Source organism: Lissotriton helveticus, chromosome 9 (assembly GCF_964261635.1).
Source record: "Lissotriton helveticus chromosome 9, aLisHel1.1, whole genome shotgun sequence".
Lineage (NCBI taxonomy): Eukaryota > Metazoa > Chordata > Amphibia > Caudata > Salamandridae > Lissotriton > Lissotriton helveticus.
In genome coordinates this window covers 532,748,101-533,036,458 of record NC_136070.1, presented here as the reverse complement: position 1 = coordinate 533,036,458, position 288,358 = coordinate 532,748,101, and the positions used below count along the sequence as shown (strand labels likewise).

General features: G+C 45.2%; 1 protein-coding gene across 1 annotated transcript; it reads left to right on the top strand.

Annotated features, from left to right (window-relative positions):
• The first annotated feature begins 46,458 nt into the window (after positions 1-46,458).
• RAB4B (RAB4B, member RAS oncogene family) lies at positions 46,459-268,492 on the top strand. The gene is made up of 8 exons (XM_078660396.1): positions 46,459-46,641; positions 180,603-180,683; positions 185,268-185,382; positions 198,425-198,487; positions 215,866-216,020; positions 253,381-253,476; positions 259,832-259,985; positions 262,399-268,492. Exons 1-7 carry the CDS (start codon positions 46,626-46,628, stop codon positions 259,945-259,947), a joined length of 642 nt encoding a protein of 213 aa, XP_078516522.1. The 5' UTR covers positions 46,459-46,625; the 3' UTR covers positions 259,948-259,985; positions 262,399-268,492.
• The last annotated feature ends 19,866 nt before the right edge of the window (positions 268,493-288,358 follow it).

Sequence of the window (288,358 nt, the reverse complement as noted above, 5' to 3'; positions counted from 1 at the left end):
AACGAAGAGCACATATCCATATAGGAAGAGTATACAGGCAACCATTTAACCTTATAATGAGGGAAATTCAGAAATAACGGAAATGAAATTCAAGGGAGTGTACTAAATGCTAGGAATTCTTATGTACGTATTAGGATTTTAGCATTGGGACATACTGCGAGGGTAAGACACTAGGGAAACCTATACATCTATAGAAGGGGTAGAAAAGTGCAACACGCTATAATTCTAACGTTAATACTTCAATTCAGTATTTCGGAGAAAATTGTAAAACACATTTAATTCATAACAGTATGGAGAGATTTATATTTTAAAAAGGCAGGGGAACATAGGAACATGTCATGAAATTTAAAGGCAAATGACTTTAATGAGATGCAATGGTTGCGTGAGAAAAAGCATGGAAAATTATCATATGCAAAGGTATGTCTTTATTGAAGCAAAGACAGAAAAATAGAAATGTGCAGTTTACGAACTCAGAGCGATATTTACCTAGACTGGTGTGAAAACCAACCCTGGCCACGGGTCAGTTAAGGACAGGAAAACCCTCAAGGAAGGATAACCCTCAGTGGGACAGCAGGTGCAGAATGGACACCCCAGGACAGGACAGGAAACCCAGATTAGGATCAGGACAGGACCACCAGGATACGACCAGCACCCGCAGTTTGGAAGCAACGCCAGCGCTCCACCCTCTCTGCAGCTATCGATCAGGACCCCGATTGGGTCAGCGAATTTCCCAGCAAAGTGCTCCGCCAGCACCTAAGGTTCAGTAAAACCTTCAGAGTCTATGGTCAAATTTCGGACAGAGAGCTCCGCAGCACCTCTGTATCAAGTCACCTATTGAGTGCGTTGGGTCAGTTACAGGTCAGCTATTCAGACAAGTTGGACAAATTCCCTAGGTGAACCTAGGCTAGTTATACTGTTCTGGGACAGTGTACCACCCCCCAGATGTTGCAAAGTGTCAGAATCCCCAATTTCGATTGGTCCTAAGGTAGGCTTTGGTTAACACACCAATCAGAACAGACTATTCTAAGGCCTAATCTGCATTACTGGGTACCGCCTAGCAAGATTGGGGTTCCCATGAGAAAGCCGCATAGCATACAATAGAGAAAATGTCTTTGTGTCTTTTTGAGGACAGTAACTCCATCTTGCTGGGTCAGAGGTGGCGTTCGCATGAGCCTCCTGATGGTGACTGCCAGCTGGCTGAGTTCCACTGTCCAAGGTTGCTTCTGGCCTCGCATCCTGAGCATGCGCAGAAAGGACCTTCAAGATGGCTCGCAACCCATTTGGACCCCCATTTCCCGTGATACATGAAAAGTAAGCGAAAACAAATTAGCACATAGAAATAATTGAATGTATTACATGTCATGATTTCGTACTTCAGATTTATCATCATAAAAATATACTATGCAGTTAATAGTAAGTGCAACGGACAAAATCACAAGAGCAGCGGGTAAGCTTCATCACGTTTACTAGTAAGCGCTGCCATCTTGAGGCTGTTACGCATGCGCACCCTTTCCCTCCAAAAATGTGACTGCGTCACAACACGTGACTATGCCTGACGCATGCGCAGAAGCAGAAATGCAAGCAGCGGCCATTTTAGAATTACGAAAGTTATTCGTATTAATAAAACACATAAGCAAGCTTCTCTAGCATACATGTATATCAAAAATAAAAGATATTAGTAAAACGTACAATTCGTTACGAGGTTACAACAGTTTCGAGGTTCATGAATCGAGCAAGTCGCGATGCGAAATCTTGCTCTATCAATCCCCTCTTTGATGATATTTACTATCATCACTAATAATGGAAACAGATGCCAACTTTCACACCTTGTACATCTCAATCTCCTCCAACAGGCGATTCAGTTTCTCTTTCTCGTTTTTGGTAGGGTGAGAATTTTTCACCTTTTTATAAATCTGATTATTAAATTCTTCCAATTCAAGTTCATCCGCACCTCGTTTCACACCTCTCGCATTCACTTGGTACTTTTTTGTGTGTTTTCGACATTTGCAACCGATGAATATGAGAAATATGATGAGCCCTATCACTCCAATTGGCATCAATACCTTAAACAATAAGCTTTTACCTAAGCTAGCAAACCAATGACCTACATTGGAGAGACCATCAACCAGTCTCTTCCAGGCACTGTCAACCTCGAGTGGTTTGAGTTCCTTTTCCAAATTAGTAAAATTTTTCACATATCTTTTGAGCTGTACACTTTTGTCCGGAATGTAAGTGCAACAATGTTGCGCCTTCAACATCCGGCAGACTCCGCCCTCTTTTGCTAATAAGGTGTCAAGAGCAAGTCTGTTCTGCAAAACCATTGATCTGATCGCAACCATTTCGGTATTGACCAACAGAAATCCATGAGCTGTGTCAGTAGACAGCACATCCACTATAGTAGACAATTTGCAAATTCTGTGAGTGTTCAGAACCACTCCCACTCCAGGTATCAGTGCACTAAAAATACTACCCATTATTTCGCCTACGCTTTCTCTTTTACTACGCACTAAGCCATTAGTATTTTCATTGCTTCCAGAAATTTCATTCACATGGTATATTTTCGGGAAGACAATGCCAAAGTAGCAGCTTCCATACCAGTGATCCGGCAATTTGAAATAAGCCTTGTCTCCACATATATAATAAATTCCAGGAAACACAGGCTCTGACCCATTTTTGAATCCCCAACCTCCAATTACCTTGTAATTGTGTTCACATTGACTGGAACCAATGAAAATGTTATTATAATAACTAGTTCTTTCGCGGTGAAGACAGAGTTTCCCTTTTCTTTCAAAATCCAGCAACAAGGCAGGACCCGCCCCACTACTTGAGGTGCTCTCCATGTTCTCAGCCCATTTAGGAGTTTTCTGTCTCTTGTCATTAGCCTTTCTTTGGAAACTCTCCCTTCTTTTCTCTGCCATGTTTAAAAATATATTTTCTTGTTCATGTAATGAACAGGTCAAGTTGTCTCTGTGTGCTTCATTTAGGTCTATAGTACCTATAGTCAGGAAGTATTCTCCCATATAACGTGTAACGTCACTTTTGGTAAGTACAGGATTCAGATTTCCACATATGGGAAGTTCAGAAAAGATCACGTAATTGTTAGAGTAGTAGTACTGTAACGGTCCTCTTTTGTAAAATAAGCTTGCTAAAATGCTACAGGAAATTCCATATGTCAAGGGCAGGTGATGGTATGTCACGCCTTCAGCTACAGAAGTAGGTAGCTTCATGCAGACATAGCAATCTTCTATCTCCATAGTTTCTACGTAATGCACTAATAAGTTTGCGAAAACATTTAAATTAGTCTGGTTCTTAACTCCATGGTAATGTAGTCCTTCCTCATCTGATGCTTCTAAGTCTCGTTTTGTCTGTCTGAGTGCTTTCTCACGCCTTTCTACACTTCGTGTTGTAAGTTCTTCAGTGTCAGTAGTCTGTGTAGGGTCGATATTAGTATTTTTGCTAACCATAAAAGGAATGAAAACTGTTAATCCTATCCAAACTAATATAACTATAACTATACTACATATACACACTTTGCAGCATGTTTTGCAACAACTGCGACTAGGCCTTCCATCCACTCTTGAATCAGACATTTTGGCTCAGAAGAAGTTTTGCAACCCCTCTTTGTAACTTTACACAGGTATCTTACTCTGCGAAATTCAGGTGAGCTCGTCTTCTTCAGTAGACAAATCAACAATCTGTTCTTCGTCACTTTCGTCAGTTATATCAAGATCCTCAAAGTTTTCCAAGATTAAGTAGGTCCACACAGGATCCTGGTATTTTTCGTTCAGTCTTTTTATTCGATCACTTCTTCTTTTGGAGCTTTCTCCAGGCTGCTCTGCAATTCGTGGACTTCTTCTTTTGTCTGCAAGTTTCTCTTGAACTGTCTTTATCCTTAGTCTCAGTCTCTTAATATATCTGGGCTCAATATGCTTCTTTTTCTTGAGCCTTTTAGCTGGCACTGTTATTTTGTTTTCGTCTAATGCTCTTTTATTTTCATTTGTTTGTGGCACTTCTGTTTCTTCCCTTCCTGTCTGATTAGTCCCAGGTCTTGTTTCTACTTCTTCTGCCTGGGTACTAAGCTGGCCTGGTTCAGGTGAATTTTGATTTTGGCTTTCAAATGTCTCTGTTTCTGCTTCCTGAACACGTTCTTCTAGTTCTGTCTGATCCTGTTCGAGCACTTCGATCCCTTGATTTTCTTCTGCTCGAACTTTTACACTAGTTCTAGTCTGTCCCTTTTCGATTTCGGGAGTCAGTGGAGGAGTGTCAATCACTTGTTCTGTCCCTATCTGACCTTCCTCTTCGTCCTCAGATTTGATGTGAATCTCAATGATCTGAGGGTCTTCTCCTGTGCCTGTCTCGACCTCTCTATTCCACTCTCTATCTTCAATAAGTCGCTCTCTTGTTCTGATAGGGTCTTCGATGAGATCGATTAAGGGTATCCAATCGTCTTGGCTGGTACTCGGCTGATCGTCATCAGCTACTTCCGGACCAACGTCTACAGGACCTTCATCTGGACTGGTGCTCGGTTGCTCGTCATCAGCTACTTCAGGACCGACATCTGCAGACCCCTCAGCTGGACAACCTTCAGCTCCAGGCTCCTCGTCTGGTATCACCTTCTGGGTATGGCTGGCATGAATCCACTTGGGAACGCCTGCACACTTCACTGCTGTCGTGGTTACCAGGATTACTTGGCGCTTTTGTCCCCACCTTGGTGCAAGGCAATCCGAACGAGTATGTTTCTTTATTTTAACCCAGTCACCTGGAACCAATTTATGAACTGGAGTTGTCGGGTTGGCGACGGCGTCTGCCCCAATCTGGCGAGAGATAGAACGCACTTGGTCACCCAGTTGCTTGCAGTACTCAAGTACTAAATCATCAGAAATGCTTAACAGTTTGTATCCTGGTACCCATGCTTGTCTCATTACTCTTCCCATCAAGATCTCATGGGGACTCAGGCCTGTTTTTCGATCTGGAATGCTTCTGAGTCCCATCAGAACAAGAGGTAAGGCATTTACCCAGTTTATGCCAGTAGAGTCACACATTTTTGCCAATCTGTTTTTAATGGTGCCATTCACTTGCTCTACCACTCCAGAAGCCTCTGGACGATGTGCACAGTGCAGCTTTTGTGTTATTCCAAATGCTTTGCAGAGTTGAGCCAATATTTCATTCTGAAAATGGCTGCCTCTATCTGATTCAATAGTGACTGGAACCCCGAACCTAGGTACTAACTCTTTTAGCAGTAGTTTGGCTACAGTCATGGCATCATTCTGTGGGGTAGGGTAAGCTTCCACCCATTTTGAAAATAGGCAAACAATGACAAGGACATATCTTTTTCCTTCACAACGGGGCATGGTGATGAAGTCAATCTGTACTCTCACGAAGGGACCCCCTGATTTTCCAATCTTCCCCAGTTCAACTACTGTTCTTTTCCCAGCGTTGAACTGCTGACATGTCAAGCACCTCTGGCAGAGTGACTCTGCCACTTTCCTGAACTTCGGGTTATACCATGTCTGTTGGAAAACCAGAACCATGGCGTCCCTACCAATGTGTGATCCTTCATGTATTAATCTGGCCATAGGAGCAAGCAGGTGTCTGGGTAACACAGGCATACCATCTGGGCCCACAATGACACCATCCTCACGTCTTGGTCGACAACCAAGTTCCTTCCACTTCTCTTTCTCTTCCCAGGGCACAGCATGCTGCCATTCTCTCACTTCATCCCAGGTAGGCACTTCTTCAAACACCATAAGTTGGCAGCTGTTTCCAATCCCTCCCCGTTTGATATTTATTGACATGCGATCCATAGCACATTCTTTTGCCACTCGATCAGCAAAATCATTTCCCAAAGATACAGGGTCAAGGCCCTTTTTATGAGCAACACATTTGACCACTGCCAATTCTTTTGGTAATTGGATTGCCTCTAGAAGGTCTTGTACAACTTTTCCATTTCGAATGGGGGTACCTTATGAAGTCAGGAATTCTCTTTGTAGCCATAATTGGCCAAAGTCATGCACAACCCCATAACAGTACTGACTGTCAGTATACACTGTTATTTTTCTGTCTTTTCCCAATTTGCAAGCTCTTATTAGAGCAATCAATTTGGCTACTTGTGCAGACTTTACTCCAAATAAACAGGATGCTTCTTCAACTTTGCTTAATGTGACCACAGCATATGCAGCACTTAGGCCTACATGCTCGTGCCTCATGCATGAGCCATCCACAAACCATTCATCATCATGCACGGGCAAAGGTGTTTCTTTAATGTCTGGGCGGGGTTTAGTACTGAATTCTGTTAGGTCAATGCAGTCATGCTCATTCTCTCCCATATCTTCCATTATCATTGAATCAGGGAGTAGGGTTGCTGGGTTCAAGATATTACACCGGGTGATGACTATATTTGCAGCACCCATGAGAATTCTCTCATATTTAGTCAGCCGACTAGGGGTGAGGTACTGAGTTTTCGTGCGGGTTAATAGGATCACTACCGCATGTGGAACATACACAGTGACAGGATGTCCCATAATAATGGACTCACTTTGCTCTAAACTTGTGCAAGTTGCAGCTACTGCCTTCAGACACCCAGGCAATCCAGCAGCCACTGGATCCAAAGTGGCAGAGAAATATGCCACGGGCCTTCTGTTCAAGCCATGCTCCTGTGTCAGGACTGACAATGCACAGTTATCACGAGTGTCACAGAATAGGCCAAATTCCTTGGAATAGTCAGGCATCCCTAGAGCAGGCGCTGTACACAGAAAATTTCGCAATTGGGTGAAGGCTGTTAGGCTTTCATCATCCCATTCCACTGGGTCCTTTGCTCCTTTCTTTGTCATGCTTATCAAAGGCTTTGCCAGTACTGCAAATCCCACAATCCATTGCCTGCAGTAACCTACAACTCCGAGGAACATTCTAATTTCTTTCTGTGTACGGGGTAACTGCATATTTTGAATTATTCTGACTCTCTCGGATGTCACTTTTCTGATGCCTTTTTCTATCTGGTGCCCCAGATACTTTACTGATTTTGAACAGAATTGCAATTTCTCAGGGGCCACTTTATGTCCCTTTTCACTTAGGTGATTCAGTAGGGCAATGGTGTCAATTACACAATCCCTATGACTTTTGGACGCCACCAATAGGTCATCAATGTACTGCACCAAAACAGACTTTCCAGGTAAGACTAGAGATTCAAGACATTTTTTCAAGATCTGATTAAAGATAGAGGGGCTTTCTGTGTACCCCTGGGGGACCCTATTCCAAACATACACGTGACTGTTGAAAGCAAATGAGAAGAGAAATTTGCTGTCTGGATGCAATGGGATCGAAAAGAATGCGTGACATAGGTCTATCACAGTGAACCATTCAGCATCCCAGGGAATCTGATACAGGATGACTGCTGGGTTTGGGACAATGGGACAGCAAGGAACCACAATTTTGTTTACCTTTCTCAGGTCCTGCACTACTCTGTACTTGCCACTAGGCTTTTTAATGCCCATAATGGGTGAATTACACGGGCTACTCATTACTTCCTGTATGATATTTGCTTCTAGCAATTTCTGTACTTCAATGGCAACACCTGCTCTCACTTCGGCACTCATTTTGTAAGGCTTAGTGTTGGGGTAAACTGCATTTTCTTTCATCGTTATTTGTATGGGGTCTACGTTTTTCATTAATCCTACATCCTTCCCAGTAAAGTCCCACACGTCTTGTTTCACTGTTTGTTGAAGCTCTTCAGGTAAGTCCTGTATAGTCATTCGCTTTATTTCTGAGTCAGGTCTGACTAACATTAATTTGTAGATACCATCTTCATCTGGTGTCTGAATTTCGACGCCCTTTGGTGTGCAAAAGATAGTGCAGTTCATTTTGCACAGCAAATCACGTCCCAGTAAGTTCACTGGACTGGTATCGCAAACGACAAATCTGTGCATTTCTTTAAAGTTCCCTATTGAGATCTCCATTGGTTCTGTAACAGGGGTACTAATCAATTGATTAGATACTCCCACTACTTGGATTGCTTCTCCCGAGAGGGGTAGGTTTGGGACGTCCGCTGTTCTTACAGTAGAACGGGTAGCACCAGTGTCCAACAGAAAAGTGACATCATTTCCGTCAACCTTTCCTACAATGTATGGCCCTGACTGGTCTACCGGCAAGGAGGCGCCAAGTACGCACTCCTTGTCCTCCCCTCTCAGGCCCCGTCAGTATTGGTCGTCACAGAAAAAAGTATCACTTAGTAAATACTGCGAAGTTGCTGCATTTCTATTTTCATCGCCTCCCCAGATCTCTACGTCATCACCCTGCGGTGATTTCCCTTTAAAAATAGGTTTTGGTGCTCGGGGCACTTGAATCGTTTTTACCTGCTGCTGGGTTTTTCTTTGCTTTTCATTCTGCGTCTGTGGAATTAAATCAGGTGTTTGGGCATTATCAGCTTGTAAATACGGACACTCGTCTCGCCAATGTCCAATTTCTCCGCACTGGTGGCAGGGAAATTTCTTCTTGGCTTCTTCTCTACTCATTTTTGGTCGGGGATTTCCTCCATTCCCTCCCCCAGGACCTTGGTTCTGAGTAATTTTATTTAATTTACTCAGTTGCTTTTCTTGCTGTTCTGCGAGCTTTACTTGTGCCCACATCACCTTCTCCTTTAGGGCCTTTTTCTTCTCTGCCATCTCGTCCTCACAATACTTTGCGTATCGCAGGACCTCATCCATCTTTTTAGTATGCCAACAGATTTTATTATCTTTTATCCACTGACAAATTTCGGGTCTTAAACCGTTTACAAACCTGTAAATGAAGTGGGTCATGTCCTTCATCTCGATGTTATCAATACCACTGTATGTTTTGAACACCTGCAACAGCCTTTCATAAAAAGAGTGTACTGTCTCGTCCCTTTCCTGCGTTGTTCTATCTATCTTGGTCCAATCAGTTTCCTTGGCCGGCACCTTTTGTTTCAGGTGTTGAATTACCTGTTCATATTTTTTCATCACTTCTATGGAGGGTTCTCCTGTTGCTGAGTCCCTCGGGTACTCCTCACTAGGCCACGCTATGGCTATTTTACACTCGGTCCACAGATCTACCGGGACCACAATGTCAAAGAACCCATCCAAATCCTTCCACAGGCATTTTTTAATCTTTACAAATCTTTCCACTTGCCTGTACCAGTCCACAGGCTTTTCTCGTAATTTTGGGAAATCATTAGTAAAGGATACAATATCCTGTCTGGACCATGGAACATGTACATATTTTCCCCCTGGCACTTCGCGCATGGGGCATAGTTGTTCTGGCTTTTCAGCTTCTCTTAGAGCGAATTCGGGAGTTACCTGCCTAGACCTGGCCTCATCTTTCTTTCTAGCCCATCTGGCTTTCCACTTTTCCACATCTCCCCATTTCTGCAATACTGACAATAGTTCTTTGACCTGGGCCTTTTTCCCCGACACATTCAAGTTTTCTAAATCCTTGTCTGAGAAATCTGCTCGATACGGCTTCTGTAAGGGCTTCGATTTTGAGATATCTATTCCCATGCTAGCAGCAGTATCTGTCAATCTTTCATGAAGTACTCGGGTATTTCGGGTGAGACTTTTGCAAATAAACAGCATCTCTTCTTCAGAGTAGGTATTTAACCTGTCTAATCCCACGTTTCCTGCCATTAGTTCTTCTATTTCTATTCTCAATTTATATAGATCTAAATGTTTTGTTGGTGGAGGTTGTTTATCAAATTCTTGGCTCCATCTTTCGATTTCTTCAGGAGTTACCAGCGTGACACTCCTGGTACCCGAAGTCGATTCCATCTGAATCTCCCTCGCGTTGAAAGGGTTATGCCTTTTCTGCATTCTCTTTCCTGTGGGTTTAGTAGGTAGGTCCAGTAGCGAGACCTTGGACTCGCATTCACTTGTCTGGTCATCTACAATTAAGGGTTCTGCTCTAGGCGGTACTATTACTGGAGTAATGACTGGAGTTTTCGGACTCCCTTGACGGTCCCCATATAACGGAACCACCGGTCCAATAGTTACTGGGATGGTCAAGGCTTCAGGACTTGTATTTAACTGGGATATTTCTGAATTATTTCAGCTCCCTGTTTAGCTAGAGCATCTCGTTCCCTGTCCTCAAAAATTCTCTCAACTGGATTGTCATGTATTATCTGAGGAGTTAAAACTGGAGCATAACTCGGGGCAGTGGGATGTGTCTCTCTTGGTCCTTCACCATAATTAGGTCTTGGAAATAAAGTTCCCGTGCCTAGGGATCTTGGTTCTCCCTCATAAAGAGGATTTAAAATCGGCATTCCTGAACCTTGTGGTCTTTCCTCACCTTCATAGGGAAGTCTAGCACAAGACCCCCTTTCGCGTGAGTATCTTGTCTCTCCACTAGTGGGTCTTTTTGGGTAAATCTCTCTGGGCTCTATGGGTCCTAGACTTTCGGTATAGGAAGGTATTTGGTAACCTCCTCCCACGCTTGCGGATCTGGCCTCCTCTTGAGGAGGAAGTCTTCGGGAAATATCTCCTGCACTGGAAGGTCGGTGTCCTTCATTATAAGGAGGTGGACTTCTCATACACATGTCATCTAATAATTCATCATCCGACTCACTCAGAGGCACCCAATGTTTGCATTTCTCTGTCCTATTCTCCCCCCCGGGAGGACCACCCGCGGGCATCATTGGAAACAATCCCTCTACCATCATATTCTGTCTCCACTGTTTCATCTTTTTATCTCTGGTTTCTTGTTTCAGTTTGGGATAAAATTTCGCTAATCCTTTATCCATTCGTGGTTTATCCCTTTCAAAAGCTTCAATCTCCCATAATTACAGTGCTTCATACTGCGTTAATCTAGGTCTAGGATGTAAGTCATTCATTCTGGTTCTCAAATTAAACAAAATTCTGCCATTAAATGTACCGTCTACCGGAAAAGCCAATACTCCGTCATCCTTGGTGTACTCCACCCAATTATCCAACCATACGCAGGTGTGATACCCTTTGTCAAACAACATGAAAGATGCGGGAGTATTTGGCGGTGGAATGACAACACCTTCTCGGGTCCTAATCGGTTTGTCCTTTTTGAAATAATTCTTTACCTTATTTACAAGAGACAATTTTCTCTTATTTCCGTACATAATGTCATTTTTTACACCTTTCCACTGATCGTTCTCAAATCCCATATACCGTGGATCAGGTCGAGTATGTGGTCTATACGAGTGCCACATATAATTCCTTTCAAGCGACTTTTGTTTACAAAGTCACTTCCAATCTAAATGCGTTTCTTATTTTCGTGCAGCCAATGAAATGCACGAATTCAAATAATTTCGACCAATGGGTGCGCGGCCTTTTCGCGAGACAGTTCTCACGCTCCGGCACTCACCCCTCCTTTACAATTCCAGCTCCGCTACCAGCCCGCTGTGTCTACCAATCCCAGCGCGGCACAGAGTGACGTCAGAGCAGCTTCGCGACTGACTCCCTCCTTTACAAGGTAACGGAAACTTTCTTTCTTTCTAAAGTGCTTAGTGCTTGGTTATTTCACAACGAATACACATTGGCCACTGTGCTCAAGTGTCTAGACAGAAAGAATTTCACTTCAAGTAAACTACTTCCATTTACTTTTCACACGCTACGGATAGATCTCTTCCGCCTAGCCTTCACTCTAGCATTAGGGAACCTGTTATTTCCTCAGACTCATCCACTTTCCGGGATTTTTGCTAAGTCTAAGGTTTCACCCGCGAACCCCTTTGCTTTCAGCCAAGCTTCGGTGAACCTGCTACTCTTCCGATGTGACCCTTACTAGGTTATGCCGCAATAGGAATTTTGCCAATGAACCTCGTTGCTAACATTTATTCAATCATACATTCAGAAAACCCTAGTCAGTGCTTCCAGTTCTGCCTAACCTGCACTAACTTTCCTTCGAGCAAGTGACCTCAACACGAATGGATTCTATTCACCATTCGCTGTTCAATTTCCCCGGGGATTCCCAACAACATCTAACAAATAACTCACCAGTGTGTTAATACATATATCAGTATAATAATAAGAAAAACAATTTAAAACATTTCATAATTTTTCAAAGCAAACATTTCCCGTGAGTGATCAGTTCACTAGAATGAATTTACTTTTTCATAGTAGCATAAACATGAATAAACAAAACCCTTTTAGCAGCATCCAACTTATCTAGCTTAACTAGTCCTACCTGACTTTAACTAGTCCCTAACCATTTCCTCTGCTACCAGAAAATTACTGATAGAGATCGCAGGTCACCCGACCAATATTTTCACCAACTTCGGTCTCGGGCCCATATACTTTACTTCACTATCCACATTGATCAGATGACCTTGCAATCTATTACCAGCAATTGTGAATGCCTTTTTCTACTATTTTCTAGTGTACCCGACTTACCATCCACAGATACGGGCACCTATGACCACGATGGGTCAGGGAGCTAGCTGTAAAAAGAAAGGCAGGAAGAATACAAACCCAACGTTTACACCTTTACTTTCATGAAATGACCACGGACAACTGGGAAGTTTTAAAAGTTTATCTCAGATTTCAGATTCTGCAATTATACAGTTTATAGCAATAAGGCAATCTATAATCAGAATAACGAAGAGCACATATCCATATAGGAAGAGTATACAGGCAACCATTTAACCTTATAATGAGGGAAATTCAGAAATAACGGAAATGAAATTCAAGGGAGTGTACTAAATGCTAGGAATTCTTATGTACGTATTAGGATTTTAGCATTGGGACATACTGCGAGGGTAAGACACTAGGGAAACCTATACATCTATAGAAGGGGTAGAAAAGTGCAACACGCTATAATTCTAACGTTAATACTTCAATTCAGTATTTCGGAGAAAATTGTAAAACACATTTAATTCATAACAGTATGGAGAGATTTATATTTTAAAAAGGCAGGGGAACATAGGAACATGTCATGAAATTTAAAGGCAAATGACTTTAATGAGATGCAATGGTTGCATGAGAAAAAGCATGGAAAATTATCATATGCAAAGGTATGTCTTTATTGAAGCAAAGACAGAAAAATAGAAATGTGCAGTTTACGAACTCAGAGCGATATTTACCTAGACTGGTGTGAAAACCAACCCTGGCCACGGGTCAGTTAAGGACAGGAAAACCCTCAAGGAAGGATAACCCTCAGTGGGACAGCAGGTGCAGAATGGACACCCCAGGACAGGACAGGAAACCCAGATTAGGATCAGGACAGGACCACCAGGATACGACCAGCACCCGCAGTTTGGAAGCAACGCCAGCGCTCCACCCTCTCTGCAGCTATCGATCAGGACCCCGATTGGGTCAGCGAATTTCCCAGCAAAGTGCTCCGCCAGCACTTAAGGTTCAGTAAAACCTTCAGAGTCTATGGTCAAATTTCGGACAGAGAGCTCCGCAGCACCTCTGTATCAAGTCACCTATTGAGTGCGTTGGGTCAGTGACAGGTCAGCTATTCAGACAAGTCGGACAAATTCCCTAGGTGAACCGAGGCTAGTTATACTGTTCTGGGACAGTGTACCACCCCCCAGATGTTGCAAAGTGTCAGAATCCCTAATTTCGATTGGTCCTAAGGTAGGCTTTGGTTAACACACCAATCAGAACAGACTATTCTAAGGCCTAATCTGCATTACTGGGTACCGCCTAGCAAGATTGGGGTTCCCATGAGAAAGCCGCATAGCATACAATAGAGAAAATGTCTTTGTATCTTTTTGAGGACAGTAACTCCATCTTGCTGGGTCAGAGGTGGCGTTCGCATGAGCCTCCTGACGGTGACTGCCAGCTGGCTGAGTTCCACTGTCCAAGGTTGCTTCTGGCCTCGCATCCTGAGCATGCGCAGAAAGGACCTTCAAGATGGCTCGCAACCCATTTGGACCCCCATTTCCCGTGATACATAAAAGTAAGCGAAAACAAATTAGCACATAGAAATAATTGAATGTATTACATGTCATGATTTCGTACTTCAGATTTATCACCATAAAAATATACTATGCAGTTAATAGTAAGTGCAACGGACAAAATCACAAGAGCAGCGGGGTAAGCTTCATCACGTTTACTAGTAAGCGCTGCCATCTTGAGGCTATTACGCATGCGCACCCTTTCCCTCCAAAAATGTGACTGCGTCACAACACGTGACTATGCCTGACGCATGCGCAGAAGCAGAAATGCAAGCAGTGGCCATTTTAGAATTACGAAAGTTATTCGTATTAATAAAACACATAAGCAAGCTTCTCTAACATACATGTATATCAAAAATAAAAGATATTAGTAAAACATACAATTCGTTACGAGGTTACAACAGTTTCGAGGTTCATGAATCGAGCAAGTTGCGATGCGAAATCTTGCTCTATCACTTCCACTGTCTGGGAAAACAACTTCACCCACGACTTGTGCACAGTAACATGATTGAGATGTCCAAATGGAACACAAAGGCCTTCATCACTGCTTTGCATACACGTATACTGTATGTACTACAATAGTTACACACAACATACACTTGGATGGGATTAGGTGATTAAACAGGGAATAAATCTGTTTGCACACTGGAGAGACAATCTCAACCAGTGACAAAAAACTGATTTTTATTGAGTAAGTGAAAAAATCTTTTTACAGAAGAGTGAAGAAAGACCTTTACATGAGAACTTCGCTTTTGTCTGTGCCAGCTCTCCTGTGCAGTGTACAGACCATGTACCAAGGTTGGGATACTCCAGACTATGCTTAAAAAGGCTGCTCGGGGCTTGGCATACAGCAGGATTGAACTCTTAATGTTTAAATGATATCTGTACTCAGAATCACATGTTTAAGCTATCTTCCTCAGATATGGAGCGCTATGTATAATGTTGTTTCTTGCTACAGCCTACATTCTCTGTCTAATTGCTAACTCAGAAAGCCTTCTCCCACTATCAATCAATCAATCAATGACACTTGTAAAGCGCGCTACATACCCGTAGGGTCTCAAGGTGCTGGGGGGGGGGGGGTGCCGCTACTGCTCGAACAGCCAGGTCTTCAGCTTCTTCCTGAAGGAGAGGTGGTCTTGGGTCAGGCGCAGTTCGGTCGGCAGGGAGTTCCAGGTCTTGGCAGCCAGGTAGGAGAAGGACCTTCCTCCTGTAGTCGCTCTTCGGATGCGGGGGACGGCGGCGAGGGCGTGGTTGGCTGATCGGAGGTGGCGTTTGGGAGCGTAGAAGTTGACTCGGCTGTTGAGGTAGCTCGGGCCTTGGTCGTGTAGGGCTTTGTGTGCGTGGGTGAGGAGGCGGAAGGTGATTCTTTTGTTGACGGGGAGCCAGTGAAGGTCTCTCAGATGTCCGGAGATGTGATTGGTTCGTGGGATGTCGAGGATGAGTCTGGCTGAGGCGTTCTGGATCCGCTGGAGTCTCTTCTGGAGCTTGGCGGTGGTACCGGCGTAGAGGGCGTTGCCGTAGTCCAGTCGGCTGGTGACGAGGGCCTGGGTGACGATCTTCCTGGTCTCGGTGGGGATCCACCAGAAGATCTTCTATGTTCCTCAACCCTGCATGAAAAATTGACATTAAATTACTCTTGCTTGATTCCTCTCCTTTCTTTCTCCTGAGTGACCCTCTTCTAGTCTTGCATCCTCTGCATACCTTCTATTTCTGAGAATAGCCTCCTCTGTCTCATGCCGGTCTGTCTCAATCCTTCTTATTGTAATTCAGCAATTGGCTGATACCTCATGTCATCAATTACAAACTCTCCTCCTTAAGACCCTATCCCTGTAATGCAACATTAACTAATCTCTACCAGCCTATCTATCTCACCAACCATTCACCTGAAAGCACAGAGCCTCCTCTAATGAGCACACCACCTGGTATTAATACAGCACAAAATAATTGGAGTAAGTGCGTTCACTTTTCCTTGAGAGCACAGTACTAATCACAATAACTAACAATAACCACTGGACTAACCACTAACCTTGTGTTCCAGAGTAGCATTCTACTTGTCGTAAAGCACTCCACGCCTTGCCAGGGGGAGTAAGCGCTACATAAATCCAATTACAGCTACTGGTACGTTGGCTTTTATTGGAGGGGGTAAGGGGCAGAATCACAGGATGAAATGATTTTGTGAGTACTTAGCCGTCACAAACACTTCTGCTTCTGGGCACGTTGCAGGGGCTCCAGTGTATCAAAACCTCACAACACAGCCTGAGAGTGCAGGTTGCAGAACTTTCCAGTCTCTGTTCCCAGCACCTAGCAAAGTTGAGTTGTCAATCAGAGATTCCATACCGTGGAGCACAGAAGAGTTTCTCGTTCTCCACTGGTAAGGGACCTCAGATTCTGGTTCCAGAGAAATCCTGGCACATTGGCAAGTGGTTTCTGCCCCATACTTTTAGCAAGTCAGAAGACAAACACAGCTCTCTGAGCTGTTTCAGACAGTCCCCGTCTTTGGTGTATTCCTTACAGCTGTAGCCTTTGCTTCAGTGCCAGGAGGAAGGCAGGGTTATGTTGGGTGTTTCATATCAGGGAGGTTTCTTGTATGGGAGGTTTCCTGTCAGAGGGGACCGAAAACTAAGGCTCAAAAGATGGAGAGGCTTCTCCATTCAATTTCCCTCAACTTCCTGTTGGTAACACTGTTAGGGAAGAATGGAGATGGAGGGGGAAAGGGTTTCTCAACACTACAAAAGGACCTTTGTCTCCTTCATTCCAATCCATAGAGTCTGGTCCACCTCAGAGTACTTCAGTAATGCATTGGAGAAACCCTTAATTCATAATGATGTTGATGCTCTCTCCAACCACTACCTTATCCACTTCGCCAGTACATGAAATCAAAATGGATCCCTGAGAGACCACAGTCTCCTGTAGTATAACCGCATGCGCGCTAGCGGTTTTCCCGCTGCGCGCTGCGATTTAAAAAAAAACGCATTACATGACGAGCTCAGCTCGTCATCCGCGTAGCGCAGGTTACGGCCATGACGAGCTGAGCTCGTCATGAGCGTAGAAGGGGTTAAACTCCACACACATCCTACTTGACATACATGAGCTACACACTCATAAGTCATCCATGTCCAGGGTCCCAGCATCCCGAGACAATTTTGAGGATTACCTTCACAGGGGGGAACACGCACCTCTAAAAAGGAAATCCCCCCCCAGAATTCCATCACTTGATTTCCTCCTCCATCTCAGCACATCGTCAGCAAAACGGCATCAGATCCAAATAACCCTCCACTCTGATGTCATGCTGAGTGCCTCACTGCTTTTATTTTTTAATGTCTTCAAGTATCCTCTAGCATACCTGTTGAACCATTCCTGAGTTTCAATTGGAGAGCACAGTATGAATGGTCCTAGTAGGTGCTCCTTGCTTACTTCTGAAAATCTACATTTACTATGGATTTGTAATCGCTCTGCAGAGTTTGGGGTGCCTGTACATCATCTTCATGGACAATGTGTTTTGTAACAGTCATCAACGACAGCACAACACAAAAAAGCTCTTCACTCTAGAGACACTAAAATGATGGGTCTTATTTTATTAATTGTTAGAAGGCTTAAAACAGAGTAACAATCACATTTGACTGCAAACCTAATGTGAACAGTGCTTTAAGTACCAGTAGATAGGAATGTGGAGCACTGCCTTATTGCCCTAAGGAAATTACTAAACTTGTATATCTTATGAAAGCAGCTTCAGGTGTGACCTCCAATTCATTTGTCAGGATTTCTCTCCACATGGCAGTGGATACCAAACGGGAAAATCAAAGGCTTCATTTACAAAAAAAATTCTACTGTCCAGTCCCAACAGAGTCCTCCTTTTGCCTGTTTCCTCTGCTCTCTCTGAGGACCATACCATGCTCACCGATGTTCAGTTTGGGGTGCCATCCTTTTCTCTCTGCTGTATCAGGTGGAGGATGGGACCTTCTCTCCGTTCTGTGCCACAGTAGAGGAGCCTCCATACAACTTCATACATAGACTGCTGACCTTGCACCCTTTCACCAGCAATCCCCCTCCATACTTTGCCTGCATTGAATACGCAAAATCCTTTACTCTGTTATGCTGAGTGCCATAGAAATATTCTTCTGGTCTCCCACATGTTACAGGCACTCTTGCCAGCTCCAGACGCTGTAGCCCCTGCACTAGAAAACTGCAAAGCGGAGCAGAAGTTCAAGCATCAATTGAAAGCTGGTCACCACTGTGATAAACTACAAAAACACGGTTTCAGGTTCACATTTGCCTGGATGCATCCTAAGAAAATTGTTGGTCAATAAAGTTTTTCCCTTTGAATTTACAAAATGCAAGCCTTGCTAGCAACAGATATCTTCTTCAGAACATATGTTGCACATAACTGAAAGTAATCAAACTTGTTTCTATGAAAAGTGTACTACGTGTTTATACCTGCTCCACAAAATATTTTCTGGTTTTGTAGAATCTTTTAACAGTGCTCACACATGCTTGTGGTCACTTCTGAGCAATTATCAACAGCAAAGTGTGACTGAAGTCAGAAAAAACTAACCTTAACAGAGGTCAACAATGAGAGAAATTATCCTGATTCTAGCTCGTATTGTTGCAGAAGTTGTCAAGTCCCCCCACCCCTGGTTTCCAAACTTTGAGACTGTAATGTCAAATTATTGTGGTATTGCCAGAGGTTCATTAGTCAGGGTATGAACTCCAAGCTGCAAATCCCAGAGAGAATGCCCACACGTCTTTAAAATGGATTGTCTATAAGGCACTGAAAACCAACATAAAATGTGACAGCGCTTTACATGTGGGAGAGCAAGCACTTCAACCGATAAACACTGATTTTGTGGCTAAGCAATAATGATCACAGTGTACAAGTGCAACAAAAGCTTGTACATTTGTAAAACAGTTAGAATTGCACTCAACGTTTAAAAATGAATGCCCCCATAGGAAAATAGTTATTCAGGTTTAAAAGATTCCAACAAAGCAGTGTCATAGCTCTGAAAAACCAACATTAAAGACTAAATTACAACAAAAAATAAAATTAAGCAACAATATATTCTCAACAAAAAGTTCTCTTGCGGACTCTGCAAACAACCAATGGTAGGTATTTTTCTTTTGGAAAGGTGGCATCCCTACTTGTGAGATGCCTTTTAATTAAATGCATTCTCCTACTGTGACAGTAAAAATAAAATTAAGTAAGTAAGGAATAGAGAATAGGCAGAGTGGGGACACGGGGGTTCTGGAATAAGTTAACAAAACAACAAAGCCTTCTTAGCCAGTTCCAAATGAATGTAAATGGTTTTTAAAAGACCTGTGAAAAACGTGTGTGTAGCAGAGACAGAGGCAGACACCAGACACTGTCCAGCCGAGCGCACAGCAACTCGAGCTGCAGCAGCCCCACCCTGAGACACACGACGAGGGAGATGGGGGTGGAAGGGGGAGGGGGGTGTTAATCCCTTTTAGCCCTATCAGGCATGCGGCTGATCACAGGTAACTTGAGGCAGGTCACAAGTCAAGTGCAGGGCCATTATGCGCTTTCGCGTGCTAATGGCCCTGCAAATCACAGGAGAGGGGAAATTCCTTTGTCCCCTCGTCCCCCCACCCTTGTCCCCCGTGTCCCCCCACTCCAAAATCTGGGGGGATATGTCCCCCGCGTCCCCCACACTTCCTACGCCCATGGCGATTGGGCAATAACTCTCGTGATGACTTCCTGAGTGAATCAGATGTGCTGTTTCGGGGTTAATAGGTGAATGTTTTCATCGTAGCCAGCTGACTAAGACGAGCCAGACGCCAAGGCTGCTGCAAGCAGCGTGTGGATGTGCTGCTGCCTACTAAGAGCTTTGCTCTGTCAGTGTGGAGTAATTTGCTGCTCTCTGCTTTGACTCGCTGAGGAGCTGCTATAAATGCGTGGCAACGCATTTCAGTGCAGTGATGCGGACCACCACACTAAAATGCGTTAGTCTAATGCCTGAGGCGTGGTGCTTGGCAGGGCTGTGGCAGTTGAGTATCATTCTTAAATCCACTGAAACCATGAAAATATCACACAAAAGGTATCTGAAAAGTTAGCAGCTATGCGCTGTGTCGAAATGTTGGCATGTGTCGTAGGGAGGAGCCGAGCCCTTGGTATGATAGTACCTTGGCATCTCTTAAAAGGGCCTGTAGACAGGCTGAAGGATTATGGAGGAAGTCATATGATCCAGACTTGAAGATCTGCTATCTTGCCAAGGTCAAGATCTACCACAGGGCAGTGTGTCAAACACGTGCCTCCTTTTATTCTTATGAGTTTCAGCATTCTGCTAATCCATCGAAACTTATTTTTAAAGTATTAAAAGACCTGATGGTTAAGAGAGCAACTGCGGCGGAAATATGCTCGGACACCCACTGTAAGGGTTTGGCCTCCTTCTTCCATGAAAAAGTGCAAGCCATCTATCGCACTTTTCCAACGGGTTCCCTGATGCCAGAGCAGGTTGGTTGCACCTTAGGTGAGGGGGAGTGTCTCTCCATCTTGCCCCCCCTTATCTATGGAGGTGTTTGACTCTCTCAGCGTAAAGATCAAGTCGGGATCCCCGGCAGACCCGCTGAAACCGGCCCAACTTAAGATATTGGCGCCGGTCTGTCGCACCCCGGTGCTGTCTTTGATTAACCTGTCTCTTTCTTCTGGAGTGGTTCCCGTCAGATGGAAGCAAGCGGTATTCACACCAATTTTGAAGAAGTCGACCCTCGACCGCCTTAAACCTGAAAACTACCGCCCTATCTCCCTTCTTCCCTGGGCCACGAAAGTCGCGGAGGCCCATGTGAATGCCACCCTCTCAGACCATCTTGGTAGGTTTAACATTCTTGACCCTACTCAGAACGGGTTTCGTGCGGGTCATAGCACGGAGACGGCCCTGCTCTCTATGGTCGAGCATTTGCGTTCCGTGCTGGACGGTGGTCGGACGGCGGCACTATTGTTATTAGATCTCAGTGCCGCCTTCGACACTGTCTCGCACGGAATTCTGCTTCGGCGACTGGAGGAAGTGGGCGTCTCTGGCCTCGCCTTAAGCTGGTTTCGATCCTTTCTTACGGATAGGTCATTCCAGGTGGCGATCCAACCCGGAAAGTCTTCATCTTACCCGTTGGACCAGGGGGTCCCACAGGGGTCATCACTGAGTCCCACCCTTTTCAATCTTTATGTGAGACCGTTGGCGGCGGTCGCTAAGCGGTGGGGCCTGACAATGGTCTCTTACGCAGATGACACGCAGCTGGCGGTCACACTGAGTACAGAGCGTATTCCTATTATTCTTGATTGGATTTATAGCACTTATACGGTCACATAATAAGCTAAAAAATAAAATAAAAAAAGTATTATATATTTTTTTTTTCTTTTATTTATTTATTGCTATTGTTATTAGTGTCAACTATGTCAGGTATATTACCTCATCCTTCCTTTCTCACTGCCCCAGGTGAACCTCCCTTGGCATGGGAAATTTGGGAACCAGTGTTCTTAGCTTACGTGGAAGTGTTAGAGGGTGATGATTGTAAACCGGAAAGAAAACTTTCTCTTTTAAAGCATTGCTTAGGGGGTATTGGATTAAAAGAATTTGCCACATTACCTGCCTTACCAAATCCTAGTAATATTAATGTTTACCAATATGCTTCTTCACAACTCAACATACGTTTTGGTAAGAAGAAAAATATAGTTATGGAGAGATTTATATTTTATTCACGCAAACAACATGCAGATGAGTCAATCGAAGATTTTGTTTTTGCACTTAGGTCTCTAGCTGTTTCCAGTTATTTTGAGCATATATCGTATGAACACATCCTTAGAGACCAGATTCTGATGAGGACGAATAACAAAAAAGTCCAAGAAAGGTTATGGACTACTTCTGATTTATCCCTCAATTCAGCAATTGACATAGCTTAATCTACTGAACATTCCGAAAAATTTGTCAAGGAAATAAGGGGAAATGATAAAGGAGATGGGTTTAATGTCAATAAGGAATCTGACAAACACAAAAATTATTTTCTCGTAAAAATGATTTTGCCACAAAATCCGATAATAGACCTAGGAATTCAAATAGTGAGAGAAATAATTCACAATTGCTCTGTTAAAGATGTGGGAGTAATAGACATCTAGCTAATTTCAAGATGTGTCATGCTATTGAGAAAATTTGCACTAAATGTAACAGGAATGGGCATTTTTCCAAGTTTTATAAGTCTCTTCCTAAGAAGGTCAACTACATACAATGTCTGGAAGATGGCGATGACTCATAGGATACCGTAGAAAATGAAATGAACACTGTCATTAATGTTTGTGGAGACGCAGGTTTCTCTAAATTTCCTTCCTGCTCCATTTCTGTAGACAATGTAAAAGTGCAATTTTTAGTAGATTCATGTGCATGGTACACTATCATATCTTCCGACATTTTCCATAATAACTGGCCAAATAGAACCCTTTTCACACCGGATGTGTCACCTAGTGGCTATACAGGACATAAAATTGATTTGATGGTTTATTTTGGAGCTCATTTAGTTTTTGCAGGACGTCACGCATTTTGTAAAATTTATGTTGCCAAATCTGGACAGTCCCTATTAGGATGGCCTCATCAAGAGAAATTAGGAATTAAACTTGATACCAACCCTGATCCTCCTGTTTACTCCATCTCTTCCCAAAGAGTAACTCATCAACTGCATTCAAGCTACATTAAAGAATTAATTGAACAATTTCCCAATGTATTTAGTGGGAAACTTGGGAAATATCAAGGGTTTGAGCATATAATAAAGCTCAATGAGAACACAATACCAGTTTTTCATAAAGTAAGAAACGTACCTCTATCATATAGAGGTACCTTTATGACGTTAAAAGACATGCTTAAAGATTTATGTGAGAAGAGCATCGTCAAACTCATTGAATCATCTCCATGGGCTTCTCCCATTGTTATGTCAGTTAAATCTTCTGGTGAACTGAGACTGTGTGTGGGCTTGCGCAGCTTAAACAATGCGATTTGGGTGGATGCCCATTCTCTGCCCAATTTATATGAACTGGTATCAACTTTAGCAGGTGCTCAAGTATTTTCGTGCTTTGACCTGGCCAGCGCATACCACCAATTTGCATTAGTTGACAAATCAAAGAATTTGACAGCCTTTATCACCCCTGAAGGTCTCTTTAGTTTCTGTCGTATGCCTTTTGGCCTTGCCAGTGCAGCTTCTGCCTTCCAGAGATTAATGAAAGACACCTTGGAATCCCTGGCACTCTGGATGACGTCTTCCAATGCTCAGTGCCCTTCTGTTTTGTTTGGAGGGTTGCGGCAGAGGTCTCTGGGATGCAGAGCCATGCCACTATGGAATGCTCTCCTGCAGGAGTCCAGTTTAAAGGATGTCTGTTATATAGAGGAGCAATTAAGATGGGCAATGCGAGAGAGTTACTTGCTGGACCACAGATGTGGTGCACTGCTATAGTTGATATCAGAAGGGTGAGGCGGAGGCCAATGATGTCTGAGGATATGCTCTATGTGTTAGCGAGTCTTCAGGGGGTGGGGGGTGGTTCTTGGTTCCTTTTCTTTAGGTATTTTGTATGTTTTATTTTCATTGAAAATGAGGACTTATGGATACAGTACTCTTGTATGGACAATGAGTCTACATGCGCCATAATGCTACTTTGCTGGCCCGCATGGGCAGGTATCTCTGTATGCTGTTCCCTATGGGGGGCGGTGGTTGGGGTTGATGGTGAAATGTGTGGCGCACAGCCCATTGTTGTACTGTGTTCTACTTTCTCAATAAAAGATGTTAAAAAAAAAAAAAGACACCTTGGAAGGTCTGAGAGGCGCCATTGCTTTCCAAGATGACATTTTGGTATAGGGAAAGACAATGATGAACATGATCATAACCCCTGAGAAAAGTCATAGCTGCCTTGTCTGAGAAGGGTCTAACTCTCCGTCTGGATAAATGTAAAATTAAAGCGTTGGAGGTGGAATATGTAAACATGTTGAAAGCATTGTTAATGCCCCTGTTCCTGTTTCAAAAGAACAGCTTGTAGCTTTCCTTGACTTAACTGAATTGTATGCAAAATTCATACCTAATTACTCTTCAAAAATTGGCCCTTTTAGATGTCTTCTTAAAAAGAATGCTAAGTTTTGTTGGTCTAATGATATGTCCCATGCTTTTGAGAATTTGAAGAGTTTTATTGTTAACGCTCCATGTCTTAAACCATTTGTATCGCGGAAAAGTTGTATTGTTATGGTTGATGCCAGCAACACAGGACTTGGGGGTGTTTTATGACAGAGAGATAATGGTAAGGAATGGATTGTTGCATATGCGTCAAGAGTGTTAAAAGATTCTGAGAACAACTACTCTGTCATAGAAAGAGAACTCCTAGCGTGTGTGTGGGGGGCTGAACATTTTAGAACTTTTTTATGGGGGCAATATTCACTATCAAAATCGATCACAAGCCTCTTGTTTTTCTTATGGCTCCAGGAGGAGGACGTTCCATGTCAGCACATTTAGCTAGATTGGCTTAAAGGTTGCAGTCATTCCAGTACAAGATTGAGTATGTGCAGGGGAAAGCCAATATGCTATGCACACTGATTGCATTTCCAGATTACCCATTGCAAGTGAAATAGATACCTATGAGGATGAATATGAAGGTGCTTTTACCACTTGTGACATGAATTTACTGTATGGGGAACAATCTAATTTGAGTGAAGATATTTGGGGTTTTAGAAATGGAAAAGGATGCTGAATTAAAAAAATCAGAAGTTACATTATCCATGGATGGCCAAATCAAAGAAGAGTATCAGGAGATATGATGAGTTATTCTAAGATTCAGGATGAGTTGGCTACTGCGAATGGTCTCATTATGAGAAGTAACAAAGTTATACCTCCTTTTGCTTTAAGAACCAAGATTGTGGAAATTGCTTATGAAGGGCATTTGGGTATATCTTTTACCAGGAGACGCATCAGAGAAACTTTTTGGTGGCCTGGCATTGATTTGTCTGTTGAACACTTTGGGCGCACATGACAAATGTGCAAATAGTGACAAATCAGCGGCTGTGATGCATGCTGAACCCCATCCTGTGGATTTTCCTTCTGGTCCATGGTTAAAATTAGGGTTAGACATCATTGGTCCTTTTCATGTTCTACCCAAACAGGAGAGTTTCGGTATTGTTTTGATAGACTACTACTCGAAATGGCCAGAGGTCAATATGGTCAAAGAGGTAACTTCACGAAGTGTTATAGAATTTTTTGACGATGTTTTTGCAGAGAGGGTATTCCCCAAGAAATTGTTACATATAATGGACCTCAGTTTGTGAGTAAGGAAATTAGTTTGTTTTTTGAGAAGTGTGGTATTCCCATAGGAAGATAGCTGTTTTCCATCTGGAAGCAAATGGTCAAGTGGAGCGCTTTGTGAAGGAGGCTATTCAGTTATCTGTTAAGGGAGAGTTAAATTGGTGCAATGCCTACAATCTACGCTATTAGCTTACAGGACTTCACCTAACTCTGTTACCTTAGTTAGTCCTTTTGAACTTTTAAGAGGACGTAAACCAAGCACCAAATTAGCTCCTTGGTAGTTAAAAAATATGGGTGAAATCCCCAAATTTCTTGTGTGCATTATGAGTTGATTCGTACCAGGGTTGAACTTTACAAAAAGAGAACGAAAGAAGTCATGTAGAGAAAACTAGGCAGCATGAGTAAACAAAGAGTGGTCATTGATGACTTGATACGCATTTAAAAAAAAAGAGGGAGTGTGTAAAGGCTCTCCAATTTGGTTGGCTCATAAAAGGGTTATAGAAACTTTTAGAAATGCTGTCAGATTTGAAGGTGGGTGTGTTTGGAATCTCAACAGGATATCTTTGTTTAAAGGTGCAATAACTACACATGAAGGTTCCAATAGTAATGTGTTTCTTGATGTCGGGCCCAGTGATGAGCTGAGGAACCATAATCTTGCTCTCACTAACCACGAATGTATCTCCACCAGAGTCACGCGTGATCATCGCCTTCCTAACAGATTCAAAGATTTCATTATGAAGTAATGTGTTTGTTTGTTGGGTTTTTTTCTGTTAAATTTTACATCTTATTATGTTGTTTCTTTCTTTTTCTTGTTTTATTTAAGGGGGGAGGTGTGTTGGGTGCTCGGAGCGTGGCTGTCACAAGTGTCATTCCTTTCGCAGCTCGTGACTGTCTCGCTCGGTGCTGTGTGTCATTTCGTTATTTGCCTTGTGGCATTTTTCAAATGTTGGGGGAGTTAGGATTGTTATGCCATTGGGCATTCTGGTATTGACTCGGACCTGACACAATGGAATAAACCTATCTCCATATTAAGTGCCTCCTGGCATTTTATGTATCCTGTGGATTCATCTTCATTACAAATGGAAATGTCACTCATAAGCAATCTGAAAACTTGGTAGCTATGAACCCGCTGTAAGTTCTTTGCATGGTCCTGTGCTTTGACCATTGTCGAGGGATGAGCGGCATCCCTGCGCCCTTTGACCCTTTCCCTCATAAATTATGCCCCCCAGCCACCCCCCCACCTCATCAGGGGCTGCAAAGAAGGTATTCCACACGGTGCATTCCAGCGGCCCGAGGCAGGGGAGCCCCCCTGGGCTGTACCGACAAGAGCCAAGCGGTGGAGGAGGGCTGCCTCGGGGCCTGGAAGCATTCAACAGTCGCGTGCCGCTCGGAGATGGGGCCTCCGGCAGAGAGCGTGTCCGACCCGTTCAGGGCTCAGGCGATCCGCTGAGCGAGAGGCAGGTGAGCCTGACCCTCGAAGCAGGCACCGTGGACATCGGAGCTGAGAGAGGCGACGGTGGCTTAGCCCCCCGCGGAGGCAGTGGCGACAGTGAGGGGGAGACTGCTGGCCCAGCCGCCGAGCACAGCGCCCAGGTGCAGATCACGGTGGCTTTAGAGGCGGTGGAGGATGAAGACTGCTACGTCCCTTTTCCGGGTTCCCAGGAAGGAGGGGGCAGTTGCAGCGAGGACGACAGAAACTGCTACAGCACGGCTCCAAAAATCATTTCTAATCAATACTCACCATTTCCCTGAAACCTTTAAACACACAACCATTTGTCAGTGGGCCCATAACACTGCATGTTTACTCTGTTCACTTACACTTGGCTTCAAGGCTTTTGGTGAATCACACTGTAGAAATGCTGTAACATTTGGTGGAGTGTCTAAAACCTATTTAAATCAGTTATTATTTACACCTACGGATTATTACACTTTACCATGGTTTTATTCAAACATTTTAATTATTCAGACGCACCACCATAATGGCAATGGATCTGCTAGAAAGAAAATTAGGCGGAGGAAAATCACAAGACCAGCTTTTAAAATTCCATTTTCCCAATTTTATTAAAAGTAAAACTTTATTATGGCTGACATTTATGCATTAATTAATTAATTCTTTATTCAGTAAAATCTTAAACTTTATTTCAAATGATCATTTTATTTAGAGCTCAGGAAAAATCGCTTATTTTAGAAATCAGTTAAAGTTTAGCAAAGAACAGATAGTTCCAAATTCATTCTCTCCTAACATCCCTAACTAACACCCTCATCTTATCCTTCAGTCCTGCAAAGCAAACAAATAAAGTTCAAAGAATCTTACATCCAGGAATCAGTCTTCAGTCGGGCAGCACTTTCAGTAGAAATCGAAAAAGCGACCCCTTCTAGACAAAACCAGGGCTTTTTATACACTAATTTCCTAACTTAATCTATCTAAAAAGTAGTAGCACTACCTATTCGAACTCTGATTGGACAAATTCGGGGCGGGTGAGCATCTTCTCCCCATTACAACATCATTTTCTCGACGATTCAGCAGAAAAATAAAGGGTCTTTGTTTTAGGACAGTCCATAGCTTAGCCATTTCCTCGAGTTGAAAAATCGGAACATTTTCCCATGATCACAACATTCAAGCGTCCATGTTTGGCACCCATCCTAGGTTCCAGGCCAAGGTAGCCTTGAACCTCCTCGAGCACAGGCAGTTCACTCTGACTTGCAAGCTTTTGGCGCGCCTTCGCTGTCCAGCTCTTGCTCACAGTTTACCCGAGCATCCATCTTTTATATAGGCCTTAGAGGCCTCTTTTGGAACTATCATAGAAACAAACACAAATTCATGTTAATTATTGAAATAAAACCCTTCTGTTTACCTCCCACCATACTAATGTTTCCCCATTAGTTGTTACCTATCAAATAAGCCACACAAATGTGTTTTATACTTACATAATCGACCACTTCTTAGCACAAAAACATATACAATAAGCAATTAAGGCCACTTTTGTTTATATTTGAGTTGCGCATTCATTCACAATAACAACACATATTAGTTAATTATTTTGCAACATTCAAACAAAATTAATACTCCTGTGTGTAGAAAAAATCTATGCATCTTGTACTATGGTTGATTAATTTACACAAACATGCCATTAGTGAACATTAACGTTATAGAACATTGACTTTGAGAGGGGTACACAAAATTGTGCGTTTGCAACCTCGCTCCATCAATTCCCTCATCTGGTGATTTTATCACCAAATAACTCTCAAAATTTTGGAAAATTTAGCAGAACATGTTTCAAATTCTTCTGTTTAATGTCATCTATACTTTTGTTTCTTTCTCTTTTGAATCTTTGAAAATCTTTTCTCTTATTTCTTCCATTTCTATTTCATTCTTTTCTCTCATTCTTGCCTACTGTTCCTCATTCCTTTTCCTTATTGACTTTCTAAAATCTCTTCTAGCTTTGTATACACAGCATAAACTTATCATAAAAATTACTATTACTATGATTGTTATCGGTATTAGTATTTTACCTATAATTGAACTCCCTATTTCTTGGAACCAATGCTTAATTGCTGAGAAACTTTTACCCAGCCTTTGAAGGACACCTTCAACCTCTAGTGGTTCAATTTCTTTATGCAAATCTGTAATATTTATAATATACTTTTCAATATTCTGACTTTTATCTGGGATATAAGTACAACAATGTTGGACCTTAAAAATCCCACAGACTCCTCCCTCTTTTGCTAAAATAATATCAAGGGCAAGTCGATTTTGCATAACCATAGCTCTCATAGCAACCATTTCAGTATTTACCATCAGGAATCCTCCTGCTGGGTCTGTTGATAATCGATCAACTATTGTAGACAATTTTCTGATTCTATTTGCATTAAACAAAATTCCCACTGCTGGTATCAGTGCTCCAAATACATCACCTATTATTTCTAATACACTTTCTCTTCTCTTTCGACTTAGAACTTTATGTATCTCATGCTTTCCATTAGTGCTTCTATCTACATGAAAAATTTTAGGAAAGACCAAACCCACATAACATGTCCCGAACCAATGGTCTGGTAACCTATAATAAGCTCTATTCCCACAAATAAAATAAATTCCAGGAAAAACAGGATCATCTCCTCCTTTTAATCCCCAACCCCCTATAATTCTATAGGTGTCTTGACAGTGACTTGCACCCACAAAATAATTGTCATACATTGTATTGTCTCTTCTAATACAAACTTTTCCTAACATTGGAGCATCTATATAAATGGCTACATTCACATTCTTATCCTCAATATTCTCATCATCAAATGTAAAATATGTAGATTTTGCATGTTTCATTTTCTCATTTCGTTTGTAAGCAATTCTTCTTTCCTCAACCATGTTTAAAAATGCCTTCTCCTCAACTCTCATTTTACAGGTCAGATTATTATTATTTTTTTTTTTTTTTTAAATTTTGGGTCTCCAAATTTAAACAAGAAGCTGCTCTGTCCGATACCCTCTGAGTTTAATAACATAGAGAACATTTGGCCTACCCCTGTTGCTGCTGGCACTTTTAGCAACATACGAGTGTGTGAGAGCTGAAAAGCCCATGCGTAGATCTGAAGATCTGGTCCCGCTAGCCCTCCCTTCTCTCTGCGGCGTCGTATTTTCTTCCAAGATATTCTTGGGTTTTTACTGTTCCAAATGAAAGTTGAAATCGCACTTTGTAGTTTAGAGATTAGTTTAGGATCAAAAAAGAGTGGGATTGAGTTAAATAAAAAGGAAACCTTAGGTAAGATACACATTTTTACTAGATTAACTTTGCCTAGGATGGTAAGTGGAAGATGCGACCAATCCCTCATGTTTTTACGACACTGTGCTGCTATTGTGGAAAAGTTTAATGAAGCGATACGATCAATGTCTTTAACTATATTTACCCCTAAGTAACGTAATTGAGGTCTAGCTGACTCATTATCCGTATCCAAGACTGCGTTCCATGTCATGGATTCCGTCTTAGAAGCATTAACTTCGTATCCAGAAACTTTCCCAAATTTAAGAGCAAGATCTATCGCTTCTGGATAGGCTGTATTAATGTCTGACGTGAAAATCATTATGTCGTCGGCGTAGAGTGCCACCTTTTTTTCCCACTCACCAAAAATAAAAGGTTTAATAAGTGTGCTGTCTCTTAATGTTTGTGCAAAAGGTTCTATGTATAAATCAAAAAGAAGAGGAGACAAGGGACAACCCTGCCGGGTTCCTCTGGTTATATCAAATGGCGCTGTAAGGCCCCCATTGATCAAGATTGAAGCAGAAGGACTTCTATATAACAGATCTATTGCCCTTCGAAATCTCTCGCCAACGTTGAACCCCCTCAAGGCCTCCGACAGGTACAACCAATTTACCCTGTCGAAGGCCTTGGTGGCGTCCAACGTCAGAACAGACAAAGGGAGAGTCTCCTTTATCGCCACATCGATAGATCCAATTAACTCGTATGTAAGCTCATTTAGTTGTCTCCCTTTTATAAACCCTTTTTGGTTCAAATGAAGTATATTAGGGGCAACCTGGCCAAGCCGCTTGGCTAATATAGTGGCAAAGATTTTATAGTCGGCATTTAAGATTGAGATAGGCCGATATGAGCCACAATCAGATGGGGGCTTCCCTGGCTTTAGAATAAGTGTTATAGTGGCCTTATCCCAGGAGGCTGGCGGTGCTACCCCTTCCCTCAATATTTGGTTAAACAAAACTGTTAGAATTGGGGTTATCTCTATGATCAAGTGTTTGTATACCTCGCTCGGCAACCCGTCGGTACCTGCCGCCTTTCCCCCTTTAGAACCTTTTATGGCCTGTTCTACCTCGACAAGACTTATTTCCTCTTCCAAAAATTTGCTCTGTTCTATTGATGGAGAGGGAAGGGAAATACCCTCGAACCAGTTACTAATATCATTGGTATTGATATTAAGATTTTCCCGATATATTGACTGAAAGAATGATTTAAAGGTCTCTCTAATTTCTACGTCACTGGTGAAGGTACCCTTATCCGAAGTAACTGAGGCAATATTATTCCGAACCCAGTCTGATTTAACTTTCCAGGCCAACAACCTTCCCGCTCCCTCACCATACTGGAAATGAGAGAGTTTGCTTGTCTCCCATTTTTGCAATACTCGTTTCTCCATTAGAGAGGACAAGTTATTCTTAAGCACATTGAGCTCTGATAGTTTTAGGGCTAGGTTGTGATTGTCTAGAGATCGGTCAGTGTCTATACAGGACTGGATATCTGACATACTGTTCTCAATAGAAGAAATTTCTTCCCTATACTGCCTTCTTCTGTGAGCTACCCTGTTTTTAACTGTTCCTCTAAGAGAACATTTGAAAGCGTCCCATACTATACCTACTGGGGCTGAATCCCTATTGAAAGTAAAGAATTCACGAGTCTCGGATTGAAGGAATTCTATATCTTCTGTCGATGCGAGAAATGACCTATCAAATGACCAGAGTTTCGGGGAAGAAGACTTAGTTCCCCACTCCATTTCTAGCCTCATTGCTGAGTGGTCCGATAGATGAGATGGAATATACTCTACTAAAGTTATGGAGTCCACCAGAGATCTACTTGTTAGGATAAAGTCTATTCTTGAGCTGTGTCTGTATTTTAGATTTTTAAAGGAAAAACACTGCTTTTGGCCCTCTCTCAGCCTCCAAATATCGACATAACCATATTGTTTCATTAGTCCCAGTAAACAATTTCTAGATTTGGAGGGAACTAGTTGTCTGCTATTTGTAGATTTGTCCAGTAGAGGGTTAATGGTGATATTAAAATCGCCAGTTATGATCACCGGCTCTGGGAAATTCAAGAGGTGTTGAAATAAGGATTCTAGTGCGGAAGTATCATCGCAGTTAGGCCCATAGTAACCAGCCAATGTTATGACCGCCCCTCTTATCTCTACCGCTGTTATGGCCCATCTCCCTCCCTTATCCACTTTTTGTTGTAAAATCTTCAAATTTAAATGTAAAGATTTTTTAAAAAAGATTGTGACCCCTCGCGTATTTAGTGATTGAGACGTTGTAATTGAGAAATTTATCCACCTATTTTTCTTCACTAATTCGAATGTCTCAATTTCGGTTAAATGTGTCTCCTGGAGTATAATGATCTCGGCATCCACATCCCGAAGGTATTGTATGATTTTATTAGCTCGAGGTTTGGTGCGGAGACCATTAACATTCCAGGACAAGATTCTAGGCCTACTCATGTCTCCCAAAATAAATGTTAACCATTAAGCCTAACAAAAGTTTCTGTCTATAAAAAACAGGAACAGAAAAAAGAACAGAAAAAAGAACAGAGCTACAAAGTGTGTCGACTGGAGCATTATTGGAAATGGATATTTTTCTTTTTTCACCACCACCCACTACCACCCTGTGACCACCCCTCCCATGGGAAACCCCTGAACTCACTACCCGGAAAATTCCGGAAGTAAGTGCTCCTAGCTCTCCCCCGACCCCACCTCATGTGTCCCGCTATTTATTAAAATGTGATAGCTCGCCTTATTATAAGTATAACAAGCTTGAATTACTTAGTACTATTACGTTTGATTAGTAAGTGACAATATGTAGATTTGTTTTATATATATATATATATATATATATATTATTATTTTTATTTATTTTTTATGTTATATGTCCCTTTTCCTATCACCTATTTTTTTTATTTTTTTTTTATTCGCGGATTATGTACATTTGTGAATTGTTTTCCCTTTTATTTCCTACCTTTTCACAAATCCGAGCTAGAACCTTTATTGCTCCTTCCTACCACCCCACGACATTAGAAGCTCGTCCGCTGCCTGTACCGATCGAACATTATGCATTTTATTGTTCATCATTATTTTGAGAGATGCGGGAAAGCCCATCTGCACTGTTGCTCCTAGTTTGCGAAAGGCTTCCATTCTTCTTCCTAGCTCCCACTGCTTTTCTAGAGTATATCTTGACAGGTCAGAGCGTATCTGAAAATTAAAGCCTTTACCTGCTAGCGACTTTTGCTTTAGGGCTAAATTCAAGATGTGTTCCTTGACAGAATAGGTATGAAAATTGACAAGGATTTTCCTTGGCTTGGCCCTTTGTGGATTGTGTCTGAAAGGATCCCTATGGATTCGTTGAATATCCAAAGCAAGTTCCTCAGGAGTGTCAGGGAGGTTAAGAGAATCTTTTAATAACGTGATTATATATCCTTTGATGTCTGTTCCTTCACTACCCTCAGGAACGTTCAAAATACGCAGGTTACTGCGCCTGGCATTATTTTCCAAGACCTCCATTCTTTCTGAGATGGCCAGATCTTCCCTTTTTAGCTTTTGTATATCTTCCTGAGTACCATCTGCCCGCATAGATATTTGACCTACAGTTTCTTCCAGGGCTTGTGTTCTTATAGACAAGTTACAAATCTTTTCATCAAGAGTCTCACAAAAACTCCTTATGTCCCTTTGATTTGATGCAGACTCTGCAAAACCTTCCTTGATCTCGGCAGACAATGAAGCAAACATCTGTTGCAAGGATGCCATTGAAATAGGTACCAGGGTGGAGACTAAAGTTCCCTCTTCTCTCTGACATGGTTGATGATTATCATCCAGTGAACTCAGGACTGGATGTGAAGCAGAGAGGGATTCGACATTCTCTTTTCCTTCGTTAGTAACGGAAGTTGGATTATTTGAGGGGTCTCCCTGTTTGCTCGTCATGACAGTAGACTCCCCCATATGGACCAGTGTCCCGGGTTGATCACAGTGTACTCCTTCACCTTCTATTAGGCTGGGGTGTGCTACTGTTTGTGATGTAGAATCAGCATCAAATTCTTCCTGTAGTTCTTCCAGTAGCACCATGTCATCTATGGTCAGATTATTATTAAAAGCATATTCATGTGTTAACTCATCTACTTCTAAGAAATATTCTTTATGTATCTCATGCTTTCCATTAGTGCTTCTATCTACATGAAGAATTTTAGGAAAGACCAAACCCACATAACATGTCCCGAACCAATGGTCTGGTAACCTATAATAAGCTCTATTCCCACAAATAAAATAAATTCCAGGAAAAACAGGATCATCTCCTCCTTTTAATCCCCAACCCCCTATAATTCTATAGGTGCCTTCTCCTCAACTCTCATTTTACAGGTCAGATTATTATTAAAAGCATATTCATGTGTTAACTCATCTACTTCTAAGAAATATTCTCCCATTTCCTTTGCAGGTTTTCTTTTATTCAACGTAGCATCAATTTTTAATTTTACAAATATTTCATCTACATTAGAATAATGATATTCCAATTTCCCAGTCTTATAAAACAAACTTGCAATCACACTACAAGTTACTACTCCATATGTAAGAGGAAGGTGGTGATATGTCACCCCTTCTGACACTGATGCTGGCAATTTTACACAAACATAACAGTCATCAACATTCATAGTTTTAATGTACTCAAGTAACAGCTTTGAAAAAGTATTCTTAGTAAAGTCACTGATAGATCTATCTTGATGCAACTCTGGCTTGTACACATGAGTCTCATGAATCTTTTCTTTCTCACTTGGCATATTTAAACTCACATTCGGTTTTAATTTTGTTAAATTGCTTTGGAAAGGAATCAAAATTGCTAAAATTATCCACAATATAATCAACAACCCCCTACATATTGTAAAACATCTGCACCATTTTCTAAAAATAGAACATTTTGTTTTGTGATAATTCATTGCCATTTTCCCTAACACCGTTTCTACGCCCTTATGTCACTTACAAGTTATACACCACTCAACACACTAACAAGTTTTCTTCGACCTTGTGTCAATTTCTATTCTAAATTATACTATATTTAGATTTTTCTAACAAATTTTCTTCGACCTTTTGTCAACTCCGACCTCTTTTATATTTACAATAACTGTCTCACAGGACTTCAGACTTTTTACTTTAACATCATATTCTTTGAGCACCTATCTTCTATTTCTTAGTTGACTTCTTTACTTACTTTTCCCAATTGGCTTTGGGTTGTACAGGTTTTCTTGACTGCTATTAACCACAACAATTGGTGGCAGGAAAATATATGTCCACTCAGGTGACTTATACCTCTGATTTGGACGTCTTACTCTTTTTGCCCTTTGAACAGTCTCTATTTTCTTTCCCAGTATTTCTTTCTGGCTGGTGATCTCATTTACTTGCACTTCTTGTTCTTTTGTTTTGTTCACTATTTTGAATCTCAATCCACCAGTTCCTTTAGGCCAATTGTCTCCTTTGCAGAATTTCTTAGTCTTTGGCTCTATTGTATTATGCTCCACTCTCCAAGCTCTTTTTCTTGTGCTTTTTCTTAATGGAGTTTCGTCTGCACTGTCATCAGTTTCACTTTCAGTATCTTCTACTGTATCATTTATTATGATCTTCACAATGTCTCTATCTTCATCAGATTTAGTTTTCTCTTCTGTTACTCTGTTAGGAACACCTCTATAACTGGTACTTGGAATCTCACCCTTATCGTGAGTTACTTCCTCTTCCCCAGTCTCAGGATTTCCGTTCCTGCTTTCAGAGTCTTCAGTTTGCTTTTCAGTTTTCTTTTCTTCAACAACTTTCTCTTGCGTCTTTACTGGTGCTTGTCTTTATCGATTCTCGATCTTCAAGTTGATCTTCTGAATCTGGTATTTCAACAATCTCCCTTTCACCTTCAGACGCAGAACTGGCTTCTGATACTTCCAGATGTCGACGTTCCTGTCGATCTTCAATATCTGGATTCTTCTCTGGTTCACCTTCAGAATCAGAGTCAGTTGTACTTTCACCGTAGTATGGATATTCAGGTTCAGGCACACGGATGGTGTGACTAGCATGAACCCACCTTTTCAGTCCAGCACACTTAACTGCAGTAGTACTAACCAAGATAACTTGACGTGGTCTTTGCCACCTTGGTACCAAACAATTCCTTCTGTGGTAGACTTTCACTCGTACCCAGTCCCCAGGGACTAGATCATGAGCTGGATTTTTCTCTTTGGAATTTGATTCAGTTCCCACCTGGTGGAGCACAGAAGTTACCACATCAGACAGAGTTTTGCAGTAATCCAGTATGATGTCATCATTAATTGTCAACAACTTATCAACTGGTACATAGGCCTGTCTCATCACCCTACCCATCAAGATCTCATGTGGACTTAATCCAGTTTTTCTGTTAGGTATGCTTCTCAGTGTCATTGAAACAAGTGGCAAAGCATCAGTCCACTTCATTCCTGTTGCCAAACACATTTTTGCAATTCTGTTTTTAATTGTTCCATTCACCTGTTCAACTACTCCTGAAGCCTCAGGTCTATATGCACAATGCAGCTTCTGGCGAATGTCCAGAGCTTCGCAGATCATCTGCATAAGTTCATTTTGAAAATGCGGGCCTCTGTCCGACTCAATTGTCACCGGAAACCCGAAGCGTGGTATTATCTCACGCAAGAACAGTTTAGCAACAGTTAATCCATCATTCCTCCGCATGGGGAAATCTTCTACCCATCGAGAGAACAAACAGATTATCACAAGAACATATCTGAGTCTGTTGCATGGAGGTAGCTCAACAAAATCCATCTGAACTCTTGTGAATGGACCACCCTCCCGTCCTATGGTTCCCAAACTTACAACAGTTCTTCTGTTTGGATTAAATTGTTGGCAGACTAAGCATCTTTGACATAGGCTTTCAGCAATCATTCTGAATTTAGGATTATACCAAGTCTGTCTAAAGAGACGAATCATAGCATCTCTACCAATGTGGGCCTGACCATGGTACATTCGGGCCATATCTGAAATCATGCTATCGGGCATTACTGGTTGTTCATCTTTGTAAACCCAAATTTCATCTTCCTCCCTTTGTCTGCAACCTGATTTTAGCCAGATATCTTTTTCTTCTGCTTCTGCTTCTTCCTGCATCTGTTTCACTTCCTGCCAAGTCTCAACTACAGTGGTTAGCATTAAAGGACTTGGAACATGTTCTTCAATTTTTTCTCGATTGATTGAAATTTGGTTCCTTGCACAATGTTTCGCAATTGCATCAGCATACCTGTTCCCACGAGTGATAAAATCTTCACCCTTTTTATGAGCAGAACACTTTACCACAGCCAATTTTTCAGGTAACTGAATCACATCTATCAGTGTCTTCACAAACTCAGCATTCCGTATAGGTGTTCCTGCAGAGGTCAAATAACCTCTTAGGGACCAAAGCTGTCCATAATCATGAACAACTCTATAACCATACTGACTATCAGTCACTATGGTTACTTTCATCTCTTTTCCCAATTCACATGCTCGTATCAAAGCAATCAATTCTGCTATTTGAGCAGAATGAATTACTTTCAGACAAGATGCTTCAAACACTTCTGCCACTGTACAGACACCATATGCAGCACTTAGAACACCACTCTCTGTTCTCAAGCATGATGCATCCACGAACATTACAAAATCTGATTCAAGTAAAGGTTGATCTTTAATGTCTGGACGAGGCTTTGTACAATACTCCAAAACATCCAAACACTTGTGATCAAGCTCACCCTTCACTTCTGCTTCAATGGTGTCAGGTAACAATGTCGATGGGTTGACATTCACACATCTTGCAAATGTCACATTTTCAGCTTCCAAAATTATTTTCTCATAACGTGTCATTCTGCTGTTAGTCATGTACTGTGTCTTTGCTCTAGTGAGGAGAATCTCCACTGAATGAGGTACATACACCCTCACAAGAAATGCCATCACAATTCCTTCACTTTGTTCCAGACTTACAATTGTTGCTGCTACTGCTTTCAAACAACCTGGCAAAGCTTTTGCAACAGGATCCAAAACAGCTGAGAAATACGCAATTGGTTTTCTTATTCTTCCATGCCTTTGAATCAATACTGACAAAGCACATCCTTCTCGCTCACTGCAATACAGTTCAAATTATTTTTCGTAGTCAGGCATTCCCAAAGCTGGTGCTTCACACAACTTGGTTTTTAGCTGTTCAAATGCTTCCATCTCTATTTTGGTCAAAACAATAGGATCTCTGATATCTGCTTTTGTCAATCTCTGCAATGGTTTTGCAATCAATGAAAATCCACTTATCCACTGTCTGCAATAACCTACCATTCCTAGGAACATTCTTACCTGTCTTTGGGTTTTAGGTGGCTGCATTCCTTGTATCATTTTAATTCTCTCAATTGTGACCTGTCTGATTCCTTTAGCAATCTTGTGACCTAAGTATTGTACTTCTTTCTGACAAAACTGTAATTTTGATGGGGACACTTTATGTCCTTCCTCAGCCAAATGATTTAACAATGCCACTGTATCAGTTATACAGGCATCCTTTGTTTTTGATGCAACCAAAAGATCATCAATATACTGCACTAACACAGACTCTCCAGGCATGCTCAAATTTTCTAATGATTTCTTTAGCAGCCGATTAAAAATCGATGGACTCTCAGTGTACCCTTGCGGAATTCTACAACGTGCCAGGATACGATTTTGGAAACGGAACGCAAAAATTTGTTGGATTTCTGGATGCAACGGAACAGTAAAGAACGCATTGCACAGATCAATCACCATGTACCATTCTGCATCATGGGGAATTTGGTACAAAATCACTGCTGGATTCAGAACAATTGGACAACATGAGACAACAATTTTATTAACCTTTCTCAGGTCCTGCACAATTCTAAATGTTCCGTTTGGCTTTTTCAATCCCATAATTGGTGAAACACAAGGACTGCTTTCAATTTCTCTTAAAATTCCCTGCTCAATCATTTTGTCAATTACTGGAGTAATTCCTTCAATTACCTCTACAGTCATTTTATATTGAGGTATATTTGGGTAGCTCGCACCTTCTTTTACTGTAACTTTCACAGGATCAACCCCTTTCATCAATCCTATATCCTTTCCAGTGAAATCCCAAACCCTTTCTTTCACTGCCTCTTTCAATTCAACAGTAATGTTCTCTTTATCAAAAACAGGAAACAGTTCATCCTGTTCTGCCTCAATCATGAGCATTGTCAATTTATACAAACTATCTTAATCTGGAGTTTGCAATTCTATGCCATCTGGTGAACAATATATGACACAGTTCATTTTACACAGTAAATCTCTGCCTAGCAAATTAACAGGACTGCTGTCGCACACCACAAATCGATGCATATCTTTATATGTCCCAATTTCTATTTCAACTGGTTTTGTTAATGGAGTATTTATTTGCCTATTAGCTACACCTACAACCTGGATTGTTTCACCCGAGAGAGGAAGATTTTGGATTTCCACTGATCTAACAGTAGAATGGGTAGCACCAGTGTCCACTAGGAAAGTTATTTCCACATCATTCACCTTTACGCTCACAAATGGACCTAACTGATCTACCTCAAGAGTGGCTCCAAGCATACACTCTTCTTCCTCCCTCAGGTACCGTCAGAAACTCTCATCCGGCTCACTGCCATTCTCTTCTTGCAACCAGTATTGAGGACACGCATTTACTCTTTGCGGTCTTTTTACCTGCTCACCTCCGCTGAATCCTGTCTCTGCACTGTATCTCTGCTGATTCCGACTGTATGGCAGTGGCGGTTGCGGCACCTGACTTTGCTGATTTGCTACCTGCTGTTGTTGCGGTTGCTGCTGATTTACCTCAAACTGCACCTGCGGATTCAATGATGTATGCTCCCCATTAACTCTAGGCGGACATTTACACTCTCGTTTCCAATGGCCTAACTTGCCGCAATTGAAGCATGGCATTTTCTTTTTCAATTCGTCAATATTTGCCTTTAAACTCATCTTGATCCCCTGCATTCTTATTCTCCATCTGTGCTACTTGTTGTTCTGCTACTTTTACTTGTGCCCACATGGCTTTTTCTTTCAACTTTTTCTGTTTTGCATCATTTTCTTCACTGCGATACTTTGCCTGTCTCAGTACCTTATCTACTGAGCTTGACTGCCAATCCATCATGCTATGTCTAATCATGTCTGAAATTTCCGGTCTTAATCCATATTCAAACCTATACACAAAGTGGCTCATATCTTTTTGATTCAAATCCTCATAACCACTATATTGTTTGAAAACTAATAACAACCTTTCATAAAAGGAATGCACAGTTTCTTTCGGCTCCTGGGTGGTCCTGTCTATCTTTACCCAATAAGTTTCTTTTGGAGGTATTTTATTTCTCAACCACACTATCACTTGTTCTTATGTTCTCATCACGTCTGGTGATGGAGCTCCTGTTTTCTCGTCTCTGGTATACTCCTCCCATGGCCAATCCACAGATATTTTACATTCTGTCCGTAAATCTGTTGGCACCACTATATCAAACAACCCATCCAAATCAATCCATAATACCTTTGATACCTTTACAAATCTGTCAACTTGTCGATACCACTCTACTGACTTCTCTCTCAATCTGGGGAAATCATTTGTAAATGACAATATATCTTGTCTGCTCCAAGGAACATGTACATATTCTCCTTCAGGAATTTCTCTCATAGGGAATTCAGTTGCCACTGTTCCCTTTTCTCTAATAGGGAAAGCTAATGTGGATTTATCACTATTCTCTTCTTTCTTCTTTGCCCACTTGACTCTCCATTTACCTACATCACCCCATTTACGCAACAGCACAATCAAATCTTTTATCTGAACTAGTCTTCCCGCAGTATTCATGTTTTCAATGTATTTTTCTGCAAAATCTACTCAATACGTTTTCTGCAATGATTTTATTTTGGAAAATTCTATTCCACATTCACTTGCCACCTCTTCTAATTGATCATGCATTGTCTTAGCTCTCCATGTTATGCTTTTACATAAAAACATGAGCTCATCATCCTGGTAAGTTTTTAATCTGTCTGTCCCAACCGTTCCAATTATTAATTCTTCCATATCTACTTTTAATTTAGCCACATCCAATACTTTTGATTCCTGCTCTTTTAATTTTAACGTTTTTATCCATTCACTCAACTCTCTATCTGATGGTCCAATGGGTGTTTGCGTTAAATCTGTTTTGCCTGCGCTTCTCGTTGGAGTGGTAGAGTCAGATTCTGCTCCTGTCGGGTATCCGCATGACAAATTTTGATTAAAAGTTAATTCTGGTGGATTTACACTTATATTCTGCCTTATTTCTGACAAATCAGGATAAGTACTCCCTTTTGCTCTCTGTAGACTTTGTTGTAATGGAATGGTTAATCTCGGCTCTTTTATTTTCTGATCTTCAAATACTGGTATCACAGGTCCTATCGTTACTGGGAAAGTTACAGCTTCCATATTTTTAGTAAGGGTTTGAATCAATTCATGTGCAGAACGCTCATAATCAGACATATTTGGCTGTTCATCATTTCGTCTTTCCGCACTTAGCACAATTCTGTGTGAATCATTACTTTGTACAGGAGTACCCGTAATTCTAGCTTCTCCTATCGGTGTACTCGGGACATATCTTGTTTCTACTCTCTCAGGGAAATCTCTGAAATTTGATGGTTGTCTTGACGTTTCATTAACTCTTTCTTCTGCCATCGGGGCATTTGGTGTAGTCCATAAAGAACTTAGTTGATATGGGGGCGGTCTCCTATTTAATATTTCTTCTAAAACAGCATCCCCTGATTCACTTTCACCATAACTTTGATTTCCTAATTCAGTATTCTTTTTCTTCTCCGTACTTTTTCGTCCCTCATATTCTTCTACCAATCTGACTGGATACATGCCATCACACATATTTCCATTCCTCCATCTCCGCATTCTAATCTCATGTGTTTCTCCCCACAAATCTCTACCTCTTGGTCTAAGATACCTACTTAACCTCTCACTCTCCATTTGATGCATCTCATCTTCCCACTCAACCAGTGCTTTAAATTGAGTTGGTCTGGGTCTCGGTTCAAGTTTCATCATTTTGTCTCTCAAATTCCTCAAAATAGTCAAATCAAATGATCCTCCTTCTGGAAAGGCTAACACGCCATCATCCTTGGTATACTGTACCCAATTCTCCAACCAAACACTCGTATGATAACCATATTTCGATAACATATAGGAAGCAGGTTTTTTCGGTGAAGGAAGTATTTTTCCCTCTCTCGTAACTACCTCTTTGTCCTTTACAAACATGTTTTTCAGCCTTTTAAACCATGAAGGTTTCTTCTTGTCATCATCATAATAGTAGTATGACATTTTCGGTAAACTTTCCTGCTTTCAAAAGATCGCGTACTATTCTGTTGCTGTTTCCGTAACACCAACCTATCACAGCGCGGTCCGCACTAATGTACCAATTAGAACACGATACGTCACTATAGTGCTTAACCAATAGCTATTGCTGCCTTTTGTGATGAACCAATCAGCTCCTACTCTGTCTTCGGTCATGAGGACCAATCCCAGCGCGACACTTTTGACGTCACCAGCGCTCTGGCTTCTGCAGCGCCAACTGACCCCTCCTTTACAGGGTTTTTTCAAGAAGCCGTATTTACAAGGTATTTTACAAAATCAGTTAGTAACTTACACAAATCAATACCATTTGCCTGTTTCGCTAATAAAGTGATAGTTTTCTCAATCACACAAGTATTCTGTAACCGGAGAAGACGACACTTATCTCCTCAGAATTTTTAAACTCGTTGATAAAATAGCACGACCCTATTTTACCCTTCTATCAGGCAATAACGAACTCGTTTCTCCAGGAAAGCACATACAGAGATCTTTTTCACCTCCTTAGAGACAATCCCAGAGTTTCACCAGAACGCGTATTGCAATTTCATTTACACACATTTATACAGAAAACCCTATTCATATATACATGAACGCTGTTTTACCAGTAGGCAGCGCGTCCATCTAACCCACCATAGAATTCCTCTATTGCTAGTAAAGTAGACGCCGCTCCTTTACCCTTCTTTCAAGCTCGGGTTAAGTCCTAATATTCTCCCAGCAGTAAGTTTTAATCAGGATATGCAATGATCCCTGTGCTTGAAGAATGAAATTTCATAGACTGTCCTCACTATACATTTATCCTTTCACACCTAAGGCCCCTAGACAATGATATACGATGATATCACCGCAGTGTACGACGATACTCCTCTTTTGAAACAGACCAAATGCACTGTGCGACTTTACTTGCCACACTTCCTCTACCTGCAGACAGTGGCACTGGCTTCACGCAACACTTGGAAGCCTTTTCGAATCTACATATAACGTAACACGAACTCAACAGATGTTAGTCATAATTCTATACATCAAATTGTATATAGTACTTTATACATAACCCTAGCTAATTTCCTTAGCAACCACTACTCTGCTACCAAGATATAACTGCTACAGCGTGGCTCCAAAAATAATTTCTAATCAATACTCACCATTTCCCTGAAACCTTTAAACACACAACCATTTGTCAGTGGGCCCATAACACTGCACGTTTACTCTGTTCACTTACACTTGGCTTCAAGGCTTTTGGTGAATCACACTGGAGAAATGCTGTTACATTTGGTGGAGTGTCTAAAACCTATTTAAATCAGTTATTATTTACACCTACGGATTATTACACTTTACCATGGTTTTATTCAAACATTTTAATTATTCAGACGCACCACCATAATGGCAATGGATCTGCTAGAAAGAAAATTAGGCGTAGGAAAATCACAAGACCAGCTTTTAAAATTCCATTTTCCCAATTTTATTAAAAGATAAACTTTATTATGTCTGACATTTATGCATTAATTAATTCTTTATTCAGTAAAATCTTAAACTTTATTTCAAAATTATCATTTTATTTAGAGTTCAGGAAAAATCGCTTAATTTAGAAATCAGTTAAAGTTTAGCAAAGAACAGATAGTTCTAAATTCATTCTCTCCTAATATCCCTAACTAACACCCTCATTTTATCCTTCAGTCCTGCAAAGCAAACAAATAAAGTTCAAAGAATCTTACATCCAGGAATCAGTCTTCAGTCGGGCAGCACTTTCAGTAGAAATCGAAAAAGCGACCCCTTCTAGACAAATACACTAATTTCCGAACTTAATCTATCTAAAAAGTATCTAGCACTACCTATTCGAACTCTGATTGGACAAATTCGGGGTGGGTGAGCATCTTCTCACCATTACAACATAATTTTCTCGACGATTCAGCAGAAAATTAAAGGGTCTTTGTTTTAGGACAGTCCATAGCTTAGCCATTTCCTCGAGTTGAAACATCGGAACCTTTTCCCATGATCACAACTTTCAAGCGTCCATGTTTGGCACCCATCCTAGGTTCTGGGCCAAGGTAGCCTTGAACCTCCTCGAGCACAGACAGTTCACTCCGACTTGCAGGCTTTTGGCGCGCCTGCGCTGTCCAGCTCTTGCTCACAGTTTACCCGAGCATCCATCTTTTATATAGGCCTCAGAGGCCTCTTTTGAAACTATCATAGAAACAAACACAAATTCATGTTAATTATTGAAATAAAACCCTTCTGTTTACCTCCCACCATACTAATGTTTCCCCATTAGTTGTTACCTAGCAAATAAGCCACACAAATGTGTTTTATACTTACATAATCGACCACTTCTTAGCACAAAACGTATACAATAAGCACTTTAAGCCACTTTTGTTTATATTTGAGCTGCGCATTAATTCACAACACAATAACAATACATATTAGTTAATTATTTTGTAACATGCAAGCAAAACTAATACTCCAGTGTGTAGAAAAAATGTATGCATCTTATACTATGGTTGATTAATTTACACAAACATGCCATTAGTGAATGTTAATGTTATGGAACATTGACTTTGAGAGGGGTACACAAAATCTTGCGTTTGCCACTTCGCTCCATCAAAACGACAAGTACAGGTTTTGACTTTGGTGACTTTTGTGAATCCAGCCATTTTTGGAGATGGTGTCCGGACTTCTTTACTTTTGCTTTTGTCCTGCCCGCCATTTTGCTGCTGTTCTCGGACGTTTTTCTCTGGACCCCGACCCACCATCTTGTCCATTCCCTCGTCTTTTACCCTTTTCCCCCCGTTTCCCCCTTGACGATCCTCAAATGTTTCTTCCCTTTTCTATTTTGCCTTTTCACCATACCCTTGTATCCCTCCCCCCCTCCCTTGGTGCTGTGATTGCGTTCCCCCTCTGACCCCACTTAATGGAACTCTGCTTTTCTGGGGTATTTTTTGGGGGGGTGGTCTTGACCTGAGAAAATCTACTATGTGTTTATATGTATATAGAGATAACTCTAATCACTAGTATATGCAGTAGACCTTCGTACTCTCTATCATTCCTATGTGACTCTTAGAGTATATCCATTCGTACCCCTTCCCTATGTATATAGAGATAACTCTAATCACTAGTATATGCAGTAGGCCTTTGTACTCTCTACCATTCCTATGTGACTCTTAGAGTATATCCATTTGTATCTCTTCCTTGAGTGACTTTACTACTTGTACATTTGCAATTTTTCTTTCTGTTTGTATCTCTTCCTTGTGTTACTTTACATCTTGCACATTTGCATTTTTTTTGTTTGCATCTTTTATAACGCATGTAATCCTAAATCCTTATGTTTTGCAACTGGTTCTTATGTAAAGCGCTCTGACAACTTCGGGTAAAGTTCGCGCTATATAAAATCGCATTAAATAAAAAAATAAAAAAAAAATGGCATGTCATCCAAATATTTTAGTAACAGGACAGCATATTGCGCATGCCCACTCAAAAGTGGAATCTGTCTCCCGCCAGTCCTTCCTCTTTTAATTTATATTTTTCGTTATTCTGCATCAATATTTCCAAAAAGGTTCAGTAAATAAACGTACACATTTAGAGCCTCTGTGAATTAGTTTATTAGTAAATGTCTTCACTCCGACCCTTTGAAGCATGGCACCTGCCTTTGCCAGTCCTTTATTTTGTGATAGTATTCTAGTTCTTGGTTGGAACTTTTATCCTGAAGATAAGCATCACGTCGCAGAAGAGACGCGACTGTCACTGTGCGTATTCATGTTTTAAAGCTTTCCCTAACGAAGTAAACATAAAACTTGAAGAAGATACAGTAAAGAGTTTGATCAGTGTGTAGTGGTACCCAATTTTAGTTGAGCATGATACGAACTAATGACTGGTTAGATTTAGCAGTTTTTGGCCACATAAAGTTTAACTGGTAAAGACGAAAATAGTTTACAACCCGTTAATCAATTTAAAGTAGGTGAGCTTGTTCTGTTGCAGTGTGGACGCTCGTTTGCTTACAGAACGAGTCATACATCGTTTCGAATGCGCTTGTGATTGCGATAGTGCGGTGGCCATGTTGGAGTGCCCCATATCTCGTAAACTCAAAGCGTGAGCCCGAGCCTTGGGAAGTAGAAATGATACGGAGAACGTGTCAGTCTGTAAACTATGCTTGAACGCTCTCTCTCGCTTTCTTTCTCTTTTACCCTCCCCCAAACTCACTAGATAGTTTTCAGGAAGGCGTGTCCTGCATTACTCCGCAGCGCGTTGACGTATATGCGCAGGAAGCTGCGGTGGGAAGGCCGGGACCGCCATGTTGGATTGCCTTCACTCCCTGCGGCCGAATTGACCTGGGTGTAGAGAGAATCCGTTGTGTTGAACCGGCTCGGAGAGATCATGTCCGAGACCTACGGTAAGAGGATCTGCCTGGTCCCTGTGCGAAATGAAATCCAGGACAGGAGTGTAGAGCTTTAGCCCCTATTTCTATCTGACAGCGTCACTGTCCATATTGGTTTTGCTCTGTTGTTTACAGTGATGCTATCATGCCCCACCTGCTAAGCCCACCTTATTAGCTGACAGCCTCGCCTACTATATGTGCTGTGTTGGACATTTATAAAACATCTGTTTCGATGCAGCGCATTTCTAAACGTGTTACTGTTGCCCCGCTGCCATGGCTTTGCAAATATAATACAAGTACTTCTTCTCTGTGCTTTAGAGGTCCTTTCTGACAACACTACTGCAGGCAATGTGCATGGCATGTATTTCTAAGGGAACAGCTGTTCCAGAATGCACATCTGGGCTGGACAACTGCTCCGCTGTCTTTGAGGCTGCTTTTATAGCTACACGACTGTTATGTCCCTGGTGAGATAATCCTTCTCTTTGAGATTAACCTTTTCTACGTTTCCCACTCAGGAAATACAGATTACAGTGCATGAAATAAAGACTTGATGGATGTGGTTGTTGGTTTCCGTAAAACAGTAAGACAACATTCGGTGTATAATAAGGTTGTGCAGTTATCTCTGGTTTTCTAGACACAGTTTGATTAGATTACTAATTAGGCTCTCATAATTTGAATGGCAAGAGTCCAGAGAGAAGCTGCTGATTGACATGGGGATTCACGTTTATTTTCCAAAACAGTTGTCTTCCAGAGTACCAAGTTTTAGTGTGTGTACATTTTTATTTTATTTTTTAAAGTTTTTTTTAACGCTAGCTTGACCCGTAGGTATCAGAGCGCTTTACATACACACTGTAAAAAACAGAAGGAAATTGCATTACATAGTAGGCAGGCAGTAAGGAATCAAACAAGAGATAATAAAAATACAGCATGAAAAATACGTAAACAGTGCATCGGAGGGGGAGAGATCAATACAAAAAATGGTGGTTGTCACAGTACGGTCACCAACTAAAGATTAAAGAGCTATGAATAACAAGACGAGATGTAGATAATGCAACTAGACATTGTAATAAGGGAAGTTTTTCAGATGATAATATAACAGAAATCTAAGAGTTGTCATAATGTACTTTGTAGTAAAGGATACAATTAGTAATACACCACTAACACTGTGTAGGTTCCAGAGTAGCATGCTACTCGTGGGGAAAAACAATTCAACCCCTCATCAGGAGTAGCAAACGATGTGCGAAATCAAACCTTTTTTCCTTTCTCTATCCCTCCTCAATCCTTCTCAATCCAAATAATGTGACTGACATATCCACCACTCAAATTACTTTCATATTTTCACTATACTAATTCACCACTAATCCTTTATGGGTGCAGAAGAAGCGCTTCGATACCCCATCAAGGGTAGCAAGCGCTATAAATTCAAACCTTTTTCCCTCCACTATCCTTCTCAATCCAAATAACTGACTAACATATCCACCACTCAATTTACTTTCATATTTCCACTATACTAATTCACCACTAATCCTTTATGGGTTTTGGAGTAGCGTGCTACTCGTCAAAAAAGCACTTCAACTCCTCGTCAGAGGTAGTAAGCACTATATAAATTAAATTACAATACAGTACCGTAGAAGTGTCTGACGTTAGTTTGCCTTTCTAGAATCACTCCTGTTTCCCCCTCCCACCACAAATGATTTAATTTTAAACTTGGTTACTTTGGTGAGCAGTGGAGAACAGAGACACTGTTAAGCAAAAAAGTGAAAAGGATACGGGAAAGACTTAAAGTTGAAGAAGCATGGGGGGAAAAGCACAGAGAAAGAATTGGCTATACAAAAGGGTGAAAAGAAAGATGCCATCTAAAGACCCTCCAGATAAAATTAAAGTTATGAATGTGAGCGCTGCAGACGATGCAGTCAACGTAGAACATTATACAGATATACTGGCAGGTAGAGCTGAGAAATTGTGCTTATTAACACCCATTTGCACCCCTTTTTTTTAGATCTCGCCTACGCAGCGCGCATGTGCTGCATAGGAGACCTTTACCTGTCATACAGCTCTTTTTCCAAGCACATACTTGTGCTTGTGGCGGCATACAGCTTGCGGTGGTGCACAGCGGCGCGCCACAAGCACAAGTGTGTGCTTGGAAAAAGAGCAGACAGTGTGCGCACATACGCACGCGCTCTGCCAATGCTTGTTTAGGCTGAGCTTACAGCAGGGATGTGGAATTACTATAGCCCGACGCCCAGGACATATTGTTTGGGGTCAAGGGCAACAAGTTTTACAGTCTATTTCTTCCTTGGGACAAGAAGGTCAAGCCCCCTGCAGCACAAACCCTTTGGCTGCCAGTTTGCAGTACCACATTAAAGGTCAGGGAAGGGCACTGCCTGCAGTTAAGTTATTTGTGTGCATATGTTAATGATGTTCAAATTTGTATTCATGGTTCATTAACTTAAAGCCTTTATTAGGGTGAACGCTCTAAGTAAATTCTGACTGCACTACTGACAGTGGTTCCAGTATAAAAATGTATACACACGGTTTCAGAGTTTAGCAATATGAGGCTATGCATAATGCTCCCAGAAAGCTCTATGATTAGATGCAAATATTTTCAGAAGCTTGAAAGCAAGATTAATGATTCTTAGCTTTCAATATAAAATGTTCCTAAATGAAAATAGGGAAAAAACATTTTGCTAAACTACTCTAAAATTTCAGGTTCCATTTCTTTGCAGCATCATTTAGTAAAATGTGTTGATGCATGCTAGGATTTCCCAACGATATTCATATTGGAATATTAGAGTATCCAGTATCAATAAGACTATGGAAAACATAAAATCAAACAAGCATTGGCAAAGCCAGTAGGTCTGAAATTGCTGATCAATGTTTTAGCAGTACGTGACTTGTTTTGGCATGGTTTTTGTAAAACCTTATTGATGCGAGAGCTGCCGGGCCCTCATCATTATAACAAACATTGTCAAAAGCAAAACATTTTCTGGTCTCAAAAAGCACACACTGCCAAATTAGTTATTGGCACTGAACAAAACTATGTTGTGTGCCGATATACTCCTTGTGAAAGAGCAGAATGCTGTTACTCAGAGAGAGAGAGAGAGAAAAGAAGAAGAAGAAGAAGAAGAATATATATGAACCCAAAAGGTCATGGGTACAGCCAGACAAAATTAGGGGCCCAATTATTAAAGAAAGTCTCAAAAGTGCACCCTTGCTATTTGTTTGCATTAAGTTTAGCTATATGGTTTACATGAATCTACAGAAGTAGGACAAGAAATTTACTCCTAGAAAATATTTGTGAACTGCATTTTACCATGAGCAATATGTGCATGTGTAGATTTGCTCATTCGAACATCTGAGAGTTTGCAAATTCATTTTCTCTCCAACCACATTTTTTCTAACTCTGGAAGAAGGTTTGCATCTGCCATGATCAGGAGTACATTTCTCAGTATGGGAAAAGATTAGAGAAGAGTTGTTGAAAACCCTTTAACATGCAGGCTAGTAGGTTTGCACAGACTCAAAAGGGCATTCCGACCCTGAATCTATTGCTTAGCATTACCTTCAGTCCCAGTATGTAGATCTGCCGAAACATGGCAACGTAAAGGGATTGCTAGTATTCCAACACTACCATGGTATGAGCCGTGGCATAATCAGAGAGGCTATTTAAGAGCTCTTATATAATGAGATTGCTGCCATAATTTGTCGCCGCACTACATGGCACCAAAGGGACAAGTGGATTTTGTTACAGGACAAGTAGATTTATGATGCAACCTGCCCCATGGACAAGTAGATATTTTAATAAATTCCACACCCCTGTTCCAGGCAGCCATTATTTACCATTTTCTGGCAACTTTATCACTCTTCGCTGACTTATAATTCGACAGCACGTGCAGGGCCATCACTTCCAGAATCACTTACTTGTTTGTGTGTGACACATGACCGAAGTATAGATTGATTTACGTTGATTAGTGTCCGTCCGTTTTGATTGAAGCACTATTTCTTCTTTTTAAAAAGTGCGAATATGACTGGAATGTATGAGGGCGCTTTACATGAACACCAGACACACTACACATGTTCACATTGTGCGCTTGGATTGAAGTACTTTTTTTAGGACTTGCCATTGTCAAAGTAGCAAAGATTAGCTGTAGCATTTTTTGGCTGTTATACACAGTGTGAAATCGAGCACTTTCCATGAGCACCAGATACGTTGCACAAGGAGACATTCAAATTTAAGCAAAGGAAGATTAAGGGGTATTGCCCAGAATCACAGAAGATTGAGCAGATGCCGAGACTCAAACATACTTTTCCACTTCCCAAGCTTTAAGCTCTGGCCATAACACCACATCCTTTCCCCATTCACTTTTACAACCATGTACATAATAAAAGTGCAGGGCTCTCGAAGTAACAAGGTGACATCCACTTCTTAACAAAAGCAATTGGTGCCTCAGACCTATGAAGCATGTTGTGTGGAAAGGAAGGAGCATGTACTGTATGCATGAGGGGTTCTTATGCATTTCATATTTGTTATAATGGGAGGTTTGGTCTAATATGCCCACATTGCCTTTCAAATATGGTTCAACAATTTTAGTATGAGGAAGCTAGATGGAGTAGTACACACATCTCCTCTTCCCTTCATGTACCTTTGCGTTTGTACTAGCAAATGTTGAAATAGACGCTTTGCAATAAACTCCATGACAGCAGTATTGCAGTATTTCATTAAAAGTACCAGGAAACTTGGAACATACAGAAATAGCCTTGCATCAAAGGGTGGAGAACGTCCTTGTCTGAACAGTCAATCTAGTATTCTATCAGTTCACCCATACGTCCATCCACACCATCCACTGACCCATCATACCAACCCACTCAAATCCATCCACTACTCATCTATTCATCATCCAACCTCTCTCCACATTCATCTATTTTCCAACCCAATTCAAACAACCAACTCATCAATTCACCTCACGTTAGTCATCCATCCATTCACCCATAGATTCTTACATTCCTTAACCCACCCACTTGAAAACCACCCCAGATCCATTTATTGCTGTGCACTCCCTGCATAGATCTATTCCTCCATCCCAGGTTACTCCAACCAACCCATTTATATATCCATCTACCCAAACCCTACCAAGCAAACTCATCTATTCACCACCCTGTTTGTCCATTCGCCTCAGGCCCCCACCCACCCCTCTTTGACTTTATCTATCCATTCATCCATCTGTTCATCCCCAGACACTAACCTACCCTCATCAAATCCATCGAGGCAGCCCATCCCGTCTCTGGTACGATGACTTCAGCAGTCTCCCAGGCCCTAGCTTGTCCATCCTGGTGTGCTCCGTCTGTTCGCGAGCCCCGTCTCTATCACACACATGCACCCTTTGCCATATCTAATGCAACTGAGATTGCTCCCAGGATTGAAATATTTGCTCTTAAAGGGAGATTTTCCATTCCCCCCACCCCAGCTCCACCCTGCTCGTGACTTAACAGGAACAATTAACAGAACAAACTGCTATGAGCCCCAAAGCTTCATAATTCAGATTGTTCTATTGTAAGACCAGGCGAGAGACAGTGCCTTGAAGCTCAATTTAATTTGTTTTTTTATAAACCGAGAAGAGGAACAGAATCATGAAAAGCACAGACTTGTCCCATGGCGAATGGGACATGGAGGGTGGTGGAGGGGCAAGGTTATGGGGTACATTTCACATGGTTGGGAAGCTGTTACACAAAGGATACCCTGTGTTTTAATATACTATACAAGAGCACATGGTGCATAAAGAGGGTATTTCTCTAAACTGTCCTGTATTAAAATGTGTAAAGGCATAACATTCATTATTGTCATTTATTTAAAACAACGCAAACACCGCTGTTTTGGCTTCGCACGGCCTTAGACTTATTCACAGTGTATTAATGCCCCCTAATGTGGGTATGGCTGAGAAGTGCTGCTGTTGCCCAGCGGTGCGTCCTGGTAGTAAATAGACCAGGCACTGGGTCCTGAGTGACCCAGGAATCCCAGGGCAGTGGTTGTTTGCTTGCTAGTAACCAAACATTTGACTATCCAGCAGCACAAGTCGTGCAGTTTTCTTTGGCACCGCAAGTGACATCACATGATGAATCTGGTACGAAGCATGACAATTTGTGGCAATTATGAATGATCTGATCAGTAACACTTAGAAGTAGCGTGCTACTCGTCGCCAACTGCTTCAGCACCTCGTTAGCGTTAGGAAGCGCTACATAAATAACCAATCTATCATATACCATACAACAGGGGGCAACAATTTTATTGTAAAATGTCTATATCCCTGCATATCCTTGACATGGTCAGGCATGTGATTGCTTTGGTTGTTGTGCAAGGTAGGTAGAGTGTGGGTTTATAGGGAGGTCTATGTGGAAAACGTTGGTGAGATGTGCGATAAGTTCAGAGGATGCGCAAAACACATGGCAAATTTGTGGCTTCGCTTAAGCATGGAGTAAAGCAGAGAAATATAAGCGAAATAGTCAGCTTGTTTGTACATTAGACAGTTGGCTCAGAGCAGAGCCACTGGATTATGCGATTTAGCAGTTGCAGCATTTTCTGCATAATTAAGGATTCCCTGCATTTGCCACATAATCCATCATCTAATGCATAATTTGCAGATTTGTAACAAAAAAGGAAAGGTTTTCGGCTCAAATTGACCAAAGTTAGTAAAACCGCAGCAATACGTGTTGCACAAAGTGGAAGGCCCTTTGCAGAGATTGGCTGACCTCCTTTCAGTTCCTTATTGCTATAATTGGGTGTAAAATTGTCACCAACGCTGGGGAATCTTTGCCCAGACAGTTGTATTTTATGTTACAAGCATTTGCAAATCCAATTGGACTCGCCTATGCAGGATTGGCTTTTTCAATGTTGTTTTTTACTTGTTTTACAACAGTGCGGCTGCTGTGCAGCATGAATGTGGAGGGAAACTACCTTTACAACCCAGGCATTAACATGCAGTGCCTTTATCACACATCTTTACCATGCATGTGCCTTTATCACACACATGCCTTTACCATACATGCCTTGGTAAAGACTATAGTCTTACAACCCATGGCGAATAGTAAAAAACACAAGAAAGTTGCTATAATGCGGTTAGCGCTGGCATTGTCATGGTGTTTTTTTTTAACTTTGTTTATTTAAGTTTTTGGCATTAAAAACATTAACAAAGCCAAAGGGTAGAGCTATTCGGCTTTGTCTATCTTATTTTGCCATGTTATGCATTCTGCCAGTGTTGACTGCGTTTTTAGTGTTTTTTCTTTTTCCTTCACTTTCAGCCATGCTGCACAGCAGCCTGCTGCTGTACAACATGGTTAAACAAGCATTGGCATAGCCAATAGGTCTCAACTTTGAGACCCTATAAGTGTTTAGCCATGCAACACTTGATGTTGTTGCACCAAGGATACCGTGCTGCATAACTAAACACTTATAAGGCCCCAAAGGCGAGGTCTATTGGCTATGCCAATGCTTTTTCTATGATAAAGTAAAACCTGGGCCTTTAATTACAAATACTGAGCCTTCTGGAGCGAATGCAAAGTCTGATGCCGAGAAGGTGGACCTAAGATAAACGGGCATTTTAACCAGCTATCGTGAATTCGTTCTATTACCTGATTTTAGTGCCACAACCCCCTTAAACTGGTCCAGGCTCCTGACCCTTCTATACCCAATCCTGGAATTGAGGGTAGTAACATTTCAGGGCATAAAGAGAGTAACCCTAGTGAGTCAATCAGGAACTTACGATGCTAGGATCTGCCGAACTACTCATCAGGAGTTTGTAACATCTAGCATAAGTAGGCTTGTCCTGAATCATCAACATGACTTTCATCTTATGGGGATAGATGTCATTCCATCAACCAACGTTCAAAGAGAATACCTTGCAGGTACATAATCCTTCATTGAAGGAGGCTCCTACGCTACCTTCACAATGGGACTCTGGTCTATTAAAAAAATCGTGGCCCAAATAATCACCAGAGCCCAAGCAAAGCTAAGTTCTTAAATTTACACATTACAGAAAATGATTATGCATGGTTAATAAAACTACTGACTACAGGAAAAGTTGATGACCAGGAAGAAAGCCAGGACTGGTCCTTACTCGCCTTAGCTCTGGCAAGTTAGAGCAGGAATAACATTGATCATCTGTCTGATGAATTTAACTGGAACCACATAACTTCTGATAGTACAAAGGACGTATTCCAAGAGACTGGTGGTAGGACAACAATGTCGAAAGAGGATTATTTGGACATTTTGTCATGGAACGTGGAAGGTTTTGGCTAGTAGAGAGGAGGACAGGTATTGTCTAGAATTCAGAAACAAATATGCAGTATGTTGTTTCCAGAAAACCTCGTCTTTGTCAGAAAAACCTGTAAGTGGGTTTTTGGGGTACATGGAACCAGCTAAGCGGTTGGATAGTGGTCAACCAGTTTGGGGTCTCACAACGTCTGAGTTAAACTCGCTGGACCCTGCCAGCGCCTACAGATCTACTGATGGATGGATGGATCGATTGATTGAAATCGTGAGGTAGAAATTCCCTTAACCGTAATGTACTGCATGTAAGGCTAATAATGCCTGCTAAAGAAGTTTTTGTCGATTATTGTAAATGTGTATATATTCCCTCTGGTTGGTCACCCGATGTCCTGGCGATTTTGGGGGGATTGTGTTGAATATGTAGTAAGCATAAGTGACAGAGAGCCAAGTTGGGTACCCATGTGGTACTGATTTGTGGGGATTTTAACACTCAACCGACTGATGAAATTCTTAACGAAGCAGCACTGGCTGATGATTATTGGCTAGGTGTTCCATATCCGGATATTCAACTAGGAAAAGTATCCAAGAAAGGGGAGCACTTTTTAAATTTTCAGTTGAGTTTTCTGATTGGATGCACCCTCTCCGACAGTCCGTCAATATGACCTATAATAATGGTAAAAGAGTTTCTCTGATTATATTTTAGTTAATATAGAATGGAGAAATGTGGATGATATGACAGTTGTGAAGTGGGTGGAGAGCGACCAGGATCCCCTCTGAATGAGAACAAAGATCACAATTAATTGGAATGTGGGTAAGAGTATGAGCAAGAACATAGACTGGAGTATGGGCCTGAGATTCTCCCCCATAATAATAGAAAGTGCATACAATAGAGGGAAATATCTTAAGGAAATCCCCCCCCCCCTATATATAATGCTATTATCGGCTAGTTTTCTTAAAGCCTGAGATTATGCCAGTTTTGGTGTAGTGTATACGTATGATTTAATGGTCCACAAATTGAAACTGCTGTGGTCGAAACCAGAACTAGCAGCGAATGGAATTTCGAGTGCCCACAACTGCCTCAGCTATTATGATAGCGAATGCTATACCATGAAACTTAAAGTCTCGCAGGCTCTTAAGTTAAATCATAATGATGAGCCAGTGAAGGGCTTTTGCAAGTCTATAAGATAGAATATAAATATTTGTTAAGCAAGCAGCACAGAATGCTCAGTTGGCTGAACTGAAGGAATCAGCATTTGTAAAGAATACCAAGGGATTTTGGAACTTTGTTTCAAGGGTAGAGAGGGGAAAGACAAATAAGCTAGAATGCCATATAGGCCCAATGGAGTGCATTTACCACTTTAGTGAACTTTATAGGTGTGACAACTCCAATTTAAGTAACTTATAGTCTATATTGTGTAGAAACAGTACTCAAGTTATCCCTTCACAGGTATCTTAGTACCAGAAGTGGAAAGGGTGTTGGCCAGTATGAAAGAATGTAAAGCCCCAGGTACGGATATGCTACCTACAGATCTCTTCTAAGGAGATCATCACCGGTGAGTTATGGTACTTACCAAGGTAATTTAATGGCTCCATAGCCAGTAATAATATTCCCCATTCATGGCCATCAGCAGTTCTTGTACCTAGTTATAAAAAGAAAATCGTAACTGCCCTTCCAACTATTCCCCCATTTCCTTTCTTGATGGTGCAGGTAAAATTCTTGGCTCAGTTGAGTGGATAAAGAAAACATTTTAACTGAGCTTGCTTCAGGCCTAGGTTGGGAACAGTTGACAAAATTGTATAGCTATAAATGATAAGCCATAAATACATTGAAATAAAAAGAGCTTCATTGTACCTAACATTTATTAACCTGAAGTCAGTGTTCAATCTTGTTGATCAGACAAGGCTATGGAAAAAGTTGGCTATGCAGGGAGTAGAGGGTACTAATTTACATATAATAATGGGCCTACATACAGACAACACAACTAAGGTTGGGTGCGGACCAGCTGGGGAATGTAGCAACACATTTCTGATAGAAAAAAGCGTTCAACAGGGATGTGTTAGCACCTCTACTCTTTAATCTATTTCTAAATGATATAGCCGACCTCCTATTGAAGAATTCTTTTGATGTCTCTGATAGCTGGCTACAAAGTTCCAATCCTCCTTTTTGCAGATGATGCGGTTCTGTTGGCCCAAACGGAGAACTCATTGCATAGGTTGGTGAACGTTTTTACTGATTATTGTAATAAGAAGGCTCTTACCATCAACAGCAGTAATACTAATGTCATGGTATTAAGATCATCCCATGGTCTAAAGAGGAAGAACAATTGCATTGAGCATGTGAAGTTCTGATTATTTGGGATGTGGTTATGGAGAAACTTAGCTGGAAGGCCCAAATACTGGCGACCAGAACAACCGTACTACTGTACTCTTGGGCGGTATTAACATTTAGGCAAAAGCAGGTGCACGTGTCATCAGTACCATATTTTAGGTATATAGATTCATATTGGTAGCAGCTGCAATCAATGGGGCTGAGCTCTGGGGTTATGGTAATTTAGATTCTTTGTAAGTGGTAGAAAATAACTTTGAGGGCCTGTTAAAGTTGGGACCATGTTCCCTCTTGTTAGCACTTTATATGGAACTTGAGGTAACTAATCACGGACCTGACAGCAATAAAACTGCTGCTGTACTAAATCAGGTTGGTAAGGAGCCATTCAGCCACCATATTTCTGTGGTCCTTGGAGGATGTTTCTAGATGGGGTGGTCCGAGTCAAGGAAATTTGTTAATGCATATGAGAAGTTTGTTAATAGAAATTCAATTGGGGGGCATGTGGGTGATCCGAGTAAGGATGGGCATGACACCTTTGACGTTGTGAAGGATCGCTATTACAAACTTGAGTGGGAATTCAAATTCGCCATGTTAAAACCAGGTAGTATATTGAGAGACTACTTTGTGAGTGGAGTAGATCCCATTTGGAAGTCCTATCTGGACCAAATTAGGGGAGAGGAGTTGACCTAACGACTAGGGTAGTCGACCTCGAATCTTGGGAACTGGGTTCGAGTCTCGGCAACGAAGCTGAACATCCTGTGATTCTGGGCAAATCACGTAATCTCCCCGTGCCTAACAAAAATTAATGTGTCCTCATGTAATGCAACTGGTGCTATGTAAAGCCCCCTGATACCCGATACCTTCAAGTCAAGTTAGCACTATATAAAACTCCGTAATAAAATTAATTTAGATTGGGCATTTTTCCTACCAGTGATTACCTTGTCACCGTGTTGACTTCAGAGAGGAAGCAAATATTGTGATTATATGCATGGGGGAAAGATGACATTTTACACTTTTCTTTTCTCACAAAATCTATTATTTCTCGTAAAAGATGGTTGCTGCCCCTGTTTAGGTACTATGATGCTGGCTCTGTTAACACTGCCTAACTTTTTGTTTTACGACGGATGAGAAAATAATGTTTAAGTCTGTAGCTTCATATCCGTGGGCAGCCTGTCTACGCATAAGAGAGGTTTTTTTTTCTTGGAAAAGATGGTTGCTGCCCCTGTTTAGGTACTATGATGCTGGCTCTGTTAACACTGCCTAACTTTTTGTTTTACGACGGATGAGAAAATAATGTTTAAGTCTGTAGCTTCATATCCGTGGGCAGCCTGTCTACGCATAAGAGAGGTTTTTTTAACTAGTCTCACAATAATGCATAGCATTTTTTGAAGTAGTGAGATGTATTTGAGACGTTTGGCTTATAGAATTTATACCTGATGGGTAGTGATTTATATATACCATATTACTATCTGTACTTCAATATCTTGATATACATAGGATTTGTGTATTGCAACGAATTATTATAAGGCCGTTAAAATTCCAGTCTATTGTCATCGTCACTATGATTCGACCTGCACTTTTTTTGACATATGCACTTTACGGTATTAGTATCTGCACTTTGATGTTTTGTTGTACCTACGATTTGTGTACTGTAGTTAACGATTGCAAGGCTGTTAAAAATTGAAGACTATTATTAAGATCTGATCTGTTTGAGGTTCGGTATATGGACTTTACAGGTTTTTTTTATTGATAACTTATATGTGCTGTAATTTGGGTAAAAGGGTGCATTCTGCTAGAAGGAATGTGCAATCTCAAGTTGGATGAGGAAAGTTTAATAGAAGAGTGCGATAATGCCAGATCATGTATATAGAGGTAGTGAGTTGTTATTCTTAGGTCTCGCTGAGCCAGCGTATGCGCTGCTGTGCGAGACATTTAGTATAGGGGTTTTCGAAGTGCTGTCACAGGCTTTTGGTTGCCTAGCGCTTGCGTTCACGCGCGCAGCCGCCATCTGCCTTCCATTCAGCGTGATCACTTTCCCTTTTTTGCGCTGCTGCGCGCACGCATGGTTTTTTTTTTTTTTTTTTACATTACTACAAGCGTAGCACAGCAAATGCTTGGTACATTAGTTGCCTCTTTAAGGAGCCATGTGCTTTTCTTTACTTTTGCACAGCCTGGTACTCCACTCATGCACATGCTATGCCCTGGTGAGCACAGCTCATTATGCTTTATCAGCAAAACATATAGCACTCATGTACGCCCGCTTCGGTTATGGCAGCCGCTTCTTGTTTTATTTCCAGCGTTCCTTGCTCGCTTTCACTTTAATAACGGCTGCCCCCATCTAGCAGTCACGGGACACTGGCTTCGGCAATGGCAGCCGCTTCCTGTTACGTATCTCCCTAATTCCTTATATAACTCCCCGGCTAGAGATCCCAGCCCCCCTCAGATTCTGGGTCACTGCGCCTCCTGCAGTAATGTCTCCATCCGATCCTGTGCGCGCGCGTGGAAATCTGAGCAGCGCACAGCGCGCTGACAGGCAACCCAGGGCGCATGCGTTACTTCAATATAGCGCCACACTGTTAACCGCTGTCACCAATGTGCCCAAGCAGTGCAAATGCATGGCACAGCCATTAAAGGGGGCCTTATTGCTGGATTCGTAAAGCCGAAAAGTTAACAGATGCACATATTAGTCAAGCCTGCAATCCAAGAGTATGACGTCTATACTCACTCGTTTTTCACTTTGCAAAACTCCCTAACGCGCTGTGCGCCATCTCCCTCCATCTATCTTCATTGTCCCACCTCTGTGCCTTTAATATTTTTTTCTTATGCCACTATCTCCCCCATAGATCTCTGTGACAGGACTCTTGCATCTCTTTTACTTCTCCATTTACGAGGCAGCTCCCCACCCCTTTTGAGTCATCGTTAACTCGTGCAGTCCTTAATGCCTTGGCTCCAAGCTCCTTTCTCCTTGGCTACGTTGCCACCTTCCCACGTGACCATGCTCTCGCGAATGTAGTTTTTGTTTAGGATTGATGCTGGTGTGCACTCGAGTGTATGTTAGTAAACAAACAGAAATCGGACGCTGCTGAATGATCGGCATGCGCCAGCCCCTGCCCAAGGTCTGAAATGCCAGTTGTAGAACCAGATTGTTGGCTTCTTCAAGCCACCTTATTTCACTTATTGTTGTTTTATTTTACGCCTCAACCCCCAATCTATTAAACACTTATGCGGTCCCGAATGCGAGATCTATTGGTTATGCCAATGCTTGTTAAACATTGTTAATGAGAAGGGTATACTCTTCTTCAGAATTTAACTTTTAGCTAAAAATTATACTAAATGGTATTGATAAATCTAATTTGAATGTGTAAACTTTTATGTGTCTTTATTAAACATAGCTCCATGCTGAAACAATAAAGAAGATTGTTTGATTGGTTACTGCTGACTAAATTAAGGACTTTTCCATTGTAACTGTGCTACTGCTATCCCGTAAAGGGATTTTCCCTCTTGTTAAAATACTACTCCTTCTCTTGTTCAGGTACTTGCCCTTCTGGAGCACTAGTTCTGCAGTCAAGAAAGGTACCCAACCCAGAACGTCCTTACCCACACACATTCCGACGACTCTCATTAAACCATTCAAAGTTTGTTCTGTCTTTCCCCTAATCCATCAAAGTGATAAACATTACCATATAGTTCGCGATCAGTGGAACTAAATGCTGTAAGGGGATTTACTAATTGAAGTACAGCTGTCTGTGCTTTGGGTATTTTCTTCTGACAGCATGGCAGGTGTTCCTGTGAAGGATATATTTTAATAAATGCATTGCTAAAGCCCGAATGCTTACTCCTTTGTTTTTGTCCTGCTACATCACACAGCTTTGGAGCACATTCAGCTATTGTGGGATATAACAAATTGCGTACTTTTTAAATGCAACAATAAGTAAAATTTAATGTGGGTCTTTCTGGCAGTCTTTCTGTTTTTTAAAGTGGGTTTTAGTCATATACCCTCATAAGGAATAGATATCTGACCAGCTCCTCAGTGTGTTTGGACTTTGTTTGATGTTGAGTTGGAGGTTCCCTATTTTCGGCAACTATATAGGCTTAGATTAAGAGGAGAAGACCACTCAAATGCAGTGCCTAGATTTTAAATTCGGGAAGCTGTGTTTAAAAAACAAACAAAAAAAAAGAAACTAGTGTGTGTGACTTGTCAATGCTCAAATATTTTGGGGATTTATCCTGTGTGCCAGCCCTGCCTCTTACATAACAGTATTCAGTCTTTAATGTATTCATTCTTTTGCACCTTTAATGAGTTAACTCCATCTAGTCAACTTCTGACATAATTAGTGCTACAGCAGGTGAAGTTCTCCGAATATCTCCTTTACTGCGGCAACTCTCCTGTAGATTCTACTTCATTCTCTGGCCTACTGTCAGCCCCACTGCTGCTACCCATCTGCACAAGATTTCTGTATTGACAAGGTTGTTGCTTCCTCTCTAGGAGATATAACCCCTTAATAGTGCTGCACATTCGTTCTGCTGGTTTATTATTCAAGAGCAGCTCTCCTGATTTTTGTTTTTCGGGCAGACATTCTATTGGTGATGCAATGTAGAAGATTGTCAATTTTACTGTGGCCCGTCTGCAGGAGATTCCTTTTAAGGTCTCACCTAAGACGGTGTATGCACTGTATTTTCCGTGAGACCTCTTGCTTCCTTACATGGAGATTAGAGTCCGCCCATTGTTTACCATTGGTTGACTTAGTTACTCTCCATTGCTTGCTTCTTATTTGTCCGCTTCCATATCCTTCCTTCCTCTTTGTATGCTTGTCCCTTCTCTGCAGCATGTACACATTATCCATGTGCTTGTTCCCAGGCCATCCTGCTTAGCCTCCAGTGTTCGCTTGCTTGTCCACTCTGTTATCTCTCCCCTGCCCACACTCTGTTGTCCATGTGCTCCCCAGTTTGTTCTTCTCTCCCTCCCTCTATGTAACCTTGGGTGGAAATAAAAAATGATGCGGCTGGCACTGGTTTTGTCATAACATTAAAAAACAAGCATTTACAATGCAACGGTTTCGCCTTTGGAAAAGTTAGAGCTATTGGCATTGTAAATGACAAAATTTGTTTTTATGTGTTGGTTTTGAAAACAGATAAATAAATGGCATTGTCATTTAAATTGCCAATAGCTTAATCTCTCGTAAATGTGAGACCTATTGTACCCTACGGACGAGCTCAGCAGACAGCAATTACTACCACATACACACAACCAGAGCCAGCCACACACACCCAGAGCCAGCCACACACACCCAGAGCCAGCCACACACACACCCAGAGCCCCCCCACACACACACCCAGAGCCCCCCCACACACACACCCAGAGCCCCCCACACACACACACACCCAGAGCCCCCCACACACACACATCCAGAGCCCCACACACACACATCCAGAGCCCCACACACACACACACACCCACTGGAGCAGTCACACACACCCACTGGAGCAGTCACACACACCCACTGGAGCAGTCACACACACCCACTGGAGCAGTCACACACACCCACTGGAGCAGTCACACACACCCACTGGAGCAGTCACACACACCCACTGGAGCAGTCACACACACACTCTGGAGCAGTCACACACACACTCTGGAGCAGTCACACACACACTCTGGAGCAGTCACACACACACTCTGGAGCAGTCACACACACACTGACGCTCTCAGTAGCGGTCGCTCCCCAACCTCCCTGCTCTAATCCTGGCATCGTTTGGCTCCCTGATTCACTCCTGATATCGTTAGGCTGCGTGCATTGCCCTCATCAGATAAGTATTGTTGGGCTGATTGCTGTGTACAATCGCGCTATTTTGCGATAAGCCCTGCCAAATTGATTTAATATTCATATTCTCTGCGCTCGCTGTGTTGCTCTTAGCCATACGTTTGTGCTCTGAATACTTCTAGCGCTTTACTGAATTGTGCTTTGGATATTTGTAGCGCTTTGTAGAATAATTGTACACACACTGGAGCAGTCACACGCACACACTGGAGCAGTCACACGCACACACTGGAGCAGTCACACGCACACACTGGAGCAGTCACACGCACACACTCTGGAGCAGTCACACGCACACACTCTGGAGCAGTCACACGCACACACTCTGGAGCAGTCACACGCACACACACTGGAGCAGTCACACGCACACACACTGGAGCAGTCACACGCACACACACTGGAGCAGTCACATACACACACACACACACACTGGAGCAGTCACATACACACACACACACACACTGGAGCAGTCACATACACACACACACACTGGAGCAGGCACATACACACACACACTGGAGCAGTAACATACACACATACACACACAGCTTGGAGCAGTCACACACACACACTGGAGCAGTTGTGTGGCCCCCAGAGCTCTCATTGGGTGCACTGTCTCCTTCTCTTGAGTTTCCCTGCAGCCATGGGTGCTTCAGACCTAGTGTGTGGCTCAGTGGCTCCCACAATGCATTTAGGTTGCTTTTTATCCCCTAACACGGCCTGCAAAACTTACGTCTCCTCCTTCCCCGCCCGAGGCCCTCTGTACCTGCCCGCCCCATTCCGAGTGCTCCGTCTGCGCTCCGACTCGAGCCCGAGGCTTCGACAGGCCTAGGTGGCGTTCTATCACACAGAGGCGAGTCCGGTCGTGGGAACAGTGCACAATCCAGTGCACAGCGTGCAGGGATGCCGCCACATCACCCCAGTTCCGCCACCCCTCCTCAGAGCCAGCGCATTACCTGTTGTTGTGTTCATTCTTCCCTCGGGTGTCGGCGGGTGGCTCTGACTCAGTCGACCCCTTGCAGCGGGCCGCTCACGTCTCCTGTTCACGCGCCCGCCCCTTCGGCCACCGGGGCGCTTCTGTGCCTCAAGCCTCCGCCAGCAGCCCCCAGGCCCGCGCCACCCAGGCCCTGGAAAGCGTGGAGAAGCTCAGGGACCGGCCATTCAATTCCTGCCATAGAGCAAGAAGGCAAGAGGGGGAGAAGGCGGGTGAGGGGGCGTGCACGCATTACACGGCGCAGCCTCCCCGCGGCCCGGGGGTGGGAGGCAGATTTAACCCTCTGCGCACCGACAGCTCCGTGCAACTGGTGAAATTGTTTTCTTCACAGCGCCTGAGCCGGGGAGCGGTGGTAGTAACACCAGTGGCGGCTGGTGGATTTTGAAAGTGGTGGGGTGAAAAATGTTGTACCTTAATGTAATAAGCGAGCAAGCGAAGCGAGCATGCCGAACTGAAAAAGGAGGGTGTGGGGGGAAATTTTGAGAAAAAATGGATTCAAATGGTGGGTTTTACACCACATATTTACTGCAAATTGTTGAAAAAAGGGGGATTCAAATATAGCATTTTTAAAGCACAACTGTGAAGAAAACATTACAATCAAATCAAAAATAGTGAGACAAACATAAAATGCTGCTCTGCAGGTCTGTTTTTTTAGTGTACTCATGTGCTTCCTTAGGCTCTGTACTGGGAACAGATAGGAAAAGGAAAACTGAACATACTTTAGAATGTAAATAGGATGCTGTAAATATGTGCGGTACATCCTTTATTACAAGAAACGTCTATATAGATGATTGTTTCACATAATATATTTTACTTTGGGAGGCACACAGGGCTGTCTTCATAGATGAATTTTATGATCTTTTCATCCATCCAATACATGCACACCACCCTTATAACAGACTTCACCTCGATGACAGTTCTAGCTAAAAAAAAAAAAAGCACCCACGTCAACCGTATCAGTACAATGTGTTTAATTGCTCAAATGCGGTTGGTGTTAAACTATATTTCGTAATCACTGTAATTCGACCTCAGCCTAACACTTCCCCACAGTTCTCTCACCCGTCCTCTGTATTCAGAGACCCTAAAACAGAAAATTACGGGTCAAGCTAAAAAGTAACAGAAGGGCAGTGTGTCGGCCTGAAGGACGCCAAGTGCAGCACTGTACCTGGCGCAAGCAGCCTTATATATTGCAACATACAATGCACAGATGTATTAAATGTGTTAAATGAATCCGAGCAGCAGGGGGCCTGTCAGACCCAAAACCTCGGGTGACACACATTTTAACATTGGAGCTCCCCCAAACATGAGCCAGAGGCTTGTCAGACCCCAAACCTTGGGTGACACACATTTCAACATTGGTGCCCCCCTAAACCTCTGTGGCCTCTGAAGAAGTCACTTAATAAAAGCAGTACATTATTATATAATCATACACTCGTTTCGAATTTGCGTACTCTCTCTGCATGCAGCAGGATTTGGCGCATATTAATATTTGAATAATGTTTATGCCTAAATAAAATACCTCGCTGCGTGGGAAAAGTAGAAATTAATGACCGTTTGACGTTCTTAGCAGACCTGGCTGTGTCTCAATACGGTTTTCTAAAGCATGATTTGTCTTGCACTCGGGTACAGAGGCGCTTCCTAAAGGCATCGACCCACACACATACACACACGCAGAAGAGAGTGCAGGAGAGACCGCTTCAGACGACAGAGCAACAGGAAACTTTTCAAGGACCAGGAAACTTTTCAAGGACCGTGGGAGGGAGCATTTATTAAGGAGAAAGGGAGAGGGCATGGGGTTAAACTGCAGGGGAGAGTTCTCTAAGAAAAACCAGCGGGACCCTACAGGGAGCAGTGGGCAGTTCACCAGAAAACACCACAAGAATAGTGGATGAAGCCTAGAGGGAGGAGAAGAAAGGAGGGCTCAGGGAAAAATCACCAGGAAACACAACAGGCAATATGGGGGATTTGAGAGCGAGGAGCAGGCACGAGTCAACAGGGGAGATCACTAAGAAAAGAGACAGGAACAAGGAGAATAACGGAAGGGAGTGACGGGCAAGAGTGCAGAAGACTGTTCTACCATAGCTGCCACATGAGCGCTGGGGGAATCTGAAGAGAAATTACACCGCGGTTTTTAGAATAACCAGCCTTTGCACATATTGGCACAGTTCAGCAATCACAGCAAGCCTGTCTAATTGCAAGCAGTGCAGGGCCAACCTGCAACAGTTTAGAACTAAATAACTAAGCTGTCTTTAATCAGCGGCTGAGGTCAATTTAAGCTAGAGGAAAAAAGGCAGGTTCTCAATGAAAACTGGAGTCTGCTGTCAAACTGCCGGTATGTTATGGAAAAGAATATAATACAATTATACAAAGTACGTAGCTTTCTTTCCCCCGTAGACAACTGTTGAAAATGCCAATAAACTGAAGCACTGTTAGGAAAGGGAAATCGGGACGCGAAATGTGCTGCCTCGGATAAGAAATACAGGAGCTGAGAAAGGCAGACGACATAAACAGTCACAGCTTGCAATACTCGCGGGGGAGGGGTTGGGGGGGAAGCGCTGGAATGAGAGGCCGGGGGCATTAAAAAGAAAAGTTTAAAAAAAAAAGAAAACTTACCTGACTGCCGACTTGGGTCCGACCGCGCCGCATCTGCTGTCCCCTCCTGGGACAGGGTCCGCGTTGGCGCCTTCCGTTTAGTGGCTGGTGACAACAGCAACCCCTCTTCGCCAATCCAGAAGCGGCGCCTTCTCCTGAGCAGAGGGGAGAGCAGTGAGGGCGTGTACCCTTCAGAGTCTCTCTCTTGCCTGTTTTCGCTGATGGGCACAGCTGACTCGAGTTGCACGAACGGGAGGGGGGCGGGAGAGAACACGGACGACGGGAGGGGACACGGACGACGGGAGGGGGGCGGGAGAGGACACGGACGGAGGGAGGGGGGCGGGAGAGGACACGGACGGCGGGAGAGGACACGGACGACGGGAGGGGGGCGGGAGAGGACACGGACGGCGGGAAAGAGGAGGGAACAGGAAAAAACGTAACTCCGCCCTGGGAAAAAATCTCGGGAACGCCCCCGAATCTGGTCCGGCCTTGACGGACAGATCCGGCACTCAATGGCTAGCCTCCATTTATGGAGCTAGCCAATGAGAGCCGGGGGACGTTCCCGAAGTGCTTATTGTCGACATAGGATTTCACCTGCGCTGAAAGGCTGCGCAGCAGCCTTCGGCAGGCGAAACCCAAAAACGAAACGACATTCTGCATCGTATTATAGTGTTCAGAAGATAGGGTCGTGGGTAGAAAAGATAGGAGGGCTTCGATTCTGCGCTGCCATCCACAAGCCACAAATCTGAAATACATATAGCAATAACCCAGTTCAGGTTCACAGAGAGGGAGGCGGAGCGCCCTCCAAAAATCTGAGGAAAACACCCACACCAAGTTCTAAAACCTATAAAGTCTAAACACCATGCACACGTGTTATGACGGGATCACTTAGTGATAGTATGTTGTCCTTATACCGGTGGGCCCATGCCAATGAAGGCTTCTGGAGGGAGGGGGGGGGGTCTTTCCCAAGCACTTTACGCCTCGGGGGGGGGGGGGGGGGGTTCGTTCTTCCAGAGCTTTGTGTAAAATGGCAGGGGTCTCTGAAGGGTTTGTTTCCTGGAAATGACAGAAAGCTAACCCACGCCCCCAAATCTACTAAATGTTCGCTCTTTCCCCATTGTGACCCTGGAGACCCCAAACCCGGCGGGTGGATCTGTGGATTGAGTGCTAAGTGCCTTCTTCCTCCCTATCCTGCCGTTGAATCTTCTCTGTCAGCGCCACCTGGCGGCTGGCGGGCAGAAGTGCACTTGTACCTAGGAGATTCGGCACCGTTCCCAACAAATGGTGACACCGAGAGAGACCCCGGCGTAGAACAGGGGTAAAAGCCCATCTGCGACAGAGAAGTCCGTAAAATACACAAGCGGGTACTGAAGCGGCTCTAAAACTCTGCCCCTTGCCCCATCCCAGAGAGGTGTATCAATTCCTGACAGGCATTGGGTGTGGGTCTCGCTTAGACTCCGGTGCCTCTAAAGGCAGCTACCACCCGTTAGCTCAGCTATCTTAACTGACATAGAAAGCTCGGCGTGGACAGGGCACCATGGCCATGGACATGCTTCAAATGACTCCAGCGATGAATGGACTGAGTGACAGCTACTGGGCCAGGAGGGTTCCCGCCTCCCCAATCCTAGAAATGAACCCGTGAATCGAGGCAGACAAAAACTCTGCAAAACTTTCAGCTTAATGTTTCCCTCCACTGAAGCCCTCGCTCACTACAGATCCCGTGAGAATCGCCAGGTCCCTCCCGGTAAGGTCCCGCCATCACTGGGATCTGGTGACAGCCAGGACCTGGAATCAGGTGTGTCGAGCATGCCCGGCGCAGTGGAAGAACGGTTCTGGTTACCAGTCACAGTAGAACTGATCCCAGAGAAAATACCTTCCCCAAACCAAACTCGCGGGGAGGACGCTCACGGGACACATGCAGACAGTAGGAGTGCGAATAAGGCAAGCTTACCTGCTGCAGGAGCTCTGGGCGCTGTGACACGGCTCAGGAGTCCAGCTCGAGGTGCTCGGAAGATGCTGTCTAGGTCCACTGTGGTGATGCTCCACGGGTCCAGCTAAAAGATACAAAACGGTCTCGGGGCGCTTGGACAAGGCTCCGGGGTCCAGTCAGGGCGCTAGGACGAGGCTCAGGGGTCCAATCGGCGCTGTGATGAGGCTCAGGGGTCCAGCTCGAGGTGCACGGAAGATGCTGTCTAGGTCCACTGTGGTGATGCTCCACTGGTCCAACTAACAGAAACAAAAAAAACTCAGGGCGCTGTGACAAGGCTCGGAGGTTCAGTCAGGGCGCTAGGACGAGGCTCAGGGGTCCAGTCAGGGCGCTAGGTCGAGACTCAAGGGTCCAGCTCTGGCTGTTCTAAAGCTGCCCCGGGAACCCAGATGTGGAATCCAGACTGGGTGTAGGGTCCAGCAGTGCGACTCTCCAGGAATCCAGTTGTGTGGCACTGAGATTAGGTTAAGTAATCCAGCCCAGGGAAGTTTTTGAGGGTCCGGGGCTCCGACTCAGGGAGGTGTGTCAGACCTCGGCCCCAGGGGGGCACCAGCAGTGCAGGGGCTGCAGCCGGCCGAGCGTGTGGTGCTCCCAGGAAGAGGAGCTTCTCCAAAAGTTAAGTCCAGTCTACTCCGGAGTTCGGTTAAGCGGAAGGTAGAAAAACATTGTGGAAACACCAGAGGAACGAATGAGAGGCCGGGGGCATTAAAAAGAAAAGTAAAAAAAAAAAAAGAAAACTTACCTGACTGCCGACTTGGGTCCGACCGCGCCGCATCTGCTGTCCCCTCCTGGGACAGGGTCCGCGTTGGCGCCTTCCGTTTAGTGGCTGGTGACAACAGCAACCCCTCTTCGCCAATCCAGAAGCGGCGCCTTCTCCTGAGCAGAGGGGAGAGCAGTGAGGGCGTGTACCCTTCAGAGTCTCTCTCTTGCCTGTTTTCGCTGATGGGCACAGCTGACTCGAGTTGCACGAACGGGAGGGGGGCGGGAGAGAACACGGACGACGGGAGGGGGGCGGGAGAGAACACGGACGACGGGAGGGGGGCAGGAGAGGACACGGACGGCGGGAGAGGACACGGGCGGCGGGAGAGGACACGGACGACGGGAGGGGGGCGGGAGAGGACACGGACGGCGGGAAAGGGGAGGGAACAGGAAAAAACGTAACTCCGCCCTGGGAAAAAATCTCGGGAACGCCCCCGAATCTGGTCCGGCCTTGACGGACAGATCCGGCACTCAATGGCTAGCCTCCATTTATGGAGCTAGCCAATGAGAGCCGGGGGACGTTCCCGAAGTGCTTATTGTCGACATAGGATTTCACCTGCGCTGAAAGGCTGCGCAGCAGCCTTCGGCAGGCGAAACCCAAAAATGACTTGTTTCTAGCCCAAACTACAAATAGCTTAAAACCACAAAAAATAGGGAAACTGCAAACACGGTGGTAAAAAAAGGGTTCTTTTGATATAACTGTGCTTGTTCCTTTATGCTTGCAAGATAGTGATCCAACAAACCTTTTGTTGCAGTTTTAGGGAGAAAAAACATACACTTTCTTGCACCACACTCTTTTCCCATTTTTCCAATACATGGCTGTTTTCTTGTGTACCTCCACGGAAATATACAAACTCTGGGTACCTTTAGAATTCTCAGGATGTTGAGAGAAAAAAAAAATGCAAGTGTGGCACAGATACCGTATTTGGAAAAAGTTTGGCGTAATAGCACAGTACCCAAAATATATAAAAAATCATTGGCAAAGCTATTGCCTTTGATAATGGTTGTCTAAAAAAATTGCTTAAAAACATTTTAATATATTGGAGGAAAAGCAAACATGTATTATATCTCAAATGCTTCTCCCTCTGGAAATTCTGAACAGATTATTAAAAAGAATAAGGGGCTGTCAGAATGTAAAGGGAAACACTTCCCCATGGCCTAAATTACTTTTCACTGGCTTCACCCATTTGCCCTTTCTGCACTAGCCTAGCGAGCAGATTTATTTGCTTCCAGGACACTGCTGAGTGAATCCAGCAGATAGCCCTGCCCCAGTGCCATGAAAGTATGTCTGTATTAAAGCTTGTGCTTTCACACTATAGATGAAATGCAGGAGATAATACAAAAACATCTTTTAAAGTCTGCTTTTTAGCCGTACCCCATCAAAAACATCCCTATTGCTGTGCTTTACAGACAAGCCAGGAGGTGTGGGCAGCAACACAGTATGGTGGACAATGTGACAGGGGAAGCAGCTCAAGAGGGTGAGATATAGCAAACACAGATATAGCAAACATATGCTGGAGTTGGGAGTAATTGAGCCCTCAGATAGCCTTTGGGCTAACCCAGTAGGCCTAGTACCTAAACCACACACCAAGGGTGGAAAAAGAGAGCAGAGGTTGTGTGTAGACTACAGGGGACTCAATGCAGTCACTAGGACTGATGCTCACCCAATTCCTAGGGCAGATGAGCTCATTGACACCTTAGCCAAGTTCTTAAGTACATTTGACCTTACTGTGGGCTACTGAGGATGCCTAACCAAAGACGGCATTATCCATTTATTGTAATGCCCTTTCACTTGAAGAATGCACCTGCCACATTCCAAAGGTTGGTTAATAAAGTTCTCACAGGTCTGGTAGCCTCTAGGGCAGCCGATCTTGATGATATAGCTGTCCTTAGCTCCACCTGGGAGGATCACCTGGTCCACCTGAAGAATGTTTTGGAGGCTCTGCAGAAAGCAGGCCTCACTAACAAGGATACTAAGTGCCAGATACGGCAGAGTAAGGTTGTTTACCTGGGCCACCTGGTAGGTGGAGGCCAGGTTAAACCACTGCAGAGCAAAATCCAGACCATAATGGGGTGGGTTGCTCCACCTACCCAGACTCAGGTCAGAGCTTTCTTGGGCCTGACTGGGTACTACAGAAGATTTGTAAAAGGATATGGGTCCATAGTGACTCTCTTGAATGATCTCACATCCAGGAAAATGCCCATGAATGTTCAGTGGACAGTAAGCTGTCAGAAGGCATTTGATGTCCTCAAGCAGGCCATGTGCACTGCTCCCCTTCTGCAAAGTCCTGACTACTCTAAAACATTAATTGCCCAAACAGATGCATCTGAGTTGGGGGTAGGAGCTTTGTTATCTCAACTTAATGCAGAGAGTCAGGATCAACCAGTAGCTTTTATCAGAAGAAGGTTGACCCCCAGAGAGAAACGTTGGTCAGCTATAGAGAGGTAGGCATTTGCTGTGGCCTGGGCCCTGAAGAAGTTGAGGCCATGCTTGTTTGGCACTCACTTCATTGTTCAGACAGACCATAAGCCCTGCTTATGGCTTAAAGAGATGAAGGGTAAAAAAAAAACTTTTGAGGTGGTCCATTTCCCTACAGGAGATGGACTATACAGTGGAACATAGACCTGGGAGTAACCATGCCAATGCAGATGGACTCTCCAGATATTTCAAGTTATAAAATGAAGACTCAACTGGGCAAGGTTAGTGTCCTCTCCTTATGTTTGGGGTGGGGTGGGGGGGGTTATGTAGGAAAGTAGGATCTCCTTCTATGTTTACCTCCACTTTCTGTCTGTTGCTAAGCTGTTACTCACTAGTCTGACTAGGATCCTGCTAAACATGACCCGAGTCTGTCTGCGTTCTCCCTAAATCGTTTTGTTTAATACTTAATTACATCCCAGATTGGATGCTGGGTACCATTGTAAGTCCCTAGTACCAAGGTACACAGGGCATAGGTACCCCCGAGGTCTCCCATGGGCTGAAGCATGCATTATGCCACCCTTGGGAGACCATTCAAAATGGAACTACTGGCCTGCCATTGCAGCCTGTGTAAGTTGGTGCTAAAGATATAGGTTTCCTATATCTAGGGTCACTGCACTTAAGACCTATAAGTCACCCGTATTGCAGGCCTTTGCAATCCTGAAGGCAGGGTGCCTGGTTCTAAGTGAGAGGGTGCCCCTGCATGTGCAGGACACCCCTGCAGCCTACGGAGTCCATTCTCCCGGGTTGTCAGTGAAGCAGCCATATACCATATAGAGGAGAATAGCATATTTACACGATGACCATCTCAAAACTGACTGCAACGAATCCTGTCATGTTCGTTATTAAACATGTCGAAATCCTACAACCCACCGTTCACAGTGTGGGAGGTATGATTCCAAGCACTGGAAGAGCCCTCCGTTATGGTCTCCATGTCCCTGGTACCATTCAACCAGACCAGGAAAGCACAAAATGGTTGCTGCTGACCAGAGCCACGACTCTGCCCTCCTGCTGCTGAGCCAAGCTCGAGAAGGGGAAGGGAGAACAATAGGCAACCTGTCACAGGGAGGTGTTGCCACCTCCCAGACAGGATTTAGTGTATTGGGGCAGATTGGGTGTGCTTGCCAGCGCCACTCAGTCTGCATGTGTGGCACATTTGGTGTCCCCTTGCATGGACCAGTTCAAACTAGTGCTGGTAGCCGTTGGCTCCCGCTCTGGCGCGAAACTGGACAAAGGACATGAGAGTAACCTCCCCTCTGTCCAGACCCTCCCCTGGGAGGGTCCCCTGAGTCATCGGAACCCTTTCCCTAGGATACTTAAGGGCTTACCTGGGTGTAGGTCCCTAGATTTGTTGTGGGATAAGATGCCGATCAGACACCACTTCTTCTTCTACCATCATTTTTTAGAGACACTCTGGATTTGCACGTCCTTGAGCTTGATGCATGTGATGGTTGTGAACTATTTGGTTTCACGATCAAGAACGCACATAGACACTCCCTAACCGGCATTATTTGCTATAGACCCCCGGGGATCTTTACCGCATACCAGCAGCTGTCGCTGCTGGAATTGATTACAAACATGGCTGCTACCCATAGCCAGTTGGTAATCTTGGAGACTTGAATCTTTGGCTGAATGGCACCTTGAACGTAGGTCTTTACAATCTGACCCGTTCATGTGAGGGCCTTGGCCTTTTCCAGCGAGTCTCCCAGGCTACTCATACAGGGGGCCATCAGTTGGACCTGATTTTTTCGGAGACCAACCTTCTTACGGTGGGCGATGTTCTTCCCATGGCCTGGACCGACCATCACCTGATTAAATTCTTTCTGAAATCAGGTACTTTGGCTATTAGGACATCTAGCCTTGTGAGGGAATATGTGAGCAGGGATTGGAAGTCCCTTGGCCGAAAAAGGTGAGTCCCCCGTGTTCAGGGTGGATGAGTGTTTCTCCTCTGACCTGCAGATTGAGTCGAACTATGCCGCTCTCTGCACAGAGATTGCCCCAGTCTTGGACTCTACCGCTCCTTTAAAAATTCATAGGAACAGGGGGAGTCCTTCAACCCCCTGGTTCACGGACAGCCTAAAAAATCTGAGGCTGTCTTGCAGGCAAGCGGAGAGGAAGTGGAGACCGGCGTACTTGGACAGGGACAGGCTGGCATGGAAAATAAAGCGGACAGAATACAAGAAGGAGATTTATAGAGCTAAAGCATCGTATTATTCCAACAAGATTACCGATGCCCCAAATAGCTCCCGCAGTATTTTCAATATTTTAAATAGCATCATCAGCCCTGACTGTGTCAAGAATGAGATCCCCCTCCCCCCAAGAACTGTGTGAGAATCTAGCTGGATTCTTCCAGGATAAAATCAATAAGATCATTGAAGACCTGGGAATGGGTCGGCAACAATCCAGAGCCAGTCTAGAACCCTCGGTACTGGCTGAGTGTGATAGACCTTTGAAACAGGACCTAGTCACCCCCTCCCTCCCATTATTACAATCTTGGAGTGGCCTGCGAACAGGGAAGAGTTCAGTCCCTTGTGGAATTTCCGCAGCTGACTGCAGATGAAGTTAGGAGTGTGGCCTCGATTTACATCTGGGTCTCCACTTGATCCGCTCCCATTGAAAATCTGGAAGGAGTTTGAGGATGAGCTTTTTCCCACGCTTCGGCTTGTTTGCAATCAGTCGCTCTCCAATGGAGTGGTCCTTTCACAGTGGAAGAGGGCGGTGGTGACCCAGTTACTGAAAAAGCCCACCCTTGATCCCAAGTGCTTGAAGAACTTTAGACCCATCTCACTCCTACCTTTCCCAGCAAAAATCGTTGAGCGTGTGGTGGCAGGCACTCTTTCCAGACATCTTGAGCAATACAAGCTCTTGGATGAAGTGCAGTTTGGCTTCCGGCCAGCCCATGGTACCGAGACGGCCTTGGTGACCGTGCTGGATGAGCTTCGTTGGCGAGCAGACAGGGGTCAGGCAGGTGTGTTGATACTGCTTGACCTGTCTGCCGCCTTCGATACGGTGAACCATGCCATCCTGTTGGACAGGCTGAGAGAGAGGGGGGTTGCTGGCAGGGCTCTGGAGTGGTTTGAGTCCTTCCTCAAGAACAGGGAACAAGCGGTGGCCCTCCCTCCCTTCCAATCCACCTTCTCTGCTACCCTGCATGGCGTTCCCCAAGGCTCAGCAGTCAGCCCGGTGCTGTTTAATATCTATATGAGGCCCTTAGTTGCTCTCATTCAGAAACATAATATCGAAATCGTCAACTACGCCGACGATACGCTTTCCCTGGAGGGAGATAATTCGACTTCCTTGGAGGAATTTCATAACTGTCTGCGAGACGCGGCGGGTGGTTGAAAACCAATTCACTGCAATTTAATGCAGAGAAAACGGAAGTGCTTTACTGCCCTAGGCCTAGGGTACAAACATCTTTACCCTGTAACTTCTGGCCTGGGATTTCTTCTCAGAGGTACAGCCAGTGAAGGTAGTGTGTAACTTAGGTGTCATGTTCAATACGGAGCTTTCTCTGGAGGCGCAGGTATCGAAACTAGTAGCTGGCTGTCTAGCTGTTATCAGACTTCTGAGAAAAATTCTTCCCCTACTTCCGCCCCCAGCCCGGGTTGAGGTGGTACGTTGCACTGTGCTAAGCAGGCTAGATTATTGTAACTCCCTGCTGCTGGACTCTCCAGGCTTTCTTATGGATAGACTTCAGAGAGTCCAGTCTGCGGCGGCTAAACTAGCCCTGGGGTGGGCGACAAGAACCTCCTCCTCTACGGCTTTGACCCAGTTACACTGGCTCCCGGTGAGACAGAGGGTACAATTTAAGTCTCTCCGTCTGACCTTTAAGGCCCTGCATGATCTTGGTCCTGTGGGCCTACAAAGGAAATGTAGATGGTATGTTCCAGCCCACAGCCTACTCTCCTCCTCTGCTAGGTTGGTGATAATACCTCGGTTTAAGAAAATCAAAGCAGGAGGAAGAACGTTTGGCGTAGCTGCGGCGAAACTGTGGAATGCCCTCCTGGCCGAGCTCAGACACATTTCCGATCTCCTTCTGTTCAGGAGGAGATTGAAAACATTTCTCTTCCCTAAACTCTAGTCCGCTACCGCCCTCCTTCTTATTGCTGTCTTTGAGTCTGCAAGCGCCAGGATGCCTTTTAGGTGACAGACGCGCTTTATAATTGCAGTAAATAAATAAATAAGGGTTGTCTGGACTGGTGCTAGGTGTCCACTTACATAATTGTACATCATATACTGGGCATGGCCTATCACAGAATGAGAAACTGGGAGCACTCATCTTGACTGTAGAGCAGCAAAGAAAGAGGCAGCAAGATAGTGTTTTCCAGTTGTGAGGCAAGATCAGGACAGTGATTGGTGGAAAGGGGAGGTTGTGGTGTTAAGAGGTTTCTGGGATATGTAGTCCTTTTTTGGTTACTGTTGTTTTTATTGGCTGCTGTATTGACATCCGTAAAGAAAGAGAGGCATGTGAAGCCTCCGGTCCTGACATAATTCCGCCACTATTTTTTTGCTCTGCAGAAAGTTTCTTTTTTCTTGTTGATTTTTCACTGTTTTTTATTAGGAAATATCTGGTAGGACTGGGAAAACGTGAAAGTGTTGTCAAGTAGATGTCAAGTAGATGGTTGGGACATGCAAATTGTGTCATATAAAGGAGGTAGGAGGGGGTACTGTGAGCTCTGAAGAAACTAGTCCCATGGAGAATTTGACCACGTTCACATTAGCCTAATATGGAAATTTATGTAGTTGTTAGAAATGGGGGTCTCTAGTTGGCAATGGTTTGCACCTTTGTCCAAATAGGGACCCTTGCTTCTAGTCAGAATAAGGGGGATACACTCCTAGATTAATTCTGCTCACCCCCTTGGTAGCTTGGCATGAGCAGACAGGCTTATCTCCGAGACAGTGTGTAAAGAATTTGTGAACACATACAGTAATACAGTGAAAACACTACAAATGGACACCACACCAGTTTAGAACAAGCATTGGAAATGCAATAGGTCTCGCAGCATTAGAGTTTGTGCTTTTAGAATTGTTTATGGGTTTTTTTTAAAAATCTTTAGCATTTTTGTTTCCTGTAGGCAATGCCACATAAATACAAAATGTGTCATTTACAATACCAATAGGTCAAACTTTCCTAATGCGAGACCTATTGCATTCACCCTCAACCCCTCACCCTCACACAGTGCAATAGGTCTCGGAGCATTTGAGTTAGAGCTTTTAGATTTGTTTATGGCTTTTTTTTCTTTGTAATTCTTTAGCATTGCCTACAGGAAACAAAAATGCTAAAGATTTAAAAAAAAAAACCATAAACAATTCTAAAAGCACAAACTCTAATGCTGCGAGACCTATTGCATTTCCCTGAGTGATGCTGTGGTGGTGCGATAGATAGAGTGAGGGCAATAGATAGATAGATAAATAGATAGAGTGAGGGTGATAGATAGAGAGATAGAGATAGATAGATAGATAGATAGAAATATATAGATAGATATAGAGAGAGAGATAGATAACTAGAGTGAGGGCGATAGATAGAGTGAGGCAAATAGATCGATATATTGATAAATAGATACAGAGTGAGGGCGATAGAGTGTGGGCAATAGATAGAGTGAGTGCGATCGATAGAGTGAGTGCGACATATAGATAGATAGAGTGAGGGCGACAGATTGATGTGTGTGGTGTGTGGTGTGTGTGTGTGTGTGTGGTTGTGTGCGGTTGTGTGTGTGCGGTGTGCGGTTGTGTGTGTGGTTGGTTTTTTGTGTGGTTGTTTTTTTTGTGTGGTTGTGTGCGTGGTGTGGTTGTGTGTGTTTGTGTGGTTATGTGTGTGTGTGCGTGGTTGTATGTGTGTGTGTGCGTGGTTGTATGTATGTGTGTGTGCGGTAGGAGAAGGATACATGTGGAAGAGAGCAGCAGATCTGCACAGAAGAAAAGAACAGGGAGTTGGAGAAGGGGGCGGGGTGGAAGAGAGCAGCAGATCAGCCCCGGGAGAAAAGAACAGGGAGTTAAAGATGGATGCAGGGTGGAAGAGAGCAGCAGATCAGCACAGGACAAGAGAACAGGGAGTTAAATAAGGATGCGGGTGGAAGAGAACAGCAGATCGGCCCAGGAGAAGAGAACTGGGAGTTAAAGAAGGAGGCAGGTGGAAGAGAGCAGCAGATCAGCACAGGAGAAGAGAAAAGGGAGTTAAAGAAGGCGGTGGGGTGGAAGAGAGCAGCAGATCAGCACAGGAGAATAGAACAGGGAGTTAAAGAAGGAGGCGGGTGGAAGATAACAGCAGATCACCACAGGAGAAGAGAACAGGGATTTGAAAAAGGGGCGGGGTAAAAGAGAGCAGCAGATCAGCAGATCAGCACGGGAGAAAAGAACAGGGAGTTAAAGAAGGATGCAGGGTGAAAGAGAGCAGCAGATCAGCACAGGAGAAGAGAACAGGGAGTTAAAGAGGAGGTGGGATGGAAGAGAGCAGCAGATCAGCACTGAGTGGTATTTGGAGTGTATGTTGCATTGAGTGCAGTGTAATTATGTTGTAAATAATGATGTGGCACTGAGTGGTATTGTGTGGAGTGTATGTTGCATTGAGGAGAGTGTAATTATATGGTGTAGTTATGTGGCACTCAGTGGTATTATATGAAGTGTATTTATGTTGCATTGAGTAGAGTAAGTATGTGGCGTGTAATTATGTGGTACTGAGTGGTATTATGTGGAGTGTATTTATGTTGCATTGAGCGCAGTGTAATTATGTGGCTTGTAATTATGTGGCACTGAGTGGTATTTGGAGTGTAAGTTGCATGGAGTGCAGTGTAATTATGTTGCAAATAATGATGTGGCACTGCGGCAGAATGGGTAATGCTGTTACACAGCTGAGCCCATGTACAGAGCCTGGGGCACAATAAGGTGGAATGAGGCACCGTAAGGAACAGTGAAGTGGAGTGAGGCGGAATGAGGCAGAGTGGGGGATGCTGTTTCACAGCTGACCTGGGTCCCTGGTCTCTGGGATGTCAGTCTTGCCAGGACGATTGCTCCATATGGACTTGGTCAAAGATGCAACATACCAAAATGTCTCTGGTTGGATACATATAAAAACTTATTGTTGATAAAACGTTCTGCAATGACGAACAGCACAGTTTCCCTGTGTTTTATTTGGGGCATGGGAAGGAGACCGGAAATTGTGAGAAGTTTGCAAACCGTGTATGGACGCTTTTTTAACAAAATATAATATAGGAAAGTGAAAGGGCGATGTTTATTTTGACTCAGACCGCGGGCGAGGCTTCTCCAGTCACTGATGCAGTTAAAACTCGCAGAGCGGAGTGGTTGAACACGAGAAAGCTCCTCATTCTTTGGCGTCCCACCTCACACGCTGCAACCCAATCCCCGGGAAGAAAAACAACAAAAGTCTGGTTACTCGAGCCTTGGGTTCCCAAGTAGTGCAAAGCAGGCCTTCTAGCGCTTCAAAGTCTAGTCAACACTAGCCATACAATTATAAAAATAATAGCAAAATTAATAGCTTTGTCATTCACAATGCCAATAGCAAATGTGACACCTATAGTATTTGTAATGCAATATGTGTTGTATTTATGTGAGACTTGGATATATTGATATTACAAATAACAATGGCTTTTTTTAAAATAATAATAATAATACTTAAATAAAAGTTGTGTAGAGAGAGAGAGTGCGAGAGAGGTGTGTAGAGAGAGAGAGAGATAGTAAGAGTACGCGAGGTGTGTAGAGAGAGAAAGATATGCATATAGAGAGAGAGAGATGCATATAGAGAGAGAGAGGTGTGTAGAGAAAGAGAGAGAGAGAGGTGTGTGGAGAGAGAGCTTGTGCTCTCCTGGCTCCTCGGGTCGGTTTAGTGTTAACACGTAATTGACAAACCCATCGTCAAGCAGGATGCCTCTGTCTATGTTGTTGCCCACTGGCGCCTGTTGTCTGTTTCAAGCAGAAGAGCTGGAGAAGGCGGATGCACATGCTGCTAAGGGAGAAGGGAGGGGGTACCCCCATAAGAATGGCTCTGTCTGCCTTGTCCCCAGTGGCGCCAGTTGTCGGTTCCAAAGTAACACTTGCTAATTAATAATTGTAGCAGAGAAAATGAAAAAAAACGACACAGATGTGTACCAACAGAGTGTAGAACCGGTATTTCTGTAACAAAATGCACAACCACGCAAATGTTTTTCCCTTCAGTAAATACTTAATGTAATAAAAGCGCTTGTTTTTTGAAAATTACCTTGCACCTCGCAAACAGAATTCCTTAATGCACGCGCTCTATATATTGTGGAACAAGCATACTAAGCCCTGTTGAGTTTTCAAACCACATGTAATATAATTGGGCATGTATGAAAATGAACTGTGCTTCCCTTGTGTACTTGTACACAAATGTAAAGGAGTAGTGCGAAATAATTCCAGGCTGTATCCTGAAAAGCGATCTTTACAGGTTATAGGTTGAATCCCTTCAATCTTGTACGTTTGTTTCGGTACGTTTGTTTCGCTACCAAGTGAAATGTTGGTGGTTTGCATGTAAGAAGGGATAGATGTTATATTTGTCTCAAAATACGTAGCAAAATAATTAGATGTATTAATTTAGTGTAAACTTTTAAAGCTTGTAGAGATTTCCCTGCATTGGGTTCTTCATTATGCGCCGTTAGTTATTGTCACACCTCTCGGTTTTAGTAAAAAAAAAAAAAAATTCATCCACCCCAGAGACTTAATTGCAATTAAATAAAACTTCTAAATTCACCGATGCACAGAGACATACAAACGCGCAAGCACAGATGAAAAAAAAACGTGCAAACACAGACCAGGCACACCTTTGGAAACCCATCCACTTGCAGCCGTATACACTGATGTATGCAACTACACATGCATGCAGCGACCAGCACATACAAACTTACACACGCACATAAATATACACACAAAAAAAGCATGCACAAACATATAGGGCATTAGCAATTTACACACACATAAACAAGCACACATATGCAGGCACTCCTATATACCTACACATATTCACACTCAAACACACATGCATGGATGCAACATTTTAAAGTGCTAATACGGTGGCAGCATGTGGGAATGCCCTCTGTGTGGGAGTACAAATACTAAACGTGGTTAGTGGGCATGTGAAGCGTACGCTGTGTGGGAGGCGGGTTCAAATAAAGGCATGGACACATGCTCCCGCACATATATACAAACACTCTCTTGTCTGTCATGCGACTTTAATTAAAAATTTATTTTAGCCCTTTAATAAATGCAAACTTTTACATTGCTAAGACGGTGGCAGTGGGTGGGCATGTCCTCTGTGGGGGAGTACACAAAGTAAACGGGGCAGTGGGCGGGTGGAAGCGTCAGATGTGTGGGAGGTGGGTGCAACTAAAGGCACTGAGGCATGCTCACGCACATATACACTCACACGCTCTCGTCTAAAATGCGTCTTTAAATAAATGTTTATTTTAAGACTTTATAATTTTAAGACTTTAAAATATTTAAACTTTGACAGTGCTAAAACGGTGGCAGCGGGTGTAAATGGCCTCTGTCTGGATGGACGCAGGGGCAGTGGGCGGGTGGAAGCGTCCGCTGTGTGGGAGGCGGGTGCAAGTAAAGACAGGGCAGCTGGTGGAAATAAAACTGCTAAAATGAAATGGAAGAAGGGAGTAGGTGCATGCGAGATGGTAGCGTCCGCTGTGTGGGAGGCGGGTGCAAGTAAAGACAGGGGAGCTGGTGGAAATAAAACTGCTAAAAGGAAATGGAAGAAGGGAGTAGGTGCACGCGAGATGGAAGCGTCCGCGGTGTGGGAGGCGGGTGCGAGTAAAGACGAGAGCTGCTAAAAGGGAAACTGCTGAGAGGGATTGGGATAAAGGAGGGGGTACATGCGAAACAAGACGGAGGGAAGAGAGGGGAGGGGGGAGGAGAAATGCGAGAGGCCAGAGCGGGTAAAATAAACAAGACGGAGGGAAGAGAGGGGAGGGGGGAGGAGAAATGCGACACGGCGGGAAGGGGCAGGCAGGATGACTCAGGGGAGGGGGCGGAGCGGGGCAGAGCGGCATGTGGGTGTGAAGAAGCCGGGCCTTTGAAGTGAAGCTAAGCTTCACTTCAAAGGTGTCGGAGGAATGCGGGCGGCTGTGCACGCGCTTTTAAGCTCAATGCACATGCGCATTGAGCTTAAAAGTCACGGGCACTGCAAGGAATCGCCACGATTCCTTGCAAGTTAGATAAAGAGTCGATGAGCCCCTATAGTCTCGCTTGCTCGATGCGCATGCGCATCGACAGGCGAGACCTAAAAATAAGCAATCTTTACTTGACTTAACACAAGACCAAACGACAAAAATCCACAATACAGTAATCAAAAATAGGACTTTAAAATGGTACAAATAGCTTAGTTCAATGTAGATGGTAAATGCAACACTTTACTCTCAAAGTACCTTGGATGCGTCACGCAAAACAAACAATAGGGTCGCAGGGAAGGTGATGCATCGGTTCTTTACTGCAGCGCAGGGGAGGTGATGCGTTGGTTGCTTACCAGAGAGGAGGTAATGCGTTGGTTTCTTACTGCGTTCAGGTTACGATGCGATAAGATGGCGCCTAGATGCGATGCGACGATCCGCTGAAAAGCGACAAAGTGGCGTCTTGAGCGATGCATGCAAGCCTGACTGTCGTGCGGCAAAATCAATGAGCTTTGTGTCCGCGACAGGCCCTGCGACACTTTTCTCCGGTGATGTGACGCGACCTCGCTGGCGGCACGCTTCGTCTGCGATGCGACGGCGGCACGCTCCTCCTCGTTGCGATGCGCAATCCAGCTCGCATCGCCACGCAGTCACTCAGAGGGCCCAAACAACAGCAGGCACCTCACTTCAGGTAAAATTTCCAGCAAGGGAATACAGGGGGAGCTGGTGGTGAAGTCTTTTTGGCCCTGAGACTTCAGAACAGGAGGCAAGCTCAAATTCAAGACCTTGGAGATCTTCCTCAAGATGATTAAAGTACTAACAAAGTTCCTTTACTCCTTTCCTTTGCAATAAAGTAACCTCTACAGGCCAACCCCAAACAGTCACTATTGCAGGGGCAGTCTCCTCCTTCAGCTTCCTTGGTTCTTCTCCTTGGCAAAGGTTCGTCTTGATTCCCAGAAGTGATCTAAAGTTCTGGGCTCCAATATTTATACTGCAAAATCCTTAGTTCTCTGAAGGCAGAGTGTGGCTTTACCTAGACAAAGCTAGTTCTGTCTTTCGGAGTTCAGCTTCCTGGCAGGAGGTGGAGACAGCATTGCTTGAGAGCTGGCCTGGCCCACGTAGCTGAAAGGAAATCTCCTGCCCCCTACTCTCTATTCTATGAGGGCTCAGGCCAGTGAAAGGAAATCTCCGCCCCCTACTCTCTATTCTTAGAGGGCAGGTCAGTGAAAGGAAATCTCTTCCCCCTACTCTCTATTCAATGCAGGCCCTATTCAGCCCACCCCTGACCCCAAAGACTGCTGGAGCTATGGCTCTCTCCAGCCCCCTGTCACTCTCAAACCAGACATGGAATACACAAACCTAGCAGAGGCATACTGGATGGTTAGGCAAGAAAATATCTACTTTCTAAAAGTGATATTTTCAAACATAGAATGTAAAAATCACCTTTACTAAAAGATGTATTTTAACATGCTGAGTTCAGGCATACGAAACTTGAATTTCTACCTTGTACCCTGGGTCAGTTAGGATTATAAGATGTTCTAATCAAACTGCCCATTCTAGTCTATGGCAACAGGTAGCCTTGCAATAGTGAATAACGCAATTGGCTGTAATTCACTATCAGGACATGCCACACACATCAGGGTATGTCCTACCTTTTACATACAATGCACCCTACCCATGGGGGTACCTTGGGCCTACCTTAGGGGTGACTAACATGTAGAGAAGGGAAAGTTTAGGGACGTGTGTGTACTTGCCAAGTCGACATGGCAGGTCCAGACTCCACACAGGCTCTGCAATGGCAGGCCTGAGCCATATTTTACAAGCTGCTTCTGTGGGTGGCACAACCAGTGCTGCAAGCCCACCAGCAGCATTTGATTTATAGGCCCTGGTCACACATGGTGCGCTGTACTAAGGTTTGACAAGTAAATAAAATAGCCAATCATGGAGTCACTAATCCATTACAACAATTTGCAATAGGGAGCACTTGCACTTTGGCACTGAATAGCAGTGGCAAAGTGCTCCAAGCATCTAGACCAGCAAAAACATAGCAAAAACACAGGAGGCAACAGCAAAAAATGGAAGGGAGACCCACGCCAATGGTGTCGGGTCTAGCAGTAGTCAAACCGATGTAAGTTATTTCCATGAGTGATTTACCATGAATTTGCGAGCTAAATTGTAATGTAAACTAACTTTGTTAAAATCGGCAAAAACTAGTTTTTCTCTGGACTTTTCAGTAGTGGTTTACATAGAATCCTATACTAGCAAAATGCTTAAAGGTAATATGAATCCTACAACAAAGAGGATAAATAGAGTTGGGTCAGACAGATTGTTTGATCTGTATATTTCTGTTGTCTTTTCTAATTTAAGAAAACCAAAAATGTTTTATACCATTGTGAAGATGGGGTTACTGTTCTATAGTATAGGCACTGCATACGTAATTTAGGCACATATGGTGCTGCTCGTCTGGTTTAAAGCATTCTAAATGCACTAATTATAAGGTGATACTCTTTGGAGTAGACATTAATGACAGTTGGATGTGTGGTATCCGAGCTGAGGGTGGCTTCCCTAGCAGACAAATATGAGAGTGATATCTCCCCACTTTATTACAAGCTAGAGTAAAATATAGGAATGGCTCTTAATTCTTCAAGCTGGCAGTACATTTGTAGTTCTAGTAATGGTTCCAAAGGGACAAAACTGTGACCTGGATGGTATAGTGTCATGAATAGCATTTCTCCAAGTGCTGTAAGAGAATGAAAGCAATAGCTCAAATTAGGTCTGACTCTTTATGCTGAAAAGTTTGTTGAGAATGAAAGTACTTTTTGTTTGTGAGCGTTCAGAGGTCTTTACTGCAGTACGTTAGAGGGGTGCCTTTACAAAGAGCGCAAGACACGAGTTGTGAAGGATGGGAATCCCTTTGTGTAGGGTGGCAGTACTGTGATGGGCGTGCTGATGCTGTAGTGTAGTAGTATTGTAGCACTGCAGCATGGTAGTACTGTGCTAGTGTGAATGGTAGTGTAGTGTTGAATTTCTGGTAGTTTGATGTTTTGTTGTAGCAGGGTGTGATACTGGGAAAGGGAGATGGTATGGTACATGGGGTGGCAGTTCTGGGCTGTGGCCAGTCATCTGGCAGTGGTAACTTGGTGCGGAAGGACAGTGGTGCAGTGATACCTCACTGAAGGGGTTAACATGTTGTTTACATCCTTTCAGACAGATATGAGGGCAAGATCAATCAGCATAAAGTAGTATTGTGCCATGTTCATACAGATGAGCACTACAGTATGCATGCGGTTTTTACTATACATTCAGACTTGTCCTGATCAGGCAATACCGGTGCCGCATTTTATAGTAGCTCTGCGCCAAATCTAAAGAACTGGTTAAACACCTGATTAGAATTTAAAAAGACAATATTTTAACATTTATTATTCCTTTCAACAGTTATGCTCCTGCAGGGTCATGCGTTTGTGGGAGCAAGCAGAAATGCTTTTTGTTTTGCAAATGTAATGGACCTTTTGATTTTGCGTTGGAAGTGTTGCAATTTCCTGCAGGACAGCGCGAGAAGACAAATGCAAAGTCATGTATATTTTAGTATGTCTAACCCCACGCACCCAGTTTATCCTGTTTTTTTATTTATTTTAGACTAGCCACCCCTTGTTCGTCCTCTAAATTTTAAGTCTCTTTAGTTTCATTCGTTATTGATAGCTACTTGCATAGTGCATGTCAAAAAACGTATTCAGCTTTTGACACCCAAATGATTAGCTTTAGTCGTGTTTTGAACTTGCAACCTAGAGGACGTCTGCCCAATTCTTTGCCATCTTATTTTCAAGCTTAACATTTTTTGGCAGATCTTCAATTTGATTATTTTGTCGGGATACATAATACCTAATGTGATCCAATAGTGAGTGTTGATGCTAGCGCTGAGGCAGTATGCCCACTGCAAAATTAAGCAGCTAATGTTTCAGGTAAATACAGGTTTAAATAACCTGACATGCAGCATTATTCTCTTTAAAAAAGAAAGTAGTTCTCTTTTACGTTCTAAACCACTCTTCTTTAGATTACCTATAGCAGTGTGTTATTATGTAGCGCTTACTTCCCTGGTTTTACGATTAAGTCTTGTTAATGTGTGATATCTAACATGCTTATACCGGTTGTATTAACCTTGAAAAGATGATAGTCTATTCTAACATCCTGTTGCAGCTCTAACCTGCTGCAGTTTTCACACACATCCCATTAGCAAATAAAAGGCTGTGTTAGCAGCTTACTGTTCCTGGATTTGACAAGGGTTTATTTGTAAGATGTAAACACCTTCCATGCCCCAGTTTATGACTATTTTGTGAGTCATTATGCTAGGAATGTCCATAATTGGATTGCTCGCCTTGGGATTCTTTGTTACTTATAATTGAGCTCTCGTAATGACATTTTTGGATGGAGTGTTGTAACATGGTCGGCAATTGCAGTCTTGTGTAGGCCTCTTGTATTTTTCCTAAAAATGTACAGCACCGATTTATTCTGGAGACTAATCATGAAAATAACCTTTGTCACTTAGGGCCATATTATGACTTTAGCAGTTTTGCAGCATGGCATCCATGCCGCTGCCCTGCTACAAGACCGCCCAAGTCATAAGAAACCGCCTGCCGTATTCTAACTTTCTTTTTTGTCTCTGGCGGTTGGTGCTTTGGCGGTACAACTGCGAAGCCTATGAAAGACATCGCAATGGGAGCGTCGAATGCAGTTCCTGCAGGGCATGGACTGTCAAGTCCATGCCTTGCATGCATTCCCTGGCACAGGGGCATCAGGAGGCCCTGTAGCGCCCCCTTTGTTTATTCATCGTCACACTTTTCATGGCGGGCTCACCGCCCTGAAAACTGTGGCAGTGAGGAAACTCCTAATATGCTTGACAGTGCCGAAGTGGAACCACCAGCATAGTAGGGGCCTTCGACTACTGTAAAACTACCAGGGATTGCGGATCCCTTGCAGCATCAGCGGTCCCATGGCGGTCATATAAATAGTCGGGCCACAGGTGCTCCGCCACTGTGGGTTTGGCGGTCTATCGGACCGCTAAACTCTTAATAAACCCTAAGTCTTTCTATTTCAGCAGTCTGTTGCTAGCAACTGTTGAACTCCTCCCTGTTAGTATCCATGTCTTGCTTTAATTGATTTATGTAAGAATAAGTGAGTAACTCATTCTGAGTGCTAAAAAAAGGCACATGGTACATTGTTCTATAATTACTCATTGTTAGAACTGGCTATTTCTGGTAGGCTAAGGCTGACGCCAAAGCCAGGCAGAAACCACCATTCAAGCCAGGGCAAGGGAGTCACTCGCCAAGATAACCCCTGCTCACCCCCTTGGTAGCTTGGCACGAGCAGACAGGCCTATCCCGGATGCAATGTGTAAAGCATTTGCGCACGCACACAACAGCAACCACATCCTAGGCACACCACAAAAGGAACTCCACACAAGGTTATATAAAAATAACTTTTGTATTGTCAAAACACATCAGATAGAAATCACACATGTACATTGTGCCAACTGGCACGGGCAATATTCACAAGGGATTATGTACAAGACAGGGCCCCCTGGACCACTGTCAGGAATCAGCACTTTTAGAACTGGTAATACTGTTAGAAATAGCACTTTGTAGAACTTAGAATAAGTGTAGCACAAAAGAACAATTATAGGTCACAACCAGTAACTACTGGTAAAGGTAGGTACACACTACGCAATACTAATAACCATAGGCCTAGATCACGCATGGACACATAACCTCTCTAGTATAAACTCTACTAGGCAAAACGCAACCACCTAAGAATAAAATACATTTAGGGATATCCGCAAGAACAAAACACATGATGCATAAACAACACATTCAGAGGTGTAGGGAAGGAAAACACATGATACATAAAAACACATTCAGAGGTGTAAGGAAAGGAAACACAAGATGCCTAAAACATTCAGAGGTGCCAGAACACCACTCAATAGAGCAGAAACACATGATGCATGAAAACACATTCAGAGGTGTAATAAAACCACACAATTGCGCAAAACTTACATAAGCCACCACTTGTGGCAGTCCCTAGGCCAACTGGCCTTGTTGGGGCTAGGACGCCCTGTGTCTCAATAGTCAGGGTCCTTAACGGTGCAGCTGCCCACTAATTGCTGGGCAGCTGGGAATCAATAATGATGGGGCCACGTGGGAGCCACGCAGGCTCTGAACAACTGGTCGCCCCTGAGCCTCTCTGGGCTCCAAGCAAAGAAATGCGGCCACGAGCCTCTCTGGGCTCCTAACCAACTGTGGCACTCAAGAGCCTCTCTGGGCTCGAACTACTAATGCCCCCTGAGTCCTCGTGGGCTCTCTACAAGAAACTGTGGCACTTTTGAGCCTCTCGGGCTCTGGAACAAATGCAGCGCCGTGAGCCTCTTGGGGCTCATCCAAGAAATGTCTCCTTGTGGAGCCTCTCATGGGCTCGAGAACCACAATGCCCCCGTTGGTGGAGGGGCCGCGGGGCCCTAGACAAATGTGACCCCCTTCGTTGGAGTCTATCGTGGGGAGACTCGAAATGCACCAAATGCCCCCGGAGCCTTTCACTAAGCTCAAAGACAAAGTAATGCCCCCGGAGCCTCAACAGGCTCTAAAACAAGTAAGGCCCCCACGCGCCTTTCACTAGAGGGGAGGGGCGGGCACCGGCAATGTACCCCGACGCCCCCCTCCATTCACGGGCACTCACCGGTCTCGCGGCGACTGGGGGGAGGAGAGCTCCCGCTCCTCGGGGCTCTCCGGTGCTGCGGCCTGGACTCTGCTTTCGGTGTGGGGCTCCCCTCTCCTCACGGGAGCCCCGCGCTACCTCCGGCTGCACTTCTTTCTCTTCGGGCTGCTTCTGCGAGGGCGCGACTTCCGGTCCTGGCCCCTAGAGCTTCCGGGTCGCCGCGGGCAGCGCGGCGGCCCTCCTCAGGCAGGCGGCCAGGCGAGGACTCAACCGAGGGGTGGGCTCCCTCTCTTAATCAATAATAAGACGAGGTAAATGCCGGGTGGGCACCAGCCAAAACAAATAAGGCGCTCCAGGCGCCTGAGGGCAATTACAGCGCTCTCAGCGCTAGAGGTCAAGATAAAGCGCTTCCAGCGCTAGAGACACAACCAAAAGCGCTCCCAGCGCTAGCTTTACCCAGGGGTCCTGAAATAAAAAGGAAAGCACTCCCAGGGTGCTAAAAAGGATGCAGCAAAGTCTTGGAACCAAGAGTTGGAGAAACCAGCCCATCAGCAAACAAAAGTCCTCCAGTCCCCCCAGGCAAAGCAGAGGGGTCCCAGCACAGCGTCCATCAGGTATCCAGGGGCTGGGTAGGGCCCAGGGAGGCAAACCTTCCGCTGAGCCCAAGCAGCAGCACGCCCCTGGCAGGATTCAAGTCAGAAACAAGAACATTTTGTAAGGGGACACAGCCCCTTTTTATACAGCAAAAACCTTTGTCTAAAGGTGCAAGGTGGGGGGAAAACCAGACACAGCTGGTTTGGGAGCACCCTAGATGGGCTCAGCCCCTCACTCTATTCACTGGCAGGGCAGGGTCATCAGTCGCACCACAGGGGGCAGAGCCAGCATTGTGGCAGGCAGGCACAGCCCTATTCACTCCCAGGTGCTATCTCCTCCCACCACTCTAGTTGCAGATGCAGTCATTCAACCAAGGGCTGACTCAGACAACCTCCTGGGGGATCCCCAGCCCCTGTCACCCTCAAACCAGACAGTCAATCCACAAGCAGGCCCAGGCACACTCCTGGAGCCAGTCTCCAGCCAATCACGTGCCAGCAGACTCACTACACACGCACACCCATGTCTAGAAGTGGCACTTCCACACTACACACATTCATGCCGCATACATCATTACGCAGCATTCGATTTCACGAGTTCGCACATACCAAACTCGACCCTGCACTCCCCACACATCAGGAGCTACCTTGGTCACACATAATCCCAATGCATTCCTATGGGAGGGCAGGTCACTCACCACACTTACACAGAGAGCTCACGCACTTTACACTGTACCACAGTGAAAAAGTGCGCAGAGGCCTAAAATCACCAACACTAGGTTCCAGAAACAGGCTACGAAAAAGCAAAAAGTTTCGGGGTGAACCTGCCAAAAAGGGCCAGGTACAACACTCATTAATAGTATTAATACAAGTGGTCTTGTGTAAGGGCGAGATTAAGGACCAGAAACTAGTTACTTCAAAAGATCTTAGGAGTCTTAAATAGCAAAGCATTATCATGTACTTTTAAAGCCTTGAACCCATTCCTCACTTTATTCTCCAACAGCAGCCAGGAAATACAAAAAAAACTATATTTTCGAAGAAACCATGGGAGAAATGGTAGCTAGGCAACAAACAATGGGAGTCCAACAGCCCTATTGCCCTGTGTGTAATGTCTCCCTCGTCTTCTTTTTTTTTTCTTCTTCATGCCTGTCCTTGTGGCAAACTCTTTCATTAATTTTTATGCTCCATGCCTGCGTCCAAAGAAAAACCAATAAGTAAACACAAAAAACAACTATCTGCATAGAGCAGTCTCCAAACTATTGAGTCAATATAATTCGGTGACAACATAAAAACAAGTACAGTCTGATTCCGCTATGGTTCTTTATGTGTTTTTTGGGGGACTATTTTTTTGTTGGTTTCCTGGTTCTTTACTATTTGCCTGTGTTCATCTTCGGCTCCATAACTGTTTACATGTGACATGTATAGCATTCCTCCCTCCCACCTCCTCTTAATCCCACAGTTGTGTTAGTGCTGCCTCCCACGCCATGCCTCCCACTCCGATTATTTTATTTATTTAGCCTTTTTGCACTTTTCATGTCCACAGTCAGTTGGGCTTCTTTTTGGTAGAATATTCGTTGGGCTTTTTTTGGGTAGGATATTCGTTTTGATTTGGGCTTTGTTTTAAATGGGATTAGGTTTGTCTTAACCTCCCGCTCCATTAGTTCCAACCCCTCCCCGGCCTCTCTCCTCTCCCCGATGGCTCAGCTGACCGCCCCGAGGTACCGACGGAGAGAGCGATCCCTTTTGTCCCGAGCAGTTGCCAGGTGAGGTGAGGCAGCGTCCTTGCAATGTCCAGACGCCATTAATATAATCGGTGATTGCTAAGGAAGAAGTGTACAACACCTTCAAAGAGGTGATTTGGTTGCATCATTGCCAACCATTTAATCTATACTATTGTTGAATATAATTAGTTTTCACTTTGGTTTCACATTTTGCAGTAGCATTACTAGGTGGGTCCTGACGAAAGCACTAGACGGAACGCTGTCTGTGCTGAAACATGTTGACCACTTTACCCAAAATTTTTCAAGACAGTTATTTGCTAAGACTGTCTTTCTTGCACTGTTTTTAATTTGAATTGTGAGAGACAATAATAAAGTTGTGGTCTCTCATAATTCAATTTTAATTTTCACTCTTCACTTATGCAATGCACTCAGTTCCCATACACTCTGCTACTCTCATCTGTTAGGTGTCATATTAAAATATCCCCGGGATCCCCTTCACTATGATAGGGTTGTAGCCCTTAGGGTCACTAGTGTGACCACAAAGAGGAGACCCAGATGATGAAGCATGTCACCATCTTGGTGAGTGATGGGAATCCGGAAAAGTCGTTAATATTTTTCCACCCTTTTTACTTCTTTTTATTAGTTGCGGCGGTGTCTCAGTGGTGTGTTTTTTCTGCCGATTTTGCTGTGTATAGAATAGTTGTGTAGACCCATGGATATTTCAGGTATATAACTATTGTAAATTGGGCCATAGTATCCAGGCTGGTCTTTATAGATTGCCTCAGACCCTCCATAAAACTCCCTCTCTCCTACCCTGACTGTAGCTTCACTTCTCCGCTCGTTACTTTCCAACCTCATTGCTCTGCTGGAGAAAGCGAAAGTAAGTGGTGGTGCACTTGTTGAACAAAGCGCTGCACTTCATGGTACCATGGTCTGGGCGGCGACTAACCCAGAGCACGCCAGCCCAGGACCCCTCACTGCTGCGCAGCTGACTCTGATATGGCCCGAGTGAGCTCAGGCGGCTGGTCACCAGACAAGTGGAGGTCGCGGGCGGCCAACTTGGAATGCAGCGGCTTTCTTTTTTACTTGCCACTAAATTGGTCGATGAGCATGGTGTTAATACACTGTTGTATTTAGTGTTGCGGCAAGTGCGTCAAGGCATTGTTTTTCGCCGCCTGGGATTTAACTTTTGCAAGAAAGGTTTCACGTTAAAATTTGTATTTTAAACACAGTCTTGTTTTTTAAAAGTTACTTAGTATAAAGAATCCAAAGTATACATTGCTAAAATATACAAACATACCAGTTTACTCACAATTTACATTGTAGGGATGCTTCACAACTGGGCTTTTTGTTAGTTTTTGATTGTGCAGTTTGTGTTTTTTTACTATATAACCCCGAAAATACACAACTGTGTTCAATTTGCTTTAAAAATTGTTAACATTTTAAACCAATTTCTAAATGCAAATGCTATGCTTTAACGTTATGCACATGGATGCTAATGCATGTGGTTGTTCATTGGATAGTAATCATGTTTGAAAACGCAGTATTTTAAAAAAGAAAGCACTCGGCGCCTATATTTAAATGTTTCAAACAACTTTTCGGTTTCAGGGTTAGTTTAATATATGGTAATGTAGGCTAATTTACACTGTTTACAGACCATTTACGGTCGCGACTTTACTAACTTTTATAAGTAGGATAAGATCTTTTAATAGGAAAAAGCCAGCCACATTTTAACACTATATAAAAATCCTTGGTTCTCACTTTAATGTGAACTAATATTCTTTGTTTACAAGATTTGTGGCAACAACGCTTTATGGCTTAATTTCTTGTCAAATGGACTAGGCACCATGTGCTCAAACTTGTAAAATATCCATAAAACCCTACGAGGTGCTTTTTGTGAACTTATAAATAAGTCACTATTTAAAACAAGCATTTGCAATGCAATAGGGCTTAATTTACTGAAAGTTTGAGCTATTGGCTTTGCAAATAATAATGCAACGCCAATAGCTCAAACTTTCAATAATGCGACACCTTCTGCATTACAAATGCTTGTTTATTCCACCCACTACGGCATGGGGCAATGCTTCCGCTCACTTCAGCCACTGGATATCCTCATTTTTAGTGATAGCGTTTTGCCCTTTTACAAGGAGCATAACCACACCCAAAATAGGTTCCTTCAGTGCCAGGGCACACGTCTGGTTATTTTTCAAAATAAAAATGTATGTATTTAAATAAAGACATTTCATTTCCAGAGCGGGATATTTTCATTCCAATTCCAGGAAGAAGTGCAGCTTTAGAACTTATAACTTCAGTCTATTTCGGCGCCCGTAAAAGCAGGACTGGCATATGAGTACCAGTGTCCCGCAAGATGCTGTGCATGAGCCAAACTCACTGTCGGATCTTGTTCAAGATACAAATGTAATAATTAATTAGTAAGACCTGGACATTCCATCATTCTCCTCACACACACAGTAAAATCACGGTCCCATGAGCAGCACCTGGGATCCTCTTTCCTGCAGTTCGCCTGTGGTGCCGTCAGGCCTTGGCTTCCCAATCTGCAAAACCGGCCCCCAGTTCTCACCCTTCCCTTCCAGCCTCCTGGGGAAACGCCCGATGCCCGCTATGGCCAGTCCGGCCCTGGAAGAGACATCTCACCCACCGCGGTAACAAATAGTTGCACTCTGTTTGTCCCTCACAGGGTCAGACTCAGAGGTTTACATATTCAAGCGCTTGCTTCTAATCAGTAGCAGTAAAGCGCTGACCTCTGCCGTGACCTCCTGCTGGAATGCAGAAACATCTGATTTGGGTTTTGAGGGGGCTGCCATCTGCCTTTGTACAACAACATTTTGACATCTACCAAAGACCATGGTATATGGCTAGGCTGTCATCTGTAAAGCCCCACTCCCTGTAATTCTGCTACAGCATTCCTTCTTCGAGTATAGTTTATAACTCTGAGCCAGGTCTTATTCACCAACAGCCAAGCTGGGGTGTGTGGTGTGTATAGGGCTCGACCCCAGTAAATTAGCGTCTGTGAGTTTTTTATTGCAGTGTCTTGTGCGACAAGGGCCAAAACAGAAAACACAAGCACAGTGACTCAGACAAGCTCACGCTCTCTTTAAGTTCCATGCTTATAGCTTCCAAAATGCACACTAATCGACAATTAATCTCGCACCTCCTCATTTGCACTCAGTTCTTTAATCATTAGAGCACCTCACTAAACCCACTTTAAGTTAACACAAACGGTTGTCTGCTCAGTACTACACCCTAGTGATCACTCAAACTCACTCTAACTTCATTGCACATTTGTTCATGCACACTGATTTACTATGACACAGGCCCAATGCTGTCTCAGGTTTATTCATAATAGTACACCCACATACATAGAGACACATAAAAGCTTATCCTTGCAATGGGAGTGTAAGATAATACCCAGTTTGTCCTGCCTTTGAACTTCGGGATAACCGCGACCCAATGGTAAACCCATGGAGAATGAGTTCAAAACACAGTTGCCCACTCAATCATTCTCACACTCACACATTCTCAATAAGGTCTGTTGGCACTAATGTGCATACACAATAATAGCATTTTTCTGCAGTGCTTCATATTGCCATTCCGGCATTTCTAAGAGATGCAATAATTAACAAGCATTTACAATGCAACGGTTTCGCCTTTGGAAATGTTAAAGCTATTTGCAATGTAAATGACAATGGCAATTATTTATCTGTTTTCAAAACCAACACATAAATACAAATGTTGTCATTTACAATGCCAATAACTCAAACTTTTCCAAAGGCGAAACCGTTGCATTGTAAATGCTTGTTATTAATTGTTGGTACTAGCACCCAATTCAGTGTAACTCGCGGAATTAAAGAAATTGTATTTACCTCAGGGAAACTGGGATAATAATAATATTAAATTCAAGCTATTTTCTGCAGTTTAATTTGTGAAAGATGGGATTGCGCTCAAAGTTATTGTGTTTTATCTTTTTAATTTAGTATTGAAATATATAATCTGTCCTCTCTATTTAAGGGGGCATTGTGGACAAGGGTTTATTAAAATCTCTCTGACTCGAGCAAATGATTTTTTAGCAAAAATGGGTGTTGTATATTCAGCACTGGCTCCACAACTTAATATAGGCCTGGTGCAAAAATCCTTCTGTAATAATGACTGCGGCGCAAATAGCGGTTGCCCAATTCCGATCTATACAAGCAGTAGAAATTGGTGCAAACTGCTTTTGCTCCGAGTGTTCGGTTACTGTAACACCCCGCTCGGGGGTGGCGGTCTCCGGCGTCCCTTGGATCGGTCTCTGGCTGCAGCCCGAGGTACCTCTGCCACAGCGTGCACATGAGGATACAGTCTAGGCTAGTGGAGAGGGTGCTTCGCGCGCCTGTAACAGGTCGAGGGTCGTGCGCGGCCACGACTGGGATTCTAGCAGGTCAGTGCATGAGTGGTGTTTTATTTGTAATGGGTGATATCAGTGGAGTGGGTGCTTGTGTGTAGTGACTGGGTGTACGCGCCTGTGGGTTGCAGGGGTGCCCACCGTGCCCACAGCCGAGGATTCCACAGTGCAGAAGTTTGGTTTCTCCGGTTGAAGATGCCCATCTGGGTGTATTCCGAGTACCTCACACTCTGTATCTCACCTCACACATTGCATGGGGCACCTATCGCGCCCCAGCCCCCCTCCAGTGACCCACATCCACGCAGACCTGGGTAGCTGGGTTCGGGGTGCCCCAGTACCTCTCACTGAAGGGCGCAGTGCGCCTATCCCGGGGTGAATACCCGGATACTGACCGCAGGGTGATAACGCTGCCTGCCTCGCAGGGTGAAGCGCGGATTTATGAGCAGGCGGAGTCCACCCTTCGGGAGAGACGTCTCTCGCGAGCACGGCTTGGGAGCTCACCCTTTCTTCCTGGGTTCTGAGCTGCTGCAGCTTCACCGACTGGTCTTGTAGGGAAGGAAATCTAAAAACCCTCTCTGAGCCCCTCTTACCCTGCTACTCTGCTGGGACCTTTCAGACCCCTCCCACACACACCCAGAAGCAACCACATTCAGCCCCGCAGTCTATGGAGCTGCTCCACTCTGCCCTGGAGGGGAGGGGAGGGAGGGGCAGGCTCGGGCTGGCCCATAGGGCAACCAGGCAACGCCGGGTGAGCTGACCTGACAGATCCGAGTGTGGGCCTGTATTCTGGCAGTTTGTAGACCTGTTAATGCTCTGCTGGGTCAGCTCACTGTTCATTGATCTAATATGAAAACAAGCATTCCCTGCAGCAAGCTCACGCTCATACCTTGCAAAACACGTTTACAAGTGTCTTTAAATGCTCAAAACTGACCAATGTGTAAACATGGGCCGCTTTTCATATATCTAAATCGCTAATGGAGCCACTTGTATTTTGATGCCTGGGCCTACTTCCTCTCCCATTCCGACACTGGCAGGGAAGGGATGTCTGTAGTGCAGTAGTTACTCCAGTCTGTGCTGCCGATGGTCTGGGTGGGAGGCATGTCTGTATCTACCCCACTCTGCCCTGCAGAGAGCCTGGGATGAGAGGTGGTGCCTGCGTCTGCCCCACTCTGCCCTGCAGAGAGCCTGGGATGAGAGGTGGTGCCTTCGTCTGCCCCACTCTGCCCTGCAGAGAGCCTAGGATGAGAGGTGGTGCCTGCGTCTACCCCACTCTGCCCTGCAGAGAGCCTGAGATGAGAGGTGGTGCCTTCGTCTGCCCCACTCTGCCCTGCAGAGAGCCTTGGATGAGAGGTGGTGCCTTCGTCTGCCCCACTCTGCCCTGCAGAGAGCCTGAGATGAGAGGTGGTGCCTTCGTCTGTCCCACTCTGCCCTGCGGAGGGCCTGGGATGAGAGGTGGTGCCTGCGTCTGCCCCACTCTACCCTGCAAAGGATCTGGGGTGGAAGAGAGTGTCTTTATCTGCCAGTTTGCCCTGCAGAGGGCCTGGAGTGGGAAGCAGTGCCTATATGTATATACTAATACATACATCATTCGGCCCTGCTTGAGGGCCGTGGGAGCAGGAAGTGCCCATATCTAATCCCCTCTGCCATGAGGGTGGCAGAAAGTAGTTACAGTTACTCCGCTCTACCCTGTCGAGAATTGGGTGGCAGAATAAGCCTTCTCTACCACAGTCTGCCCTGCCGAGGATCAGAGTTGGTGGGGGGACCTATGCCTACTCCACACTGCCCTGTTGAGGGTCTGGGTGGCAGAAGGTGCCAACATATATACCCCATTCTGCCCCGGCGCCTCTGTCACCTCATCTTGTCCGCTGGGGGACTGCCGATATTTACATCCTGCCCCGCCAGGGGTCCGGAGGGGGCCTAGTCCTACAGCCACGTCACGGCGACCTGCGACGGTCCCCGGTGGGGAGTGGTGTCCCGCGGTCGCTTCCTGCGTCTGCCAGCGGTGTACAGCATCTCATCAGGACCCCCACAGACCCTTGCAACGTTCATCACTTCCGCCTGGAGCCCTTAGACTAGCCGCCGTTGCTGCTGTCTCAGCTTGATGGAACTGAAATTACGCCAAACTACCCGATATACCAAACACATGTGCACAACACACAACAATCCCGCTTAAAAGGGGTAGAGAGGAGTCATTCAGATAAACTAATGCGAACACTCACCAGCCTCTCCCAGGTCAAGAGCTCCGTCCCTCACGTCTGAGGTGTGACTTTCTTCCCCCCGGGCTGCGGGGGCGGGCACTTCCGGCCGGCCGCGCTGGGATTGGCCGGCCGGCCAACCACTTCCGGGTCGCTGCGGGCAGCGCAGCGGCCCTTCTCCTTAGGTAGGCAGGCGGGGGCTGATTTTTACGGGCAAATGCCGGGTGGGCACCGGCTCTAGATCACCATCAATCGGGGCGGGAGTGGACACGGACGGCGGGAGGGGGCGGGAGTGGACACGGACGGCGGGAGGGGGCGGGAGTGGACACGGACGGCGGGAGGGGGCGGGAGAGGACACGGACGGCGGGAGAGGACACGGACGGCGGGAAACGTGCACAGGACAGCGAGGGGACCGCGCATCAGTGAAAGGGGAGGGAACGGGAAAAAACGTAACTCCGCCCTGGGAAAAAATCTCGGGAACGCCCCCGAATCTGGTCCGGCCTTGACGGACAGATCTCTGTTCCAATGGCTAGCCTCCATTTATGGAGCTAGCCAATGGGACAGGGGGGCGTATTCCATTCTCCTTACTGGAAATCAAGAGATTTCTCTGGAGGCGGAGCTAGGAGCTCCGCCCTCCAGCGAAACCTAAAAAGTCCATTTCACTTCAGAATTGAAAAAAAAACCTATTTATTTTACTCACCTCTTAATTCCAAGTCAAGTCATTATACTTTTATTCGACACATGTATCATAAAAAGTACAAACATATAATACACACAATTATAAAAAACAGTTCATTATTTACAAAAATACATATAAGAATTATGTGGAAGAATTGACTTGATGAACATTTTTTAAAATCTTAGTCCTGATGATCCATGCACAAGATAAAAACTTTGCAACTCCACAAATAATAACCATGGAAGTGGTGTTGGAAATAAGAATACGTAAGGCTGATTTGTAATCTCTAACACCAAGATTCTTTAGAGCTGGTTTTAACCATTTCTTCCTAGGTAGAATATATGCCTTACAGGCAAAGAAAAAATGGCCCAATGATTCTTCGGGATTTGCACACCCTGGACATTTTATATCCTCTTCCCTCTTATTGTTCCATCTAGATGTGAAAGTTTTGAGGGGCAATGTTCCATGTCTAAATTTAAGATATAAGGTCCTTTCCCGAGGAATTTGAATAAAATCCAGGAACAACTCCAGTTTTAAGGTGCATTTATGGGTCAAAAATGTCTCGGTCAAATGGCCCCAGTTTGGGTTTTGTAATGCCCTGGCCTCTATCCAATCCCAATATAATTTTTTCACCACTTGTTTTGGTGGGGGTGATTGGGATTCCCAAGCATCTCTTAAACCCACATTGGCTGCAAGGTGTTTTAGGGCATTTAGCCACTTGATTTTGCCTGAAGTATTTAATTTTAGCATTTCATCTAAAACCGAGGCATAGTTAGCTAACTCTGGGGTCCTCCTCAAACGGACCCAGTATAAGAGAGGACGAAGCTGGAGGATATCCCGAATAGATTTTCTACCTAGGTCTAAAAATAGCGGTTTAAGTGGTGTGGAGGAAGGAAGTGATACCAGGTCCCTCATAAACTTATACTCTGATCGAACGTGGTCTTTGGTATTCTCATTGCCCCACAGTTCCGAGCCATATACAGCTGAGGCAATAGCTTTACCCTCATAAACAGATAGGGCAGGGGAAACTGGCCTACTCACAGAGAGACGTTGGTTTTTTAAAATAGTGCCGGAAACCCTCTTAAGATTTAAAAGCATTTTATATATATGGGGTTCCCATTTCAAGTGATTATTAATCCTAACACCAAGGTAATCAAACTCTTCGACCACCTCCAAGGGAGATCCATTCAAGGTCAAATGGATATTCCTATATTTCCTCTTGGCGGTCATAACCATTAGTTTAGTTTTAGTTGTGTTTATTGTGAGACCCCGTTCCTGACAAAAAACACTAAACTGATCAAGAAGGGTTTGAAGGCCTGTGGGGGTTTTAGATAAAAGCAGGGTGTCATCGGCAAAGAGGAGCGATGGCATTTTCTCCCCAGCCACAACTGGGGCGTCGGCTGGTATCTCTTGCAGATGTTTCACCACCCCATTTATAAAGAGGGACAATAAAGTGGGGGCCATCACGCACCCCTGCCGTACCCCTCTATTAACGGGTATACTCTTGGTGAGTTGCCCCTGTGTCCCCCAGCGTATCTTCGCATAAGTACCCTCATGGAGTTTGATGATAAGATTTAGCAAATAGAGTGGGAAACCCATATCCAATAGGACATTCCAGAGTTTAACACGGGGTATTACATCAAAAGCAGTTTTAAGATCAATAAAAGCCAGATAAAGGCTCCCTCTGGTAATTGACACAGTTTTCCAAAAAACTGCACAGAATCTAAAAACTTGGTCAATGGCCCCTACATTGCTTCTGAATCCTGCCTGAAAATGGGACAAAATGTTTTCTTCCATAAGCCAACCCTCAATCCTATTTACAATTACCCTACCAACTACTTTTTGGACGACATCAATTAAACTAATTGGTCTGTAATTGGCAGGGTCCTCTCTCTCACCCTTTTTAAAAACAGTGACAACTTCTGCACCCTTCCATGAATCCGGTACTTGCTGGCCCAACTGGATGAGGTTCAAAACATTTACAATAAAATCAGCCCAAACCAGTGGGTTAGACAACAGTAAATCACCCGGAATTCCGTCCGGGCCAGGTGCCTTGCCCGATTTTATTTTAAGAATGGCCTCCTGTACCTCACGGGACGTGAAGAATACCTCTGTAATGCCATCTTTCCGATGGACCGAAAGATCGGTGCCAATTATAGTGGATGCTAGATCCACTTCCAAGGAGTCTACGCCATATAATTTCGAGAAGTGGGAATACCACTGGGTCTCAGTAATATGGTTGGGAATAGGCTCAGCGCCTCGTCTGTCAATGACGTTAATCAGTTTCCAAAATGCAGTAGCATTTTTCCCATGCGCCGCTTCCTTTAAAGCCTGCCAGTGATCCTCTTCCCAATCCTTTTTGGCTTTCGCAATACTAATGCGATACTCATTTCTAGCTAGTCTAGCAGCTAAGGCATCCTTATTTTTGATAGCTAATGAAATTGCTTTCCTTTTCCCTCCACAGGAGGCAGTATACTAAGGGTTCCCCTTTTTTTGTATACATTTAGTCAGATCACCACCCTTGTTTTTTTTAGAAAAAAACATACTGATCTCCCATATCAGGTCTTTATACTTGGTTGCCAGCTCCAGCCCCTGAAGCTGAAGTGCAGTTTGGTTCGCTGGTGCCAGGGCAGATGAAGCAGCTGAAACTAGAGCCCTAATAATCTCAAGTGTCCCTTCATTACACTGAACCACATTCCACTTAATCCTGCGATTACAGTTAGAGGGGACTAGTTCTTTAGTGATCAGCTCATTTTGAACCTCTTCACCAGTATTGTTTCCCCAAAACATACCCATGCAGAGGGGATTATGATCACTATCAGCCCTCTGGCTGACCTCCATATCAATTAGATTGGCCCATGACCGTACATCCAATAGGATGTAGTCAATCCGTGATGGGCAGCCTATTCGATTAAAGGTCATAGCGCCCATACGATCAGATGTGGTACGGCCGTTTAGGGCCCATAGGTCGTAAGCGGACACCAGGGCATTCAGCTGAATGGCTCGAGCCGACCACTTCTTAATTGGGGCCAAAGATAGGGATGGAATTAACTGGTTTCCTTGTTTCATAAAAGAGCCCAAAAATTCATCCTCATCGAGAGGCTCAAATGTACAATTAAGGTCACCTCCCACTAATACTGATGATTTGGAAGGGAGAGCTGAGAGTCTACTATCCAGCAACTCCAGTATTGGAGATGATTGGCCCCCTGGGAGCCCCCTAGCATAGATACAAAAAAGTTCAAAAACATTCCTGGCGGACTGCCTTTTAACAGTTAGATGGAGAATATCATTACAGGGGACATAATTAACTGTAACCTCACAATTCAAGTCTAGCCTAATCCAAATAAGTAGACCACCTGATGGGCGCCCTCTCCCAAGCTGTGTTGCAGGGACAAAAAATGTAGAATAACCCTGCTTATATTCTGGCTCTACACACCAGGTTTCCTGGAACATGCAGATATGGAAATCTTCTAAGAAAGTGTTCCATTCCGGATCGGGCAAGTTTTTCTTTAGGCCCGCTATGTTCCAGGACAAGATTTTAACAATGGAAGGGGACAGCCTAGGTGTATCCAGGACGGCATGAGAAGCAACATCCACTGTCAAGGGGTCTGGAATAGCGCTGTCCTGAATGGGTACTTCCTCCCTAGCAGTAACAATAAAACCTCCATCTACAGGAGTAGGTACCCCACTGCCCATGGCAACTTCAGTACTGTGGGGTGATGGTCAGTCCACTTCTTCCAGCCCACTAAATCGATTATAACAGGGGAATAGAGGGTAGTTGAGCTGTGGGCCCCAAACTTCTCCATAGGACTGTGTAGCTCCCTTCCACTGATTCCCCCTCCTCCTATGGACTAGATTCCATCCTTCCTCTACAGGCATTCCCCACTGTTGCTGATTCTGGTATGTACCACCTCTACCTAAACCTTTCCTAACCGGCCTCATCCAACTCCATCTAACGTCCTCCTGCCCCTCTTGCACATAGAAAAAAGACAGGGGTTTAGCTGATACCACTGACTTGCTGTCACAGGGAGGAGAGGAACAAATAAATTCTACAAGTCGCGGGTCCTCAAACGTGATGACGACACAATCGCCCTTTATACTTTTCTTTTTCCCACCTACCCAAGGTGCCCGTTCTACCATAAGTATATTCTTATTTAGGCTAGGTGGTGGAGGGTAATTTTTGTCAAGCCAGTGGCATATTTTATTTTTAATCGCCCAGAAGGGCTCAGAGGTGGACATTGGCAGCTCAGGAATCCCTGTCAGAACGACCACATACGGGCATGCATCAGGTGGTAAATTGATGTTACGTCGCGATGTGGTTTTTCTGGGCTGTGGCGGGGCAGTACTGGGGGCTGGGTTGTTAGGGGTCTTTCTGCTCACTGCACTAGGGGCAATTCCATTCGCTGCACTCGAGCATGTAGAAATGGAGGGTTTAATATTATTCACTGTGCTTGATACCGGTAGAGGGGAAATAGAGGGGGTGGTTGTAGGAACCGGAATACTCCTCGTAGGTGGATTTAAGTTGGTACTCCTAATATTAACAATCGGTGGAGCAGCCACCAAAATAGGGGGACCAGGGGTAGTCAATCTAGGGTCTTGAAGCGCTAGAATGGTAGCTAGTTGTTCGATGTTGGAAAGCCTATTCTCCAGTGGCGAAAGCAGGGATTTTAACAAAGTAGACATAGACTCCATTAAGGAGTCAAGCCCATCCCCTGAGCTGGATAGTGTATCATTAGATCCGCTAATGTCCAAAATACTGGCCAGGCTGCTATCATGAGTTATATCGCCCGGGACCCCTAAAGATAATAAATGGGGAGTGGAATCTAAAGGATCAGACTCTCTATGATCAGTGGGGGCCTGAAGAGTCCCATCATTTACTATCGCCATACCTGTAGTCTCCCCCCTAGGATTAGAATCCATAGATCCTTCTGAGAATATAGCGGGATTGTCTGTTAGAGGATTTGTTGAGTTCAAAATATTTAAAGTTGCCATAGTAATGTCTGGCCCACCCGTCTTCGAAGAAACTGTATCGTCGTGATTAATTATTGGGGGATGTTAGAAGGTGGTATGCTAGTAACGGGGGCATTGCTGGAAATTAGTGATTGGCAACTAGCAGGAGTAGGGTCAATAGGGTCAATAATGGGCAACCCAGCAGGAGCAGCAACAAGGGTGGTCAAACTTTGCGGTGGGGAGTGTATCATGGCAATATTGCCCAATGAAGACCTTTTTGCGTGAGCAAGGTCCAATGAAACCCTCCTTTCCATTAAAGAGATACCCTGGTCTATCAGAGAGTTTGTTCGAGAAATAAAATTATCTAGTGTACCAATAACTTTTTTGGTTTTGTCGTTTCCCGCTCTCTGACTCCTAGTTTTGCGAGTGGACATCTCTAGCAGCGTAGAAAAAGCAAAGAACAATAAGAATATCACAACAAGTGACCCACAGGTTACAATGAGCACAGAGGAAACAGATTGGCTATACAAAGAAAAATAACCCCAGAAGCGTCAATCCAAAAGGTGAGGGTAAGAGGTAAAATTAGGGTGCGCCCAGACCAGACACTACAGACCACGGAGGGCCACCGAGGGCCCGCCCTTTGCCCGGGCTTAGCCCCGGGCGCTCCCGCGCGCTCCCGCGCAGCGAGGGACTCACCAATATATAGTCATAAATCAATAGGGCGTGGTGGGGCGGGGCGGTCAGGGAGAGCGTGGCCAGGTGACTCGGCCAGAGACACCGGGACTCCTGGGAAAGCGAGTCCCGGGTCGCGCTCGCAGCCCTGCCGCCTCACAGCCTCACAGGATCCCACAGGAGCAGATGGGTGCAGGGAACACCAAAGAGTCAGGCAGGTCAGTTCACAAACGAAGCGGGACCCGCGGAGCGGGTACCGCAAGGTGTGGGTCGGTGAGCCTGGGACAAGTAGCAGCGCCGGATTCAAATCCTTGTTTCAGCAAAGGAGTGTCTTAATTCCACTTGGTAGGATATGAAGCAAAATACTTGCCTCTCTTACCAAATGTTTCTGCCAGGTGGGATGATCTGTGCGACCGTTCCCTTAATAGAATTAAACTTTCTGTCATGATTACTAGGACGTTTTATATTCTACGTCCGGACCAGAGGCATGGATTATGCTGGTTTTAAGCTTATTCAGTACCAAAGAGGTGTGGGTTTTTAATTTTGAAAAATTAGGTCCTACTTCCTACAAAGTCCATCTTACACATCTGAAATTGTGGGACAGGACACTTGTACGAAGGGCTACTTGAACGATATTAACAGTTGGATAACCCTGATGGTCTAATTTCCTCCATCCTGGCCTCATAAGCCTTAATGCATTGCACCACATACAACTTTGGGGAATCTATAACATCTGGGTGTGAAATCACCGGTTTTTAGGTCTCGTGACCTACAATGCGCGCAAGTGCATTGAGGGATCGAGAATTCAAGTGCTCGAAATCATCATGAAACCACTAGCTTTTTGCTGCGGTTTTCATGAAGTTCACGTGGCCACAGGCACGCGCTTTTGGGCCATAAACATGCATTTCTCCTCCCCCTCCCCAGCCAGCTTCCCCCAGGCCGTAGCAGCACTCCTCCCACACCTTTGAAGTGAAGCTTAGCTTCACTTCAAAGGCCCCTGCTGCTTCACACCGTGTCGCATTTCTCCTCCCCCTCCCCTTCTCTGCCTTCCCTCCGTCTTGTTTACCTACCCACCAACCCACTCTCCAAACAGACAGTTCAGTCTAACTTGTCTCTGCCTCTCTCTAACACCAAGGTTCTGGGTCTGTGTACTTTTAACCATAAGATGTCTCCAAGGTTGAAAGTCACTAAATCATTTGCAGTGTGTCACAACTCGACACGGTAATTTGTTATGTTATAAGTTGGACAGTCCTATATTAACTGGTGCTATGAATACACAATTTACTGACAAACATATGTAAACGGCCATTTACCTGACCAAATAACTGTGATGCGAAACTTCAGTGCGGTAATTATTATGATTAACATATTTCAAAGCACATTCATTCCGATTGTCACAGTAGCTGCACTGTAATGCAAATTATGTGCAATTGCAGTATGTAGCGCTTCTTAAACCACCTCGAAATGCCGAAGTGCTATGCTGGACCACAACTGAGTTCACTGGGATTAACATGAACTTGATTCTCAGCCAAGGCGGATAAAAAACTTGCTCTGCAGGCACCTCCTTGCCCAGCGGCGTGCCCACTAAAATTTTAAAATGCAAACTTGAAAAATCCCTCAGATGCTGTACATACGAAAACATCGGCATTTGTAAATTACTATAAAATGTCCTATTAGCTCAATTAAATGTGCCGCCCCCCCAAAAGCATGGTAAAGTAGACACACGGTATCTCTGAAAAGGCTGCAATTGCAAAATGCAATCCAAGCTAATCTCGCGCTCTCTGCACCTCTCTCTGCTTCAAAGCTGCAGGCACGAAGATGTAGGCCAAAGTACAAGGCAAGAACATTGGCCAACTGTTGCTGAAACAGCCCCCTCCTCCCCAGCTCTCCATGTGGCAGCACCGGACCAACCAGGATGCTCCGCCCAGCTGTTCAGCTCGGCTTCCTCTCCCCTGACTGACAGGCGAGCTGTGTTACTGCAGGAGGTGTCATCCATCACAGGCTAGAGAGGGGTGCAGTGTTCTCAGAGTGTACCAGAAACTTTAGACATCTCCCGGCCTGACACATCTGCAGAGTGTCGGCCGTCCACCTCCTGTCCCTCCCCCATCTCACTGTGAGCAAGTAAATAAAAATGTACAACTGACAAAAAACAACCTCAATGTGCAGTTGTATGTTGGAACAGATGTCTTTGCAGTAAGCAGCAAACTACAGCGGGGGTCGTTTTTCACTTTTAATGCCCTATGCCCCCACCTCGCAGAGAAAGAATCCCATCGCCTCACAGCTCACACGGGCACGATTCCACCCGCAAATCTGGCATGCGCCCCTCCCTCCACCTCAAACGCCTCAATACCTCCGCTCCTTTTATTTTATTTTATTTTTTTTAAAATATTTTTATTATAATTTTTTTCCGCAACAATTTTACCCCTCTCATTATTACAATTCACAACTTTACAACACTGAGCATATATACATTGTATTTGCCAAAATAACTAAATAGTAAATAGATATATTACATATCTTGCAACATCAGTCCTCTACATCATTTATACAACAGTGGTAACAAAATTTCAGATCTAATACAAAAGTAAATACTAGTGTGAGCCTATTACCCGACTCCCATCCTATTTTGTCTAGTCTTCCACCCCGTAATAGGTTTCCATATCTCCTCTCCCAATTCCTTTTTCCTTCTCCCCTTCCTCTCATAGATAGCTTTCTCCAGGTTGTATGCAGCAAGCAAACCTGCTAGCCAAGTTTGAAATGTTGGTGGTGCCTTGTCTAGCCATGCCCTTGCTATATTGATTCGATAAACAGCCGTCATCATAAACAAAAACCCTGTGTGGTCGTTTTCCTGCTCGCTCTTCACCCCCAGTAGTAATAATTCATCATTTAATATAATCTTAATATTTAGTGATTTCTCCATAAAATCTTCCATAGCTCTTTTCAGGGTATACAGTTGGGGGCATTGTGCAAACATGTGTACTATATCGGCTTCTACTGCATTGCATCTAGGGCAGGTTATGCCTTCCGTCCCACCCCACTGTGCAATTTTTGCTGGCGTGTGATGAAGACTATATAATGTTTTATAGTGCTGTGACTGTAATGTTGCTGAATACAGGACTGAACTACCTAAATCTAAAGACTTCTGAAACCCTTCCGGAGAGGTCTCCACCTTTTCTATCCATTTTTTGGAAAATTTCTCTCTATCGTCTATTTTATATGCGTGCAGTTCCGCATGTAACTGTCATATCTTACACTGTCTACTCTGTTCTATATAGTCCATTAGCCTGCAATGTTTAAATCCAAGCCGTCCACCCCTTTTGTCCCACAGATAACTCCTAACCTGTAAATATTTAAAAAAAGTATTAGAGGGTATATCGAATTTTTTTTGGAGCTCTGCAAATTGTATTATCCCGCCATTAGTGTCCATGAGATCTCCTATTTTCTTAATACCCCTATCATTCCAAATCCTCATTATTCCATCTCTAAATATCCCCCCCGGAAGGGTTTAATTAGCCGTCAATCTGGTATATCTACTAAATCTACCTATACCTAGTTTTTTCCCCACCCCTTTCCAGATTGTATACACTGCTTTTAAAGTTTTATACCTAGTGTTCTTAAAGATTCCGTAGTCTATTGTATTCAAAAGTCCATCCACCGCTCCTGCCCCCAATACAGTTCTATACACATTTGTATATTCATACCCTCCCCCTAATAATCCTTGAGCATACTGCAGAGCTGCAGCCCAGTAATATAATTTAAAATCCGGCGCTCCCCAACCCCCTTTCTCACGTGTGAGTGTCATATACCTATAGGCTCTTCTGGTTTTCCCCTGTGCCCACACTAACCTATTTAGAATTGTTTCTATCTTAACAAACCAAAATTGTTCAAAAAGTAGGGGTATGGCCCTAAACAGATAAAGTAGTTTCGGGAGTGTAACCATTTTAATTACATTTATACGTCCCATTAGCGTCAGGTGAAGATTGTGTATCCGTTCCGTGTTTCTTTTAACCTTAGCTAATAGTGGTTCCATATTTAACTTCACCAACCCCTCTAGGTCTGCTGTCACCCTTACTCCTAAGTATACTGCCTCCTTAACCACTCTGGGGTCTGAATAGCATATAAATTCATTCGTGATGATCTGAGTTTTTCCCTTGTTAATTGAATATCCTGCTAAAACTCCAAAAGCTGTTGCCTCCTGCTCAATTTCCCTTATAGCCCTTTCTGGTTCCGTAGTTGCCAGCGCCACATCGTCTGCGTATGCAAATACTTTGTACTCTACCTCCTGTATCACAACTGGCGGGATGTTAGTATTGCCTATCAATCTCCTAAGTAATGGGTCTAAATATAAGGCGAAAAGTAAGGGTGATGCCGGGCAGCCCTGTCTGGTGCCGCGTGTGATCTTTACCGTTTTTGTGTAAAGCTTGTTTATTTTCACCCTGACCTTTGGTTGCATATACAGAACCTGTATAGCACTGATATATCCTTTACCTATATTGAACCACTCCATTACCTTCCACAGAAATTGCCAGGAGACCCTGTCGAAGGCTTTTTCAGCATCCAGAAATATAGCCGCGACAGGGTCTCCTGCTACCTCAGCCGCATCTAATATTGTGATTAGCTGTCTGGTATGCTGAGTAGTCCCCTTCCCAGGGATAAAGCCATGTTGTGTCTTGCTTACCAACTTCTCCATTACTCTACTCAGCCTTTGCGCAAGTGCTTTGGCATACATTTTGGCATCCGCGTTTAGGAGGGTGATAGGTCGGTATGACCCGGGGTCTAATGGAGGTTTGTCTTTTTTAAGTATCACTATTATATTTGCATCATCCCAGGACTGTGGCGCAGATTTTTGCATCTGTGCCTGTCGAAAAGTCTCCAGCATATCCACCCCAAGCCTATCCCAGAATGTTTTATAAAACTCGGCGGGTATTTGATCTGGCCCCGTAGCCTTTCCCCCTGGTAGGTTATACACTGCCGTTTTCAGCTCCTGCAATGTAAGCGGTAAGTCCAGTTTCTTTCTTTCTTCTCTATCCAGTCTCTCATTTGGTATTTTCCTGTATCCTCTGCCTTCTGATCATACAACTTCTCATAGAATTCCCTGAATACCTCCTGAATATCTTCCATTTTATTTACGACTACCCCATGGGTATTTCTAATTTCTTTGATCTCCCCCGCAGCTAAATTTTGCCTGATTCTGATAGCCAGTAACTGTCCTACCTTCTCGCTGTACTCATAACACTTTTCTTTTTTGGCGAGGTAGTTCCCAGCCGTCTTTTCCATTAGGACTTCTCCTGTCTCTGCTTTCCTAATTTCCATTTCTAGTAATATATCCTCTATCTCTGTTGTATTTTGTCTAGAGACTGCTCTATTTAGTCGCTCTTCTAACCTACTCATTTCTTTTACCCACCTATCCATCCTTAGTCTCTCCATCTTACCCCTCTTGAGCGTGTGACTCAGGGTTTCCCCCCTTATCCCAGTCTTAAATGTATCCCAGACTATTTTTGGTGAGGCCGTTCCCCTATTAATCTCCCAGAACTGTTCTATCCACTCATTCATCCTACTAATATAGCTTTCATCTTTTAACAGTCTTCTTTCAAAAGTCCATATGTATGGTCTGCTACTCCCTCTATCTGCCCTTGGCATGGTTACTATCAATATATTATGGTCCGAAATCATTCTGGGCATCCGTTCTATCTGAGCCTCACTTATTTTGTCGTTAGACAGCAGAATGTAGTCCAGCCTAGTGATTATTTTATGAGGGGCCGAGTAAAAGGTGCCCCCTGAGCCAAATGGATTATGATAAGACCACAGATCCCATAAAGCATTATTCTGCATTAAATTGTTTAAGGCATGACAAGTTTTCTTTTTCCGACCTCCATACCTCCCTCCGCTTGGTCCCCCCAGCCCGAATAAACCGTTAATATTAAAATCACCGCAAAAAATGACAGTCTCTGACCATAGTGCTAACTCCTGATCTAGCCATTCAAATATCTCGGGATTGTCGTCATTAGGGCCCATATACAGCTACAATTGTTAAATTCCCAGCTGTGGTTTCTACTTCGATTATAACCCATCTCCCCTCAGAGTCTTCTTTCTTCCTTCTAAGTTTTGTAACTCCTTTCCTTGCCAGTATAGCTACCCCCTTTGTCCTTGTATCTTGGTTTGTGTTAGCCAGTACCTCATAGCCCATCTGTTCCAGTCTGTATTTTTCCCTTCCCATTATGTGTGTCTCCTGTAGGCAAACCACATCTAGTTTTAATAACCCAAACATCGATGCCGCCTTTTGCCTTTTCCCTCCGTCATTGAAACCACATATATTCACTGTCGCAATTCTTAATGCCATATTTTATTTAATATAGTCCCTTCTGTTGCAAGTTTTATCTCATTAAAGTTCGCTCTTTTGTGTTGTTTTTCCAGTTTTTGTCATATCTTTTCCCACCCCCCTCGCTCCCCCCCCTTTCCCTCCCCGAGCTGCCCCCCCCTTATACAGGCAAATAGGTCAATCCTGACCTATGTGCTGACTGCTAGCATTGTAGCGTCGCTCTCCCTCTCCCTTCCAGATACGCCAAAAGCTTAATCCATTGACCAAGATATATAAACCCTAGGCAGTGTCCATACTATTGTTCCTCATTTCCCCTTGCGTTGCTCTGTTAACTCTGCGAGGTACTCACCTGCTTTTATCTCTGAGAAAAACATCCTAGTACGACCGCCCATAGTGACCTTAAGCTTAGCCGGATACATCAGATACACTTCTGCCCCTTGCTGCTGTAGTGGGGCTATCAGTTGTCTTAAACGCCATCTCCTCTCAACCGTAACGTGGCAAAAGTCTGGTCTTGCAAAGAAGGTGGCCCCTTCTGCTTTTCTTTTGGAGTCTGGCCTTGCCTTTTCTATCACCTCCTCCCTTGCCAGAAAATTGCCAAAAAATACTAGCATTGCTCTAGGAATATTGTCCTGAGCCCCTCCTTGTCTTTTCTTAATTGTAAATAGGAATCTGTGGGCTCTTTGGACCTCATCCTCCCATCGCCACCTAGCCTCTGGGAAGGCGCCCTGTAGTAGCCTGATTACATAGCCCCTGGCGTCTTGACCTTCCACTCCTTCCTCCAGTCCCAAAAGTCTTACGTTATTCCGTCTCTGACGGTTTTCGAAATCCTCGACTTTCCATTGCAAGTCTTCCACTATCTTAGTCTGTTCCTTTTTGAAATTATGCCAATCAGTGACTTCGTCCTCCAAGTTTCCTGTTCTTTCCTCTACTAACGCCACTCTCCCCTCCACCTCCTCATATTTTTTATTCATCTTCCTGATAGAGGCTTGTATTTTTTTTGTGTCGTGCCTAGCTCTGCGGCTCTCTATCCTTGCCTCTCCCTGGATTTGCTTCAACATATCCACTAGTAAATTCAGGGTGGCGTGATCTTCTCCGCTTTCCCCTTCCTTTTCTTGTCCCCTTTGTGTCTCCTGCAGTCCTTCTTGGGAGAGACCCGCGGTGGCAGAATAGTCCCACATAAGTTTTTTATTTATTTTTGCATTCCGACTGTGTTTTATAGCTGACTTTTTCTTCTTCTGGTTTTTGCACCTGATGTTTCCGATTCTGAGCTTCCTTCTTCCTCAGATGTTAAGTCAGTGGACACTATCTCTTCTCCCTCACTTGTTGAGGTAGAACCTTCATCCACCGTGTAAAATTTGTCTCCTTCTCGCTCTCTCTGCGAGTCTAGGCTCACCATGCTCCCCCAGTTTGCATTTGCATTTGCTCTTACATTATTACCGAGCTCAGCCTCCACTTGTAATAACGCATCCAGCATCGAGGCGTTGTTTAAACCTTCAGTCCCCCTTAGTGTGGGCCTGCCGCTACCATTACCTTTTCCTCCATGGGTTTTGCTCTCCTCCAAGCAGAGAGCTATGCTCTGGAGTATTGCATCTGCTGCCCCCGGTGCCTCTACTGCTAGGTCTGATTCCCCCGGCGTACCTTCCAACTCTGCACTGGGCGTGCGCACCTCCGCATGCTCCTCTGGTTGCTCAGCAACCCTAACGCTTCCTTCCGTGAGGTGAGTCTGCTTCGTACTGCAGCCGGCTGGGAGAACGCCATTGTTCGCTGGTTGTCCCTCGGTTGGCGCTTCCTTCTGCTCGCCACTCTTTGCCGGCCGCACCTCACTGTCTCTGCCATCAGCTCCATCGCGGCCGTCGGCGCCATCGGCGCCCAGCGCCTCCGCCTTCCGTGATTGCATGTTAAGTGCGGGCGCGGTTTCCGTTCCTGCAGCAGCTCCCGAACCGCCAGATGGAGCCGCAGATAGAGCCGCCATAGGACAAGTTTTCTTGACAAAGGACTCAGATAAGGTAGACTGTCTCAGCGCTGCTTCTCTCTCCTTATCTTTGATTATAGCGCAGCTCTGTTTTTTTATTGTCTATGCGTTCTGCACCGGCCTGTACTCTTGCCTCCGCTTTTCTCTCCCTTTCTGTTTTTCGCTGTTGTGCTTTCTGTGCAGCGCTTGTTGCGGGAGTTATCTTCCTGTTCAGTATCTGGGTTTTTGGGATAGCCCCCGGTCCGCTGCCTTCCTTAGACCGTGCCGCCATTCTGGCTTTCTCCCAGTTAGAGACTCCTGTCCAGCGCTTCTTCTGTGCCTCGCTCCAGAGCCTTATTACTGCCCAGTATACCAGCCACATAATCGCCTTGATTTCACTGCATACTCCCAGTCATTAAGTCAGCTCATCATCCTGGTCAGGAGAGGAAGTGTGATGCGACTGCTCTCTACAATGGACTAGCGGCCATCTTGCCCCAGTCACCTCCGCTCCTTTTAAACGCCTCAATACCTCCGCTCCTTTTAAACGCCACCCCCTCCTCTCACAGAGACACCAAGCAGAGAGAATGCGCGGCTAAGACGCTCAAGGGTAAACAGCAAGTTGAAGAACGAGAAAGGTGGGCCTGTGTGCAAGGGAAACTGGGTTATGTGGCAGGCTCTGCAGGTATGTGCATTGACGGGGTGCAGAAGTGGGAGGGGAAGAAAATGAGGGGTAAGGTGGCTCCCCGCTCGCGGTGATGCTTGCTATCCCCCTCCAGACCACTTGAATAGTAGCGGAACCGGTGAATCACACAACCACTCTGAGGCTGTCCTTTTACAAGACTGTTCTCCACGGTGTCTCACTCTCTCATACACCCCCCCCCCTCCCCCCCCCGGCCCAACACATCTATATGAAATCCTCTATGGGCATTTCTCACACATCATCTCCTTCACTGTGTCTCCTCTTTGTCCATGTGCTGGCTTGCGTCACTCCCCTCCCTCTCACACATGCGCCCTCTACTGTAAACACAGCATTTGCGTTCTCAACATCTCAACAACTGTGAATACCTACCTCACACAAGTGACCATCAATCTGCGCACTCTGCAGAGAGGCCAAGGATTGAATGAGCATTTATGACCCACTGACGCATTTATGACATTGCATTACACCACATGCTGTAATTGGTGGCACCGAGGTAAAATAAAAATCCTACCGCAGCAGCACCAGAACATGCAAGGAGACAGAACAGGAGTGACACATGTTGGCAGCACGTGTGTCTTTGTTGCTCTTTTTTGACCGGAAGCGCGCCCTTGCATCAATTTTAGACGTAAGGTGCACTTCACAATAGGAAAAAAAGTGGACTAATGCCAGATTTACGTTTCACACAATTTTGTATAATCTACTTATCATTTTACGTAATTACCCAAACAGAAATTAAAATTGTGCACGCCTCTACTCAGAAGTACGTCGTCTGTAGAAAAGTAAACACCGTTAAGGAATGGAAGAAGTAAAACGGGACATTTAAACAGCAACTCAATCCCTGAGATGCATTGTCGTAAGGATTTCTACAGTCGTTTTTGGCAAATCGAACAGTGTGTTATTTTTTTACAGTGACGTTAAGGACATAAATTACCGAGTATTTAGGTCCTTTGGCCCTAAAAAAAAAAAGCACTGGCGTTGCCAATAGGTCTCGCAGTAGGAAAGTTGGAGCTATTACAATTGCAAATAACAATGCCTTTTTATTTTTGTTTTCCTTTTAAAAACATAAAGGGCTTTGTCATTTACAAAACCAATAGCTCCAACTTACCTATTACGAGACCTATTGGCAACGCCAGTGCTTGTTTATTTTGTGTAGCACTTATTTTATTAATTGTGATACATGCACCAACAACAAACAATATTAATATACAATATTTGAGAAAAGGTGGAACAAAGGAGAAATCACAGCTGAATTTGTCTTGATAATTCTAGAACCTGCAAAGGTCACCCTGTGAGAAGTGGACATTCTTCCACACAAATCCAGGGTGTGGACGTCTAAAACCCTCCACAAGATGTTTGGCATAGGAGCATGACTGGTCTTTTCTTGGTAAAACTCATTCCTCTGCCAAGAGAAAATCAAATTCAACACTCTAGTCACATCCCACACATAAGAATATCTCGGCTCAGGACAAAACCACAGTCTTATTCCTCTCAGCAACTATGCACCACAGGCACATTGTCAACACATGCATGACCAGCCAAGATGGCTGACCTGAAGGTTTCTACAGGCCTGTAAGCTTGTTCCTCCTCAGTCACTTCCGACAAGAAATTCAGGATGTGAATAAGATTGGACCCATTTCCAGATATCAACTAATCCATCTTCTCCTGGCTGACCTATTCCTCTTAACCATATTATCTGACCACCCTCATCTGATAAACTCTGCAGAGTGTGTTGAAAGACCTGGTGTTTACCAGAATTCCCAGTAATGCTCCATGCCATGAGATACAAGGTGCCCCACTCCAATCGATTGCAAGAGCCTTCTGATCCAACAGAATACTCAGACAGCAGGAGAGACGGATCTGTAAACCGTATGAACAATCTATTAGAACTTGGAACCAAACTTAAGGTCTCCAGATCAGATCAGACCAGACCAGATCAGACCGGCATTATCAGCACCAGCTTCCTGTCTCTTCACCATTCTTCAGTCTTGTAGTCCTGGTGAATGGTGGAAACGCGCAACTGACCTCTGACTTCCAGTTATGGTGAAAAGCATCAATGGCCGAAGCACACAAGTACCTGGTAAGTTGATCCAACAAGGACACAAATAAATCCAATGTGTAAGGGCCCTTTTGCCCATTAGAGCATCAAATATGTCCATTCACAGTTTCCATATACTGGAGTCTTGAAAGTATCTTGACTGCTGATTTGCTGCTATTTACTGACAACCAGCAGGTACTTCGCCATAACTGCCACTCAATTCTCCAGGTAGAATTACCAGACGTTCTTGGCCAGTTCCATTAACCCTTTCTGCCACCTGCCCCCGAGTTTTATATATCATTCAGTTGAGATGTTGTCTATCTTCCATAGCACCCAGCAGCTTGCCCTGTCTATGGTCGATCATTTCACTGTAAAGTAGCACTAGATGAGTTGCTGACAGTTGATAAGCACGGTCAGTTCCTTTTCTGACCATCAACTTCCAGAGGATAACTCTTCGTATCTGGCTCCCCACTGTAATCTGTTGTCATCTGACTCTATCACCAGATAGCTCTCCTATTCCAGACCCCCATATGATTGAGACACCACTGGATCTCTCTCTTTAGCGTCTTTCAAGAGCCTCACCTGCTCCGAGAATATCTTGCCCTTTCGTAAGTGAGAAGCTTTTAGCCACTGAAGGACCCTGTAATTGAGTACACCTGTAAAGATGGCTTGAAAAGTTGTCTTAAATTGATGATGGTAGGATACCCCCCAGCTTGGCATGTTGTTTAAAGAGGAATAGTTGGTCTCCGTAGAGCCTTTTGATCTCCTTCCTGACACCTACCATCTTCTTCTTGGAGAGCTTCAGAGTTATTTTGACCGAGTCTATGACAAATAGTAGTATGGTGTTCCTGTAACTGGCGTTGAACTCTGACTTTTACTCATTGATCACAAAGCCCATATCCTGCAGATGCTGACAAATGCATGAGGTGCACTGGTCCTGTCTTCTAGATAGCCAACCAGCCTGCCTACCTTGGAGAGCAAATATCCATCATAGTTTGGAGAACCTTCGTAAAACCCCAAAGTGCTAAAGAAAGCCTGAAAGGCAGAGCCTTCAGGTTGCAGACCTGCTGCTTCCATCGGAACGGAAGAAACCTGCATTGTGGAGGGAAAATGCAAATAGTACGATAATGGGCTTTCAGATCTAGATGCGCCCTCTATTCCCCTGACTGTAGAACATTCCAGAGAAGATGGATTCCCTCCATTTTTAAGTTGTGAAAAATCGGCCACTCCTTGAGGTGTCTGAGATTTATAAACCAACGCTTCTGTGTCCTTCCCTATAAAAAGATATTTCTTAGGAATCCCCTTGGGTGCTCAATGGAATAAGCAATCATCCTTTTCTTCAAAGCTGCAACACGCTGATCTATTAGCTCTGAGTCCTTGTTTGAGAAGGCGATGAGCTTCGGTCTGCCCAAATTCTTGGGTACTCTATAGAACTCAAAATCCCAATTCCTGCTTAAAATACTACCCATTGACTACAGGGCTGCTGGATTGACATTGTACAGTTGTTGGTGGAATTCATGAAATCTTTATGCCTTATGGACATTTCTAAACGGGAAATCTCACCCTTCATCTGTGACGCTAATGATATACTTTTGTGCTCAGCAAATACTTACTTGCATGGGTAGAAATATGCAAGCCTGTGTAAAATATTTATTGCTCACATTTGGAATATAATACTTGGAACTAAAAGTGCACCATAACGATGATACGTACCCTCCTTTATTCCCCTGAATGTAATTTTCAAGATTTGTATGACATTTGATTGTAATGGTTATGTCTAAATTTGCATGTTCCATTTTACATTTGTACTCGGTAGCCCAGCTGCACGATGATCTTGATTATATGATCTTATTCGTTTTGTGCTGCTATGTGGAATGTATTGGGTGTGATGTGTTGGACAGCTGTTTTGTTATATAGTAACTATGTCGGTTACTAAGTAGTGGGGAAATAAATACCATGTTCACTAATCATCCTGTGACAATATATGATTTATTCTTGTTACATGATCTTATGCCATCTTTTCAAAATTCCAGTTGCAGTAGCAGATATCCAGGTATGCTAATAAAAATGAGAAAAAGTAAAGTTTGAGCTGAGCTGGCTTTAAGTCTAGAAGGTTAAAGTGTTTGCCTTGTTAGATATTTTATAACAGTTCTGCCCTCCTGTATTCTGCCTTGTTTTGGTCAGGTAACCATAGTTGATCTCTTAAGCCAAGTGCTTTTTGCAGCTACTTTACCTGCAATCCCACCTCTTCCCTGCCTTTCCACAAGCTAGGGTTGTCTGCAGTAACCTCTTCACTAACTACTGCTTTAAGTACATTTGATGTGCCTACTAAGCTGTTTGCATATGCATTTTTGTGCAGGCGGCATTATTTCCTTCAGTTGCTATTTCATCACTGCTTTGCTAGTGAGTTTCTGAGGAGGGCGCCATTCCTGCACCACGTTTGAGATTTCCTTTTATATTCCCACACAGTATTGCATATTATCAGGGCATGGTCGAATAGGGATATGAACCCATGTTCCATCTTTTTCACAAGCTGCGTCGGGGTATAATGCAGCAAGACCATGTCTATCATGTTGTACAATCGATAAGCCACAGAGTATAGTAAAGAACCCATCTTGGTTGGTTGCTAGACCATGATGCATCAATTAAACCAACATGGGATAGCGAGTGTGTGCCCTGATTCAATAGTACTGATGTTCTACCAAAGCCATGACCTGTTCTGTCCCAGGAACTATTTACCATTAGATTTCAGTCACATCCTACAACATCTGGAGAATATATCGACAACAGGGAGACATCCATCTTCTTCCTCTGACCTTTCAGTAGAAACCATCTGTCATTGGCTGTATATCTGCTGAGCAGGGAGCATCCAGTGTATTTCCGGAGAGGATGCCCACACTTTCCGTTTGAAATTTGACAAACGCAAAATATTGTTCCGGGTGCCAATGTGACTAGATCTGCAAGGTATCTTTTGGGTAACTGGTGTATTTCTTGAAGTAAGCGCCCAGCCAACATTCTACCAACTGGGGCTCCTCTTTAGAACTCGGAGATTGAAAATCCCTGTAGAACTTTTCTGGCACCTTCTCAGGAGCGATCAACCCTGCAAACCCCCAGCACTCCGTGGCTCAAAAGAACCATTGGTGCCCCGTAAAACATAGGAAGCTCCCACTCTATCAGTAGGGAGAGATGCAGAGTCTGGATAAATTCTTTACTTCAAATTGGATTGGTTTCTTTCTGTGGCTGAGCTTTTTCTTACACATCTACAAAAGAAGGGAAATCTTTGCCCTTGGAATTGCATAGTCAAACATCACTTTTCAACTTTATGAAAGAGCTAAAAACCAAGTTGTTCACATTGGTGTTTTGATGTGTAGCAGTCCTGTGCATACGTATAGATGGGTAAGTAGTGCCAAGAAGCTCTGGTGATCATGTGCATGATAAATATAAATCATATTAATCCGCTCCTCTCCTCCCTACCGCACCCCCACTACCAATACCACTGAGAAGAGGCCCACTCTCTTTGCCTGGATTGGCCTCCCTTGTATCATGTCTGTGGTGCAGGTTCTGGACCCGTACCCCCATTTTGGCCTTTTTCCACCTCTTTGAATGCTGACTGTATGATGCTAAAGATTTTGATTTCATGCATCCTGACATGTACTCCATGGGATCCCCTTTGATGTCCAACATTTCTTTTGCTTCTCTGAGAGATTTTGTGTCCCCGTGCTGTCCGCCCTCCCTGCCCCGTTAGGGACATCGGGCTCTCCTCAGGTCTCCTCCTTGGGTGATAGTTTGACCTACTCATGACAACCCTGGTTGTCCCACTGGAGAGAGATAAGTCCCAGGTGTGCTCGTTGAGGGAGGGGCTCCTTGGACATTTATGGTGTCTGGGCCCTTCATCGCTGCTGGTGGGTCTCTTCATGCAGATCTTAATCTCTGCTGTGCCCGCACTATTCAACGTGCTCCGGGCCCTCTTGCCTTTTTGCTTGGTCCACTTACTAGTCACGTAGGTCTGTGGTGGCTGCTTCCTGTTTCATGAACACCAATAGTGCTATCTAGTTTAGGCGCTGTTACAAAATAATAGCCCCCATCAGGTTTGAGGCTCAGGGCGTCACTTGCTGAACCTTCCATGGGCCTTTGATTGCTACAGCACACTTTCCTCCCACCAGTGATCAGCTCACCTCACATTTCCCAGTGTCTGCTTAGAATACTCCGGCAGCACTGGCACTCTTGTATATTAACTATGCTGTCTGAGACCAGCTCTGACATCTTCTCAGGCCAGCTGCTCACATCACTCGAGCCCATGGACTGCGGCCCACCTTCTTGACAATCCTGGGGGGTGGCCTCCCCTATCTTGCATTTTTCATGGTGTGGGCCGTGTGCACATTAGGTGTGCCGTAATTTTGTCATTCAGACCATCTTCTCTGTTACTGCTCTCTGCAGGCATCCATAGTCTAGTTCATACAGGAACCTGAGAGCTCTGTCGTGCTGGATTGAGCCAAAGTCTGTGACTGTAACAGAGGGGAGAAAAACACGTCTCTGCCACCATCTTGGGCGCAACACTTGATGCAAGCAGGGATGTGTCCTGGCGCCACACCCTTTTAACCAGTTTATGGCAGCCTTTTTGCCAAGGCTAGATCAGGTAAGTAGGCATCCACTTCACTTGGGACCGCTAAGCCTATCACATCTTGTCTATGATGTTGTACTACTCAGTTTAACCAAAGTTGGGCTACAAAGGTTAGTGACTGAACTGTCCCATTATACAAACTTTAATTATCTTGAAATCAATACAACCAAAACAAAAACAACGATTATCACGAACCGATTAGCGCCTCAGCTTAAGATCTGTCAGGATGCGATGACACTAGAGGAGATCAAAAAGTACAAGTACTTGGGCGTCCAGATCGACATAGTGAATCATCAGGACCAGATGCAATATGTGACATCAAAAGGGCGTTCCCTGACATTTGCATTCTGCACACTGGTCAAGAAGTTAGGTGGTCGCTCTCTCAAGCTATTACTGTCAGTTATAGTGGCCACACTTCTACATACCATGGCTTACGCAAGCGCCTCCCTGCACGGAAAAGATGCTTCCCTTATGAACTGTATGCAGATGAGGGTCTTCAAGCGGGTGTTTGGCCTCTTCTGCAGCACAAGTCCCTTTGGAAATGGGTCTCACTAACCAAGTAATCCGGCAAATGTATACCACAATAAAAAGTTGGTACAAAATTAGATAGAACAAAGAAAACTCAACATTAAACAAGGCAATATGATGAACCATGGAAAATGATCCTCACTCGATGTAACACCAGTATCTCCATAACGCACTAAATCTGACCAAATCCATGGATCTGTGGAATAAACACTGCCCTTTCTCAGGCTTCAGGCAAGTGATAAATAAAGTAGTTAAAGTGCATTCATATCTGGTTGATAAAGCGTCTTCAACGGTCGCTCACCTGCTTGAATGGTGCTTAAATACTATGACAGCTTGAAACCATCTCCATATTTAAGGCTAGCGTATTCGGTGCACCTAAAGAGAAAGTTAATGGCAATGTGCCTCTGCCAACTCCCTTCACTGGCAGATCGACTGTTGGAAAAACAAAAAATGTCATTTACAATGCCAATAGCTTAATCTCTCGCAAATGCGAGACCTATTGCATTTGCATCCACACGCACACACACAGCCACCCACACACACAGAGCCACCCACACACACAGAGCCACCCACACATACAGAGCCACCCACACATAGAGTCACCTACAAAAAAAGCTAGCCACACACACAGAGCCCCAACACACACAGAGCCCCAACACACACAGAGCCGAAAATAAGTTGAGGACTGTGCACCAACGCTCTGTAATGAGTACACATTTGCAGGCAGCTGCACACTGTAAAGAAAGCTCTTGATTTAAAAAATGACCAGCTAAAGAGCGCACACAAAGTCGTTGACAAAAATACATGCATTAAGAGACACAATGCCATTAAAGGATCGCCTTGTGCAGTAACTGACACAGACACATGAAGTAACATGCATGTACAGTATGAGAGACAAGAAGATGAGGCAGCTCTCAAACAACTGTAGCTAGTTGGGCACAGACATCTTTCGATCATACTATCGGGGGCAGGGTCACTGAAATTATGTGGCAGAGGAGGATCAAATTAGAGTTTTCTAAATTATGCGGCAAAAAGGCAACTTTCGCAGTGTACTACTGCACATTTTGTGATTGTATCACCTAATTAGTTTTTCATTATTACACGTTATCAGTATCTAGCCAACGGTTTCACTTCATTAGCAGCAGTCTGAAACCCAAATACAGCAAAAAGCAAAAGAAAGATAACCAGTGAACCTTTGTGAAGGGCCTTACACTGCACAGCAACATATGTTGCTGCGATTTTAATAACTTTTGATACGTTTGAGCTGGAAACAATTGTTTGTTAAATCTTGCCAATTATCAAGCCGATAATGTGTGGCAATTGCGACAAACTCCATAATTATGTGGAAAATGAAACGTATGCATAATTTCAGTGGCCCTGATTACATTTCAACTATGTCCCCACTTGCTTACTGATCCCCTAGTAATGCATACATGTGCAATGTGGCCCCGGACTTTCTGTTGCCCCTGGTAAGACTGTTGAGAGGCACTACTCTGAAGGGGTGTGATTAACCAAGTGGTATAATGGCCGCCACATCCATAATGAGGGATAAAGATGCCCCAAATCGGTGATGCCAAATTACAAACAGACACATTGCCTCTTTATTAGGGCATGGGGCGCTCCAATCTCAAAATTCTTTTTTGCCCGTAATTCCAACAAGCAGCACATAAATGTGGATTCCAACCAGGCACAACGCTCAGGCTCAAAGGAGACGAAATGAACAAAAATCGAATACACCACACAGTCCTCACCACATCTGCGTTGGCGTCCGTGGTGCCCATCACCAGAGGGCACCAGTATTTCCGGGCAAGGCATTTCTAGCTGGAGAAATGCAAACCCCCATAACATGGACGCGCGCTAACACACAGAGAACTCACCTAAGGCGCCTGTTGCTCTTAAACACTATAGCAACAAGGCAACTGCAGCATTTTTGGGGTATGCGGATGGGGGAGTGGAAGGAACCATGAGACGGCAAACACTGCCTGGGCCAACGTGTCATCAGCAGGATGGTCGCATTAAAAGTACAACCAGCAATGTAAAAACTGCACGCTTGGAGCAGGAAAAACAAACCAGCAGCTGTTTCAATGGAAAACATATTTGTGAACTCTGAGGAAATGCAAAGAAAGGGGAGGGCTTTGCGCATGGGTTTTATGTTTGCAAAGTCAGGGAGGAACGTAGTGCAATACTGAGAAACATTGCTAGCTCATTTGCGCACATAAAATAAATACCATTATAGGCACATGAGAATAGCTGGCAGAGTGGCGAAGAATGTTGTACACGACCCCAGCATGCATTACCCTCGCATTGCGGTTACTGATTAACTGCTTGTTTTTCTGCCGCTCAAGTTGAGGCGCGAAACATCCTACCCCCCCACACTGCAGTTGAGAACGCCAATGCTTGTTGTTGACAGGGCGCGCCGCCTGTGGATGTGCTATTTTAGTTTGAGCAGCGTGCACCAAAGAAGTCAACAAGGAGGAGTTCAGGTAAAAGCAAGGGCAGGCTGCGCGCGCGGGGTGCGCAGTGCTCCAGTCAGCTGTGCTAAAGGTGGCGGGTGGCGTGTGAAGAGGTCGGCTCCAGGAGCCGCAGATAATTGCCTGATGCGGGGGGGGCTCACCCACCGGGCTGGCAGAACCTGTCCTTGCGTGCTGTCAGAGAATTCCAGGGACGGCTTCTATTGTCTGTCCTTGATTGAGGGCTGCTGTGGTGTGAAGAGATTTAGAGATGCGCGCGCCTTTCTTGGGCGGCCGCAGGGCTATAGTGGGTCACCCGAGGCTTCAAGTCGGGGATAAAGCATAGTGTGGGAATACCCGCGTGCAAGTGCCCTGAACACCGGCCTAGTTTAAGGTACCGAGACTGCGCGGGGCTACAGCCACTAGAAAGCTGTCTGTAACCGAATTGCAGGGGACAGTGCACGTGGGGAGAACTGAGGCTAGAGCAAACATTTGCTAGCAGACCTCCCCATTAAATGTAAGAATGCGTATTTGAAAAATTGAAGTGCTGGTCTGGGGGGGTATTAGGATGGCGGGGCTGGGGGTCGCTGCCTACCGCCACGAGACGGCCGCGCAGTTCCAAACGGGTTGTGGTGGGGGGGGGGGAGGTGGTGAGTGAGGTATCGAATCGCCCTGGACACTAGACACTACAGGCGGTCCGCCCCCTCCCAAACTTGCTACGCCATTGGCTGGTCTCTGTATAAACTGAGGCACAATTAGACTTTAAGCGTTCTACTTTTGTTCACTTACATTTTGTCAAACAGGACGCCATAACCTCGCTTGTTGGGTGCCATTATTCTCGACTCTGGCGAGACCCACGGTGCTTTTGAGTTCAACCCTGGCATATATTTCTCCTCTTTTTATCGGAGCTCACTTTCATGTATTCTTTGAGTTTTTCGTGCATTGATCGTGTCTTTCTCGGGTGAGGTTAATTCAGGCAAGATGAGCCTTCCCTGAATTTCTTCTGTGGCGTGCTAACGGCATAAAAGTGTTAACGGAGGGGTTTTTCTAAAATGTTAAAACAAGTCAGGTCCCGGGCCGGCCAGCCAATCACAGCGCTGCCCGGGGAATGACATCACGGGGGTGTTCCGGGCCGGCAGCCAATGACAGCGCGGCCCGGGACAAAGGGGCGGGACTTGAAAAAAGTCCCAGAAACGCCCCCAAATCGCGTTTTCACCAGAAAGCGTGATTGACAGCCTCTGTCTCCCAATGGCTAGCCTCCATTTATGGAGCTAGCCAATGAGAGACAGAGGCGGAACCAAAGTCGATATGTAGGATCATGAGGTTTCGCCATGGGCGGGGCAACTGCTACGCAGTTGCAACGCCCAGGGCGAAACCTAAAAACATTGATAGAATTTCAAAACAGTTCGTCTTTGTTCTACATTTAAAGTGCAATTAAAAAAATTCTTTAAAAATTTAAAAAACAATGTCATTACAAGAACCTATATATAAAACAGCTTATTTTCTTTACAAGTTTTTGTATTGTTCCTGTAATTTGCAGGGCTGCATTAATTAAAATCTTGGACCCTTTAGCTTCCCAACTGAACTACAAACTGATAAAATATCTACAGGTACATGAAGAAGCGATACAGATAACCACAAACTGAGAATCGAAGGGAGACTTTGGACAATTAGCTGCACACAGCCCTAACTTATTGTTGCAAGTGCCTTCATTGGCTGTCTTTACCCTATATATTTATTTTGACAAATTCCTTATTAATAATGCTAACCCGATGGGCCTGTGACAAAGCTCTAAAGCACACGTGATATATGTTTTATGAAGATGGCGTAATTGCACTTATTGGTCGAGTCCACTCTCTTAACAAAACTCTTAACAAAAAATTTTAAAAGCCGATTTGTGTAATATTACCGCCACCCTGCCCTTGTACGCTGATAATGAATGTATACTCATCTGTGAAAGTAAGTTAGTAACACAAAAAAATGACTGGTCTGTGACGATAAGTAATTGCATTTACATTGTGGATGTTTACCTTTTTTGTAAAGTGCAACGTGTCGCTTTTATACAATCAATGTCTTGGTTTATTGGAGCCTGCACTATTATTGTCTTAAATTCTCTCATTGACTTTTTTTTATGTTTCCGTATTACTAACATTGTTACGGTTTTAATTAACCAAACAATAAACGTGAACACCGGATGCATTTAGTTTAGGAGAGTTGGCCTAAAACACCACTGAGAGTAAGTCCTAGTTATTTGTGGCTTGCAACACCACCTACGATCTGAGCTGTATAAAATAAAGCACCTCCAATCTTGTGGAATGATCATAACGCTACTAGTGCCCTCTGAGTGCCACAGCCTTCTAAATCCTCTATACTTGCAGTAATATGCGTACAGTTCAGGATACCATAGTCCGTTTCGTGCATGCTAGCCCATTAATATCAGTAACTAATGTTAAAAGCATTAGCCGGTGTTGCTTTTTCCTAAAATGTAACAATACATTTTCGTATTGCATAAACAAACCGAAAGGCTGGTTGGTCTGGGACAGGTGACCTACTTTGCCTAGTGCATACCCTGTGGTCATGATCAATATCCTTGTATTTTGCTACTGCTCAGCCATGGTGTATAATCTTATATTTACTTCCTAGAATATATTTGGATACTACTTGTAGCGCAAAAGACATATAAATGTTGTAAAAAAACTACACTAACCAAATATTATCAAAATTGCAAAGGTTCTTTTCAGCATGTTAGTCTGATGGGCTTCCTTAGTGTTGGGCGTCTGACTGTCTCTTGGATCTGCTGTGAAGACATACTAGTGTAAAGAAACAAATGGTAGAAAACCTGGGAATGCCTCGAGACCTGTTAAGTCATCTCTAATTCCCTCATCTTTTCCTTGGGGAGAGAGTCTCCTTGATGAGTGCAATTTATTTGTCTCGGTTATAATTTTCTTTAGCTAGATTTATTTTCCTATCTACGCTCTGCCTTTATTTATTGAGCTCCTGTTATCTAAATCAGTGATGTAAGCAATGTTTGAACAGTTCTCTTCATACCTTTTCATATGGGTCTCACGTTCACTGCCCTTGATGGGCGACCTTGCTTGCCAGTAGTTGAGCTATATACCTACCATACTTTATTTATAAAGCTCTGACAGAGTCGTTCCCTCTCCAGGATCCTAAATAGGTAGCCCCTTTAAACCCAGTCAAAGGCTCTTTTAGGGCCTGAATACGAGTTTTGCGGTGTGGTATAGACCGCCACATTGGCGGCCCGCTCCTGCACCGCCAAACCTGTGGTTGCAACGTGTGCCAGTTTGAGTTTCTTCGTGTCGGCCGGGCTGTTATTAGTGGTCCAACGTTGGTGCCTTGTGAAATGGGCACCGCAGTGGGAATGCCAAAAACAGTTCCTGCACGGCATGGACTGTAAAGCCCATGCTGTGCAGAAACTGGGGTGTATGTACACAGGAGGCACATGTTGTACCCCTGGCATGTATCCATCCCCATGCACATAGGCTGCAGGGGGGCCTGTAGGGCCCCTTTGTTTCAGAACCACTAGCCTTTTCATGGAGGAAAGACCTGCATGACACCGCTGATGGTACTAAAACTTGTAGTATGCATGGCGGTGCCACAGCGGCACAGCACCAGCAAATTGCTTACCCCCTGACCGCCATGCCACCACCAGGGAACAGCGGTTCCCTGGCAGCTATGGCGGTGCAATGGCGGCCCAACTACCAAAGTTGTGACTGGGCGGTCGGACTGCCGGTGTGGCGGAGGCTTAACTGCCACTGCCGCACCCTGCGAGTCTGACAGTCCTCTGGCCACAAGACTCGTAATTTGGCCCTTAGTGTTCAGCGAGCATGTCACAGTTTACTCTTCCACAATAGGTACAAGATTCTATCATGGTTCTTGGAAGAGTGCCCTGACATAAATCATAGTTGCACATTATGGACTAGATATGGAATCACTTCTTACAATCTATTTGCCAAAATATATATATATATTTTTTTAAAGAAAAGTATACCAAATGATAGTTGCCTGAGCAAAATACTCATGCTCCTAAGAAAGCCTTACAAGGATTCTCAGAGCAAACCTCTTTATTCATGGTTCCTCGCACGGGATGACCAATACCAAAATCCTTACCTACTGTGTAATCTGTTGGATTCAGTGTAAAAAAATTCCCTTTTGCAAGCTTAAAAAAAGAGAATAATAGGAATGCACACTTAACCCCTTCGCTGCTAGATAAACCTGTGCTAAGCTATTTTTTGGCTATTTGAGGTAGTTCATGCTTATGCCCCCATAACTTTTTGTCTACATAAGGTATCCGTACCAAATATGAATCTTTTTTTCCAACATTCTGAGGATTCTAAAGGTTACTAGGGTTTGTGGATCCCCCTGGAGGTGACTGAGAAATTAGCCAAAATCCAGTTAACTTTTTTGGGGAGGAGTGAAAAAGGGAAAAAAGTACTGCAGGAGAAGAAAACATCTCGTTTTCCCCTGCAAATGGTATCAACGAAGGGTTAGCGGTATTAAAATCACCATCTTCCCATCTTTCATGTCCAGGCAGACTTTTGTCAGAAAACCAAACATTTCTACACAATTTTGGCATTTATTTGAAGAAATTTTCATCTTTTCCTGCACGAACCGCTGAGGTGGGCAGAGCTGTTTCGAAATCCGCGTTCTACATATCGGCATTTCCCTCTGAGCTATAGCCGCCCCTTGGGACGCAAGCGGAGCTGAGAACCACCATGTTTACCGCCTTTTCCTTTGCTCGCATTTCAGCAATCACTGTATGACAGGTATTAATTTGGACCTGCAACCGCTTTCTAATCACTTTCATCTTTGAAATACAAGCGGAACAGAGAGAGACTGCGTTTACAGCCCGGCGTCTTTTACCTCTCACATAGCTTGATATGACAGCTGTTTTCCGAGATAGAGCCGCCTTTTAAAACAACAACGAAGGAAAACTCATACCACGGTCTTCTTCCCTCCCAGTGTTCCCCTGAACTTCTATTAAAAGCCTAAATTAAAACATCGGCTTTTAAAGAAAACAACGAGGATTTCTTTCCTTTATTTTTAAAGACGTTGAAGAGTATTTGTGGGCAGTAGTAGGATGGCAGCAGTGATTACTGTCTAAACAGCTATCACATACCGTCTCCAGATATAAAAGGAGAGGTGCCTTACCTGCCCCATCTACCACGAACTTAATAGTCTATAACTTCTCTATTTTAGAAAAATTGGCTGATATCGAACTGTCCTGATGAAGACAAATGTTTTTGTCGAAACGCGTTGACACACAGCCTTAGATACTTTCTGTACTGGAGAAATTATTTTTAAGAAAAAGCCTTCTATTCCACTTTTTATGTACATCGATATGTTTGTTTGATATCTACTGTTCGAATAAGTCATGTTTACTCATATCATGTAATTATCTTTTTATTGAATCATATGTATCCACATATCTTTTTTAATTATATTAAAAATCAACCCTTTTGATATCATTACAGTCCATTGCTTTTTTAATGAGTTGTTCATGAATATGTGTCTTTTTCAATAGCCAGCTTTCGGTCCTATTTGTCTGCCTGGGTAGATACCTTTGCACAAAAACTGTTTTCCCTGACCCAGGAGTACGATCCAAATCAGGGGGTCCTTGTTACCCACAAAAAATTTATTTGAAGAAAACCAGCATTTCAATTCGGATTCTTTCATTTTTCCTGACACGTTTCGGGGCTCTCAGCTCCTTACTACTAGGATGACATTGAAATGCTCACAAATAAATTATTTGAGCAAATCACTCTGTTGCCTAGTGCGTCCTTGCTTCAGGGAACCTTTGGATGGTATGCATCACTGCAACATGGCCGGACGAACCACTGTGGAATTGAAGTACTGGTGCCCAAGGGGCTTAGAACTTTGCTAAACCTCAAAGTGGAGAAGCAGAGAAGAAAATAAAAACGGGGCACTTACATTCTGAGGCCCACTGGCGGGCTGGATACATAACTGAAACAAAATTGGGCATTAAAATTACACTGAACCCACTCCACGGTTATAATTGGCTCAAGAAAACACTTCAGGTTGCAGCATGCATCTGAACTTCAACTCACCTGAGAGGCCCACTGGGGAGAATAATTAGCATGCAGTTAATGGTGCCTGCGAGCATTTCAGTGCATTTAAATGTCATCCTATGTGTAAGGAGGTGAGAGCCACGAAACTCGTCCGGATTAATGAAAAAGAATCTGAATTGAAATGTTGGTTTTCTTCAAATAAATGATTTGGACAAATCACTCTGTTGCTGAGTGATATATATGTATAACACCCACAACACGGGTGCCTTAACCACACATTTCTTTACCATTTAATTTCATGGTAACGGTATATGTGTGGTAAGGTCGCGACACCACCACCCTCGGCTACCAACCCCCCCGTACGCATTCCTACCCTGAGGTCCAAATACCCCTACCCCCTCAAAACTACCCAGACCTAAACTACCCAGACCTAAAAACTAAAGGCCCCCAAAGCCCTGAAAACTACTCCTGACTCCTCCCAGCCCTAACAACTACCCCTAGCCCTGAAAACTACCCCTGACACCCCTGTCTTGAAAACATCCCCATGCCCTGAAAACTTCCCCCGCCCTGAAAACATCCCCAACCCCCCGCCCTGAAAACACCCCCGATGCCCCAACCCTGAAAACTAGTCACAAACACTCCCAACCCCCACAGCCCTGAAAACTTCCTCCGACCCCCCCCAGCCCTGAAATCTACCTCCAGCCCAAAAAACTATCTCCAACCCCCGTCCTGAAAACTACCTTCAGCTCCCAGCCCTGAAAACTACCCCAACCCACCCCACAAAACAACCCTTGACCCACCGCAGCCCTCAAACCACAAATCAACCCACGCCCACCCCAGCCCACAAGACAGCCCCCAACCCACAAAACAACCCTGACCAGAAAACTACCCCGACCTCCCCAGCCCATAAAACAACCCCGACGCCCCAGCCTACACCCAGTCCCACTTACCTCACCACTTCTTGCGATGTCTTCCTGCTTCCATCCGCAGCAGCCTACAACTAGACCACGCATTGACTTAAACACGCAAATTCCTGGTTAAAGCATATGCGTGGTAAGGCATGTGTGGTAGGGCTTGCGGAGTCTGAACACTCATGGTTTAGCCCGCGGTGTTCCGAATGCTTCCCATATATAAATAACTCTCTTCAGGTTATATTTGTTTTAAGCCAGCAGGACCTTTTATTTTACCAATAAGAGTCCTGTTTTCCGGAGACTATATTGGGCTTCTGTGCCTTACTTGCTAAAAGCACCCGTGCTGCTCAATTAAAATTATTGGGGATTGCTATTAAAAAAAAAAAGGTTTTATTATTATTGAGAGCATATAGCCACCTTGTTCAGGAGGCTGTTTTTTCCATTTCTGTAACATATGCTTGCAATAAAAAATCAGCACATTACCGTGGCATTGGCTTTGCCAGTACTTGGTAAGTTCATGTATTTTCCTCCCAAGGCACCAGTTGTGCTAAAGAATGTTATATGGAGAGGCTCTTGCACGGTGAGTTGTGCATGATACACAGAAGTGGAATTGGTACTCAATAATTAATTGGCAGTCATTTATAATTAAAGTACGAAGACCTGCTAAAGTCGAGCACTGATGGTAACACCCATGTGTTTTACCTTCACCCGCACTTTCCACATAATGTGTATCCCTAATTTATAAACGCTAAGAGGTGATTCAATTTTATACCTCTTACTCCTACCACCCTAAACTTCTGCCTCTTTTTTTCATTGTTTGCGATTTGTTTTGTCATTCCTGCTTTCTACCCATGCCACTCTTTTCTTACATCTCTCTTCCTTTCGAACCGTTCAATCTTTTTCTGTCTGATGATTTAACAGATAAGTTCCCAATCCCTAAAACGAGTGCCAGTGCCTCACCATCTGTAATCACCGGCACAAATTCAGTACAGGACTTGCGGGGGCGCTAGTTGGGCTAGGTCTTGTGTACCTGGCCCCTCGCATCCCCTCATTCATTAGCAGTTCTACCAGTAGCTGGTGTGTCTGGATTTACATTTGTATGATTTGCATTCTAATTCCCAACGTTATCCCTCCGTTCCCTCTCCGCTAGTTCCATGCTTAACTTTTGCATTTTACCTGTGACCCTCTCTGGGCCTTCATTTTTCCCAATCCCTTTGCAAACTTCTCTTGGCGCGTGGGGCTGGATACGCGAATATTATGTGATTACCATTCTTCCCTGGTTCATTTCTTCAGGTGTAAGGTGACGAAAATTACTGGAGGAAAATGCCGGGCAAGTCCACATTGTTTCTCACCTAAATGGAGGATATTCCTGATATTCTTTATTTATTGGGGCCAGTAATTGCTATGTACACCTATTGCTTCCAGTATGCATATAGTGGGGTTTAGTTCAACCCTTTTCTACCATTGTTATTATTATTATTATTAATATTATTAATTTTTTTTAACCGGCCTCCTTCAGCCATTGGCTTGAGTGTTTGCCAGTCTTCTTGGCTTAGGCCAGAGAATACTCATCTGTTACCTAATGCTATTGGCAGTTTTGGTCTATCCTTCGCCCTCCCACGGAATGACCAGTCTTAATTCTCCATTTCCTTCCCTGTGTTGGCTCCTCATTGCTATGGTATGCACATATAACACACCAGCCTTCACATGCTTTAGCCCATAAAGCCCATATTTATTCTCATTGCCAATGCTTGTTGCCTGTTTTACATACTGAGTTTCCTTGTTATGAGCAGGAAACAGTCACATACATTTTTCAGTTTCACGCAGCTGCTTAAGAGATATGAAAATCTTTTTGTTAGATGTTGTTCTCTACTGAACATTATCAAACATTTTTCCGTTTTTAAATTCACAGTCACGAGTGTGCTGTTGTGTAGGGCTGCTATGAGCCTATATAATGACAAGTGTAGTTTGAGATGTAAAATGCAAAGCCAGTACGCTGCCAATTTTGTAAGCTTTTTTTATGCAGGTGTGCATTCTTTTTTACAAAATGATATGCAGTAGTTTTAATACTTTTTTGGGAAATAACATAAAGTAGTTTAAGATTCTGGGTAAATCGCTTAATCTCCCCGTGCCTAGAAATGCATGTGTCCGTCTGTAACGCAGCTGGTGCTCATGTAAAGCGCTCTGATACCTTCGGGTCGAGTTCGCCCTATATAAAACAAAAAAAAGTAAATTCAAAAAAGTAGAGTTCGAATTTGGGAAAAGGTAGATTGTGATGCAACAGAAACCCTTGTGTCGCCGTTCACTGTAGTGCAGGTATTTAAAATGACCCTCATTCTAGACCTATGTACCCGGTTAGTCTTAACTGCACTGTGAGGGCCGGTTCGCTTCGTGCTCCATGGTTACAAATGGTTCTACTGCTCTTCAGAAGTACCCACATCCTGGTTTTCTACCTCTCCTACTTCCATCGTCTGCCTCTTAGGAGACTGTCACCTTATCCTTCCCTCACGAAAGGCTGGTTTAGAAGGGCAGTGTAGATGCTTGCAGTTTTAATTCTTGTACCAGCCGTGTGCTGCAAAGGATGTCCGGTTCAGTAGCTGCTGACTTTCGCTGGGCAGTGGAGCCAGTCTGGGAATCACGGAGAGTGGCATCTTGGCAGCAAGACGATGAATTCGACTGTGCTCAGCAGAAACCTGCTGCGGAGCCGGGCTGCCCGGTGCCTGGTGATGCAGTGAGAATGGATTTTTCTGTCGCTTGAAGTGATTGACGGTGCCTAGCTCAGCCATGCATCCACCTTTGTGCATAGTTAGTAGACCAAGGACTGGCTTTGTTTTTTTGCTGACCTTTTCCCCAGGCACGCCTTAACCTCTTCAGCGCGACCGCGTGTCCCCCTCCGGTGCTGGGCCGTAATAGAAACGGGCGTGGTCATGACGGAACGGTTCCGTCATGAGCACAGCTCAACCGTAGCTCATGGCGGAACCGTTCCGTCATGAGCATGGAAGGGGTTAAACTCTAGCATATTTTAGGGCAATTGTGAAAGTAAATCCTTTTCTTTTCATAGCTGGATTATTCACACTTGCTATTAAAGATTATGCGTTCATTCCGTGAACAAAAAAAAGGGTGCCACTCATTTGTTCCTACGACCTGTGTTTGTTTGTAAAAGATGGAAAAGTAATATTCTTTCCTGTTAAAATCTGTTTCTGTGCAGCAGTCTCTGCCAATGGCCAAGTCTCCTCCTTTTTTGACCTGAAAAGAGGTGTCCGTCAAGGTTGTCCCTTATCTCCTTTTCTTTTTAATTTAGCTTTAGAACCCTTCCTCTCTAAACTCCGTCAGAATCCCAATATCCAGGGCTTTCAAACTTCAGGTTCCCAGGTTAAGTTAGCTGCCTATGCGGATGACATCCTATTTTTTATTTCTAATCCCATTGATTCGATTCCCGCATTCCTTGCTGAAGTACATGAATATTCTCAAATATCAGGTTATAAACTTAATAATGATAAATGTGAGATCCTACCCTTGACGAAATTCACATTTAAACCTGACTTTGCCGCCTCACACTTTACATGGAAATCCTCCCATATTAAATACCTTGGCCTACATATTACCTCTTCTATTCCAGACACTGTCTCCCTCTGTTTAGCTAAATGCACTAAAAAAATTAATGGATTTAACCTCCAAGTGGCACCCTCTTTATTTATCCTGGTGGGGCCTTCTGGATACTATCAAAGTGATGCTATCTCCCATAGTTCTCTATACCATTTCTAATATTCCAGTGTCCATTCCCTCTAAATTTTTTTTAAAAATTAACTCTATTTTGACATCCTTTCTTTGGAATAAGAAAAAATCCAGAATGTCCCTTGCTCGACTGATTCGTCCTAAGGCGGAGGGCGGAGTTAATTTCCCAGATTTTCCTACTTACCATAGGGCGTTTCTGTTACGACAAGCTTCCTTCTGGTTGAAGGATCCTAGTGATCCCTGCCCTCTTTGGACTAAATTCGAGCGCCTTCTTCTTTCTCCCTTCTCTTTCGCTGAATATCTCTCTTTCTCACGCAAACCCTCCTCCGTATCTACCCCCATTCACAAATTCACTACTAAACTGCTCCTCTCTTCCTCTCATCCTCCCCCCTCAGCGCTTCCTGACTTTCTCTCCTCTCCTATTTGGCATAACACCACCCTCCTCATCCGCAATAAACCCTTCTTTTGGAAGACATGGCATCATAAGGGGCTGTTATGGATTTCTCAACTCTTTTCCCAATCCTCTTTTTTACCTTTTGCTACTCTCCGTTCCCTTTATGGTTTACCTCCCTCCTTTTCTCGCAACTATCACCTACTTAAAGAGGCTGTTATGGCAGTCTATACTCGACTGTCTCGGATGCCCTCCTCTCCCATTACTCCTAATCCCACCACCTTGTTTCATTCTTTTTTACGTACTACCCCTAAGGCTTCTTTCATTTACAAATATCTTCATACCACTGACTCTATTAGGCCTAAATCCAAAGCAGAGGAGTGCTGGGAACAAGATCTCTCCACCTATTGGCCAGTTTCGTTCTGGGATAAGATATGGAACAAAATCCGCAAATCATCGAGGGCAGCCACTTTGACGCAATCCTTGTTCTTCATTTACAACAGACTTCTCTTTACACCCTTTGACCTTCATAAACGCTTTCCAAATACCTCTCATACATGTTGGTCTTGCTCATCTTGAGGAAAATTGAATTTTGCCTTGTCATGTGTGCCTACGTGTTCCACATCCTATGTTATATGTGCATGATCGATATGCATATATCCCCCTATGATCGATTAAAGACGCAATTATAGTTGTGTCCAACTTTAGTATGCCAGTTTCCAGTTCTCGTGAAAGCAACGAGTATTAGGCCTATGTTGCCCACGTTTTACATTATGCACGTTAATTTATCGAATTGTCCCCGTTTCTAGGCCTCAAAGGGCCTGAACACCAGATTCAAGCTCCAGCCTCCTGAACCCACTCCGAGGAGCGATGCAGCCCCCACCTGCATCCCTGACCCTTCACTTACTTCCTGCCGCGCAGCGCGGTGCCCGGCCTGGCTCTGCCTGCCTGTCTGCCAAGAATATGTTATGCCTCTAGTTATCAGTTCAGCTCTCCGTCTTCACATTCCTAAGCTAGCGAACCGCATAAACAGCTTCAGCTATAGTCTAGTCTTTCTGTCTCCATGTAAGAGAATTACTGTATTAATATTCATAAAAGATTCATAGCACACGCAATACATGTAGAAGATATGCATGCACCAGTCTTAGTGTCAAGTAGCCTTTGCCCTGATAACTTTTAGATTCTATCAACATGTACTCCAAACACCAGATACCAGATATGCTATAGGTACATGTCGTCCTGACACCGCAGACTTTAGTCTCCTCTTCTAGTGCAGAAGTCATAGCCCCCAGTTCTCCCTGGTAACACGTCATTGCCCGTTTGCGCGCACCACTAGGTTAAAGGTCCCAGCTGCTCAGGTAGCCCCCTCCATGTTTCCACCCATTTTATGACACTTCTGTGACGTTCTCATCACATGTCTACGTGCACGCCCTGTGCACGCCTTCTTTTCACGCCCATGTGTTCTTATCTTACGTTTGTCATTAGTTACGCCTTCTGTATGTAATGTAATGTAATTGTGATGTTTTACTATATATACTTTGTACTGCTGATGAAACGTTGCAGCTGCCTCTCTATTTTATTTCAGGCTGTCCCGATCCTGTCCCTTCCCTTTTGCCTGAATAAAGCCCGTTCGACTCAGATTCCTCGGATCCTGCCTCTTATTTATTGAGCTATCCGTTATTGTTAATGTATTAAAAAATAGTACCGGTATTTAATTATTTATTTACCACAAAATGGCGCCCGAACAGGGACGTGCCCCTTCCCCACGCGCTGGCGATGTAACGCAGGCCCCCTGACCCTCTGCAGCCGTGACGGAACTCTACCGTGCACGTGCAGATATTTCTGCTTCAAGTCTCCCTCAGGCCCACGGAGGAGACGGAGACTGCGGTCCGGCATCCAGACGAGGCGGTGTGGAATGCGGTTCGTCCCGACCAGAGCCCAAGCCGAGAGAGCAAGGTCCGAGGTATCCGGAGGCCCACCTGTAACCTGTGTCCGAAGTTCGTAGTCTGACGTCGTAGCAGTCCAGTCCAGTCCGAGGCCTTCAGTTTCTGCTTCCCGGTGAGTACCGTTGCGGGGGAAGTATCTAGACAGGTTCATTAGTTTGTTCCTGGTCCGATGGGTTTGGGTACACAGATCCAGTCCGAAGTATTCATCTAGGTGGATACGGTATGACGTGTCTCTTTATGAGACCAGTATGTTCTGTACTGTTTTAGCAGTGCATCCAGTAATTCTAGTAAGTCAGTTCTCGAGAAATTCATGTGTTCTGTTTTTAGTGTATCAGGTAGTATTCTGTTCGAATTGTTATTAATGTATTCCTATGTCGTGGTATGAGTGATTTGTTTGCCATTTCATTACTGTGATTATTGTGTATTGTGTTTAGTTCCAGTAAGATCCGATCATGCCTCTGTTTTCGAAATTACGTCAGATCAAAACCAGAGAAGGGTTACTCGAAGAATCAGTTCCTGTCCCTCCTAGGGACAGTCCTGGACATTTTATGTATCACAAGCATGGCTTAGATGCCATATTATATCTAGACTTATGGGTGGATTACACCAAGGATCTTGAAGAGAAATATAGATGGCCTGTATCAGGTACATGGGATGCCGAGTGCATCATGCGAGTAGAAGAAGCATTATGGAAAAAGAAAGCCAGACAGTCTCAGAAAGATGCCATCGAGTTATGGCGCAAAGAATCTCATAAAAGAACCGAAAAAGAATTCAGGAAGACGGAATTAAGTAGGGAATCCGCAGAAAAAGCCCAAGAAAGGGAATTAATAGAAGAAGGTGAACGAGTTAGATCAGAACAGTCAGACAGACAGAGAAATGCCCTTATTAAAGGTATGTATCCTCTTCTTGCCGAGGGCTTGCCGAAGGCAACCCCGGAAGCACCCTGTAATTTACCGCCACCATTGGTCCCGATTAAGCTACGTCATAAACCGACCGCAGCTGAAATCTTTCTTTCATCCTATTTGGACGACACAGTCCCAGCATATGCAAATCCTATTCCGCCTGCTCACCCTCCGCATCCTGTTAATAATGTAACTCCTGTTCCTCCAGCCGCTGGTCCCGTGGGCCAAGTTAATGTGCCAGTACCCCCGGACCAGCCCACAGTAAATGTACCCATTTTGCCAGCCCGTACAGTATTAACTGACGATTCCAGCTCAGGAGGGGCTGAAGGAGGTGCTCCTATCACCCCGCCTCAAGTAAGACGACTGACGCCGCGAGACGCAGCGTTACAGCGTACGCCAAAACTAGCTACATACGCAGACCTCAAGAGACTTCTTACCGATTGTATATATGATCCAGTCCCAGGCGAAGATCACATGATATTATATTCAGTACGTTTAAGACGGGTTGCCAACTTTTTGGTCACCCTGCCCGACATGAAAGAACATCTAGACAGAATATATCATTTTGTCCGTACAGGGGAGAATCCAGGAAGTATTCACGAAGCTATGGCACACAGGAAAGCCGAGATTCAAAATATGATTTTACAGTTCTTGATTAACTGTTTAATAAGAGAACAAGATTATCCAGATAAAGATCAAGACGAGATGAAAGGCCTGACAAGATGGAGTGACAATATAGCCGAGGGAAAACACAAGACACTAGGTAGTGTAGAAAGTATGTACAGGAAAATTCGTAAGGAAATTATAAATATACACCAGAAAGAGGAAGCAAAAAGAGCAACCGAGAAAGAGAATGACTCTTCAAGTGAAGAGGTAGACAGCGAGAATCTCACCAGAATAGCGTATGTAGGTAGAACTAGACTTTCCGATAGACATTCACGCCTAGATTACAAGAAAGTTTTTCCTCCTCCCGTACCAGAACAATGTTCTCTAGAACAAGTATTCCAGGCTACCAATAAAATTCTGAAATTACGAATAGGTTATAGTGAGCTTAGTACAATGCATGAACAAGAACTAGCCCGATCAGCAGTCCGATGGACTAGTGATTCTACCACGTTTCCAGATGAAATAGTGGCCCAAATGTTTCTGAAACTGCCCCCAGCCGAGCAACGTCTGGTGGGTATGTATATGATCCAGCACCTCATTACCCTGTATGAGGATCAGCATTCTGATCCAGGTCCTTTACATGATGTACTGAACAAGTTACTCCTAAACAGATGGAAAGGTCTAGGTACCGATTTAATTAGTGTCATTTTAGAACCGCGCCACAAATACAGAACGTTCCTGAATCCACATTTTGTTCCTGTTCCACCCCCAGTAAGGAAATCATTCTACATAGATAGACAGAATCCGTTGAGAGAAGTACATCCAGTTAAGGGAGAGGGGGGTGATCTAGAACGAGTATTTGTTTACACCCCTATCACGAAAATAGAACTTCTCGAAATGAAAAAGTTAATACCCTGTCACGATAAAGATCCAGCAGGGTTCCACCGTGAATTAAAGGACATGCTCCGTATGGGAGAATACACGTATCCTGATATCATTAAAATGTTAAAGGTCCTGTTGCCTGCGGGCATATATGAAAAACTCAAAGAAAAAGAATGGGAGGTGGGAGAGAAAAAGATAGATTGGACCGCATTAGAGACTGAAGACAATACACGAATTCCAGGTACCGGTCTTGGGGAAAAAGCTAAAGCATTGCCCGAGTTACTGATACAAGTCTTGCCAAGATTATTAGCCACGAAAAAGGAAGACTGGGATGCCATCTCAGCCTGTAAACAGAAACAAGATGAAGACACTAGTGATTTTTATTCTAGATTTGAGAAATGTTTCATTATTAATAGTGGTCTGAAAACAAGTAGTGAATCGTATCCACATCTTTTTGTTACCAAGCTAGTCGAGAATTCTTTACCACAAGTTAAAAATAGAGTACTGAAAGTCGAAAGTACCTGGCAAGCTAATACTCCATCACAAATGCTCCAGATGCTCCAGTATCACCAGAACAGAATTAGGGAGGAGCAGGAACATGAAAGGAGACGTATGAAAGACACGAAAATTAAAGTACTAGTTGCACAGTCTGTTCCACAAGACAGTCAGAAGAGGGGTACGAATCAAACTAGTCACCCTGCAGCTCCCGTTAAAGGGACCTGCAATTACTGTAAACAGCCAGGTCATTATATAAACGAATGTGCAGTTCTGAAACACAACATAGCTACTGGTAAAACTAAAGAAAGACCACGTCCTCCTAGGCAAGAACAAGTTCCGCAGAATGCACAACAGAAAGTTCCAGTACCGCAGCCTATAGCTGCCACACAGCACGTTACACAGCAGATGTACCAGTACGCACAGTCAGAATATCCAGATTACCAGCAGTATTCATGAAACAGCCCAGAGAGGGAGGTTGGCTTGCCTCTCATCGAGATTCCTGTAGATCAAGAGGGTCCCTATGTACACAGTCAAGTATTAGGGAAAGACAGAAAGTTTCTGATTGATACAGGGGCAAGTAGGACTACCATCAGTCATGACGAGGTTCCAGGGGCTCCACTCTCAGGCTCTAGAAATGTTTCCCTTGGATTTTCAGGAAAGCCTATTGTTAATGAAATATCGAAACCAGTTTCCCTAGAAGTTGGTCCATTGTCCCGAACTACAGACTTGTTACTCACGAAATCATGTCCAGAGAATTTACTAGGCATTAAGACTCTGAAAGAATTAGGAGCAGTTATATGCTGTTCCCCAGAAGGAGTACGATTGTTTTTGCGAGATTTTAAAGGTCATTATGTATTACGTGATTTTGATCCAAGATTATTGAATGTACCTCAGCATTTATGGGCGCAAGGTCCAACTGATGTAGGTTGTATGCACATTACACCCTATCGTGTCACTCTAAAGCAAGGGGTTGTATTACCACGAATCCGACAGTACAAATTGCCACCTGAGGCTGTAGCAGCCTTATCCAAAATTATTGACGAACTCATTGCTCAAGGAGTAGTTGTAGAAACTGACTCCAATGTATGTAATTCTCCTATCATTCCGATTCTAAAACGTGCAGATCCCAATGCACCTCCAGTTTATCGATTAGTGATTGACCTTCGAGAACTTAATAAATGTATCATACCCCAGTACCCAGTGGTTCCAGATATTTCTTCCCTATTGACTGCCATTGATTCCGAAGCTACGTTCTTTACTGTTATTGATCTCAAGAACGCATTCTTTAGTGTCCCCATTCATCCAGACAGCCAGTTTCTTTTCGGATTCTGTTTAAATGGAAGGAGCTATAAATTCACACGAGCTCCTCAAGGTTTCACAGAAAGTCCTAGTATTTACAGTCAAGCACTTAAAAGACAACTAGACAATATTCACATGCCAACTGACACTGCCCTGCTCCAGTATGTCGATGATCTATTGATCACAGCCCGTTCTGAACGTGACTGCGAACGTGCGTCACTTACAGTCCTGTATTTCCTGGCCGAGATGGGGCACAAGGTGTCCCCTTCCAAATTACAATTCTGTGTCCAGCAAGTGGTCTACTTAGGACACTTACCGTCCAAGAGGGGTAGGCAGTTGACACCTGACTGTATCCAGTTACTAGCACATCTTCCACAACCCAAGACTCAGAAGGAGGTACGAGCTTTTATCGGCCTCACTTCTTACTGCAGACTATGGATTCCACAGTACGCATTTCTAGCCAAGCCACTGATACAGTTAACGACACAGGAGGCAGCCGTATCGACTGTCCTCCCTTGGACCCAAGAACATACACTTGTTTTCAATGAAAGCTTTATGCCAAGCACCTGTTCTAGCGACACCAAACTACAGTAAGCCTTTTACACTTTTTGTCACTGAACGTGATGGTACTGCATTATCTGTTCTCACACAAGATAAAGCAGGACAATACAAGCCTTGTGCTTATTTTTCTAGCACATTAGATCCAGTAGCCCAGGCTCTGCCTGCGTGCCTCAAGTCAGTTGCAGCCACAGCTCTAGCTATCAGACAAAGTGATTCCATAGTGTTAGGACACTCCCTGACAGTACAGGTTCCACACTCCGTGGAAGTTCTTTTAAACCGAACACAGACTCAGCACTTGACAATTGCACGTTTAACAGGATATGAACTGACATTGTTTCAGCCACACATAGAAATCAGACGCTGCAACATTTTAAATCCAGCTACATTGTTACCCTCAGTTACTTCAAATCCTGCCACACATGACTGTGTGGAAGTTGTTAACACCATGACAAAGCCAAGACAAGACCTGACAGACATTGCATTACCTGATCCCGACCTGACACTTTATGTGGATGGTTCATGTATGAGAACAAGTACAGGAGAACTAGTAGCCGCGTATGCAGTGACTACTGAAACTGAAGTTATAGAAACACATCGTATTGACACCCTGTCTGCTCAAGCAGCAGAGCTCGTCGCTCTGACCCAAGCCTGCATACGAGCCAAGAACCTGAAAGTAAACATATACACAGATTCGCGTTATGCATTCGGAGTCGTACACGACTTTGGAGTGCTCTGGCAAGAAAGAGGTTTTATGACTTCTCATGGAACCAAGATTCAGCATGGCCCCCTCATTCAAGCTCTGTTAGATGCAATACATTTACCGACAGCTATCGCTATCATGAAGTGCAAAGCACATACGAAAGTCACTGACATCATTTCCCAGGGTAACGACCTGGCAGATCGAACAGCCAAGCTTACAGCTCAGACTCCAGACATTCCAGTTAACATGACACAGACAGACATTCCAGATCAGACTACTTGTATGACAGTTAAGGACCCTACACAAGATGTAATAGATATACAGTCACATGCTACTCCTGATGAAATCAAGAAATGGTCCGAACAAGGAGGGGTCCAGACCGATCAAGGATGGTTGACGAAGGGAAAAACCACATGGTTTCTCCCCGACTCTATGGTTCAAGTCATCATTAACACCGCACATAGTCCAGCACATTTAGGAGAAAAAGCCATGTTAGACAGTATTCAGAACCTCTGGTTTAACAAGCATTTACGAGCAGCAGCCAAGCAGAAAGTGCGTACCTGCATGATCTGTTGTCAGTTCAATCCAGGTAAAGGTGTCCCGGTGGAACAAGGTGGATTCCATCCTCCTGACCACCCTTTTGTAGTCCTCCAGATGGATTATATTCAGATGGATCGATGTTGAGGTTTTAAGTATGTCCTCGTAGTTGTATGCGCTTTGTCCAGGTGGACAGAAGCCTATCCAGTCCCAGATTACACTGCTGCAACCACTGCCAGGCAGTTGGTTCGTGAGTTCTTCCCACGCTATGGTTTACCAAGGGTCGTGTATTCAGATAACGGCCAGCCATTCTCATCCGAACTCATGAAACAAGTATCCCTTCTGTTAGGGTACCAGTGGACGTTCCATTGTGTACGACATCCTGAAGCAGCCGGTCTCGTAGAGAGACATAATCAGACTCTGAAAATCCGCATTGCCAAAGTATGCGCAGAGAAAGGCGTAGATTGGATGGTAGCACTGCCAGTCGCCCTTTTCTATATGAGAATGGTCGCACACTCCCGTTCAGGTCTGTCCCCTTTCGAGGTAGTGTTCGGTCGTCCCCCAAACATGTGGGGTACACCTAGACCACGTACAATTACAGATGTTGACAGTAATATGCTGACAGATTACCTGGCCTCCTTGATGTCTGCACTACAATCTTGTCGTTCACAGGTTGCCGCTGCTTTTCCAGACAACACCGAAGTGAAACCGCATGAGGTCATACCAGGCGACCTCGTTTTGATTCGTAATTTTGATCGTTCAAGTCCGCTGGAGCCCCGCTGGAAGGAGCCCAGACTTGTACTACTAACAACAAGGACCGCCGTGAAGATTGAAGGAAGAAAGGGGTGGTTACACTCCAGTCATGTAAAGAGATTTCATGGACTCAAACCAAAGACATTTCTCAAGGACTGCCCTGTTCTCAAGGACTGCCCAGATACTGACTCTAAGCTTCCCCTGTTAGAGAAAACTCCGCAGCAGGAGTATAAAGATAAGCTACGGTCTAGTAAGTCAGCCAGTTTAATTGTCTATGTCCCTCTCGGGTGAAACGGTTAGACAGGTTCCTGACATGTATGAGATAGACCAACCTAGTGAGAGAGTTAGTCAAAACTCTAAGAGAATACGTTATCAAAAGAATCTTCGAAGTAGATGTATTGTTACTTTACTTTTTCTGATATTTCTGAGTCTTATGGTTACCTGCATAAGTTATGCCTTACATTTATGTTTTCCTATTAATTCACATGTACATATGTTTTCTAATGTTACAGTAGAGCACACTTTTAGTGACCTGCCTCCTCACGAGTTATCCTATCGTATTGCTATGCGTAATAATACTTTTATCCGAATGTTACACTATTCACACCAGACCAGCAATGCTACTAATTGTTGGGTGTGTGGTCGACTCCCCCCTTTCCAGACACCGAAGGGAGTTCTGCCACTCTTTCCCTACCCGTTTTCACACAATGGTTCGTGTGGAGCATGGTCCACGTTAACGTCATCCTCAAATGATATGTTTCTCCTGAATCAGACATGTTTCCCAGACAAGGAAGGACTTTCCCATAGAACAGGGTTAGATCTAGAAAATGAAGTATATGATCTAGGTAATTATTCCTCGAATTTTATGGTTTTGAATGTTCAGTCCGAGACTACTCCAGATTTGCCTGCTATTTCAGTTCTACCCGTTAAAGGTGAATTATGTGTCAGAAAGAATGGTTCTGCACATGTAGGTCATAGTGATTGTACTACTGTGGTCGAGTATAGTGACAGTGGGAAATCTATTTTCAAAGCCTCACGTCATTCTTATTTTGTATGTGGCCAGACCGCATATGTTCGTCTGCCCCTCGATTGGGATGGAACATGTTACATTGCCTTCCTACTGCCACCAGTTTTTCTAGCCCCATCCGATTATCACAGAAACACACATCTAGTACATGTTAGACATAGAAGGGAGACTGAGTCCCCAATTGTCGATCAAACTGAAACTGCCTTAGAACAGTATCAAGATTTCAATAAAGGTTTCTTTTTCTTTATAGGTCCTGTTCAGAATAGTAAGTTAATACGTAGGCTAACCAGAACCCTTGAAGCAGTAGTGAATGAGACTACTTCCGCTCTAGGTAACCTAACTGAAGAGCAATCTGCTATGAGGTTTGTCGTGCTCCAAAATCGTCTCGTCCTTGACGTCATATTGGCCGATAGGGGAGGAGCTTGTAGAGTCATCGGATCTAGTTGCTGCATTTTCATTCCTAATAACGCACCGTCTGTTTATTCAGCTATAACCAGACTTCATGAAATTGCCCATCAGTTACACCAGAATCCAGGCACCTGGACATGGTCCGGTTGGCTCTGGAGTATAACATCTGCCTGGGGATGGAAAGTATTGTCATTCCTGGGTATAGCAGTAATGATCATATTCAGTTGCTGCCTCTGTTTACAATGTGGCCCTGCGATTTGCGGCTTGTGTGCTACCTCTTGTATTCCTAGTCCTAAGTCCCGTTCCAAGACAATTCGAGACGAGCAAATGATGCTATATGAACAGATAGATGGTATCATGAATATTGATGTTTCCTGATGGAAACGTAGGGCACAAGGAGGGAATGAGGAAAATTGAATTTTGCCTTGTCATGTGTGCCTACGTGTTCCACATCCTATGTTATATGTGCATGATCGATATGCATATATCCCCCTATGATCGATTAAAGACGCAATTATAGTTGTGTCCAACTTTAGTATGCCAGTTTCCAGTTCTCGTGAAAGCAACGAGTATTAGGCCTATGTTGCCCACGTTTTACATTATGCACGTTAATTTATCGAATTGTCCCCGTTTCTAGGCCTCAAAGGGCCTGAACACCAGATTCAAGCTCCAGCCTCCTGAACCCACTCCGAGGAGCGATGCAGCCCCCACCTGCATCCCTGACCCTTCACTTACTTCCTGCCGCGCAGCGCGGTGCCCGGCCTGGCTCTGCCTGCCTGTCTGCCAAGAATATGTTATGTCTCTAGTTATCAGTTCAGCTCTCCGTCTTCACATTCCTAAGCTAGAGAACCGCATAAACAGCTTCAGCTATAGTCTAGTCTTTCTGTCTCCATGTAAGAGAATTACTGTATTAATATTCATAAAAGATTCATAGCACACGCAATACATGTAGAAGATATGCATGCACCAGTCTTAGTGTCAAGTAGCCTTTGCCCTGATAACTTTTAGATTCTATCAACATGTACTCCAAACACCAGATACCAGATATGCTATAGGTACATGTCGTCCTGACACCGCAGACTTTAGTCTCCTCTTCTAGTGCAGAAGTCATAGCCCCCAGTTCTCCCTGGTAACACGTCATTGCCCGTTTGCGCGCACCACTAGGTTAAAGGTCCCAGCTGCTCAGGTAGCCCCCTCCATGTTTCCGCCCATTTTATGACACTTCTGTGACGTTCTCATCACATGTCTACGTGCACGCCCTGTGCACGCCTTCTTTTCACGCCCATGTGTTCTTATCTTACGTTTGTCATTAGTTACGCCTTCTGTATGTAATGTAATTGTGATGTTTTACTATATATACTTTGTACTGCTGATGAAACGTTGCAGCTGCCTCTCTATTTTCTTTCAGGCTGTCCCGATCCTGTCCCTTCCCTTTTGCCTGAATAAAGCCCGTTCGACTCAGATTCCTCGGATCCTGCCTCTTATTTATTGAGCTATCCGTTATTGTTAATGTATTCAAAAATAGTACCAGTATTAAATTATTTATTTACCACAAACACTGTTTCACATGTTATTCTCATGTACATCTGTTCATGACTTTTGGTTACAAGTGTGGGCTCAAATCAATGCAATTTATCACACATGTATTCCTTTTTCTAATGTTAACATTTTCTTAGGAAGCCTTTCCCCCTGTTGGGATAATGTTGAACTGAAACCTCAAATTATTGATTTGTTGTTGGCCGCTGCTTTCCAGCAGATAACGGTAAATTGGAAAGATTTTTCCAAAATTTCTTTTAAGGCGTGGTGGTTTAATGTTTGCCATAATCACAGACTTGATACTGCCTTTGTTTTCCCGGCTAATATGGCTACAAAACGTATGGACTTATGGCTTCCTATCACGCTTTACTTGGATACTTGTGCTGCTCGTAAGTCTACTCTATTACCTTCACAACAAGAAGTCCTTAAACCTCCTTAACTGCTCAACGCATTCCATCCTTCTCTTCTTCATTGTATTACTTTTACATTTCTTTCAGGTATTTTCATGTTTTTATGGTTAATGTTTGCTATTCCCTCTCTTTTTCTTTCTTTTACTCTTCATGTCCAGATTTTGCTATTACCTGCAATTGTATGCTTGCTTTATTTATTGCAGTTTTTTAATGCTTTATACTTTTATTGTATCCTATGTTGACACCTTGTTGTTTTCCTTTTAATATCAAATAAAGTTTTTCTTGAACTAAAAAAAAAATCTGTTTCTGAATGAAATGGTTGTAGAGCACATCTATTTTAAAGGCAAATAGTTTCTGGCCATGTCCCGATACCTCCACATGAATGCCCCACTATCTCTCTCACTCTCCACTTTTCCGTCCCCTCCTCGGCCATTTGTCGTGCTCTGATGTGCTGCCGCTGCACGCGTTAGCAATCAAACCGGGATATATTGGCTTTGTCAGTTTTATTTGTATTACTCTCCTATTGATTTTGCGCCCAGCACCCCTGCTAGAACACTGTTACCTAGATTTCCACCCTTGTCTGTGGAAAATGTCCTTATGTTACACCGGAGAATATACTAATGAGTCCCATACTCGCTAGAGCATAGTCAAAACATATATGACTGCCTTTTCCAGTTGATTTTGGGCCCTATTAGATTAACTTTTTCCCTCCCCTGGTTAAGCATGATCAAATTCTGATAGATCTATATGTGCACTTTGCAGCCATCATAAATTACCGTTCTGCCATGACCACAAGCCACTCTAGCACAGCTGAACTCTAACGGTTGGGTAATATGGCTCCCAAAACACCTACTCCAATTCCATTTAGGATTTTGTACCTCTACCTGAAAAGACCTGTCCCAAGTACTCCTTTTCCCTTGTACAATTTTCCTTCCTCTTCCTGGTTAGTTTACTATTAGTTTTTGGCAGCACCTCTTCCAGAAGCATGGTCTTACCATGCTTCAATATATGATCTTCTAACTACAGTGTATGTTTTATGCTTAAATAATCAATGTGATCACGAGCCCAGAGAGCTCGTGCAGGAACTGGAGAGCCCTGTTAGCTGTAATGCATGGCATCACATTTTTGGTCTGGTCTCCCCTGCAACAATGCAGGTGTAAACGTGAAAGTCATTAAAATCATGTTATCATTGAGTGTAAAAAAAATAAAAAAATAAATGTGTGGCGCGTGGGGACTATTTACTTCCATATTTTCATGTAATCCCTTTACCCCACATCAAGGGCAACACATTTGCTGTGATGTACAATAACTTTTGAATAAAGGAGATTTGCTTACAATCCTCTCAAAGCTGCAAATCCGTTTTTAGGGCTGGCATGACTACTTATATTTGTGTTGAATATGTTTTAGGTATTGTTATCAATTATTAAAAATTGCATAGAGTAAGCTTTGACTCCACCCAGGGGAGTAATACTCTCCCACCTCATTCATGCTCTTGGCTTATGTGTATCATTCCGTCTTCCAGGAAGTACTATCGGAATTCTAGAGGGACTATTCTGTCTCTGAAAACTGCACTCAATTATCACTGTTGTGTCTTGCAGTTCGTTGCCTCCTATTTGCATTATATGCTGAAAGCAATCCTATCTTAATACTTTTAACGAACATTCTAAGAGCATTTGTGCTTGCAAAAAATATAAACTGTATTTGTTGATCCTCTGTGTTTACATGATTTGGCACATTAACCTCTTAGGTGCTAAGGATGTGCTTGAGACATCCTCCGCACCAGTGCTCAGGTCCTGAGGATGGTTCCAGCACGACTGGCTCCAGTGGCAGGAAATCCCTCTGGTGTGGGTACTAGAGGGGTTTCCCTTTATTGAGTTCAGCCTTTTGAGCTGTGGTGGAGCTTCCCCAGCACCCAAGGTTGTTTTTTCCCTCTGAAATGATGATCGACGTGCGTAGCGTGCTGACCTCATTTGAGAGAAAGTGAAATGAGCCGATTGACTCATTTCACCTTCGCTGCATCAGTGCTCCGGGAATATCTCACCCGAGCACTAATGCCTATGAGAGAAGTATCATTGGGCAGGGGAGAATCTCCCCTTTGCAATTGAACCTTTCTCTAGTGGATCCATGCTTGGGGATCACTGCAGGAGGGCCTTTTTGCATCACAAAATAGGTTGGGCGACCTCCCAGGCACCAGACTTAGCCCCCACCCAACCCAAGAGTTTTTCTGTCTATTTCTAGGGGCAGGTAGGAGGCGTTTTCCTCCAATCTACCTCCGGTGAGGGTCAGAAAGTCCACTAGACCCCCAGTTAATGAATTTGGAGGGGGTCAAGGCTTCCCATGCAATGGCCTTGTGCTCCCCCCACACCCTAGGCCCAAAAGTTCTTCTGCCACCCCTAGGGAGCAGAAAGTCCACTAGACTGCAGGAATTCTTTTTTCTATTCCAAAATGGGTCAGTTGCTCTGAGAGACTCCCATTGACCATTGTTTGATGCTTGCCTGTTGCTTGCACTAGGCGCAGCCACACAAGTGGGGTAGCATTTTCATGGGGACTTGTGGAAAGACACTGTGTGGTTGGAATTTTGTAGATTCTTGCTGAATATAGAAGTTTACCTCCCAGAAATGCTAGAAAAATGTGCAATTTGAGACAAAGTTTAAGGTTTGCAGGGCATTGTGAGTAAGAAACCTTTGTGGGATTTACGTAAGACATACACCCTGGAAATCCCCTGAGTGTTTAGTTTTCAGAAGTGTCTGGCTTTGGTAGGTTTACCTGGGTGGCTGTTTAACCCCAGCTAAAAAACACTACTGCCTCCATTGCCAAATTAGATCATCCTTTTTGTGACCGGAAATGTTGATGTCTCACTTTGTGTCTTAGGGCCTTTCCTGATGCGGTCACTAGGCCTACCCACAGAAGTGAGGTATCATTTTTATTGAGAGACATGGGGAAATGGTAGGTGGTAGGACATTTTTGGCTACCTGCAGACTCTAGAACTTTGCGTCACAGAAATGTGAGGGAAATTATTTGTTGTTGTTTTTTTTTTTAGTCATAGTTTGAAGTTTGCGAAGCTGCCGTGTGACAAAGCTCACAAACCTCTCTGCGGGGGCCAATCCCAAAAAATGGGGTGGATCAGTCTTTTTGGGTCCAACATGTCGGAAAGAGCCTGTGGGTCTTCCTCCATTGGCGCATCTGGCACTTGATGGGGTAAGGAAAGCCGTGGGCGAGATCCCGTCTCAGGCTCTGCATCGGCATGGCATGGACTGCGCATGATCCATAAAAGCCTGTTTGTCTATTAAATGCGTCAAGATCAACACCTGGCGAAGAGTCCCTCTTGCGATTGGGGAGCGGTGCTGGTAGGGTGAGCCCTCCTGGAGGTGCAGGAGCTAGAACCCCCAAGATGTCTTCCCTCCCAGGGAGGGGTTTAAAACCGTGTTCTGCGCATTGCAGTAATTTCCTTCTAGGGGAGCCATCACCTGCAAGATCAATTTGGAAATTGAGGCATTCATCACCTCACAAAAACGGTTGTCAATGAGGAGGTATGTGACACTGTCTTCCTCATGAAAGGTTTCCTTGATGTCACTCATTGTGACCTAGACACAGGGCAGACCCAGTAGATCAGTTGTATAAAGTGGGGATCTCCAGCAGTTCAATGCGATTTTTTAATTAAGTGGGGCTTCCCAACACAGTATTGCGGCTCAGAGGACTAATAACAGAGGCGAGAACCCTGCAGGACTCCACACGCCCCATAACACATGCCTGGGTGGGTGTCTGCTTGGTTCTGGATGCCAAATAGGGCTAAGCACTTCAAAATACAGACCCCCGCGGGGGTGTACTGCTTGAGGCGCAGGGGCACAGTGCACAAAGCTGAGGATCCGCGCTGCACAGACAGATGAGATTGCCCGCAAGTCTGAGTCAGCAGGATGCGCTGTGTGCATGAAGTGCCTCTCCCTCTAATGGCTGGAGGGCCGCATCCCAAATGGCCCAACACGCCAAAGCACGGAAAATGAAAGAGTGACGGCTGCTGAGGTGCTACTGGTGTTCTTGCAGCCGCGCCACAACAATAAGTACTACAGGGCAAATAGTACAAAGAACAATACCACAATAAACCTGAATAACCAGAAAAAAGGCCTGTAGGCTAGAGACACTTAATTTGGATGCTGCAGCAGCGAACATAAAGGAAGAGGGAACATCAACAGCAGAGTTTCAAGGGGTTCTGACCTCATCCGATTGGTTAGTGTATATTGTTGAACTGTTGACTTTTCCCCTAAGAGTTATAGGAAATTAAGTTATTTTATGTTTCTTTAAAAACTGGGCGCTGTTTAATAAAGTGAAAAAATTACAGCATAATCCTCATCTCCGGTCCTGACAGAGAATCCAAAGTTCCTTCCAACGCTTATTCCTGGTATGAAATCTATGTAAAGACTGAGGCTGCCAAGGAATTAATCCGGACTTTAATTTGTAAATTCTTTCTGATTGGCTTTCACATTTATGGATACATTTGTTTCAGTCAAGGATCTGAATGCTGACTATGTCAATTCCACATTAATGGTGTTCTGTCAATGGTGAGAGTCCTCACATGGTCTGCATATCATTTTAATCTCGTCTTCTGCTTAGTTTCTTCTGCTCTGATCAAATGGTCTCCGAGATTCTGTTGACATTAAAATATGAACAATAATTTCGTTGAGGGCTGTTCATGCATGCTTAGTATGTGCCAGTTTTTTTGTTCTCGTTATATTTGATGTGTTCCCCAAAAGCGGCTACACGTGCTAACTTCTGTTGGTTATTTTGGGTTCTAGCACTGCTCCCCCAGGTGTGTACCACCTTCTCTTTTCACTTCTAGGAAGAAGCTTTTTTTATATTCTTGGTCGTTTAGCCTCTTAGTGAGTTCATCAGCACACTTGTAGAAACTCTTTTGTTGCAGTTGTCTGATTCCCAGCAGCTGCTTTATGGAACATTTCCTTGGCTTCTCTGAGGATGGTAACTTTTGGGGTGTAAAATGTTATTTCTTTCTCTTGACTTGGAAAATAGACTTGTTTAAAATTCTCCTTTATGATGTATCCAAAAGCCAAGGAAGTTAATCTTGCCTTTACTATAGATCATTGCTTCCCAATCTTTAAAACCATAACCCAATTTTGAAAATTACAAACTTTAATGACCCTCCTAGCTTTTTCGGACAAGAGGTAGGGTTATTAATGTAATAGTAGGCATGTTTTCAAAACGCTGTTAATTTCCAAAATAACATACTCTTTACAATGTCTTGCATTTCTCTCTAACAGAAGTTATCTGTAAATTTCATGACCTTGACCACGCCCTTTGATACGTCTTCATTAGACTGTGTCCAAGATTGATGTGCCCATACAAGAGGGAGATGGTGAACTACCCTTGAACTGGAACACTTTTCAGAGTGGTGTGCTGGCCTTGGGCATCTGTTTACTAAAATCGCAGTGTTCCTGAAAAATTTTGATACCAGAGATTTTAGCAAATAAAAAAAATAAACTTCTGCTGCAGAGTGTGGGTTAAGGTCTCACATCCATTTTTGTGTTAAAACAAGGCCATATTGCAGGTTTTTATAGTGCAAAAACTGCGCAATGGCATTGGAGCGCTGTACATAAGTACCAGAGTACATTTAAATAAGGTCAGATTAATTTTGTTTTAAGAACGGAACATTGTGATTTGTCCCGGTCCAAGGACTTTAACAGGGTTCCTCATATCCAACGTTGGCAGCTCTAGCCATTAGGCCTCATCCAAATATCTCAAATTATATGGGAACATTATACACAAGTGGTATGATCGTGTATGATCATGTATAGTGGTCACATTCTCTGTTGAAATGGCTTTGTGAAGTAAAAAAAACAGTAGCAAATAATACTGAAATGTTCACCCGGAGTCCTGATTTGGGATACTTGCAATGTTTTGTTCTCATCACACTGAAGAATTACAAAATAAAATGTGCTTCATTTTGCCTTTCCTACCTCCTGATGTAATATATCCTGAAGTGTTGTACAGTACATTCACAGGTACTTACATTTACCTTTCACACTCCATACACCCCAACAAGAGAAGTACCCCACCAAGATTGTCACAGTTCACTTTTAAAACTCCTCTCACTTTGCAGTCCGAGGAAAAAGAATGAACACCAATCCCCATGTTAAAAGAATAAGCAGTTTGACAGAAGACCTAGCCTGACTTTTGGCCTCTGTGTTTTGAAGAAAAGCAAATGTGCCATTATAAATACAAAACCATTTTTATTTCTTGCTCTTTTATAGCCTCACAGAAACTGGCCCAAGACCCACTAGTAGAGCGCAACCCTCAATTTGGTAAACGCTGCTATAGTTCGTCTTGAATTTGATCTCTAGTATGCATCCTTTATTCCAGTTATGGACATTTTGTAGTGCATCTGTTGTACTTCCAAATAAGTATCACATCATTAATTTATCTTTTCCACTGTAGTACCTGGTCAGGATATGGTGTTGCAAAAATCTATTTGTTTTTTAATTCACCTGTCAGTAAAGTTGCTACTTCTGGAGCGAAGTAGCACACAAGGGCAACCCCTTAACCCTGAATGCAGATCTTGTCTTTGAGGGGGAAGACATTTTTTTTTCAAGGCAATTGCAATTTTAGCCAGTTTGTGTATAGTTTCTGAGTGAGGTAGTGAAGGTATGGTCTTTCTCTTTGTTCTTAATTTACTTTCATGACTTTTAAGGCTAATTGTTGTCTTGTATTTGTACATAGAACCTTGATATTCTTTGTGACAAGCATATCTATGTGCATTAATTCAGTATAGAATGGTATGAGACTACAGCCACACTTGAAAAATGGCAACCTCTGGACGTTCATGTATATTGGAGTATTGCCTTCCATGTGCCTCTTGCTTGGTATTCAGTATAGATATTGGCTATTAAAGTTGAACACAGCGTGGAACATCTGGATCACAAATAAGTTCGTATTAATTTTCCCCACTTTAAAAAATCACATTATCTGTATTTTGTTATACATGTTGCTAACCCTTGTGAAGCTATCTGTATTAGTGAATCAGGCTTGGAGTGAAAACAGAAGGTTCGGGAAAAAACAATTGAAAAAATGTAGGCACTAACATTTTTCCAAGAGAATCTTGTCTGGACAACAGTTCATGACCTGCCACAGATTGCTGTAGCCAAAGGGCGGAACAAAGGGACAGGGTCGAATTTTTACCATGTTTGTGAACAACTTCAGAAGCAGCTAGGTGCTTACTAACTGAATTGTCTAATTGTCAGGAACAGACGGCGCTTTGACATTGCAGAAGTAAGTTTTCTAACACGGTCGTACTTCTAGTCCAGCGAGATCAAGAGAAACCTTAGTTTATTTACATAGTTTGGCAGGTACATTTTACTATGTACTTAGCTCAGGAGACCACTTATGTTATCTGGTACATCTTACACATTGTGTTCCGTCTCCTACAAAGAGTAAGGAATGCAAATAAACATTTTATATCAGGTAGTTGTTGCTGACCGGCCTTGTGCCAAGTAAGGTAAAAGCAGAAAATCCATTTGCAAGTTAGCTTCTACTAAGATGCTCAATCAGTCTCTAACATATAAACGGACTTCTGAATACAACCATGCAGCCAACCTGGCCTCTGGCACCCAACTGGTCAATATATCCTCAAGCCTCCCACAACATGATCTGTGTCCTTGCCGAAATATGGAATATGTAATGAATGAATGAGTCACTTCGTGTTTGGAGGAGGTTGCTGTGGCTGAGAGAAGGACTGCAAGTCCCAGGGGGCATGCTGCTGATTGCCCGCACCTGAGCCTGTCACACCCTATTTCACAGCTCGCCGCTCCCGCATCGCGGGCGATGCCCGGGCCCGTTTGAGCCCGGATGAGGCCGGGCCGGGCCCACCCTCTGAGACTGCTCATCTCATAAGTTTAGTCCTCGTCAGCATACTGGTGTTAATTAGTGGAGTACACAGAGGAAGTTTGCTGTGTTATTTGCAATAATTCTACTCCCAATTCCATCTAAATTTTCACCCGAGGATGAACCTGCGAGAGAGAGTAAGGGGACATTTGGGCCGCCCCAAGGAAGTGTGGTGGGGACTTTGGATCAGTTCTTAATTAGAGCCAGCTCGGTCCTTGCCCATGAGATAGTGCTGACCGATGGTCGTCTATCTCTTGATCCCCAACTGCCTAAACGATCATCTTTTGGTGTTAAAGCATTTGCACGTACTCCTGATCGTTCTTTGGTTGTAGATGCTGACTCCCCTGATAAGGCAAGTGATGCTGGTCAGATTTCTAATGGGCCATTGGAAACCTCTGCACCGCTGGTCACTGATAATATATCCCATCATGCTGAGTTGGTCCACACGGATGCGGTACCCACCCACAGCAGCCCACCTCCACGTATTGCTACATGGTCAGCGCCCCAACGTAAAATCAAAGTTTCTGCTCAAATCCCAGATCCACAGCTTAAAAGAAAGCGGGGAGGGGGTCCTCAGAGACAGAAACCGGTGAAGACCCAAAGGACAAACACTAATGGTGGAAGTACTGCTCCATTAACGGTAGCGACGGGGTATTCGGCCTTCAGTATGCCTGGATTCCTGACCTCCGAGATTACGGGTAGCTCCTCTGCTGCAGCAAATGAGGCTAGGTGGAACAAATAGGGGGATTTAATTGCAACATCCTTAACTCCTATTATCCACAGAATAACTAAGATCAAGGAGAGACTAAATAACTTTGAACAGAAGGTCATGACAAATCACAGTACTATAGAGGGTTTACTGACTCAATTAACCCGATCTTTCGTCCTGTGTATTTGGCTTTTGGTAAATCGGCTATTCCCAGTCATAAAAGGAGACCATCTGGGGGGTTTGCTCATCTGGGTTAGACAACAGGCATGTTGCCAGGTGGAAGAGCTATTAATAGATGACCCTGACATTCTGGCTATCAAGATTCGTTTTGAACATGGGTTAGATGTCATATTTGTGAATGTCTACGCAAGAGGTCTAGTGGGAGGGAAAGCCTCTCCTACTATCTCTAAACTTGATCTATTCATCAAACCACTGAAAGGGGCAAATCACCTAGTAGTAGTGGGTGATTTTAACTGTACTTTTGAGCCCCTGGGCATTGAAGATGGAAGTCTGTCCAGGGATGAGGATGCAACCTGGGATATACCAATGCTGGAGCTCACCCCGATTAACAAATGGTCAGAGGCAGTTCTCCAGCTAAAAAGTTTATCTCTGGAATTAGACCTGAGGGCTGTAAACGCAAGGTCGAAATTGGACTCCGAGGGTACTCCCACTTTTAATAATGGGATAAGAAGTAGCAGAATTGACTACTTCCTTATCAATATGGAACTGTGGGTAAGGTTAGTGGATATGAAGATCCAGAGTAGACCGGAGAGTGATCATGACCCCTTAATTTTAACTCTCAAAACTATCGGTCAATCTACGGCAAGGGCAGGCATTGAAATAGCTACAGCTGAAGTGACTATGTCCAAGGATTGCCGTAGATTAAAATGGGCATTGGTCTCAGAGGATGAGGGCACTATGAACCTGATAAAGTTAACCCTTGAAGACACCCTATTACTTCTCTCACAGCTTGATTTGCATGAGGCTTCTCTTCCTGCCCTTACAAAGGTACACGAGGAGCTATTTATAAAGTTGAAAATCTTTTGTACAAAAAATAAAAGGAGCTTCAAGCAGGTCATACAGAAATCTGCAAAATGGTATGATGGGGCATGCAGTGCTGCTTTTAGTCACCTCTCCCAAGCTATTAGCTCAGGTTTGCCGCAAGAAGTTAGGGAAGCTAGGGTTGCATATATGGGAACCCAGCGAAGGGCAAAGAAGAGCTTCGATGAGAAAAGATGGCAGGATTTACTAAATGCAAGTAATGGGAAAATTGGGTGCGGTTCTTGCAAACAGTGAAATGGGGCAGTGGTGACACAGGGCCCTTGCCAACTAATAATGTCCCACCAGAAGCATGGGTCATGCACTATCAGACCCAGTTTGCCTCAACGAATAGTAGTCCAAGACATTACCCACAAGTAATGTGTGACACCGTGTTAACCTTTGACATAGGGGAAATTAATAGAGCACTGGATAGCGTGGCCGCAGGTAGGGCCCCGGGTCCGGACTGTATCCCAGCGGACATTTTTAAATTTGACCAGAAAAACTGGCTGAAAGATATACATCATATGGTCAATGGACTAGCAAGAGGTTCTCCCTTGCCAGATTCCTGGCGCGGGGCAGAGATTATCCCTATCTACAAAAAGGGGGATCGTGCCAGCCCAAGTAACGACAAGCCTATAAGTGTTATAGATACTGTTAGACCTGACACCTTTGGCGTGGTTCTTCCCCCATCTTTTTGCCTCTGACTCATGTGTTTTGATGCTGTGCTGGATTTCGTTTTTGCTGATTTATATGCTTTGGACACTCTGCCACTGCTGATCAGTGTCAGAGTGTAAGTGCTCCCTCTGTAAATTGCCATATTAATTGAATATACCTGATTGGCATAATTGTATCACCATGGAGTCCCTAGTAAAGTGCACTGTGTGTGCCAGGGCTGGTGATGACAGATGCTACTAGTGGGCCTGCAGTGCAGATTGCGCCACCCACATGAGTAGCTTTAAAATGGTGACTCAGGCCTGCCAGCGCAGGGCCTGTGTGCAGTCAGTGGACTGCCCTGTCCCCCTGGCCAGTGTCTCCACTGGCTGGGCCTAACCCTTCCCTGTCTGTGCACATCAGCCACCCCTATGGAAGGCTCAAGGTACCCCCCTGGGCAGGGTGCAGTGTATGGATAAGGTAGAGCATGTACTAGTGCAGGTCACATGCTCTGGTAGTGGGCTGCAGCCATTTTATGTGCTCACTGCTGTAAGGCTATCTTGCTCCATAGAGTAACATGGAGGAGGCTGGGCCCATGTGATACCAGCCTATCTTCCCACAGGAACAAGATGGGACATAAGTGAAAGATATCCCTGAACTCAGAATTTAATGACACATCTTTTAGTGAAGGGTGTTTTTAAATCCTGTGTTGGAGAATAGCACTTTTAGAAAGTGGCTGTTCTCTTGTCCAAACCTTTCTGTGTGCCTGGGTTTGTGGAATGCCTGCCTGGTCTGGATGTGACAGGGGGGGGGTTGCAGAGCCCCCAGAGGAGAGGGTCGGAGCCAGCCCGGGGATGAAAGGGCACATCTGCCTGCCTGGGAGGTGGGAGGAAGAAACGCCTGATAAGTGCTGGGCTGTGCCGGCCTGCCTCCCCCATGCTAGCTCCCTCCTGCCGGTCAACTGACACCTCTGACCCTGAAGCTGACAGGAAGAAGAAAACCAGAGACACCTCAGTGCTCCGCAACCCCCAGAACTGGTTTAGACTGGACCCAGGGCCCCCTTGCACAAAGACTTCAAAGGACTTCAAAGACATTGAGGGGTATAAGGAAAGGACCCCTGACTACAGAGATTAGATTCTGAAATTCTACAAGCAAGAAGGAACCTCGGCTGTAAGGAGGACGGCTGGAGAACTAAAGGAAGATTGCCTTGCTGTGTGCTCTAAGGGCTGACCTGTTCTGCTGTCCACCTGGAAGCTGAGGAGGAGAAAGGGACTTTGCTGTGTGCTGTGACCCTGCCTGCTTGAAACTACGAGAGACTTTGCTGTGTGCTGTGTCTCCTGAACTGAATCTCCAAGGGCCTGAGAAGAGCTGGCCTCCTGCTTGGAACTCAGGGCTAAAGGTTCCTGAAGCTTTGCCAAAAACTGTGGCAAGATCGTGTGGGGAGCGGCCCCAACCCGTGTGTCCCAATTGCCAGCTGTGGGGAGCTCGCTGTGCTCATCGGCACAGATTCCAGGGGCGAGGAGAGACCGTGGTGTGTTTCTTTGACTAGGATCCCCCCTGCTGATTGGGTGGCAACAGAGACGTTCTGCCGCGATCCCAGGCCCAAAGGAATCTTGCCGCCAAATCACAGACGCGGCCCGGGGCCAGAAACACCCTCCGTGAATTGCCTCGCGTGTAGGAGCTGCAGCGGCGAAGAACGAAGCCGCCACGCTCCCATTGGCTGAGGGAGCCGAGCCCCCTCCGTAACGCCGCGACGGGATTGGCCCGTGCGGCGTAGCGTCATCCGCGAGGCTGTACTGTCCTTGGTTGACGGCCCCGCATCATCAGAGCCGAGTCCCGGGAGCCGCTCTGCCATTGGCTGACTCCCGGGTACTGAAGGGGCTCGACCAGAGGGCCGCGACCTGATTGGCCCGCAGCGTGGAGCAGCCTACAAGCCGCCAAAGAAGCTGTGATCTGGTTACCCCAGCGAGGAGCCGACAGCCGGAGCAGCTGCCTGACAGGTCCTCGCCGAGGGAGTGAGTCCGCGTGTGTTCCTCACCCCGGGCCTGTCGTCCCCCGAGGTGTGCTGCATCCCCCGCCGCTCGTTGGATTGTCGAGAGCGGGCGGGAGAGCACGAGGGGACCGGCCGGGGCAAGGAGCGAGTGTGCTCTCCTAGGCGCGAGGCGCCTGAGGCCATCCGGCGCACGTGACAGCCCCGAACAGCAGAAAAGGAGTCCCGAGGATACCGGGTGAGGCGCGCTTGCCGCGCTTGGGGGGGCTCAGTGACGGCGAAGGCTGGTTCTGGGTAACTGAGCATTTGGCACTGCTTTGACTGCTCGTTTTCAGAGCTAAGTGAATAGAAATCAGTGGCATTATTTTTAACTGCTGAATTAAGAGACTTGAGACTATTTCTAATGTTTTTTATAAGAACTTCCTAACAAGCGCAACCATTAAGAATTAAGTGCAACCTAGTATTGAAAAAAGTGATTATCGTGCAAATGCTTGATCTACTTACTAAAACTAGATAAAGTTATATATTTTTATGAAATATACTTACCTGTGTGGTCTCAGTTTGTGGTGGATTGGGGATTATTGTTGTGTTAAGTGCAAATGTTATCCACATTGCCTCTGTTTAGCCTAGACTGCTCGCGCCATGCTACCTAGAGGGTGAGCGGGGGTTATCTCAGAGGGTCATTCCTTCACCCTGACTAGAAGCAAGGGTCCCTACTTGGGCTAAGGTACTTACCTCTGCCAACTAGAGACCCCCGGTTCTAACATTGTTGGACAGCGGTGCAGATTTTGAACTAATAATTGCACTTGACCTGCAGTGATTTCTTGTACATCACTAGTCTAGTTTAGCAGAACAAGTTGCGCAAGATTTTTTTTCTTTTTTGGTGAAACCTTTTCAGTTGAAAAGGTTAGGAAGCATCATGTCTCAGAAAGCGCCAAGCGTGAGTACAGAAGTGGAAGTGGAATTTGAAATCCAGGAGTTGTTCCTCTATAAAAAGGAGCAACTGAGAAAATTCTGCAAACGGCTTGAATGCTCAGTAAGGAGCAGCGCAAACAAGTAAGAGCTACGGAAAGCTCTGAGGGCCTGGTGGGAGGCCAAACATGGTGAGCCAGAAGCTACTACTGGAGAGGGAGGCACACAGGAGAATGGGTTTTTGTCCAGTGAATTGCCAGTGAGGAAGCCAGGGTCTAGGACCGGCAGCAACCACTCCAGTAGGGTTATTTCTCCAGAGGAAATAGAGGAGAATCAGAGAGTTAGGGCCCATGAGATTGAGCTTTTTAAGCTCAAAGCGCAAGCAGAGGCGGAGGAGAGAAGAACCGCTTTGGCTTTGGAGGAGAGGAAACTCCAATTGGCTCATGAGTTGAGCATGAAGGAATTGGGCTTCAAATTTAAAGAGGTGGTGTCCAGTTCTAATGGTGGCAGCGCACAACCAGTACAGGCGGGTAAGGTATACATACCAAAGGATCTGGTACAGAATTATCAGAGGGGTGAGGATATTTATGCGTGGTTCAGAGCGTATGAATTTGCCTTAAAGATGAATGAAGTGCCTGAGAAGAATTGGGGGGCAGGATTGTGGAAGCATTTTGAGGCCTCTGGGAGGGATGTTTTGGCACCCTTGGAAGCAGAGAATGCTTTATCCTACCCCGCCATGAAGGAGGCTTTGTGCCTCAGGTATGGGCTCACTGCTGAACAGTACCGCCAGAAGTTTAGGAACTTCAAGAAGCTTGAGTCAAGTACTTTGGTGGAGTGTGTGAGTATGTACACGCGTGCACTGGAAGGTTGGATGAAGGGCAGCAAAGTTACTGATTATGTGGGGTTGTGTCACTTGATTAGTAGGGAGCACTTAAGTAGTTTATGTGTCCCAGAGCTGCGCCAGCATATTTTGGATAGTAAGTTAACTGATCCCAGTGAGCTTGCTAAAGAGGCGGACCGCTGGACAAGCACCAGGGTCCACAAGGGGGTGGTAAGTACCCCAGCCAAAGGTGGACAGGGTCCCCAGCAGAAGAGTGGGGGGGACACGGGTAATCAAAAGGAGTCTTCTAAAGGGCCCCAAAGTAGTTCCCAGGAGAAGGTGTCTCAACCCCCCCAGCCTAAGAAGTCCTGGCCCCCTAAGGGCACGCAGGACAGAAGGGCCCCACTGACTTGCTATTCATGTAGGGAGGTGGGGCACATTGCCCCCAAATGTCCAAAGAAGAAATCAGCACCCACTGGTGCTCCAGCTCCAGCTCCAGCTCCGGCGTTAGCCAGTGTAGCTTTGGGAGGGGATTTGATTTCTAGTGGGGAGAAGGGGTTAGCATTGATGACCCTTGTCTCTCTAGGAGACCAAGAGATGGCCCAGGAAACTTTGCTGCCCCAAAACACTAAGAAATACGGGCAGAAGGTGACCATCAATGGACAGGAGGTGGAGGCTCTGAGAGACACAGGGGCCAGCGTGACATCTGTCAGGTGTCGGTGGGTGTCTGAAGAGCAAATTGTTCCCAAGGTACTCCGGCCTGTGGTGTCGTCTGACAGTTCAGTGCGCTATTGCAAGTTGGCAAAGGTTCCATTTGAATGGGGAGGAGTCTCCGGTATTTTGGAAATTGTTGTAAGTGATGCCTTGCCTGTAGATTGTCTATTAGGTAATGACCTGGAGAGCGCCCCATGGAAAGAGGTGGAGCACAGGACTCACTTGGAGATGTTGGGTTTGCCCGCGTGGATCTGTGTGTCCACCCGTGCAATGACAGCCAGAGAGGGCGGTCTAGCAGAACTGGAGCCTGGAACAATGGCCCAGGAACCTGCCAAGAGAGGAAGGGGTAGAGGGCGCGGGAAACCGGCCCCCACTGTTCCCACGGTCCAGGAGGAGGCAGACCCAGAGGGGGATGCCCTGGAACCTACCGGGGAGCAGGTGGCCGAACTAGGGGAATTGCCTGAGCTGTCCCAGTGGCAGCAAGAGGGTGGTCCCTCCAGGGAGGAATTCTGCCAGGCTCAGAAGGAGTGCCCTTCTCTCATTGGTGTGCGGCAGCAGGCTGCAGACCAGGCAGCGGGCCTGGGGTCCAAGGAGCATTTGATCTACTGGGAGGATAACTTACTTTATAGTGAGCCTAAGTTCGCTGAGCCCGGTGCAGCCCGTGTGCTGGTAGTACCGGAGCGCTTCAGGAACTTCCTACTGGGTCTGGCTCATGACGTGCCTCTCGCAGGACACTTGGGGCAAGACAAGACCTATCACAGGCTTGTCACCCATTTCTACTGGCCCCAGATGAAGAAGCACGTCGCTGCCTTTTGTAAGTCTTGTCAGACTTGTCAGGCCAGTGGCAATAGCGGAGGGAAGTGCGTGGCACCCCTCCAACCCTTTCCTGTGGTGAGCACCCCTTTTGAGCGGGTGGGCATTGACATCGTGGGGCCCCTGGATCCCAAGACAGCCCTAGGCAACAGGTTTATCCTGGTCTTGGTGGACCATGCCACTCGGTACCCGGAAGCCATCCCGCTCCGGACAGTCACCGCCCCAGTGGTGGGCCGTGCCCTGATGGGGATCTTTTCCCGTGTGGGATTTCCCCGGGAGGTCATCTCAGACAGAGGGACAAACTTCATTTCTAGGTATATGAAGTCCCTGTGGAGTGAGTGTGGGGTGACATACAAATTCACCACTCCTTACCACCCTCAAGGAAATGGGCTGGTTGAGAGATTCAACCGCACATTGAAGGGCATGATTATGGGCCTGGAAGAGCCCATGAGGCGGAAATGGGACGTCTTGTTACCATGCCTGTTGTTTGCCTACAGGGAGGTGCCTCAGAAATCCTTAGGGTTCAGTCCCTTTGAGTTGCTGTATGGCCACCCTGTCAGAGGGCCTCTTACTCTGGTGAAGGAGGGGTGGGAGAAATCCCGTGGGAAAACCCCTCAGGATGTGTTCAGCTATGTGCTGGCCATTCGCAACCAGACCAAGCGCTTCAGGAAGCTCGCTCAGGAGAACCTGGAGGCTAGCCAGGAGGAAATGAAGAGGTGGTATGACCAGAACACTTCTCTGGTTGAGTTCCACCCTGGTCAGAAAGTGTGGGTGATGGCGCCAGTGGAGCCTTGTGCGCTCCGTGACAAGTGGTCTGGGCCATATGAGGTGGTGGAGCGCAAGAGCGAGGTTACCTATTTGGTTAAATAAGCCCCTGAGAGTGCTACATGTGAACCGCCTCAAACACCACTTTGAGAGGACTGAAATAACTATGCTCATGGCTACAGATGTTGGAGGGGAGGAGGATAGTGATCCTCTCCCTGACCTCCTGGCAGTCAAGGAGCAAGATGGGTCAGTGGATGGTGTGGTCCTCTCCCCCACCCTGACTCCAGAGCAGCAGGAGGACTGTCGCCAAGTCTTGGGTCAGTTCGCCCCCCTGTTCTCCCAGACCCCAGGTGTCACCAAGTGGTGCGTCCACGACGTGGACACTGGAGACAGTCTGCCTGTGAAACAAGTTTTACAGAGTGGCTGACAAGGTCAGAGCCAGCATCAAGGAAGAAGTTTGCAAGATGTTGACGCTAGGGGTTATTGAGCCCTCCAGCAGCCCCTGGGCTAGCCCAGTGGTCTTAGTGCCTAAGAAAGCTGCTACCCCAGGTGGCACCCCGGAACTTCGGTTCTGCGTGGACTACCGTGGGCTCAATGCGGTCACCAAGACTGACGCGCACCCCATCCCCAGATCTGATGAGCTGGTGGATCGGTTGGGAGCTGCCCAGTACCTGAGTACTTTTGATTTGACTTCAGGGTACTGGCAGATTGCCCTAACTGAGGGGGCAAAGGAGAGGTCAGCATTTTCAACACCAGAGGGGCACTTCCAGTTCCGTGTCATGCCCTTCGGGTTGAAAAATGCCCCCGCCACATTTCAGAGATTGGTCAACCAGGTACTGGCGGGGCTGGAGCAATTCAGCGCAGCCTACCTGGATGACATTGCTGTGTTCAGCTCCACTTGGGAGGAACACCTGCAACACCTCACTGAAGTGTTGAAGGCTCTGCAGAAGGCAGGCCTCACTATCAAGGCCAGTAAATGCCAGATAGGGCAGGGATCTGTGGTGTACTTGGGACACCAGGTGGGGAGCGGCCAGGTGGCGCCCCTACAGGCAAAGATTGATACCATTCTGGCTTGGGAGCCTCCCAAGACTCAGACTGAGGTGAGAGCCTTTTTAGGTCTCACCGGGTATTAGACGGTTTGTCAAAGGTTATGGCACCATTGTGGCCCCTTTGACAGAGCTGACATCGAGGAATCAGCCCAGAAAAGTGAATTGGACTGAGGCCTGTCAAACTGCTTTTGACACCCTCAAAACTGCCATGTGCACAGCACTTGTGCTTAAGGCACCTGACTTTTCCAGTGAGTTCATTGTGCAAACTGACGCTTCAGAGCAAGGCGTGGGAGCAGTACTCTCACAGATCAATGCGGAGGGAGGAGATCAACCAGTGGCTTTCATTAGCCGGAGGCTAATCCCCAGGGAACAGAAATGGAGTGCCATTGAAAGAGAAGCTTTCGCTGTGGTCTGGGCTCTGAAGAAGCTGAGGCCCTACCTGTTTGGGACTCACTTCCGTGTTCAGACCGACCACAGGCCCCTCAGATGGTTAATGCAGATGAGGGGTGAGAATCCAAAATTGTTGAGGTGGTCCATTTCCCTACAGGGGATGGACTTTACGGTGGAGCACCACCCTGGTACAGAACACGCCAATGCTGACGGTCTGTCCAGATTCTTCCGCCTTAGTGATGAGGACTCCCAAGAGGTTGGGTAGTTCTCCCCACTTTCAGCTGGAGGGGACACGTGTTAGACCTGACACCTTTGGCGTGGTTCTTCCCCCATCTTTTTGCCTCTGACTCAAGTGTTTTGATGCTGTGCTGGATTTCGTTTTTGCTGATTTAGATGCTTTGGACACTCTGCCACTGCTGATCAGTGTCAGAGTGTTAGTGCTCCCTCTGTAAATTGCCATATTAATTGAATATACCTGATTGGCATAATTGTATCACCATGGAGTCCCTAGTAAAGTGCACTGTGTGTGCCAGGGCTGGTGATGACAGATGCTACTAGTGGGCCTGCAGCGCAGATTGCGCCACCCACATGAGTAGCTTTAAAATGGTGACTCAGGCCTGCCAGCGCAGGGCCTGTGTGCAGTCAGTGGACTGCCCTGTCCCCCTGGCCAGTGTCTCCACTGGCTGGGCCTAACCCATCCCTGTCTGTGCACATCAGCCACCCCTATGAAAGGCTCAAGGTACCCCCCTGGGCAGGGTGCAGTGTATGGATAAGGTAGAGCATGTACTAGTGCAGGTCACATGCTCTGGTAGTGGGCTGCAGCCATTTTATGTGCTCACTGCTGTAAGGCTATCTTGCTCCATAGAGTAACATGCAGGAGGCTGGGCCCATGTGATACCAGCCTATCTTCCCATAGGAACAAGATGGGACATAAGTGAAAGATATCCCTGAACTCAGAATTTAATGACACATCTTTTAGTGAAGGGTGTTTTTAAATCCTGTGTTGGAGAATAGCACTTTTAGAAAGTGGCTGTTCTCTTGTCCAAACCTTTCTGTGTGCCTGGGTTTGTGGAATGCCTGCCTGGTCTCTGGATGTGACAGGGGGGGGGGGGTTGCAGAGCCCCCAGAGGAGAGGGTCGGAGCCAGCCCGGGGATGAAAGGGCACATCTGCCTGCCTGGGAGGTTGGAGGAAGAAACGCCTGATAAGTGTTTGGCTGTGCCGGCCTGCCTCCCCCATGCTAGCTCCCTCCTGCCGGTCAACTGACACCTCTGACCCTGAAGCTGACAGGAAGAAGAAAACCAGAGACTCCTCAGTGCTCCGCAACCCCCAGAACTGGTTTAGACTGGACCCAGGGCCCCCTTGCACAAAGACTTCAAAGGACTTCAAAGACATTGAGGGGTATAAGGAAAGGACCCCTGACTACAGAGATTAGATTCTGAAATTCTACAAGCAAGAAGGAACCTCGGCTGTAAGGAGGACGGCTGGAGAACTAAAGGAAGATTGCCTTGCTGTGTGCTCGAAGGGCTGACCTGTTCTGCTGTCCACCTGGAAGCTGAGGAGGAGAAAGGGACTTTGCTGTGTGCTGTGACCCTGCCTGCTTGAAACTACGAGAGACTTTGCTGTGTGCTGTGTCTCCTGAACTGAATCTCCAAGGGCCTGAGAAGAGCTGGCCTTCTGCTTGGAACCCAGGGCTAAAGGTTCCTGAAGCTTTGCCAAAAACTGCGGCAAGATCGTGTGGGGAGCGGCCCCAACCTGTGTGTCCCAATTGCCAGCTGTGGGGAGCTCGCTGTGCTCATCGGCACAGATTCCAGGGGCGAGGAGAGACCGTGGTGTGTTTCTTTGACTAGGATCCCCCCTGCTGATTGGGTGGCAACAGAGACGTTCTGCCGCGATCCCAGGCCCCAAAGGAATCTTGCCGCCAAATAACCGACGCGGCCCGGGGCCAGAAACACCCTCCGTGAATTGCCTCGCGTGTAGGAGCTGCAGCGGTGAAGAACGAAGCCGCCGCGCTCCCATTGGCTGAGGGAGCCGAGCCCCCTCAGTAACGCCGCGACGGGATTGGCCCGTGCAGCGTAGCGTCATCCGCGAGGCCGTACTGTCCTTGGTTGACGGCCCCGCATCATCAGAGCCGAGTCCCGGGAGCCGCTCTGCCATTGGCTGACTCCCGGGTACTGAAGGGGCTCGACCAGAGGGCCGCGACCTGATTGGCCCGCGGCGTGGAGCAGCCTACAAGCCGCCGAAGAAGCCGTGATCTGGTTACCCCAGCGAGGAGCCGACAGCCGGAGCAGCTGCCTGACCCGTCCTCGCCGAGGGAGTGAGTCCGCGTGTGTTCCTCACCCCGGGCCTGTCGTCCCCCGAGGTGTGCTGCATCCCCCGCCGCTCGTTGGATTGTCGAGAGCGGGCGGGAGAGCACGAGGGGACCGGCCGGGGCAAGGAGCGAGTGTGCTCTCCTAGGCGCGAGGCGCCTGAGGCCATCCAGCGCACGTGACAGCCCCGAACAGCAGAAAAGGAGTCCCGAGGATACCGGGTGAGGCGCGCTTGCCGCGCTTGGGGGGCTCAGTGACGGCGAAGGCTGGTTCTGGGTAACTGAGCATTTGGCACTGCTTTGACTGCTCGTTTTCAGAGCTAAGTGAATAGAAATCAGTGGCATTATTTTTAACTGCTGAATTAAGAGACTTGAGATTATTTCTAATTTTTTTTATAAGAACTTCCCAACAAGTGCAACCATTAAGAATTAAGTGCAACCTAGTATTGAAAAAAGTGATTATCGTGCAAATGCTTGATCTACTTACTAAAACTAGATAAAGTTATATATTTTTATAAAATATACTTACCTGTGTGGTCTCAGTTTGTGGTGGATTGGGGATTATTGTTGTGTTAAGTGCAAATGTTATCCACATTGCCTCTGTTTAGCCTAGACTGCTCGCGCCATGCTACCTAGAGGGTGAGCGGGGGTTATCTCAGAGGGTCATTCCTTCACCCTGACTAGAAGCAAGGGTCCCTACTTGGGCTAAGGTACTTACCTCTGCCAACTAGAGACCCCCGGTTCTAACAGATACCATGCAAGTTTGTGACCAGACTTGTGCTGAGTAGGGTAAATACTTGGGTAGATGACCAAGAAATTCTATCCACTTTTCAAGCTGGCTTCCACCCTTATGTCAGCACTATCGACCAAGTTCTTAGATTCATGATGATTTATTGGAATACTGTGGTCTTAACAGGGGGGACTCTCTACTCTACATTTATAGATCTAATGTCAGCATTTGATCTGGTGCCCCGCTCTAAGTTGTGGGATTCACGTAAGGAAGTAGGGATGCCCCCTGAGATTTTAAATTTCATCATTAAACTTCATGAGTCTAATTATGCTCGGGTTCGGTGGGGTCAACAGGGAGAGATAACGGATCGGTTTCCTGTGACCAATGGGGTACGGCAGGGTTGTGTTTTGGCCACCACCCTCTTCTCTCTGTTTATAAATAATGTTATCTCGTACTACTCTGAATATCCAACTGATGCTCCTACTCTCGCTGGCGTGAGGGTTCCACTTTTAATGTTTGCAGACAACACCCTAATTTTATCCAAAACACAATCAGGTCTGCAACAAGCCCTCGATAGATTACTTTATTTTGTAATGACCATGAGCTTATAGTTAATGTTGGTAAGACTAAGTTCATGGTGCAGCACAAACACAAAAAAGTGAAAGGCAGAGTTGTAATGAATAACGCACAGTTGGAACAAACTGACAACTTTAGATACCTGGGCGTAACGATGGGCAAGAGGATTAACTGGAAGCCTCTGATAGATTTACTAGCCCTTGGGCATTATCAATTAGCAGGGGCCCTTTTAAAAGAGTATCTGCTGTCCTATACTAAACCCGTAGGTCCAGCACTTGCCATATACAATGGGAAATTCAGGGCCTCCATAATTTATGGTGCTTAACTCTGGGGCTTCGATAATCTGGGCCCCTTAACCCTGGCCCAAAACAAGTTTCGGAGATCCCTGACTGACCTTCCCCAATCGTCCCCCCTCAAACCTCTACTTTTAGATCTAGGTTGTATTCCCATTGAGGAGGCAGCGGGCTTCAGACCCCTTGCGTATTGGAGACGGCTTTGGACAACCCCTGAGTTAGCACCATATGCCAGATCAGTTACGCATATCGGAGAAGCTGATATGTCTTCAAAAAATACTTGGTTGAACAAAATTAAGGGCACGCTGGTCGACATGGTGCTTAGGCACTTGTGGGAGGACCCAGAAGGGAATCAGTTCCCATCTAAAAACGATTTTAAAACTCTTTATTGGGGCATGGTTTGTCTTAAGTCTCTGTCACTGGTGCATAGTGCGTCCCTAACAGGCCTCTTTTTAGATCAAAAGTATGAATGTAGGTTGGAGGCCTATTGGGATGTCATTATGAGACCTGGTGACAGGGAACTCTAAAATGGATTGTTTTTTATTTCAAAGACTGACAGTCTTGTTTACCTACCACCTTTTGCATCCGCACCTCACACCCACCTATCCCTGCTGCTATACAATATCTACTCAACACCCTGCTCAAACCTGATTAAATAATTCAACCACACCTGTTACAACTATGCAAATCATTCTAAGAATTGATGACCAGGAATACTTCAAAAATTCAAAACTTGAAAAATACTTTATTGCCATAAACACATGGTTGATGAATATTCACCCAAAGCTCCTCACCACAAAGACAGAAATCATGACTTGTAAAATAGCAAAAATACCAACCGACCGCTATATCGCCCAAGGAACTCAAGGCCCTGCCAACTAAATCAGGCGAAGTCATGGACTCAGACCGATCAGTAATCAGCGTCTCAAAAATTGCCTTTTGCACATTGAAAACATTGCGTCACATCTTCCATATTAACAAAAATTACAAGCCATCCCTACTCTTGTAATCTCCAAGCTTGACTGTGCCAACAGTCTATACCTTGGCGAGTGCAGATTAATCGTACGCATAATACATCTAATATAAAATGCTGCCACAAGAGTCTGTCACTTGAGCGATCACATGACTCCAGTCTTTTAGTCACTCCACTGGCTACCTAAAGCTGGAATGGCATTGCTCAAGGCATTCTGCATTGTCTACAGAGCCTCCCAGGAAAAGGACAACTGTAACTGCAAGTTAAATTTAAGTAATATAAACAAAACAGTACCCTGCTCTCCGGAGCATCATACCACCTTACCATAAGAAGTCCTTAGGAGTCACTGCTTTCTTTCTCAGTGCACGCTGCCAAACTCTGGAACTTGCTATGAGCCAAGATTCGAAGAATCCTGGAACATAAATTCACTTCAGAAAACAGTTGAAAATATGGTTATTTCCAAGATATTTGAAGTGTACAACAGAGATGTTATGGTTGCAAAATAATGATGGATTGTGATGCAGCCCTGATTAATTACCAGTGGCTCAGACTAATTCAAGCACTCGATCCGTCATTTTTTTAATACTTATTTTCAAAATAACTACATCATACAACCCTGTAATTGAACCCAGAAAAATAATTGTACCTTCAACTTCAGTTTACAACCCACAATTGTCAAACAACACAATAGCATATTACTTTCTAGGTAAGCTAAGAAGGGCTGGCCTATGGTTAGCCTGAATATTATATGGTGATTTCAATTAATTTGTAACCCTTCTGGCCCACAGTAATATCATAACAATTCGGGTCATCATCTTAAAATGACCAATGGGATATACCACCTGTTGGGGGCCCAACAGTGAAGTCCTGGACTCCGCTTGCTACCCAAATCATGGCCCTGACTCTTAATAACTCTATAAGGGCCTGCAATGGGCGGGTCAGTGGGGACATTCCCCCGAAACCCACCTTTAATAAACTGGGGTTTGCTTCACACATAGACTACATCTTTGTGGAGATTCGTGACTGGGCTATGGTAAGGAGTTTTCAGGTAACCCCACGTGACGAAAGCGATCACAATGCTCTGATCCTGAAATTCCAGGTGCCCGGTATTATTGCTGAGAACCAGATGCCTAATACCTCCCCGGACCCTAGAGCGATCCTATCCAGCGATAGACGCAGAATAAGATGGGCTAAAGTTATAGGGAATCCAGCATCTATTTCCCGGCTCTATGCCAAAATACTACCGGTCCTGCAAAGAGTAGAAGAGCTTATTTTATTATGCCCGTCTGTGGAGAAACACAATGCACCTGGCGATCTTCATTCGGAGCTCACCAGTGCAGTAGCAGAGGTATTGAACCCGCGAGTAACGAAAAAGATCAGCAAATCGACAAAAGCCTCATGGTACAACACAGCCTGTAGGAAAGCTAAAACCGAACTACTTGAGGCTATGAAGCAAAGGGGTAGCACTGTGTTGATCAGGGCAAAAAGGACAGAATATAAACACCAAATCCAGATTGCCAAGACTGAGTGGGACAACGAAAACTGGTCTGAAATGGTGGGTGCCCTTAACCTTAGAGACGCCCGGAAATTCTGGCAGATCGTTAAAAATGGCTCTGTGGACCCAACACCAGCAGTAGAAGCTAACATTGCTCTTCTAGTGTCTGGGAGGCTCACTTCCGAACCCTATACTCGCAGGCTAGCACAGATCAGGCAGAAGACATAGGTAATCCAGTGATGGGCCCTAGCCCTGAATTGGCCCAGGAAGAATTCACCGTGGCGGAGGTTGGTGCCGCAATTGATAAATTGAGAGCGGAAAAAGCTCCGGGCTTGGACAGGCTCCCGGGAGACTTAATCAAGCATGTACCAACTGTCTGGGCCCCATACCTACAGGTCCTTTTCAACTCAATTTTGGGTGGGATGGAGGTTCCTAGTACTTGGCTAGGGGCAGAGATTGTACCCATCTTCAAGAAGGGCTCTCCTCTGCTCCCAGCCAACTACAGGCCTATTAGCCTCATAGATGTCCCACAAAAGGTCTTCGCAAGGCTCATCCTGGACCGCCTATTAGAGTGGATGCTTGATCACTCAGTCCTGAGCCCTTATCAAGCAGGGTTCAGGAAGAAAGTCTCTACTATAGATCAAATTTTCCGCTTGGCCCTCCTATATTGGAAAACGGTAAAATTGGAGGGTGGCAGCCTCTATACCGGTTTCGTAGATCTACGAGCGCTCGTACCCCGTAGAAAACTCTTGTCTGTCCTATCCAACATGGGGGTACCAGAACACCTTCTAAATATGATTGTTCGCCTACACACAGATAACTACGCGCAGGTTAGATGTGGCCGGGATGGTTCTCTATCTAATAGATTCCTTGTTGACAGGGGGGTAAAACAGGGTTGTGTGCTGGCACCGACCCTGTTTTGCCTCTATGTCAACGAGGTAATCGCCCATCTAAATGGGGTAGAGGATGGCGATGCCCCCAGACTTGCCGGAAGCAGGGTGCCGGCGATTATGTTCGCAGACGAGACCCTGAAACTGTCTAAGTCACCTATGGGGATCCAACGAGTTCTCAAGGGTTTCAAGGTATTCTGTGGTAACCATGGCCTTGAGATTAACACTCTCAAGACCAAATATATGATCTTTAATCCCCCATCAAAAACACGCCCTAACCCATGCATCGGTGGAAATAGGCTGGAGAGGGTTCGAACCTTTGAATACCTAGGGGTGACTCTAAATGAGAATGTCTTGGGGACATCATCAAACAAAATCACAACTTAAACTGGCCCAACTGGCGGGAGGAGTTATTAGCCTTATAAATAAAAACAAATCTACCATCAAGGCAATCGGTCCCCCGCTAGAGATATATAGAGTGCAGGCCAGGGGAGCGGTCATGAATGGTAGTGAACTCTGGGGCCATATGTGTAAACGTGAGTTGGTGGTAACGGAGAACAAATGTATTAGGCAGCTTTTATCTCTCCCCCCTAGTACCCCCCTTTTGCCGATGAGGCTTGATTTGGGATTAAGGCCACTTGATGAAGACTTGGGAGTTAGGCCCCTAATGTTATGTTATGTTACTTTAATTCTTTTATAGCGCACGGCAACTCCAGAGGAGCATCCCGGCGCTTTAGCAAAGAAAGGAACAGCAAAAAGCAACCGCACAACAAAAGGAAGAGGGAAAGGAACTGTTACCTAAAAAGCCATGTCTTCAGGTCCTTTCTGAAAGCAAGGAGACAAGGGGCCGATCTCAAGGACAATGGTAATTCGTTCCATGCCTTGGATGTCAGATAGCGGAAGGATCGACCACCATGACGAGCACGGCGAATTACAGGGACAGTCAACAAGGACAGACCCGATGACCTAAGAGTCCTGCTTGGCACATACCTGGAAAAACGTTTCCCAAGGTATTTGGGGCCAATACCATGAAGGGCCTTAAAGGCCACCGTCAGGCATTTAAAAAGGACTCTCTTGGAGATAGGTAGCCAATGAAGGGTGTTCAGTAAGGCAGTGGCACCAGCTCTCCTCGGGAGTCCAAAGATGGCACGGGCTGCCGAATTTTGGACCACTTGCAAACGGGTCATAAGATATTTCGGTAGACCCACAAAGAGAGCGTTTGCGTAGTCCAATCGCGACCCGATTAGTGCCTGAACGACTGTCTTCCTGTGGTTGAGTGATAGTAGAGGAAGAAATTTCCTCAACATCCGTAAGATGCCGAAGCATTTCCCAACAGTGGACGAGATGTGAGGTCCAAAGGATAAGTCACAGTCTACTATCACCCCCAGATTTTTGGCCTTAACAGCGACTTTGTCAGGAGGAGACATATCCAGTGGCCACCAGGATTTCCAGTCAAGTTCCGGTGCGCAACCGAAAAAAAGCAACTCTGACTTGTCAGAGTTGCATTTCAAGCCATGACCTCTGAACCACTCAAACACCGCACCAAGGCAATCCCTGATCTTTGTGCTGTCGAATGACCCAGCCCTGTCACAAGTGAACAGGAGTTGGGTGTCATCGGCATAAGACACGATCTGGGCGCCGAAGGATTCCGCGACTTCCGCCAGAGGGGCCATAAAGATGTTAAACAGCATAGGGCTAAGAATGGAGCCCTGCGGAACTCCCACCTCTAGCGGAGCCATATCAGCGGAAAAAGGAGGCGCCCAGACCGTTTGTCGGCGGTCGGCCAGAAATGATTTTAGCCAGTTCCACACCGTTCCACGAAGGCCACACTCCCAGAGTCTTACAAGGAGGGCATCATGGGGAACGGTGTCGAAAGCCGCCGACAAGTCAAGCATGACTAACACGGCCTTTCCCCCCAGATCGAGTACTTCCCTGATGGCGTCCGTGACCTCCAGCAGAGCCGACTCCGTGCTAAAATTAGTACGGAAGCCGGACTGCGAGGTGTGCAACAGGTCGTTTCCTTCGATGAAGCTGGAAATTATCCTGTGCACATAACGCTCGGCCACTTTTGCCATAGCAGGGAGCAGGGAGATTGGCCGATAGTTAGCATGAATCAGGGGGTCCAAGGTGGGTTTTTTGAGCAGCGGAAGAATCATGGCTCGCTTCCAGGCCTGAGGCACCTTCCCTGTCGACAAAGATGTATTCAGCAGGGGGTTCACCAAGATGTTAATGGCGGAAGCCACTTTCCCTAAGCATTTAGCCGGACATGGATCTAATGGAGAGCCGGATTTCAGGCTAATCTTCTGGCGTAGAGTTTGGACCACACCAAAGCTGGTAAACTACAGGTCTGAGCTGCAGGAAATTGTGAACTACTCGATTGTAGGGAATATCCCCTGGTTTCAGCACATAAAAAACGAGTTTTTGCGTTTGGGACTAGCCAACCTGTGGTTTGATCCTGCGACTGCTTGCTCCACGGTTTCTCGGAAGCAGTTACTTTCACTGTACCATGAAAGCAAAATTGTGGCACAGAGACAGGGCACACAGTCTGGTACCCTGACCGACTCCTTCCTAAAGACCAAGGAAATTTATAAGCTGGAGGGAATCCTAGATGTTATATTTCCAACTAATACTAGGAAACTGTACCTACAGTGGAGGTACGGAAGCCTACCAATCCGAGCCTTCACTAGCAAGTGGACTGAGCCCTCCCTGAGTCACTGCCCCGGGTGTAATTATGACCAGGAAACTGAGTTGCACATACTGTTTTTCTGTCGAACTTATGCGAAGGCTAGAAGGCAGTGGATAGTTCCGGCCTGCAAAAATCTGGGCTTTACTCTCTGCCTGCAGGCATATAGGGTTCTCAAAACGGACCTCTCTGGCATGATAGTGTTTGCGGTAGCCAAATACCTGGAAACCTTCTGGCAGAAGAGAAGACGTTTACTATCCAGGGTTGCAGAATAATTGTATAATTTTAAACATTATCAACATGTAATTATCTTTTTAACATTTCTATTGTTTCTATGGACTAATTACAGCTTCCTGTATGATGATATGTATTAAGGAATCATGCTACTGTTTTAAAAAAAATCTGATTAATTATCCGGGATGCAAGTAATTGTTTGATCTGTATAACTGTTGTGTTTTATCTTTTATGGCAAATGAAGCTGAAATAAAGATGATGATGATGATGATAACAACTCGGGTCATCATCTTAAAATAGCTTAATCATACACTCACGTAAAACATATGATACTGGTCTTGTCCATCATCACCTACTGTACCAACTAATAAACCAGCCATCACCAACTGAACTAGCATGTAATAACAGTAGCATGGAAAACTGTTGAGGTTTGCCATATACTGCTCGCCAACTAGAGAACTCTAATCTAATCCACCATTGCAGGTCCCAGCTACGTACGCACTTAACTTGCTTCTTTACATATCAAAATGCCATTCAGTCATGGGATGATGGCAACAAAGCCCCCCTAGCAGATCCCCTTCACCATTATTCTTTCTAACCATGCTTGCTCAGGACCAAAATCATTAAACAAAACTGGGTTGGACAGCCCAGTACAATACCTAGCTATGTAAACTACAATCATAAGAAATGCCTTAATGTGACATGTAGAGCTTCTCCAATGTGTTAGCCCAGTAAGAAACATAAACTTCATGTCTCTCATACTCCTTTCTCTACCACACTGCTAAGCGCTGTGCCCCATAACACAACAAATGAACATCAGTGGAAATCACACATGACATGGAAAAACTTACAACTTAGGATCATAGAACAGGCAACTCTCTTCAAACCACACAGCCTACTTGCTGTAGCTTGCTACTTAAATTAGCATTTTCATTATGAATGGCTAAAAATTGTCCCATTCTGACCAAAGTTCTTTTTGTACAATTGTTTCCATAATTTTGCTCAACCACAGAGAACATCAATTCCTATGGGAATTAAAATGGAACATGTGTTTGGGTCATCCAAAATACCCTTGTCTCTCCTTGACCAGTCTGCACGAAATTTGAAATTAAGAACCTGAGACTTAAGCTTGACGGACCAGACATTTGGGGAGTTTTGTTCAGGCTCATCAAACAATACTTATGTTGCTAGGAAAAATTCATACATTTCTTGCTAAAACGTGACTTAACCACAGCTGTGTAGAGTCTGTGATTACAAACTTATAGTTGTTTGAATGTTGCTGATTAAGGGGCCGATTATGATGGGGCGGTCCCTCCGTGCAGATTAGGATGTGACCGCCAGGGTGGCGGTCACATCCTCTATCTTTAACATTGCGGCGGGTGCAGCTTCAAGCTGCACCCGCCGCAATGTTAAAAATGCCTGCACGGCATTTGCGTGCACAAAGCAGCAGGCACCGCGCGGTGCCTGCCGCTTTGTCCACGCAAATGCAGGGGGGTACCATAGGTACCCCCCATGTGCACCCCCCAACCCCCTTCACCCAGGGGGCCCGCAACGGGCCCCCGAAGTGAAGGTCCGTATGCTTTTCCACGGCGGAAAAGCATACTTACTACTCCATCGTAATATGGCTGGCGGTGTCTGATAGACACCGCCAGCCATGTTAATGCTTTTCCGCCGCGGTCGGAAGGCGACCGCGGCGGAAAAGCGGAGGACAGATTGCAAGACCCACCAGCCATCCTAATTTGGCGGTGGGTCTTTCAAGCCTCCGTGGCGGTTTTCCCGCATCCTCCGGGCCGGCGGTGGCTTCCGCCGGCCCGGTGGATGCGGGAAATCCGCAATCGTAATAGGCCCCTAAATGTTTATCTGGCCACCACTAAACAATGCTAATGGTTTGGCAGCCAGTTCCAGAATGATTGTAAAAGAAAAATACTCGCTAAACTGAATATGTTATGACTTGGGCACCACAATCCAACCTCACACTTGATCAGGTAGGCTATTATTATCGTGTCTTCTTTATGCGGGCAACATAGTCCTAATCAGCCATACAAAAGTAGGGCTACAACATCTTGTAAATGCTACACAGGGCTATTCTGAAGCAAACTAAGCAAACAAACTGACCATAAACCAGGAGAATACGCAGACAATGACAATCAGTAAGTACAGGAAAAAAATGTGTACCTGGCCACGATAACAGTGGCCAGTTTACTGTACAGAAAACCAGCATTAGAGGTAAAGGCCTTGCCCTAGCAATCTCTTTAAAAGCACTAAACAGTAAACTCACTGGCCCATCTCTCCTACCTCTGGTACAAGTAATACGAGCTAAACTCCTGCCAACAGTCACTTATGGGAGTGAAGTACAGCGAGGTAGAGATGCAAAGACTCTTGATAATACAGTCATAGCTGCATACAGGATTATTTTTAGCCTGCCCAAACATACCTCACCGGCTCAAATTAGGCTAGGCTTTGGCATCCAGGAACAGCTCCTGGCAAGATAGGGGGCGTACATAACTACCTGGGACAAAGTTCGAAAATCCAAACATGGAACTCTAAATAATTATCTATGGAAGGAGTTAGAGCAACACTCGGCCCTTACCAGCTGCCAAGTATCTCAAAAGCAGCTTGGCGAATATTGGCTTAAATTAGCCATGGGATACCCCCACATATAACGCTTAAAAAACTGGTTAGGAAAACAATCAAACATCTTTTGTGGGTTGAAGACAAGGTACCCCTCACGAATAGGTCACAGGGCTGGATGACCCTGAACTCGTATTCCACACAAGCACCACAGAACTACCTTGAATTGGGTTATGCTAAAATTGCTAAAATTAAGTTTTTGAAGTACAGGTTGGGCCTGTTACCGGCATTTTCCACACTGGCTAAAGGATAAGAAAGGCTCCCTCTGTCGTTTATGTGGTTCAGCGCCAGAGGATATGCTGCATTTGTTATGCTCCTGTGATGAACTTTTGGAAGAACGAAAACCTCTGCTAAAATGCCATTTCAATCAGTGAGGAATACGCTTACGAAGACAAGCAGTTCTTGCCTGCTTTGCACCCCACAATCCACAGCTGAACTGTAGTCTTGTGAAGTTTATGAAGGTGGTGGAAAGGAAAATGCCAAGGCTTGATTCCTAATGGCCTATTAAATAGTATTATAACACAAAACTGTATTTATTTCCACTTAAGGTCGCCCAAAAAGTATACATTTTTATGATTTCAAAAAGAAAAGAAAAATTGCGTTTTATGATATACTGTTTTTACGGATGCTTGTAGATCTTGTTTGAAATCTTGATATTTGTACTGCAATGTTTTTTTTTTTTTTCACAACGAATGTACTGCAATGGTTTTAATTAACTATGCAAATAAAAATTACTTACAGTTGATCAGGGGGTCCTGAGATGTGGAAAATATCCTCTAAAATAAGAAAAATGTAAATAAATTGCGGTACTTGGCTCACTAACTGGAAGTGATACGGAGAGCCTTCTATTGGAGTTGCATTTGTTGGGGGAGGTTTATATAGCGCAAACTTGACCCAAAGGTTTCAGAGCGCTTTACATGAGCACCAGTTGCCTTACAAATGGACACATTCATTTTGTTAGGAAGTTATTTGCCCAGAATTACAGGATGTTGAGCAACCTTGCTGAGACTAGAACCCAGTTCCGAGGTCGACCGCTCTACCAGTTAGGCTACATTCTCATTCCCACTCCCCCTACTTTTGAATCCATTATGAACTGGCTTATAAATTGTTCAAAACTTTAAAAAAACAAAAAAAAACTAGGAGGCAGAAGGCTGTGCACAAAAGCTTCAGAGAGAATGGGAATAGCGCCCAGTGCCCATAGTACTTAAGCAGAGTAAGGTGTGTGTCTTTATGTCCAGTTTTCTCAGGCATTTGGGGTAGGAGATTCAACCTCAGACCTGTTTGGACAGATCATATTGGAGATGTTGATAAGATCGGGGCTGAGCCCCAACTGAAGAATGTCCATATTAAGCTTTTTTCAATTTTGATATAGTTCATGATAACTAGGTCCTTGGTATTATACTCCTGACTTTTACAACAGCATCAAAACTTGGCCAACAGACCTCACAGTCATATTGCTCTTCGCACACTAGCAGGCAGGAAGCAACTGATCTTCATACTGGTGAAATCCTTGGAGCTTTTTAGAGAAGTCACAGAACTCCATCTTCTTGAATTGTGATGAGGCTCCTATAGAGGATAAAGGTATGGGTCATATGTAGTGAGGAGAATTAAAAATAATGGTAATGTCTAAAGGTAACAAAAGATTCACCAGTGAACAAATACAGAAGTCTACATAGAATAAGTGGTTAAATGCATTTCTAAGGGGCAACTTTGTTGTTTGGCATTTTAGCATCTGGTCATAGTAGTAACCGATGAATGAGTGACATTGTTCCGAAATGTTGAACAGGTGAAGATTTTTGGAGCTTTCAAAAAAGTTTGACTAATTCATTTTGAATAGCGACTGGTATGGAATTCTCAAGCTTGAGTAAACATTTTGAAATATGTTGACCTAGAAGCTCTTGATTAGGCAACTGCTACTGCTGTGGCTGCTCCTAAAGAGGACACTTCTTGGAGTGGAACAAAGAAGGCTTGCCATACCGCATTTTGTGTGGATAAGCAGGTATTTTTAAAACTAATTTGCCATCTTTGGTAGAGTCAGTGACTGATTTGAAGAAAATTATGACCTAGGGTATGTAGCAAAATTTTTAGCTTTCTGTGTCTGTCAGAGCAGTTTGTTCTTGGGTTATCTCTTTTTAAGTCTAAAATATAAATGTGAATCGTATTTAATTCTCAAATGTGTCATAAACTCTAAAACCAAAGGTGTGGATGCTGAAGGATCAATAGTGGAAAGTACTGCAAACATGTTTAACTTTTTTTTGTATTACCATTTCATGCATAATCCATGTATTTACTATAATTTCCCAGCCCTATATAATGCGTGTATTTTTTCAGTAATCATTTTTTTATGTAACCTTAGTTTCTTGTTTTTAGTTTTGGTTTCGGTTTTTTAACATGTTTTGATGCCTTTCCTTTTATTGGTGGTGAGGAGCCAAAGAAAGTGTTTCTAATTTTGTCACAAGTTAGTTTCAACCAACTCTCCTTACCCGCTGCTGGATGGTCAATATACTTTTTAGAGTCACTTGGGACACGGCCTCTGCTCAGGTCTAGCAGAGCTAAAAAACAATTCTGTCATTGACACATTTTGTTTAAATGAGTGAATGAGGAACAGTGAAGACTTTAATTTAAAGAAGTTAACTTTCTCAAGCAGGACGGGGGAGGATAAATATGTAGGACCGCCTGCGGAACTACCTCAAAGTGGGCGATGATACCTCTGACGTCACATCATGCCAATCATGCTGCGTTGTCAATTTCAAATACCGGTACTGTCTATTCCTCATTGCTTTTGCTTACTAAATGCAAGCGATCTTCTCATGTTCGTACTGGGGACATACGATTGCCCACCTGTGAGGAGAGTTCGCCAAATGCATCTGAAGGGCACAAGCATAGCAAGCTTTTTATGTTGACTTATGAAGCTATAATATTTATGGTTTCCCAAACATTTCCCAGAGGAGTCTAGAAAATGTGTAACTATCTTGGGAAATTGAGGACCAAGTCATCGCCCTTGTCTCTGTGAGGATGGTTTTGTCCATTGATTTTTATATAAGATGGATCAAGTTCTTCGAGAATGCATATGCACTATTTCATCACTTTTGCACCAATCACAACTAGATAATGTTGTTTCTAAAGTTTGTGCCGAGGGCAGTAGGGTCCACTGAAATTATATGATACAGGAGTAGCAATGTTTTCTGCGTAAATATGGATTTGTTGCACTTTTCACGTCATCCACCATCCGTCGAAATCCACTGAAACGTGATGATTCTCCCAGACATTCTTAATTGATCACCCTTCAGCTGGTGATTGCTGTATACACGCATTCACGTGTTTTCTAGTTGTTTTAATACCCCCCCCTGAAATACTATTTAAATGAAATGGGGCGCAAAGAATGATTGCTTCTTTATCATGAAAATCTTTTGTTTCACTGTCCATACAAATTCGTGTTTACTCATCACTAGCACCGTTGTCATAGCAGCGCTTATTTCGAGCCGACACTCCGTTTAGAAGAATACCAAACGTTTTGGAAGTTTTTAAGTTTTATGTCATGAATTTTAAAGTGTAACTTCTATGCAATATAGCCGTATTGGCTCTTTCCTGTCGGAATTACAGTAAGTGTGTATATGAATTATTGTGTTGAGTGCAGCATAGAATATGTTTTACATTAACTGTTTTAGTATGGAATGTACGCAGGGCAGTGATGATAAAAAAGGTTTTCCCATGGTCTTGGCAAGGCAATAACGTTAATTTTAGTGAATAACATTTTGAATAGCATCTCCTAAATTAGCAATTTTTTTTCTTGCAAAACCAATGTATTTTCTATACTGTATAGTATTGTGATTACCTATGTACCAATTTGTGTTGTCCCCACAAAAACGCAATGTAATGTTGCCATGGAATTGCTGCCTAATTGTTTTTTCATTGAAGAATACACCATTTTATTTTTATTTTTAAGTTATTTGCTTTCAATTTTTCATATAATTTTTCTTTCCAGTAACACTGTTTAGTCAACCATGCTGCATTTGCTGGTCTTCAATTGCCCCACAATCCCTGTGGCTTTTTTCATGAGTCCTTAGTGCTATATAAACTATCAGTTTAAATGAGACAAGCCCTGCTTGTATGTAGGTACCAGTTAACTAAATTAGACGTAGGTAGGAGTGGTGTACCCCATAGATGGTAACTGAAACGCTGTGAGAAAGGGAAAGGCCCCTCCAGCCAAGGGTATTCTATCCAAGGGGAACTGGGTGATTTACGCCAATGGGCATTAAACTACAAGTTCACAAAGTCGTGTACCTTATGTAGACGGGTTGTCTTAGGAAGACCACAACATTATGGTATTGCAGTCCACTGTGTGCAGTCCAGCCTTTACCACGCCCACTTGGCCTAGTCGTTCATTTGATATGTTTTTCTCTTTCAGATTTTCTCTTCAAGTTCCTGGTGATTGGGAGTGCCGGCACGGGCAAGTCCTGCCTGTTGCATCAGTTTATCGAAAATAAATGTAGGTTACACATGCCTTACTTTTGTCTTGCATTCCCTCCCCCAATTTCTCCGTAGTTTGCTTCAAGCCACATTTTGAACATTTCTTTGTCAGATTTTGTCACTATTTCCTGTTCCTGTCAAGTGTAAACCATCTTGTGTGTTTTCTTACTTTAATGAGTGGTCTGTTTGAGAGCCCCTCACTATATCAGCTGAACATATGCAACCGTAAAGAGTGTGGGGCTTCTGACTCAGGCAAAGCCGAATACTCCCACACAATCATTTTGTGGAAATGGCACTTTTTAGTTGGCACACATTTTTTTTTACCTTTGTGTGTGCCTTTTTTAGGTTTCGCCCTGGGCGTTGCAACTGCGTAGCAGTTGCTCCGCCCACGGCGAAACCTCATGATCCTACATAGCGACGTTGGTTCCGCCTCTGTCTCTCATTGGCTAGCTCCATAAATGGAGGCTAGCCATTGGGAGACAGAGGCTGTCAATCACGCTTTCTCGAGAAAACGCGATTCGGGGAGTTTCTCGGGCTTTTTTTAAGTCCCGCCCCTTTGTCCTGGGCCGCGCTGTGATTGGCTGCCGGCCCGGGACACCCCTGTGACGTCATTTCCCGTGCCGCGCTGAGATTGGCTGGCCGGCCCGGGACCTGACTGCCTCTGCAATTTGTGTCTTCAAAAATCGGGAGATTGCCCCTTGTTTTTATCGTTTTCGGGACGCGCATGCCGCATTTAGAAGCTATTTGGGACATGCCAAGTTGAGCCACAGAAGTTAGCTTGTTTCCCTGCTTGACTGTGAAAACTTTCGTGGCTTCAAAAATCGGGAGTTTGCCGCTTGTTTAGCTTTTGTCGGTTCGTTGGGAATCTATTTCCTTCAGTCTTAGCTACAAAACCAATCTAACAAACCTAGAAGAATTGAAAAAGGACTACATTTACCTGCTGAGATCCTTCTAATGTGTTCAGAACTCGGAGAGAGTCGTGAATCTATAGTTGACGGTACAGAGCTGAATCCCGCCTCCTCCTGGAGCCCAGCTCTTACTTTGCCGACTCACCGTGTAATCTCATCCGATTCAATTACCAATACCCCGCCCACTATCATTCTAACCCGGCTCACGCACGACCCTTTGGCTGACCTCAGATTCGCTAATCTGGGCCGAAACACTTTCTTTCCTCTTTAGGGAGGCGGCCTCGTGCTGGGCCCGAGAACTGTAGTGGTAAGAGCTCGGCGCGGATAAATGTCCTACTTAAGAATTGTCCGGGCATCCTGCAGACAGCAATTAATTTAACCTGCCCTACCCCATCCACTGTAAATTGATGAAAATGTTGCTTTTGGACGCTGCTAACGCGTTAGCCCCTTGGAGCAGCGTTAGCATGGTCTGGGGGATTCCACTCACGGCCAGGCCAGCCCCCCCCCCTCCCCCCCCCCCCGCCTGAACCTCGCAGGTCCCACCCGAGGCATTCATGCTCACCAGCTGAAAGCAGCATCTTGAAGGAGAGCGCGCGGTGTCCTGCCCTGTGATTTGAAGCGACGCCCCGCCCCCCTCCATACCTATTAGCCAATTTCGCCTCCATGTCTCCGTTGTCGGTGGGTGACAAGGTGGTGGGCACTGTTGTGTCTGCTGGCGGTGTCGAGATACCACTAGGCTGGGCAGCGGCTTCAAGGCGCCACCCGTAGCAGGTGGTGTAGAAGCACCTGAAGCGCCGCCCTAGCGCCCGGTCAGCTTCTACCCGCTTCCCTGGTGTCTTGGGGTAGCTTTCTGTTGTCTGCCTGCTTGTGTGCACAGTCCAGGACGAAGATCTGCAGGTCTGCGGACGCACTGGCTGTTCCCTCGATCGAGTTTCTTCCCGCTGAGACCTCACGTCATCTCTTGTGCAGTCGCTTTCTCTATAGGTAGCACCACGAGTCCTAAAACAATCAGAGCCTCCAGGCGCCTCTCACTTGTGCACACCGACGGTCTCCAATCCAAGAGTGAGGTCGCTCGGGATGAGCCTGCAGGTTTGGGGTGCACCGCCCGTAGCCCGGCCGCCCTCCTTTGCCCGAGTGATTCTTTCCTGCTGTCACTCTGTCCGGTGTTGTGAGCGGCGTCGGTCCTCGGAGCAGCGCCGTCTCCCTGGTCTGGCACCTGTTGCTGCTCTCAACTGCACGCGGCCGCCTTTGTGTTGTGTATGTCTATCTGTGTGTGTCTGCAAGTATGTATGTGTGTGTGCCTCTGACAGGTAGGTTATGGGTTGACAACCACCCGGCACTTAATTAATCAAGTGGGCGCTATGGTGATGCGCGGACTGATCCCTCCCCGACACTAGCGCGCTGCCCATTTTCTGCCCTCACATATTACGCAATTGTTTTTAAAGCGATAGCTTGAGATTACGGGCACGCTGAACAGTTTCCTATGCTGGCGACAGACAGACAGCCGCTCCTCTCTATACCAAAGCAGGCGGTTCTTTTGCTCCCATCAGTCCGAGGGCGGTAGATAGCGCCCGGTGACAGATCGCCGCCTCCTTCAGCCCGGCGTGTTCAGAGCCTTCTCTCTTCCCTCACACTTTGAAGGTGCCTGCTCCGGGCGCAGTGGCTGCGCTGCTCCTGCGCGGTGCTTGCGCTGTCCCTCTGCCTGCACCTCCATGGAGCTGCGATCTGGCTCGGCGCGAAGCTTGCGAGCCTTTGGGGTGCGACGAGAGGCGCCCCGCAATTCCGGCTCGTGAGCTGCTGTCTGAGCTCCCAGCGCCCCCACTTGGGTATAGGCTTAAGAAGTTCCCGCCCCCGCGGGGATGTCATATATGATAATGAGGGTGCGATGCCGCTGGGAATCCCCTGTTGGGGAGACCCCCTCTCTCCCTGGTAGGCCTGGCATCCGCTGCATGCCCAGGTTTAGCCCAATCAGGCAGCGACCTCCCACCCGCCTCGCTTCTCTCTATGTAGCGCTTCTCCTCCGTCTCTCTGCAGTCATTCACTGGCGCTCCCCGTAGCAATACAGGCCCCACGTTCAGCCATAGTCCAATGGATCTAAGTGAGCTAGGGCAGACTCAGGGGCCCCTCACCACATTGCGTCTCTTTTGCCCTTTCTTTCCTCTCACGTCTTCTCTTCACCTCATACTCTCCCTCTTCTAGGCTCCCATCTTCTCTGTTTTGCTTCTTTCCCTTTCGACTCCCTCTTCTTTCTTCTCACCCCTGTATCTATGCCATATGCGCCTCCCTCCTTTACTGTGTCTCCTGACTCGTTTCTCTATTCCGTGTCTTTTCTTTATCCATCCCTTCGCTCACACATCCCTCTTTCCTTTATCCCCCTCATATCACGCATTTATATGTATCTGCAATAAAATTCCACCTCCTTTCTTCTCAGCCCACTCACATCTCAGCCTATTTCCATCTCCTAGTTGATTGTCACCTCATTTGATTGCTCCCCCTTTCACCCTCTCTGCGCCTCTCTCCATCTCAGCTTCTCTATCAGACCATTTCCCTGAGTCTGTGGTGGGTACTGTGTGTGTGGCGGGAGGGAGGGAGGGAGGGGGGGGGGGGGGTTGTTATTGGAAGTCGGCAAATAGGCCAGAACTTTTTTGAGGAGGGGGCTCAGTCCAACTAATGGAGGTGTCGCTTTAAATTCAAACTATGGGGCCAATACCAGAAAATAGTGATAATTCAGCATTTTAAACACACTGAATGCAGCTCATAACATTGCAGCAAACCTGTTTTGAGGGATTTGACCATATTCATAGGCTACTAACACATCTTTAACAAGCATTTGCAATGCAACAGGTCTCGCGTTTACATGAGTTTGAGCTAATGGCATTGTAAATGACAATGCCTTTTATTTATGTTTTGTTTTTTGAAACGTAAATAAAACTCTTTGTCATTTACAATGCCAATAGCTTAAACTCGCGTAAATGCGAAACCTATTGCATTGCAAATGCTTGTTTTTTAGTTCTTTGTTCATTTGAAATCTTAAAGATTTTTTTAAAGAAATCTAGCTAGTCCCAATAACGCGCCAGCCATCTGAGTTTCCAGTGGCACACTTAGTGTAGGGGATGTGCAACAGTGACATAAACAAACCTCACCTGTATAATGCAAACATGTACCTACAGTTTTAAAATATGAAATCTTTGCCATTCAGGGAAATACTCAAGGCCATAAAAGAAGTACACTTTCTTCTTAATTGCGGTATGTTTGTTTTTACGAAACCTTAAAGTTGCCCTGGGCAAACCGGTTTGTGAACATCTTTTCTTTCAGGGTTAATACAGAACAATTTGAAAATTGCAGCGAGTAAAAAGAATTGGGGACAAATCTCATCCTCTGTAATGTACTATATGACAGATAGATGCCGCAGGATGTCGGCATTCTGTGGTCTTCAGGCTACTCATTAGGTAGTTTTGCCCACTAGTAAAAGTGCACATAGAAGTGTGGGTATGCAACATCTCATTTGGCAGTGCAAACTTTTCAGCTACAATGTTTCCAACTGCACCACAGCATTTATGTTTACAACGCCAGATTCAAATATGACTTATTGAAAATATGTAAAAAATTAAGTGCAGTCATCATTAAGAATTTTTTCTAATGTTTCTTTAGCGTGAAGGTGGTGCTTCAAGACTTGCCTCTGTTTCTCTTCTCAGTTAAACAAGATTCAAATCACACAATAGGCGTGGAGTTCGGCTCTCGAGTAGTGAACGTTGGTGGAAAGAGTGTGAAGCTTCAGATCTGGGATACGGCTGGGCAAGAGCGCTTTCGGTAAGGAAATCTGACCTGATCAAATAAACTTAACCCTGCGTAGGGTAGATATACGAGCTTTGACAATTCTAGTAATTTTTGCTGTTGTGTAGGGTTAAGATTTTCTCAAGCTCCCCTGAGACTTAGAACCGGTTAACACATGGGCATGCACAGTTCAAGGTGTCCTCTTTAACAGAACAGATGCAGAACAAGCCAATGCAATGCAAATTTCTGTGAGTAAGAGCTGGCGAGAAAGAACATAAATGTGTTTCATTGTGTCCCTAATGGTGGATGTGTTGCGTGATGCTGTGCCTTATGGGTTATGTATGTATGTGTGTGTGAGGGTTTTTGTTGATGCACACTGCATTGAGTGCCACAGTTGAATCAGTTGAGCATCCGTTTTACTTCCTGTACTGTACAACAATCCCGGCCACTTTTCATTGGGCCTTCTGGTCTACACCCCTGTCTCAGAAGACACTGTAAAAAGCTCCCCATATTTCAGTGTTTGCATCTAGGTCTCCCAGCAGTTTGTGGCTTCACTTTGCTGGGTGAAGGCCCCGGCTAAAGCACCAAGGAAACAGAGATCCTGAATGGGACATTGTCACGTGTCTAGGAAAAAATTAAACAAATGGCTGGAGAAGTGGTAACAAACAGGAGATGGATATAGTGGGCAGGCATGCGGGGTCATGGTCACAGCAAGGATGGGGATAATGAAGTTGTAGAAAACAAGATGGGCTGAGGGTCGCAGAGAGGGATATAGTGGAGACTAAAGCAGAGCGAGAGCTCTTGGTTCAGGGGGTACTTCTTATTTGTACTGACATAGTGCCTTGATTTTCGTAGTGAGACCTGGGGCAAGTGTTGCAGCATTTATATTGTTTGTCCTGGATCATATAGACACTGATCGCAGAACTTGGGTGTAGAGGGTAACCATTACTTGGGAGAAGATTCCGTGCAAAGGTGATATTCTGGTAATGTCACTAGTGGAGATGGTCAGGCATGGCAGAGGGAGAGGATGCAGAGGTTACAAGCTGCAAGCGCTGCAAGACACTGGACTGAACAGGAAACAACCGAGTGGTAGCAGAGAAGGGACAGAGCAGTCCCAAGCTTCAGTCATGCATGCACTGTGCTGGTGGTGTGCGATACCAGCACTGCTCGCAGCATCACATCGAACAACCACTGCAAAATTGCAAATCAGCCATTGCATAATTGGATCAATACATATTATGATGGCAGTATGAGCTTTGCCATCCATCCATCCATTCAAAAGGAGCGCATATTTTTTGTGTCCATCGAAGGATATGTGGTGTGAGTGATTCTGATGAATGAAAAAGCTGCTTCCTGTTGTGTAGTGAGATTCTTGGAAGAATAATTTCAGTTGTATCCACCTAGAAGACTAGAGCACTTTATGACAAATGTAAAATCAAAAAAATAAACAAATCGTGTTCAGACGATCCACTCTGCTCATTTAATGCCAAAACTGGAAACCCAAGCTCCACGAGATGAATTCGTATTTAGCCATAAACGAAAGTTGGCTTATGCACTGTTTTGGACCATTTTTATAGCGATTCAACCCCTGAGGAACTTGCAAAAGCTGTGATGGCGATCGAGTAATGGTGCTATGCAAGCTTCTCTCTGTCTGAAAAGCTATCCCGCTGAGCGGTGTATGCATCCCAACAGTGTCTGTTTCCTTAAGGTATTACGAGCGGGCCACTTAACACGTGCACCTCGCTTGTGAAACGGTAAAATCTTTGTATTATTTAAAAATAAAAGGACCTAGGCCCACCAACCACAATATAACACAGTGTTTTTAAACTTAAAAACAGATAAAAAATTAGGCTAAATCGAGCGGTGCCAGGAGACACCCTACCCACAGCTGTCTGTCCATGCCATGCCCCCTTGCTACCAAAGCCTTCATTGAATTTCTAAAAGGAGTCCAGTCATCATTTGTCACACCTTAGTGTCTGAATCACCAGCTTCCAGCCGCAAAAGTGCAGGCAGTACACTTCCACAGTATACTTGAGGAAGCTGTCCTCTCCCTCCGTATTGTACCAAACCAGACGCATCCAATTTAATCCCACTTTGCTTTTATAATTAATTGTGTGAGCCGGAATTGAGGTTAAATATCACCAGACACCGCTTCAGCATTTTCAATGCTAGCATTTGTTACCCATATGTTAATTTGCACTACCATGATGTTGAGTTTACTTATTTCTTTCCTTATATATGTATCCAGCCATTACTTTTCGCCTCAGGCCTTGGACCCATCAGCTGATCACACTAGAGCAGTGGTCTAACAGTAGCCTAGCAGCGTATGGACTGTTTGCCTGATTCTAATGTCTATTAAAATGTATAATATACCACAATCTTCACATGCACATAAGGTTGTTGCCACAGTCTTGAATCCCCAAATTGCATACTATCTCTTAAATGATCCCCTATATCCCAAGAAGGATATAGGGGATCATTTAAGGGGGTGGGGGGTGGCTGAGGCTAGCTGCTATTATGCAAGGGGGTCTCAGGATTTGAAATGCACTCGTGATAATGTTGAAGACTTTCTGAAACAAAGTAATGCACAGGCCATACCGTGGCTGAGGTATATTAAATCCTCTTTCAAAGATCGCTGGTTTGTAGGCCTGTGGGCAAATACACATAACAGCACTTTTTCCAAGAACCAGATCCAGTTGAAGTTTTTAGAACGTAAAGAAAAGTTAAGATTGGAAAAATCTATTTATCTATCAGTTCGCCATTACATAGATCTTTCAGCGTGCAGTTGCATAGATCTCTACCTTTCGTGGTTTCACACTAATATGATTCATTATCTAGGGGTTTTCCTGGTCACTGGATGTTGGTTTGCTTCCTTGCCGCCCTTCACCTGTGACGGGACCTCTAGTCAAACTGCTAAGCACCTTATATTATTTTGCACACTGTACGCAGTCTACAGAACCCCTATTTTATGGCAGTTTTTTTTTTAAGCGAGATTTTTTAAATTCTCACTATAAGTGCTTGATTTTCTTGCAACGCCTTGAGACTCCTGCGAATTTTTTTGCTGTCTTAAATTTTGTTATTAAGGCCTCGAGTCTAAGAAAAAGTTACTCATCATGAATTTAAATTGCCGATGTTATGCTGCATAATTTGTCTCTTATCTGAGATTTAATTGCTTCTTTTATGGCTTTTATTACACATTGCTGTATATAAATAGTTTTATCTTGTGAGCCTTTATGGTCGTACATCCGACCGAATAAAGATTTATTGAATTGAATGGACATCAAAAACAGTTTTTTTTCCCAGACAGTCTCCTGTCCTTTTTTTCTTTCATGCAGCACTGTCCTCTTCTATTCACTCTAAGCCTCTTCTTCTTGAGCACAACCTACTCATGTCAAGTATGTCATTCATGTTCGTCTTAACCTCTATTATTGTATTTCTGCAAACTGCCCTCAACGCATTTACAATATCACAACATCTTCTCCTGTGAAAGTCATACCCATGCAATATAACCATACCTAACCATACCTAACCTTCTCTAGATCTTCAATATTCCCACCAGCCATGTGCTTGTGTCATATATGCCCCCCCATTCTCTAATGATCATAAATAGCTCCTATTTAATCCACCACAATGAAACTGGAGTAAATGCATAAAAGGTTTTCTTGGACATTCAAGAATAATCTCAGTAGGCAACAATAACAAATAATACTGAACTAACCTGGAGTTCTGAAGCAGCCTGCTGTCTGGCGTAACACTTCATCAGTGGTAGTGAGTGCTATGTGAAGCATGATGTTCTGTCGAGCGAGGACGGTTCGGCTCATCCTAGATTCCTGCATCCTTACACCTTTAATCTTAAATAATGCTTCTTGTCTTCCTATGAAAAGGAAAACAGTCATCTTCCTGTCAAGCCATTTTTCGGCTGTCTTGTTTATGAATGTGCATACACCACAGAAAGGAAATTTCCCCTCTCTGTTATGTTAGCGTGAATTTAGGAAAACATGGCAATCCAAGCCCACAACTATTAGCAACACAAACTACCTGCTACCTAGGCTCTGTACTTGTTTCATACGCTGCCTCCATTTTTAATGCTCAAACTATAATCTTGTTAGCATACAACCAGGCCGTTATCGTATGCAACATGACTATTGCATTTATAAGTATTGCCACACACAACAGGGAGAGGACTAAAAGTATAGGATAGCAATAAAAAAGAAATCTCTATTCGTGAATCAAAAAGTAAAAATGTCAGCCAAATGCATTCATTCTGTGTCCGTTGTATTTGTATCTTTTGTTCTCAGATATTGATGAACAGTCATGACCTCACACTAGAGCTGTATTGTTTGGCTTAGAATTGTTCTATTTTGGTAATTTTGTCAATAATGACAGTTAATTTATGAGTAATGAAACCGTCTAAGTGACTGAGACGTTAAAACAAGCGATAAAGTCCTGAAGGGGTAGTAATACTTGACCATTTTTCCAAAGCCGCTCAAAACTGATTTAGCCCACTACTGCCTTTAAACGTTTGGTTATTAGAATTTTTCAAAATCGGAGGTAACCATGTTTAGCACTGGGTTTCGGGTCGAGAGCACTCAACAGTTTTGCACCCATTACATCCACGGATTGACCCCAACAGTTATGGTAATTAAAGATGGGATGAAGAGGCCTCATCTGCCACAGACTCTACAGACGACCAAGGAAGGCTTCCAGTACCTGGGGATATTAATCACTGCTGACAGAGACGCCTCATATAATCGCAATATCGCTCGAATCGTGCGCGACTTCAAAGCTGACGCAGATAGGTGGCAGTCCCTCCCCTTGACAATACTTGGTAGGGCTGCGATGTTCAAAATGATATCTCTCCCAAAATTCCTATATGCCTTTCAAAATGAATATTACCAGATACCGTCCAAGATGTTCCGAGACGTACATGCGGACCTCCGGTCATTCCTATGGCTAGGGAGACACCCCAGAGTTGCACTGACAACGTTAAAGAGGCATCAATATGATGGGGGGATCTCTCTTCCTGACCTAGAGACCTATTACTGGGAAGAACATCTATCCCCCATTAATGACTGGCTCCACGCACCCGCCACCTACCCCACATATGCTCTGGAACGATGCCAAATGGGTACACACTCGAGTCTGTATTACGTATATGAGGGGAAGGGACAGGCTGGACTTCTGCTAGCCACAAGGATTACACTGGGGGCATGGAATAGAGCCACGAAGGTCACCGGATGGGCACGTAGCAGACGCCGATATGGGAATGCTCCTGGCTCAAAGAGCTACACAAATTGAAAGGGTTCCGGGGTTGGGATGATATTGGCATCTCCACGCTAGGGGATGTCATCAAAAATTGAGCACTGAGACCCTTTACTTCCCTGCAGACCGACTATGGGCTACAGCGCTCTCAATTCTTTAAATACGTACAATTGAGGCATGCTTACTTGGCAGAAGGGACACTGCGAGAGCCACTCCCAGACTACGCACCACTAGAGGGCCGTTTGTTGCAAGAAAATATCCCAGGGAAAGCGGTCTCCCTAACCTACAAAAAATTATGAATAATAGACCAAACACACTGGTGGGCCTTCGAGACACGTGGGAACAGGAAGTGGGTGAGATGGATGAGGTAGACTGGGAGGGGGTACTGATGCATCCTAGAGAGGTAGCAATCAAATCACGCCTACGCCTAATCCAGTTTAAGATCTTACACAGGGTATATTACGACAGAGTGAGGCTATGTAAAATGGGGAGGGTGTCGGACCCCAGATGCTTACGGTGCGGACGGGAGAACGGGACTTTCCTACACACACTATGGACATGCACATATATACAGGCCTATTGGAGCGCGATCACCACCGAATTGAGCAACGTACTAGGGATAGACATTCCATTGGAACCGAAGCTGATCCTGTTGGGAATGACCAATGATATAGATCTGGCTCGCCCGCTGCTAATATTTCTAGTGTTGGCCTTGGTGGTGGCCAAGAGAGATGTAGCCAAGAAGTGGGGAGCTGCTGACACGCCACAGGTAGGGGAATGGCGGAAGGGTTTAGACATCTACATGGCGGCAGAAAGAGTCACATATAAAGCAAGAGGATGTCCGAGGAAATTCCGCAAAGTATGGGGTAAATGGAGACAATACCATGGCCTAGACGGGGGTCTCTGAAGGGATCAAAACAATTACGAGGTGACTATTAGACGTAAGGGACGTAGAGGGGCCCAAGAATAGGGGTGGGACAACACAGAGGGAGCTGTACTGGAGGCGCAATTAGACTGTGACAATGAAGAGTTACACCTTGACGGGTGAGGGCGGGATGTGGGTTAGGGATACAGGGTTACTACCTGCTGATGATATACATGTTCTAGATACTACCTTGTGGGGAAAGTGATGCAACTGTTCTACAAAGATGGTACTGACAATTACTATTGCCTCTCGGGGTGATGACAGTTTATACGTTGGGGAATGGGTGGAGGGGGGGAAAGAAAAGCAGATGCAAGAACCTCCTGCTGAACAGTTGCAATTGTCCGTTGTTATTATGCTTTTATTGCTTTTATGGATAACGCCGCCCGGCCTCCGGGATATGGGGTCGCTGGCTTGGCTGTGTCATGTTTTGTTTAACGACCTATACATCGCTACTGTCTGAAGCAGGAATGTTGTAAAAGAAGACTGTGCACTGTATGAATCTGCAATAAAAATAAATTTTAAATAAAAAAAAAAAAAGATGGGATGAAGAATTAGATTTGAGAAAGTGCAGCACAAGTGCTGGCGGGGATATAATGCAGAGCCAAATTTGTACTTAAACTGCTAGGGCATTTGTAATATTAACTATTTCAGAACATGATCAATAGGTTCCAAACACTTAAAAGAATAAGCCAGTGGCATTTGAATTTGCTTTCGTTATTTAAGAACCAGATTGGCCTTGGAAATAAAAATTGCTAAAGCAGATGACAAGAGGTGTTAGGGGCATGATATGAACTGAATTCCAGAGGTTTCTTCATTCCTGGTAATGTCATCATACCACGTCTGATTTTGAGCCTGGGTTTATTTGATGTTGCACTAATAAACTTGTGGGAGCAATGAGATCCCCTTACTGAAGGTCGATCACTGTTCAAGGTGCTCTGTGAAAGTCTCGGAGCTTTGTCTCCGACATCTGTTGCAGAGTACAGTTGAAGCTAACTTAGGAGCTGTAGTGTACACAAGAGCCTGCTTAAAGCTATTTGGTGTTAAAGTGTGTGATAGAGCACATTGTGAGTTTTGTATGCTCCTATTCTGTGCAGCTCCTGTTCTGTGCTATTTGACCAACACAAGTAAGGGTTACATTGTTTACAATAGGCTTGTCCCGTCCAACCAAATTTTAAATCTAAGCTAGTTTGTAGGTTGAGCCTAGGACAGCGCGCAAGCGCTGCTTAGGAGATGACCTCTTGAAATCGGTCTGTACTTTTTGAAAAACTCGTGCATGTACTGCACTGTTTCCAATGAGCACTCGTGCATGTACGGTATCCACCTTGCGGGCGCGAGCAGCAGGGGTCATCTGTTTGTAATTAGCGCGGCGGCGCGGCCGCGCTTGTTCACATTTGCCTTGCCTGTCCTAAATGCTTCCAAGATTTACCTGAAATTTAAGTTAGAGGCTCTCGCGAGCAGCAGCACGCAGGGGCCATCTGTTGGTAATTAGCATGGCCGCGCTTGTTTCAGTTAACGCTGTAATCTGGTCCAACTTCCTGCATCAGACCAGCCCCGGGAGAGAGACAGCCTTCGCGAGCGCGAACAATGGTGCCGCTTAAACACGGGAGCTTCAACTTATCCGCAGGTTTCCCTCAGCCGGGTCCTCCGATGTATTTGTTTTTTCCACAGTCTCCTCGTTTTTTGTGCAGAGCGTTACAGTATGGCATTTTCTTCATCCGAATCTTATTGTTCGTTTTATTCCCAAAGACTAATATTATTCGTCTTCGACGATGTTCTTTATCTGAGCCCAGCACAAAATAATTTCCCCAGTGTTCTGAAAAGGCGGCATTTAATGAGTGTGCTCAAAACACGGTGTTCAGACGAGACATCACTGCCCTGTGACAGCAGCGCTGTTTTTTGTGACTTCTTTTCCCTGGTTTTGTGCCTTTTGATTTGTTGCCACTGCTGACATTGGTTTGCTTGTGTGTGTATGCAGCTGGCTCGAGGGAAGCCCGCCCCTGGGCACAGTATCCACTCTAGATGCGGCATCGTGTCACACCACCTTTAGGGGCTGTGCAGAGCACTGGTGTGTGTGTCCCCCTCACATATTTTCTTACTGGAAAAGACATGTTTCTGCGGCGGGGTGATTTTCGCAAGATAACGGGTCTTGTTCCAAATTCAAGAGATAAATGCCTAAGAATTACCTACTTTGAACAGGTCATAAGAGGGCCTAGATGCAGCGCCTGGCTGCGTTATTCTGTGCTGCATCATAACAAACTATTGCTGTCTTTCTTCTATGTCACAGAATTCTCATTTTCTTTTTTAAGCTCTAGGTGCCACTGAGCAGGTTTGTGCCCCTCACCGACATCCCACACTGTTGCTGTGATGGGTTTTATCTGTGCTGGACGGGACCAGGATGTAGCACGTTCTGTACCCTTCAAAGGAATGTCATCCAGATGCTGACTTAATCTCCTGGCTAATACCCAGTTGCCCTTTTCCTTCTGTATTCATTTAAATGTTCATAAGTGTGTCTTCAATTTGTATTAAAAAAAAAAAATCATCTGCTGTGAACTCTTTGGAGCGAACTAGACCAGTTTCACAAACCAACTCACACATTGTTGTTTCCCGCAAACCACCATGTCATGGGTTTGAGCAGTGCACACACCACTATTTGAAGAAGCCTTCTTAGCCAAAACTGCCACATATTTGATAATAAAAACACCAGCTTGAGTGCAGCGATTAAATATTTAATGGTCCCTTAGAAACGTATGTTTGATGGAGTAGCATTCTGCTCTGTTTGTGTGGCTAGCAGAATCGGAGAGTCCAAGCTGTTCCCTTGCATCAAAACAAGACTTGGAGAAAACCCGCTTGCTTTGGGGAGCACGTTTATTCCGAGCACCTTGGGGAGCACGTTTATTCCGAGCACCTCTGGTATATATTTGGTCATTGTGGACTCCATATGCGTAATTAAAAAAAAAAAAACGGTGCAGACAGATTTGCCTCAACAACGGTGATGTCTTTCTGGTCAGAAAAAGCCAACCCAAACTGGGTGGGTCACAACTATGCAGATTACCAGCCCATTTGGGGTCGAAAGTTTTAATTAGGGTGCAGTTGCGGAAAGTATTGAGGTCCCGCAAACTTGGGGATGCAGTTTTTGCTTTTGTCACCCCAAGTGGGACGGGTATGCTCAGATGTGAGTCCCGTGCTCTCCATGCCACTGGAATCAAGCTATCCAGGCTGATGAGGGCTGAAAGCCCGAAACCGGTCCTTGGATTCTTGTTTCCAGTCCAGGGAGGACCTGGCTTGGCAGTTCGGGCTGGACTGTTCCCATGGGGCACAGGGTCAAGACTGATTTGCATATGGCTGGGTTCAAACTGGAAAGGCATGGTGAGCAAAAAAATGATGGATTTAGGCCCAGATCTCTGTACTGGGGTGAATGTATGACATTTTTCTGCATTCTGTCCATCACCTGTTGTTTTTGCTTTTGTAACTAAGAAAGAACAGTGTCAGTCATGGATATATCAGGGAGAAGTGGCGCAGGTTGGGGCGCGAGCAAGGGAACGCGTTTGGGCAAGGGGCATGTGCTAGAATTAGTGGTTTCGTAGAAATGTCTGGTGGTAGCTGTAGGGGAGTATTTTGCCTTAGGTGATGTGACAGAGACATAAAAAACAGAACCAGCTGTATATGAAAGGACATTGGTAGTAAGTAGCGGCAACATAGTGTAGAGGTACAGCTAAAAAATGAGGTCGTTGTAGGCAATAGCAGTTGTTAAAGGTCCGCTTCTGTGCCTATAATAAGGGAGAAGGCATTTAACAACAATGTTAGCCAGTTATTGAAAAGTTATAATGCTGTTAGAACATTCTACCATTCCTGGATTGAATGTTCTAAAACAAATAGTGAGAAACAGAAAAACAAACATTAAAATGCTGGAACAGATAATCTATTCCAATATTTATTGAACCTCAAACACTTTGTTGTCTTCATGGAGCTCTCAATATTCCTGTGTTAATTACCCTCCCATAGCTATGGGCCTGAGCTGCAGGAGGGATTGCATAACGAGGCTGGGTAATAAACGGCTGTTATTGCCCTGCAAGTGAGGGCTATAAGGCTATTGGCGCCCACACATATATACACACACCCAAAATAGGGAGCACTGCAGGAGCATGAGCCCTTCTAACTGAGCTGTCACTACGCAGATGGTGTCTGGGCTCAAGCTCTTGCATGAAGTGAAGCACAATCAGTCAAAGAAACACGAAAAGAAGTTCAAGTTTTTCGACTTTTCGTTGGGTAATTTGGCTTCTTTTCACCAAACACAAGAAGAAGAGCCCGCACAACAATCTATATACAGGCAGTTTGATTTGAAAGAGGCAGAAGGAGCTGTGTGGGAGAATGAAGCTGCCAAACATTCAGGTGAGAGGCCTATCGTACTTCTGCAGGACTCCTTAGGCCTACATTGCGAACGCTGGGAGCTAGACTGATAATATAAATACAAACCTTCTTTCCTCTTCTATCCTTCTGCTATCCTTCCGAATCCAAATAACTAACTAACATATCCACCACTTAAAATGTACTTGCATGTTTCGCTATACTAATTCAACACTAATCCTCTATGGGTCCTGGAGTAGCGTGCTACTTGCCAAAAAAACTAAGTGCTATACAAATGCAATTACAATACAAGAGGCTCCCTTTGCGACCTATAAGGGTAAATATAGCCTGCAAAGGAAGCATATTGATTGGCAGACCAGCGCCGTACATTCTACTCAGTGTGCTAATACTGTGAAATGGTCAGCATGCCTTCATACAAACTATTTTATGTGGCTCAATTTCTAGTATTTTTCCCATTTTTACAGGCCTTTTATCTCCTCGAGAATAAAACATATTTTGTTCTAGAGAGTAGTAGCTGCTTCTAATAACTACTTGATCTTAGCTAGGTACTTGACTTGCTTTCGGGACTAATGTCTACAGGTTAATGTCTCCAAGTTGATTATGCTGTTTTCAGATGTGCATTAAGGGAGGTGGAATTAGGGTTTTTAGAAGTGCACAGAATTCATTGGGTTACCATTCCACCTACTCAAACAGCCCATACCGCGCCCCCCCCACCCTTTGTTGCATTTCAGGGCTACCAGAAAAGTGCAACCACCATACATTTCTGGCAGTTCTTTGAGTACCCTCCGTCAGCACCCATCTAGCTCCCACCAGTCCGAGCACAAACTTCAAAGCACTCTGAACTTCACCCCTACCTTTAATTGAACTTTTCGGGGCTTTCCTTCTAAGATTAAAGTGCACTTCAAGTTCCGGCGCACTCCTTTCTGTAGCTCATGTGCTCCCTTTGAGCGCCTCGAAGGCCATCTTTGTAGTACAAGAAGCTTAGTGTTTTCAAAGGTGTGTTCAGTACTTTCTATGCATTGCCTGGCCCTATACCCTAGCCTTTCAGCAGACATTAAGGGCTCCGCTTCTTCGGTGCTATGAATATGGGACTTCAAAGCGCTGCGGCGCCCCCTGTATCCCGAGGCCGTCATTGGAAGGTCACGCGCCTGCTGCTATACTTTTAGTATTCACCTGACATCAAGCTTGCGTCTCTTGCTTTCAGTATATTCGTTGATTTATTTTTTTCTATATTTTTTATTTTTATAACACGTACTTTGTGGTTCAGAGTAAAACGTTCATGATTTACTAAATCTGAGCTTTACCGACCTTCTGGTTTTAGAGACACATGAGGTCTAAGCTGTAAGTCTGGTGTGCATTTTTTGTTTAACCCTCTCTTTTGTACTGCAACACAGATTACAGCTCTTGACTTATTGGAACTACTGTTATCCACCTTTGGATAGACAATCCTTCTCCGTGAGATCTTTAGATCTAACCTCTACCCCTGCTAAACTCACTGAAACAACCTCTGGCAATTCCCTAAAAAGTAGACCAAAACAAATGGAAGAAAGAAAACAAAATAAGTAGACATTCTAGTCTTCACATGGCCAGTGTACGGGGTTGTTTTGTTAGTGTCAAACTCTCATGCAAAAACATTACAGCAGAAACAATGAAGAAAGAGGGTGCTTACAGGTGTTGTGTGTGGCCTACTGGTCTGACATGTTCAATAACTCAAGCCTGCCTCAGGGGGATACATGCATTGAGGACATACCTGGCTTCCATATCCCTCATTCCCCAGCCTACTGTTCATCACACCTGTCAGAGGGAAAAATGTCACTCAAGTGAACAATTCTAAGTTTGTTGGCATGAAAGAGCGCTCATCGTTGTCTGATCTACTGCTGTGCTTGTGAGATCTTGTATGAGTGCATGGGGATCCACAGGCCACCAATTGTGTGCACGTGGTGATGCCGAAGTCTGTACACTTTGGTAAAAAATGAGAAGTCAGTAGCCTCTCGGCAGCTGCGTGGCACTCCACCCCAACACAGACTCTGCTCCCCAACAAAAACTAAACACCCATCCAAACCACACCCAGAAACACTTCTCCAACAAGCATTGACATAGCCAATAGGTTTCGCTTTTGGGACCTTATACGTATTTAGTTATGCAGCACAATATCCTTGGTTCAACAACATCAACTGTTGCATGGCTAAACACTTATAATGTCCCAAAGGTGAGACCTATTGGCTATGCCAATGCTTGTTTTCCAGGTGGATTTTACTCTGTGCCCATGAAGTCCTGAAGGCTTAGCCCATGTATCTATTACATTGATATAGCGTATGTGTCTCTTCAACATAGGTAACTGAGTACACATTTCACAAGAACAGAGTCTCAAAAAAGAACCCACATTTTAGAAAGCCCAACAAATGTAGTGTTCCATCGGAAAGCACGAGAGGAAAAGATTTGAAATTTTTTATTTTAACTGTGCTTTTCACCAACATCTTTGCATTGTTCCTAGTTGCACTAATATATATATACTTTTTTCACCAGGTCGGTCACCAGGAGCTATTACCGTGGTGCTGCTGGAGCACTCCTTGTTTATGACATAACCAGGTGGGTTCCCTATTGCCTTACTTTGTATGATGCGAGGGCCTTGTGACCGAGTTATAATGAAATTATTTTTAATGTCTTTAAACGTTTTTTTTGGGGGGGGGGGGGGGGTATTTTACTAGATCAATGTGTTGCTTTCCAAAGTACCATTGAAGGGCACAGAGATTTTACAAAACAAGCTCTGTGCAAACAATAAGGTTATGAAGCATTGCGGCTGCATTTTCATACTTTCCATAAAAATTTCTTCGCATTTGAACATGGCAGCCTTTTTCTTTGTGAATAATTTTACACTAGACTTGCTTTCCTCCTTAAGGACAGCATATGTGATCCTCTTGCTGTAAACCTTAAAAGTGATTCAGAACGTTTCTGTGCATGCAGGCAAAGTATTCTTTCGGGGGATATGCTGAAACACAAATCATGCTTGTTACATGAAACAGCAAGGAAATGTTAATTCCGAATTTGGGTAAAGTTGTTTTTCTGTTAAAACAAGTGGATCTGAAGTAAAGCTTATTCTAGCCACAATGGGTTCTGAATGACAAAGAGAGGAAAAGTAAAGAGCCTATCTAAAGACAGTGTTGTTTTGATGGCATTGGTATATGTTTGAACGTTTTTCGGTGCCCAGAGGCAGGCTTTGGCTAAGGTGTTGTGTGATTAAGAGAAGGAGTTGGAATTTATAAATTTAGGGGGCACATACATGTATTTTATTTATGTCAAGTTTGAATCCAAAGAATTTTTTTACAAAGAGTGGGAGGAAGGAATCTTAACTGGCCATTGACAAAGGAGGAGGTTTATCTTGGGTTTTCTGCAGCCTGAGAAACACTTTGTTTGTGGCATGTGTAGCTGTAAATAGACATGCTGTGCATACTCCTGCCATCTAGTGTTGGATTCAGATGTGTGCCACTTGTGCAGTGACTCCACCTACTGCTGGTTATGCACATGGATATTGGCTCCATTGTTAGATTTTCTTTCCACCATCTGATTCAGACGTATTCTCACCAAGCTCTGGGTTGATGGGCCGAGCTTGTGATGTTGTTGCTAGTCCCGTTCAGATCCTCTAGACTACGTATATAATGTTCTCTTCTCTTCTCTTTGTCTCAAAGCGTTGTGTACCCTCATGCAGTACCATGACCTTGACTTTTCTGCACCCTGCTCTGTGCCTTCTGTGCAATTTGATGCTTGAAAATGTTCCATCTGTGATGGAAAGGACTCCCTTACGTAACTGCCTGAAGTGTTGCACCAAGTTTCCGTGGACAGACCTCCATCAGGTGTATAACCTCTGTCTGTCTCAAAGGCTCAACAAGGTTCCCTGTGCTGCTGCCATTGCGTCCTGTAATAAGTAAACCTTGTTCTACGGTCTAGCTCGAAGACTCACATCGGTCTGCTTGACTCATCAACAGAGCAGTGATACTCCAGATCTCTTCGGTGAACAGGACGTTGAAGTGGACCCTCAGCCGGGGACTCCACCCGTAGAGGATCTGGTCTTGTTGCTATAAGAGAATTCCTGCTCCGAAGTCAATGAGCTGCGGCTTCCCCAGCGGCATCTACCGAAAACTGCAGCTGTGAATACAACCACTCACCCCCCCTCTACATCCCCAGCACCAAAAAAGAGGGCAAGCATCGCCCTTGAGGGGGTCGAGCTTCAAGCCCAGAAGGACGTCAGGAGGTCTCCGGTCCACCACTGGCAGAAAGCCATGATTGGCAACGACACCACTCTTCGGACCGTCACCCACCCAGCTCCCAGTGCTGAAGCATGTACCAAACCCACACCTTTCGGCTTCAACTGGCCTTGCCTTGCCACCTTAGAAGTCCATCTCAAGGCCATCTCTGGGCTGAAGATACACCAGTACAAAGACAATCTTTGGTGCTGAAATGCCAATGTGCCATTTTCCAAAAATCAAGCTCAACACTTCCAATGCCTCAGGATGAGCTTGACGCCTGGCAGCAGCGGTTTGTCCTTCACCCACAGACTAGTGGGATCCTTGCTCAGCTTCCTCCAAAGGCTAAAGGCTCTGTTCTTCCCAAAAAGAACCTCACAGTTAAAGAGGCCCTTAACCAACCAGTGGAGCCCAGGTCTAAGATCTCACAGCAATATGACTATTCAACCACTCCTCTGCCTCGTCTACCTCAGCTCATCTTTTCCCTGCTCCTCTTTTGTCTTCTTCTCCACCTCCACCGACCCCTCTCCACCCTTCATCCTCACAATTTTGTGAGTCTTCATTTCACTCTCCAAAGGGATGACCACATTCCGGGTTTTGAGGAGACTGCCCAGGATAACCCCTCTGATCCTTATGACATGCCCTTCGACCCACACACTCAGTACAACCCGTGGGATGATTGACATCGACCCACCTGGGGATGCCGATCCCGTCCATAACCCTGCAAAGCCTTCCCCGCCTGGTGACACCACCTAAAACCGTGAGGCCTTCCACAGCTAACTACATACCATAAGGTCAAGATGGCATAAACTACCGGAGGATGATGATTTCTTGCTGGAGACGATTTCTTCTTCCCAGCTCTTAGTGCAGTACCTCCGCATTCTTAAGGGAATGCTTAAGCCTGCTCCCGACATCTTTAAGGAGTCTGTAAAGGCCAAGGTTATCACCCTTCAGTGAATTAGAAATATGAATGAATGAATGAAATTGGATCTTATAAAGCGCAAACTTAGCCCAAGGGCATCAAAGCGCTAAAGCAGACTATACATGATGGAGGCAGAGAGAGTTAAGCTACAGACTGAGTGAAGAACCAAGTCTTCAGGGCCTTATGAAACAATAAATGAGAAGAAAGGCCGGAAATATCATGAGGAAGGGAGTTCCAACGTATGGCGGCGACCGGAGAAAAGGCACGACCTCCCCATCTAACCTTGCTAAACCTTGGCACTATAAGCAAGTTCTTATCAGCCGACCTGAGATTCCTAGAGGGATTATAACCATGTAAGAGTGCTTTAATACCCTCTGGACCAGTGCCAAAAAGCTTGTGAACTAGGCATAAGGTTTTAAAAAGAATCCTGTGGTCAATGGGCAGCCAGTGTAACGCCCTAAGAGAGGGGGAGATGGAATGACATTTAGGTAGGTTCATCACAAACCTGGCCCCGGCGTTCTGCACCAGTTGCAGGCGCTGAATCTGACCTCTGTTAATGCCCAAATAAAGGGCATTACAGTAATTTAGTCTGGATGTCACAAGTGCGGCCACAGCCTGTTTACGGGAATCCAATGAAAGGTAAGGTGAAATTTTCTTTAAAGTTCTAATGATCCCGAAACAGGTGGAAACTGTCCTGCTCACCTGCCTACTCATGGTGTGAGAGTTATCCACCAAAATACCAAGATTTTTTCCAAGTGAGACAGAGCAGGGACAGGCGCCCAACGACTCAGGCCACCAATCGCTGGACCAGATATCCAAACTACTGCTAAAAATCAACACCTCAGTCTTCTTCCCGTTTAGTTTAAGGAAGTTTGAGCTCATCCAGGATGCAACTGCTTCCAAGCAGAGCCTAAAGTTGGAAGACGCATCTCAGATATTATGGCTAATAGAAACCATAATTTGCGTATCATCTGTATAGGATAAAACCTCCAAACCAAACGATCTAACAACTTTGGCGTGCGGGGCCACATAAATGTTAAAAAGCGTCGGACTCCGGGAGGAGCCCTGAGTGACTCCACACCCCATAGTCTCGGGAGCAGAGAATAAAGGCCCAAGGCTCACCATCTGGGTCCGATCATTCAGAAAGGAAGCAAGAAGCCCCAGCGCTGAGCCCCCGATCCCTATCTCCCTGAGGAGCTCTACTAGCCTCACAGGGGACAGGGTATCAAAGGCTGCTGTGAGGTCGAGAAGGATAAGCAAAGTAGTGTGGCCTGCATCGACCTGCATACGGATATTATTGAACACCACCTTAAGGCCGTTTCCGTACTATGCAGGGTTCTAAAGCCGTGTTGTAAATAATCCAGCAATTGATGGTCCCTTAGATAGGAAGAGAGGTGAAAATTAAGATGCCTTTCAAGGATCTTAGCCGGGACCGGGAGCAATGATATCGGACGATAATTCTTAAGCTCCACCGGACCGAGGGAAATATAAGGTGTCCTTTTCTGACCTGTTATACCCTAGGGGACAACTTCCATCAGACTCCTTTGTAGTCTATTCTGCCTGCAAGCATGTCAAGGCCCAGGCCACAGGCGATGCACTACCTCTAGACAGAAAAAGTAAGAAGATAGGCGAAGCAGTTAAACGTGTCGTTCAGTCTATGACTCATTGGCGCATTGCCAACTCTGTCGATTTGATTTCCCAGTAGGACATGGCACACTGGAATGAGATTAAGGAGCTACTACTGTTGTGTAGTTTCCACCTCACAGTAGGAACTGCATGTTTGTGAACCACATAAACGTTGGGATGTTGTCAGACTGATTTTATGCAAACCCTGAGGATATGTTGCCCATTAGACTAGCTAGCTCACAGTGCCACCATATGCCCCCCTAACCCTAGTCGGGCAGCAAATGATTTCTGGCAACCACTGAACATGACAACCCTGGTCCCACAGGAAGCGTGGTATCAGATCTAGAACCTTTTTGCTTAGTCACTCGTGCTCTAGCACTCTTAGAAAAACACACAAGAAATACAGAGAGGGACGTTTTCAATATTTATCAAACCAGCGTGATTCTTCTATAAAATATATGTGCTGCAATGATCAATAGACAGAAGCAAATGAAAGTCACTAAAAGCACCAGAACGTTGAACAGAATAAAAAGTTCCACCACGATGGTAAAACAATGTAAATACGCAGGCATAGAATATAATATAGAGAATTGGTCATACTCCTACTATGCTGTCCCTAAACTAAGTGTCTGGGGCGAGTGTGTGCGTGTATAGCCAAGAGTCCTCGTGCTGGATGATCCAACCCTGCTGGTTAAGAAAAGCATCATTGCGATTCCTCTGCAGCCAGCATTGTTTTGGCCTATAGATATTCATGTCGCCCCGTGGATGAAAAATAGAATTAAATTTGCACAATGTGTGTCGAGACCTTGTACGTGGTGTTCAAGTAATCATGATAATGTTAGGCAAAGCAGGGTCTATAAGTGAAGCAGATTCAGAGAAACCTATCCAATATTATCACACACACAAATGTGTGTAAAAGGTAATTGTGTAAAGGGGACGGCAACTGAAGAACATTTGTCCAGGATAAAAGATGGTGTCGGTTCAATGAAGGCCTACCTTAGACCCACAACCATTCTGCACCTCATGGACCAGTACTAAAAGAGGGGACAAGAATTTTTGCCATGCAAGCTCATCTCTGACACCAAAATTCAGTGTGCCCTGGAAGCTGCTGACACCACGTCCTGCAGGATAAATTCAAGCGTCCTTTTTTTGCTGACATGCCTGGCTGCATGCTGTCGCTTCAAGCTGGAAGTCCATCAGCACCTGCTCAACCTGCCCACCTCTTTGGACTGCAGGTTTACCAGATACTCAAAAGATAAAGTAGTACACGGATATCGTAAAGGCCTTGGGAGCACTACACAGCCCTTCTACCACAGTCTCAGTATTGTGGAGCTTGCAAGATCGCCTCCCCCGAGGCATCCACCTTTTTTCAATGACAACAAATGCAGGAGACCCCTCCCTGGGGCTACTACAGAAGGGGAGGTTAAAAGGGGGCTACCTCTGGAGGCGGTGGCGCGGAGCCACTATGGGGGCCACCCCTGCAAAGCAGTGACTTGCTTGTGCTTCCCCAGAATACATAACACTTGCTAGGGCAAGACTACAGGGTTTCTTTCCCGATGGTTGGAAATCACCTCATACCAATGGGTCCTCAACATCATAAGCAAGGATTACTGTTTGGTGGTGTTTGTGAGCTCCAAACATCCCTTCCCGCGAACACACACTCTCCCCAGAACATCAGTGCCTCCTTCAAGAGGAAGCGGAGGCATTTATTGGTAAATGGGCCATAGAGCTTGTGCCACTCCACCACTGCGGCATGGGACTGTACTCCCTGTACTTTATTTTTCCCCAAGAAGTGCCAGTCTCTCAGGCCCATACTAGGCCTCAAGCCCCTCAACAATACATCCTGTCACAGCAGTTCCACATGGTTGCCCTTCAGGATGACATCCCTTAACTACAATAAGACAACTTCATAACTGCCCTCGATCTGCCATGCATATCGTCAGTTCCTCTGCTTCCTGGTAAGTGGCCAGTATTACCAATTGCAAATGCCAGCCTTATCTTTAGAGTGCCCAGACAAACACATGCATCACCCCTCCTTAAACAACTGCATTGGCTCCCTGTTGGACAGAGAGCAACATTTAAAGGCCTCTGTATCGCGCACAAAGCCATCTATGGCCAAGCCCCTAGCTACATCAAGCCAACTACACTCCTATTAGGGCGTTGCGTTCCTCTGAGGCCAACTTTTTGACCTGTCCACGATTTAACAAGTCATCAAAAGGAGGAAGAGCCTTCTCCTCATCTATTCCCCACATTTGGAACAACCTGCCGGAGAACATACGCAAGGAACACACCCTCCTACCGTTTAGGAAGAAATTAAAAACAGTGCTCTTTGTAGAGGCATGGGGCGCAATCTGAGTCCCCTCTTGTGAAGGCTAGATCTCTGTTTCTGATAGCGCTTAGAGACCTGCAGGTGATAATGCGCTTATAAATAAAAATTAACATAACATAATATAACAAATGCTGCCCTTTGGGGTCACCACAGCCCCCGGGTGTTCACAAAGTGTCTTTCAGTTGTAGCCGCTCACCTCCGGAAAAACTGTGTCTGCGACTTTACTTAGTAGACTGACTCATCAAGAGCGCAACCAAATAGCAGTGCTAGGTGACTCGCTCTTCGCTTTGGCCGGAGTGGTCGCTCCCAGTGCCCCCTGGCGTGTACTGGTATCGTTACTGCAGCGCTTCTGTGACATTTGCCTCCTGTGTGCCTCTTATTGATCTGCCTGGCTGCCGCTTTGCATATAACGCGCATTGGCTTTAAAGTGTACTTTTTCAGCTGCTGTATTAGCGCGTTTGTTCCCAGGCGCTCTGTTGTGCTCCCCCCTCCTCCATTTTGTTTGTTGTTGCTCTCGTGGTCAGCCCGCCCCGCCTCCCAGCTGAGTCGCCCTCCCACAGGATACAAACAGCGCCTCCCTGCCTGGAAGCGCTGTGACTCGCTCTTCGCTTTGGCCGGAGTGGTCGCTCCCAGTGCCCCCTGGCGTGTACTGGTATCGTTACTGCAGCGCTTCTGTGACATTTGCCTCCTGTGTGCCTCTTATTGATCTGCCTGGCTGCCGCTTTGCATATAACGCGCATTGGCTTTAAAGTGTACTTTTTCAGCTGCTGTATTAGCGCGTTTGTTCCCAGGCGCTCTGTTGTGCTCCCCCCTCCTCCATTTTGTTTGTTGTTGCTCTCGTGGTCAGCCCGCCCCGCCTCCCAGCTGAGTCGCCCTCGCCCCTCCCCCCTCCTCTTCCTTATATGACAGTAGTTCCCGCGCGCAGCGTTCACGCGCAGCGACCGCGCCCAATCCGCGCCGAAGGTGCGCCAAAGGTAAGCCCGTCTACGCCCATCCGTGCCTGGACCGCGCCCAGCGCCAGACCCCCTGCCCCTCTCGCCGCCCACCCCCCCCCGCATTACCTACGATGCCGCCACCCTCCTAGCCCTTAACCCCGGCCGCGCCCCCACCTGCGTCCAAGCCGCTCCTGGACGCACCCATGGACCTTTCTCCTGCTACTCCTGCAAATTCAGCAGCACCGTCACCAACTCCGCTACGACCACAACACAGATTCCCGACCCCAACCACCTAGAATGCATCCTTCTCAACACCCGCTCGGTCCACAGGCACGCCATTGACCTTTGGAACCTACTTGACACCATCTCTCCTGACGTCGCCTTCCTAACGGAAACATGGATGAACGCTTCCTCCGCCCCTGACATCGCCATCGCCATCCCTGATGACTATAAGATCACACGCAAGGACCGCACCGACCATACAGGAGGTGGAATCGCTATCGTCCATAAGAAAACAATCCGCATCTCAACCAGCTCTGATGCCAACCTCGCCAACTCCGAACACCTTCACTTCCAGATCCACATCGACCCCAAGACCACACTCAGAGGCACCCTCCTCTACAGACCACCAGGACCACGCGCAAAATTCAGTGAAGACATCACGGACTTCATCACCCCACACGCGCTCCCCTCCAAAGACTACATCCTTCTGGGAGACCTCAACTTTCACCTTGAAAAGATCAACGACCGCAACACCGCCACCCTCTTAGACAACCTCGACAACCTCGGACTTAAACAACTGGTCACTTCCCCCACCCACATCGCAGGTCACACTCTCGACCCCATCTTCACCTCCAGCAACCATGTCTCCTTCAGCCACACTACGGATCTCCTCTGGACTGACCACAGCTGCGTTCACTTCACCTACAACAAGCCGAAACCCATCATCCACCTCCAACCAACTCTACAAAGAAACTGGAACAAAATCACCACAGAACAGATCTCCACATCGCTCCTTCAAACCTCCCCAGCCCTCTCTTCTAACGCCAACGAAGCCGCCTCCAACCTCACCCTTTGGTTATCCAACACCGCCGACACCTTAGCACCACTGAAAAAACGTCAACACAAACTTGGCATCAAGAAGGCCGCATGGTTCAATGACGACCTCAAGAAGTCCAAGAAACTATGCCGCTCCCTTGAAAAGGCCTGGAAAAAAGACCCATCCACCAGCAACAAGGACGCCTTCAAAAGCGCCATCCGTACTCACCACCAACTGATCCGGAAAGCCAAGAAAACAGCATTCAAAGATCGACTTGACAACAACGCCCACAACAGCAAGGAACTTTTCAACATCGTCAAGGAATTTTCCAACCCCTCGGCCAACTCCAACGACATCACCCCCTCTCAAACCCTCTGCGATTCCCTAGCCTCTTTTTTCCACAACAAGATTGCTGACATCCACAACAGCTTTGTCAACCAACCCGGAAGCCAACCCACCCTACCATCAGCTGACCATCTTCCCCCCGTTAACACCCTTAACGCCTGGAAGCCAATCTCCACTGAGGACACCATCCGCCTGATGAACTCCATCCACTCTGGATCCCCCACAGACCCATGCCCTCACCACATCTTCAACAAAGCAGACTCCGTCATAGCTCCGCACCTCCGAGACGTCATCAACTGCTCCTTCAACTCCGCTACCTTCCCAGAAGACTGGAAACACGCTGAACTCACCGCCCTTCTGAAAAAACCAACAGCAGACCCCACCGAACTCAAAAACTACCGCCCCATCTCGCTTCTTCCATTCCCGGCCAAAGTCATCGAGAAAGCCGTCAACAACCAACTCGCCGCCTTCCTTGAAGCCAACAAATCCCTCGACCCCTCACAATCTGGCTTCCGAGCCAAACACAGCACTGAGACCGCCCTCATCGCAGCAACAGACGACATTCGAACTCTGCTGGACAATGGAGACACAGTCGCCCTCATCCTCCTCGACCTCTCTGCAGCCTTCGACACAGTCTGCCACAGCACCCTTTTACAACGCCTCAGAAACATCGGAATCCAAGGAAAGGCACTGGAATGGATCACTTCGTTCCTCACCGGAAGAACCCAGAGAGTCCGCCTCCCACCTTTCAAGTCCGAGGCCACCGAAGTCATCTGCGGCGTACCACAAGGATCCTCACTCAGTCCCACCCTCTTCAACGTATACATGAGCCCCCTCGCGGCCATCGCCCGCCAACACAACCTCAACATCATCTCTTACGCGGATGACACTCAACTGATCCTATCTCTCACCAAGGACCCCAGCACCGCCAAAACTAACCTACACGAAGGAATGAAAGAAGTCGCCGAATGGATGAAACAAAGCCGTCTGAAACTGAACTCAGACAAAACAGAAGTCCTCATCTTAGGTAAATCCCCCTCTGCATGGGACGACTCCTGGTGGCCGGAAGCCCTCGGAAATGCACCCATCCCGACAGACCACGCACGGAACCTTGGCGTCATCCTGGATTCTTCACTCTCAATGAACAAACAAGTCAGCGCCGTATCCTCTTCCTGCTTTAACATTCTTCGCATGCTCAGAAAAACATTTCGCTGGATCCCCTCCGATACAAGGAAAACAGTCACCCACGCTCTAGTCACGAGCCGACTGGACTACGGAAACACCCTCTACGCAGGTACCACCGCTAAACTCCAGAAGAAACTACAACGAATCCAAAACGCCTCAGCCAGGCTCATATTAAACATCCCACGCAACGAACACATCTCTGGTCACCTTAAAGACCTCCACTGGCTACCCGTCAATAAGAGGATTACTTTCCGACTGCTTACCCACGCACACAAATCACTCTACGACATCGGACCAGATTGCCTCAACTCTCGACTGTCCTTTTACACCCCCTCCCGACAACTTCGCTCTTCCAGCCAAGCCTTCGCCACTGTACCTCGCATCAACAAGACCACCATGGGAGGCAGATCCTTCTCATACCTGGCTGCCAAAACATGGAACTCACTCCCCGCTTACCTTCGCCTCACCCAGAATCACCTAGCGTTCAGAAAGCAGCTTAAAACGTGGATATTTGACAAATAATCCTCCTCCCCTTCCTAAGCGCCTTGAAACCCTCTGGGTATGTAGTGCGCTATATAAATGTTATGACTTGACTTGACTTGACTTGGCTCACACACAGGCCACCATAGCATATACGATCTAGGGTTTATCATCAATACCACAAAGTCGTACCTCCAGCCCTTTCAAACCCTGCCCTTCATAGGGGCGGTACTCAACTCTGCCACCAATCCCAGCCCTACAAGGGTGCAGGTTTTACCATCTCTGCTTTCCCTTTTTCAGCCAGCTCCTAAAGTAACGTTTAGGACGATCATGCGCCTCCTAGGCATGATGGGCTCTTGTATTGCCATATGTTCCCATGGCAAGTTACACCTGCGCCCGTTGCAGGAGTGCCTAGCTGCAAAGTAGTCACAATCCTAGTGTCAATATGAGGATCAAGTGTTGTTATGGGCCGCAGTGGTGAAATAGTAACAACCTGTTTTAATGCCAGCCTTTTCGTGGCCCAGTCCCCCAGGTAGCTGACCACCCAGCTAGCCCTCTAGGCATTCATCTGCCACACCTAGCACAAGATGGTCCTCATTTGCACAACATGACTACCATGTTCTGCCTACAGAAGCAGGGCAGTACTCACTCTCCACAGTTGTCTGTGTTCGCTCCGAACATTTGATGATGGACACTCCATCACAGAGCTTTTCTACTGGCGAAGTACCTACAGGGAGCGTACAATGATTTTGCAGACCTGCTCAGCAGGATGCAGCAACAAGTTCACGAGTGGGAGCTCCAACCACAAGTTCTGCTCCCATACTTTTTCGGTGGGTTTTCTCTGAGGTAGACCTCTGTGCCACCACCAAAAAAGCCCAAACTGTGCCACCGGGTATTCCCAGTCTTTAGACAATGCACTATAGATGAAGTTGTCGGAGATAATTGCCTATGCTTTTCTGCCTCTCTCACTTCTTCCGTTTGTAGTTTGAAAGCTTCAACAAAAATCCCTCACTCACATCCTTGTGGCCCCCACCTAGACTAGACAGCCCTTGTTCACCACCCTCCTCGAGCTCTCTGTTAGTTCACGAGAGGCTGTCCAGCACGTCGGAATATCTTGCACAGAGCCTACGCTCGCTGGGACACCGAACCCCAAGCAGTTAAATGTTTAGCTATCTCAACGTACCCCCAGAGTGTATTGCCATCTTGTGAGAGACCCGCAGACCTTCAACAAGAGCATGCTATTCAGCCAAATGAAGAAGATCTGTGCCCTACTTTATGCCTAGGCACATCAACCCTATCCATGCAGCAGTCCAAGATATTGTCTGTTACCTTCTTCACTTGAAACAGTCGGGCCTCGCTTACACCTCCATTAGACTTAATATAGCTGCTGTTGCTGCCTACCTTCAGAAAAGGGAATACATATCACTGTTCCAGTTGTTAACGCTTTTCTGGAAGGACTTAAGAGTAATCCTACCCGGGATGTCTCCTGCTCCTGCCACCTGGAATCGCAGCATAGTCCTCCCCAGACTTATTGGCCCTCCTTTTGATCCATTTCAGTCATACCCTCTACAATTCCTTTCCCGGAAGGTAGCTGTCCTAGTGGCAATTGCCTCAATTGGGCATGTGAGTGACCTTTAGGCTTTTACACTAGAAGAAGCCTTCTTTCAAGTTCATGCTGATAGACTAGTCCTTAGGACAAAAAGCACTTTTGTACCAAAGGCGATCTCTTACTTTCACCTCAGTCAAACTATTAAAGTCCCACTGTTCTTCCCTCGTCCAGAGTCCGTGGCAGAGGCGTGTAAGACACAGCAGCTCTTTGTCTCCTTTGCCAAATCACAAAAGGGCCATGCTCTCTTCAAAGCAGGAATAGCTTGTTTGTTGGTCAAATGTATCCAGACATGTTACGCCAGAGCCAAACTTCATTTACCTATCCTTCGAGACCCCACTATAAGCTAAAAAGAGGCCTCTATTGCCTTCTTAGTTAACATTCCAATAGCTGACATCTGCAGAACAGCTACCCGGTGTACCCCATACACTTTCAGCAAGCATAACTGTGTGGCTGTCTTAGCTTTCCAACAAACTAATGTTGGCCAAGCTTTCCTTGTACAATCTTTCAATCTTCTGAAACATCCGCTGGCTAGCCACTGATTAGGAGAGGACTGGTTTACAGTCAATGCACAGCATGTGAATCTGCAGCTACACATGCCACAAATATAAAATATTACCCTGTAAGCATCTGTTCTTTGCATGCGATACTAAAGATTTACATGCGCCAATCCTCCTCCTTGAAAACATTTGGATGATGCAGATACTTTTCCTTCTCCTTTCTTCACATGGTCATCTTCTGTATCTCTATTCTCTATTTCCATACTCACCAGCCGTGCGGGAAACGCAATCTAACAACAGAGCCAATGCCAGTGCGCAATACGAGCAATAGGTGGTCACTATACCTTGTGACTATGTGGTATGTTTGAAAGAGTATACACACACATAAATGGTGTAAATAAGTACTAGCTATTTATTGGAGCATCCAAGCACCACCACGGCAAGATTCAACTGACAACAAACAGTCAATGGAATCTGGGATGTTATATGAACAAAAACGAAGCTTAACCAATAAGACACAGGATAATCGCAGTAATGTTAGGAATACCATACAGGGAAGCATGACAAGTTTGGTAATGGAATGTGAATGTTAAGTAATGACAGAATGAACACAATGTCCATGCTATAACTTACCACATATATCCATTCCTGATATGTAAAAAAACAACAAAACCTATGGATCATTACGTACAGAATTCGCAAATAAAATTAAAAAATAAAATACAATCAATCATTACATAACAAAATATTCAGATTTCTTTCGCAAATTTGGCAACTTAGTGTTTCTTTTCTCCTTAACCATTTCTGATGCACAAACACTTTCTGGTGAAATCTTCCATTTTCATGATCATTATTTTTCATCTCAATAGATTCACTTGTAAAATCTGCTTGATCACCCACATCGGTACCTTTATTATTTGTTTTTAACTTAGCCAATCTAGTAATACTCCACCATGTGTTGTTGCTTAATAAGACAGATGTATTTCCCGTCTTAATAATTTTCGATATGTTGAAAATTTGGAACACCCGTTCTGTACATGCCCAGGGCAGCTTGATTTTGACTTTATCTCCACTAGTTTTTGATTTTTTTGTTTTCTTCTTTTCAGCATTTCTTTTTACAGTATCATAATTTTTTTTTAATTGCAAGTCTTCCTTTTAGAGAACAACCAAGTAGGATTTAATTCTTGTCTAGGCCTCCTTCCTTTAAGTACACAAAAGGAGAAAATCTGGTTGTACAATGTGGTGTACACTGATCCCACCACAGTAAATCCACCACCACAGTAAATCCGCCACATGTTTTTTAACATCAGTGTTCACTGTAATAGCTAACTGTCTTCCACTAATGTTTTCTTAAATCTTTCCACCAAACCATTCATGTTTGGTGAATACAAATCAGTTTTGATTTGTCAATTTCCACTCTTGGTAGTCATGTTTAAATGTTAAATGATATAATTTGTTAAAATTAGTCACTTAAGAATATAATACTGAAACAGTTTTTAAACAAGTTAGAAAGGTGTGCGCGTCACAGTGATGAACGCACAATTAACATTAGTAAACGAAGTAAGGTGTGTGCACCACTGAAGTTCTGTTAACTAAATATGTTTCTGCACAAAGAGCAAAGTACAAACTGATCTGTTGTATGCAGAAAAGGTGTGCACCTCACCATGTAGGACGCACAAATAAAGTGTTTAATACTTACAATTTAATTGTGTGCATTACTACTGTTCCGTTGTTTACTCTATCAATGCACAAAATACTTGTTAAAACCCGTCTAGTGTTTTCTTTCAATACCCGTTTGTACTCCCAAAATGGTGCCTATTGTGATGATGTGCATAAGCCAAGCATGTTGCACGCACAATAGTACCAAAATGGTATTGATCTGGAAACTAGACAGGCAACTTCCTCCAATGCTCCCGATGATGTTCATAGGCATTGTCACTCGCTTGCGATCAAAGTGTCAGTTGCTTTCTTTGATACCGGCAAGTTGATGTTGAAACTTACTGAGCTGTCAATAATTCTGTTCTGGTTCCCGCATACAATTCCTGGCGCTTTTTCTCAGACCACGAAACTCTCGCCTTTGCTGATCTACCGTTGACTGCTTTCCATGTCAATATTGACAAAAACAAACTGAATAACCAACGATGCCTGGATGCTCCCTCTGAGTTCTTTCTACTCGTCGGCAAAATGTGGTTGGTTGGAATGAGTATACACATACAATATGGTGTAAATAAGTACTAGCTATTTATTGGAGCATCCAAGAGCCACCACAGCAAGATCCAACTGACAATGAACACTCCATGAAATATGGAATGTGAGAACAACAACAAAGCTTAACCAATAGGGCACAGGATAATAGCATTGATGTTAGGAAGACCATACAGGTAAGCATGACAAGCTTGGTAATGAAATGTGAATGTTAAGCAATGACAGAATGAACTCAATGCCCATGCTATAACTTCCCACAGACTAGAAGACTTCTTTGAAGAAAAATAAGTTGCATACATCTGAGCCCAAAAATAGATTGCAAGAGTATGCACACTGTGTCAATCTACAGCACTACATGCCACGAACAGATGCTTACAGTGCAAGTAAACATTTTCCTATTTGAGCGCTCTACGACAGAGAGGTGTTTGTGTTTTTTTGCTTGTTACTTAAGGTGTGAAATTAGAAACTGTGTGGAATGTAGTATTTTTAAACATTTTTTTTAAGGTTGCATTTATTATAAACTTGTAAGCATTAGTGCTCTTTAAATAGTCCAGCTTACACTGAGAACCTGTGGAGAGGTTTTATTGTTCACGCTTGTGTAGTCTCTGAGGAGTCTGTTTTGCTGCTGGGTTTTAAAACCCAAGTTTTAGTACCCTACAGCAGGAATAGAATGTGAAGGCTGGCACACACTTGTTGTCAGCAAGTTTTATAGATGGTAAAATACCTTTGGTTCTGGAGTAGATATAATGCTGAGAAGATTTAGATGCAGGATAGTTGGTTTCCTCCCCCTCGGGTGATCTTAACTGAGATGCATGAACATTGAATATCTCCACTTGTATGCTGGATCCTGGAACAACCTATATGAGAAGGTTCCTGTATAACTTGCCCACCTGAAGGTACTCAATACAACTTTTAAAATGAACACTTACATCGCTTTTATTGTCCTTCATATGGAAAAAAAATGGAAGAAAGTGGCTGGATAGGCAGCACAGATTGATAGGGCAAATTGCAATGCCTGTTTGAGCCATATAATGCTGCTTTCACAGTTAACGAGAAGTTTTTACTCTGTGGATTTGGGATCCTTGATCATCCTAAGCCCTCTCATTTGTTTCAATACTACATTGTTTGCATGTTTGGTAGATGTTGCCCTATCAACAAGATCCTGCTTTTCTCGGGACTTCAATCTATGGTACTTGACCAGATCACCACTAAGAATAACAGTAGGGTTGGTTGTTTTCTGTTTCTATAGCACACAGTAAATTAAAACAACAAAAAGTAGGTTATTTGACCTGGTTGGTCTCCATATACCTGTGGATTGTCTGGTTCGCTTGACAAACAAACTATACATTCTTTGTAAGTTTTTAATGTGTTCTTTTGTAATGTCCTTTAATGCTATGTAGGTTTTTGGTCTGTCACTTACAATCCATCTGCTATAAAATTCAGCTTTTTCCACCTTAAAATGTATTTATTTTTTAAATGGGGAGTTGGGGAGTGTGCACTTTCGGGGAGAGTGGGGTTCAGTGTATGCTCGCTCACTGCAATTCAGGTATACATTTGTGCCCCACCAAAGTTCAAGTTCACCAGCCCACCCATGATATTTACCCTACAAATGATGTGCGATCATGATTGGCAAAATCAATTTAAAAATTGGAGAAGCAGCAGGGTAGCATGTTGAATTCACACAAAATGGTGGATGTTGCAGAATAACTCTTCTCCACGTCTTTGGCGTGCCCATGGCCACTTACGGCGAACATAGCAAACACAACAATGTTGCACTCCGTCCATCATCTTGCTGTGTTTGCTATGTTTGCCCTAAATGGCCAAGGGTATGCCCAGATATAGATCCCATGCTCACTATGCCACTGGATTCAAGCTAACCTGGTTGATGAGGGGTGCTACCCCGAAACCGGTCCCAGGATGCTTGTTCCCGGTCCAGGGAAGACCTGGTTTGACAGTTCGGGCTGGACTGTTCCCATGCGGCACAGGGTCAAGACTGATTTGCATATGGCTGAATCCAAACTGGGGTGGCATGGTGAGAAAAAAAATGATGGATTTAACCCAGGTCTCTTGACTGGGGGTGAATGTTTGATTAACTCTACATTTCGACCATCATCTGTGTATCTTTTGCGTTCTCGCCCTAAATGCGCCGGGTATGCCCACACGTGGATCCTGTGCTTATTGTGCCTCTGGATTCAAGCTAGCCTGGTTGATGAGGGGTGCTACACCGAAACCGGTCACAGGTTACTTGTTTTGCGGTATTCCCATGCCCGAGCTTCCAGTTTTCTGAGTCCCCTTTTGAGGTCAGCATTCACTATGAAACAATAAAATCTCGGTGATGCACCCATGTTATTGATTGAGGTTTCTTGTCTAAGAGAAGGTACAAGTGCAGTGGGCCAGCTAGCGCCGATTTTTCGACTGTGATCTCAAAACAATGTCTTGGTTTATGTAGTCTGAAGATCCTTATACCTTTATTTGATATTTTAATTAAAATTATTTTTTAATTTATATTTGAATGGCTTTTTTTTCCTTCATTGTTTTTGTCTTGGTTTGAAAGCCGGGAGACATACAACGCTTTGACTAATTGGTTGACAGATGCACGGACCCTGGCCAGCCCTAATATAGCCATTATTTTGTGTGGAAACAAGAAGGATCTTGACGCAGATCGTGAAGTAACGTTTCTAGAGGCCTCCCGGTTCGCGCAAGAAAGCGGTAAGTGTTCCTAAAAGTGCTTTTATGTGCTCATCATTGAAATAATACATTTTCTATTGGCAGGTATGTCATTGAGAGTTGCTGACTTCAAAGAAAAAAAATGAATCTTGAATTCTTTGCAGGACATATAGTGGTCATTATTTTGTTCCTTTCAAAGTTCATCTTGGTCTAAAACTCTGAACTTTAAGGAGGTTAGACTTTTTAAGTTGCATGATCATGTGTTCACTTTTCATCTGCCAAATTATTCCCCTTAATTGTATTTAACCATGTAATCTATAATGGTCTTTTAACAGAATTCAGTAACCACTTTTGTGATTCTCTGATCAGATTTTGTGAAGACCTGAGTAAAATTTTAATGTCAATGAAATTTTAAAAAATTGCATTATGTGAAATTTCGCAAAACTTTACATTACACGATTTTGTCTGATTTTTGACTGTAGCAGGCCCAGAAAATATCTCTAAAATTGAGATTTTCTGCTCAAATGAATCTGCTGTCAGTTTCTATTGACTTTTTTTATACAGTCCATACACATTTCATTACATTTTCACAACATTTTCAAAACCTTTTGATAGAAAAACATTACATATTTTCACGCACCCTAAATTTCCAGGAATCTGTATTGGGTCTGTGTATGTTGCAAATAAAAAAAATTCTGGCTGAACTTTTTTTGTAATTGTTTTGTTCTTGCTTTTGCATTTCTATTTCAGTAGCTGCTTTGGCCACAAACTGTACAGTGAATTAGAAAATGCAGCCGTCGTAGGCTAGGAGCGTCATCCCAGACATTTTTACGAATTTAGGTAGAGGTTTGCAAAACTTTTTAAATCATCAGCTTCAAGAGAGCTACTACGGGAGAGGCATCACTTTAATTGGGTGATTGATTCTGTGTCATTTAGTATAAATAAATGTAGTCGATTTAACTCTGGAATTACTGTAGTTTAGGTATCTCAGACGACAGCTAACCGTCATAGCCGCCAGAGGGCGCCCAAACTCTACATTCAATTACTGCATGATTCGGTCCTCACTGTAGGATTTCGTGAAGTTGGTGAGTTCTCTATGGGGATCTGTGAAAAGCTGTAACATACCCAGCAACAGGTACTATTGATTCCTATTGATTCGTAGTAACATAAGGTTATCTATAATATTTGTAATCCTGTTTGGGATTTTCGTATTTTACCTGGCAAATTTGTTCATGTATCCAATACTTATTAAATCATGCTCGTTTCAAAAATGAATTGTGAACTTGGTTTATTATAGCTGGTAAGATGTCGCAGTGAGTTATTAGCTCAGCACTGACACATGCTGTAACTTGCAAGTCACAAATTCAAATCGCTGCCAAACCAGCTTAGCCTTCAGCACAAAGTATTATCAAATTAAGTAATTCAGCACCTGTTATTTTTAGCACTTACAGGTTACAAAACCATGATCTGAAGAGCTAAGAAAACGTTATTTTCTAATGGATTCTTCTAACCACAGATTCCTCAACTTTAGAGTAAACCCAGACTCTACACTGGATCCAGAGGTTTTTCACTGTAGCTCCTGCTTGCCGGTTGGTGTTATGCGGCTCCACATAAACTCCATTGTGCCCTGGAATTGATAGCTGGAGCCACATATAAATGTCACCCAAACATGCGGACATCAGTCCCTTTCTTTTCGCGCCTTTGTAGATGCCTCTGAGATATCTTCATGTGGCAGATCTCTGGTGTTTCGGTTTCGGGCGAAGACTTCAAGCCATGCGAGAAGTGTGCCCTTATGCACCTGACGTCAATCGGGGATTGCAAAGTCAAGCTGTTCATTTCCAAACAGCACACGCAGTTGTCTAAATCCTGCTCGCTCTCAAAGTCAAGATGTAGTTGAGCTTATAAGATCGTGAACATTTTCCTGCTTTCTGGGCTGCTCCTGCAACGGCAGGTCGCCATCACGATCCAGGTCTTCAGAGAAGTCAAAGTCCAAGAGAAGCGTAAGAAGGCCAAGTTGGATCCATTCCAGTCTTGCCACTCTCTCTCTCAGAAGTCTTGAGGACATCAGGGTGCCCCCATATCCCTCTCCTGGTCGCCCGCTGAGGAGCCGATCCTGCAGCAGATCAGATGCACCCTGAATTTGTGGGGCCCATGGCAATATCACAGTAGATGAAGCCTTTCAAGGAAGCTATGTTGTGCATCTTTGGTACCCTGCCAGCTCCCTTTGGACCCATGAAACTGTGGAGGCCTCTAGCAGGGTTACCTCCTGCACATCTGTCCTCCACGCCGCCTGTGTCTCCCAAAACCGCTTTGGATTCATTTTCAGCTCTGGAGCCAGCTCCACGTCTGTCACCATGATACACATCCATTACTGTCTCCAGCCCAGACTCTGCCCATGCCAGAGGAGGATTGCCCTGCTGACTCCGAACCAAATCCATCTTGGACATGACCAGTCGCAGTTCATTCTGATTCAGACAAAACCTGCCTTAGAGCTGCATCCAGACCAAGTGACTCTGCTTTTTTTTATGGAATACCCTACTTCCGAAAGTATGGTAGTTCAGACTTCCACTAGAATGATTAACCTTAACTCATTAGGGCCACTGGATAGATTAGATTACCATGGACTGGGCCTGCTAGAGGGACTTCAAGGACTCTCTGCAACTATAGAACCACACATGACTGGAGAGAGAGAGGGCTCTTAACCGCCAGGTACAGAGCATGTTGGAGGCAAATAGGCAGATTGTTTGTATGATGCACTGCCTTGTTCCAACTGTGCTGTCATTCAAGAACAGAATTACTGCTGCTTGAATAACCATATACGAAGTAAATGTGCTCCATATATTTGTTGTTAATGTTTGTAACACCTACTAGGAATTTTTGTACATCATAAAACATAATAAAATATATTTAAAATAAAAAACCCTCAACTCATTCCCTCTGACCTCCCCAGATAGTCGAAAAGAATTGAGGCAATCTGGAAACAAATCTACCATCTTCTGCATAATCTGCAGATGGTAGACATGTGGTATATGCAGTACATATATATGTATATATTCTTTTATTTTTAAAGAAATGTGTGTTTTCCCCTGAGGGTCACAATCTGCCCCGCATTTGAAAGATACATGTGGATATAGATATATAATGCACACCCCTCTTTTGGGGATATATATATATATATAAATATATATATATATATATATGTGTTCGAGGCATGTGGGCTGCTAAATTCATATCTATAGCATAGATCGCCGCCTAGTGTTGGGTCCGGCTGATTGCACGTTGTTGTCCTGGAAGAGTCTTCGAAGTATCACGAGATAGGTGGCTCCTCCCCTGGACTACAGTGCGCATGGGCATCAACTCCATCCCCAGATTGTTTTTTTCCGCCATTGGGTTCGGATGTGATTTCGACATCTCCTGTTCGGAATCGATATAAAAACTTTTTCAAGGCCAGAAGGCCTTCTTTTACTCGGTCGGTATTGTTCGTGTTCGGTCTCGTGTATACTCCAACTCGTCGAGTCGGATATCTGAGGAGTCGGGTGACTTCGGTCATCGAGGCCCTGTCGACGCAGCAAGACTTTCGACGGCATGGAACGGAGTCCGTTCAAAAACTGTCCCGTGTGTGGTTCGAAGTACCCACACATCGACGTGCACCCTGTGTGCAACAAGTGCCTGTCGCCGGACCACGACGAGGCCAGCTGTATAGCCTGTTCGAGATCTAGATCAAAGAAAACGATCAAGCTTCGGCGCGTGGCGCGCCTCGAGGCCCAGCGGTCGGCCCCGGCGCCGGACGACATCTTCGAAAACCCTGAAGCAGACGAGCTAGAGCATCACCTGCAAATTTCACCCACATCGGCGGAGGTCGAGCACGACTACGGAGTAGACGTCGAAGGCCAAGACCTAGAAGAAAACGTCAATGAGGTAGGGGACGACGAAGAGGCATATGGGGCCATGGAAGATAGCTCGGAGGAAGAGCTATGCCCCGTTCGTACTCTTACAATGGCTCAGGTCACGGGATCGCCACACGGCCTTACCCACGACCTTACACCTCGATCCACGGCCCCGCCTTCCGGCCCGGCTACGGACACCTCAGCGGAGCCGCCATTAACGAAATCGAAACCGAAACTAACAACATCGGTGTCGACGAAAACAAAGATGGACGACGCGCCATCGAAACCGAAGACGTCTGCTCCACCATCGACGCCGTCGTCTTCGGATTCCTTAAAGTCTAAAAAGGCTATCGACCAGGCAAGGGTGCCGAAAGTGGTCAAGGAACCCAGCTCGAAGAAGGTCGTCGAGCCGGTATCCAGCAAGGTGGTCGAATCGAAGTCAAAGAAGACTATCGAGCCTACAGCGGGCAAGGCTACCGATCCAAAAGCCAAGAAGGCCGTCGAGACAAAGTCGGCATAGGGCACCGAGCCGAAGTCTGGAGCCCGACGCAAAAGGCAAAGGCTGTCGACCCGAAGCTGTCGGTGTCGACGCCTGCGACCGTGGAAGCTGATCGTGGCGCTTCAGTCGGCGACGCGCCTGCGCCTCAAGCGGCCAAACAGAAGTCATCGACGCTCGGATCTTCCCCTGGAGGTGGATCGAGGTCATCGGTCGGGTCGACGAAACCATCCGCTTCCTTTACGAAGCAGGTCTCGGACTCCCTCAAGCGGATACGGGACAAGGAGTCGGCGTCGAAGACACCTTCAGCACCTAAGCCGTTGGCCCCACCGAAGAAGACTTCGATGCCGATCCTCTACACTCTACCGCCTAAGGTGGCGCCGAAGGCCTTTTCACCACGGATGGTGACCAAGGACTCTGCAGTGTCGACGCAAACTCACCCGAGTGGAGGTTTAAGTCATCGACAACCTGTGCTAGAGGAGCAGTCGGCGCATATCATCGACGCCGACACTGGAAAACTCACGCTCTACAAGAGGAAAATCACATCCCAGCCCCTGGAATCGTTGGTGATTCCTCTAAAGCGGAAGAGACCAGCACCAGAGGCACCAGTACTGGTTGAGCACCTTCTTCCACACCCTAGGAGGAGTGCAACACCTTCACCCACTTGCTCTGATGGGGAAGAGGGTGAGCAAGATGAGGAGTATAGTTTTCCTGCAAACACAGACCCTGATGAGCAACAGGACTCGTGGATGGACACTGGTGATCAAGGGGACCAGCAGGTTGTACAGGACCCTCAGGTTTATAGCGTGAAAACGTCTCCCACTGAAGACTCTGCGGCATTTAATGCCTTGATTGAAAGGGCAGCTATGAACCATACGGTGGAAATGCATGCTGACCCTGTGGAAGTTGACTTTCTGTTTGACACTTTCTCTGCTGCAGAAAAAACTGTGAAAACTCTTCCGATGCTAAAAGGGGTCCTGAAGCATGCCACGGTCATTTTCAAGGAACCCACTAGAGCAAGGGTTATCAACCCCAGAATAGAGAAGAAATACAGAGCCGCACCTGGAGACCCAACTTACATACGGGGCCAGTTGCCTTTAGATTCTTTAGTGGTCTCTAATGCCCGCAAGAGGGCGAATTCTCAAACAACGGGTGAAGCTCCTCCCCCGGACAAAGAGTCAAAAGTGCTGGAGGCATCTGGGAAGAGGGTGGCAGCTCAGGCAGCCAACATAAGGCGCATCTCCAACACGCAAGCTCTGTTGGCTAGATACGATAGGGCACATTATGACACCCTAGAACAACTGTTGTAACACCTTCCAGACCAGTTTAAGGAGGGAGCGGAGATGCTTATACAAGAGGGCAAGCTCATCTCCAACGCTGCGATAAAATGTGCGCTCGACGTTGCGGACACGGCAGCGAGAGCAATCAAAACTAGCGTGATGTTGAGGCGTCAAGCATGGCTCCGCATCTCAGGGTTCAAGCCAGAGATCCAGACTACTATCCTGAACCAGCCCGTTAATCCAGACAGGTTATTTGGCCCAGAGGTTGACACCACCCTCGAAAAAATCAAGAAAGATACTGAGACGGCCAAATCCATGGGCGCTCTCCAGTCTCAGCAATTCAGAGGGAACACTTTTCGTCGCTCAGGCAATCAAGGTGTTACCAGAGGACACTTGGCACAGCAGACGCCATTCAATAAAGGTGGGGCCCAATCCTCGTACCCCAAGCAGGGTAGAGGGGGTTGCCGTGGAAACGGCGCCAAGGGCAGAGGCAGAGGCAACAACAACTCCCGTTCCTCTGCCACCAACAAACAGTGACTCCCTGTCACTGCCCCCCGACCTTCCAACACCTGTCGGGGGGAGACTCCAGCAGTTCCTGCCAGTCTGGACGTCCATCACCACAGACAGGTGGGTAAGGAAACTTATCCAGTACGGCTATTGTTTGGAGTTAACGTCCACTCCACCCAACATACCACCAAAGCACCGTCCTATGTCAGCAGAGCATTTGCACTTATTGCAGCAGGAGGTACTCGTCATGCTGCAAAAAGGCGCAATAGAACTCGTACCAGTGGAGGAAGAAGGCACAGGGGTGTATTCCCTGTACTTCTTAATCCCAAAGAAGGACGGCTCACTCAGACCCATTCTGGACCTCAGGCCTCTGAACCAGTACATTCTTTCAGAACACTTCCACATGTTAACACTGCAGCAGGTTCTTCCATTGCTAAACCAGGGAGACTTCCTCGCAACCTTGGACCTCAAGGATGCTTACTTTCACATACCACTCCATCCATCCCACAGGAAATACCTCAGGTTCACCATCCAAAACCGGCATTACCAGTTCAAGGTACTACCCTTCGGAGTGACCACTGCCCCCAGAGTGTTCACGATATGTCTGGCGACAGTCGCCGCGCACCTCAGGAGACCATACATGTCTACCCATACCTAGACGACTGGCTCGTTCAGGCCAAGTCGGCACAACAGTGCGCCGCAGACATGTCCCACACCATTCACCTCCTTCACAGTCTGGGGTTTTCACTAAACTATCCAAAGTCGCACCTCCAGCCAGCCCATGTGCGGCAGTATTTGGGCGCGACGATAAATACTCTGGCTGCCACAGCTCAGCCAAACCAAGCAAGGATCGACAACATCCAGTCGCTAATCCGAAGGTTCAGACCGCAACACTCACTCCCAGCGAGAGTGTTCATGCAGTTGATAGGCATGATGGCCTCCTGCATCTTCATAGTCCCGCATGCACGGTTGCATATGCGTCCGCTCCAAGAATGCTTGGCGCACCAGTGGACTCAGGCTCAAGGACAGTTGAAAGACCTAGTGTTGGTGACCGGTCGGGCATACAACTCTCTGCATTGGTGGAATCCACACAACCTTTGCAAGGGCCGACCGTTCCAAGAGCCTGTGCCACAGATTATCCTGACGACGGACGCATCTCTCCAGGGATGGGGAGCTCATGTGCTCCACTACACAGTGCAGGGACTATGGACGACGCAGCAAAAAGAAGATGCACATCAACTACCTAGAACTGATGGCAATCTTCATGGCACTCAAGTCCTTCAAAGTACATCTGTGCAACAAGGTCGTGTTGATCCGGACGGACAACATGACGGCCATGTACTACATCCAAAAGCAGGGAGGTACACACTCTCCACAGTTGTCTCATCTGGCTCAGAGCATGTGGAAGTGGGCCATTCAGAGGAACATCTTCCTCATGGCGGAACACCTCCCGGGCAAGGACAATCAGATGGCAGATCTGCTCAGCAGGTACAGCCACCAGATGCACGAGTGGGAGCTACATCCATCAGTACTCCGCCCGTACTTTCAGCAGTGGGGTCATCCAGAGATAGACCTGTTTGCCACAAGGGAAAACGCAAAATGCCAAAGCTTTGCCGCCAGGTTCCGTCACCCACAGTCACAGGGCAATGCGATATGGATGAACTGGTCAGGCAAATTTGCGTACGCTTTTCCCCCAGCACCTCTCATTCCGCTGGTGGCAAGAAAGCTAAAGCAACACTCGATGACGCTCATCCTGGTTGCTCCTACGTGGGCACGCCAACCATGGTACACCACGTTTCTAGAACTCTCCGTGGTACCGCATCAAAGACTGCGCCTCACACCCAAGCTCTTGACGCAGAACCATGGCGACATTCAGCATCCAGATCCGCAACAGCTCAATCTGGCGATCTGGCTCCTGAGGTCTTAGAGTTTGGCTACCTTAATTTGCCTCCTGAATGCATGGACATCATCCGGGAGGCAAGAAAGCCCACTACCAGAGCTTGCTATGCAGCAAAATGGAAGCGGTTTGTCATTTACTGTACAGAACACAATATCAACCCGCTAGATGCAACGGGTCATTCCTCCCAGGACCCCACCAGCTCCTGTATGGAATCTCAATGTGGTCCTCACCAGGTTGATGGGCCCACCTTTTGAGCCTCTACATTCATGTGAGATTCAGTTCTTGACATGGAAAGTGGCTTTTCTCATTGCCATCACGTCTCTAAGACGTGTTAGTGAGCTACAGGCGCTCACGATACAAGAGCCATTTATCCAAATTCATTCCAACAGGGTGGTGCTCCGCACTAACCCCAAGTTTCTTCCTAAGGTGGTGTCGCAGTTTCATGTCAATCAAACCATTGAACTGCCCGCATTCTTTCCAAACCCAGAAACAGAAGCAGAAAGAATGCTCCATACGCTGGACGTCAAAAGGGCGTTAATGTACTATATTGCCAGAACACAACATTTTAGAAAGACACAGCAACTCTTTGTTGCCTTCTCAGCCCAGCATAAAGGCAACCCCATTTCCAAAGCAGGAATAGCCAGGTGGATCGTTAAGTGTATTCAGATTTGCTATCAGAAAGCTAAGCGCACTTTAACGGTCCCCCCAGGGCACACTCCACACGCAAGTTGGGGGCCTCCATGGCATTCCTAGGTAACATTCCTTTGGAAGACATTTGTAGAGCAGCCACATGGTCTACACCACATACGTTTACCAAACATTACTGTGTAGATGTGCATTCCAAACAGCAGGCAGCTGTAGGACAGGCTGTTCTTAAAACACTTTCTCAGACTTCTGCAGCTGGCACGGGCGGCCGCCGTTAATGGAGGGACTGCTATGTATTCTATGCTATAGATATGAATTTAGCAGCCCACATGCCTCGAACTGAATAGGCTACTTACCAGTATGCATCTGTTCTTGGCATGTAGGGCTGCTAACATTCATATCGCCCGCCCTCCTCCCCGGCGCCCGTAGCGGCTGCAGACTTTTCTTGCATTCAATCATTAGCATGGACATCGCTTTCACTATTACACTCCATCTTTGCCACAATGGCTAAAAACAATCTGGGGATGGAGTCGATGCCCATGCGCACTGTAGTCCAGGGGAGGAGCCACCTATCTTGTGATACTTCGAAGACTCTTCCAGGACAACAACATGCAATCATCCGGACCCAACACTAGGCGGCGATCTATGCTATAGATATGAATGTTAGCAGCCCTACAGGCCAAGAACCGATGCATACTGGTAAGTAGCATATTCAATATATATATATATATATATATATATATATATATATATTCACTGAAAAAACCATAGGTTATAGACCATATATAGTTAGGAATTAGCATTTACAAAACCTTGAAAATTCACTGAAAAAACCATAGGTTAGAGACCATATATAGTTAGCTGGACATTTTATTGACATAAAACCAATGAAATTCCATATATAGTTAGTTGCACTAACTATATATCGCGCACCCGCAATCCACTGCTGATGATGTCACATATTACATCATTCATGACATGGTCAGTGACATCACTGATGACATCACTGATGACATCTCAAATGACATCACTGATGACATCACTGATGACATCTCAAATGACATCACTGATGACTACATCCAGTGACTGTATAAGTCTGTAAAGTTAAAATATGTCTTACATATTGAAGAATTAGTGGATGTATAAGTGTCTGGACGAAGGATTTAGTAGGTGCATGACTGAATGTATGAGTGAGTGATTAAATGTGTCTCACTGAGTGCATGGGTTAGTGACTAAACTGTCTTAATTTGTGCATCATTATGTCTGTTGTTCTGTAAACTGCTGCATGTGTTGATCAGTAGCTATATGAGTAACTATATGGGTTATTGATTGATTGCCCAAGTATTTGTATGGGAGACTGAGTGTGTGTGTGGCTAGCTGGGAGATCAATCTGTACTTGTATCAATGATTGTATAAGAAACTAAGTATGTGTTAGTACATGTTTGAAAATGTAAGGTGCTCTATGTTTAACTGTATAGACAAGAAAATGGAAGTCTCATTGATTCTTTACAGGACTGACTAGGTGTGTAAGTAACTCCATGGATGAGTGGCAGACAGTGAGTGTCTGTATAGGTGTATGAGTGCATATGATAGTGTTGTAAAGATGAGTGATTGTATGTATGAATGATTGTATGGGTGAATGAGTGAAGGTGTGTGTAGACGTAGCAATCAGTGAGTGCGTATGTAGTAACTAGTATTGGTGTGTCAATGGTTTCAAAAATTATACTCTTTTTAACACTGGGTGAAACAGAGGTTATATTAAAATGTGAGGAGATGCATTGTATTGTCACATGAATGATATCATCAGTGATGTGGTCATTGATGTCAAATGAGATGTCATCAGTGATGTCATCAGTGATGTCATTTGAGATGTCATCAGTGATGTCATCAGTGATGTCACTGACCATGTCATGAATGATGTAATATGTGACATCATCAGCAGTGGATTGCGGGTGCGCGATATATAGTTAGTGCAACTAACTATATATGGAATTTCATTGGTTTTATGTCAATAAAATGTCCAGCTAACTATATATGGTCTCTAACCTATGGTTTTTTCAGTGAATTTTCAAGGTTTTGTAAATGCTAATTCCTAACTATATATGGTCTATAACCTATGGTTTTTTCAGTGAATTTTCAAGGTTTTGTAAATGCTAATTCCTAACTATATATGGTCTATAACCTATGGTTTTTTCAGTGAATTTCAATGGTTTTTTAATAGCAAATATCATAAGCTGTCGAATGTCAAGTACGTGGTAAGTAAAAACATTTTCGTGTTTATGCACACTGATCTGCTTTGAATGCTGCCCCCCACCCCTCATTTCTATTAGGAGTACTCTCTCTTTGCAGATAGTGAAGGGTAGTTAACGCAGCCCTTTGCCCCCTTTGTAATCCGTCGTGCCTGCTTCTCTCTCCATTTGATTGATTGTTCTCTTTGGTTCATTCTCTATTTACAAACAAGCACAGAGTCGCAATACTCTGTTTAGTCTTTGCAGATAGCGAAAAACCGTGTAAAAAAACAAAAGGAATCGAGCAAAATCAGTAGGCCACTAATGGGATCTCTTTTTGACCTCGCTAAAATAGAAACATTAGGAACAACCTGTTGAAAATAGCAATGCGTATGTACATAAGCGGCGTTCATTTGTGTTCACAGTACCCCTTGTTGATTGTTTGAATCGAGCATTGAATTGTTCGAAGTTGGTTCTCTTAAGGATCTTCTCTGCCTGCAAACGAGGAAGAATAGGAATATTCTCTCTCCCTTTGCAGATAGTGAAGGGTAGGTAACGCAAGCCTTTAACACGTCGTACCTATTTCATTCCTCATTGATTGATTGATTGTCCGAACATTGACTGTTTGGGAATTAGTTCTTTTTGGAGGTATTCCCTGTTTGCAAATAAACGTAGGAAAATCTTTGCAAGTAGTGAAAGGGTACGTAATGCGGACCTTTCTCCCCCGTTGTAATCTGTCATGCCTATCTACTCCCCACTGATTGATGCACCTGTTTCACCCGGACCATTTACTAGACATACGTCATCTGGCCCGACCAGAGAGCACCCCTAGTGAAAAGGACATATGCAATAATAACGAAGTGATCACTGTATCCTGTTAACAGAAACTTTAGCATGAAACAACCTGGAAAGAAAAGAATAGGAAAACGAAAATCAGTAGGCCACTGATGAACATGAACTTTTATTAAACAACGAACAAAGAAACGATAACATAACGTAATGATAAAACCTGTTAATGTCCTAGAAACAAGAAAACGTTAAAATATGCCATTGGTGAGAGACCAGAAAAACAGTAAGAGAAACCAAATCACCCCTCGCTGTCCCACCGCCTGCCACGCCAAAAAAATCGATAGACTAGGGAAAATGCAAGTCAGTAAAACATCCGCCCCCACTCTGGAAACTTCCAAGGTGGAGCAGGGTTCCGGCTACGCCCAGCCGGGAGCAGCCCATATAAGGCAGGTCCTGCTGCCACGCCTCGGCCAGGAGATCCTAACGTAGGGTGTAGCCGGAGGAGAGGCCGAGACCAGCGGGACCCGGCCAGGGGATTGCCTTTACAACGCTGAACAGTTGCAGGGGGGGGGGAATGTCTCCTCGACCCTCCCCTCTCTCTCCCAGTCCGGCCGCGGTGGCCCTTGAGAGTTGCAGGTAGTCCCGCCACATGCTCTTCCGGTCCGGCCACCAACGGTCGGGGGGCCGAGGCCGACGGGATCCGGCTGCAGCCGATAAACCAAGAAACCCGTTCATGGGGCCAGAGCCAGGGGCGTCCGGCCGACATCTACCGGAAGCCCGGCCCGAAGACGGACGGGACACTTCTTCTTTCTTGTATAATTGCTGCAACAACCCTGGGGGGGGATGTCTTGCACATGCCTCCGACCCCCCCCCCCTCGTCCTCATCGCCTGGTCCGGCCATAACAAATATCAAGCGAGACGCCGTGGGGTGCACTGGGAGGGAGAGACGGTGCGAACAGGCCTCTCCCGCCTCCCCAGTGGAGGCTTCCCAGCTGCACCCTCAGCGCTCCAGGCGCCCGGAAAAGAGTTCTTCCACTGTGGCCATGCTGCAACGTCTCGCCCGGCAGGGTGGAGCCCGTCCGCTCATTTGACCCCGCGATCGCCAGTAGCTACCAAACTCTCAAAATGGCGGTCGACCTGGCAAGAGCGGGCCCAGCATAAAGAAATGGCCCGGTCACTGGTTGACTCCACCACCGTAGTCCTCCACGACCTTGAAGATTCTAGAGGAGCCGCGGGAGTCTCCGACCCCCGATGGGGAATGACTGCCATGATCACCCGTGGAGTGACGAAACTGTATTCGCGGGACGTCGGCGCCAGCCTCACTTTGAATTACTAGAATCCTGCAGACCTCACTTCCGGTAAAAGCACAGTGTGACCCGGTAGGAAAAATTGTTGCACCCCCTCCCCTTTTTGACTGATAGTTCAAACCACCGATCCTTTCCTTTGCCCTTTTAACGGAACTTTGGACTGCCTCCCCCTCTTTTACATTTTCTAGAGAAAACAAAACATTAACCACTACATTAGCATAGCAGTTGACACCAGAACTGTTTTCAAATTGAAAACCAACAACATCTTCAACAGAATCCTTTTTGTTTCTGCTGTGACCCTGCTACAGCACAGGCATTGTCCCCAGCAGTAATTCTGCAATGCCGGTAAGAATAGCTGTGGTGCCTACTGGACTCACTCACCCCCGCGGCGCCCCACGCCGTTATGTGCTGGGCGGCAACTTGCTAGACATCACTTTAGTGCCATCTAGATTTCAGCGCGTTCTGCTGCCTTGGAACTATTCGCACAACAGACCGCTACTGACAAGAATATTTCATTATTGGTGCTGTCAATTTCAATAAATCTATTGGATAATTCAAAAGAAATTGCCACGGTCTCTTCGTTATTTAAATGTTTTTACTGTTTTTGTTTTGTTGTATATATTTATATGTTATTAAAGTTTTATATTCCTACTACTTTGTTGGAGTGCTATATATTTTTAATGTGAGACATAATTGTAAAAACTTTGATGTACAAAGAGTCATTCCTGGAATCTTCCGCTTCAGGCTCGATCCCCTCCCCAATCACAATACAGGATAGTTTCAGATAGTAGGAACACGTGTGGTGTGACGGATCTCATCGGGTGTGGGCCTTGATCTACTATAACTCCTTTGAAGAGGGGTGATTCTTTACAGCTGAGGCCATAAACTACATCTGCAGGGCTAGCTGATAGCCTGGACAATCGGACACAGAGGAAGAGGAGTGTCAGAGGGTGCGGTAGTGAATAGGGCGAAAGGGAGGTGTCGGGCGGGCACAGAGTGTGATTCTCAGGGAAGAGCAGCGCAGATGGGGGGAGGTTTATTGCCCATGCATAAGACAGAGAGCGGGGGTGACCAGTGCCTGGGGAAGATGCTTGCGAGGGTGAGGAGCCATGCTACGAATCGACAGCGTGCAGAGAGTGGGTCTGGTCAAGACATCTAAAATGGCTGCCGTGCACGACAAAAGTGTGGCATTTCAAAAAAGGCAAGATGGCGCAGACAATGTTTTTCAACACTTCCTCATTTCCTTCGAATCGAACGTTAACAGACGTTGGGGCATATTACCAAAGTTAAGCGATATTTATCGCTAACGATGCTTACCAACGAATTTTTTACCGCTAAGCATCGTCAGAAATTATCAAAGATAAACCTTGCTATTATCAAGGTTTATCACAAATGCGATAATAAACGGCCGCAATGCATGAATATCGCTAAATACTCAGCGATATTCATACATTACCGAGCTAATGCTCTTAGCCATGTTATCCACCTCCCATTGGATAACATGGCTAAGAACTGCTCAGGGCAGGTGTTACTTTTTGGAGATATTCGCGCTTAGCGCGAATATCTCCAAAAGTTGGTAATAGGAGATAGATATCTTGCATGTTGTAATGCAAGTTATTGTGGTATATGGAACTCATACCATAATCTCTCAGGAAAGCAGAAACTGATCCTTTTGGGACCGCCTAAAAAGGCCTAGGGGGTGAGGAGTACTCTACTTTGCCCCCTTTTCACGTTCCGAACTATTTTATTTTACTCTCTTCTGTAATTACACAAAATAGCACCGATAAGATGCATCGGAGACACACAGTGAGAGAAAGGAGGCCGGAGATGAAGAAGAGATGTCAAATACACATTGGAGATAATATAGTGGCAGAAGGGAAGTAAATATGAGTAAACTTACCATGTAACATAAAAATGTTGCACTCTATACTATAAGTCTCATTTTATACTACAATCACTTCGCTACAACCTCATAAATTAAAAATAAAAATGAATAATGTCTCAAACAATTTTTGATTTCTAAATATAAATTTATTCTTCAGAATTTTCTAAATTTGAAAGAACTAGTAACATGTCCTCATCAGCAATGTCCTCATGAAACGTCTGCAATAATGATTCTTGTAACTCTATCGTCTCCAAACACTCGATAAATTCGCCATCAAGAGATTGATCAAAAAAATCATTCAAGTCATCTCCTCCTTCTGACAATATTTCATTATTGGTGCTGTCAATTTCAATCAATGTAGTGGAATCATTCAAGTCATCTCCTCGTGACAATATTTCATTATTGGTGCTCTCAATTTCAATCAATGTAGTGGAATCATTCAAGTCATCTCCTCCTTGTGACAATATTTCATTATTGGTGCTGTCCATTTCAATCAATCTAATGGAATCATACAAGTCATCTCCTCCTTGTGACAATATTTCATTATTGCTGCTCTCAATTTCAATCAACGTAGTGGAATCATTCAAGTCATCTCCTTGTGACAATATTTCATTCTTGGTGCTGTCCATTTCAATCAATCTAATGGAATCATACAAGTCATGTCCTCCTTGTGACAATGTTTCATTATTGGTGCTCTCAATTTCAATCAATGTAGTGGACAATTCAAAAGAAATTGCCACGGTCTCTTCATTGTGAGCTATTTTATTTTGAAATTGCTTGCTGTAAATTGCAGAAAAAAATAATCACTTTCATTTATCGTTTTTAGTAATACATAATATAAAACTAACTTTATCAAGTATTTAGTATAACAGAAGGACTGCAAATAAATAACAGAAAACATTTTTCAAATTATCTTCAAGTGTACAACATAGTTCCCCTTACAAATTAACAACTCACCTTTTCAAAAGTAGGACAAGTGTTAGTACTGTGTAAATCAAACACCAGAAATTCACCACCAAAAATTCCTCACAAATGTACCTCAGACAGTAGTATCACAAAATGGCTGTGGTTTCCTCTCATTTGACATATATACATAACCAATTAACTTTCATCACACACAAATACAAAACCAAAGTAACATTTTAATTGGTTCTAAATTTCAACACTTTCAAATGTGTTTTCCCCATGCAATTTTCCATAGGACATTTACATACGTCTACAGCCTGAATGGCTGAACGGAATTACACCAAACTTGGCAAAATGGTACATCAAACCTAAGAGGTCAGGAAGGATCTACTATGCCCCCTTATGGTCATTTCCCCCTTCGCTTTGGCCTCCTCTTGTCTCTCAATCCTACCGAGAGACAAGATGGCGGCCGCTACGGACTGTTTGGAATGTTGACAGACGCCGGAGAACCAATCAGCTTCGCAAAGCTCCGTAACGCGAAAAGTACGCGAAGCGGAGCGCTGTTACAGATATATATCTTTTTTTGAACGTTAATTTCTCAAAATCCACTGGAGCACATATATTGAGACCTAGCAAAGGCACATCGGGCTACCAGTCCCTAATATTTTACCAAGTTTCGTGCAAATCCATTCAGCCGTTCGATTATTATTATTATTTTTTTTTTTTGCCCCGCGGGGCCCTTTTAAAACCTCCACATCAAACCTAGGGGGTCAGCGAGGATCTACTATTCCCCCTTATGGTCATTTGCCCCTTCGCTTTCGCCTCCTCTTGTCTCTCGATCCTACCGAGAGACAAGATGGCGGCCGCTACGGACTATTTGGAATGTTGACAGACGCCGGAGAACCAATCAGCTTCGCTTCACAAAGCTCCGTTGCGCGAAAAGTCCGCGTCCTGGGCCGCTGCCCAGTCCGCTGTTACAGATATATATCTTTTTTTAAACGTTAATTTCTCAAAATCCACTGCAGCACATATATTGAGACCTACAAAAGGCACATCGGGCTACCAGTCCCTACAATTTTGCCAAGTTTCGTGCAAATCCATTCAGCCGTTCGGGCTAAAAGTGAGGCCAACCGCCCTATGGAAATTAACATGGGAAAAACGCGTTTTGGGACCCCCCTTTTTTCTCGGCCCCCCCCTTGACGAACCCCCCCAAAATTTTCAGGGGCTGCTCAGAAACAAAATGTGCCATTTTCCTGAAAATTTCAGCCAATTCCGTCCACAAACGCCAAAGTTATTAGACATAGAATTTTCAAAAAACCCATAGAGAAAAAATCCTAACTATATATACCTACTGGCGACCGCCAGTAGGTAATATATATATATATATATATATATATATATATATATATATATATATATATATATATATATATATATATCCTCACTTTTGCCAAACGCTTCATAACATTAAAACAACAACTGAAAGCAAATAAGAAGCCACTAATTCCATCAATGAATACGACCCCAAGTGAGTCAGACACTGACTTCAGTGGAAATGAAGAGTCTGGGCCTCAAGGTCAAAAACCTTCTTTTTTAGAGGAAATGAAATTGGTATATTTCGACCAGCAATTACCAAAAGGCAGAGGCAAGGGCAGAGGAAGGGGGTTCTCATGAGGACGAGGGAGAGGCTCCCAAACATCAGGAGAACCAAGCGCAAAACCAGACGAAGCAAAAGGAAAAAACAAGGGATACAATTTGAGGAACAGAGTAACGAATGCTCAAGTTGCCCTGATGAAAAAGAGCCATATTGGATTATAAACCTATCGAAACACGTATTAACCAGAGCAGAAGAGACTCTTTTAAACAAAGGATTGACATTTTGTCCAGAAAAACATTGGGATCTAGTAGAAATAAAAATAGATCTGTATAAATACGTGAGAAAAATAAAATTGGCAAAATTTTTCAAAAAACAGGGAAGACAAACTGTGGAATCAAATACTGAGAGTAACAACATGAATACAAATGAAGATCAAGGTTTAAGCATTCAAGATATACCAGCATTAAGAATTGCTCATGGTTTGATCAATGAAATAGATGAGGAAAATATCTCAGATACTCAAATCTTAACTGAAATTGAACAAGTAATAAGTGGTCATCCAAAGACAAGCTTCAGAAAACAATCAAAGTTTTGTCCCATACTGCACCCAGGGAACAAAATGATACCTTTTATGACTTGGTGAATGAGGAATTAGATCGACTAAGCAATACCAAGACACGGAAGAAAGAAAACTTGACAATAGACGAACGTAAAGCACTGGATACACTGATGGCAAATGAAAATCTGGAAATAAAACCCGCCGACAAAGGCGGGAATATAGTGATCCAGGACAAGGATGACTACATAATGGAAGCTATGCGCCAGTTAAGTGACACCAGCAACTATAAAAAATTGAGTATTAATCCAATGAATGAAATGATATTGGATTTGGAAAAACATCTTAAAAATTGGCAAGAATCAAATCTATTAAGTGAGAATGAAGTGCAATTCCTCAACAATCAAAATCCCATTACTCCGACGTTATACTTTATTCCGAATGTGCACAAGACATTAAACAAACCTCCGGGTAGACCCATTATTTCCAGTTGTGGGTCCCTGTATGAGAATGTCGCTAACTATGTGGATCACTTCTTAGCCCCAATGGTGCCTACCTTACCCTCGTACATAAAGGATACGGGGGATTTCCTCAGACATTTGATGAATATTGGAAGGATGGATGGTTACCGGCTGGTAACCATCGATGTTATATCTCTCTATGCCTCGATCACTCATGAGCTGGGCCTGACAGCTATACAGTATTTTCTTAAACAAAAACCGATTGAACAATTGAAGCATTGCAGGATGCTGACCGAAATGATAGAAATGTGCCTTAGAAATAATGTCTTTCTTTTTAACAAGGTACATTACTCTCAAGTCTGTGGGACAGCAATGGGAGTTTCCTTCTCTCCAAGCTACGCCAACCTAGTAATGGGTTGGTGGGATAAAATGATAGCTTGGAGAGAAGGAAATGACCAATACGTGGCCAGAGTGGTTCTCTGGCTGCGTTTCATAGACGATCTATTCATAATATGGAATGGATCTAATAATGAGTTTCTTGAGTATATTGAAATCCTCAACAACAACGAGGTAGGATTGAAATTCACACATTGTATAAGTACCAGTGAAATAGTGTTTCTGGATACGAAAGTCTATGTGAATAATGGCCAGCTGGAAACAACAGTCCACAGAAAAGCCACAGCGACGAATAGTATCCTGCATGGACAGAGATTCCATCCTGAAGCGCTGAAAAAGAATATACCCTATGGGGAATTTATCAGGATGAAAAGGAATTGCTCAAATCAAAATGAAATGAATATCAAATTCAAAGAAACAGCAGCCAGATTCAGCAAAAGAGGTTATAAACAATGTGACCTTGAACGGGGTGAAAAGAGAGCAAGAGAAAAAAGTCGCAATGAAACATTGATTCCGAAAAAAGACTTACAGAAAGAATCAACCATGAGGGAACCAATCAGAATGATACTTACATACACGAAAGAAAGCCACAAGATACGTAAGACATTGGAAAAGTATTGGCATATTGTGCAAAAAGATCCAGACATTGGTAAGGATCTTGGTCAACATCCACTAATGACATTCAGAAAAGCGCCATCCTTGTCGGATAAATTGGTAAAAAGTCATTTTGAGAAAAAGAAAAAATCGAACGATTGGCTGCAGAGGAGACAAAATGGCTTTACTAAATGTAGCCAATGTAAGGCTTGTCAAGTGGGACGAAACTTATCCAAACTGAAGGATCCCAAGGGAAAGATTTTTAATGTGGAAAGCACAATCACCTGCAAAACAACACATGTAGTATATCTATTGCAATGTTTCTGTGGTAAAAGATACATCGGAAGCACTATTTGCTCATTGAACAAAAGAATATTGGAACACATTCGAGCGATAGAAAATCGTGATCCAAAATATGCAATGGCTAAACACATGTTGACCCATGACAAAAAGACATGGAAGAATATAATTTACAGTGGATTGGCAACAGTGCCAATAAAAGAGAGAGGTGGAAATAGACTAATGACATTACTTTGTCTTGAATCTAGACTAATCATTCGATTTAAAACAAAAGCCCCACATGGATTGAACGGGGATGAAGAACTTTATGTGCATCTTTGAGTGGATCTACCCTCTGAAAATCTGGTTAATATTGATGAATATAAAATCTATTGAACAACGTATAATTATCAGAAACGTTGGGCACTAAGTCCTAAAACAATCTCTTATATATGCGCACAAACTGATAGTTCGGTGGAAGCAAGATAATGTGATATGTATAAGTTTAGATGCAATGATATAACGGATGTTAGATAGCATGTAAAAGAATGATCATAGACTCACTATGAGATCCATTGTGTATGGCGAACAATGCGCAGTAACGGGCACTAAGTCCCGAAATAATTTGTGCTCATAAATTGATAGTTCGGTGCCAGCAAGACAATGTGACATGTATAGCTTATATGCAATGATATAACGGATGTTAGAAGGCATATAAAACAATTATCATTTAATCACTGAGAAATCCTCGTTTCAGGCGAACGAATCGCTCTATTTATAACTTAATCACTTGTTGGTTATTCAGTTCATGATATATATACACGTTTTTGTACATCTTGCCAGACATTAGAAAATGTAAATAAGCACACCAGTATGCCATCTAAAAAGAAAATAATCGGAAGAGAAATGAAGGTGAATAGTAACTACCAGGACCATAATGCACCATAATAGTGCGGATATGACTAACTGGTATAAAAGACTGAAACTGAAGTAGGACAAATGTTTGTAACCGTGAACAAGATCGAGTGATCGAAACGCGTAGGTTGTAGTGCTGTAATGGCACAATGAATAAATAAAACCTGCTGAAATAATTTCCTGGACGAGTGCGAGTATAATCTTTTGGTGGTGAATTAATTTCAGGGAAAGCCCGTCCCTGCAACTCGCACCAGCCGTGTGACAGTGTGCCCTCGGTAACGGGATTGCTTTGGTATATATATATATATATATATATATGTAATATATATATATATATATATATATATATATATATATATATATATATATATATATATATATATATATATATATATATATATATCAGAGCTCCAAGGGGTGACCACAAACGAGCAGCACTCACACACAGCACGCTTTTTCCCCCTGTAAAAGCGATTTTATTTTGCACAGCTTGATTGCTCAGTAGTTCAAGGCATACGACTGCCGCCTGACGCGTTTCGTAAATAACTTCCTCAGAGGCACTGCAGTCGAAGGAAGCACCGGGCCACACCCACCCAATTTCACCATATCGCACGCTGATATGCAGCTGCTCTCAATGAGACAATGCGTAGTGTTCTCTGGGAGATGTAGTTCGTTGACTGCCTCCTTGAATGTTAGCTGAAATGTCGGCTCTCCATGAGCCCCGAGCAATGGTGGCAGCGCTATGTCTCGTGCTGTGTGCCATTATTCAGCCCCGCATCCCCGCATATGGTGAAATTGGGTGGGTGTGGCCCGGTGCTTCCTTCGACTGCAGTGCCTCTGAGGAAGTTATTTACGAAACGCGTCAGGCGGCAGTCGTATGCCTTGAACTACTGAGCAATCAAGCTGTGCAAAATAAAATCGCTTTTACAGGGGAAAAAGCGTGCTGTGTGTGAGTGCTGCTCGTTTGTGGTCACCCCTTGGAGCTCTGATGTTTAAGCGGCAGGCCAGCCGCTGAGCGGGCACCACCCCAAGCGGAGGGGGCCATCAGCTTGGAAGATGCGGGGCTGAATAATGGCACACAGCACGAGACATAGCGCTGCCACCATTGCTCGGGGCTCATGGAGAGCCGACATTTCAGCTAACATTCAAGGAGGCAGTCAACGAACTACATCTCCCAGAGAACACTACGCATTGTCTCATTGAGAGCAGCTGCATATCAGCGTGCGATATGGTGAAATTGGGTGGGTGTGGCCCGGTGCTTCCTTCGACTGCAGTGCCTCTGAGGAAGTTATTTACGAAACGCGTCAGGCGGCAGTCGTATGCCTTGAACTACTGAGCAAACAAGCTGTGCAAAATAAAATCGCTTTTACAGGGGAAAAAGCGTGCTGTGTGTGAGTGCTGCTCGTTTGTGGTCACCCCTTGGAGCTCTGATATATATATATATATATATATATATCAAACTCCAACTTTCCACTCAGTGCCTCCTGCACGGAAAAGTTCGCGGACAACCCAAATCAGCACTCAAGGCAAAGATATAAGGTACGCTTCTTTTTATTGCATAAGGTGGGTAAAAGTCATCAGACGCGTTTCGGGCACGTCCGTGCCCTTGCTCACTGATATATATATATATATCTCCTTTCCGAAGAGAAGAACGAAGGCCACAAGGGGAGATCAGGTAAGGAAACAGCTTTATTTCGAAGGGCCCCAGCGTCGGCGGATGCTTTTCGGCAAAAGTAGCCTTCCTCAGCGCCATGAGCTGTTAAGATCACATCCCTCATTAGCCCCTCCTGATTAAATGTCTGTTGGGACCTATTCTCCTCCCCCTTAAGCATTCAGCACACCACTAGAAGTCCGCGTTGAGTATAACGAACTACAAGTCCCAGCATGCTGTGTATTGGCATTCCCGGGATGGTGGCGTGGGGGAGTGAGTAACATCGTGGGATGGGTCCGTGCTTCAGGTGAGTAGGATGGGTCAGGGCACAGACGAAATGGCGGAGTCCTTACCAAGTCCCCTCAGACTGCAGCAGCCAGCCGCTCCAGGAAAAATGTCAGGTGGGGGCAGCCAAATGCGAGGCGACACGCCCCATAGAGATGAATTATCTCAGTCCACTATCGTCCTCCTGTAGAGAATGGCGGACACCGGAGATACCAGTTCCCTGGTTGAAGAAATGCTGCGAGCAGCAGGTTGCCAAATAGACTCCGGGTCTCTTGATGCTGCAGGGCCATCTGGACTGTGCGTTTTGGCAAGCACAGAAATTATAGAAGAAAATCCTTTCCGAAGAGAAGAACAGAGGCCACAAGGGGAGATCAGGTAAGGAAACAGCTTTATTTCGAAGGGCCCCAGCGTCGGCGGATGCATTTCGGCAAAAGTAGCCTTCCTCAGCGCCATGAGCTGTTAAGATCACATCCCTCATTAGCCCCTCCTGATTAAATGTCTGTTGGGACCTATTCTCCTCCCCCTTAAGCATTCAGCACACCACTAGAAGTCCGCGTTGAGTATAACGAACTACAAGTCCCAGCATGCTGTGTATTGGCATTCCCGGGATGGTGGCGTGGGGGAGTGAGTAACATCGTGGGATGGGTCCGTGCTTCAGGTGAGTAGGATGGGTCAGGGCACAGATGAAATGGCGGAGTCCTTACCGAGTCCCCTCAGACTGCAGCAGCCAGCCGCTCCAGGAAAAATGTCAGGTGGGGGCAGCCAAATGCGAGGCGACACGCCCCATAGAGATGAATTATCTCAGTCCACTATCGTCCTCCTGTAGAGAATGGCGGACACCGGAGATACCAGTTCCCTGGTTGAAGAAATGCTGCGAGCAGCGGGTTGCCAAATAGACTCCGGGTCTCTTGATGCTGCAGGGCCATCTGGACTGTGCGTTTTGGCAAGCACAGAAATTATAGAAGAAAATCCTTTCCGAAGAGAAGAACAGAGGCCACAAGGGGAGATCAGGTAAGGAAACAGCTTTATTTCGAAGGGCCCCAGCGTCGGCGGATGCATTTCGGCAAATGTAGGCTTCCTCAGCGCCATGAGCTGTTAAGATCACATCCCTCATTAGCCCCTCCTGATTAAATGTCTGTTTGGACCTATTCTCCTCCCCCTTAAGCATTCAGCACACCACTAGAAGTCCACGTTGAGTATAACGAACTACAAGTCCCAGCATGCTGTGTATTGGCATTCCCGGGATGGTGGCGTGGGGCAGTGAGTAACCTCGTGGGATGGGTCCGTGCTTCAGGTGAGTAGGATGGGTCAGGGCACAGACGAAATGGCGGAGTCCTTACCGAGTCCCCTCAGACTGCAGCAGCCAGCCGCTCCAGGAAAAATGTCAGGTGGGGGCACCCAAATGCGAGGCAACACGCCCCATAGAGATGAATTATCTCAGTCCACTATCGTCCTCCTGTAGAGAATGGCGGACACCGGAGATACCAGTTCCCTGGTTGAAGAAATGCTGCGAGCAGCAGGTTGCCAAATAGACTCCGGGTCTCTTGATGCTGCAGGGCCATCTGGACTGTGCGTTTTTGCAAGCACAGAAATTATAGAAGAAAATCCTTTCCGAAGAGAAGAACAGAGGCCACAAGGGGAGATCAGGTAAGGAAACCGCTTTATTTCAAAGGGCCCCAGCGTCGGCGGATGCATTTCGGCAAAAGTAGCCTTCCTCAGCGCCATGAGCTGTTAAGATCACATCCCTCATTAGCCCCTCCTGATTAAATGTCTGTTGGGACCTATTCTCCTCCCCCTTAAGCATTCAGCACACCACTAGAAGTCCGCATTGAGTATAACGAACTACAAGTCCCAGCATGCTGTGTATTGGCATTCCCGGGATGGTGACGTGGGGGAGTGAGTAACATCGTGGGATGGGTCCGTGCTTCAGGTAAATAGGATGGGTCAGGGCACAGACGAAATGGCGGAGTCCTTACCGAGTCCCCTCAGACTGCAGCAGCCAGCCGCTCCAGGAAAAATGTCAGGTGGGGGCAGCCAAATGCGAGGCGACACGCCCCATAGAGATGAATTATCTCAGTCCACTATCGTCCTCCTGTAGAGAATGGCGGACACCGGAGATACCAGTTCCCTGGTTGAAGAAATGCTGCGAGCAGCGGGTTGCCAAATAGACTCCGGGTCTCTTGATGCTGCAGGGCCATCTGGACTGTGCGTTTTGGCAAGCACAGAAATTATAGAAGAAAATCCTTTCCGAAGAGAAGAACAGAGGCCACAAGGGGAGATCAGGTAAGGAAACAGCTTTATTTCGAAGGGCCCCAGCGTCGGCGGATGCATTTCGGCAAAAGTAGCCTTCCTCAGCGCCATGAGCTGTTAAGATCACATCCCTCGTTAGCCCCTCCTGATTAAATGTCTGTTGGGACCTATTCTCCTCCCCCTTAAGCATTCAGCACACCACTAGATGTCCGCGTTGAGTATAACGAACTACAAGTCCCAGCATGCTGTGTATTGGCATTCCCGGGATGGTGGCGTGGGGGAGTGAGTAACATCGTGGGATGGGTCCGTGCTTCAGGTGAGTAGGATGGGTCAGGGCACAGACGAAATGGCGGAGTCCTTATATATATATATATATATCTATATCTCTGCTCCACACTCCGTACCCAAGGACAATGTCCAACGGAAAAAAGCACTCGCGGGGGCCAGTTTGGGATCGTTTATTTTAACACCAAACAAACACTCCAAAAACAGACGCGTTTCGGTAGTAAACCTTCATCCATGTTTACCGAAGCGCCATCATGGTCATGGTTATGAACACAAGGGTAATAGAAAACCAAAAAGGACTTGATCAAATCGACCAGACCCAGGCTTTCAATGAGCGCCATCTTAGAGTGTCTATTTCACCAGTATATATGCATGATTTGTATATAGATATGCCCATCCATGGGCGTGATTAAGCGCAAACAGTGTTTTAGAGGCTGAAATAGACACTCTAAGATGGCGCTCATTGAAAGCTTGGGTCTGGTCGATTTGATCAAGTCCTTGGAGCTTAATACTAAAAATCCTAATGGTCTTAATGATAGGGAGGATCTTTATACCTGTCTATAGGATTAATCAGTATGCCCATAAGACCTGTCCGGATCAATTGGATAATCTTTGTTCCTGATTTACTGTTTTCGATTTTTGTACATATAGATGAATTAATTCTTTAAAAAAACTGAAATGATATTGTTATTCGTATTTTCATAACCTTGGTACTTATTTTAACATTAGGTAATCTTTTACCAAATTGTTTGCACTTTAATGCTAAATTTGCACTATCACTTTAAGCACTTTTCCTGTTTATTAGCAATTACTGTGACTCGCCCACTTGGGCTCTATTCAGATATTTGTGTCATATAGCTTTGGACTAAATGCTGCTATTTCATGTATGAGCATTTTACTCTTAGAAAACTTAAGGGCACAACACATAATAATGAGCTGGTGTTCATATTGTACATAGATAGTATTAATCATCATGTATATATTTATCTGTGTTGTTTTTTACCATTCTATGCCCTGTAAATATGCTCTTATATCTATGAAATCTGTATATATGATTTTATTGATTGTGCAATTTTCATCGAAAAAATCAAGTGCTTTATTTTTTGCACTCTCAATTAATTGCACGAATGCAGCGTTTTATTACATAGTATTTTTTCCATGTCTACGACACATCGTATCGCACTGTCACTTTAAATGCTTTGCTCACTGTGTGTAGCTTGTCATGTGATCAAGCCTCCCTGGAGGCGAAACGCGTCATGGCGGCAGTGCTGGCTTTACGAAATTAAACCACCTTGCACCAGCACTTCTGGGTCGACTCTTTGTTACTGGATACTTTGGTGAATTCCTTCTTTTGCCTAGAAGTGACAATGTTCGGAATATATATATATATATATATATATATATATATATATAATATATATATATATTTTTTTTTTTTCAAACCATGAGCCTTGGGTAGATCCCCTACCTACGTTGTTTACCCCCTCTCCCCCCGGGAAAACATATTTCCCCAAAAAGAAATGTTGGCATGTGTACTGTTTTTTTTGGGGGGGGGGGGGTAGGGGGTCTTTTCCTTTTTTATATATTGCTCTGGGGGATGCAATTGCACTGGGAAGGGAGTGCAGGTGTGGACCTTTGGCCGACACCCACAATAAACAGGTTAAGGACAGATTCTGCAATCTGTAACGAGAGTGAAAAGGGTTGCTAATAGTCTGATATGCAGAAGGGGAGTGTGAGGAGGGCTTGCGCCTGTGGGGAGCATATGGTTGCTATACACGTTACTTGGTATTTTCTCATAGGCGGAGAAGGGGATTTCTGTAAACTCAGCAAGGGCATGCTGTCTCCTCTTTTCTCTCCAAAGCGTGACGCTACTGCCTTAAACTCAATACAGAAACCATCATCCAGAAAATCGTTACATAAAAATATATGTACAGCGAAACAACTTTTAAAGAAAATAAGTACAGAGAAACATCAACATTTTTCAACAACAGAAAGACTCTTGAAATAAAATTACTAAAATAAATCGCATTCCAAGAAGATATTTCATTCACTAATGTTGTCTGCGGCCTGAGCATTTAAGGCTGGTGTAATATGTGTGGTTTTGGACTGTAAGACCTGTCTTTGTGCAGTAGCATGGCGGTATGATCTTATGAAATTTTTGTAGCACTACTTTCTATGGCATGTGACTGTTAAATCTGTACAGTTTTTGATTTCTGAGCCTTGTCCCTTACAAATAGTTTCTTAGAATCTTCTTGGATCGTGCGGGATGCAGAAATGAAACTAAGAGATACTTTTTAAATAAATGATTGGCCATGTGAAGTTGTATAATTACATTTTTACCTGCCAGTAATTCCTATGGTTCCTCAGCTAATTTGAGGGCGGGTGCTATAATCCACAAGGGTGAGCCCCAGTAATCTTAGAGAGGGAAGCGCTTTCCTGACTCTCCACAATATCATTGAAATATTTAATTAGAGCATCTTCAGACACTGGGTTTGTTGTCCATTTATTTTAAATTGTGCTGTAAAATTCACTATTTGGCACGTTTTTCTTAGGGGAGGAACCCCGCACCCCAAAATGAAAACATTTCATGAAAAATTGTACTCACTTGATATGTTCACTGGTGCAGTTCTGCTTGGGGCAGCTATTTCATACCGACCACTTCTAAACTTCACCTGCTGTCACTGATTGAAGTTGGCTTAGTGCTAGTATCCAAAACAGTGGTTGGTGTCACAGTGCACTGGGTGGCACCAGTGGTAAAAGTGGGCTGCCCCAGCTATGGCATTAGTCTGTTCTAACCTAAGAAACATTTTCATTCCCTCACTTATTTTAATGTAAATGAGGCACTGGATATAGATACTTGCATACTCGGTTTCGATGATCACTGCATATAAACCAGTAATGCAGCGGGCCAACATAGACTGAATCCAATTAACCGCAGCTAGCCTCATGCACTGTTAAAAACAAATCAGAATGCAAAATAAATGTAATACTGTTTTTTCCTGGTTACATATATTTAGACCCATTTGGTCTATTTAAATGCACTTTTGGGCAGTGCTGCAGGAGCCAGACTCAAATGTTTTAATCCTGGGCACACACCAAATTCACCTTTTCAACAGAACTCCATGACTAACAATCGAAGATAAATACCCACTCAGTCAAAGTCAGAGTGGATTTCCTACCCAACGTTATAATGTAACTGTAGGAAGGTACATCATGACTATATCAGCAAAGTGAAACTGGCATCTTAATAGACTTTGCCATTAAGTTTTCTATTAGCTCCTAATACACATTTGGGACAATGCATAACGTTCACTAAAGAAATTGCCATATCACGTAATCCACCCTACTGGCGAGATATCTCTATGGGCACACTGTAAGAAAAGAATCAAAATGAATACCTCCCTGTCAGCATTATTTGCTACCTCTTTGACATATCAAGTCTCATTGCCATAGACTCCAGAGTCAGCCCGGGTTCTAAAAGACTTCTCACAACTTATGATGGAAAGAGAGGGCGTTCGCATTTGTGAAACACCCATTCCAATTTGTCCCTTTAAGTTGCAAAATAGAGCAATTCACTGTTTGATGTGTGAAGCAGAGTACAGTATTTCAAAGGCACCCAGTTACAAAGTTAAACAATTCATAGTAGAGACAAGATTCATAATAAGACAAGTGAGTCGGCACCCACCTGCAGAGTAAAAGAAAAAACTCCAGGCCATCACAACGTGCAAAAAAGAACAATGCATATGTTGCTGCAGAATGCATAGTAACTAGATTTCATATAAGGAATTCACAAATACTTCTATGATACAAAATAAAACAATTCATAGACAAGACTTTGGTGCAAAATACCCACTGTAAGCTGTCAGCAGATGGCAGCGATCCTATGTGGGAATACCAAGAGTCATGGGAAGCATAGGTAAGAGGTGAATGAGTTTCATAAAAGGTGGGGGAGTTTGCAAGCAGCGTATGTTGGGTAGGTGCTGCGTTAGTAAATTACCTAAATGGGCAAGAAGAGAGTTGGTGGATGTGCCGTGAAATCAGGGCATAGGCCCTCACAGAGCCAAATAGGTGGACCTCTACAGAAAGTCATGCTTTGGTGCCTTTGACATTAGCGGCAACCTTTGACTAAAGTGCCCTGTGAAGATGGAATAGTAAATATTACAGGAGTGTGACCCATATACCAAATCAGGACTGGGTAAGGAAGGTGCATACATGAAACAATGTCCCGAAAGGTAATGATGTATAGTCAATTAATTATGCATGCACATAACATTGCTAGCAAGGAAAAAGGAGAACACTCTTTGAATTGAATAAAGATAGTTAATCATCTTATATTGGGATACAATTTCATGGTCAGTAGTATACAATTTCAAGCAGCACTGCATAAAATCAATTTAGTGACAACCATACTAAACTTGGTGCTCTAAAAAAGTGACTGTGGCGACGCAAGTGAAAGAGTGGACAGCATGGACGGCGCACTGTGAACAAAGTGCAAGTAATTTACAGTGGGTGGCTCAGATCGTGTGACAAGGTGATATTACAGAATTCATTCAATTGTTTGAACCACATTAGAAAAGTACGCCTATTAATAAGCTGTTAAGTCGACGGCGTTTCGATCCATATTAGTTCGGATCGTCATCAGGACTTGGTTGTCAGAGTCAGGGTGCACTGGAATTCAATTTCAAATGTGAAGGGAGAGCATGCTCTGGGGATTGCGCTGGAGCCTGCACGGGGGCAGGGTCTCGGTATGCTGGACGGCAGTCAATAATCAGCCAGTATGCGTGCACAAGTCCTTAAAGAATCAGCTTGCCGGGACAGAAATGAATCTCGGGTCTGGTATCCAGGGCGAGTCCGGATACCAGACCCGAGATTCATTTCTGTCCCGGCACGCTGATTCTTTAAGGACTCGTGCACGCATACCGGCTGATTATTGACTGCCGTCCAGCATACCGAGACCCTGCCCCCGTGTAGGATCCAGCGCAATCCCCAGAGGATGCTCTCCCTTCACATCTGAAATTGAACTCCAGCGTGCCCTGACTCTGACAACCAAGTCCTGATGACGATCCGAACTAATATGGATCGAAACGCCGTCGACTTAACAGCTTATTAATAGGCGTACTTTTCTAATGTGGTTCAAACAATTGAATGAATTCTGTAATCTGTGATATCACCTTGCCACGCGATCTGAGCCACCCACTGTAAATTACTTGCACTTTGTTCACGGTGCGCTGTCCATGCTGTCCACTCTTTCACTTGCGTCGACACTTTCACCACAGTCACTTTTTTAGAGCACCAAGTTTAGTATGGTTGTCACTAAATTGATTTTATGCAGTGCTGCTTGAAATTGTATACTACTGACCATGAACTTGTATCCCAATATAAGATGATTAACAATCTTTATTCAATTCAAAGAGTGTTCTCCTTTTTCCTTTCTAGCAATGCTATGTGCATGCATAATTAATTGACTATACATCATTACCTTTCGGGACATTGTTTCATGTATGCACCTGTGAAGATGGAAGGCATATCGATGGGTAGTTAGCAGGTTCGGTAATGTCCCCAGCCAGGGGTTAAAATGAAAGTTTCAAAACAAAATGGACAAAGTGTTCAATTCAATAGTTTGATTTTCACAAGGCTCTCCGATTATCCTCCACCCCCCTCCCCCGGAGGAACAATGTCGTAGATTGCATGGTGAAGCTTGTTAATGCACTCTTATGACTCTAATTCTGCTTAAATGTGAGCTCTACCCAGAGGAGGATTCCTCTGAATATTGCACCAGTAGCTTGTCAGAGTGACTTGGTCCGAGTAACAACTGTAGGTCCATGTGCAATCACAAGGTAGACGACATTCTCTTTATTACCTACTGCCCTTGAGTCCTGAAGAAATTGCGGTAAAAACGTATGCAATACAAAATATCAACCTGTCCCTTATATTAGTGTCAACATGTTTAAATCATTTTTAATAAGCAGAGGGGATGGTACTCTAATAGAAACTGCTAGCATTTCTCTGATTTGTGTTTAGATACCTACAGTTAGGGAACACTCTTCTGTACTGAGCACACGCAGCATTAGGTAACACTCTTCCTGTTAGTTTTCCACATTTCCCCATTGACCCGGTCAGCCATCGATAGGCCTTCGTCCAACACTTATTGTCAGGGTGACCAGGGTTTTTGAAAAAGTTATAATCCTGCTTTAACCATTAGTCCTCCCTTGCTTGTGGTTGTGAGCACAAATGGCAAAAAGCCTGGAATGCAGTAACGTGCTTCATTTGTGGCCTCTTATGGTGTTCCCATGGGGTGTCTCCTCCGTTTTTAAAGTGGACACCATGTTTCCACTGTTGTAGTTGTGGTATGTGATGTAATATTATAATAGGGACCTGAGACAAGGTCTAACTTTCTATGGTATCAAATAGACCTGCACTTTGTCACTAGATATGCAATCAGCTTTGCAGGCGGTACTTTGTAAATCTTAGGCTCCTGGACGAGCTTCACAGTAACTGCTAACTGGACCTTTGCTGCAAGGAATTTTGGGGTTGCTTTTCTCTCCGAGACTAGGATGAGGCTGAGAATCAGAGGACACTGGACTGCTCAGCGTGAGGAGGAGCTGTCAGGCCATGTGAACAAGAAGAATGAGATGGCTCACGTTTCTTCTGGGATCTGTACCATAACTGACCTGGGGCTGAGTTACACTGTATCCAGAAATGTTGGTGCATTGAGGAACTTGAGAGTAAGAGGATCTGCCAGCTCGGCTCCCTCAGCCCCAATCCCCTTTCCAAACCTCTACAGCCATTTGCCTTACAGTCCGGTAGCCTGCACATGGAACCATGACCCAGTTGTGAACATTGAATGAGCCTGAAAAAGATTACAGAATCCTCTTCTGTCTTTGACTGCGAGCTCCTATATCACTGCTTTCTGAACCAAATAAAAAATGGCTGGAAACATCACCGTACAATTTACCAACCTTAACTGAGATGTGTATCCCTACATATTTTAACTCCTTTGAGAGCCAACTGCAAGATTCCATTGTCTGACACTCTAAAGTGCTCCTATTTGGATGTCTACTAGTGCAGAGAAATGTTCCGTAAATTCAGATTACTAGCAGCAGAGCCCAGACAGGAGTACATTAGACACCCATTCAGTGGAGAATACTTATTTCCCTTTTGGCAAGATTAATCCACCCCCTTCAGTGCTTTGGGATCCCCAGTACACTTTTGGGTGATCTGCTATTGGGGTTTCGTAGCTGGAGCTGCAGTACCCATTGAGACTCACTGAGCTCTTCTTACACTATGATCTACTAAAAAAATTAGGACATAGACCATGGTGTATCATGGCATTACTGCTAAACTCTGTTCATTCATAGATTTGGGTGTAGGAGGAACCTTTTGTAGAAATCTGGGTTGCCAAAACTGTTATCTGAAATCACTCATCTGAACTGCAAGACATTATGATCAGTGTACTCAATACAGCTTTTGCACTACCGATATTTTGGTTTCTCACACTATATCTCTTAGTGAACTAGATAATGCTTTTGTCATTTTGGGCCCAATATGTTGCAGCATCTTCTGGTTCTCTTTGAGCCATTATTTTATCTGGCATCTGGTCCCTTTTAGTAAATATACGTTCGTTTTTAGGTCTGGCTGGGTTGACCGTATGTGATTAACCTAAAAAGACCTTTCAAGAGTAATAGAGAGGGCTTTGGTTCCACCCACATGTTGGGGGAAAGGAGTACATATTTGGATTGGGCAGAAGTCGTGTGCTTCCACAAAAATAATGCTTCCTCTCCACGCAGCTGTGAATATTTGGTTTATGCTGCTGCCTGAACAAGCAGCAGTGTAGCTGTCTGGACTAATGTGCCAACACCCTCCCTGTCACCATGGCCAGCAGTCTTCCCAGTCTTTTTGTGAGCAAGGGCACGGGTCCCAGAGACCTCGTGGGACAGGCAGCCAGTGTTCGGGCCAGTCCACCACCCCGTTGGCAGCCGCTGCCTCTAATCCTCTTTAGTCCATCATGGGCATCCAGTGAGAGGCAGGATACGCCATTACCTCCTCCACTGGCAGTCTGTAATAATAGACCGCTGGGTACTTCAAATAGTTCAAAAGGTTACTCCCTTCTCTTTGGGACAACCCCACCACCCATGCCACCCACTTACAATTGGATGGCGGAGTACCTCTCCTTGCTCTGTCAAGAAGTGCTGGCTCTTTTGGGCAAGGGAGCCATAGAGAAGGGGCCTGCATCAGAAGCATGTCATGGTTGTTATTCCCGCTACTTCCTGGAGCCTAGGAGTGACAGAGGTCTTCATCCTATCCTGGATCTGCACCTTTTTAACCTTTTCGTGGAAAAAGTAGAAGTTCAGAATGCTCATACTCGCTCAATGTTTGTCTGCCCTAGACCCAGGGAGACTGGATAGTAGCGATTGACTTGCAGGACGCATATTTTCACATCCCCGTCCTGCCGGCCCACAGACACAATCTGCAGTTCACAGTCAGCCAAGAACACTTTCAGTCTACTGTTCTACCTTTCGCCCTTACCAGCGTCTCTCAGGTGTTCACCAAGGTGATGAGTGTGGTCGCAGCACATCTGCGGAGGTCAGGATTTCAGTCTTACCCTACGTCGATGACTGGCTATTAAAGGCGGGCTCGCCCCAGATAGTTGTCAACCACCTTGAGACTACGGTAAAAGTCGTGCACTTGCTGGGATTCACTATCGACATGCCGAAGTCGCACTGATACACTCCCTTTCATTAGAGCTGTTCTGGACTCGGTGCAAAGTCAGGCCTATTCTTCGAAGTGGCGAGTCCAGTACAGTCATGCTATGATTTTTATGTTTCAACCTCTATCCAGGATTTCTGTGAGACTGACTCTGAGGCTGTTGGGTCTCATGGCCTCCTGCATCCTGCTGATGTCACATGCCTGCTGGCATATGCAAGTTCTGAAGTGGGACCTGAAGGCCTAGTGTGTTCAGTATCCATGGAATCTTTCACACATAATCCAGATCTCTGAGGGAACTACGAAAGACCTGCAGTGGTAACTAACGAACCGTGATTGGGTCCGTGGCAGATCCCTCTCCTTTCCCCAGCCGGATCGAATGGTGATGACAGATGAGTCACTCCTGGGCTGGTGTGGCACCTGGGAGAGGTGGAAACCAGAGGATTCTGGTCTCCGGCAGCGTCCGGTCTCCATATAAACATGTTGGAGCTGCAGGCGTTTGGCTTGGCATTAAATGCCTTTCTTCCTTCGATCAAGGAAAGGTTGGTGCAGGTGTTCACGTACAACATCACCACCATGTGGTACTGCAACAAACAGGGTGGGTGAGCTTATGGACTCTTGGTCAAGAAACACTGCACCTCTGGACATGGCTGTAACGTCGGGGCTTTGGTGGTTCAACTACTGGCAGGCTCTGTGAACGCCAGTGTGGATGAACTCAGCTGAAGATGCCTAGGGGATCACAAATGGTGCCTACAACCGAAGGTTGTGCAAGTCCTCTCTCAGCAGTGGGGAGAGCCTTGGTTAGATCTATTCGTCACTACCAAGAATGCTCAATGTCCGAGTTTCCAAGGTGACTCTCACTCAGATGCTATTTGTCTCTAGTGGAGTTCCAGCCTCCTGTACACCCATACCACTCCTGCCCCAGAAAGCAGACCATCTTGTGAAGGATCATCCTATGCATTAAGATCTGCTGTGTTCTGGAAAGGAAACAGCCCACTGAGGGCTTGCGGCCTCAATCAGAGTTGCAGCTCGTCTCATCCATGGCCTAAAGAAAAATGTAGCATCATTGACTACCCTTGCTGGTCCATTCATCTTAAAAACTGGCTGTATTATTTAGTCATCACAGACCGCACTCATGCTTGCCTTGCAGACAAGCTCTCCATTTTTGTTGGCTCTATGCATCCACAGTAGCCAGGGCATTATAAGACTAGATACGGTAAAAAAGAATGCAGAAGACATTTTCTATCTTTGTACCAAAGATCTGGAAGAACTTCTGGCTCCAGTTTAGGAAAAAGGTAAAGACTACTTAAAGAACCCTACATTTCGCATACCAGAGCGTGAGGTTGAGGCACCTGCACTCTGTTGGAATTTGGGAGTGACCGGTGTCGCCCTCATTGTTTGCGCTGGCTATAGATCCTATGGCGATCCTGGTTAGTCAGGAACTGTCTCGATGGGGCATAGACCTGGGAGCGACGCATCATCTTTCGCTTTACGCAGATGATGCATTATTTTACCTCAGAGTGTCTAAGGAATCTCTTTTGGTAGGTTTTGCGCATATTGGATGAGTTTGGGACAGTGTAAATCATAGGAATTCGTTGATGTTCACGTTGGCTGAGTTGGTTGGTATCCCGAACGATATTCTGCCGGATTTGGGGCACAAGTAAGTGTTGGGTTGTTTTTGTTACCTGGGAATCCTGGTCACCCTGTCAAAGAAGAATCAGCTGCAATATAATATGAGCAGGGTACTGGTCTCACTGTGGTCCTCAGTAAAATGTTGGAATGAGTTACCGTTATCGCTTATGGGAAGGATAGCTGTTTCCACAATGGCGCTCCTCCTCCGTTGTCTTTACACAATACAGACCTCTCTGAAACCCCCGCCCTCCAGAGGATGCAAGCAGCTGGATTCCTTGCTTACATAGCTTCTATGGTCTGGAAGGTGCAGAAGGTTGGCCAGAGACACCTTGATGAGGAGGGCGGGTACGAAGTGTTAAGGCTAGAGTATTGCTATTTTACAGGCACATAGCAACATGCGACCAGATAGCTGGCCACAGAAAGTAACCGCGAGAAACAAATGTTGGGAGTAGAGACTCTTCCTGTGTTGTTAATGGAGAGGTCAAGTATTTCAGCGAACCTCCCTTATGTGGTCCGGCAGACAGTTCTGGTGTGGTAAAGGATGGTGATGGTAAGCCCTTAGTAGAGCACCAGTTCATCAAGAGTTGCTGATAGGCCATATTGGCCTCCATACGCCGGAGTGGTGCAAGGATCCCTATCAGTCATGGTGGGAAGGCAGCTGCAACTTACAGGGTGCTCTGTTCCCAAAGGAGAATTTAATCTCCTTCGAGGGCGCACAGACTGAGTTTGAAGTGGATACAGGGAAATTTCTGTATTACGTGGACCTGGCTAACAATGCCCGGCAGACTTGGAAGTTTTCTGCGGTGCCTCCTGTGTAGCTGACGCAGCATGTCGACCCTTGCGGGTCAGGGAAGCATGGCAGCAGGACCTAGGGGAGCTGCTGTCTGGGGAGAAATGCGCACAAGTGTGTGCCTTTGCTAAAGACTGTTTCTAGTAATCCGCGTTTCAAGCTGATTCATTTTAACTTTCTTCACCATACATACACACCATCATTGGGGCTGAGCCATATGTTTCCAGATAGAACATCTGTATGTCCAGGCTGTAGCCAAGAGGGGGCTGATTTTAACCATTTGGCCTGGGAATGCCCGCAGGAACCCGCTTATTGGACGCTGGTGGTAGGTAGGTTTGTGCTCACCACGGCAGTAGGTAGGGTTGTGCTCACCACGGCATTGCAGGGAGTCCTTATGCCTCGGTTTTTTCTGTTGGGGAACTTGGTGAGGCCCACGAGGAAGAGAAGGACTTCATGCAGCTGGACTTGGTGTTTCCTAGGAGGCGAGTATGGTTGGAGAAGGCGTGGGCTCCGCCTGTGGAATGCTGGGAAAGGGATGTGGCGGAGGAGGTGCACATGAAACGTAGAATAAATGATGAAAAGTTTCAAGAGATATGAATGCATGGGTGGCAACCATGTATGAACCGGTATGTCTCCTGCAGAGGAAAACTTCAGTGTGAAAGGCATACAATCTGGTGCGGAATGATGTGGCAAATTATACCCTGGCAGACCAGGGGTTTCTTGCTTTGTTATTATCACTTTCTGTTTCACTAATCTACAGTTTGAAGTTGTCTCCTACATGTAAAATGTGTACTGTTTGTGTTTTTTACACTGTACTCTAGTTCAGTGGTGCTGCTTGAATTTTGTCTATTCTAGTTATATTGAATAAATAAAAAGTTTTAAAAAAACGGTACTTCTCAATGCAGTAACAGTACAGTCCTGTCCCCCAAATCAATTTATTTCTCTCACAGTACTTGTTGACTGTATGCCTGTCCTAGTCTCGCTCAATGGCTCCACTGCCTTTTGGTTAGGTTCAGGCTGTGCAAATACCACAAACATTCAAACTTCCGAAACCATATTGTAATGATTTCCCTTGCTCTATCTTTCTAATCCCATGACTGCTGCTGGCAGGATGTACGCCAGAGATGTAACAGATATATTCAGTTTTCTTACTTTAAACTCTGTTCTTTGCTTTGCAGAATTGATGTTTTTGGAGACTAGCGCTTTGAGTGGTGAAAACGTAGAAGAAGCATTTTTAAAATGTGCAAGGACTATATTGACTAAAATTGAATCTGGTACGTATGATACTCTCTCCGGGTCTGTTCCCACCACTGGGAGAGACTTGTAACCACCTATGTGATCAATTAAGTGTGGGACTGTTATTTTTGCCTTGTCCTACCCCATGGTAAACTTGTGTTTTCTAATCCACTGGTTGGTAGACAAGGGTCTCTAGATTGGGCAACACATGGTATCTGAAAGAAACACGTAGTGATAGATTCCTTACCTTAGAATTACCCCCAGGCATCAGACTGGATCCGGAAAGTTTTTCGTCAGCTGTACCCCTGCGCGTCGGTAGGCGTCGTCGTGCGGCTCCATGTGTGTCGTTGGCACCGGAATGACGTTGCTGGAGCTATTTAGACACGCCCACTCGTGCTGACGCCAGTTCTTTCTTTCTTCGGCGCCAGCAAGGGCAGATCGGGAAGAGCACGTTTTTTTTTTTTTTTTTTAAAACCTTTATTTGCATCAATAGGATATACATGCGTGGGCCCACAACCAATCCGGCCGGCCATAGGTCAAAAATGATCAAAAGTCAAAATAAGCGATACAAGGCCAGCTGGCAGGCAGGCAAACATATTCAAAACAGTGCTAAGGAAAGGACAAGCTACATCAACGGCCCAATATCAGGAACAGCGAGGTCCATTTTACAATAAGGGGACAAGGCTCATGGCAGACTCATAAAATACGGGAAAAACAATAAACAGAAATATACCCACGCCAAAATGGGAAGAGGGGGGGGGAGGGGAGGAGGATGTGAAGACACGAGTCGATCGTAGCACAAAACAAGCGCAAAATATATTAGAGAAGCATACAAGTACTACCAGCATCTCATGCCCCCCACCCAATAACACGCTAACAAATGCAAGGGGAGCGGATAAACTGCACGATCTAAACCTACTCGCCATACTAGCCTGGGGAAAAAGGGAGGGAGGGGAGGGAAAGGGGGAAAAAACAGGAGGGAGACTGAGGGGAGGAAACCAATAAGGGCAAGAACAGGGTAAGGAGAAGAAGGAGAAACAAAGAAAAAGAAATATAAAAGGAGAAACACAATCGTGCAAGATGGGCGCCACCCCGGGCCAAGCGTCCCACGGCCAATAATACAGAAGAAAGTGGAGAGCTGGCGAGAAGTAGGGTACGGCAGTCGCGACGGAAACACCGAAACTGATAAAAGTGGCAGAGCAACAGACCCCAACCCACTATGCCAGAGAAGCGAGGACAGAAGCGGCACCTCTATAAAGGGATAGAAAAGGGCCATAGAACCAAAACGAAAACATCTGAAAGACCCCGCCCACCCGTCCCACCCCGCACCCCTGCAGAAGGCTACGGCCTACCCTCCAAACAGCGTGCCTGTCGCCCTAATCCGAAACCCGAAATATAGTAAAGAAAGAAAGTAGAATAAGGAGACAAAAAGAAGAAGGAAAGGGATTATGAAACAAAAATAAGATGTGAGGGAGGAGCCAAAGGGTACGAACAAACACACTCGGCCACGACCCTCCCCGGACCATCAAATGAATAACTATCAAATCAGTACTACACCTTCACATACAGCAATAACCCGCAGGGGAGGGGGGGGGAAATTTGAACGTTTCACAATGTCGAAAGTACAAGCATCAGTGCAAAGGACAAGTAAACCAGCAGTCTATCAGTGTTGCGCAACTTACCCCCAGCCCTTCCTAACCACGAAACCAACCAAATAAAGGATAACATGGAGCGGACCACCCAGCACAGAATAATCGCAATGTTGACCAGAATTACGGCAGTGATGTAGATTAGGGAGAGCCACCATACCAATGAAATACAAAAAGTCAATGAAGCCAGTCAATTGTAGCAGCAACGACAGGGCAAGCAAAGGCAAGCCGGAGTCCAGTTTCGCAGTTCGACAATGCAAAGGTACCCCTCCAGGGCAAAAGTTCGAATCCATCGAAGCGGGAGCAAACAGCGGTCCACCATAGTTCCCAGTTGTCCGGGATGGAGCAGATCTCCGCGTCGTGTGCAAGTCCTCGAAGTCCGGGCGGTGAATAAGCGGAGGTTCAAAAGCCACCGGCCCATCAAGCGGCCGAAGAACAGCGGCAGCAACTCCTGGCGCAGCCGAAGGGGGCGAAGCAATGGAGGCATCAGGACGATAGGGGTGCATGAAAGAGCGGCGACCCAAAATGGCGGCGGGCCGCATAGGGTCGGTTGAAGCACCGGGGGCCAAGACAGCGTATAAGGACATCAAGGCGTCTAGGAAATCTCCGAGCGTGGGCGCTCGAGCACACGCCCAGGCCCCCGCGCAATCCGGCCAGCAAAGTTCTTCGGTGCAGAGCGGAGCACCCCCCACGTTGTCGGTAGCCATTTTGTGAGTTTCGCCGCCCCGCACTCCACCGCGGGCCCCCAAACAGTTCCCAAATGTAGGACTTTACAGACCTCCGGAGGTTCCCAACAACGGCCTCACCGGCACAGAACGGGTAGGCGCTCGATGGGGGGGGGGTGCCCCCTCCGAACAGCGGCGGGCCCCACAAGCAGAGCCAGGCACGGGGTCCAGGGCTGCCGGACAGAACAAAGGCGAAGGGACCCCTTCACACAGTTAGCCCCCAACTCATCTCGTCCCCCTCCAGCCGCACGGTCCACAAATCGGGGCCGGTTCAGGATCACCGGGGCATATACACAACGGCTCCCACCAGTGGCTCACTCTCGCGGCCGGGGCCGGCAATCTCAGCACCGCCGGTCGGGTCCCACAGGCGAGGTCCCGGTCTCGAGCGCCCGGAGGCCCCAATCTTTCCGAGGGCACAGCTGCGGACCCACAGCACGCCGGAGCTTCCGGACCAGACGGTGAGTAAGAGTGGGTCGTGAAATTCCAAAATCTGTAGTGAAGTATCGTCGCAGTACAGGATATATTGCAGGATATTCGAGGTTGGCCGGAGGGCCGATGGAGCCGAGCTAAAAGGCGGCCATTACGCTCTCAGGCTAGGTTCCTCCCCCCGAAGAGCACGTTTTTGAGGCCTTTTACCTCATCTTTTCAAGTCGATCGACTCCTGGTGTCGTAGGGATGCCAGAGTTCAAGAACTGTGGGGACTGTCACAATGTCGGTGACAGACCCATACCACGTGTCTCTCTACTGCCTGAGGCACGACCCCAAGTCGTGCCCCGACTGCCGGGCCATGGCGCCCAAGACTTTGCAGGAGCGGGGCCGGTCCCGAAAGTTGCTTGAAGTCCTGCAGTCCGCTCCGCGACGCTTGAGGTCCCGGTCCCGTGGGAGGTCGAGGGACCGGTCGCGGAGTCGTCGCCATCATTCTTCTGGATCGAAGTCTTCGCACTTGGGTTCAGGCAAGTCGAAGCATTCCAAGAAGAAGTCGAAGAAGCATTGTTGCTCCTCCACTTCCCGTCACGACTGAGGGTGCAGGCTCCGGCAGAGCCTGCGACGTTGCCCCCAGTCTATCCCCCCCCCCCGTCCAGAGTGCGGGGGCGACGCCTGCTCAGGTGCAAGAGTTTCTTGCTGCCATGGCCTGACTCTTTGGGCCATCTGGCCCCACCGGTGCGCCTGCGGGCCCAACTGTGGGTCCTGCTTTGCCTTCTCCGGCGGCTCCGGCTTGACGCCGCAGGCCCCCAAAGATAAGGGATTGGATCGCGATCAACGCCGGTTGACCTAGTGACAGCTCCACCGGCGCCGATCTCCCCGGCACCGCTTCCGACGTTGCCCGCTCCTAGTGACAACATCGTCCCCAGGTTCGACCCGGACACGGTGCCGGATCGGTGTCGCCCGACACAGATGGGCCCTTTTGTGCCCTATGTCCCCTCCTCCCTCTAGCACAGGACTGTGCTTATGATCCAGACTGGGCAGAGGATTTGGGGGGAGGCCAGTGGTCTTCACACCTCGCCTGACCTTGGCATGCTGTCTCCTTCTACCGTGGCTATGGAGGTGGGAGCCAGTTACGCAGTGGAGTTGCGAGGGCGGCCAAGGCTCTCCACCTTGAACTCCCTTCTGGGAGGACTAATCTCCTGACAGAAGTGCTCCAACGGGCAGCTACCTCTTCTGAACCTTTGCTGCCTTTTAATGAAGCACTATCCGACTTTCTTTTGGGCGCCTGGACCAGGCCCAACACAGGGGCTCCTGTGGATAGGAACGTGGCCCGACGCCATCGCCCGGCTCCGGGCAAACCCCTCTTCCTTACCCAACACCCCGCCCCTGAGAGCTTGGTTGTCCAAGCCTCTACATCCTAGAGGGCGTTCCCTACTGCACCTCCGGATAGGGAATCCAAGAAGCTGGATCAGTTTGGTAAGAAACTGTTTTCATTTGCCATCTTAGGGCTGCAGTCGTTGAACACCGGATGCCTCTTGGACCGTCATACCCACTCTGTGGGACACGGTTGCCCAGGTACTGCCTAACTTCCCGGAGGAGCCCCAGGTAGTTCTTTTCCAGGCGATTGCGTCCGAGAGAGTCGCAGCAAAGTTCACCATACGTTATGGGCTAGACACCGCCGACTCACTGGGCAGGTCGATTTCCACGATGGTGGAGCTTCGGCGCAACGCCTGGTTGAGGACAACTGGCTTCTCAGGGGATGTCCAGAACACTCTGATGGACATGCCCTTTGATGGCATTTGCCTTTTTGGCAATAAGGCAGATAGTGCGTTTGAGCGCTTCAAGGACTCCCAGGCTACAGCCAAGTCCTTGGGCCTGTCGGCCGCTCTGCCTCCTCCGCCTTCTGCTTTTCGTTCCCTTTCGTTGCCATGGAAGGGGTGCCCCACAGCATTTGCAGAGCCACTGACCACAGCAGCAACAGCCTCAGCGCGGACGTGGGAACTTGGTGGTTCAGGGGAACAGTGGGCGGGTCAGTCCACTTCTACAGCATCCACTTCAAAGCCTTCATAGTCCGATTTTAAGACCCATAAGATGCCAGTGGGTGGACGAATACACCATCATCTCCACCACTGGCGCAACATCACTTTGGACAAGTGGGTGCTGCAAATTGTTTGAAGGGGGTACCCCCTCCCCTTCGAGAAAACCCCTCCAACCATGCCACCTCAGTACCATCGCACGTCCAGGGATCACTTGGCGCTTCTCCAGAGGGAAGTTGCGGCCCTCTTGGCCAAGGAGGCCATCAAGCGCATTCTGACGCCAGAAGCAGGTTGTGGTTGTTATTCCCACTACTTTCTTGTTCCAAAGAAGGACAAGGGCCTGCGTCCTATCTTAGACCTTCGGAACGTCAATCGCCGACTCACTGGGCAGGTCGATTTCCACGATGGTGGAGCTTCGGCGCAACGCCTGGTTGAGGACAACTGTCTCGAGGGAGAATGTTGTATTGTTGCAGAGTTGCTTGCAGTGGCTGGGACTGCTCTTCCCTTCTATGACTTTTGGTGCCACGGAGCGTGGCACTTTTCCGAATGGGTTGTTCCCCTCAATTCGCTTCTTTCCTGTCTGTTTATCTGCGCCGGGGTGGGCCTTATGTGACCTCGCTGACGTCACGCCCGCGGACGTCAGGGCGGAGTCACGTGGTACCGCCCCCTCCCCCCAGCACGCAGAAATGCTGGGAAAAGAAAAGTTTAACTGATCCAGTCTCCCGCCTGGGGATAATTCTACGTTAAGGAATCTGCGGCTTGAATAGTCTCTACCAGATACATCATTACCAAAGGTAAGTAACTTGTACTTTTCGACTGCCTTGCTGAATGTGGCTACTTCTGTTTAATCTTGGTGCTTACCTTTTCTTCTGCTGTGCTTTGCTGAATGCTGCAGCTTCAAATGGCACAGGCCACATGCTGGCTCTCAGTATGCCTTCCTATACATGGCATCTCTGGACTTCTTCCTCCGCATGGCTTCTCTGTGATTACTTTCTTTATGGGACTACTTTGTGGCGGCGATGTTCTCTGATTGCTTCAATGCATGTCGTGTATTTTGCGTACTTGAGTCCTACATTTCGGTGTTTAATTTTCCGCTTCTGGCTGTATTTCTGCCTTTGCGTGTGGGTTACTTGGAGACTGCCTTTTTGCAGGGATCTGGGAAATGTACGTCTTTGTGCATGGGGATGTTTGGACTGCCTATCTACCTGGATTTTCATGCTTTCCACCCTTTTTTGTGCAAGAGCTCTGTAATTCTTAATTGTTTCTCCCATAGGTCTGTTTTTGTACATGTGGCTGCTCCGTCACTTCCTTCATGTAGTCATCATTACATTTTGCCCTTCCTCTCAAAGTATATTGTGCCTTTGTGTCTTTAGTTGTACTTTCTGTGTGTAGTTAGATATGTTTGAGGCTAGCTTGTGCGTGCATAGCGGGTTGAACCCACACAGTATACGTGCGAGCTCATGGTATACTACAAATCTGCATTATAGAATATACCTGTATTTGAAAGCCTGTAAAGTATCAAATATCATCAACAACAAACTGCTTTTGACTTCACAGGGGAGCTTGACCCTGAAAGGATGGGCTCAGGAATTCAGTACGGTGACACCTCCTTGCGTCAGCTTCGGCAGCCGCGTGGATCCCAGACACAGACCAGGCAACAGTGCAACTGTTAAGGGCCAAGCAGATTGGCTGCAGAGGCCTCGTCTAGAAGGTAATCTACCTACCAGTGACACTTGTTGGTCTTCATGTTCTACACTAGTGATTCATAAATAGACTTCCGTATGTACATCCACATAACACTATCTGGATAGTGCCACCAAAACACAACCGTTTTTCAGTTTGCTCTTCATTTATCAACGTGTGTAACCACGGTTCTTGAGTAATGCGGCTGTGGTATTCGTTCAAGGCAGTAATTGCATTAGTGAGTGCTAGAATGAAAGAGATCATTGGGTTACATTTACGTGGTGTATTGTTTTCTTAAGTTTCGGCTGTTGCTGCCCTCTGTTATCTGAATGTGGGAGACCTTTCCTCTCTGTACTGATTATGACAGTTCATGACCCAGGAGAACCAGATTCTGCCAATTCTGCCATTCTCATTAGGATAACACAATAAGTCTATGGTTTACGACCCATCTTAAACAGATTGTGTGAAACAGTGAACATGGAACTTGCATTTTCTGTTGATGTGATGTATTCTGATGCAATGTTTATTTTCTCATGTTGTAAATGACAGTTGTGCTAAAGTGGAACATGTATAAACTTAAAATAGTGAGATTTGAAATGCATTAATCAATTACAGGGTTGGGGAAAAAATATGGTCATTATTATAGATGTCCTACTCGGTGAGGGATCTTGAGTTGTTACAATCAGTTATGAGCATGGCCGGTGTGTATTTTTATTATCTATTTTAATTGGGGATCCTGCAAACCACAAGATAATTGTGTGCTCCTTTTAAAATAAGGTATTACCTAGGCCTGGGTGTAGTTCGCAGAGTTTTGCTATGAACGCGGCGAAGTTACAAAAAAACTCAGTTAAGTGGCGGAGTGCAGTGCGAACTGCAGTTTGTGCTGGTATTCCTGCCACTCGGGTGGAAATTCTACCCGAGCGGCAGCTCGTGTGTGTGTACTTACATTTCGCGAATTTACCGTTTGCGATCGCGAGCGGGTTAAAAACTCCTCTGCACATCACGAAGCGGAGTTATCTGCATTCCGCGAGCCCCGCTGAGTGCAGAAAACTCCGCGAACTGAGTGAAGTTTACTGCCCAGGCTTAATTACCTACCTGATCAGAAGAGCTGTAATATTTAGTATTTAACTATGGTTGTAGAGCAGCAGTTTGTTTGACTCGGATTATATCAACATGATCAGTTCAAGAGCTGGAGAAACAGATTAGTCCTGAGCTGCTTCCTGAAAGGTAAAATGGTGGACTGTTTCAATAGGGCGGGGAATATGGAGAAGGATTCTTGTAGGGCAGTTGTAGTTTGTATTTGGGAACCTCAATTAGTAGAGGTGTCCTACTTCTTGCGCCACTTGAGTGAGGTTAGAACAGCTCGGTATGGAGGATTAATGTAAGCTACGGCTTTATAAGCAACACAGCTTGACTAATATTCTGCTTGCCTCATGTACTGCCCTGGAAGTGTACCAAAAAACCTTGTCTCGTAGTCTAGGCTACAGTGTGATGATGTTCCGGTGTCCAGGGAGCAAGCTTGTTGGAGTGGGTGTGCTACGGTATCTTACAAGGTTCACTAGGGTTTTTGTTAGCAGATAAACCACGTGCAACACTTGCTCTCATGTAATGGGATTTGTTTTCTTCATTTTTCAGGAACATTTTGTTTCAGGTGTCCATTTCTGGATAATTTGGTGTCGGACTCTGACTTCAAGCCTTATTCAGCAATTTGGCAGACAATGTTCCATTCACATTTATGTAGGGTGTTCTTAACATGGTTATTTCCTTTAATCTGAAAGGGCTTATTATAAAGCTTGAAGCATATATTTGGGGGTTGAGGCCGAGCCTGTGTATTTTGAGGGATATAGTTCTGTATTGCCCATTTAGAAAAAGGCCTGCTCTCTTCATTTCAACCACTTGACAGGACTCCTACCCCCTTCAGAACAAAAGTATCTAATATATGGAGGCATTGTGCACTGTAGTGGAAGTCAGATGACCATAGAGCTCTTAGCCTTTCACCCTCGCTGACCCAAACAGAGGAGCATTGACTAATGAGAGATTTGTTGTAGTAAAAACGTTTTTTGACCTTCAACAGTGCCATTTTAAAGGGGATTAGGCATTGTGGATCTGAGAGTAAAGGGCTTTGCAAATGGAACAGACTGGCATTAGGTGAGTTAGACATTCGTTTAGAAGGTGCTTCATGGTGCATCTCTAATGATTTGGGCCATAGGAGTCTTGTTCTCATTTTCTCCCTGAAAGAGCTGCATCGCAAAATACTGGTCAAGGTGTTGTTATAGGGGGGACACCTGATGTAGTTGGTGTGTGTAGAAACCGGGGAGAAGGGGACTTGTCTGTGTGCAGCAGATATAAAAATTAAACTACTTAAAAATATCAGGTGTGTTTTCTGAAATACAAAATTATTCTTTTGACATTGGCATTTCTTGTCTCCCTCTTTTGTTTAGTGCTGTACCATGACTTGTCTGGACCAGTGTGAAGGAGCACCCCCAGCCACTTTATTCTGAATTTCACGATTCTGGGCTTTGCTGCTTTTCCAATGTCCCCCTCCATAATTATTCCCCTATCGTCCCGAATAATGGTAGAAACTGTCTCCCTGTGGATATTAAGAAAGTAAGTTCTTGGACATCCTTTCTGCTGATGAGTATGCAAAGGTTGGAAAGGCGTGGATCCGATCACGTGTTTCCAGAGCTGCTGCCACAGGCTGTTGTGGGAACCAGGACGGTGGTCCAAGGGCCTAATCCAGCCACGACTACTGTTTTGAACAATCGACCTGCCAGAGACTGCTTCAAAGATGTCCCCAATAATGGAGAAAGTAGCCATATGTCGTTCTGGGCACAGCACCAGACCTCTCTCAGAGAAAATGTGACCACGCAAGGGAAGAGGAGAGCAAATGGGTACAGTGCGTAGAAGTTGGGACCTGTACATTCATCCCAGGTTTTGAGACCAATTCTTTTCATTCCCAGTGCGTCACACAGTGTGCCCCATCTTTTACTCAACCAATAACCAAGAGCAAAGTCCCTTAAAGACTGAGTATAGTTCTTTGAGCCTTTCATTGGCTGCGAAAGTCTTGTGGAATTACTGTTTCTTTTATTTACAATACATTTGAGCAGTCTGCAACAGCCTCCCTAAAATATTGACAGAAAGCTTAGTGTGAAGCATGACCAAGAGTTTTTTCAGTACTTCTGCTTTTATTTATCTGTTTGTTTTCTTTATTGCAAAGTAAGCTTGTTAACTTTGCTTGTTTTACATGTCCTATTCAAATGAAGGGGCATCATGGTTTCATATGCAAATTCTGGTAGCATGGCATATCAAAATTCTGTTTATATTTCAGGTGGTATGTCTTTGTGTTTTGTTTGTCTCAGCTGATTTGTTGCCTTTTAATTGTCCTTTAAGCAGCATTTTGAAGTGCATTTCGGTCAAAATGTCTCAGTCCTGAAAAAGCAAACAGTTGTGTGAAAGTAACATTGTCACTCTGGGTAAAGTGCAGCATCTTATTAATAGGCTATGCGTAATGTTTCAGAGTTCTCTGAACTTGCCCAACTCGTATTCTGCATTTTTCTCTCTTAGACTGATAAACATATAGAAGTAAATTGCACAGTTATATTCCACATTTCAGTTTCTTTTTAAATCGAGCATTTCAAATAGTGCACTTGATAAGTCTGTTCCCATCATATTTCAATGAAGAGTGTTCTATCATAGATATTAAAGGCGTCCACTGTTTATGCGGATCTGTTGCAGGGGTTAGTCTCTCTAGATGTTTGCAGACCTAAGAAAAAATTCATAATAGTTGGCAAAAGTAGTGGAAGGGAAGGAGCTAGGTAGTTATTTTTCTCTTCTCTACTGCTCAGGATGTTTGAGTGATGGCTCTACAACACTCTGGCAAAAGTACATTGCAACTTGACTGTAGCTCTTCGCTTTATGCTTTTGTTGTGTTGTATCCTCTCCATGTCTTTGCTGTATATTTGTGTTCGGGTGTCCAGCCTGTGCTGGCTGGAGAATTGTGTAAAAACCAACATCCTTTAACACATTCTTCATGCACATTAATTTTTGTGGGTCAAGCTACACGGCCAACATTCAGATAAAAACTGAAGCCTCAAGAAGCGACATTTGATGCTTTGTATGCACTAGAACATACTACTCGGCTGAGTGGGTGGTCCTTTGCCCTCTGTAAAATGAAGGTGATTTTTACATTGTCAACTGGTGGGCATGCTATTTCATACTGTTAAAAGGTGTTGAGTAATATTATAATGCTGTTTCACTAGTATTTGGAGTTTTTTTTTATTACACCATAAAGAAATGTTCATGCCACTTCCCGTGCATTTGTAGACTTCCAGATCTAGACTCAAAACCGACTATATAGCTGAAAAATCGGTGAACGTCACAGGTAGTTAATAAAGGGCAGAGGGAACATGTGGCGACTTTGAAAATTCTCTTTAAATAACCGCTTTTAAGTTTTCATGGTGTTGGGAGTGAAGGAGGGAGCTCACAAGGTACCTCACTAATAAGATCCCAACGCTTTCTTCAAGTGTCCTTAAACACTGGACCTTGATGCTCCAAAATAATGCAGGGTGGCTTTACAAAAATAACTCATTCTGGGCAGTTTCCCGGGAAACTCCATCCTGGTAAGGGATTCTTTTGTGTAATTATTACTTTGTATATTTTCGTTGCTGACAATTCACTGAAATTGGATTAATATGTGTTTTTGCGTCAGCTACTCAAGCAAGGATCCATCTTTAAAGAAACACATCCATAGGCTGTTTAGCTGGCATGCTTTTTGGAAACTTTGTAAGACCTGTGTTGTATCTGTCTGCTATCCCTGCCCTCAAGTTTCAGAAAGTAGAAGAGGTTGAACCTACACAGGGAGAGAAAGGGAGAGCGGCGTTGTTTCCTGGCAAGATGATGGAAGGCTAGAGTTGGTACCACTCTTCCTTTTCAGATCGCAATCTCTATTGCTGCACCTTGTGACCAAGCCCTTCACCATTTTAAGTCCAGAGCTTTGTAAAAAAATCAAAATAAAGGGGGTAATGGTTTATTTCTTTAACTTGGTTGAGGTTGCCCCCTTTGATACAATGTATTGTTCGTATTAGTGTTTACTTGTTCCAGTGTTTTCAAATTTAGGTTTTTCTGTTGAGCTTGGGGCCATTCTTTTGAGCTTTGCTATTGCTTGCAGACTGACTATTAAAAGCCCTTTTATTTCCTTAAAGTATGGCGCCTTCTGTTTGCCATGCACAGAGTAGTTCTGACTGAAAAGAAGAACGAGAATGGGTAGGAAAATGTGTAGTCTCGGTAGAGAAATAATCTCTTGTCTGGGTCAGGAGCTCTGCTTTTGTTGAAATGTGACTGGAAAAGGGTGACCTTTATCTCCTCAAATGATCAAATTTAGAGGACACAGTTTACAGCAAAAAGATTAGATTGAACAGGTTTCTTCCCACCATTCTTGAATTCTGTGTTTGGTCTGGTCATATCTACTCAGTGCACTTTTCAGAAACCTATCCATTTCATCAAGAGTTAATAGGCACTTAAACTCCAGGGACTTTGAAGAGTGACTGTGTGAAGTTAAGTCTGTAACTGGTGGTCCAATTGTTTGAATCTCTCATTGTAATGTTATGCTATGTTATGTGAATACGTTGGCCTTTTTGTGTAAAAATGTTTGTTTGTTGTTAATTCAAATGCAGTGAGCATTCCTTCTTTTTTCTTGAGTTGAAGTGTAGCCAAGCAGAATATTACATTCATATTTGTAGAAATGTCAGTTTAATTTTGGTTTAAATATGTCTTTTCTAAGTTCTAGGTAATGGTCAGAGAAGCTGCGTGTTTAGCCATCCTTATTTAGTCCTGTAACTCATCGGAGTATGTGTGCCTTCTGCCCATTTGTGACTTGCATCTTGCTGGAATATACTTAAAGTGAGGGAGATGTGAAACATGCAACTCCACTTTAACTTCCAAGTAGATATCTATACGTAGGATCCAGGCATATCGTTTCCAATCTTTTGAAATTCCCAGGGTGCTACATATCTTCTGTTCTCGTGTATTGGACAAGCAGGCCCCTTTCCTGGTTCCAGGTTTTGGTACTAATGAATGAATTGGTCCTCAGAGAGACAGTTTCCAGATTAATTGTCAAAAACCAAGTGCAAGCTAAGCAGACTGTTCCCAGATCACTCTTCTGTCTTGTGTGACATACACAATCTGTATTCTGACGCACTCAATAGGGTACTTGTTGACTTTGGCTGCCAATTGTGGCATGATGTAGATAGAGTAAGCATATTATTGACAATGCAGAATACCGAACATAAGCAAAGGCATTACTTTAGCACCTATCGAAACCTTATTTATTTTTACTGTGGAAGTATTGTGCCTATAGTCAAGTCACTGGAACACCCTTCTGCATCCAGATTTACCATAGCGGATAACTGGAGGAGATTAAATTAGATTAACTATGTTTTGCAAAAACACCTCAAAAGTGAAATATATGCAACAGGAAATTACCTATGCAAGCAGTCTTTGTGATTTATTTATTTTTGGGGTTTTTTGTTATAGTGCCTTTTCTTTTTGCAGGTTCTCTCTCTGTTTTGTACTCCCATTTCAGAAGTGCTCTGTATGTATTTAAGGGGATAGCACCTCTTCCAGCTGCTTTCTGTCTCCCCAGTTACAGGTATTCACAAGTTTGTTTGGAAGAGCTTAGCATTGATGAGGGAAAGAAAACAAAGTCCTGAAAAGCAACAGGTCTTTTCTTCTGATGAGGTATAGAGTCAAATAAAGCAAGAATTGGTTTGTCACACTTAGCTACTTTAAAGTTTCACATTTAAAAGTGTCTGAAATCAACATAGGCCCTTTTTTTTACGTCATTGACAACTTTATGTATGCTTTATCATTCCACAGAAATGTACAGGTCATCAAAAGCAACCCAACCCAGACAGGGACTGTGGTAGTGCCTGCGGTTGCTTCCATCTTCAGACTGCTGCTGTGTTTGCAGATCATTAACTCAAAACCTTACTCCTAGAAGGTTTGAAAAGCCAGTTGCTTGTTGGCCCACAGATTTCAGAACATCTAGCAGGCATAGATGACTGACCAGCTTGTTAAAATGAAACATTGCAACTTCTGAGGGTCTCAAGAAGAGACAAGCCTTTCTGCTGCCACATCCATTGGAAACTGTGGAAGACTGCCCTTTTACGGCAAACAGACTCATCTGTTGAAAGATTAGTTTGTCAGTTGGAGTAATATTTCAAGGTGTGAGCCCAGATTCTGATGCACAGATGCAACCTGTAAATATGTCAATAACTCATCTGTAACTGTACAAAGACTATTTTAGTTGAATGCTTGAGGGCGCATGAACACAAATAGTTCAACCTTTACTACCCATTCCTACTTAAGTTCTAGTAGTGTTTCTCTATGATTGGTTTATTCAGGTCAAAAATAATTTTGGGAATAATTGTGGTTTTTTTCAGTCTCCATCCGTCCTGTTGCTCAGTTAGAATGTGTGCCCCAATTATTCCCATATAGCCTTCATTAAGAACCCCTTATTGTATGACCCATTTGTTCATATGCAGTTGATCAACAAATGTAAATTTCAAGTATGCTTTTCTCCTGGAGGAAGGCAGTGCAATCCCATTCCTGCATTTTTAATGCCGGGTCAGGCTTTCCCAAAGGAGGCTCTCCTTTCCTCTTCGCTAGCTTTCCTGTTTAGAGGATGGAATAAAAGACTATAAAATGCCAATCCCCACATCCTTTCTTCCAACACGAATTTGAAAGTGATGAAAGCGGTAGGAATTTGTAGTAGCTTTAAATACTTCTTGGCAAAATACCCTTAATATTGTTTCAATAAATACAGTTTACATTTGTTGGACCCATTGTGTGAATAATCAATTGTTAATTCAAATGTGAATCTATTTATGATGGTGTTCATAATTCAGGGTTTTATGCCATCCGCTAGGAACACAGACCGATGCACTGGGTATAATTTAGGTTTCCAAATGTCCTGTTTTTGGCGAATCTGGGATTTATGCACTTGAATTGTCGGTGACCTTTTTAGAGCTGGTTAGGCATCCTCCCTTAATGCAATATAGAGTATAGGTGTCCCTTTTAGCTGTATAGTATCTCCTGTCCTCCCTGCTTCTGGGCTTTAAAATCGATTTGATAGTTGTATCACTTGGAGATTTTTCAAACTACTCTTTAAAGAATGTTAAAAATGGTGCGATTCTAGAAAAAAAGAGGGCACTAGAAGAAGCACATTACAAATACTTATGCGTGGACAGAATTTCCCTTTCCAAAGCTCCTTCATAGAGGCTTTTTTATGCTGTTGTACAAAAGTGGTGGATGTTAGTAATCCTTGTATGAATTGCACAGATTGATGTGAGAAATGATGGCGCAGTTATCTTTTTTTGGTTTTTGTTTTCTGCTATGTCCCAAATAAATTTGCCCAGATGCACAATAAAACCTGGCACTGGTGTACTGTACGTGTCCAGTTCAAAGGGCAGTGTTACTGTAAGTCCTAAAACATATGTAAAAATATATAATAATTAAAAAACATTTATTTCTACAAAACCTTTCTTTTATGCCTGTGGTTTAATTAATGGCCATATCAAGATGCCATCAAATGTAATGCAAATGTGATAACATCCATAACGCTACTGTGCCTTTTCTGAACGAAACAATGCTGATGTATCTTCTCAATCCTCTCTCCAGCTTTTGGTTCCAGCTAGCATGTGGGGGTCGGCAGATAGCAGAAAAATATTGAAACACCTGTGATGTGTCTTAGTTGTTCTGGGTACAAGCAAAATTCATTCAAACTGTTTAGTTCTGCTCCCTTCCCAGCCAGCAGCTCATGTTAGATGCCATACATTCAGTTCTCCGAAAGAGAATACTTCAAAGATTACACGCCAGAGCCAGCACATTTCCACAGTCCTTGCCTGTACATTGCTAAACCCTCTGTTGCTGTGCAATTCGTATTTCTTTCACCAATCCTTATAGTCCCAAACGGTTTTACACTTTTTGGTAGGTTGCTACAATTTTTCCTTTTCACGATAATATGTAGCCCACGAGTGCCCTGCTCTATTACAGTGACTTTAAACAATGTGCTAGTTCCACAGATAGTTCTCCAAGGATTGGCAACCCATAGGTCTTCCTCTCTTGCCCAATCACCGTCAGTTTAGATGTATTACCATTCTAATATCATACAGCTGTCTAGTTGCAGATTCCTTACCCTTAAATTTCCCAGGTGTCAGACTGGATCCTAAAGATTTTTCATCGAGTAATACCTCTGCACGCTGGTATGTGTCATCAGTCAGCTCTGCCGATGTCTTCAGCCCCATCTACGCTGTAGTTTTCGTCCGTGTCACCTATATAAGCATCACCTCGGCGTGACCTGATCTGTGAAGAGAGCTACCCTCTGTCACTTTTTGACAGACTTTATTTGAGTTTTGTCGACCCCTTTTTGGTGTATAGTTTTTTTCCCCATCATGTTCCGGGTTCAAGCCACGCAGCGCCTGTCACCTGTCCCTGGTTTGTCTGTAGCGCCTGGAGCACTACCACAATTCAAAGTCTTGCTCCAACTATCGGGCCATTGCTCCGAAGCCATTGGCCCCATGTCGCTTGACTCCTAGAAGGTCTCGTTCGTCGTCCCTGTCGAGAAGAAGGTCCGGGCAGGAGTCCCAAGTCCTCTTCGTCCTACTTCAAAACATTGGGACACTCAAGTAATATGTTGCGAGAAGTCTAAGCATGCTTCGACTTCTCCCCAGCTGACGCAACGAAGGCCTCGTTCTTCGGAACCTGTGCCTGTGTCGGCTCTGCGCCTCCCCAATTGTCCGCCAGCTGGAATGCCCCGCCCAACTCCGAGAGTTCTATAAGGCCATCCGCCTCATTTTTGGGTGGCCTAACCCTCCTGATGCGCCTCTGGGCCCTGAGGGTCAGAGAGGGCTCCATCAGGCGCTGTGCCTGCAGCTCTGGCCCCAACACTTATGTCCCCCTATGTATCTGGGAATTGATCCGATCTGATGCTGGTCAAGCCATTGCGACCTTCCCGGTCACTGGCCCTGATGCTGATGCTCCCAGCGCCGCTGGAGACCTCTCCAGATTCTGGCTTACTTTCTCCCCCTACAGTGGCTGTGGAGGAGGGAGTGTCATTTGCTGTTGTGGTCGAAGGGCAGCTGAAGTCCTGGACCTTCAGCTCCCTTCCGTGGCGGTCAAGGCTAATATCTTGATGGAGGTCCTGCAGCCTGGTGTCTCCTCTCCGGAACTTTTCTGCCCTTTAATGAGACCCTTACAGATGACCTACTAGGAACTTGGTCCAAGCTCCGCATTAATTCTACTATCTGCTTCTCGGTTTGCTAGCGCCAAGACACCACTGGTATTCATGCGCTGTATAAATGTTTTAACTTAACATATCTGAAAGACACACGTTAGTGATAGATTCCTTAACTTAGAATATCCCCAGGCGTCAGACTGGATCCGGAAACTTTTGCGTAGCAGTACCCTTGCGTGTCAGTAGGCGTCCTTTGCGGCTCCACGTCCGTCGTAGGCGTCGTTGGCGCCGGGATGACGTCGCCGGAGTACTTAGACGCTGCCCTCGCGCGCTGACGTCGGTTCTTCTTTTTTTCCGCGCCAGCAAGCGCAGATCTGGAAAAAGTGGTACGGTGCTGGTAGGGATGCCCGGGTTCAAACCCTGCGTAGACTGCAACCGACTGATGTCGGTTACTGACCCCCATCGACGGTGCCTTCACTGTCTGGGCCCCGACCACGACGACAAGTCCTGCTCCGACTGCCGGGCCCTGACGTCCAAAGCTAGACGGGAGCGGTCCCGCAAGTGACTCGAGCTCCGGCAGTCGGCCCGCGCCGCTCGAGGTCCCGGTCCGCGAGGAGGTCGAGGGACCGGTCGCGGGGTCGGAGTCATCATAGCTCCGGAAGTCGTCACCAGTCTTCGGGCTCAAAGTCCTTAGGTAAGAGGCACAAGAAGTCGAAGAGGCATCATCGCTCCTCCGACTTCCCCCGACGCTCTGCCGGCGCCGCAGGCGTCGCGGCCTGCTCCACACCCGTCGGTCCCTGGGCAGGACGCGACGCCAGAGGAGATCGAGGCCTTCCTCATGGCCATGAGGTCGCTCACTCCTCCGTCGGGTTCTGCGGCGCCTCCGGGCCCAGCGGTCCCGACTGGTTCCCCATGCGGGCCGGGTGCTTCGGCCCCGGCGCCGTCGGCGACTTCGGTCCCGACGCCGCAGGGTCCTGCTGGGTCAAGTTCCGGACCGGAGTTGTCACCGGTCGACCTTACGACCTCGCCGGCGCCGGCCCCCAGGGTGTCGCCGCCCAAGGACGACGCCGTCCCTAGTCCTACCCTCGATTCGGGTCCGGCGTTGGAGCGGCGCCGCATTCGACGCCGCTTTGAGATTTCTATTTCTACGACCCGGCCCCATCCTTTGCACCTGAATACCAGGCGATGGGTGACGAGGGGGATTGGGAGGGGTCCGAGGACCCTCTGGCAAGTGAATGCCAGTTTTCTCAGGACTGGACAGGTGAGCTTGGGGAGGCCAGTGGTCTGGACACTTCGCCCGACACTGGTTTTGTCTCCCCTTCTACCGTGGCTACGGAGGAGGGGGCTGCCTATAGTGTGGTGCTGACGCGGGCTGCCAAGGCCTTGGGCCTTGAGCTCCCCGTCGCGGCCGTGAGGACTAACCTCCTCACTGAGGTCCTTTAGCCGCAGGCAAGCTCGGCCGAGCCTCTGCTGCCGTTTAATGAGGCCTTGTCAGACGTTCTTCTGGGCACTTAGTCACCCCACTCCTGAGAGTCTGGTCATCCAGGCCTCTAACTCCCAGACCGCATTCCCGGAGGCTCCCCCCGATCCGGAATCCAAGAGGTATGAGCAATACGGAAAGAAGGTATTCTCCTCCCTGAGTTTGGGATTGCGGTCAGTCAACACCGCATGCCTCTTGGGCCGTTACACCCACTGTCTGTGGGACACGGTCGCGGACGTGCTGCCACAATGCCCAGTGGAGGTCCGGACTAAACTCGCCCAAGCCCTTGCGGTGGGTCGAGATGCAGCGCGGTATTCCATCCGGTGTGGGCTGGATACCACGTAATCACTGGGCAGAGCGATAGCCACGACGGTGGCATTCGTCGCCACGCCTGGTTGAGGTCCGCCAACTTTTCGGCTGATGTCCAAAACACCCTTATGGATGTGCTGTTTGATGGCCGTCGCCTCTTTGGCGACATGGCAGACCATGCGCTTGAGCGCTTTAAGGACTCCAGGGCTACGGCCAAGTCCGTGGGCCTCTCGTCCCCGCGCCAGCAATCGGCTGCCTTTCGCCCCTTTCGTGGCCAAGGAAGGGGCGCCCCCACACGTCCTGCCAGCCACGGGCCGCAGACTTCCATCCAGCGCGGTGGCGGGCGTGGAAACCGCCATGGCGGCGGTCGGGGACAACGGCGAGGCCAGTCCACACCTGCCCCTGCAGCATCCTCCTCAAAACCTTCCTAGTCCGTGTTTTCAGGCCCATGTAACAATAAACCAATGAAGGTAATGGATCCTACAACTGACCAGCCCGGATCTCAACAATTGGAAAAACAGAACAGGTTGGCTGATCAGGATAATTTTCAAGTGAAAGTCTAGGCCCACGCAGCCCGTATGTACTACGTGGTCAGCAATTTATATTCCCAAAAGAATTTATTTTCATTTGCAATTAAATTTCGATGATTTCACGAAAAATGGCATAAAGGGAAAACTGTCAGCACAGTCAGTTCAAAAACATGCTATTGTGTGTACAATATATACAAAATATACAAATATACAAATATACAAACACTGAAGGTGAAGAATCAAAATTAACATATCATAACACCAAGAAAAAACTTTGGTACAACAAATGACATATCAAACCAATTGCAAAGTAAGAGACCTTTACACAAAACACATTATTTACGCATTTAGAAAAGACCAGTCCTATAAACTGGAAACCAGTGGACAGGCGGAGCTAGGATGGAGTGAAGTTGCCTGCCTGTCTCACAAAACCTGTGATAGACTGTTTTTAGGATTTAGCAGCGAGGGTCCACAAAGGTGATATTATTAACTCCCTAGCTGCACCCTTCGTTCTTGCCACAGGCTGGATGTCAACGCGTTTCGAACCGTAGGTATTATTGGTTCTCCTCAGGACAGGGACTGGGTGGGGACTTATCTGCACAACGAGCACAAAGGCTACCGGAGTGAAGGGCCGCCGGCCGGCTCTTTGTCTCCGGGTGCGGCACTAAAAAGGAAACTTTCCTCTGCTCGACGGCTCGCGGTCGAATTGTACCCGCTTGATAGCCTGAATTTGTTTTTCCGACTAGCCGTCCTCCTGCCCCGATTTTTGCAATGCAGCCGCCACTACATGAACAAAGTATGTGAGCCGCCCCTACAACTGAGTGCGCACCGCTTCGCGGGCACCGCGTCCTTTGATAATTATCTTACCCAGCACAGACATTCACCTTGATTTGCGGTAGACCTTCACTCCGGTAGCCTTTGTGCTCGTTGTGCAGATAAGTCCCCACCCAGTCCCTGTCCTGAGGAGAACCAATAATACCTACGGTTCGAAACGCGTTGGCATCCAGCCTGTGGCAAGAACGAAGGGTGCAGCTAGGGAGTTAATAATATCACCTTTGTGGACCCTCGCTGCTAAATCCTAAAAACAGTCTATCACAGGTTTTGTGAGACAGGCAGGCAACTTCACTCCATCCTAGCTCCGCCTGTCCACTGGTTTCCAGTTTATAGGACTGGTCTTTTCTAAATGCGTAAATAATGTGTTTTGTGTAAAGGTCTCTTACTTTGCAATTGGTTTGATATGTCATTTGTTGTACCAAAGTTTTTTCTTGGTGTTATGATATGTTAATTTTGATTCTTCACCTTCAGTGTTTGTATATTTGTAAATTTTGTATATATTGTACACACAATAGCATGTTTTTGAACTGACTGTGCTGACAGTTTTCCCTTTATGCCATTTTTCGTGAAATCATCGAAATTTAATTGCAAATGAAAATAAATTCTTTTGGGAATATAAATTGCTGACCACGTAGTACATACGGGCTGCGTGGGCCTAGACTTTCACTTGAAAATTATCCTGATCAGCCAACCTGTTCTGTTTTTCCAATTCAGGCCCATGTGACACCAGTGGGGGGCAGGGTCCGCCATCACCACCACCACTGGCGCACTGTCACATCGGACAGGCGGGTGCTGCAAATCGTCCGAAGGGGCTACTCCCGCCCCTTCGAGGCGTCCCCTCCAGCCATGCCACCTCAGTACCACCGCGTGTCGGGGGATCACTTGAAACGTCTGCAAGAGGAAGTTACGGCCCTCTTGGCCAAGGGGGCCATCGAGCGCGCTCCTGGGCCAGAAGTAGGGTGTGGTTGTTACTCCCACTACTTTCTGGTACCCAAGAAGGGCAAAGGGGGCCTACACCCTATCTTGGACCTACGGAACGTCAACGGCTTCCTCCGGAAGGAGAAGTTCAAGATGCTGACTTTGGCTCTGGTCATAGCTGCCCTAGACCCAGGAGACTGGATGGTAGCGTTGGACTTGCAGGACGCCTATTTCCACATCCCCTTCCTGCCGGCCCACCGGCGTTGCCTGCGGTTCACGGTAGGCCACAAGCACTTTCAGTTTACCGTGCTCCCCTTCGGCCTTACCAGCGCCCCACGGGTGTTCACGAAAGTGATGGCGGTGGTCGCAGCTCATCTGCGCAGGTTAGGGGTTTCAGTCTTCCCCTACCTCGACGACTGGTTGTTGAAAGCGGGCTCGCCCCAGACAGTCATCAGCCACCTCCAGACTACGGCCGACCTCCTGCACCTGCTGGGGTTCTCCATCAATGTGCCGAAGTCACACCTGTGTCCCTCTCAGAAGCTCCTGTTCATCGGAGCGGTTCTAGACTTGGCGCAGTTTCGGGTTTATCCTCCCGAACAGCAGGTTCTGGATATTCGGGCTCTGATTCCGATCTTTCAGCCTTTATCCCGAGTCTCGGTCAGGTTGACGCTGCGGCTTCTGGTGCTGATGGCCTCCTGCATCCTTCTGGTGCATCACGCCCGGTGGCGGATGCGGGCTCTGCAGTGGGACCTGAAGTTTCAGTGGGTCCAGCATCAGGGCAACTTGTCCGACCATGTCTGGATCACGGAGGGCACTGCAAGACAGTTGCAGTGGTGGCTCACGGACCGGGGTTGGGTCAGGCGCAGATCCCTCTCCCTACCCCAACCGGAGCACGTAGTTGTGACAGACGCGTCCCTCCAGGGCTGGGGAGGCCACATGGGAGAGGTGGAGATCAGAGTCCTCTGGTCTCCGGCTGAGTCCCAGCTCCATATCAACCTTCTGGAGCTGCGGGCGATCCGGCTTGCACTGAAGGCATTCCTCCCCTCTGTCCAGGGCAGTGTAGTGCAGGTGTTCACGGACAACACCACCGCCATGTGGTACTGCAACAAACAGGGCGGGGTGGGGTCGTGGACCCTATGCCAGGAGGCTCTGCGCCACTGGCAGTGGCTGGAAGATCAGGGCATGACCCTGGTGGTTCAACACCTGGCAGGTTCCCTGAACGCCAGGGCGGACGAACTCAGCCGTCGGTGCATGATGGATCACAAATGGCGTCTGAACTCGGACGTGCCTCAAGGCCTCTTTCAGCAGTGGGGAGAGCCTTGGTTAGATCTATTCGCCACAGAAGACAACACGCAATATCATCAGTTCTGCGCGTTGGAATTTCCAAGGCAGCACTCGCTCGGAGATGCTTTTTGTCGCGAGTGGAGTTGCGGTCTGTTGTACGCCTTTCAGCCTATACCACTTCTGCACAGAGTGCTGAAGAAGATCGGGCGCGACCGGGCCCAGGTTATCCTTGTGGCTCCGTACTGGGCACGAAGATATTGGTATCCAGAGCTACTCCGCATGTCTGTCGATCCCCTGATTCGTCTGCCTCTTCAGGAGGACCTTCTGTCGCAGCAGCAGGGGAGGGTCCTCCACCCGAACCTGTCCAGTCTCCACCTCCATGCTTGGAGATTGAGTGGCGACACTTGAGGCCATTTGACTTGCCTCCTGAAGTTTGTAATGTGATTCTGGCCGCCAGGCGTCCCTCCACAAAGTCGGTATATGCCTGCAGGTGGAACAGATTTGTGGCATAGTGCACAGCAAAGGCTGTGGATCCACTCTCTGCCCCCCTTTCTGAGGTACTCCTCTTCCTGCTTTCTCTTGCCCAGCAGGGCTCTGCTCTGGGCACTATCAAGGGCTACCTTTCTGCCCTTTCCGCCTTCTTGATGCTACCTCATCAGCCTTCTTTGTTCAAGTCTCCGATTGTTAACAGATTCTTGAAGGGCATCACTCATATGTTCCCCCCTGTTCCTTTCGTGATGCCCCAGTGGGACTTGAACCTGGTTCTGACTTACCTGATGTGCGCTCCTTTCGAGCCACTTCATAACTGTCCTCTCCGTCTTATTACAGTTAAGACTGCTTTCCTGGTTGCCATCACCTCTGCCAGGAGAGTGAGTGAGCTCCAGGCTCTTTCCTCTAAACCTCCTTTCCTTTCTGTCCATCCGGACAAGGTTGTGTTGCGGACAAGACCCTCTTTCCTGCCCATGGTAGTCACAGCCTTCCAAATCGGGCAGTCCATCACCTTGCCCACCTTATTTCCGCCTCCGCATCCCTCGAAAGAGGAAGAGAGGCTCCACCGTCTGGACCCAAAACGTGCGGTCTCATACTATCTGGATCGCACACGCCAGTTCCGGGTGGATGACCAACTCTTTGTTGGTTACATGGGCGCTAAGAAGGGACGAGCGGTGCACAAACGGACCATCTCTCGGTGGGTCGTGTTGTGCATCAAGACGTGCTACTCTTTGGCTAAGAAGGAACCTCCTGTTGGGCTGAGGGCCCATTCCACTCGGGCCACACCGGCTACTTGAATTGAACTATTAGAATTGACCCTAATCACAAAACCTTCCGCAAGAATCTTAAAACCTGGCTCTTTTAATTCCGTTAGCTGCCACCTGTCTTTCTTTTTTAGTTTCAGCAAGCGCTCTGAGACCGAACGGTGACATATGCGCTATACAAAAATAAATACATAAACATAAACATACTTCTGCCCTGAGCCGGGGAGTCCCCTTGCAGGACATATGTCGGGTGGCTACGTGGGCCTCGCTGCACACGTTTGCAAGACACTACTGCCTGGACAGCCAAGTCCGGAGGGATGGCTTCTATGACCGTTCTGTCCTCCAGGACTTTCTGGTGTGATTATTGGTTCGCAGACCCACCACCGGGGTTGTTATTGCTGGGGTATCTATTCTAAGGTAAGGAATCTATCACTAACGTGTCTCTTTCAGATGCACAAGTTACTACTTGTGTAACGATACATCTGTAAGAGGCATTAGTTAGTGATAGATTCATTACCGCCCCACCCATCTTCCCCGTTCTGCGAACCAATATCTAGGGTTAAGGTCATCCCCTTTCAGGGTCCTAGTTTCATGGCACCAGTGTTGGTTTTTATCATGGCTCTGCGTTTCTGGCGCGGAAAAGCTATGTATAAGAACTGACGTCAGCGCGCGAGGGCGGCGTCTAAGTAGTCCGGCGACGTCATCCCGACGCCGACAACGGACGCGGAGCCGTAGACGACGCCTACCGACGCGCAAGGGTACTGCTACGCAAATGTTTCCGGATCCAGTCTGACGCCTGGGGATATTCTAAGGTAAGGAATCTATCACTAATGACTCTTACAAATATATAGTTACACAAGTAGTAACTTGTGCAACAGGGACTCCTCTAAATAGGCTAATTGTCTGCCGCCACTGCCCTGCTCCGGGTGACCTAAGTTTCTTCACTGCCCACCCTACCTGAGAGAGCTTGGGAGTCCAAGCCTCTACCTCCCATGGTGCGTTTCCTTCAGCTCCCCCAGACAGGGAATCCAAGAGGCTTGATACTTGTGGAAAGGATTTGTTTGAGGCATGTGAGCTGTAGATCACATGCTCTGCATACTCCTGCCATATAGTGTGTTGCCCGGATGTTTGCAAGTTGTTTTTCTCCGAAGAAGTCTTTCCAGTCACGAGGTAGGTGACTCCTCCTTTCAGTGATAGTGCGCATGGGCATTGACTCCATTGTTAGATAGTCTTTTTCCGCCATTGGGTTCGGACGTGTATTGCTGAGCTCCGGTTCAAAGCCGTTCTTCAGGTTCCCCTCGGTGCGCAGTCCACTCTTCCCGCGTTGGTATTGTTTTGAATGTGTATCCCACCTCTCTGCGTATCGTATCCATTGAGGAAAACCTCTTTTTCGATTGAAGATCTTCGGGGATGCATCTGGCCTAACCGTGTCGGTCCACCTCACAATCGATGAAATGGACCCCATTCAAATTCTGCCCTCTGTGCCACACCCAGTATCCGCGCACTGACTCGCACAAAGTGTTCAACTTGTGCTTGTCTCCGGAGCACAACGAACAGGACTGCGATGCATGCAGATCGTTCCGATCGAAAAAATGCTCCGTGATTGTCTGGCTCGACGTCGCGAGATGCAGAGTCAAAACATCGAATACACGCCGGACATCTTCGGTGAAAGATCCAAGCACAAATTTTACGCACAAGTGGCCGAGGAAGAACAAGAGGAACTTGTCTCCATTACAGAATCAGACTCCGAGTTGGAAGAAGACTTATCACAAGGTCAATGTGCCGTTAATACCGAACACCCCTTCACATAAACTCCAACTCAGCTGAAACCAAAGGCTTCGGATCCACCTCGCCTCTGGTCCATGTTAGGCACTGACAAGATGTTTCCGACGCACACCCCCTGGCTCGGCACTGAAACACGTCTCTAAATCTTCTGGCTCAGGATTGAGTCAGTTGAAATCTGACACTGAGCCCAAACCTTCAGGCTCGAAGCTGAAAACCGATTCGGAGCCGAACTCGTTGACACAAAAAACAAAGCCTTCTTTGGCACCGAACCTTCAGTGCCGAAAAGTGATTCTACCCCAGCAACGAAATCCTCGGCGCCGAAGCTAAAACTGTTCCTCGGAAGCTGCAGTTTTCCGATTTTGGACGCCCCAATACACAAATAGGACCCAAAACAAAATTAACTTTATATACATCCAGATACAGGATGTGTTCTTACCAAGTCACCTCAGAATCGCAAACCTGAGTCTGAGGACACACCTTTCTTTATTCCTTTCAAGAGGAAGAATGTGGGTACTAACCCATCCCCTCCACCTCTTTTACCACTTTCCCCTGCACCAACCTCTGCTTCATTTACTGATTACACCCACTAACTATCCACCACCACCAGCACCTGACGATGATGATTTTGGAGAAGGGGGGGATATTTTGCCAATAGACCCCTGGAAGGATTATCACACAGATGCACCTACAGATCTTTACCCTGCAAAGCCTTCCCCACCTGACGACAATGTAGGATATCTAGAATTACTTGCTAGCGCTGGAGAATCTCATGGGGTTCAGTTACACAAGGAATCTTTAGAGGAAGAGTTCCTATTTGAAACACTCCGTACCACACAAAGGGCTAGTCACACTCTACCTATGTTTAAAGGCATGATGAGACATGCTGATGACCTCTTTAAAGATCCAGTGCGGGCTTGCATTCTCACCACCAGAATTGATAAAAAAATAAATCTGTTCCCTCAGATCCAGTCTTTAATAAAGGACAATTACAACTAGAGTATTTAGTGGTCTCTAATGCCCGTAAACGGGCCAATTCAGACTACAGGTGATGCTCCCCCTCCAGACAAGAAGATCAAAAACTATTAGGCGCCTCTGGTAAGAGTAGTCGCTCAAGCAGCAAATCATTGGCCCATTGTCAACACTCAGGCCCTGCTAGCCAGATATGATGGGGCACACTGGGACAAAGTGGAGCAGTTGCTACAAGGGCACACTGGGACAAAGTGGAGCAGTTGCTACAACACCTGCCAGATGAGCACACAGCAAAAGCCCAGGAAGGGAAGCTCAATCCAATTGCTCAGTAAGATGCTGCAGACACCACAGCTGAAGAGATCAACACTAGTGTATTACTAAGACATGCTGTTTGAGGATTTCTAGTTTTAAACCACAAGTACAACAGTCTATTTTAAATACTCCTTTTGACAAGGAACATCTCTTCGAGCCTGAAGTAGATTAGTCATTAGAAAAAAAAACATAGAGGTAGCCAAGTCTATGGGAGCTTTACAGTCGCCCTCTAATTGGTGCTCCTTTTGTCTCTCCTTCTACCTTGGAGGGTCGAAAACCATGTTATCAGACAATACTGCCGCCTCTTACAAAGGCAACAGTCAATCTTCCTCTACAAGGGGTTTCTTTAGAGGAGGATATAGTGGTAACAACAAAGGTCGAGGCAAGGGTTCCGCACCACGTAATTCCCTTTCCCCCAACAAGCAGTTACTTGACTACACTTCCCCCCCGATCATTTAACACCTGTCTGGGGACGTCTTCTACAATTCCACCCCATTTGGCAATCTATCACCACAGACAAATGGGTGCTTGGAATGATCAAACATGGTTTTGCAGCGTGAATCCTTTTCTGGATTCACATGCTGTGCATTATTCCGCCTTCTAGTGGTTGGGACTGGAATAGTCTTTGTTTGTTTTCTTGTTTTTTTTTCTTTCTTGTTTCGATCACTGTCGACCACCATTTGGTAGCAGGTACATTCCCTGTGTGACGTCAGACTGCATCCTGGAGGTCGACGTGCTTGGTAACCATCTTCAGATTCTTTTTTCCACCGTTGGGTCTGGCAGCAAGTTGGGAAGCTCTGAAGAATTTTCCAAAAACATCAGGAAAAACAACAAAAAGTTGACTGCGAAGCTCATCGACGTCATAACCGGAGAGAAGATAATAGTTCCGGTGGAGCTCTGGGGAAGATACCACGGAGGACCTCATCGGTCCACAAGTGTCGAGGTAGGGGACATGGAAAACACCCCTTTCAAATTTTGTCCCCAATGCCACCACAAATTTCAACACAGCGATCCGTACGACATCTGTAACCTCTGCCTACCTGAAGACCACCAGGACAAAGACTGCAAGCCGTAAGCAGAGAGTGGCTCACCACGCCATAATGCCGCAGACAACCAAGAAGATGCCCCTCAAGGACCTGGGTTTCTCCAGCGACGAGGACAAACGCGGAGTACCAGCAGAATCGATGCACGAGGGGTCGGACGTCGTAATTCAAGAAGGGGACTCAGAAAAGGCCCACACCCAGAAAAAGATGAGTGGTCCAACGAAGAGAACAGATAAGGTAGAACACCACACATCCGTTGGAAAAGAAGGGCTACAAACACAAGGCGCAACCCAAGGTAGCCCCGACGCCAAGCAAAAAGGTGATTGAAGGTCAGCCGTGAACGAAAGAGCCCCACGGAACCCAACCAAAGGTTACAGAGGAGGTAAAATGGCACAAGACGCTGAAACAAAGGGTCAAAGCCAAACCCACAAAGAAGAGTTCCACGCCATCGAAGTCTGACTTAGGCGCAAACAAAAAGAGAAATTCCTCAGCCTCCAATGCTGAGAGGGCCCTCAAGGTCAAAAGAAGGAGAAAAAGGCTTGAACAGGAGATGACAGCTATTCTTCAAAAGAAGAAAGAGTTCGACGGATCCCTAAAGGATTTTCGAATCCCCAAAACAACGGTCTTCGAGCAAAAGAAAGCTCCGGTCGTCGAACCAGAGAGCATCAATGCCGAAGAGGCAGAGGACGCCGAAGAAGGAGAAGACCATATCTACGAATCACCTCCCACACCAGAGCCTAAAGACGAAGAACCAGAGGAATACTAAAACCTTCCTGGCGAGGATGAAATCTCAGAAAATTTCGAGGATACATGGAACACACTGGACACCGAAAGCCTCAAAGAAGAGATATGCAGTTATCCCTAATGACCCTAATTTCTGGGCCCCAAGTTGGTGGCCAGACACTCTGGGCACCCTCCCCACACCGACTAGGAAGGTTAAGAATCTGGGAGTGTAAATTGATTTTTAGTGATTATATAAATGCTGTGGCCTCAATCACTTTTTACACTTTGAGAATGATTAAGAAAATTCTACACTTCCTGCCGGCAGACAGTAGGTGGACAGTTGTCACGGCACTTATGTCTAGGTTAGCCTACTGTAATGGGCTCTACCTAAACTTGCAAGACCAATCCATGAATAAGCTGCAACTGCTGCAAAATGCAGCTGCTAGATTGCTTACTGACACTCCCAAATGTATGCCTATTTCTAATGAAATTAAAAAAAAAAACACGGGCTGCCTGTGAGGAAAAGGGTGCGGTTTAAGGCCCTGTGTACAGTGTACAAGGCTCTGCTGGGCACTGGCCCAGAATATCTTAAGCAGCGGCTGAAATGGTACCTACCTATAAGAACACTGTGCTCCTTGGGGGAAAGTTAGTATCAGTGCCAGCCACAAAAAAATCTTCATGGGGTGGAAGAAGCTTTATATCTTTTGCAGCAAAAGCCTGGAACGATCTCCTCTTTTACTTGAGAAACTCCACGGATCTGCACATTTTTAGGAAGCAATTGAAAACTTTTTAACCTATAATTCGTGTCTTGATGTTAATGGCCAGAGGTAAGCAGTTAGCGCCAGGACACCCTTGGGTAACCATTTGCACTCTAGAAATATCAATACCATAACAGAACATCCTTTGAGGGCTTCGCCTCCAGACGACATAGCCTTTTAAAACAGCAGATTCAAGAGGACAGCAGACCGGTTTGGAGTCACCCTCGAGGAAGAGAAAGGAGACACATGTTTCCTATTAGAAACTCAGGCCCCTGCTTCTAAGTGAGTTCAGTACCTCCCATTGTTTCTCAGTATCCTGGATCAAAGAAAAAAAGCCTTCACGAAACCAGCCTCAAGCAAGGGAATAACACCCAGAGTGGAGAAAAAATACAAAGCATCCTCAAAGGACCCTAAGTACATCCAGGGGAACACGGTGCCAGACTACATTATTGTCGCCACAGACAGAAGGAGAGCCAATGCTGTCTCCAATACCGGGCCTCTGGCAGAAATGGAGAGGAAAAGAATGGACAGGGTGGTGTGAAAAATGGAAAAAGAAGCAGCTACGCAATGGCGTATTGATAATTCTAATGCCTTGCTGAATAGATATGGCCACCAACAGTGGGAAGACCTAGAAGAGCTTCTTAACAAGTTCCCAGTAGGAGACAAAAGGAGAGCAAAATCCTTCATCGGGGAGGGCAAGACCATTTCAAATACTTGCCTTAAATCCGCTCTCAAGGCAGCAGACACTGCCAGTAGGCAAATGTGCACAGGTACCATCCTGAGAAGACATGCCTGGCTCATGATATTAGGTTTCAAGCAGGAAGTTCAAACTTCCATCATCAACAAGCCAATCACTGGAGACGCACTCTTTGAAAAAGAGGTTGATGGGTCTCTGCAACAGATTAAAAAAGATAATGAAATGTCAAGGGCAATGGGAGACCCACAGCAGAGAGTTTCATTTAAAAGAGGTGGTTTCAATAACAAGAAATCCACAGGAAGAGGTGCATTTGGCCCAGGGCAACAAAAGGCGCAACAGTCACAAAGTCAAGGCTTGACACAACAAACAGTGCAACAATCAAGCTACCAAGGTTGGCAGCAACAGCAGAAGCAACCCTTTCAAGCACGAGGCAGAGAATACACTTCTAGAGGATGGGGAAACTGTTCCAACTGACTTAGTTGCAAAAAGGGACCCACACAAAACACCAGTGGGGGGAAGAATATAATTTTACCTCAAAGAATGGTAAAACATCACAACGGACAATTGGATATTACAATTGGTAAAATACGGGTATTGCATAGAGTTGACAAAGACACCACTAGCAAACACACCAAAAGCAAGAAAATACCAAAAATCTGAACAAACCTTGCTAAATTCAGAGATCCGAGAACTATTGCAAAAACACACAATAGAATTGGTGCCAAAGCAAGAGTGGTTCACAGGAAACTACTCCCCATATTTCCTTGTACCCAAACAAGATCTGTCTTTAAGACCAATCCTGGACCTAAGGTTCATAAACCAGTTCATATTAACACAACACTTCAAAATGTGTACCCTACAACAAATAATTCCACAAATACCAAAGGGGGATTACATGGTAACCATACACTTTAAGGACGCATAAGTGTATATACCTATGAACAAAAGACAGAAAATAACTGCGATTCCTACACAACAGAACACATTATCAATTCAAGGTTCTTCCTTTCGGAATAAAATCAGCACCTTGGTCTTCACAAAGTGTCTGGCTGCAGTGGCTGCACATCTGAGAAGAAAAGGAGTCCATGTCTATCCCTATCTAGACGACTGGCTCATAAGGGCACACTCAAAAAAAGTATGCCACAATCATGTTCAAACAACTGTACAAACGCTTAAAAAACTGGGTTTCTCAATAAACCACAAGAAATCCTCTACAAATCCAGAAAGGGAAATAACTTTCTGAGGAGCAAGATTAAATACAATAAGTGCGATTGTGTATCAAACACAAAAGAGAATACAAGCTGTCCACCACGAGGCTACCCTTTACCAGAAGGGAAAATCTCTGACAGTGAGGAAAGTCATGAAACTGATGGGCATGATGGCATCATGCACCCCGCTGATTCCTCACACTCTCCTGCACATGCGTCCATTCCAGGAATGGCTCACCAACAGCTGGTCTCAGGCTACAGGCAGTTGGTCTAGTGGTTGTACACAAAGGGTTCAGGCACAGATATAATGGTGGCATCCAAAAACATAGCACATGGGAGACCTTTCAAGGATCCAACTCCATCTGTGACAACCACAGACGCATCCCTCAACGGTTGGGAGCACACTTCAACCAGCTCAAAGTACATGGTCAATGGAACCAACAGGATACCATAAAACATATCAACTATCTGGAGATGAAGACTTGTCTTTCTGGAAGGCATGGCTTGGCAGTTCGGGCTGAACTGTTCCCATGAGGCACAGGGTCAGACTAATTTGCATATAGCCATGTCTGAACTGGGGTGGCAGAGTGGGCTAAAGAACGGTGATGGATCAAACCCAGATCTTTTGACTGGGTGTGAGTGTTTGATTGGTTCAGATGCTCCGTCCATCATCACCCCCTTTTGTACCATTTCTGGAGCTGACGGCATTCCAAAAACACATTCAGGGGGAAACTGCTCATCCAGACAGACAATACAACAACAATGTTGTACCTCAGCAAACAAGTATGCACAAACTCCTTTCCACTAAGCAAACAAGCACAGGACATCTGGCAGTGGGCATTGACTCAGAACACCAACCTACAAATGGTGCATTTGCCAGGAGTAGACAACATTACAGCAGATCAGTTGAGCAGACAGAACAACTGCTCTCACGAATGGGAGTTGAAACAGACAGCAGTTTAATACCTGTTCAATCGCTGGGGAACTCCAGTAAGAAATCTGTTTGCAACAATGCAGAACAAGAAATGGCAATCCTTTGCCTCGAGGTTTCCACATCACCTGTCAAAGGGGAATGCACTTTCACTCAACTGGTCACAGACATTTGCTTACGCTTTTCCACCGATACCCCTAATACAAAGAGTACTAGGAAAAGCAAGACACACGGGAACAAACATGATTCTCATTGCCCCTCAATGGTCAAGCCAGAGATGGTACTCAACCCTACTGGAACTATCCAAAGGGAACATGATAAGGATCAAAGCAGAAAATAATCTAACAATGCAACAGGGCCACATTTTCACCCCAAACCAGCAACACTGCACCTGGCAGCTTGGTGCCTGAATACATAGAATTCGGCCACCTCAATCTGCCCCTAAAAACGTTGGAAATTCTAAAGGAGGCAAGGAAACAATCAACAAGAAAATGCTACGCAGCAAAAAGGGAGCGATACACCACATGGTGCACTGCTAGCAATCAGTTGGGTTCAATCAACACGCAGGAGTCAGTAATCACGTATCTAACTTATCTCCTGGACAGCAACGTCAACCACTCAAGCATAAAGGTGCACCTAGCAGCCATCGTAGCATATACAAGAGGGAGAGCATGCAAAAGTTTCTTCACAAGGCCTCTAATCAAGAGATTCTTAGAAGGAACAAAAAGGATTGCCCCACCGAGGTCAGCTCCTGTACCCACATGGAGTCTAAATACATTGCTTTCACAACTAATGACAAAACCTTTTGAACCTATGCACAAGGCAGATCTTAAACACATCACTCTTAAAACAGCCTTTCTCATCTCCAATACTTCACTACGGAGAGTAAGTCAGTTACAAGCTCTAACAATACAAGAGCTATACATACAAATCCATAAAGACATGGTGATTTTAATAACAAACCCTCTCTTCATACCAAAGGTAGTATCAAAATATCACTTGGATCAAAATATTCTCCTACCGATTTTCTTCAAACATCCAAAAACTAAAGCAGAAAAAAGTCTCCATACCCTGGATGTAAGGAGAGCGTTACTTTACTATTTACAAAGAATAGAACAAATACGCAGAACAAAACAATTGTTTGTTGCATACGCTCACACCAACACAGGATCACCAGTCGCAAAGTAAACAATTGCACGATGGATAGTACAAACCATCCAGTCATGCTATGCCTATGCCAAAACAAGAATTTATTATAAGGCATACAGCTCACTCCACTAGATAGAAAGGAGCAACCATAGCTTTCATGGCTAATGTACCCATTAATACTATTTGTGCAGCAGCAACATGGGCATCACCACACACCTTTACAAAGCATTACTGTGTGGACATACAAATGAGTAAGGAGGCTCAAATTGGACAGAAGGTGCTTTAACACCTGTTTGCAAAGTCTTACTCTCAACACAGCCTCCCAACCTCGAGAGAAACCACAACATAATCTAATGCGCAGCATGTGAATCCAGAAAAGGATTCACGCTGCAAAACGAAATGGTTACTTACCAGTAGGAGTAGTTTTGCAGCTTGAAGAATTTTCTGGATTCACATGCGACCCACCCGGCCTCCCCTACAAGGAAAACAAACAGGTGGGGAAGCAAATGATTACATCACTTATTTAATTACCATCTCAAGGACTACCAATAGGAAAGAAGAATCCGAAGATGGCTACCACGCACATCGACCTCCAGGATGCCGTCTGACGTCACACAGGGGACGTACCTGTCACCAAATGGTGGTCCAGAGCGACCAAAACAAGAAGAAATACAAAACAAAGACTGTTCCGGACCCAACCACTAGATGGCGGAATAATGAACAGCATGTGAATCCAGAAAATTCTTCAAACTGCAAAACTACTGCTACTTGTAAGTAACCATTTCGTTATTGCCTGGAGCTTACCAACAATTCTCCAAACATACCACCACATTCTCACAAAATGTCACCAGAACATTTACATCTACTTCAGCAAGACGTCCAGTGTCTCCTCTCCAAAGGAGGCATAGAACCTGTGCTTCTAAAACATCAGGGGACAGGTGTGTACTCCCTGTACTTTCTCATCCCCAAAAAGGACGGATCCTTGAGACCAGTTCTAGATCTCAGAGCACTAAACCTCTGCATACTGTCAAAGCGTCCCCTTCTAGAATGCTTTGCAAGTCAGTGGAACCAGGCGCAGGGTCCGCTAACTGATCTAGTGTTGATGGATTGGCACACCCATCGCTCTCTGCAGTGGTGGAACCCACAAATGTATCCAAAGGGTGGCTCTTTCTCGACCCTGCTCCACAGACCGTGCTAACAGCAGACTCATCGCTCACTGGTTGGGGCACTCACCTACAGTGTAACCCAATCCAAGGATTATGGACACTAAAGTACAGGAGCCTACATATCAATCACCTAGAGCTACTAGCACTCTAGCGCTCAAAGCCTTTCAAACTCTCTTCATAGGCAAAACTGTCTTAGTCTGCACAGACATGACAGCTATGTCCTACAAACAAAAACAGGGGGGACACACTCTCCAACTGTCACGCCTAGCACAAGCCATTTGGAAATGGACAATACATCACAAAATGTACCTCCTAGCAGAACATCTTCCAGGAGTAAACCATCAAATTGCAGACCTTCTCCGCAGACAGACAGCAAATCCACGTGTGGGAACTTCATCACCAAATTCTTCTTTCCTACTTTCAGGAATGCGGATTTCCTCACATAGACTTGTTCACCACAGCTCAAAACGCAAAATGCTCAAGCTTCGCCTCCAGGTTCCCACACCCGTTCTCCAAAGGCAATCCTCTATATATGAACTGGTCAGGGATATTTGCCTATGCTTTTCCGCCTCTCCCACTAATTTCGCTGGTAGGTCGGAAGCTCAGGCAAACATCCCTTACACAGATTCTCATAGCTCCAGAACATCAACCCTGGTTCACTATCCTGCTGGAGCTGTCAGTAGTTCCACACCGAAAGCTGCATCTCAACTCCAGTCTCCTCACTCAGAGCCATGGAGTAATCAGGCATCCAAATCCCAAGGAACTCAACCTAACAATTTGGCTCCAGAAGTCATAGAGTTTGGTTCTTTACAATTACCACC

Bases quoted from the DNA above. Each gene is read 5' to 3' on its own strand.
- RAB4B (XM_078660396.1), top strand. The intron at 198,488-215,865 runs GTGGGTTCCCTA...TTGGTTTGAAAG, and splicing joins CTTGTTTATGACATAACCAG to CCGGGAGACATACAACGCTT. The intron at 253,477-259,831 runs GTACGTATGATA...TTGACTTCACAG, and splicing joins ATTGACTAAAATTGAATCTG to GGGAGCTTGACCCTGAAAGG.